This window comes from Pteronotus mesoamericanus, unplaced genomic scaffold (assembly GCF_021234165.1).
Source record: "Pteronotus mesoamericanus isolate MK-2021 breed Mesoamerican mustached bat unplaced genomic scaffold, CSHL_Meso_final scaffold_31, whole genome shotgun sequence".
Lineage (NCBI taxonomy): Eukaryota > Metazoa > Chordata > Mammalia > Chiroptera > Mormoopidae > Pteronotus > Pteronotus mesoamericanus.
The window spans coordinates 16,156,736-16,445,093 of record NW_026555312.1 but is presented as its reverse complement, the minus strand read 5'-3'; the positions used below and the strand labels follow the sequence as shown (position 1 = coordinate 16,445,093).

General features: G+C 38.9%; 4 protein-coding genes, 1 long non-coding RNA gene and 1 pseudogene across 8 annotated transcripts; 4 read left to right on the top strand and 2 right to left on the bottom strand.

Moving 5' to 3' along the window:
* Positions 1–48,726: 48,726 nt before the first annotated feature.
* On the top strand, positions 48,727–82,349 carry SIRT5 (sirtuin 5). Of its 4 annotated transcripts, XM_054591885.1 has the most exons (10): positions 48,981–49,177; positions 49,993–50,156; positions 56,590–56,738; positions 59,638–59,771; positions 61,908–62,133; positions 65,137–65,224; positions 65,985–66,038; positions 67,830–67,953; positions 70,318–70,433; positions 81,799–82,349. In XM_054591885.1, the coding sequence occupies exons 3-10, from the start codon at positions 56,624–56,626 to the stop codon at positions 81,872–81,874; spliced, it is 933 nt and encodes a 310-aa protein (XP_054447860.1). In that variant the 5' UTR covers positions 48,981–49,177; positions 49,993–50,156; positions 56,590–56,623; the 3' UTR covers positions 81,875–82,349. The 4 variants fall into 4 exon arrangements, with proteins under 4 accessions (XP_054447857.1, XP_054447861.1, XP_054447860.1 ...); XM_054591882.1 differs by lacking the exons at positions 48,981–49,177; positions 49,993–50,156 and adding an exon at positions 48,727–48,897; XM_054591886.1 differs by lacking the exons at positions 48,981–49,177; positions 49,993–50,156 and adding an exon at positions 48,730–48,795.
* Positions 82,350–84,731: 2,382 nt separating this feature from the next.
* Positions 84,732–88,643, top strand: NOL7 (nucleolar protein 7). Its single transcript, XM_054592074.1, has 8 exons — positions 84,732–85,097; positions 85,183–85,243; positions 85,898–85,956; positions 87,216–87,247; positions 87,492–87,579; positions 87,910–88,031; positions 88,107–88,184; positions 88,479–88,643. The coding sequence occupies exons 1-8, from the start codon at positions 84,835–84,837 to the stop codon at positions 88,553–88,555; spliced, it is 780 nt and encodes a 259-aa protein (XP_054448049.1). The 5' UTR covers positions 84,732–84,834; the 3' UTR covers positions 88,556–88,643.
* A 745-nt stretch (positions 88,644–89,388) lies between these two features.
* Positions 89,389–176,383, bottom strand: RANBP9 (RAN binding protein 9). The gene is made up of 14 exons (XM_054591881.1): positions 175,444–176,383; positions 161,893–162,004; positions 125,679–125,731; positions 124,564–124,731; positions 119,990–120,012; positions 112,619–112,803; positions 109,635–109,747; positions 108,082–108,190; positions 106,722–106,912; positions 105,535–105,679; positions 102,021–102,142; positions 100,119–100,270; positions 93,514–93,625; positions 89,389–90,370 (listed from the first exon to the last, which is right to left on the bottom strand). Exons 1-14 carry the CDS (start codon positions 176,012–176,014, stop codon positions 90,240–90,242), a joined length of 2,187 nt encoding a protein of 728 aa, XP_054447856.1. The 5' UTR covers positions 176,015–176,383; the 3' UTR covers positions 89,389–90,239.
* Positions 176,384–191,325: 14,942 nt separating this feature from the next.
* LOC129085659 (uncharacterized) lies at positions 191,326–213,551 on the top strand. The gene is made up of 3 exons (XR_008530737.1): positions 191,326–191,512; positions 212,209–212,336; positions 213,501–213,551. It is a non-coding gene; the product is annotated as an uncharacterized LOC129085659 (long non-coding RNA).
* A 19,885-nt stretch (positions 213,552–233,436) lies between these two features.
* MCUR1 (mitochondrial calcium uniporter regulator 1) lies at positions 233,437–255,035 on the bottom strand. Its single transcript, XM_054591880.1, has 9 exons — positions 254,549–255,035; positions 246,892–247,011; positions 243,713–243,816; positions 243,110–243,211; positions 242,135–242,176; positions 241,290–241,361; positions 237,702–237,755; positions 235,965–236,079; positions 233,437–235,149 (listed from the first exon to the last, which is right to left on the bottom strand). Exons 1-9 carry the CDS (start codon positions 254,985–254,987, stop codon positions 235,094–235,096), a joined length of 1,104 nt encoding a protein of 367 aa, XP_054447855.1. The 5' UTR covers positions 254,988–255,035; the 3' UTR covers positions 233,437–235,093.
* Positions 255,036–261,667: 6,632 nt separating this feature from the next.
* Positions 261,668–263,492, top strand: LOC129085658 (glyceraldehyde-3-phosphate dehydrogenase-like; annotated as a pseudogene).
* Positions 263,493–288,358: the final 24,866 nt, after the last annotated feature.

Below are 288,358 nucleotides of genomic sequence, written 5' to 3'. Positions count from 1 at the left end.
AAAATATGCCCAACCTATTTTAGGCTTTTCAAAATGGAATCTTCCTGAAAATGTGAAGGCTCGATAAAGAGCCGAATAAGTACTTAAACTGTATTACCTGAAAATTACTGCTATAGTATTCGAAATCCTTAATAAAAAAATTCTAGGCGATGTATTTGTAAGGAAAAAGGAATACTACACATTTTGGAGAAAACTTGGATCACATACGTGGTGGTTCTCACTATTGCAATCACTTGGGCAGCGTTGCAAAGCCCTGATGCACCATCACGCTGTAGGCCAATTATATACCAGGCCAATTGGATCCAATTACTTTGGGGGTTAGACCTGGGCATCAATCATTTTTAAAATTCTCAGGGGTCTCCAAGGTGGCTCACTAACCTATGGCAGCCCTGAAGACAGAATCACCTGGAGAGACTTTTTTTTTTTCTTTTTAAACACTGGGGCCCCTCTCCAGAGATTCTTACCCAAATGATCAGCAGAGAACTTGGGCATTTTATTAAGGTGTCCATGTGAGTCCACTATGTACCCAGGATTAAGAATCTCTGGCCTAAATCTGCTTCCTTCATTAAATCAGTCTGGGCCAATGAACCAACTTTGACCTCTTCAACACTCTCCAGTTTTCTACTGCTGCTTTCTGCAGCCAGTGATTATAGAGTGAGGAGAAACTCTACTTTGTTCCCCTGCTACTTCCTATGTTTTACATAGGAAGTAAAACAAGCACCACCTTAAGCTGTCAGCCCTTTACGCCTTTCTGCATTTATGCTTTCCTTATGTGTGGGGCATCAGCCTTTTGGGAAGTTAACTCATCAGATCGTTGGTGACTATCAGAAGCTGCAGAGACAGGCAAGGAGCAAAAACAGGTCAACTGGATTCCTTCATCTGAACCACTCTCCCAATTCCCTGAATTCCACAGAAGGTTCTCATTCAGCTCACACGCCATCCATCTGTGGTAGACTTAGCCAAGTATGCAGCGGGAGAGTGGCTGTGAACAATTCAGGCATGTAGCAGTCTTCAAAAATGGGACGTTGTCAGTGAGGGTGAATGAATGAAGAGAAAGAAACATTTTGGGAGGTGGTGAGGCATGCAGAAATTTTGAGGAAGTTCACATGCTCTGTAGTAAATGAATTCTCTGTCAACCATGTGAACCTTAAGAGAGGTAAAATAGCTTTCCCAAGACTTCAAAGTAGATGCCCAGGTCTGATTCAAAGCCAGGTCCCTGTGAATCAAAAGTTGGTTGATTTTTTTATGCACGCTGTTGGCCTCATGTTGAAATAAGTTCATATTGCTTATTTGGAAATTCGGGGCCAGAGTGGTTTGGAATTTAGAATTTTTTGGATTTTAGAAAGGTAAATACATTAATATTTCTGCAGCAAACCATGTTAATATTTTTCCGACAGGGTCAAGAAAGTTCAGATTAGCTTTTATCAATTCAGACCAGATTGAATCACCAACTTTAGGGTTTTCAGAGTTTTTTGGAATTTAGTTATTGCAGATAAAAAACTGTGGAGATGAATGTCAAAGGAAAAAATTGTATATGGTAACAAACACTTATTGGACAGTGAATATTTGCCAGACATTCTGCAATGCTCTGGACAGGCATAACCCTCACAACAACTTTGTGAGATAAGTACCATTTCGGTCCCCATCATAAAAATCAGGAAACTGAGGCATAAAAGTATGGATGGAAAAGAGGTGCTATGGATAGTAACCTCACAGGGTGATCCTATCATAAATTCCTAACTGGGCAGGTTTTGGTGAGAAGTAGTCACCTCCTAGACATACAACTTTGGTAAAAATTTTATATTTGCCTTAAGCAAGGCCTGTCCATTATTTTGTGGATCTAAGTTAACACACCTTTGAAATAACACCCTCAAGAGAGCACACAATCTTGTTGACTATCCTGTAATCCAATCCCTGCCTTGTTTTCTCCCACCTTCACGCAACCTTCCCTATGTTCTCTTCCTTAATTCCAAATGCATGCAAGAAACACCACGTTGCCATTCTCTGAACCATTTGATATCTTCCTTCCCAGCCATTGTGGACAGTTTGGCTCAAATAAAATCTTATAAAAAATTGTAGAATTGTACACTTGAAACCTATGTAATTTTTTTGACCACTGTAACTCCAATAAATTCAATAAAAATTTCGTTACAGGTTTGGATGTTTTCATATTGACAAATGGGTTGAGTAACTTGCTTAATCTCCTGACTAATACATCCATTCATTTGTTGGGCTTCAGGTTAAATTAAAATCTTATAGTTAAAAATTTTTAGACGATTTTTTTTTTCTTATTGAACAGTCTGGCTGGGCACTGGGCTTTGGTCTGACAGCCTGACAGTGAAATGCCTTCTCTCTCAGATGCTCTTCACTCTAGCCTATATTCCTCCCATGGGCTTCTGGCAAATAGCTCCTGCTATAAATATGCTAACTATTACAAGAATTCTGTCGGAGGCTTGAGCTTTGGTAAGGAAATGCAGAGCCTAAGACCAGTTTCAGATCAGCAGGGGTCAACCCACTGAGGAACACAGAGATTTAGAGATTTCATGCTCTTCCTTAGATCCCTGCTGATGTCTAGGTATCACAAACCTCCTGCCCCCGCCCCATTGTGCCTTCCCTTGACATAAGAGAAGCCAGAATTCAGGGATCTCTTAAGAAGAATGAATTTGTGGAAACTTTAAGGACCCCTCATTTTCTCAAGTTGGTGTCTTCTCGATTAATAAAACTTCCCTTATTCCAAACTGACATTTTGAATATTGACCTTTTGAAGCATTTGATACATGAAACTTAAACCTGTAACTCTTTGCTCTGTAGCTTTAAATTTGCTTTTAATTTTTAGCAGCAATCAATCAACCCAAAACAATTTTAGGCTCTCCTCTTTGAGCATCATTAGTAGTCTTGGGAGATTCAAGGGAAAACTTGTGGTTGCCTCAGTTTATTCATCTACTGCTCGTTGAACACCCACAAAGTACTGGCCCATTACCAGAATTAGAATCACTTCTGATAAAGCAGAGCAGTGTGTGAACTCCTACAAAGCAGTGTTGTAAAATTAAGTTTGGACAGTTGAAAAGGCTTTTCCTTAGTAATGCGGCTCTATGTGTACATGGCAGAACTTGGTCATGAACAGTGTGTTCTGCCCTGTGTATAACTCAGTTTCCTCTGGAATGATAGATAACCTTTGCCTTCCTAAAGTAAGCTAATAAAACTCCCAAGGGTGGTTTCCTACTGCTGTGCCCAATATTTTTTAGAATATATATTTGACACTTTAACTACTGTCAAATATATATCAGAAAAGTATCAATGTTCTAATAATTGTTGAAGTAGAAAGCCTTGAACTTCACACAACCACTTAAAATTCTGAAAGAACAATGTGCTTTGTTAATCTTTATTTTTTTCCTTTAGAACTGAAAATTATTGTGCAAATAATATAAATTTAAATAATATGTCACCTATAAATAATCCTATCTACCATGCATGTATTTTGTAATTAAATATATTTTATTACTTCAGAAAATTAGAAAATTGTTGTCTTTCTATAAATGTGTTCTTTTTTAATATTTGTTGCTATCTTAAGAGTAATTTTATTATACTTAGTAATAAAAATATCCAGATAATAAAATCCATTGGGAAGAAGGGTTTATTCATAGAAAAATCTATGGGCAACTTTGAACAAATTTATTCTTTAAAAACTAATGGTAAGTGTCCTTATGACCTACAACATGGACAGCTATTTCTTCACAAGGATCCCCCTGGTGTTTAGTAAAATTCAACTTTCCCCAGCTCTTTTTAGATTCTAAGTGCTTCTAAGTATCCTAAAAAGTTATCCATTTGATGGAGGAGCTCAAAAGTTAAAAAATTTTATATAGTTAATAGGCTTGGTAATTAATGCATGCAGAAAACTATTGTTCCAGGAAATGGAACGTATGACTGGACCTACCCTGACTCCAGGAGACCCATAAGCAATTTGACCTTTGTGTCTCAGGAGGACTGCAAGTCATCAAGATGGTATCTGAGCCATTGTGCTCCAGGGAGGGAACATCCACTGACCAGGATGCAGATGAATTACCAGTCAGCAGATGAAAGGATGCTAAGAAAATCAACAGGCTGAGCTTTTATCTGATTAGCTTTTTATTTCCCCGAGTTCCAAACTCCATACCTCCTTTTTTCCCCCAAATTCCAAACCCCTTATTTACTCTCTTCTTCTCCTTATAAAAAGGGTCGGCTTGAGATGAGATGTGAGATGGTCTGTTAGGGTACATAACCTGCCATCTTCTCAGATTGCCTGCTCTCTGAATAAAGCGCCCATAACGATTCAATCCCTGTTTCCACTCATTGATTCTGGTGGAGACAGGCAGCACGAACACTGACTTTTCCGGTTTTTTATTCCGGCAACGCCAGCCCCGGACAGTCAGGACTCCCTGGTAAGTCTGGGTATTTGGGGGGATTTCTGTTGGCTGTCTGGACGGGATGCCCCGGGGTGCAGATTTGGAGACTCCCTCACAGCTGCCAAGTGATTTCCCTTGGGGACTCTCCTCCAGCTGTTGGCACTCCCCGTTGCCTTTACTTTTGGTTGCATCACTGTGCCTTCTGGTTCAGGATTACAGTCCCAGGTTATAATTTAGGTCAGTTGTGAGGAAGTAAGGTATATTCTGTTTTGGTTTGTGTGATATTACAGAGCTCTGTCTGGTAGAATGGTCGACGGGAGCCTCTGTTCTGGGAAACAGCCCTTTGGGGCAAATTTTGGCTGATTGGTCGACCTATGCTTATAAACTTATGACTGAAAAGAAATTATTTTTCATTGTAATACTGCTTGGTTTATGTATCATCTGTACTCAAAAGTGCTGGCTGCCAAACAGGTCTTTAAATTACTCTACTATACTGCAATTATTAGGAGTTGTGTTGTCAAAGATCAGGGAAGTTGGATGAAATACCTTACCAGAGAAGCTTTTATGAGTTTACATAATAAAGATGCAGGATGAAAAGGAAGTAAGTTAATGACACAGAGAAAAGGGAATGCACCTGCCTGTGAAAGATAATAGAAGCTCAGAAGAGAGGAACCAGGAAGATCTAGCTAGTATGGCTGCTGTGAGCATGGTTCCCACGGGCCCCTCTATCCCTGGGGGATCTTCCGCCCTACTTCGCTGAGGGGGCCACGGGACGTGAGCATAAACTGGTTGCTCTATCCCGAACCCATCAGGGAACTGATTTTGGTGGTGGACAAGCTCCTATCAGGGCAGGGCAATATCTTTTGCAATGACTTCTAGTGGGAGAAGGGCCAGAGGGCCAACCTGCTGGATATTATTGGGCATGTACTCTGTTTTTCACACTGGATCTATTAAACTGGAAAACCTCAAATCCTTCTTAGAGGGATGATCTTACTAAAATGACTGGCTTAGGTCAATTCTTGCCACCCACCATCCCATTTGGGCAGACATACAAGCCTTCCTAAATATTTTGCTTATGGGAGATGAGCAGAGGCTGGTTTTGGATAAAGCAAATGGAAGAGGCTTGGAGACTGCAACAAAACAAATCCAGATGAGCCCTGACCAGTGTGGCTCAGTTGGCAGGGCCATCATCCTGCAAAGTTAAGGGTCGCTGATCTGATCCCTGGTCAGGGCTCATGCCTGGGTTGCAGGTTTGGTGCCTGGTCAGAGCATGTGTGAGAGACAACTAATTGATGTTTCTCTCTCACATTGATGGTTTTCTTCCTTTCTCTCTCCCTCCCTTCTCTTCTCTCTAAAAATAAATGGAAATAAAATTCAAAACAAAAATTTTTTAAAAGAAAGAAAATCCAGGTGGGCCCTACTGGGCTCACGTTTAACTGAACCCAACTTAGACCCTAATGAGAATGGTTTTCCTACCTTAGAGCATTGTAAAAGATGCATTCTTGAAGGACTCAGGAAAGGAGTCCCTAAGCAGAAAAGTCTGAATATGGTACAGGCAGTACCACAAGAGCTCACAGAGGACCCTTCTGAATTTCTTGAAAGAATCTACCAGGACTATAGAAAATAAGCATATTTGGGTTCACAAGCCCCTGAAAATATTAGAATCGTAAATATGACTTTTGTCTCTCAAAGTGCACCTGACATCAAAAAGAAACTTCAGAAGTTAGAGGGAAGAATAGGCATGAATCCTTCCCAATTAGCAGACATTGCCTTCAAAGTTTATAGTAACAGAGAACAGAAAAAGGTCCAAGCAGCCACTATTTTCTTAGAACAGGCCTCCGAGCAATTCCAGCAGTGGGCAAGGGGCACCCATCCCCACCTAAAATGCTTGCCACTGATCAATGCGTGTATGGCAAAGGAAAGGGGCACTGGAAAAATGAGTTCCTCAAACAAGAGGAAAGTCAGAGTCTGAGAACTCAAGAGTGACACTGGGAAAAGGAAGAAGCTCTGACGATGAGTGACTGGGCCCAGAGATTCAACTGTTACAACAACGTATTAAAGTCACCTCCCGGGAACCTCAGGTAAAACTAACAGTGGGGGGAAATAGTGTAGAGTTTTGGATTGATATCAGAGCAACAGCCCACTTTGAACAGACCTCTGAGTCGTTGTGGCAGGCTGTAACTGTAACTGGAATTTCTGGAAGCCCTAAAAGCCAATTTTTCTTGAAACCATTATAATGCACTATGAGACATACTATTTAAACACATAAACTGTCATATATTCCTGAGTGTCCAGTTCCTCTTCTGGGAAGGGATTTGCTGTTCATACTTTCTGCTCAGATCAGTTTCTCTCCAGAAGAACAACAGCTCCACCCAGAGGTCCCTCCAGAGCATGCTTGGCAGTTCCTTGTGAAACCATGGGATGAAGGGGAAAAACTAGAAGAAATTGAAAATCAGGCAAACCCCATTGTGTGGGCTGCTGGAAAGCCAGGGAGAGCTAAGTGAGTCTCCTCTGTTAAAAGTCAACCTCAAACCAAAGGTGGGGACTCCCAATAAGAGGCAATATCCTTTGCAGAAAGAGGCCCTAAAAGGAATATGTCCAATAATTCAGAAACTTCAGAAATATGGACTTATTCAGCCCTGCCACTCGCCATAAATACATCAATATTGCCTATTAAGAAACGCCACTCAAATGAGTATCAATCTGTACAAGACTTGAGGGCCATAAATGACATCATACAGGACACTCACTACACTGGCCCGAACCTTTATACTTTGGGACAGCTTCTGTTATTCAGTATTTGACTTAAAAGATGTTTGCTTTTGCATTCTGGTTGATCAAGACTCTCAGTTGTTGTTTGCTTTTGAATGGCAAGACCTGATATCTCAGGTCAAGACTCAATAATGCTGGACAGTCTACCACAAGGGTTCAAAAACTCCCCCACAATTTTGGGGGAGACCCTGAGCCAGCACATAAAAGACCTAAAAGTAGAAGGAGGAACTCTGCTAAAATACATGGATGACCTCTTAATTACTGGGATATTATTCCAGCAATGCTGAACTAATACTATAGCTACCTCGAACCATCTGGCATCCTCTGGCTATAAAGTGTCAGCACAGAAGGCCCATATTTGTTAACAAGCAGTGAGGTTTCTTGGATTCCTGCTTGAACCTGGCAAAAGGAGTCTTATTGGAAATAGAAAAGAGACCATAATTCAAATGAGAGCTTCCAATACCAGGACACAGTTGAGAGGATTCCTGGGAATGGCAGGCTACTGCTGCATTTGGATTCCAAAGATTTGACTCATTGCTAATCCATTGCATGAAGTTCTGAAAGGACCGGAATACAGTTCTTTGGAATGGACGAAGGAGTGCACTCAGGCTTTTGAGTTTCTGAAGGTGCACCTGGCTTTTAGGATGGCCTTGGAGCTTCCAAACCTACTAAAGCCCTTTCAATTATACATTAATGAAAGGAAGGGAATTGCCTTAGGAGTCCTACCCCAAATGACATTCTGCAACCTATCGCATACTTGTCAAAGAAACTAGATCAGACTGTTGGGGGTGGCTAGCCTGCTCAAGAGCTGTGGCAGCCACCTATGAGCTTTTACAAGAAGCTCAAAAGTTTTCCTTTGGACAGCCTATCAGCATTTATGTACCCCACCAAGTGTTGAGCCTACTGGAGCAAAAAGAAAATTTGTGGCTTACTGTTGGAAGACTAGGCAGGTATCACACGATACTTCTCGAGTCTCCTGCAAAACTGTAAGTTAAATTCTGCCTCCCTTCTCCTGGAGCCTGACTCAGCCATGCTAATGCATGACTGTGCTGAAATAATTAATGAAGTTTATTCTAGCAGAATTGATTTACAGGACCATCCTCTAGAAGAGACAGACTGGACTTAATATGCAGATAGAAGCAGTTGTAGGGACAAAGGAAACAGAAAGCCTGGGTACGCAATTGTGACTCTTGAAGGAGTAATAGAGTCCAAGGCCTTACTGCTGGTAACCTCTGCTCAGAAAGCTGAACTGATTGCATTGATGAGGTCGCTGGAAATGTCACATGGAAAGAGAGTGAATGTGTATATCAACTCAAGGTATGCTTTCCTAATGTTGCATGCAACATGGTTCCATCTGGAAGGAAAAGGAACTGTTAACCTCCAATAAAAAAGGAGAATAAGCATGCAGCAGAAATGTTAAAATTATTAGAAGTTGTCCAGGTAGCTTTACAGGTGGCAGTTATGCACTGCCCCTGGCATCACTCAAGTGGCTGGAGGAAACAATCTGGCTGATAGAGCAGTGAAAAAGGCGGCCAAAGGAACATTTTTAATGCCTTCGGTCCCTGTTTTAGACTTGTCACAATTTGACCCTAAATATTCGACTGTAGACCTAGAGAAAGCTAAGAGTTGGGGTTTTGATGAAAAGGTCCTGATAGTAGATAGAGAAAGAATAAAAAAGGAGGTACACTTCTTTCTGAACATTTAGTAGACCCAGTCATGAAACATTTGCATGAGGTCGCTCACTGTGGGGGGAACTCATTAACCACCATATTAAACCGTGGCTCACAGGACCTGGAATTTCTAAAGCCATACAAAAAGCAATAGCTAAATGTGTTGTGTGCCAAAAGAATAAGCCCAAGACAGACCCCCAACAAAAGAAAGAAGGGAACAACACCAAGGACAGTGCTCATTTGTGCACTGGCTGGTAAACTCTACCCAGATGCCAAGGGTCCAAGGGCAGAAATATTTGTTAGTCTTTGTTGACACCTTTTTACGATGGATAGAAGCCTATCTTACGAGAACTGAGAGATCCTCGGTCTTACTGAAGGTCTTACTGAAGGAAATAATTCCTTGCTTTGGCCTACCCGGCAGCATCCAGAGCAATAATGGACCTACTTTTGTTTCAGAAATTACACAGAATGTTAGTAAATTTTTAGGGATCAAGTGGAGACTCCACAAGGCATGGAGACCTCAGGCTTCTGGGAAGGTAGAGAAGATGAGTCACACCTTGAAGAAAAATATAGCCAAGCTGTGTCAGGAAACTCATCTCCATTGGGATCAATGCCCTACTCAGGATAAGGGTTGCTCCTCGAAGTGGGGTTCAATTGAGTTCTTATGAAATTGTGTATGGGTGAGCATTTCAGGCTGTGATTGCCGTGGGAGACATGTATATAGTCCAAGAAGTGAAGGTAAGGAATAATTAAATTAGACCTTAGCTGTAATTAATGACCTTGCTTATATTAGTAATCTCTCCCCTACAGGGTCACTACATTCCTTTGAGTCTGGAGATAAGGAGCTACTCAAGACTTGGAAGACAGGATCCCCAGAAAGCCAATTAGAAGAAACGTGGACTGGACATTGTGATGTACTTCTCGCCACCCCCACCGCAGTGAAATCAGCAGGAACAAAACCTTGGATTCATCACACCCGAGTAAAGAAAGCACTGGAGGAAAAATGGACTGCCAAACCTCCGGAAGACCTGAAAGTCCTCTCTCAAAGACAGTTACTTGTATTTTTTTCATCACTTTTTGTTTAACCTCATGTCATGGAGAACTTATTCCTTTCAAACGAGATGAAAATATTTGGGTATATTTAGCAAAAAAAGTCCTAAACCTCTCTGACTTTTGTCTTGCAGGAGGAGCCTATGTTGAACAAACTTTCACTTCATCTCTTATAGGTGTCTGTACTCCCCTGGAAAGCCTTCGAAATTATACTTTGTTTAAGCATATCAATAAGAACATAACCTACTCCGATATTTATAACTGGGGACCTACGGTAGCTCTAAAAGACAGGGAAATGTTTTCCTTAAAAGTCACTAACGTAGCCCCAGATGGAGAGTGTGTAACTTTTGTCAACTGCACTATAAACTGTTTTATGCTTTCAGCGGACATGGAGATGAATTGCAACACCATCACGAGTGTATCTTATGCCTTTGGTTATGTCAAATTGCCTGCAGGATGGTTTCTAATATGTGGGAGGACTGTTTATTCCTATGTCCCAGCAAACAGTTCTGGGGGACCATGCTCTCTGGGAAGGCTGACGGTGTTTATGCCTCAGAAGCCCCGCACCACCCAGGCTCGAAGGGCGCTCTCCCTTGCACCTGATTGTAACCGTGATTTGCACCTTTTTAGCTCCATGGAACATATATCTTTGACTATTTTGGGAATGCCAGTCATGGTAACCCCTTTGAATATAGAAATAAGTGGATTAGCCTGTGCTATGGTAAAATCTTTGAATGCCACCTCTCAAGCCATTAACGCTATCAGTCAAGAACTAGGACAATTTAGGGAAGCAGTACTAGAAAATCGTGCAGCTGTAGACTATCTCCTTTTAAGACATAATTATGGATGTGAAGAATTTAAAGGACTCTGCTGTTTCAACCTGAGTGATCATTCACAGCTCAGAGAGCATAAAGTAAAACAAGTAAATGAAATAGTGTCCAAGATGAAACAAAGAGAGGGACTTTTTGTTATTGATTTGTCCTGGCTGCCTAGCATTACTGGTCTTAGAGAGGCATTTGTTGTTTTCATTCTTTTTATCTTTTTCAAGATCATAGCTTGTTGTTGCATACAAAGTATCCCCTTATGTGGATCTGCAATTAAGTGTATTCATGTGAGATTTTCTAATGCTAAGATACATGCTCAACACCAAATGATAACTTCCATATGAAACTAATCTCATAGAAATAAGATAGTTAAGTCTAGCAGTGGGGAATTATAGGGGAACTCAAGGGTTAAAAATTTTTAGCTTTAGTTTTATAGTTAATAGGCTTGGTAATTAATGCATGTAGAAAGCTGTTGTTCCAGGAACTGGCATATATGATCGGACCTGCCCTGACTCTAGAAGACCCACAAGCAGTCCCAGGAGAACTGCAAACACTGAGCCATTGTGCTCCAGGGAGTGAACGTCCACTGACCAGGACCTACGTAAAGAATTACAGGTCAGCAGATGAAATGATGCTAGGAAAATCACTGGACTGCCTCTTTTATCTGATTAACATTTTTCCTGAATTACAAACCCCTTGCCTACTTTTTTTCCTAAATTTCAAACCATTTACCTACCCTCTTTCTCCTTATAAAAAAGGTCAGCTTGAGATGAGATGTAAGATGGTCTTTTAAGGTACATAACACACCGTCTTCTCAGATCATTGGCCATCTAAATAAAGCGCGCATAAAGGTTCGATCCTTGTCTCTACTTATTGGTTCTAGTAGTGACAGGCAGCACAAATGCCTACTTTTCCAGTTTCACAATGATGCTTCACAAATTATTTAAAAAGCTAGAACATTTGACCAAATTTTGAAAAAATATTGAGTACACAGTAATATCTTAACAAATGTTTGTTGAATGGATTAGTATATTCCTATCAACCCCACACCATAAACCAAGCAATGAAGGCAGGAAGGGGTCATTTAACTTTCACCTACTGGCTAAGTGACTTCAAACAAGCCATATCATTTCATTTATTTATTTATTCAACAAACACTCATTGATTGGTAATCCATGCCAGGCATCATCCCTTTCCTTTTTCCCTCCCACTGCTGGAGCAAGGGACACAATAGTGGGGAGACAGGTATGGTTCTTGCCTTCATTAATCTTAAAAATTGAAGAATTCTCAAACTTGGTGTGCATTAGAATCACCCAGGAGACTAAAAAAAAAAAAAAATGCTGTTGGTCCCTTGCCAGGTGACTCAGTTGGTTAGAGTGTTGTCCTAATTAGGGCACATACCTGGGCTGTGAGTTCAGTCCCCAGTTAGGGTGCATATGGGAGGCAACCAATCAATGTTTCTGTTCCCCTCTCTCTTTCTCCTTTCATCTCTCTCTAAAATCAATAAATATGTACTCAGGTGAGGATTAAAAAAAATGGTTTCTAGGCCCTATTTGCAGAGTTTGTGATTCAGTGGGGTGGGGTCTCAGAATTTGCATTTCTAACAAGTTTTCAGGTGATGGTGATGCTTTAGCTTGGGGACTCTACTTTGAGAATCACTGCTTTAAGGAATACAGTCACAATAGTATAAGCGCTTTGTTAAACAGTCTATGGAGAGAGAGAATGTTTCCCACACTGTATATTTAATCAATTGTAAGACCTTAACGTCTCTGAAATTGGGATACAGTAAACACTGACCGTTCTTTTTCACATTTAAAAATCTCCAAAATCAAAATGCATTTGATGAAATACTATTGCAACATTTAAACAGAAATGATAATCAGATAGAACCTTGTATGTGAAGGTCTGGAGAGCATGGAGTGTGCAAGAAAACAAAACATGTTTGGTATAGTTGGTAACTATTCTCTTTGAGGCAGAGAAGGGTGAGAATTAAGAATAGTGGGGCCAAGCCACAAAGAGCCTTCCTTGTTCTTGCTTACACTCCAAGCCAGCAGTTCCCAAAGTACGGTTCCAGATCTAAAGCAACCACATGACCCACAAGATTGTTAGAAATGAAAATTCCCTCGGCCTCACCCCAGACCTACTGAATCAGAAACTCTGGCGGCGCAGGGGGTGGCGGGTACCCAGCAAAGTGGGAATTAACAAACCCTCCATCCGATGGGACTGAAGTTTGAAAGCCACTCCTCTTGTCTTCTTACATGTCTGGCTTCCGAACAGAAACCAGTGTTTTTCTAATAGTGTAAATTTAGTTTCAGCACTCCCTTTTTGAAATCCTGTAACATTTCCAAGTGCATGTACTTAGTAGGCAGAGGGTTGACCTTTGCGAGCTAAAGTCTAAAGTTCAAATTCCTTAGGATAATTAAAAAATAATTTGCAGTCTTCCCCAATTTCTTCCACTCAGTTCCAGCTGGAGGAGTTCTTGGTGCCTGGGTAGGTGGAGGAGAACCTCTTGGGGCTCCAGTCTGGAAAAATTGTGTTTCTTGAAGTCATGAAAAAAAAAGGGGCTATGTAATAAACCCGACAAGCTCAGGAGCAGGGCGCATCGCAAGCCTGACCAGCTCAGTGACCAAAGGTCACCACGCAAGATGTTCTGATCACAAATTCCTAACTGAGCAGGTCATGGCAGGTAGTCATGTCCTAGGCCTATAGCTTCTTTAGCAAAAGGTCAGTTTTTACTTTAAGTGAGCTCTGTTCATTGTTCTTATGCCTTTAAGATGAAATGCCTTTAAAATGTCAGAGTGATTTTCTTTTTTAGATCTCTCGAAGGCACAAAGGCAGACACCAGAGCACAAGATCACCAAGAGCAGGAGACTACAGAACCCCTCATTGTTACTTTTTTCCTTGCATACCATCTCTGTGAGCTGTAAATGTTAAATGTTATGTACCTGTACCCACCAATGTAAAGGGAGTATGTGTTCCTCCATTTGGCTTAAAATCCAATCCTAAAAATTTCCCTGCTATTCTCTCTCCCGCCTCCTTAATCTACTACCAATAGATTTTGTGTACCCTCCTGGCATCTTCTCTTTTGAGTCTAATGTGATAAAATAAATAAATAAATAAATAAATAAGGCAAAATTGCCATTCTCTGGAGCATTTTCTCAATCTTTTGAGACCTTAATTTCTGGACATGCCCTCAAAAATTTGGTTCGGATAAACTCTAATAAAACTTTTCTATCGGTTTGAATGTTCATGAGGTCCCAAACGTCATCCATCACATGACTTTTCAGAAAGTTCAGCGTGGTCACCGAGGCCAACCTGGCCCCATACCTACTCATTGGCAAAACAAAAACAAGCCGAACTCTGGCCTTTAGAGCAGTTATTCAAGCAAAAATTGTGTTCCAGAAACCAATACTTTGATACTGCAAAGAAAGCCATAGCTGAATAGAGTGAGAGAGGACAGAGAAAGCCTTTGTGTCAGCTTCACAGGGGAAAATCTAGTCCATCCTCATTGTATAGAACCTATGAGTCGTGTGCACTTATGGTTCTTTCCAAGACTATTCCTAACAAGAAATTAATTACAGCACTCTGTTTATTATTGCAGGGGTGGGGGTGGAGGATTCTACTGTGGGTCCACTGTTTTCCTTCAAAGAGTAGCGTAGAGGTTCAGAACAAGCTACCCCAATATGTACCTCTGTGGTATGTAGATTATTTTGAGCTAAAAGCAAGCAAGACCCTAAGGGCCCAAGAGAAAATTCTGCTTCCCCCTTAACTCTCTAGAAGAATATAAATTAGGACCATGGCCCACAATAAGAGTTATCAGCAGTGACCATGTTTCACCTATGTACGTGGCAGGGCAAACTACGGACTGCTGAATGCGTGTTCTTCTTGCAATTACCTTCTGAAGCCCCAAGGTGCCTCACTTCATCCCTAGCTCAGAATATCATATATACTTCGTTTTCCCTTTCTGTCTCTGAGCCTCTAGTGTACGTGTGGTCTTTGACTCTCTCATGTATGCGGGGTTCCCACAGATGTGTATGTAATTAAATGGTTATTTTCTCCTGTTAATCTGTCTCATGCTATTTGATTATTACACCTGCCAAAAGAAACTTGAAGGTTGAGGAAAGTTTCTTCCTCCCCGAAGGAGGAAGACATCCCTACTTTCTACTAATGTTTAGAAATTTGCAGCAGCCCAATCATTATATCTTATCCTTATCTTTTTGTTTGTTTGTTTGTTTCCTTTTTGGCTTATTGAAGAACGCTAAAAATTGATTTCCCCCTTTGTGTCTTTTTAAAAAAAGTTTATTGATTGATTTTTAAAGGGAGAGGGAGGGGAGGGGAAAGAGAGAGAGAGAGAGATTGATTTGTTTTTCCACTTATTTATGCATTCATTGGTTGATTCTTCCATGTGCCCTGACCGGGATTTAACCTGCAACACTGACATATTGGGACAATGCTTTAACCAACTGATATCCTGGCCAAGACTTCCCCTTTGAGTCTTAATTATTTAAAGCTACAGGCTAATACACAAATGCTCTGTATCACACACGGATCTCACTTGTATTTTCAGGTTCTGACCTGCAGATCTGGCTGAAAAACACAATGAAAGCAGCAAATGGTTGTTCCAACCATAGCAATTAAAAGTTCTTTTCTTCATAATTTGGTGCTTCTCACTTTGTTTGCACAATAGAATCACCTGGGAAACTTAAAGAAAAAAAAACAACACAACTTTAATATCTGGGCTCCACCCCAGAGAAAATCAGTCAATCAAAATTTGGAGGACGAGGATGGGGGAAGAGGTAAAAGGACCTCAACATCTGTTTAATGAGTTTCCCCAGGCAATTCTAGTGTGCTGCCAAGGTTAAGAACCATATAACATGAGGCCTTGTGCAGCCACTGATCCCGGTACTCATCACTAGTCCTTGGTTTACTTCTTTATTTTCATTAAATACATCCTCCAGCAGCCTCTTAAGAAAGGTGCACAGGATGTACATTTTCAGTCTTTAAATGTCTGAAATATCTTATTTATTCTCACCCTTTACTAAAATACAGTGAATTAATAGTCCATTACATGAACTAATGAAGTAAGAGTTTGCCTGTGCACAGAAGTTTATGCTGCAAATAATGATGCCTCAGAATATTTAATATGTTTTTATTGATTTTAGAGAGAGGAAGGGAGCAAGAAAGATAGAGAAAAACATTGATGTGAGTGAGAAACATTGATTGGCTGCCTCCCATACACTCCCTGACTGGGGATCGAATCCATAACTGAGGCATGTGGCTTGATGGGAAATCCAACCACCATGTTCTTGGTATATGGCACTACTCTCTAACCAAGTGAGCCACACCAGCCAGGGCATGATCCCTCAGAATTTTGAAACATTGATCAGGACTTCTGGGTTTTCTTAGAGATTCTTAGAGAATCCTGCAAAGCCATTGAGAACTCTCATGCCATTTTAATTCTCATTCAGTTAATTGGGACCTATTTTTGTCTCTGGAAGGTTTAATAATCTTTATCTTTGGTGTTTAGAAGTTAAGCCTGGGGAAGGGAGATGGGAGAAGAAAACAGTGGGAGGGAGGGAGAGATTGTGTTTATATATGATGTTGAAATATACTGGGCTATTTCAGTGAGGAGACTCATGTCAACTGTGTTAAAAATTATTTCCTTAATAATTTCCTCCCATCTATTTTCTCTGTGTTCATTTCCTGGGACTCCTACTTGCTGATTATTTGACCTTGTGAATTGAGACTTCAGACTTTTTCTCACTCTCAAATTTTCTATTCCCTGCCCCCACCCCACTGCCAAGATGTTTTTGACTGTTTTCCAACCTCACCACCAAATTCCTTACTTCAAGCAATATATTTAATTTCTTTTTAATGGTATTTCAATAAACATAAAAAAATTCTGGAAGAATTTAAGCTTATTTTGACATTTATATGTGAAAAGAAACAAGCAACAAAAGCACAAAAGCCTTTAATGTTTTAAGAGGCAGTACACTGAGGAGGGATGAACCCTATCAGATATTAAAACATACACAAAGCCTTAGTAATAAAAACAATGTGATATTATGCATGAAGAGACAAATAGAGCTTTTGGCAGAATACAAAGTCCAGAAACAGATTCAATCTTATAAGTAAATTTAGTATATAAAAAAGTAACATTTCCAATCAGTGTAGTAAAGATGGACTTTGTAGTGAAAGATATTGCAGTAACTGAGAAGCTGTTTTTTAAAATTTATTTATTGATTAGAGAGAGGGAGGGGAAAGAGAGAGAGAGCGTGAGAGGGAGAGAGACATCAGTTTGTTGTTCCACTTATTTATGCATTCATTGGTTGCTTCTTGTATGTGCCCTGACCAGAAGTCAAACCTGCAACGTTGGCATATTGGGATGATGCTCTTCTGACCAACTGAGCTATGCAGTCAGGGCAACAGCTACTTAGAATAAACTAGAGTTGGATTCACACCTCACACCAGGCATCAGGATAGACTCGAAATGGATCAAAGATGTCAATGTAAGGAATTAAACTATATAGCATGCAAATATCTAATAGAAGAAAAATAGGCTGAATTCCTTTTTAACTAAGAAATAGAGACCTTTCTAATTACGATTCAAAATTCACAAGTCTCCACAGAAAAATATTTGTAAATTATATTACAAAAGGCTAGTCTCCCAAATGCATGTATATTAGAAATCCAGACAAACAAAAACAAAGAGCAAAAAAGATAGTTTATGGGAAACTATCTGTAAGAACTAGCTGACCCTTACACATATAAACATATGAATAGCTTCACTTATAAAAAGAAAAACATAGTCCTGGCTGGTGTGGCTTAGTGGATTGAGTGCCAGCCTATGAACCAAAGGGTCACCGGTTCAATTCTCAGTCGGGGCACATGTCTGGGTTGCGGGCCAGGTCCCCATTAGGGGGCGCATGAGAGGCAACCACACATTGATGTTTCTCTCCTTCTCTTTCTCCCTCCCTTCCACTCTCTCTAAAAATAAATACAATCTTTCAAAGAAAAAGAAAAATAGAAATGTAAACTGTACCAGGATGCCATTTTTTACCTATTAGATTGGCTCCCCCCCAAAAAAAAATCTAAAAATAAGGTATCACACTTTATTGGAAAGCCTGAGGAGAAATAGACACTCCCATATTTTGTTGGAGGAAAATCACACAAACACTTTTTGAGGGGAATCTGGCAATAGCTACCAAAGATACGTATATATTTTCCTTTTGACTTAGCAATCCCTCTTCTGAAGATATATCCTACATAATCATCTACATAAGTATGAAACCACACAAGCACAAGTTTATTGACTGTGGTATAATTTGTAAAATTTAGAGATTATAAACAACCCATATATTCAGCAGTTAAGTACTAGTTAAATAAATGAAGTTATACCCATCTGATGAAATGCTATGCAGCTGATGTGAAAAGATCTATCTACAAGGCTATATCATTAAGTGATAAAAGAAAGGTACAGAACAGTATGTAACGATGAATAGAATATGCTACTTTTAGTGGAATAAGAATGTCTATTGAATTCATCTTTATTTATACTTGTTTATATTAAGAACCACTGAAATGATAAATAAGAAACTAATAAAAACATTCTCTCTGGGAGGAAAACTAATCCCTACTCAGTTTCTCTAAGGGTATTAAATAGATTTGAGTGAATTGTGAGGGTTTTGTTTGTTTTTCTGTTTTCTGAATTATTTACTCTGATCTGTGTATCAATTAGGAATTGAGTTTTCAGCTCAAAAAGCTCAAATAATCAAAAAACCATTTATTTTTGTCATATAACAAGAAATATGGTGTCAGGCAGATGCTGGGCACTATTTAGGGCTGGTATATCTATAGTTCGTTTGGCCTCGTGACCATACGACTATTGTCACAACTCTTAAGTATCTCATCTGTATTCACAAAAAGAGCAACAAAATAGTTAGTGCCAGTCATTTCTAATGTCTTTTTCAGAAAGAAAAAAAAAAGGTTTTCCAGAAGCTCCCTAATAGATTTCACTAAACTGGGTCATAATGGGATTCTCGTAACTGCCTTGGACCAACGATGATTCATTATCCAGAATTGGGCACATTACCAACACATTTGGGATTCTATTATTTTGGGAATTTTCCTCCTCAGCCACTGGTTGTCCATTCTTATCCAGGAGTGAGGTGTCAAAGAAAAGCCGGTGGGAAGTAGGCATAAATTGGGCAAAGGCTTATCCGTAGGGCAAGATGACCAGCCAGAGAGTCTGTCCTTCTCATGTAGAATCGCAAATACCAGTAGGGGGAGGCGGTTCCTGCGGCCCCGTTCAGTTCAGCTTCTCCGGGTAAGCACCATTCCCTAGAGGTCTGCTTTGGGAGCAGGAGGAGGTGAGAGTGGGAGGGGGTGGCCAGGCTATTAGTGTGTTCTCAGGCTTTCAGAAAGATGGTGCAATCATCCCGCTGATGACCACCCCAAGCCTGAAGCCTGTCCTCCTGGCATCTTTAAGGCAGTGGTTTTCGGCATGGAGCAATTTTTTTCCCCAGGTAGAGTTGCCAAATTTAGCCAATAAATATACAGGGTGCCTAGTTAAGTGGGAATTTCATAAAAACAACCAATGGTTTGTTTGTGTAAGTATGTTCCAAATACTGCATTATTTATCTGAAATTCACATTTGACTAGATGTCCTATATTTTACCTGGCAACCCTACCCCCAGGAAATATTTGGCAATGTCTGGACACATTTTTGGTTGCTCTGATTCCAAGAGTGGATAGAGGCTAAAGATGCTGTTAAACATCTTATGATTCCCAGGACGGTCTCCCACCACAAAAAAAATTATTCGATCCAAAAAAACCAATAGTGTGGAGATTGAGAAACTGTGCTCTAATGCAAAACTGTTACCTTTCAGCTTCTCATAAGAATAAAGATCCAGCCTCCTGCCTGACATTTTGTGTCTAGGGTTGGGCACACTCATTTATTTTTAAAATCTCAGAGTGGTTTATTTTCCTTGGTCATAGCAAAAACTCAAACAACCTTCTTAGTTTTCTTCTATAGCTAATAGGCAGGCCACAGAAATGGTGGCCAAGAGGAGACAGCATTTATATTAAGTCCAGGGGCATGAGGGCCAGTCTGTGTATGCCGCTTGAGCTTTTTTCTTGGTAAAGCCCAAATTCAGAGCCAGCCTCACAAAGCAGCCCTGCAGAGCCGGCGGGAGTGGCGGGTGGGGGCGGGGGGGGGGGGCGGGGGGGGGGGCTGGAGGGAGCCTTGCCCGTCACATTCAGACAGGGAGTTCCACCTTCCTGACCGTGAGGAGAGAGACATGGGGTGCCCACAGCTGCACTTCTCATGAAGAGAGGCTTTCTTTGCAGGCCCGGGGGTGGGTGGGAGCAGCAGAAGGTGGGCATGGTATGCCGTGGCTGTTAATCAAATGACTTTTAAAAGAACATGAGAGGAAGGAAGCAAAGGGGTGGGGAAGGTTTTCTGGTTATGAGATGTGTATAAATTCATGGGAGGTTATTTGAGGATATTTACCCCAAGCCCTATTCACAGTTGTCCTTGAAATGAATACCAGAACATTAGAATTCAGGGGTCATCGCTCCTTTTCTGCAGTTTCCTTCCCTCCCCGCAGACCCCTAGTCACAACAAAAACTCAAAATCTCACACATGTTGATGTGTATGCAAACAAAATGAACACAGACCCTTATTCACCCAATTTGTAGACATTGATGTCCCGGGGGGCGGGGGGGGGGAATTACTGGTAGGTTTTTTTTTCTCTTTACTTTATCAATTTATAAAATAAAGAATATAAAGACTTTTTTTAACCACTAACTGCTGACTCGCGGATAAAGACCAGGGTTTTTTGTTGTGTTGTTGTTGGTTTTTGTTGTTGTTGTTGTCTGAGAATTTAAAAATAAAAATCCATCATTAAGTCAAGCAAGATAAATTAGGCTTTTGGTTATATAAAAGCTTGGCTTTTTCTGGAAAGTCTGTCTTTGCAGTTCTTGGCTTGCTGGAAAAAAGAAGGCAAGAAGCATAAGGGGCTGTGCAGCTTTATAAACATTGGTAAAGCCCCTTTTAGGTTCAGCTATAGTCTAGTATGGCCTAGAGAACAAAATCACTTGAGTGAGGGCAGGGAGCTGAAGGTAGGGGTGGGCCCCCTCCCCTCATGACCATTCATTGGTTCTCACGCAGTAAAGTCACTGAATTGACTGCCAAATAGTGTTTGTAATTTCTTTATGTATGTATGTGTGTGTGTGTGTGTGTGTGTGTGTGTGTGTGTGTATATATATATATATATCTTTTATTGATTATGCTATTATAGTTGTCCCATTTTTTTGTCTCCTTTATTGCCCTCCACCCTGCACCCCACCCCACCAGCATTCCCCCACCCCCTTAGTTCATGTCCATGGGTCATACATATAAGCTCTTTGGCTTCTCCATTTCCTATGCTATTCTTAGCCTCCCCCTGTCTATTTTGTACCTACTATTTATGCTTCTTATTCCCTGTACTTTTACCCCCATTCTCCCCCCTCCCCCACCCCTCTGATCTCCATTTCTGTGATTCTGTTCCTGTTCTAGTTGTTTGCTTAGTTTGTTTTTGTTTTTTAAAGATTTTATTTATTTTTATTATTGTTTTAAATATATATTTTATTGATTACGCTATTACAGTTGTCCCATTTTTTTCCTCCCCTTTATTCCTCTCCTCCCTGAACCTCCCTCCCACCAGCACCCCCCTCACCCTTAGTTCATGTCCATGGGTCGTACATGTAAGTTCTTTGGCTTCTCCATGTCCTATACTATCCTTAACCTCCCCCTGCATATTTCATATCTATTACTTATGCTTCTTACTTCCTGTACCTTTTCCCCCAATCTCTCTTCTCCCTCTCCCCTCTGATCTCCATTTCTGCAATTCTTTTCCTGTTCTAGTTTTTGTTTTCATTTTTAGGTTCATTTGTTGATAGTTGCGACTTTATCATTTTATTGTTCATAGTTTTGGAGCTTTGTTTTTTTTCTTAGATAAGTCCCTTTAACATTTCATATAATGAGGGCTTGGTGATGGTGAACTCCTTTAACTTTACCTTCTCTGCAAAGCACTTTATCTCCCTTCCATTCTAAATGATAGCTTTGCTGAATAGAGTAATCTTGGATGCAGGTCCTTGTCTTTCATGACTTTAAATGCTTCTTTCCAGCCCCTTCCTGTTTGCAAGGTTTCTTTTGAGAAATCAGCTGACAGTCTTATGGAAACTCCTTTGTAGGTCACTGTCTCCTTTTCTCTTGCTGCTTTTAAGATTCTCTCCTTATCTTTAATCTTGGGTAATGTAATTATGATGTGCCTTGGTGTGTGCTTCCTTGGGTTCAACTTCTTTGGGACTCTCTGAGCTTCCTGGGTCTCCTGGAAGTCTTATTTCCTTTGCCAGATTGGGGAAGTTCTCCTTCATCATTTTTTCGAATAAGTTTTCAATTTCTCGCCTTTCTTCTTCTCATTCCATGGTTCGGATGTTGGAATGTTTACAGTTGTCCCAGATGTTCCTAAGCCTCTCCTCATTTTTTTGCATTCTTGCTTCTTCATTCTGTTCTGGTTGAATGTTTATCTCTTCCTTCTGCTTCAAATCATTGATTTGAGTCCCAGTTTCCTTTTATTTACTCATTGTATATTTTTATTTCAGTTTGCATAGACTTCATGTTTTTCCTCCATTTTGCAACCATACTCAACCATTTCTGTGAGCATCCTCATTACCAGTGTTTTGAACCATTCATCTGATAGGCTGGCTGTCTTCATAACTTCTATTTTTGAAGCTTTAATCTATCCTTTCATTTGGGCCATATTTCTTTTTCTCATCACACCTGTTACATTGGAAGGGGTGGAACCTTAGGTATTCACCAGGGAGGGGCAACTCAGCTTGCTTTGTTGTGAAGCTGTATGTGGGGGAGGGGTCTAGAGGGAACAATGCTGCTTGCTCAGCTCTTGGCTAGCTTTCAGTCACTTCCCCCACTACCCACAAGAAAATTGGGCCTTTCTGGTGGTGATTCCCAGGTGAGTGGGTTTGTGTACGTTCTAGGACCCTGTAGGTCCCTCCAGTGAACTCCTGTGTGAGCCGGGGAGTTTCTCATGCTGCCACAGCCCTCACAGGTTTTTATAGCCAGAGGTTTTGGGGCTTTCTTTTCCAGTACTGGATCCCTGGATTGCTCGGTTGGTCTCGCTCCCCAGATGTTCCTCCTGGTTTATTGGTGCACAAATGTGGGACCGCCCAGTCCACAAGCCATTGCCTTGCCCTTCTGGTCCTCCAGCCGCCGCCTTGCTCCATCCTCTCTGCTCCAACTGCCCGTCTCCACCCCTCCTACTAGTCTGGATGAATGTTTCTTCTTTAAGTGCTTGGTTGTAAGACTTTCATACAGTTTGATTTTCTGGCATCCTAGTTATTTTTTGTTTTTAAATTTGTTGTTGTCTTTCTTTTGGCTGTGCAAGAAAGCAAAGTGTATCTACCTATAGCCTCCACCTTGGCCAGAAATAGTGTTTGTAATTTCTATCTGAACTTTAGTGACTTAATTTCTCTCATCTTTGGAAAGTGTTGTAAACTAAACTAAATCATATACGTATATCCTTTTTAAAGGAACTCGATCTTTTAATGCCTTTTAAAGGTAGTAGAGATGTCTGAGGGGAAAAAAAATCTATAAAATGAAAAAAATTTAGAAGTAGAGAAAATAATAGTTAAACCACATATTAACCCATAGTTGACCACTCATGGAGACAATCCCTGCCTTTGACTTATTTCTTTCCAGGATTTTCTCTGATGCTTAGTTTTTTAGATTAAAACTTTAAACACAAAGTTATATCTCACTTAAAAGAAAAATAAGAACTATCCTTTATTGAGCAATTACTATTTGCCAGACATATTGCCAAGCACTTTATGTACATAAGCCCATTTATTGATCAAAATGACCTGATAGAGAAGGCGTTGTTACTTTCCATTTTATAGACAAAAAACTGAGTCTCTTACTAGCCACTGGGTAAGTGGCAGCACTACTTTTTTTGCTTAATTCTGAACATGACTTTTTCCATGTTACAACTCTAAACGTAATTTTAGTTGTCAGTATTCTGAATTGATATATGTATCACTGGACATTTGGGTTACTTCCAATTTCTTGTGGTTATAGGTAATGTTAAACTCCTTTTATCTGTGATTGCACATAATGTAATGAACATCTCTGTGCAAAATTACTTTTACATTTAGAGATTTAAAAAGATAGATGGAATTGCTAAGAATGTTTTTAAGTAGTGCTACATAGAGTCACATTGATGTCCAAATACCCTCATCAGCAATGGAAATTATTGAAAAATAATTTAGTTGATTTTTTTAGAAAGGAACTTATAGTAAATGGTTTGAATCTAATTTTGCCTTATAAGAAACCAAATCGAAATGTCTTTAATTCATTTGTTGGCCAGATATAGATCTCATTTTATGAGACTTTTTTAAAAGTCCAGTTATCTATTTGGGGCTTTAATGTTTTTCTAACCAATTTCAATGATAATTAGATCGTAAATATTTTGTCATTTGTCATGGTCTGCAGGTTGCTATTTTCCTTTAACGTCTGATTACTTTTGTCATAAAATTTAAAAGTTTATTTAAACCTCTCGGTGTTTTACACCGTGCTGTCTCTCATATAGAGTTCAGGTACTCATTTCTCTTTTCACCGAGTATCTGTTTTTAACACTTCTATGAGATTTCTCAGTAGTATTTATAAAAATTAAGATTCAAAATAAGATACGGATAAAAAACAATATAATCCTGTCTCAAGCCCAGCTTTACTTGAAAAATTGATTGCTGTAAGCTGGATTTCAAACTTCCCAGAACTGATTTGTGCAGGCCAGACCCAGGCATACTTCTGGCTCCTGCATTCCCTATATTTAACAGCTGTCTCCATGTGGGGTCAAAAATTCTCCAGTACAGCTCACTTGAAACTCTTCTACCACACAGATCCAATTGCTTTTGTCCCATTCTCAGCAGAGCCAGAACAGCTAGGTCTTGTTCCCCAAACAATTTTCCTCATGGGTAACACTTGCCCAGTTCTCTCAAATATTTATTGATTAAAATTGATATTTAAAAGCTCTAGTTAGCCCTGATTGCTGTGGCTCAGTTGGTTAGGCATTGTCCCACAAAGCAAAAGGTCGCTGGTTAGATTCCCAGTCAGGGCACATGTCTGAGTTGCGGGTTCCATCCCGGTTGGGCGTATATGAGAGGCAACTGATCGATGTCTCTCTCACATCGACGTTTCTCTCCCTCTGTTTCTCCCTCCCTTTCCCTCTCTCTAAAAATAAATAAACTCTTTGAAAAAAATTCTCTAATCAGAATATTCTCAGTCTCCCTTTCTCCAACTTGAATGAGCTAACAACTTTTTTTCCTAATCCTTTAGATCATCTCTGTGTTTCTCTCCAACTTACTTCCAGGAGCTCCCGGGCCCCTTCAGGCATAGTCTCCAAGCTGAGGCAGAGAAGTCTGTGTCCTTGGGTTACTCCTGCCCAGAACTCTCAGGGGTGGGCTCAGAGCCACTTAGCACCCTCAGTGACAGTTTTGCTCACCTGGAGATGTGGCGTAGATAACCTTTAAGTGTCTCTTTCTTCCTGCAATTGATATAGGCTGACATGAAGATGAAGGCCAGAAGATGTAGGGCTAGCTGGGGACAGAACGAGCTCATCGGTGCCGGGCACAGACAGTAACTAATTGAGGCTCACAGGCTGGCACTGAATTGAAGATTATCCTGTTTCAACAATAACTATCATTAGCAGTGACAATATTTATCATTGACACAAAATGATATTTTAATTTCAACAGATCTATTTGCATTTTAGGTAACTCTCAAAATATTTAAGCTATTGTCTGAGAACAGCATGCATGCCCCAGTCCTTAAAAACATCCTCAGGAAAAATCGGACTGATAAACATAACAGCGTTGTTCCTCTGTCACTTTGCATCTGAATAATCTGATGGCAGAGGCCATCATTACTTTAGAAAATAATAATAAAGGAGCTGCAGCCTGGAAAAGGGAGGGGGCCTTGACTGACATCTGTTGTTTTACTTCAAAACTGAAAATAGTTTGAATTTTAAATCACTGGAAATTTCTATTTCCAATGTTTGGCAACCTTAGTTCTTTCTAAAATTGAATTGAGAATGACGTGAAGGCTCAAATGCTGTGCAAAAACCTTGCTGACAGGTGAAAGCCATTTCCAACATAAGCCAAAAAGAGGTCAGTACCTTCACCCTGGGGTTAGGGCTGCTTATGGAAAGAAAAGGAAGATCCTTGTTTTTTAAATGGTTTAAAAGTGGAATAGGGGAAAACATAACATTATAACTACTACTATCATTATTACTACCATCTTAATATGCCACACACCTTAACGAATGCTTTATGTATGTAATTCTATGCAATTCTATAAAACAGATAAAGAAACCAAGGCTCGGAGAAATTAACTTAGGCAAGTCCACATAGCCAATAGTCAGGGGGACTGTGATTTAAATTCACACCTGTCTGATTCCAATGCTTACCCCCTTAATCCCTCCTCAGAGCTGTTTGAAACCTCATTGAACCACGACCCTGTCTGTGGCCTTAACTAAATCATTCAGAGCCTTAGTTTCCACGAACATAAAACGGACTTCCATAGTAAGGTCTGCTGTTTTTGCCTGCCCACCATCTGTTTCCCCTTGGAATTCTAATAGTAAATTAATTTTCTCTTGGGTGATTACTGTCTTCTATTCTTATTTAGTACCCGTGGCTCAGACACAGCTGACCTGCCTCTCCACTCCCGCCCCAGTGGTTACTTTTAGATTGGACACATGACCGAAGCCAAGCCAATTAGATTCAGTTTCTATTTGGTAGCCTCACTGGTGCAGAGACATTCTCTTCCTACTGGTGTAAACCTAGACTTCTTGTAGTCATCTTTACCACTTCCTAGGAAGAGCCTACCTGAGAATAAAACCAAAAAGAAGGAAAAAGAGTGGAAGTCTCTGCACTTTACAATTCCTGAAATTTTTCACACATATAGTCACAAAAACTATATGTGACAAAAGTTCTCTGTCCCTTAAACCAGTTTGAAGTAGGTCTCTGCTACTCACAATGGAATTTTCAATGACAGTATTTTGTAAAATGCTTAGCACAGTGTTTGGCACCTATCAAAGCTTCAACAAGTAGTAATTATTTTTAGGACAGCTTCCCCAAAGTGCACGCAAAATAAAAAAAAGGAACTTTTGCTTTACTTCTTTGGCCTAAAAAGAAACACCTAGCCCATCTCCCTCTCTGCCCGCCCCCCCCCCCCCCCCCAGTTTAATTATTTGTCAGCAGGAAAGGAGTTATATGGCTCAATTAAGTGTCTCATGTTGTAACGGGCAAACGCCCCCCAGAAATGGGGCGGGGTTGGGAGGCTCCGGGAGGACACAGGAGCCGCAACGAGGGTGACGCATGCTGGCCACGCAGGGGATTCTGCTGGGGCCTTTAAAAAGGGAGTGAACCGCCACCTTCTTCCCTTCTCGCCTCTTTCCTGGCCCCCCGGGCCTGGATTTCCTGGGCCCTGGTCCTTGGGGACCAGGTGGCCTGGGAAAATCCCCAGGGCCCCTCCCTGAGCACTCCAGGGCCTGGAGGGCAGCGGTCTGTGGTAAGAGGGGAGGCAAGGGGGAGGAGGCTGTGCCCGGTTGTCTCAGGGACCGTGGACAAGCGACAGACTCTGCACCCCTCCGCAGCATGGGAGGCCTCCAAGATGCATGCCTTGCCCCCAGATGGGAAGCGTCAGCGGCTGCCACCTCCCCAAAGGTGATGGCTCCAGTGTGGCCCAGGGACAGGACCGCCTGCCCCTGCTCATTCCTCCAGCGGGAGCCCGGTGAGGGCGGTTCTTGCTATTGCCAATGATCTGCCCATGGGAGCAACAGAGACTGGGACTGCTCGGGGCCTAGACCCTGTCCTGTTGGAAGCCAGATTCCCAGAGGCGGGGTCCCACACTGGAATGCGTGCCTCGCCAGACTCCAGCCTTTGGGATTCTGCAACCCAGTGCAGCATGGCACATGGGTCCTGGGCTGCTTCTGCTCCCTTACCTGTAGAGAGCAGTGCGCAGAGGCCTGAGCTGGGAAGTTCCTTGTGAATGGAGCTTCCCCTGCATGACTGTTTGGCGTGGTCTAGCAGAGCACCCCACACCCTGAGACAGAGCTGCTGCCAGACCATGGTGACTCTGAAACCCACAGGTTGCCACCCCAGAGAGAATAGAGACCTGTTTGTGGAGCCAGCTTAAGCTCCAAAAGGACAGATAAACAATAATAGGAAACTTCTGGGTTTGGTTTTGGACTGTAATCTTACTTGGTGGTGGCTGGTTTACAGTGGCTCAAAATGTTTCCAGCTCTCCGAGATGAGGTTTCCTGTTAATAAAAACCTGTTTCCTTCCTCACAAATCTTTGTAGTGGGTGTTTACATGGCAACAAGTGGCCAAACCCCATGCTGCCCAGTTACGATGTCACCTTCATTGGATGTTAAATGTAGTTCCCAAAACAGAAGTTCTTCATCTTATACTTCTAGCATTCTGTAGCTTCTATTTTGTAATCATCTTTGTTTACGTACGCTTTTAAATCTGGAACATTCTGAATAAAAGAGTTGTGTGAAAGTTTCTTTTAAAGAGTCTGCATCTCAAAAATGTTTGGAAACTATCTGAATTAATCAACCAGGAAATATGTCGGTGAGCTTGGTACTCAGCTCATCCAGCTACGTGTTGTTTCCAATGCCCAGACCTGCTTACCTTTTGTGACCTGGATACTGAAGTATGATAGAACCCCAAAAGTAATTCATTTTATTTTTGAGCTAGCAGCAGAATTTCTGAATGGTCGGTTTGGAAAATCACCTTTCAATAGTTTAGCTGATGGGTTTTTTTCTCCACACTCAACCTATTCTGTTCCCATCAGCCCTAAGTCAAATGACCATACACCACTTGCCTTTTCAAGAATGTTGCTTTATTCTGCCTCAGATGCAAAGAGGATAGAATGCAAGAGTGAACCAAGAAGTTGATTTAGTTGATTTTCTATTGACATTGAAGAATATTCATTTTTTTAGATTCTCCCGTTTAGTCACTATTGCTTAATTATAGGGTTCTCTGGAAGGCAAAGGAAACCAAGTTTGAATTCCATTATGGAGCTTTTCTTCAGCCTCTTTGAGGAGCATAAGAAGGAAAAATGGAAGACAAGTACTATTCTGATGCTAAAGCTGGAGGTGGTAACATTGATTTGGCATGGCAGTGCCCTAGGATGCCTTTAAGTGCTTTTAACCTTTCTTGCTTGAGAGTCCTACAAAAAGACATAGCATTTTTGCCAAATACATTTTAAATGGACCCTACTCTTAAGAAAAGAATAATAGAATATTAGTTACCAATCGCATTTAAGAAATGACTACTACCTTTAGCTAGAATTCCTTTTAATACCAATTTTAGTCACCCTGGGTCTAAATCACCTCTTCCATTAACCCCTCAGAAGGTCATTTTTAGAACATGAGCATGAATATATAAAAACACAGGGAGAGAGATCTCAAGTGACAGTTTTAGTGTCTGTGGTCAAGGCACTGGACCACATTGATTTACAAGTCCTATCAGCAAGATTATTGGCCCTTCCCTGGCCATGACTCCTCTAAGCCAAGTTTTAAACAAACCGCTAGCATTTACTCTTTCCCTCTCCTTTAAGTGGCCTGGCTCAAGTGCAAGACTTCTTCCAATGAATAGTGTAGTGTTGGACTCTTCCTTTTCTATGGAATTATATGATACAATCCCAGGTTTGTCCGTGTCACCCCCAGACCTTGGGCCAGTCAGTTAACCTCTATGTCCAGGTGGCTGCACTTAAAATGGAAGATGTTAACATTGACCTGAAGATTCGGGGAAGAATAACTTATTAATGATTTGAAAGCACTTAGGACCCATAAAGCACTATAAAAATCCTTCTTGCAATAATATACAGATAGCATTAGGTGAAGCAAGAATAGCCAATTGCCATAGATGAAGTGAACCACTTAGGTGCATTTTGGCATCCTGTGAATTTAAGCAAAGGAGGATATCCCTTTTTCACCACAAGGTTTTTGCCAAAGGGCAAATCCATCAAAGTAAGTGGACATTTGTGAATTCACCTTTTGCTCATTTCCATATGGTTGTTTTATGATACCAATCTGATGTGATTTGAACTTCATATTTGAAAAAGTCTTGGTTCTCCTCATTGCTCTTGTTTTTTCTTGACCAAGAAGGTAGAAAGCAAAGCTTGTATTATTAAACGAGTTGGAAGAGAAAATGCTAGCTGTTTTGGAACATGTAAAGTTCTGTTTAGAAAATGTAGTGGAGTATGTGAAAGAAGAGATAGAGAGGCAAGTAGATCCCCATCAACTATCTTAGTGTTTTGCAAAATATGTAGGAGCACAATTGTAATGTGAGGCATTTGGGGATAAAAAGAGGGCAATTTAAGACAACTCTTTAAAGAGATAGTGCTTACCGTCACAGTGGATATATTAGCCTTTTTTTTTTTTTTTTTTTTTTTTTTTTTTGGCTACTCAGCATCTGTACCTGCTTCCCCTGTTTTAGAATTCTCCCACCTTTGGAATTTTGGTGGGAGGCAGAGTCTGTCTTCCATTCAAGAAGATGAAAACACGGGATTCCCACTTTCCCAGGGCACAGCAACAGGACAGTACCAGACAAAGGCACCTAACCTGGCCTTTGAAGACAGAACTAGTGATGCAAGGAAGGGGCCGGAAGGAACTCTCTCTGACAGTGGCAAAGGATGTGGAAACTCAACTTTTTGGGCTGCAGAAAGATTGATGATGTGGTAGCATCCATGTCCAGAATGAGCAGAGTCCATAGTTCAAGCTCAGATGTGGTTCCCAGTGGTGCCGGCTACAGAGATGTTCTTTCTACAGCAGTTCTACAGTGGAATTTTGAACACTGCTCTTGGCTGGAGGTCCCAGACTTGGTCCCTGTGATTCTGTGCAATGTGGTACCCTTTTATTATTTTTAACTTGAGTTTTAGTAACTTTGTAGAGTTATAACCATCAATACAATCTAGTCATTTTTAGTTTTGTTTTAGTGTAGAGTTTTAGGAATTTTGACACCTACATAGATTGGTTTTCTTCACTCCAAAGAACCCCCACTTGGTCTTTATAGTTATAGCCTCTCCTCATCCCTGGCAACCACTGATCTGTTCTCCATCCCTGGTGTTTTGTCTTTTCTTGAATATCATATAAATGGAATTATACAGTAAGTGGCCTTTTGGTCTTTGCATAGTGGTTTAAAAATTTTTTTATTTATTGATTTATTTTAGAGGAAGGGAAAGAGAAAGGGGAGAGAGAGAGAGATTGATTTGTTGTTCCACTTATTTATGAACTCATTGGTTGCTTCATCGGTTGCTTCTTGTATGTGTCCTAACTGAAGATTGAATCTCCAACTTTGGCATATCTAGACGGTGCTCTAACCAACTGAGCTACCTGGCCAGGGATACATAGTGCTTTTGAAAGTCATCCAAGCTGTTGCATGTGTCAATCTTCTACTCCTTTTTATCTGGTAGTATTATGTTGGAAGAATAACAAAGTTTGTTTCTTCATTCACCTCTGGACAGATATTTGCATTGTTTCTGGAGGGGTTTGTGGGGGGGTGCATTATGAAAAGAGCTGCTATCCAATACCTTTTTTATACTTTAAAAACTTTTATTTTGAAATGTTTAAAAACTTACAGAAGAGTTGGGAGTACCATTCAAATAATTTCCTGAACCATTTGAAAGTGATTGCCAATCTGATGTCCCATTACTTCCAAATACTCTAGTATGTATTTTCTACAAACAAGAACGTTCTCCTACATAACCACAGTACAATTAAAATCAGGAAATTAATTCTGATACATCACTGCTGCTTAATCCTCAGACCCATTAAAGTTTATTCAGTTGACCCAACGATACATTTTATAGCAAAAGATTCTAGGTTGTGATCATGTGAATCATTTAGCTGTCATGTTTCTTTAGTCTCTTTCTGTCTGGAACAATTACTTAGTCTTTCAGTGGCTTTCATGACCTTGGCGCTTTGAAAGATGACAGCTCAGTTACTTTGTACAATATCCTTCAGCTGGGTTTGTCTGATGTTTCTTCATTATTGGATGATGTCTACTTTAACCCTTTGAGTTAGGTGATGTATAACAGGCATAATAAGCATTTTGTGGAGTTGTACTTGGAAAGTACCTAGATATCCTGTTCTGCAACAAAATATATATGTATTTTTCATATGTCTACATCGCCATGGTTTTCTGTTTTATCCAGTAGGTTATAATCTTTTATTATCATTGTTTATTTCCATGCTCAAATTGTCCCAGATTTGGCCAGTTAGGACCCCCTTCACACTTGTTCCTGTGTCCTGAATCTGTATCATTCCTGGAGCATGTTCTTACACTCTCACACTACAAGATGTTCCAGCATCATCTTGTTCTTTCTTTATGCCAGGCATGTTAATTGATACTGGGGTATTGCTGCTCCCACTCTTTCAGTGAACAGAACTAGGGGATACATATAAGCATATGCATATCACACATACACATTCACATTACATCTACATTTCTTTCTGTTTGTCTATCTACCTATCATTTTATCTATCTAATAAAAACTGTAAGTTTACAAATAATAACTCCAACTCCAAAACAACACTACAGAGTTTATTTTAGTTTTTTTCTCTTTTCTTTTGACTGCCAGGGAGAAACATTATTGCTGAATTATATGGTAGCTCTATTTTTAATTTTTTGAAATTAAAAAACAAACTCCATATTGTTTTGTACAGTGGCTGTGCCCTTTACATTCCCACCAATGGCAGTGCATGAGGGTTCCCTTTTCTGTACATACTCACCAACACATGTTATTTCTTGTCTTTTTCATAATAGTCATTATAAAAGCTGCAATGTGATACTTCACTGTGGTTTTGTTTTGCATTTCCCTGATGATTAGTGATGTGCAGTACCTTTTTATACAGTTATTGGTCATTTGTATGTCTTCTTTGAAATATGTCTATTCAAGTGTTATTGAGTTCCTCTGCCCATTTTTAAGTCAGATAGGGGTGGGTTGGTTTGTCTGTTTGCTATTGAGTTGTATATGTTCTTTACATATTTTAGATATTAATCCCTTATCATGTATATGATTTACAAATATTTTCTCTCATTCCATAGGTTGTTTTTCTATTTGTTGATTGTTTCCTTTGCTTTATAGGAGCTTTTTAGTTTGATGTAGTACCACTTGTTTGTTTTGCTTTTGTTGTCTTTACTTTTGGCATAAAGCCCAAAATACCATCACCAAAACCAATATCAAGAAGGTTGCTCCCTGTGTTTATTTCTAGGAGTTTATATCCTGCTTTCATATCTTACATTCAAGTCTTTAATCCATCTTAAGTTGGTTTTTGTCTGTGGTTATGGAGGTGAGACTGCTCTAAGACATGTCCTCTGCCTGACTCACAAGCTGGAATCAGCTTAGGAGAGGGAGGTTGCCTCCAACGAACTCCCCTTAGCGGCTGTCTGATCATAATCGGTGTTCATTGTGACATAAACCAGTACCTCTCCCATAGTGGGAGGCCACATAGTGGGAGGCCTCTCACTATGTGCTAGTTCCTAGAATGGGCTGTTGTCCTGACCTGGTCAAACATGTAATTTCCTCTACCTGCTAGCATTCACGTACTAGTACTCCTAACTACACAACCCCCCTCACCCTATATAATTCTTTGGCATCTGTCAAGTAGGGCAGGGATCCATTTTGTCTTGCAGTTGCCCGAGACACACCACATCTGTAATTTTCCTTTAATAAATACTTTTAATTACCAGACTAGAGTGAACAGCCTCTTTCTTCAGTCTTTTCCTGCCTTTCACTTGAAATGTAGATTTTCAGTCTCGGGACATTTCCCAACTATGTGTGCTAATAGATATAAGATAGAAGTAGTTTCATCCCTTTATATGTTGCTATCCAGTTTTCCTAACATGATTTACTGAAGAGACTATTCTTCACCACTGTACATTCTCAACTCCTATGTTATATATAATTAACCAATAGGCATTGGCTTATTTCTGGGTTTTCTGTTCTGTTCCATCGACGTATGTCTGTTTTTATGCCAATGCCATGCTGTTTTTTATTACTATGTCTTTGTAATATAGTTCAAAACCAGGAGATATGATACCTTTAGCTTTGTTCTTCTTTCTCAAGGTGCCTTTGGATGTTCAGGGTCTTTGTAGTTTCACACAAGTGTTAGGACTGTTTGTTTTATTTATCTGAAAAAAATGCCATTGGAATTTTAATAGGGATTGCATTGTTTCTGTAGATTGCTTTAGATAGCACGGGCATTTTTTAACAATATTGATTTTTCCAATTCATGACCGTAGAATACCTTTCCATTTATTTGTGTCTTCCTCAACTTCTTTCATTGGTGTACAGGTCTTTCATCTTCTGGGTTAAAATTATTCCTAGGTGTTTTATTCTTCTGATGAAATTATAAATGAGATTGTTTTCTAAATTTCTATTCCTTTCTAATAGTTTGCTATTAGTGTATATAAATAAAACTGAGTTTTGTATGTTCATTTTATATCCTTCAATTTTACTGAATTTTTTCATTCATTCTAACAGTTTTTTTGATGGAGTCTTTGGGGTTTTCTATATGAAATATCACATCATCCTCAAGTAGAGACAGTTTCACTTCTTTCATTCTGATTTGTGAGGCTTTTATTCCTTTATCTTGCTTAATTGATCTGGATAAGACTTCCAATTCTATGTTGATTAAAAGTAGCAAGAGTGAGAATCTTTCTTTGTTTCTGATCTTGTAGAAAAATCTTTCAACTTTTTACTGATAACTATGATGTTAGCTGTGATTTATTTTGAAGTACATTCCATCTTTACCCATTTTATTGAGAGTTTTTATCATGAATGAATGTTGAAGATTGACAAAAGCCTCTTCTGCATTTATTGAGATCATATTTTTTTTATCCTTGATGTTGTTAATGTGGTATGTCACATTGAAAGTTGATTAATTTTGTGGATGTTGAACCATCCTTTCCTCCCTGGAATAAATTCTGCATCATCATGGAGTGTGATCCTTTTAATGTGTTGTTGAAATAAGTTTGCTAAGTTTGTTTTTTTTTTTTAAGGATTTTTGCATCTATGTTCATCAGAGATACTGGCCTACAATTCTCTTTTCTTGTAGTGTCCTTGTTTTTTTTATCAAGGTAATACTGATACAAAATGAATTTGAAAGTATTCTCTTCACTTCTATTTTTTGGAAGGGTTTGAGAAGGATTGATATTAACTCTTCTTTAAATGTTTGATGGAAACACCAATGAATCCACCTGGTCCTGGACATCTGTTTGTTGAGAAGTTTTTAATTACTGATTCAACCTCTTTACTAGTAATAGGTCTGTTTAGATTTTCTACTTCTTCATGATTCAGTAGGTTGGTAGGTTGTACGTTTCTATTAATTTATCCATTTCTTTTAGGTTGTTCAATTTGTTGACATAGAATTATTTATAGTAGCCTTTTATGATCTGTTGTATTTCTGTGTATTTCAGTTATAACATCTGTTCCATTGGGGGAAAAAAGATTTTATTTATTTACTTTTAGAGAGAGGGAGAAAGATAGGGAGAGAAACATCAATGTATGAGAGAAACATCAACTGGTTGCCTTTTGCATGCCCCCAACTAGAGACCTGGCCTGCAATCCCAGCATGTGTCCTGACTGGGACTCAAACAAGTGACCTTTTGGTTCATAGGCCGATGCTCAATCCACTGAGCCATACCAGATATGGCTCTTTCATTTCTGATTTTACTTATTTGTATTTTCTCTCTTCTTTTCTTGGTAAGACTGGCTAAAGATTTATCTATATTTATCTTAAAAAATTAACTCTTGGTTTCAGTGATCTTTTTTGTTGTCTTTTTAGTCTCTATTTATCTCCACTATGATATTTGGTATTTTCTTCCTAAGTTTTGGCTTAGTTTGTTCTTCTAGTCCCTGTAGTTGTAAAATTAAGTTGTTTGTTTGAGGTCTTTCTTGTTTCTTAACATAGGCAGTTATCACTATAAAATTCCCCCTTATATCTGCTTTTGCTGCATCCCATAAGTGTTGGTATGTTGTTTCTCCATTTTCATTTGTTTCTAGATAGTTTTTGATTTCTCTTTTGATTTCTTCTTTGACCCATTGGTTGTTAGCAGCATCTTGTTCAGTCACCACAGTTTTGTGAATTTTCTAGTTTTCTTTTGTAATTGGTTTCTAATTTTATACCATTGCTGTCAGAAAAGATGTTTGATATGATTTCAGTCTTCTTAAATTTATTGACATTTATCAGGATCTTCCAATTGCACCTGAGACAAATGTATATTTTGCTTCTTTTAAATAAAATGTTTTGCATATGTCTGTTAAGCCAAATTGATTTAACATGTTGTTTAAGTCTAATGCTTCCTTATTGATTTTTCTATCCACATGATCTATCCATTGATGAAAGTGGGATATTAAAGTCCCCTATATTATTGTACTGCTATTTCTCTCTTTAGGCGTGTTAATATTTGCCTTATATATTTAGGAGCTTCTGCTTTGGATGTATTAATCTTTATACATGTTATATCTTCTTGTTGGGGTGACCCTTTTACCATTGTATAATGCCCTTATTTGTCTCTTACTACATCTTTGACTTAAAGTCTATTTTGTCTGATATAAGTAAGATACTCCAGCTTTCTTTTGGTGTTCATTTGCATGGAATATCTTTTCCATCCCTTCACTGCTGGGATGTGTGTGCGTCCCTAAAACTGAAGTGAGTTTTTGATAGACAGCAAATAAATGGGTCTTGTTTGTTTTTGTTTTTGTTTTCTTCAGCTATTCTGTCTTTTGATTGGAGCATTTAGTTCATTTATATTTAAAATAATTATTGACTAGTATGAAATTATTATTATTTTAATAAGTGTTTGATGGCTGTTTTATAATTCCTGTTCTTGTCTTCTCTTGCTCTTTTTTGTGATTTGGTGATTTTCTGTAGCAGTATGCTCAGATTTTTTTCTCTTTATGTTTTGTGTATCTATTACAGGTTTTTGCTTTGTTGTCGCCATGAGGCTTACATAAAACAACTTATATTTATAACGATCTATTTTGGGTTAATAATAACTTGTTTGAATGCATTCTAAAACTGTACAATTTTATTTGACCCCTCTTCATGTTTTGTTTTTGATGTCACAATTTTTATACTTTTATCTTGTTATCAATTAACAAATTATAGTAAAGTTATTTATCCAATATGTCTTTAAATAAATTCATTTTTTCTAATCAGATGAACCAGGATTACTTTCCATTGCTGCAATTAAGACACAGACTGCTATTCTTCTATAACTGTAATGTCCCCATACCTCACCAGCTGAGCATACAAGTAAGTCACTTTACTACTTACACCCTTCCCTTGAGGTCAAATAGCCCATACCTATGTAACTACAGGATTCCGGGGTTGTTTTTTCCAAGTGTCAGTGTTTGTCTTCCTTCATATATTTGCAGACATTTTCAAGCTCCTCATGCCACTTTCCATTTCAGCAAGATGACTCAGCCACACCCACCACTCAATAGTTTACTTGGGCCATTTTTCACAAGTCATTTCTCCTGTGTAATGGGTAATGACTTGTGAATCCTGCCCTTCTCAGCTTACATTCCTAGAAACCCCTAAGAGAGAGCTTTAGCCCCCGGCATCATAGAGTTTAATGAGGTGAATTGTTTAATTTTACACAAGTTCATTCCTCTTTAGATCTCCTATGTTATCAAGGGGACTGGCCCAGGGCAGGTTCATGTAATGACCACGGTGCTCTACCTGGAACTGCTGCTCTTCTCCCAACCTCAGGCTTATTGCTGAGTCCTGCTCAGCATGCCCGATTTTTTTATTCTCATGGGATAAATTCATGCTCAAAGGCTCTGTAGTTATTACTTTTCTTTTTGAGCTGTGCTTCACCTGTCAGTTCACCAACTTTCTTGCTGGTACCTTCTACCATGCACATCAACATGGGGTGGATGAGCAATTTTAAAGGACCTGGACATGGGTAAAGCCTAAGCATATAGAAAGTCTCAAGAGTGCCCATTACCATCTTCTCCTCTTGTACCTAATTCTCCTGTTTCCAAAAACATTAGGGGAACCCATCTTTAACCCTGTCTAGCTGAGTATCTTGTCCTTGCCTTAAAGATTCCCAGCTGAGTGCAGAGGTGAGAGATTACCTCTGCTACCAAACTCCTATAGGCATTAAGTTATTTCTATTGTTTTGGGCCCTTCCCATTTTCTCTCTGCCACAGATATGCGTATTTCTTGTCTATTTAAGTGTAATAAGTTAACCCAAAACTTAGTGGCTCAAAACAACAAGAATTTTTATTGTTTGACAATATTTTGTTGAGGATTTTAGCATCTATGTTCATAAGCGATATTGGCCTTTAGTTTTCTTTCTTTGTTGTGTCTTTATCTGGTTTGGGGATTAGGATGATGCTGGTCTCATAAAAAGAGTTTGGAAGTCTTCCCTCATCTTGGATTTTTTGGAATAGTCTGAGAGGGACAAGGATTAGCTCTTACTTAAATGTTTTGTAAAATTCTCCTGTTAAACTCTCTGGTCCAGGGTTTTTGTGTGCCAGGAGTTTTTTGGTTACTGCTCCAATTTTACCAGCTGTTATCAGTCTGTTCAGGCTTTCTGCTTCTTCTTCATTCAGTGTCATAAGGTTATACTTTTCTAGAAATTTGTCCATGTCATCAAGGTGTTCAAATTTCTTGGCATATAATTGCTCATAGTAATTTCAAACAATCCTTTTGTATTTCTGTGGTATCAGTTGTTATTGCTTCTCTTTCCTTTCTGATATTATTTGGGTCCTCTCCCTTTTTTTCTTTTTTTTAAGATATAATAATTTAATATCAATCACGTGATGTTTCATGTATTGCAGAAATTATACCGGAAGCCAAAGTATTAAAATTTTACATGATGGTATCAGATTGGGTGTTTATGAAAAATATCTCACCAATCATAAAATTTTTTGGAAGGTATAATAGCAATGGTTTCTGCAATTCTCCATTCTTCCTTAATGAATTATATTCTTGAATAATGCAATTTTTTCAAACATAATTGCTAAAGTTAAGTTTTAAAATTTCCTGTAGCACATTATTTTCCAAACATGAAAATATTACATATGATAGTTGTTTCATATGATTTAGGAACTTTACATTTTTTCAAATAGTTATATTTAAGTAAATCTGATATTTTTTATGCAGAGTATATTTTATTTTTTGTTTGTTTTAGTATTAGGCTAAATTTTATTATTTATTTATTTATTTATTTCAAATACATGTGTCTCTGCCTTCTCCCCACCACTTTCCCTTGCCCCCTCTCCCCTCTCCCTCTCTCAATCCTTCCCCTTTGGTTTTGTCCATGACTCCTTGCTATATGTTCCTTGACTTTCCCCTTCCCTTCCTTTTCCCCCACCCACCTCTCCCTCCTTCCCTCTTGCCTCTGTTGGTTTCTTTTCCTTTCAGTGTTGCTGATCTTATTTTCCTTGCACCTTGGTATTGTTGGTTAGGTTCCACTTATAGGTGAGATCATATGGTGTTTGTCTTTCGCCCCCTGGCTTATTTCGCTTAGCATAACGCTCTCTAGTTCCATCCATGCTGTCATGAAGTTTAGTAGTTCTTTTTTTCTTACTGCTGCATAGTATTCCATTATGTAAATGTACCATACTTTTTTGATCCAATCATCTACAGATGGGCATTTAGGTTGTTTCCAACACTTGGCTGTTGAAAATTGTGCTGCTATGAACATTGGGGTGCATAGGTTCTTTTGAATTGGCGTTTTGGAATTCTTAGGGTATAGTCCCAGCAAGGGAATCACTGGATCAAAAGGCAGTTCCATTTTCAGCTTTTTGAGGAAATTCCACATTGCTTTCCACAATGGCTGCACCAGTCTGCATTCCCACAGACAGTGTACTAGTGTTCCCTTTTCTACACAGCCTCACCAGCACCTGTTGTTTGTGGATCTGTTTATGATGGCCTTTCTGACTGGTGTGAGGTGGTATCTCATTGTGGTTTTGATTTGCATTTCTCTGATGGCTAGTGAAGCCAAGCATCCTTTCAAATGCCTCTGGGCCCTCTGTATCTCCTCCTTGGAAAAGCATCTGCCCAGGTCCTTTGCCCATTTTTTGATTGGATCATTTGTGTTCTTGGAGTGGAGTTGAGTGAGTTCTTTATATATGTTGGAGATCAAACCTCTATCTGATGTATCATTAGCAAATATATTTTCCCATATGGTTGGCTCCCTTTTCATTTCGCTGATGTTTTCTTTAGCTGTGCAGAAGCTTCTTATTTTGATGAGGTCCCACTTGTTTATTCTTTCCTTTATGTCCCTTGCTTTAGGAGACATATAGGTGAAAAAATTGCTGTGTGGGATATCTGAGAGTTTCCTGCCAATGTTCTCCTCTAAGACTTTTATGGTGTTGTGACTTATATTGAAGTCTTTTATCCATCTTGAGTTTATTTTTGTGTATGGTGTCAGCTGATGATCCAATTTCAATTTTTTGCATGTAGCCGTCCAGTTCTCCCAACACCATTTGTTGAAGAGGCTATTATTCCTCCATTTTATGCTTCTGCCCACTTTGTCAAATATTAGTTGCCCATATAGATCTGGGCTTATTTCTGGGCTTTCTATTCTGTTCCACTGGTCTATGGGTCTGTTCTTGTGCCAGTATCAGATTGTTTTGAGCATAGTGGCTTTGTAATATAGTTTGATGTCCAGTATTGTGATCCCTCCTACTTTGTGGTTCTTTCTCAAAATTGCTGCAGCTATTTGGAGTTGTTTTTGGTTCCATATAAATTTTTGAAATGTCTGTTCTATTTCTGTGAAATACGTCATTGGTATCTTAATAGGGATTGCATTGAATCTATAAATTGCTTTGGGTAGTATGGACATTTTGATGATATTAATTCTTCCTATCCATGAGTACGGTATATGCTTCCATTTAGTTGTGTCATCCTTAATTTCTTTCTTCAATCCCTTTTTTTTCTTGATGAGTCTGCTTAAAGGCTTGTTGATTTTGTTTATCTTTTCAAAGAACCAGCTTCTGGATTGGTTGATCCTTTGAATTGTTCTTTTAGTCTCTATGTCATTCAATTCTGCTCTGATTTTGATTATTTCCTTCCCTCTACTTGCTCTGGGATTTATTTGTTGTTGTTTCTCCAGTTCTTGAAGTTGTAAGGTTAGGTCGTTTATTTGAAATGTTTCTATCTTTTTTAGGTAAGCCTGTATTGCTATGAACTTCCCTCTCAGGACTGCCTTTACTTTGTCCCATAGGTTTTGGACTGTTGTGTGTTCATTTTCATGTTTCCAGAAACTTTTTGATTTCTTATCTCATTATTGACCCATTCATTGTTTAATAGTGTGCTGTTCAGTCACCATGAGTTTGAAAGTTTTTGAGGTTTTTCCTTGAGGTTGGTTTCCAGGTTCAAGCCCTTGTGGTCCAAGAAAATGCTTATTATTATTTCAATTTTCCTGAATTTGTTGATGCTTGTTTCGTGTCCTACCATGTGGTCTATCTTTGGAAATGTTCCATGTGCATATGAGAAGAATGTGTATTTTTGCTTCTTTGGGATGAAAGGTTCTAATTTGTCAGTTAAGTCCATTTGATCTAATGTGTCAGTCAGTTCCACAATATCCTTGTTGATGTTTTGTTTGGAAGATCTATCCATTTTTGACAGTGGGGTGTTAAAATACCCTACTATCAGTGTGTTGTTGTCTGTATCTTTCTTGAAGTCCTCCAAGATTTTCCTTCATATTTGAGTGCTCCTAGTTGGGTGCATATATGATTACGATGTTTATGTCTTCTTGATCGATTCTTCCTTTGAGTATTATAAAGTGTCCTTCTGGATCTCTTCTTATGGCCTTTGTTTTGAAATATATTTTGTCAGATATAAGTATTGCTACCCCTGCTTTTTCCCTGTCCATTTGCTTGGCATATTTTTTTCCATCCCTTTACTTTCAGTCTGTTTATGTCCTTCGCTCTGACATGGGTCTCTTGTGGACAGCATATGTGTGGGTCATGTTTTCTTATCATTCAGGTATCTTGTGTCTTTTAATTGGGGCATATAGTCCATTTACATTTAAAGTTATTATTGATAGGTACTTATTCATTTTTTCGCTTTGTACCTGTGTTCTTCTCTTTCTCACTCTTTTTCTTCATCTTCTTAAACCAGTCCTTTTAGCATATTTTGTAGTGCTGGTTTGATGGAGATGCATTCTTTTAGCCTTCTTTTGTCTGGAAAACTTCTTATTTCACATTGCATTTTAATTGAGAGCCTTGCTAGGTAGAGCAGTTCTGGTTGTAGGCCTTTGCTTTTAATTCCTTGGAATATTTGTTGCCATTCCCTTCTCACTAGTAGCGTTTCTGTTGAGAAGTCAGCTTCTAGCCATATCGGGGCTCCCTTGTATGTTACTACCTGTTTCTTCCTTGCTTCCTTTAGGATTCTCTCTTTGTCTTTGATATTTGCCATTTTAATGATGATGTGTCTTAGAGTGGGCCTCATTGTGTTCTTCTTGAATGGGGCCCTCTGTGCTTTCAAAACTTGTGAGACTTTTTCTCTCCTCCAATTAGGGAAGTTTTCCATCATTACTTTTTCAAACAGTTCTCTGTCCCTTGCTCCTGCTCTTCTCCTTCTGTTATTCCTATTATACAGATATTATTATGTTTCAGGTTGTCATGCATTTCCCTAAATGATTCTTCATTCTTTTTGAGTCTTTTTTCTACTTCTTGCTCTTTCTTGGAGTTTTCTTCTACCTTGCCCTCCAGCTCACTGATTCAATTCTTTGCTTCATCTAGCATGCTTTTGATTCCTTCTACTGTGTTCTTCAATTCAAAAATTGTATTCTTCATTCCTTCTTGTCTATTATTGATAGTTTCTATGTCCTTTTTCATGCTGATATAGTTTGCAGTAAGTTCCTCATAGTTTCCCTGTAGTTTCTCATAATTTTCTTTGAGCTTGCTAAGCTCACTGAGCTTCCTTAGAATCATTGTTTTTAATTCAATATCTGAGAGTTTACTTGCCTCTACTTCATTTAGTTCTCTCTGTGGGGATTCCTCCTTTCCCCTCGTTTGGTGGGGGGGATGGGGGGTGTTTCTTTTCCTTCCCATTATTTGTGAGACTCTTCTTTTTTGCTTCTGCTTCTTAAATTGATCTGCCTTGATTTCCTGACTTTGTGGTATAATCTTCTATGTTAGTAGACGGGTCTTTTTTTTTTCCTTTTCTTTCTGGGAAGGCATGACTTTATTGTATAACACCATGTTACACATGGTGTAACATGGTTTCAGCAGTTATTTATAATTGCTTTTCACATGCTAGTAGGTAAACAATGGCAGTATCGCAAATTTTAAAGTTCATAGGAATCACCTAGGGATTTTCTTAAAATGCAGAATAATTGAGAGTTCTAGAGTGGGAGCTTGAGATTCTGCATTTTAAGCAAACTTCCAATATTACTGATACTTGGTCCTGGAATCACACCTATTTGCCATAAAGCACAATTCCGAATCCAGTTAATAATTGCTTCATACCTTTCCAAGAGGATTGATGTACTGTCTCTTTTTCAAAGAGGTTGATGAAATAGTACAAGGATAAGGGGGTCAATAATTGGAAATAATAACTCGAACTTTCTTTCAAAATTAATCTATAGGGTGATATCATAAAGTAGTTCTGTAAAGTAGTAAATTAATGGCAAATGTTTATTGGGTGTTACTGTTTTCTACGCACTATGTTAAACACTCTACATATATTATTTCACTTATTCCTCACAACAGTCCAGTTAGAATGGACACATTAGTCTCATCTTAAAGGCTGAATATCTGGAGCTCAATATGCTAAAACTGAAGTGATGAAGACTAGATTTTTAAGCCCTGTAGAATTACCTGCAATATATTTCTGAACACACTCCAGTGATTATCAAAAACTGGGTGGAGCAAGTGATCAAATATGCTTATAAAATAAATATATACCAGATATATAATAACAATGGACAAATGTGTATTGTACTACACTGAAACTACAAGCACTTTTACTGTGGTTTTTTGGGGTTTTTTTGAAGATGTATTTTGTTCCTAGTAGTCCAGTGGAGTTTGGTGATTAGGAACAATTTCCTTGACATCTCATCAAATCACATTAAACTTGAAGACTCTGATGGGAGGTTGTTAAAAAATACTTTGTGTTCTTAGGCAGAATGTTAACTTTTACACTAGGTACCAAATAGACCTGTTTATCACAGCCTCCTTGACCCCCCAAAAGAGCAAATGCTAAATTTTAGTGTCTAAAGTTTTTGATACAGGCTAAGGGCAAAAGATAAAACAATATATTTGATGGCAGAATTTTATTATTTCATTCATGCACAGTCATTATTGCAGAAGTTTTTAATTCTTATCCATAGCTCTAAATGAAGGCCTCACTAGTACTTGGCACATAATTGATGGATGGATGAAAGAATAAATTCATGAATACATTAATGGATGGATGGACGGGATTAAGCTAGAGGTGGCCAAATCTTCTATCAATTTGAAGTGGTATAACATCAGACACTTCTTTTTTTTCACCCGATATTAATTAGCTTTTGGCCCCCTATTTATTGTCTTAGCATTTGTTTTGTTGGATTCTTCATGTAAAGAGAACTTTTTTGAAATGAGCAGGTCCTTTGGTTAACTTCAATAATTTAATTTCAATTATAAAACATTTAGGAATAATTTCACAAGAAATGTGTATCAAAATATTATGTGCAGCCCTGGCAGGGTAGCTCAGTTTGTTAGAGCGTCATCCCAATATGCCAAGGTTGTGGGTTCAATGTGTCAGGGCACATACTGGAATCAACCAATATATGCATAAATAAGTGGAACAATGAATCAATGTTTCTCTCTCCATTCCTCTCTCTAAAATCAATAAAAAAAATTTTTTTTTAAGTTTTATATGCAATGTTTTTGGTTCTCTCATACTTTTGGCTTTGGTTCAGAAGCTTAAGAACAAAATAGCTGAGAATCGCCCCACCTTTCAAAGAGAGGTTCTTGGCCATCCGTGTGCAGAAGGGCACCGTGGTCAATAGCCTGCACTGGGGGCCCAGAATGCCTGGGTCCAAGTCCTGACTCTGCCCTGACCATCTCATGACCATGGAAAGATCTTTCCATGACTCAGTTTCCTCATCTGTAAAATATAGATAATCAAAGACACCACCCCAATGGTGAGGATTCAAGGAGATAATAATAACCTGTGGAAAGCGTTCAGAACAGTGTCTGGCACTTAAAAAAATCCCAGTGACTATTAGCTATTGTTAGTGGTATGCATGATTAATTCCTTGCTCACCCTCAGGCATATAAAAGGAAAGACATTCTTTAGGTATGGTTGTTAAAACATAGGTGTTTTACTTGTACCCTCATGGGGAGCAGAAGAGAGCTTTTGTCCTCAGCTAAAGCTAACTGAGGAGGGCTTCATTAAGCCACCCGGAGAGCTTGACCTCTGTCCCCTGGAACTAGAGGGACTCCAAGACTGACACCCAGTGTTTACCTAAGAAAAGCCTGAAGTTGTGAAGATACAGCTAGATGGATCTGAGTGGGGAAAGCAAAGAGAGTTAAGTTTGTTTTGGGAATGTGTTCATTTCCAGAGTTTGGCAGGGAAAGGACTTATGTACATTTTTCATGGGCTGGATGTGGTTTTGTGGAAAGGGAGTTGGCTAGGAGTTTTCTTGGAAAGGATCCTGTCCCATGGGTCTTCTGCCAGGAGAGAGTTGGCCTCAGTCGGAAAGGTTCAAATATACCAAGATGTCCAGAAGCTGAGGAGACTTCAACTATGTCGAGGGAACTATGGTTAAAAGAATCCACCTCCTCCTCCCGCACCAAAACACTACAGTCTCCCTCAAGAGGAAGAATTAATATTTGAAACCTGCTGAGACTTTGATCCTTATCCTCAAAATATCATGGAGACCAAGGAGCAGGGTAGGGGGTCTCAGGAGATATGTCCTTAAGCATGGACCTTCCCCACGTAACAACCTTTTCTCCCCACCCGACACCATTCACTGGTAAACACTTGGGCAACTTATCAAGGATGAATGAAGGCATAACAGGAGGAATGTGCCTGCAGATCAAGTGGATGCAAGAAGACCCAGTTGGGAAACTCTTCAAGTGGGGCAGCAGGAACATATTGTCATTCTTCCAATATCTTTAAAAAGGTAAAAGATATTGCATCCATCCAAAATACCAGACAACAAATGGGATGTTTAAAACATGAATGGAAGGAGCAGGACTCTTGGACACAGCCTCCCCTACACCACCACTCCCATCCAACCACCAAAAGGCTGTGACTTCACCATCTTGGACAACCTTGCTTTCCTCACAACAGAGCATGCAAACACCTGTACCCCTCATTTCCTGTCCCCCATCGCTCACAGTTCAGCTATTTGTGTCAATTTAATTTCATAAGTATGGGCTGTGGGCATTGTTGCTGTTTTATATGCGGCCATGTTATATGCAGACGTGTTGACTGGCTGATAGAGGTGAGAGCCACACTCCTCGGCTGCTGTGTGTGGTATCCGTCTTAGCTCAGGGTTGTTCTTCGTGGTAGCCACTTCTCTGGCCTCACACTGAAACCTAAAGAATCTGAGAAGTTGTGCAGACAGGGTCTTGCTCTCTTTTGCTCCACAAAGGGCCCGAGACAGGGGTGTGGTAATGTTATGTTGGCATGTTCTTGTGGAAACAGCTGGAGCTGGGAAATACAGAATCTAGTGGGGCTGGGACTTTGTAGTTTCTGGATTGTGTTTATGTGTCTTGTAGTTTTACGATCTCAAGGTCTATTTTCTTTGTTGATCTCTGTTTGGCGTAAAAGCCTTAGAAAGTTTCAACTATCTCCTAGTGTGTCAAAATAAATGAATCAGTAAAAGACAGCAAGCACAAGTGTTTATATCCATATTTATATTTATGCCAGAAGCTTACAGAAGACAGTTCACCCCTGAGGGGCAGCAGCATGATAAATCAGTAAAGTTAGTGACTCTGGGAGGATATAAAGGTCACAGGGGAGGGAGGTTCTCTTTCCAGAGGTAAAGGGTGGTATGTCTAAATCCACTTAGAGAAGAGGGCAATACCACCTCGCCAGGGTATGCCTTGCTGTCTTTTATTTTTTTCATTTTTTTAAATTTTTATTTTAGAGAGTGAGGAAGAGAGAGGCAGAGAGGGAGAGGGAGAGAGGGAGAGAGAAAGATGGAAAGACATCTGTTTGTTGTTCCACTTATTTACACATTCATTCATTGATTCATGTACATGCCCTGATCTGGGATCAAACCCAAAGCCTTTGCCTATTGGGATGACGCTCAACCAGCTGAGGTACCCAGCCAGGGCACTGCTAACTCTTATCATCATCTAGTTGGTATCCCAGAAAAAAACTCTGTAAATAGTGTGAGTTATTGATCCACTGTTTTTTGCTTATTTTTGTTTGGTGCTGCTAGGTACTTATAAACAATAAACAAGAAAAAGTAATTTGCTTCTTCATTTTGTTATTATTTTTATATATTGATTCTTAGAGAGAGAGAGAGAGAGACATCGATATGTTGTTCCACTTATTTATGCGGTGCTGGTGTGCTTCTTCAATGTGCCCTGACCAGTACTGAATCCACAACCTTGGTGCGTCAGGATGACATTCCAACCAATTGAACTACTCAGCCAGAGCTACTTCATTTTAGTAAAAAATAGACAAGCTATTGTCCTCTGAGTTCTGTGCTGCTTTTTCTGTGAGGTTGTTCATTCATTTAATACATATTAAATAAATTAAAACATTGAGCATCTATCAAGCACTCTAAGGGACTGGAAATATCATGGTGAGAAATAGAAACAAAAGGGTCATGTTCAGTGAGTTTACAGTATAGCAGAGAAAATTTAATCAAATAAACAGAAATATATTTGAAATTTTGATTGGGATTAATGGCTGTGGTGCTATAAGAGCCTGCATGAGGGACAGGGACAAAGGATCTAAGTGGGGGCAGGGAAGGCTAGGGACAGAGAAGGTTTTCTTGGGAAGTGACAACTGAGCTGAGACTGGAAGGATGAGAAGAGTTACTATAGAGAGAATAGAAAAAAAAAAAACCAAACATTCCCGAGAGAATAGCTTTTGTTTTGGAAGGACAAGGACATCAAAAAAAAAAAAAAAAAAAAAAAAAAAAAAAGCTGGACTTGCCTGAAAGATGGAAAGAATGGGGGCTGCTGCCTCTAGAAGAGGCTGTAGCCTGACACTTGTGACGAAAACTTAGCTCTTCCAAGCCTGGAGGAAAGGACGGGACTCAAGGGTGACATGGTGGGTGGCTGACATACATGTTAGGGGGAAAACCGCAGCCAGATGTGAGGTCCTCCTCCAATTTTCTTGGACTCCACAAGCTCCTGAGGGACCAGTACAACCCACAGAGGAAAGAGGGGCTCCAAAGTGGGCTCAATCTCCACCCAAACTGTGGAAGTGGTTGAAGTTCCATTGGGAAAACATGTTAATGTAACATTTTTTTTGCACCAATGGCATGCCCCAAAACAATTACATTCTAGGAAAAGTAATGCTGGAGGTAAGCCCGAAAGATACCCGATTTTAAGGGAAATCAGATATGGGTCACCGAGTCCTAAATGCCCTGAAACTTTCCGTCGCACGCCCGGGTAAGGATCTCAGCACCAGCACTCAGGTTCGGTGAGCTAACCTGGAAACCGAAATAACCGTCACTGGAAAATTGACGTTTCAGGGAAAGCCCCTGACACGTGAAAGGCTCTGTCTTGATTTTTTTGCTCCAGCTGCAGGGTAAGAGAAACAGTAGGCAGTGATTCACGACATACCGGAGAAGCTCAAAAAGACCAGACAAGGCGCTGCCACTCTCCCGCCCCGCCGTCTTCCAAAGAGAGAGAAGCAAAGAAACAAATGTTAATGATGAACAAGAACAGGGAACGGCCCCCAACGCTCCGAAGCCCGGCCAGTTCTGGGTCTCCGGCAGGGGCCGCTGCAGCCCGGGGAGCTGAGTTGCTCAGTCCTGCCCGGTCGTCCGGTTGACCGCCCCCGCACCTGGGGCGCTGCCGTCGCACTTGCCGTTTCCTGCAGGTGCGCCTCCGCCCCGCCTGGGGTCTCGGCAGCTCTCCTCGGCTCTCGCTGGGGAGGGATCCCGGCCCGCAACGCGCTGCCGCCCTGCCGCTCGCCACGCCGGTGCGTACCCAGGGCGGGGCACAGCGCGCATGCGCGGCCTAGTCTCTGAACCACGCCGCGTTCCGGGGTTCCCTCCGTTGGTGGGGTTGGTTGAGGGAACTCGGGGAGAAGAGAGAGGAGTGGGTCGGGCCTCTGCGGGAGGACCCTAGAGGCTCCTCCGGCCTGGCAGTCCCACATGCGGATACCCGAGTCCGGTGTCTTCCGGCCCAGGGGCGGCTGAGGCCCCGGAGACAAGGGAGGGGGCAGGAAGCAAGGCTCGAAACTAACGCTCCCGGAGCAGGTGGGCCTCGTGGGCCGCTGTGAAGGGGGAGCTGCGGGCCCTTTCAGTGTAGTCAGTCTGGTCTCTGTAGCGTCCCGTGTGGCAGATGATGGTGGCCTGGCGCAGGGTGGTGGCTGTGGGCGAGGGAGGAGGGGTCGTATTCGGGATTTAGTTAAAGATTCAGCTGTCACGACTGTGTCCAGCCTGGAGTGGTTGGGTGTGAGATTGTAGGGAAAGGGAAAAGACAGGGCCCAGGAGGGTGATACCTTAAGGCTTTGTTGAAGGTCTGGGGAAAGCTCCGGAGTTCAGGCTTGGCTGTGCGAGTGGGAGCTGTCTTTTGGACAGTGGAGGGGGCTGTCTGGAGCCCTGGGAGGATGGGGCGTCAGAGAAGTAGGTGGAGAACCAGGCGAGGGTGTCTTCTAAAAGCCATGAGACGCAAGAGTTTCCTGGAGAGGAGAGGTGATCAGATCAGTCGGAGATTGGACATAATCAGGGTTTAGCTAGGTGGAGGTCGCGGGTGACCTTGACAACAAGAGCAGGTAGGTGGTAGAGGAGGGAGGGGAATGAGTCTGCTAGTGTTGATAGCCCAGGACTGGTGCATTGCATTAATTTAGCTTTAAGTGTTCGAAAAGTATTGAATGCCTAGGTAAGTTTTTGGAGTTCCTTTGCAATATACTTATCATATACTTTAACTTTTTTTGGTAAAAAATTTTTCTCTTGCATTCCTGGCATAACTTTTAATTTATTATATTCATTTATTATATTTTTCAGACTTCATAGGTTGCCCATTTTTTAACCGAGAACATACATTTTTCTTTGTTTTTCTGATTCTGTAGGTGAATTTCAGGTTTCATAAGAAAGCCTGGTTAAACAGGGGACTGCCCTTCACCCAGAGTAATGTCAGTGTTTAGGAACCTGTTCTGCCCCCAGAAAGCTCCCAATCACTGGTTTGATGAATGAGTTTATTTTCTCCCCTGAAGTTTGTCTTCCAACCCTGAAGGTAAAAACAAGACGAAATAATTGGTGGTTTCACTCAGGGCAGTTTTCATCCCTGGGTTTTTCTGGATGGTACAACCTGAGGTTTCTATTGCCCTTCAGCCTTTTCCTTTTCTTCCCAGGACTTGCTTTTACACTTGGACAGGGTTGTAAGCATGTGGAAGGTAGAACCACTGCCCAGTCCACACCCCCCAGGAAAGCAGATGCATGTTTGCACACAGACAGCCCATCCAAAAATACTGTGTGGTAGCATCTTTAAAATAGCCTTACATTCTAAGTATTTACGATCTTGGAAATAAATTTCAGGAGGCACTGACCAAAAATACTGTGAACATTTTGTTTTTATTCTTCACTTTGTTTTCACATTTACTGAGACACTTGGAGAACATCTTGTAAATTAATTGAAAATCTAGCAGAACAAGTCCCACATTCATTTAAAAAAAAAAAAAAAGAGTGAAATGTTGACTAATAAAACAGGCAGTAGAATGGATTTTGTAACCCAGGAGACCTAAATTTTCTCACTGATTCATTCATTACATCAGATAGACATAGAAAACTTAGATTCCACTAATAATAAATTAGTATGATAGATTTGAAATTTTAAAAAGTACACATTTAGAAAGAGTATTTTTAATAATATATAATCCATGAGTATGTATGCATGCATATATTATATATAAAACACATATGTGTGTGATTAGACATTATAATTCACATAAGATGAAAACTAAAGCTACCTTTCTACAAAATACTTGTTGGTTGAATTACCTAGGCAAAAAAATCTAGAAACTAGTGATTTTTGGAAATGCTGAAACATTATTACTTAATAATAAAAACATTTTGAGTAGAAAAATTTAGATGAAAAATTAGTAACATTTTACCCAGATAGTACAAGCCCTAATCTTGTCAGTCCTACAATTAAAAATTTCTTACTATTTCATTCCTTAAGTTGTCCAGATATTCTCAAACATTTGACAACTCTTTATAATTAGCAACAAATTCAACACTCACGTTTAGAAAAGAATGTTTTGCCTTCATTTCACAGCTATCCAGCAGAAGACCAATCTTTTAGATACTCATGTAGAACAGCTATATGTATACCAGCATAGTCAGCTGCTGTGTGTTGCTTCCTCTGTCGACATAAGAGTGGCGAAACCTGGAGTTAGTTTTTCTAAGAATTTATTTGAGCCCAAATTGATGGCATTGCCAGAAAGCAAGTTCTCATGCTCCAGAGAATGAGTTTTGCAGTTTCTTTTACGCGTTGAAATTAGGAGGGAACTAAGGAGGATTACATGAACAAGATTATGTGCTTGCTAGACGGTGGTTAGGTGCTTACTTCAAAGGTGTGTTAGCCTAGATGCACAAAAACAGTGGACAGAGCTTACTTAAGGCATAGATAAACCTTGTGCTAAAAAGTTATATGCCTGCAGTGTGACCGCTGGCCATGACCTGCCAGTTAGAGATTTATGATCAGATCACCCCGTGAGGTTACTTTCCTAGAACCCCTTTTTCATCCATACTTCTGTTGACTGGATTTTAAATCTTTAAGTTCTTTTAAATTCTTAATGACTTTTGAAATCCTACCTTCATGTCTGAGAAAAAATATGACAGTTTATTTGGGAGTTAGTCAGAATTCTTTGATAATAAATGTGAAGGTTTGCTAACATTTAAAATTAACAGAAGCCGTGGCTGGTGTGGCTCAGTTTGTTGGAATGTTGTTCCATACACCAAAAAGCGGGGGTTCAGTTCTGGTCGGGGCACATACCTATGTTGCAGATTCAATTCTTGGTCAGGATGCATATGGGAGGCAACTGAGCAGTGTTTCTCTTTCACGTTGATTTTTCTCACTCTGCCCCTTCTCCTTGCCCTAAAATCAACCAACATTTAAAAATTATTTTTAATGACAGAAGAAAAGAATTTTCCAGATCTAATTGATGTGTCCAAATTAAAATATTAGAAAGCAACAGTGGACTCACACAACTTCATCTTTGAGAGAAATAACTAAAGATAATACAGTAAGCTCAAAATGATAGCATAAGTAACTATGCAACATGTAAGGAGCTTTTAGTAAAGTTAGACAGTATTGGGTGCTTTAATCTTCACAGCTCTCAAGATGTGCAAGTTTAACAATACTGTCTATGACAATATCTTAAAACCTCAAATGGATCAGAGAAAAAGCCCTTTTCTTGATAGTTATTGAAGCCAAGTGATGGGAAAATAACTTCTCTTTTCATATATGTTTAAATTTCATAATTAAAAAAATAAACTATAGTAATCCTCACTTGTCCATTACTGAGGTATTCCAAATAATCATGCCCATGCTGGTTGGAAATCATGCCAAGCTACTCCCCACGCTTCCTTTAAATAAAACATTGGGATGATTTTCACGGCAGTCGGAATTCCCAGTGCTAGAGTCTACAAGCTGCTCCCCAGAGTGGCTCTCCTGGGCTGCGGGGCCTCTGGGTCTGCCTACCGCCTCCCTCTGGCACCCCTTCAGCCAGGGGCCTGTTTTGGTGCTCTCTTTGGCTCTGACCTGCATTCTCTGAGGAAGTGACTCCAGGCAGCCAGAAGGGCTCGTCCTCTGAGATGTTCTGGAAACCAACACTACACCATTTTTCTCTTTTTCAGTATTGCAAGCTTCTTGCCCAGTTTTTTTTTATTACAGCAGAGACAGGTTATGATGAATATGTGTTGATATGCTTGCTTTTTGTGTTTAAGTAGGGTTTATTGAAGTACAGTTAATGTATATACTGTAAAATTTGCCCTTTTTGATTATAAAGTTCTATGAGTTTTGAAAACTCATTACAAAGTAGATATAGAATTTTTCATTGCTTTAAGAAAGTTCTAGGCCCTCCCTCCCCCAGTCTCTGGAAACCATGGCTATGATTTCTTTACCTACCGTTTTGCCCTTTCATAATACCATGTAAATGGTCTCAAACAGTATGTAGCCTTTTTGGGGCCTGGCTTCTTTCACTTAGCATAATGCTTTCCTCCTTCTCTCCCTCCCTCCCTCCCTCCCTTCCTTCTTTCCTTCCTTCCTCTCTTTCTTTCAGGAAAACTTTGTTTTGAAATATTTTTAGGTTTACAGAAATGTTACATACATAGCGCACAGAGTTTCCATCTACTATTTGCCCAATTTCTTCTAAAGTTAACATCTGAAGTAATTAGAGTAGAATGATCTGATCTAGGATATTTACAGTGGTACAGTACTAGTCACTAATTTGCCGACTTCACTTTTTGCCAGTTCTCCCCCCAGTTATCCTTTTCCCATCTTGAATCCAGTCGAGGATTTCACACAGCATTTAGTTGTCCCTTCTGTTTAGTCTCCAACCTGGGACAAGTCCCTGGTCTTTATCTTTCATAACCTTGATAGCTTTTTTGAAGAGCAGATTTTGCTATAGAATGTCCCCTCGATTGGGATTTGTCTGATGTTTTCTTATAATTAAATTGAGCTAATGCGTTTTGGGGGGCGGGGGAAGCTGCAAGTGATATTTTGCCCTTCTTATTGCATCTTATCAGGAGTTACGCGAAGTTAGTATGCTTATTGCCAGGGATTAACTGACTGTTTGGTTAAGGCAGTCTGCCAGATCTTTCCACAGTAGGTTACGATTGCATAATACTTTATTTATTTATTTGATTTTGCCTGCTACTTTAAAAATTCATCCATGTTGTTTTACGTATTAGCAGTTTATTCTTTTTATTGCTGAACAGTATTTCATTGTATTGATGGACCACATTTTGTTTACCCATTTATAAGCTGCTAGACATTTGATTTGCTTCCAGTTTTTGGGCTGACACTGTCTGATAGGCCTTGATGTTCTTCTGAACATAAATAATTTCATAAAACACCAACATCAGACAAAGCTACCCTATGACCATGGTGAATTGGGACAAAAATAAGACAACTGCATAATAGGTCTAAAGCTAGATAAAAAACAAGAACATGTCTTAACCACAAAAATAACAAAACATCCTCCTGTCCTGGCTAATACCAGGGCTTGCTGTTTATTGACTAATCACAGCTCTAGCCTCACTTCAATGCTTTTCACCTTTCAGATAAGATTCACTAAAGCATTCAGTCAAGGTATCCTGTTTCCTGACAGCATCCACTCCAGAATAAAGACTCAGTTCCTTGAACCCTCCCCAACCTCAGCTAACACAAGCTCAACCCCTATAGGAGATCCTTTCTAACACTGTTGCTGGTATGCACTGCAATTCCTCGTGGCTGCTTCTCCCCCTGCAGCTGCTCAACTTCAAGTGTGTTCCTGGTCTCCCGCTGCAGAGCATTGACAATGCAAACAACCTATAAGCACATACATTGAAAATCCTTGCTTCCACTCTTGTCTCCATGCATCCCATATATCCCATTCCACCCCCCAATTCTTCTTTACTAATTTCTTGGGAATTCTTCCATTAAAAGAAAATCATAAATGGAAATAAGTACTATTGTGTATACTCATATCTCCTTCCCTTTCTCACACACAACAACATTTGTCTCTGACTTTTCCCCCATGACATTATATTTTGGAGATCTCTATCTGATTAGAGAGAATATTCTCTGTTTTTTTGTTGTTTGTTTGTTTTAACATTTGAAATCTGAATGTTGGAATGACTATGGCATTAAAGAATCTGATTTGGCACTAACATGTTTTTGAGCCTCATCTTCCAGACATTTATTTTTAACCCCTGTGACTATCTTCTGCTCTACTGATACCAACACTCACTTCTGTAGCTAACAAGCTGTCTGCTTATAAACACTGAATCAACCAACAAATCACATTTAGTTAGACTTTGTTCATTTCATTCTTTTAAATACACATAAAATTTACCACCTTAATTATTTTTAAGGATACAGTTTAGTATTGTTAAGTACATCTGTGTTGTACAACCCATGCCTCTTTATCTTGCAAAACTGAAATTTTATACACATTTTTTAATTTTAAAACTATTTTATAGTTTACATACAGTAAAATTAACCCTTTTTTAGTGTTGAGTTCTGTGGGTTTTGACGGACACAATCATGTAACTATCACCGTAGTCAAAATATAAAACAATTCCATTATCTGAAAAACCTCTCATGGCCCTTTGTGTATTCACTCCTCCCTGCTCGGGCAATCGCTGATAGGTTTTCTGTCCCCATAGTTTTGTCTATTCCAGAATATCGTGTGAGTACAATCATACGTATGTTCATTTATGTAGCAGCCATGTTGCATATTATGAATGCCATTGTTTGTTGAACCTGTCCCCTGCAGATGGTCATTGAGGTTGTTTCTAGTCTCTTGCTGTTAATCACAATGATCTAAAGAACAACTCTGTAGATATGTCATTTTGGATGTGTGTAAGTCTGACTATTGTAAAAATGTGCAAACTTGGGATTGCTAGGTCAAAGGGAAAATGAATTTGTAATTTTAATAGGTTGTTCTCCAAAGGAATTGTAAAGTTTTAGGAAATATGTTATTTTTCTATTGTATCCACAAATCTTTAATCCTGAGTTTTTCTAACAATTTGACCCACTAGATAGAAGTCAGCTCTGCCAATTACCACTTTGATGTCATTTATCCAAATAGTGTCTTTTTCTATGTCTCCTTTTCTTTTATAAATTCCTCAGGAATAGATAAAGATTTACTAACTGTGCTTTAAGACACAAGTTTTTGCCCTGACCAGTGTGGCTCAGTTGGTTTGAGCATTGTCCCCTAAACCAAAGTGTTGCGGATTGGATTCCCAGTCAGAGCACATACCTAGGTTGTATGTTTTGTCCCCAGTTGGGGTGCAAATGAAAGGCAACTCGACCAATGTTTTGCTCTCACATCGATGTTTCCCTCCTTCCCTCTCCCTACCTTCCTCCCACTCTAAAATAAATAATTATGTCCTTGGGAGAGGATTAAAACAGCAAGTTATTTTGACATGATGTCATCTTTATCCTATTTGTCATAATGAAACATCTTTCCCGCTTAATTAAAATCTCAGAATTTACGTTCTCATAGAGGTCTATGGTTTTCACACATTTTTAAAAGCAGGGAGCCCATTTTTCAAATGATTTCTCATATCTAACCCCATCTCCGACCTCTAAGGCAGTGGTTCTCCAACTTAAGCATTCATCAGAATCACCTGGACACAGAGGCGGGCCCCACCCCAAGTGTCTGATGCATGGGCCCCAGGGTGGAGCCCATGACTTTGCATTTCTGACAAGATCTCAGGTGATGCTGTTGCTGCTGGTCTAGGGACAACGTGAGATCCACTGCGCCAGGGCACTGAGGAGCTCTTGAGAACAAATTGGAAACAGCTGGTTCAGAGACTGACCGCCACGAAGATCTGACGCTAAAGATTTTTAAGGGCATTCTTACTTTTATATAAATATAAATATAAATATAAATATATATTTGTGAAGTACAAGTATTTTCTGATTGTTTCTGTTTGTTTTTGTGATTTTTCTAAAGCCCATCTCAAGAACTAGTACTCTAAGGAAACCCGATGGGACCTCTCCAGATTGTCCCCAGCCGATTAATCTCCCAACTGTATTGTGGATTGAAATCTCCAGCTGCCACAGGAACCAAGATACGCCTAATGATGGCTCGTCCAAGTTCAGGTAGGTCTTTCTTAGCCTGTCATCTCCTCATTTGCAGTACCTGAAAATTCCTACACTTTGATGGGGAATGTTTAATATTGAAGTGGGTGCTGGGCAAGATTTTGGAGAAGGCCACTCTGTCATTTTCTCCTTAGACAAGTCCCTTTCAGGACAGGTCAGAGATGATCTCTTAATAGTCAAGGTAGGTCTGTTTAGGGCATTTTGTTGCTTCTCCCAGAATATTTGCATTTAAGCCTTTCACACATGATTTGTGTTTTAAACCCCTCTCTGCAGGGGAGACAAGCTGGTGATTGCCCTACAGGGTAATATGGGGTTCAACTTTTTACTGGACAGAAATGATAGAGTTTAACAGATTTATATAACAGATGATCCTTAGGTGGGCCTGTTAAACTGTGCTTCAGTGTGGCATTGAAAGTCCATGCTGAACTCTTCTTGCCTCATTTTTAACTTTCGGATAACTTTTTCTACTACTGTGAGTATGCTGAATTGTAATAACACTTCCTCCCATTTTGCTCAATCTCAGGAACAATAGAGAACCCAAAGAACCCAGTTCTACTCAGCCACCCAGCCCCTTGATGTTCACAGCTGTGTAGGACAGGCTGCCAGAGGCTGTGGAGGCACCCAGAAGCATGTGCTTGACAAAAGTGGGCCACCTGGGTCTGAAAATGCAAAACATTCTGGTGTGTTTTTCTTTAGCAGTTAGGAAATGTTTTTTTAAAATAAGATTTCACACAGCTTTAACACTGTTACATGATTATTTCCTGTTTTCCAAGAATGAAACCTGAGTTGACTCTTTTGTTTCTAGAAGTTACTTAAAGTGGTATCTTAATAAAAGTCACTCTGATCTGGGAATCTATTCATCAGACTTTACAATTGGGGTAGAAAACACCCTTAGAGCAGGGGAACTTTCCCCTAAGGTCCCTAAGGATGTCTGTAGGGTTTCAATCCAGGAGTCATATAACTAGTTCCTAGAAAATTATTTGTATATTTTCTTATTTAGCATCTTGTTCTTTCAGGGGGTAGATCAGACTGGGTTTCTTTTTCAGAAATCTCCCTAGTTAGACAGCATAAGTGTACCTTATTTTTCACACCAGTCCATTTCTGAAAGGGATGTGAGTGTAGGCAGTGTTAGAATGGCCAGCAGGTAGTTGGCTGGTTATACCAAAAGGCAAAAGGGTGCCTGAACCACCTTTATTCCTTTGAGCCTTGCTGCAGAAAAGCGATCCTAGAGAGCTCCAGGAATGTGGCCGAAAGGGAGCTGGAGCCTCTGCTTCTTTGTTTCTGAGAGCCTGTTTTGACTGTCTGTTCAATCTTCCCAGTAGTCAGAGAGGAAGGGAAAGGGAGGGAAGATGGAGTCTTTTATGAAATTCTCTAACCTGCATGGGCCATACAGGTGGACCTGGGAGTAGGAGGGCAAGGAAATGCTGCCCTTGCCTAGACGGAGCCAACAAGTATGAGAAACCAATAGGATCCTTTTTACCAGCTTGAGATACAAAATGAAGTCACATTCCTTTAACATGCAACTATGAGCCCTCACCCCAGTATCTTTCTCCCTTTCCTCAATCCTGCCTGTCACTGGTTCCATCTCTTAGGGTGCACTCATTCAGTCCAAGGGTTAAACTTGGTCCCTGTTGCCTCCAGGGTGGAAGACCAGAAAGCCTGCTCCATCAGCAATGGAATGTACGTCCATTTTTGCTGAACTTTTCAGTGCTTTAGCACAGCCTGGCCACTCCTCACAGATGCCTGCTTCAGTGGCCCAGGCCAGCCACAGGCAGTGCTGGTCTGGCACTTGCTTCTCCAGCGGAGGACTGAGAGGGAGCCTCTCTTCTCCCTGAAGCGTATGCTTAGCTCTCTGCAGCTTGTACCTGGCCTGCTGTAGCCACAGCACGCACTTACCCCTCACCCAGGGCTGCAGAGCCACAGGGTCGGAGAGGGTGTTGCTCTGAGCCGTATGCTGGGCCCTGACCTAAATCTCTGCCACCCAAGAGGAACAGTGACACTTCCAAGTCTGGGATGGGGACATTTGTTTCAGGGGTAAACTCCACCTTAGGGTCCAGTGGGCCTGAGGACGATCCACACATACACACACATGCACACAAAAACAGTTGTCTTTACTTTCATGAAGGAAGATGCATTCTCATCCATTAGCCTCTTTTAATCTTTATACGAGTGCTGCTCTAGGGAAGACACTCCTCTGCAGGTCATATTGCCAAGGGAGCCCAGAAGCGCAGAAGGGCAGGAGTTCCCAAATGACCACGCACACGGATGGAGGCAGAGATGAGATTCAGAGCCAGTGCTGTGTGCCTGAAGGCCCTGCTTCTTTCTTAAGGTGTTGTACATTCACACATCAAGGGCACAGTGGCATCTTCACAGTGCAGGAATAGTTATATTTGGGTATCTTAAAGTACAATTTCACTCAAGGTCAAGTTTCAGAATATAGGTACCTCCTGCTTTTCAAAAGTTTGCTCTATACCACTTCGCTATTACAAAAAACCTGTATCGGTATCTGTTTTTGCTAACCAAAGGAAATCTAGAGGATTTCTGCATTTATGTAACAAGGTGAAAAACAAAAAGCATTCAGCATTTATTTTGCAGCGAGTTATAGAGATAGCACACACCGAGCAGCAGCTAGACGGCCCTGCCAAGCTTTCTCTGGAACTACATTCAGCACCAAGCGACATAGCTTTGAACTCTGTCTTTGAGCATCTGTGCTTTCTCTCCATTTACTGTGTGCATCTGTTAGCAAAATGTGTCCTGAGACAGTTACTTCTTCACTTTATGCAGGGTTTCATAGAAACACTCTACTTTCAGCTAGCAGGGGAAACCTAGGCAGACCATTGATATGGATATAAATATCTAAATGATGCACTGGATTGATAAAGTTTTATTCTCTCTTTAGATATGGCTGAGTTTCGGAAGTGTTTTGCAAAAGCCAAGCACATAGTCGTCATTTCAGGGGCTGGCATTAGCGCTGAGAGTGGGATTCCGACTTTCAGAGGGGCCGGAGGTTATTGGAGAAAGTGGCAATCTCAGGTTAGTAGTGTTTCCAGAATATTAAGAGACTCTTCTGAATGAAATCATAACACAGTTTGACTTAGAACGTGTACTAATACCTGAAACCCAGAGAGCAAAGTTTTCAAATTAACTTATGACCCTTGTCCTGTTCTTTTTGGTGTCAATGCAACATCCATATGATTAAGATCTGACATTTAAGCAAAGCTGCCATGTCCCTTACTTTCTCGGTATGTATAGATTGCATTTATTCAGATAACAATCAGATTCTTCTAGTAATTCAAGTGGAATCAGAAAACCTTGGTTAGCATGAGTCATTACTATAGATATTGCGATTAAGTATTACATATTTTTAAAGTTTCTGTGACTGTTTCACATTAAAACTGAAGCTGAATTATTGAAAGCCTACAGCTTGATATTCAAAACTTTATATGAAGGTCATTAGAATGTAAGTTTAAAGAAATAGAGTTTTTACTGAGGTATATTATCCATACAGTAAAACTCACCAGTTTTAAGTGCACAATTGAATGACTTTTTACAAACATGCATAGCGTAGCCAGCACCACATCCAGTGTGGAACATTTCTGTGCCCCAGGTTACTCCCTCAGGCCCTTTGTGGTCAGTCTCCTACCCTCCCCCAGGAAATCCCTAGTTTTGGAGGGTAGGGGATTTTGTCTGTTTTATTCATTGCTCCATCCCCAGCTTCCAGAATTCTGGAACAAAATAGGTGCTTAATAAATTTTTGTTAGTTGAATGAAGACAAACATACATAATTACTTCAATAGGTGACTTCTAAATTTAGTAGTTAATTTCTTGCATGAAGGGTTAATGAACCTGCCCTTTTTTCCTGTATTAAAGGTCTCTGTATGGCAAATATTTAGGATGTATTTTCACTTTTCCACTGCCCTCCAGGTGAGGCCTGGGGACATAGACAAGGGGATCATCACCTTAAAGATGAAGGTGGGGGAAGAAAGAGCAGAGGACCCTTAGGGTCCCACAAGAAAGAGGAGCCACAGAGAGCAGTCCCTGAATTAAAGAAGCAGGGGGTGGGCAGAGGTGTGACGAGGAGCTTAGAGAGAGGCCTCCATCCTGCCAGAGCAGCTCAGAGTTTGTGGGGAAGCCAAGGAGTCAGTACAGTATGTTTGACTCCCTCTGTGTTCCCACAACACACACAGGGTGGGCAAAAGTAGGTTTATAGTTGTGAGTATGCGAAACACAGGTTATTCTTTTATTATTTATTTATTTATTACTGTAAACCTATTTTTGGCCAGCTCTGTATATTAGGGGTCATGCTATCTCTAAACTGCTCAGGCCACTTGTACTATAAGTAGAAGGCAGGAAGGAAGGAAGTACAGGGTTGACATGAATAATCCACAGCACAGAAGATCTTCTCCCCATGACTGACAGGTAGATGGGGACCTTTACACTAAAAAAAAAAAAAAAAAAAAAAAAAATGCATAATACTGCCACAATCAAGATAGAGAATATTTTTGTCATTGATAAAGGTTTCCTTATGCCCTTTCCCGTCAGCTTCCAGCCTGAGATGGCTACTTCTCTGTTCACCATAGATGAGATTTGGCTGTCCTAGAAGAGGAATAGCACTATAAAACACCTATTTTTATGTATTTTGTTGATATAATACATATGGTGAGTGTGTAGCTGTAATGACAGTTATAAAAACTGAGTTTCTCAACTGTGGCCAATATGCCTCCTTTGGGCATTTTACATTTCCCTTTTTTCCTGGACAAATGATACTGACTTCACATATTTTGGAGCTCCAGCCTAAATTACCTTCCTGCATATTACTTTACTTCATGTTCATGACTGACTTGAGTGGTAAATGGGACAGGTTGCATTTTCCCTGAGTTATAATTGGGGAAATTAAAACCGATTTCTCCAAGGTCTCTTGTTAGTCTCAGGACTGGGACACGGGCTGCAGCCCAGGCTCCCGCCCCATGTCTGCCACAGCGCGTGACCCTGCAGCAGGCAGGCCCAGCTTGCACCCTCCCAAAGCTGCCTGTCTCTGTCATAGAGAAAAAGGGGCCTGCGAGTGTCTCCGTAACTGCCTGTCACTGCAGCCGCCACCCCCGCTTCCTGGGTACCAGAGCTTTGGCGCCTCTTTTGCTCCCTGACTCTTCCCTCCTCTCTTACCCCCAGGTCCTGGCCACTCCTGAGGCCTTTGCCCAAAACCCGTCCCTAGTGTGGGAGTTCTACCACTACCGGCGGGAAGTCATACAGCGCGTAGAGCCAAACCCTGGGCACCTCGCCATCGCCAAGTGTGAAGCCCGGCTCCGTGGGCAGGGCCGCCGGGTTGCAGTCATCACCCAAAACATTGATGAGCTGCACCGCAAGGCTGGCACCAAGAATCTTCTGGAAATTCATGGTGAGGACCCTCAGCCTCAGATGGGGAGGGAACCAGACTTTAAAACACATGTCCTGCTCTGACCGGGTAGCTCAGTTGGTTGGAGGGTTGCCCCCCTATACCAAGGTGGTGGGTTTGATCTTGGGTCAGAGCACATACAAGAAGCCACCAAGGAATGTACAGATGAATGGAGCAACAAATCGATGTCTCTCTATCCCTGTCTCTCTCAAATCAGTTTTAAAAAACTAAAATAAAACACATGTCCTGCCATTTCCCACCTGGACTCACTAAAACAGAATCTGCATTTTGACAAGATGCCCAGGTGTCTGGCGTGCACATGTGACACCAGAAAAGCGCTGGTCTGCGCAGCTGCATGCACTCCCTTCCCTGAGGAGTTGCATTGAGGGGATTGTGGGCAGAGACAACTGCCCAGCTGGGCTGAAGGGAGCCAGGAGTTGTGGGCCATTGAACAGCTATTCCTTTAACGGATCTGGCAAAAGAGAACCTTTGCATTCCTGGGGGTATCTATTTACTTTCCCTTTGTCTCCCAGTTGGCACTGTCCCCAGAGGCTGTGCTTCTGCTAAGCTCTCCAGCCTTTAAGGAGCTGCCAGCTCGGTAACCTTTACTGTATCAAGCAGTGACACACATGGGTTTTGTCTTAGGTCCCTTAGGCTTCCCTTCTCTGCCCTAATGACAACCCCCGTTTCCCTCTTGTCCTCTTAATTCCCTTTTCTCTTCGCTCTTACCTGAAATCTAGAAAATCCATCATACAAGAGCATAAATGGGCATGCAACGGTTTTTTTATTCCCCAAGGACATTTGCATGTAAGAGTCTATAAAATTCAATCCCAAGGAATGCATTTCTAATTGTGGAATCTCCAGAAACAGTGACCCAGTGGGGAACATTTCTTCTGTGTGTTTGCTGTGAAGTGGCCCGCTTTTGCCTAGGCTGTGGTCATCCTGATAATCAGAGCTGAGCACTGTTTGCTTGGATCCCATGTCTCTCTTGTGCCCCAGCAGCCTTAGCCACCTACTAACTAAGTGTCTCTTTTCTGCTGGATCTGGGATGGTGTTTCATCATGGCCTTTCTCATTTATCTCCAGTGTCAGAATGTAGGCTGTGTCACTTGCCATAAAGAGTGTATAAAATGGGGGTAACACCTCTCTTATCCAGTTATTTTAAGGATAAGATAATACACATATGCGTATTTGTTGGGACTTTTTTCGTTTCAAATGATGAGAACTCTTCTAATTTAGGCAAAAATAAAAGGAAGCCCTTTCTTTCATCAAATTGAAAATGCCATCAATTTTAAGATGCATCATGTTTTTAATGTGATACTTAGAAAATAATCTGTCCAAACCATGTTATCTTATTCTAGTACCCTTTAAAATTGCTATTTTATACTTATAGGAAGGACTTGTTAAAAATTCCTTAGATACACATTTTTAGAAGCTGTCACTGTCACACATATAAAAGACAACATATGGATGAAATCAAGTGGTTAAGATATTTCTTCTGCATTACCTGTGAATGACTCCGAGGCACCAGTGACTGTGTTTGCCATGCACTGTAGTGCTCTGTGCCATCAAGCAGACCTGTGATGCAGCTTTTCCTAAAAGGATGCTCCTCTCTCCCCTCTGGGCTTCTTCTCCAGGCTGCTGACATACGTTCTGCAGATTTGATATCGGGCCTTTCTTGATCTTACTAGAAAGGTGTCAGTGGAAGGGTTCTAGACAACCAAGACTCAGTTTTTTCCTTCCCCAAATGGCCCTTACGGGGTTTGTTGGCAGAAGCATGCAGGGGCTGCCTTTGTCCAGTCAGGACACCGAGATTAGCAAGTCACCACGTGTATCAGTCATTGGCGTTAGCCTTCAACAAGCCTGTGCAAGTGCTGGCTATGGCAGCTGCGTCACACCCGTCGTGTGGCCGGTAGCAGTTGCAAGACACACCTGAATTTCAGAGATGTTAATTTAATATGGGGAAAAGGGGTCATGCTAAAACTGACGAAGTAGGTATGTTGGTTCACAAACCTGAGGAGCCCGGGGGGTGGAGCTGATGTCATCAGTAGCAGCTCCCAGTCTTGCTCTCCCTGCCTCTCTGCCTCCTTCCCTCGCTTTGTTGACTTTGAGCTAGTTCACATTTCCCTCTGCAGTTGATCATCTCCATGCACCAGCAACGGTGGTGTCCGGTGGCTCCAGGCTCACTCCAGCTTAGCTCTCTCCTCAGAAGATAAACCTCTGCGTGACCTTGCCTGGGTCACTTACTCCTTTTTGACCGAACACTACCGTTAGAGTACTAGGCTGCTATGATTGGACTAGCCTGGAACTTGTGCCCAAGCTTGTATTTTAGGATGTAATTGACAGCTCCAGCAGCTCGGCATGGGATAGTGGGATATAGGAGAAGTGATCCCTCAGTTAAGGGACACTGGAGAGAATGGAACAACATGTGTCCACCACAGTATGTGACATGCTCAGCACAACACTGGGCACATGGTGAACAAACGGTGAATAGTAGTCACCATTACTGGGTTAGCTCAATAAATGGTTACTAGTTTCAAGTTATTTTCTTCATTTATCAGTTGATTATTGATTGATTGATCTGGTTTTAGATAAAAGATTCAAGCTTTATTAAATTGAAATTAAGACTTGTAAACACATCGCAAGCTACTGAACCTTTATCAATCATGCACTTAATAAATCATGCCCTTAAGTTTGGTTGGTTTCATCTACCCTGTAGACCAGTTCAGTTCCACCTGAACGTCACTCCAAGTAATCTGAGAACTCCTTCGTCATGGAGGACATTGTTTCATCTGTCCCTCTTCCCTCCAGATTAGAAAGTCTTGGAGGGCAGATGCTCTGCGTTTGTTCAATAGTACTGCATGCCTTCACATTTCCTGTGATAACTAGAATAGGCCCGTTTGCTAAAATGAACATATAAAAACTAAATTATTTTGTACTCTTTTGGAAATGGAGACAATTGCTCTTGATGATATGATTTCTGGTCTGGCTAACTTGTGTTTTTCAGGTAGCATATTTAAAACTCGATGTACCTCTTGCAGAGTTGTGGCTGAGAATTACAACAGTCCAATTTGTGCAGCTTTATCAGGAAAAGGGTAATTATGCAGCACTACAGAATAATTGTATGTTGTTTTCTCTTTTAAATTGAACATAAATATGAGGAAATCATATATTAATCTAAGATTTGCATGGTAATTATGAGAGATATGACCAAATACATTATAGCATATTATGAAAGAAATATTTGGCTCGCAATTTACAATGTTAAGTGAAAACCACAGGATCTAACTCTATACAATATGATCCCAAGCCTGTATTTAAACACACACACACACACACACACACTCCCCATGTTGATGTTTCCATGTATGGAAGACCTAAAGAAAATTACAGTGATTTTCAGGACTGGTGGGATAATTCTGGTTTCTTTTTTATATATTTTTTAAAATTTTCTAACATTTTTCTGATGAATGTGTGCTATGATGGTAAATAAGGAAAGAAATTAAGAGTAGACTCAGAGTATTGAGAAAAATTCTACTTGACCATTTTAAATCAGTATAAATTGTACAAGGAATATCTTAATATAACATCACTGAAGAAGATTCAAATTTTACCATATACAATGCAAATCATGAAACTCCCCCTTGGCACTTCTGGCTCTCCCCATACAAATTCCCTTTTGAGGTAAAACCACTGGTGATTACTTGATGTCTATTCTTTGAATACTGCATGTATTAATTAGGAGTTTTGCACCATATCCTGCCAGGCAAATATACACACACAGCAGGTTATGTTATTTCTTTGTTCCTTGATTATACCAATGACATTTCTCTTTTCTAATATTGTTTACTTTAGTGCTCCAGAACCTGAAGCACAAGATGCCAGAATCCCAGTTGAGAAACTTCCCCGGTGGGTAAAAATCTTTCACCTGTATTTGGTGTTCCAGGTTACAAAAAAGGAAAATTAAGAGTCAAAATCTAAGATCATTTGGTGAGATGTCTCTTAATTCTCCAATGGAAAAAAACCCCAGCCCTGATCTATGAGGCCAAGGGCAGAGGTACAGAGGAGGAACCAAACCAGGGTAAAGGGAACTGCTGCTGTCCAGTCCCTTTTGCTTTGTGTTACTGCAGGACAATTTGGGGCCTGGAGAGTCTCCGAAACTGTTATGTTACAGATGCTTATCCAGTGTATATAAAGCATAGAGGCTGGCGTCCTGTAACTGATCAGTAAACCTTAGTTACTATCATCTTCAACTTCTTCATTGCCATCTGTATTATTAATCCAGGTTTATGGAGGCAGTAAAAGGTCTTGCAAAGATGAAATTATAGAACCAAGCATAATTTTTGTAGATTAAGAAAAAACTAGAAAGATTTTTACATCAGTTTTTAAAAACCAGATATTAAAATAGCACTTCCAAAAGAATTTCAGACAGCACTAGATCCATGTGATATTCATAGGCAGTGCTTGAAAAAAGATATTGTGTGCTCAGATGACACTACATTAAACAAGTTAAAATATATTTGCTTTACTGTAGGACTTATGGCAGCATTTCATTTGCCAAAGTACATTGTTACTCTCTAAAAAGTGGTTATAATATGTTAATAATTCACTGGTTTATTTAACCACAGAACCCTTTTTATTTTTCTTAATAAGGGTTTTCATTACTAAATGCTAAAGTTTTAATATGAAAGAACAGGGAATTCTGGAGGGTTCCTGAGTAGGACATTAATATGTTGAAAATGATGCTGGGGGAAATTATTTTATTTTATTATTTTTTAAATATTGTATTTATCTATTTTTAGGTGGGGGGGGGGAGAAGGAGAGGGAGAGAGATATCAATGCAAGAGAGATACACTGATCAGTTGCCTCTCGCATGCCCCTACCTCTGGACCTGGCCCACAACCCAAGCATGTGCCCTGACCAGGAATTGAACTGGCTACCTTTTGGTCTGCAGGCCAGCGCTCAGTCCACTGAGCCACACCAGCCAGGGCTAGGGGAGATTATTTTAGAAGGTACATATAAAGTATTAAGAGATAGTATGGAGTAAATGATGAGAAATTTTTAGTAATTTACCCTGGAAAACTTGGCTATACACAGGGTGAGAGGGAGGTGAATCTTGGAGAAAATGAAAGGAGGTAGCTGATGAAATTAGGGGGCAGTTGAAGTGTTAGAGGCAAATCTGAGTCCGGTGTTCCTCCCAGGTCTGGGTAGCTGAGCACAGTAGTGCTCTTGAGCGTGATAAAGTCACTGGGAAAGGGAAAACTTGAAGAATAAGAAGGTCAGGCTGAAACATATTTGTCGCCAAAACAACCCAGTGCATCCAGACAAAGTAAAAACTTTATAAGGCAGTTAAAGTTAGTATTTTGTATTCAGGACAAGTTCCTGTGGGCTGGAAGAGCAGGATGACTATCAGGAGGAGCAGAGGTGACCTATCTGGACAGACTGGATTTGGGGCAGCCCTGGCCCTACTCTGATCCACCTGGGCAGACCTTCTGGCAAGGCTCAGGGTTTTAGTATGTGTTCTTCTAGACCAGGCATGAGCAGACAGTGGCCTATGAGCCAAATCTGACCTGCCACCTCTTTTTGAAAATAAAGTTTTATTGGAACACAGCCATGCTCCTTCTTCTATGTATAGTTCATGGCAACTTTCATACTACAATGACAGAGTTGAATGTTTGTGAAAGAGAATGTTCTTTACAGGTGTGAAGAGACAGGGTGCGGGGGCCTGCTGCGACCTCACGTAGTGTGGTTTGGAGAAAACCTGGACCCTGCCGTTCTGGAAGAGGTTGACAGAGAGCTGGCCCTCTGTGACTTATGTCTAGTGGTAGGTCATGTCCTTCCCTGATGGTGGGGATTTTCTGAAATACCAGGACTAGGGTGGAGATTGTTCCCTCCCTCCCTCCCTTCCCTTTTGATGTGTTTTGAGAGGCCTTGTGGTATCCTAGAGAAAAACTAAGAAACAGTGAATAAGAATTGATCTTAAAATACAAAACTATACAAGACCATGCCTTGGGCTTCTTAAAGCCTTCTCCCCGACCAAAAAAAATCATAAAAAGAGCATGTCATTGGTTCTGATTTTAAAAATAATACATGCTCATTATTAAATTTCATTGAGAAAATACAAAAAGAGGAAATTAGAAATCACTGATAATTCTACCATCCAAGAATAATGTGTTAGCCTTTTAGTATGTTTTCTTCTAGACCAGGCATGAGCAGACAGTGGCCTATGGGCCAAATCTGACCTGCCACCTCTTTTTGAAAGTAAACTTTTATTGGAACACAGCCATGCTCCTTCTTCTATGTATAGTTCATGGCAACTTTCATACTACAATGGCAGAGTTGAATGTTTGTGGCAGAGACCATATGGCCTGATAAGCCTAAAAAATGCACACTATTTGGCCTTTTACAGAAAAAGCTTGTCCACTCCTGGTCTAGACCTTTCCTTAGGCAGATGTGCACATGTTGATTAAAATTCAAAAAAATGGGTTCATACTCCCAAAATACTAATTTAAAAAGACTATATGCACCCCTATGTTCATTGCAGTGTTATTTATAATAGCCAAGTTATGGAAGCAACCTGTGTGCCCAACAATAGATGAGTGGATTAGAAAAGCTGTGGTACAAATGTACAATGGAATATTACTCAGCCAAAAAAAGAACTATTTGCGGCAGCACGGATGGACCTAGAGAGTATCATGCTCAGTGACATAAGTCAGTCAAAGACAAATACCACATGATATCACTTATATGTGGAATTGAAAGAACAAAATAAACAAACAAAATTGAAACAGACTCAGCCACAGAGAGTGGTCTGGTGATAATCAGAGAGGAGGTGGAGTGGGGGGCTAGGTAAAAAAGGTGAAGGGGTTGAGAAGTACTAATTAATAATTACAAAATAGGAGATGTAAAGTGCAACATAGGGAACATAGTCAATAATATATTGTAATAACTGTGTGTGGTGCCAGGCGGGTGCTGGAAACACTCGGGAGAACATTTCGTAAAGTATGTGATTTTGTAACCACTATGCTATACATCTGAAACCAATACAAAATAATATTGAAGTAAGCTGTAATTTTAAAATTTAAAAAAATAAAATTGGAAAATGGGTTCATACTATGTTATGTTTTGAAACTACTTTATTCATATAGCAATTCTCTTAGCATATTCCATGTCAGTATATCCAGATGCATATCATCTTTTAATTGGCTGCATGGTGTTCTGGTGTATATTTTCAATCAATCCTCTATTGTTGGACATTCAGGCTGTTTCAAGTTTTCATATTTTAAACAACAATATGGTGAATAGCCTCAGATATAACTCTTAACAAAATAATTTAACAAACTTAAATTACTGCCTTAGGACAAATTTCCCAGAAGTGGAATTATTGGACAAAGGGTAGGCATATTGCAGATTTTCTTTAACATGCTTTTAAAAACAGAGGCACTTTCTCATTGGGGCATACTCATTCAGCCAGTATTTACTGAGTGCATCCCAAAGTTGAGTATAGGGTCAATGTTCATGCTAGATGGCTAAGTGAGAAAAGCTGGCTTATAAAATATGTTCTGGTCTTCCCATTTTTTTCCCCCCAGCAATCTTAGTACTTGAGTTCTGGCTAAGAAAGAATTCAGATCCAAGACTTAAATATAAGCACAAGTTATTTTAGAATGTAACAGGGGTAGAAAAAGTGAGCTGTGGACAAAGTAAGCCAGCTGGCCTTCCCATTCTTATAAAGAATGTTTATAAATCTATATTCATAGAGAAAAACCTGAAAGAACATATATCGAAATGTGTGAACAGTGGTTATTTGAGGGTAGTAGGATTGTGAATGACATGTATGTTTTTTTTCTTTGAATTATCTAACTTAAAAAAAGGAACATGGATTATTTGTATCACTTCAAAGAGCAGAAACAAAAATAAAATTAACTCCAAAAGGTGATGATTCATTTCATTGCTACTCCCCATTTGCACAACTCCCCTTTTCACGTCTTTCTGAATTCCAATGATCAGCCAAAAAGGCGCCTCCTAACTTCCCATTTGCCCCTTAAATGCTCTCCTTTCATCCCATCCAGCTTAGCTTTCCCCACATCTGCAACCACAAACCTGCCTGGGTCTATGTGAAATTTTCTGCTAAAATATTTCTTCTCTGCACAGTGTGGTCATTTGTCTGTTTCCATCTGTTTGCTTGTAGGTGGGAACTTCCTCTGTGGTTTATCCTGCTGCCATGTTTGCCCCCCAGGTGTCCGCTAGGGGAGTGCCAGTGGCCGAATTTAACATGGAAACCACCCCAGCCACGAACAGATTCAGGTACAGGGATTACCAAGGTGGGAGATGGAAGGTATTAATCAGGTTTGGACTGGTCCTCTAAAGAGATTTTACCTATTCTTCTACTTAAAAAAAGAGAAAGACACGTCGAGTTTGTGTTTTATTTGGTCTGTCGTTGCTTTTACGGAAGAACAGAATATTGTTAACTATAGGCTGAGGTGGCTCTTCTTACAAGGAGTTTGTCATAGGACTTCCCCCCCACCCCCCCGATTTTGAAAGCTCTTAGATTCCTAAGGCTTAGCTTTCAGTTGTCTTTTTAAACTAAGTTTAGGAGTGGCAGGAATTTAGATGTAGGTCAGCCTGGGACATACGCAGTCAGAACCATCACCTCTGCTCTCATTGTGAGCCTACTTGGGCAAATCCCCCTGGCCTAATTGCCAGGAATATTTGTACTTGTGACTGTATTATGATATTGATTCTGTTCCACATGTTTGTGTGGACAGAATAGATTATCATAGTGTGCATTTTCAGTCCCATTCCATGTCTTTACCTTTGTTTTCCTTTCTTTTTTCACCCCTGCTTTTTTGTGTCCTCACTTTTAATTTACTTTATATTATTGTCAGTCTGATTAATTCCTTTATTAGAATAAGATCAAATATAAACAACTAAAAAATAAATAAAATGATAAAATACCACTGAAATTCTTGATTATACTTTAATCAGTGGTTTTCCCACTCATCTGCATATTTTTTAAAATACTGATGAGTCGGTACCACCCATGACATTCTGATATAATTGGTCTGAAATGTAGCTTCTGAGGTGATTCTAATGTGCAGCCAGAATGAAAACCTCTGTTCTGAGTCTTTGGTGGTATAAAAAAAATTGTGTCACAAACTATGAAGAAACACACTTTAATATGACCCTTTTCAGGTGAGTTGGCTGACTTTCGTCCTAGCCTTCTCCAGGCCTTTTTAATCAGCTACAGCCTGGATCCTCAATCCATAGTTCTTTGTGTGTAAGTAGTATGACCTAGAAAGACATCCTTTGAAAAAAATTGTGCTCTATATAAAACTTATACTCAGAAATGCAGAATGTTATTGAAAGAAATAGAGAAGAACTAAATGTATGGAAGGACACCCATGTATATGGACTGGAAAACTTAATATTATGAAGGTGGCTGTGCTCCCCAAATTGTTTTGCAGATTCACCCAGTCTATTAAAATTGCAGCTGGCTTCTTTGCTGAAACTGACAAGGTGATTCCAAAATTCATGTGAAAATGCAAGAGACTCAAAGAACCAAACCAAAAAGAAGAATAAAGTTAGAAAATACATACTTCCTGATTTCAAACTACAGATTTACAGTTTTCAAGACATTGTGGTACTGGCATTTAGGATAGATATATAGTTCTGTGGAATAAAACTGATAGTCCAGAAATAAGCTCTCACATTTATGGTCAGCTGATTTTTTTGTAAAAAGTATGAAGACAGTGGTGACCAAATGAATAGTCTTTTTAACAAATGGTGCTGGAATAGCTGGATAGCCACGTGCGGAAGAAGTGAAATGGGAACCCTTCGCACCATGTAAAAAATAAATAAGTAAATAGCTGAAATGGATCATAGGCCTAAATATCAGAGCTAAAATTATAAAATTATTTTTTTCAATATATATTTTATTGATTATGCTATTACAGTTGTCCCATCTTTTCCTCCCATTTATTCCTGCCCACCATACTCCCCCTCTCCCACCAGCATCCCCCTTGCCAGTTCATGTCCATGGGTCGTATATATGAGATCTTTGGCTCCTCTATTTCCTATACTGTTCTTAACCTCTGCCTGTCTATTTTGTACCTATTACTTATGCTTCTTATTCCCTGTACCTTTTCCCCCATTCTCCCTGCTCCCTCTCCCCTCTCATCTCCATTTCTGTGATTCTGTTCTCCTTGTTATTTGCTTAGTTCGTTTTTGTTTCTTTTTTAGGTTCAGTTGTTGATAATTGAGTTTGTTATCATTTTACTGTTCATTCTTAGATAAGTTCCATTAACATTTCATATAATAATCACTTGGTGATGATGAACTCCTTTAACTTGATCTTAACTGGGAAGCACTTTATCTCATTCCATTCTAAATGAGAGCTTTGCTGGATAGAGGAATCTTGGATGTAGGTCCTTGCCTTTCATGATTTTGAATATTTCTTGCCAGCTGCTTCTTGCCTGCAAGGTTTCTTTTGAGAAATCAGCTGACAGTCTTATGGGAACCCCTGTGTAGGTAACTGTCTCCCTTTCTCTTGATGCTTTTAAGATCCTCTCTTTATCTTTAATTTTGAGTAATGCAATGATGTGCCTTGGTGTGTGCTTGCTTGGGTCCAACTTCTTTGGGACTCTGAGCTTCCTGGATCTGCCGGAAGTCTATTTCCTTGGCCAGATTGGGGAAGTTCTCCATTATTTTTTCAAATAAGTTTTCAATTTCTTGCTCTTAGTCTTCTCCTTCTGGCACCCCTATGATTCAGATGTTGGAATGTTTTAAGTTGTCCTGGAAGTTCCTAAGCCTCTCCGTATTTTTTTTAATTCTTGTTTCTTCATTCTGTTCTGGTTGAATCTTATCTCTTCCTTCTGCTCCAAATCATTGATTTCAGTCCCAGTTTCCTTCCTTTTACTGTTGGTTCTCTGCATATTTTTCTTTATTTCCCTTTGTGTAGCCTTTACTTTTTCCTCCATTTTGCAACCATAGTCAACCATTTCTGTGAGAGTCCTGATTACCAGTGTTTTGAACTGATAGGTTGGCTATCTCTTCATCACTTAGTTCATTTTTTGGAGCTTTTATCTGTTCTTTGATTTGGACCATATTTCTTTGTCTCAGTCTGCCTTGGGAATCATTGGAAGGGGCAGAGCCTTAGGTATTCACCAGGGCGGGGCAACCCAGGTCGCTGCGTTGTGACACTGTCTGTGGGGGAGGGGTTCAAGGGGGGACAGTGCTGCTCGCTCTGCTCTCAGCCAACTTTCAGTCACTTCCCCCGCTACCCACAAGCAAATTGGGCCCTTCTGGTGCTGGTTCCTAGGTGGGTGTGTTTGTGTACGTTCTAGGACCCTGTGGGTCTCTCAAAGATACTCTCCTGTGAGGCTGGGAGTTTCTCCCACTGCTGCATCTCCCACAGCTTTTGACAGCCAGAGGTTTGGAGGCTTTCTCTTCCCACACTGGAGCCCTGGATTGTGTGGTCTGTCTTGCTCTCCAGCTGTTCCTCCTGGTTTATCCGCATGCAAATGTGGGACTGTCCAGTCTGCCAGCTACCACCTTGCCACATGTCCTCTCTGCCCAGGCTGCCCATCTTCGCCCCCCCCCCCCACCCCCAGCTAACAGTCTAGATGAATGTTTCTTCTTTAACCCCTTGGTTGCCGGACTTCCATACAGTTCGATTTTCTGGCAGTTCTGGTTATTTTGTTTTTAAATTTGTTGTTATCCTTCTTTTGGTTGTGCAAGGAGGCAAAGTGTATCTACCTACGCCTCCCTCTTGGCTGAAAGTAAAACTGTAAAATTCTTAAAATTTAGGAGTAAATCTTTGTGACCTTGAGTTTTTTTGAAATGACATGACATCAAAATCACAGGTAACATAAAGAAAATGGATAAATTGGACTTTATCAACATTAAAAACTTCTTTACTTCAATGGACACCATTAATAAAGTGAAAAAGACAACCCACAGAATGGGAGAAAATATTTGCAAGTCACATTTGATAAGGAACTTGTATCCAGAATATATAAGTAATTCTCACAACTCAATAATAAAAAGACAACCCAATTAAAAAGTGGGTCAAAGGTTCAAATAGCCAGTTCTCCAAATATATACATATAGTCAATAAGCACATGGAAAAGATGCTGAACATCATCAGTCTTTAGGGAAATGTAAAATAAAATCACAAGACACTACTTAGCATTCCCTAGTATGGCTATATAGTAGTCCCCTCTTATCCACGGGAGACATATTCCAGGAACCTCAGTGGGTGCCTGAAACCACAGATAGGATGAACCCTATAAATAACTGTTTTTTTCCTATATATACATATCTGTGATAAAGTTTATAAATAAGGCATAGTAAGTGATTAACAACAATACCTAATAATAAAATAGAACACTTACTGCTTACATTGTAATAAAAGTTATGTGACTATGGTCTTTTCTCAAAATATCTTAATGGTGCTGTACTCACCTTTCTTGTGATGATGTGAGATGATACAAGCCCCCATGATGAGATGAAGGGAGGCACTCAAATGGCCTGCGATGTAAAACTTAGGACTTGTTTATTTATAGAATTTTCCATTTCAAATTTTTGAAATGAGGTTGACTACAGGTAACTGAAACCACAGAAAGCAAAACCATGGATAAGGGGGACTACTGCAATTTAAAAAATGGGAAATAAATGTTGGTGAAGAAATTGGACCCCCCATACATGGCTGGTGGGAATGTACAATGGTGCAACTTCTTTGGAAAACAGTCTGGCAGTTCCTCAAAATGTTAAGTACAGAGTTATCATAGAAACCAGCAATTCTACTCCTAGGGATATAGCAAAGAGAAATGAAAACAGGTTTACAAAAAAAATGTGTACATCAATGGTCATAGTAGCATTGCTTATAATAATCAAAAAGTGGAAACAACCTACATGTCCTTCAACTGATGAATGGATAAACAAAATTTGGTATATATACAGTGGAATATTATTCAATCATGAAAATATTGAAGTACGGACACATGCTACAACAGGGATGACCCTTGAAAACAGTATACTGAGTGAAAGAAGCCAGACGCACAAGACCACATATTGTATGATTTTATTTATATGAAATCTCCACAATAGGAAAATCAATAGAGACCAAAGGTAGATTAGTGGTTGTCTAGGCCTGGAGTAGGGAGGAATGGGGAGTGACTGCTCATGGGTACAGATACATTGTGGGAGTGATAAAGATGTTCTAAAGTTGACTGGGGTGATGGTTTTACAACTCTGTGGGTATACTAAAGAAAACAATTATATATTAAATGAACAGATTGCGTGTCAATTATATCAACAGAGCTGTTTAAAAATTATATTGTCTTCTAACTTGCCCACTGAAAAATGGACATTAGGCCTCTAATATGCTTTGTGTCACGTATGTGTAGCACCTGAGCTAGTTAGCATCATTCTGAGTGATATCAGAGCCATGTACCTGGATCCTCTTCCCTATTTGAAAGAGCATCAGAATGCTCCAAGAGTGGGATTGGATAAACTTTCTGAGGGAGGAAATGAGCTACATCCCAATTCCATTCATCTAATGTGGTTTATTTTCAGTCATTCGGTTTTCAGCTCATTTCAAGTAAGTATAAAGAACTAAAACAAACCATTATTATATGGAAGTAAGAAATGCAGATAGGGAAAAAGAAGAAAAAACTCAAGTGTTTCAGCAACCAAAGATATGAGTTGGCCTCTGCCTCTCATGCTCTGCACCGACCAGGAGGTTCTGGGCATCCATTGTGTATGTCTTCATGTGAAATAAAATTGAACTTGGTAGTTTTTCCTGCACGTTAACAAGAGATTCTTGGCATGTAATGATATCATTTCATAAGTCAGGTCTCCGAAAACCACAGACCTGCTTCAGCTACTACTCTTCAACCCAAATTCTTCAGGTTCATGTCCTGAAAACCTGAGATGCCTCTGTTCAGACAAACAGGCTATTTGCTAGTTAGAAACTCGGAGCAAGTTTGACAGGCTACCCATTGACCAGCACCTACCACAAGAACCACCATCCGTGGGCTTCTTTGGGGAGCTGGGGCTCTCTGTACCGCTAAGTCTGGGAATTTTTCCAGAGGAGTATAACTGACCAGTGAGGCCAACAATGCTTTTATCTGAGAGTCATCAAAGCTGACATTTGGAAGAGATGAGGGTGATCATCTCATCCTACTCAAATTTTCAAGTGGGGAACAACGCAGAATCATCGAATGGCTTGTTTAACCCCACAGCTTAACAATGGCAGAATCCTTCTTTTGTCTCATGGGTTAACAGATTTTGGCTGAATGTTACTCTAGGTCAGGGCCAGCAAACTACTGCTTGTAGGCCAAAGTCACCCACCACCTGTATTTGTAAATACAGTTTTGTGGGAACTCAGCTATGGCCATGTGTTTATGTACTGCCTACGCTGCCTTTGCACAATAGCTGAGCTCAGTAGTCGCAACAGAGACTGTCTGGCTTGTATAATATTTACTGTCTTGCTCTTCACAGAAACAAATTGCCAATCCTTGCTCTAAGTTACTGAGAAAAAGGAAACTTGGAATAATATTTGCTTTAATCTAATTTTCTTTATTATCTAAGCAGGTAGCCAAAATGCTGCCCACATTTTAAACTTGGATCTCGCAAGATTCTTTAGACCTTGCATAAGTTCTTTCAATTCTTTGCCCCAATTCTAATTTAGAGACACAGTCACAGCATTTGTCTCCCACTGAAATATGTTAATATTTTCACGGTGTTAATTAGTTCCATTCTGTGTTTGTTGTTTTCCCTATCCTTGATGGCTATCTTGGATGATTTCTGATAAACCATTACTGTTAGATACTGTGCATCTTTGGGTTTAGGCTTCAAGGTTCTGACCTTACATGCCCCGGGGTCCTTGGCATGTAAGGGTCAGCGCATTTGCTGAGGCAGTAATGGGATTCACGCCCCCTGCCAGGCTGTTGGTGTGCAGGCCTTCCAAGCACTCCGGGCCCGCCATGCCCTGCATCCACCATGATGTTCAGCTGTTAATTTCTATAAACCTTGGAATTTAGTTGATGTCCACAGATATTTATTAAGTAGCTCATATGTTCTAGACACTGTTCTGGGTGCTTAGTATAGCATGTAGCAGTAAACAAAACAAAAAGATCTGTGAGAAGATGTTACTCTAGCAGTGGAAGCAAACAGTATCCAGGAAGCATAATAAATGTGCAAATTCTATAGCACATGAGAAGGTGGGTGACATTTGGAAAAAGCAAAGGTAGGGTTGCAGATGGGGTGCAGGGAGGTCGCAGAGTTCAGTTGGGTAGTTAGGGCCAGCCTCATTGAGAAGAGATTTGAGCAGACATGAAGGTGGTGAAGGCGTTAGCTAAAGAGATTATCTGAGCTAAGAGCTCTTTTAGACACTGAGACCACCTAGAGCAAAGGCCCCAATTGGGCAGCATGCCTGGGAGGTTTGAGGAACAACAGACGGGTCTGTGTGGCTGGAGTGGAGGGAGGAGTCCCAGAAGATGCAGTCAGTGAGGTAGGGAAGTAACATGTTGGTGCTGCGGAACAAGTGGCCCCAAGGAAAACTAATTGCTGGTGGAGTTTAGAAGACTAGGTCATTCTGAGCTAGGCAACAGCTTTATAGATTGCTTAAATTATGTATTTACTCATCAGGAATGTAAAGAGGCTACTTATTTTAATTGACAGTTGACCACATTTGACAGGGAAGTCCAGTGCCCTATCTGGCTGGATTGTCAAGGGAAGCTCATAGGGGCCCTTTTAGTCCATGCAATCGACTGGAGTCCTAGTGGTCTGTTAATTTTTTTTTAAAAAAAAAGGTCAGCCCTGACTGGTGGTGTTTTGGCATCGCCCACAAAGTGAAGGGTCACTGGTTCAGTTTCCCCAGTTTGATTCCTCCAGGCAGGGCACATACCTGGGTTGCGGGCCCATCCCAAAGTTGGGGCATATTCAAGAGGCAACCAATAGATGTCTCTCTCCGTCTCTCCCTCCCTTCCCCTCTTGGAAAATAAATAAATAAATAAATAAACTTTTTAAAAAGTCACTTAAAGCAAGAATAATAATAAAAGACATTTTAAATATTTTATTCTCATTTAAAGCATAAATGTGTATTCATTTTTTTCTTTTCTTTTCTTTTTTTTTGATAGAGCTAAGGTCCTTCTCTTTGAGTAGGAATCTGTGGATTGGAGCTCACCTTTCTTACATAAATGTGTATACTCATAATCCTCCTGGTGTTCCCGAAATTTTCCTGAAGATAAAAATCACCCAGCCCTTATTTTATAAAACAACTCAGACAACCAAGACAATCAGACACCTAGGCCCCAGTATACACTTCCTGAGTCAGAATTACCCAGGGCAAGAGGACCGATTATTTGCATATTTAACGAGTGACCCAGCAACTCTTATTACCAGGAAATCTTGGAAAACACTGGATTATAATTTCTGGTTTTAACATTTTTTTCTGTTTCTAAGTGGAGAAAGAATGCACAAAAAGAAGCTTGCGATGGTCTTCCCCCTAGTCATTGCCAACTATGGCTAATTTAACAATCATTTTTAGTGACTGTGTGTTTCTAAAACATTGAATTAATATTACTAGAAATTACCCTCTTTTAACAGCTATATTTTTGCAATTTATTACATAATTTTAAATTAAATTGGATAATTACAGTAACCGATAAAAATGGCATCAGCAGATTCTGGAACACCGTAGTCTCGATTATTTCACGACTGAAGGGGTGGAGCAAAGTGCGTGGGTGCTAGGACACAGGTCTTCAAACATTTGTTCATTTCCTCTGTCACATTTGTAAAGCTGACATCTAAAATTTTATATCAAAATGATGCAAAAAGATGTGATTCCAACAGTATTGGAAATAAAATATTGACATTTTAAAGTAAAACTGACATTGTCGTGGTTTTAACTGTATCCAGGCAAATCTGAATGCCATAAGTACTTAATAGCTGCCACATCCTTTTACAAAATAAATATACAGACCTTTTTATTTTAATTTTTTAATAAATCCTCACCTGAGGATACGTTTTTATTTATTTTTAGAGAGAGAAAGAGAGAAACACTGATGTGAGAGAGAAACATTGCCCAGTTGCCTACAGATTGCACCGTGTCCGGAGATCAAACTTGCAACCTCTTGATGCGCAGGATGATGCTCCAACCAATGGAGCCACCCAGCCAGGGCACCATCCTTTTTAACAGTTTGAGCCTTCACAGTTTTTCTCTTTGTCTTTGAACTTGTATTCCATTAATGTACTTCCAATAGTACAGGAATTTGTACTAATGTAATATATTTTTAAGTTTGAAAATCTTTTGTTGACTACCCTATTTATTGTACTTCTGCAACAAAATATCTGATGACTTATTTATTTTCAATTTCCTTAACACTTGAATGTTCTCTTAAATTTTTTTCTAGATTTAATTATCACTACAGCAATTTGTAGTATGTAGTTGTTTAAAAGAACAAACAAATGGTAAATTTGATTAACTCTTCAATAAAAGTAAAATTTTGTAGGCACTGCACCATGGGACATGAATTTTGGGAATTAGTTCATGTATCCATGGCTGAATATTATGGATTGTTAGAAGGAGACAGACGGCTCACCTTGTAGCCCACCATCACTAGAAATGAACCTGTAATCTGAGAAGTCAGGCTTACTGAGTGAATGTAATGAGACTCCACCCCAGAGGAAACATGGCAAGTCCCCAAACAAAGGAAAAAATAGAATAACAGGATTTGTTGGGAGAGTGAGGTTTAGTTGAAATTTAAATGAAGCAGTTTTCAATAGATTCAGCAACTGGTAGGGCTTTGTGAAAAGGGTTCAATCGGTCTGGCTGGCAAAGTGGACCCAGGGTCCTGTGTCCTTGGAAACAACAAAGGAAAGGTAGTTGTGGACTGTCGTGCCCAGACACCCCTCATCTGGGGCTCTGCACCTGGGTTGGAATATCAAGGCTGCTTCTCAAAGGCAAAGTGACTTACATCCTCTAGGCACAAGGGAATTGTTTATTCTTTACTGCTTTAATTTCAAACAGTGAAGTTTCTGATACTTTATAGTTTTAGAAGACAAAATTCCTCAGTGAGTAAAAAAAAGTATGCAGTTACTCAAAGAAGTGTATTGTTATGATTCTTTGCAGCTTGTCCTAGGGAAAATAACTATTTTCTATTCACTCTGCAGCTTGCTTTATCTGTCTCTTATTCCAGTCTGAGGGATGGCAGGACAGATTTTTCACTGGCCAAGGTCAATTTCATGTTTTCAATGTCAACTGTAAACCTTAGTTTTTGCTTTTCATAGATGGACTTACTGAGAGACACTGGCCACATAAACCCCGGGATGAAAGGAATTTCCTTATGGCATTCCACTCATATTTTGGACCTCCTTCCATGTTATATGCTAAAATACCCATAGTAATTTTATATCTCATTTTGTTCTCTGTTAGCTGACAATTCTATCAGACCCTCTCTGTTTTAATGAAAGCAAGAATGAAATGGCCCCACTTGCATAAGGATGTGATACCCAGTCTTTAGAAATCATTTGTTTTCTTTAATCTGCATCAATCTTTCAAATGTCTCCTTTTCCGGCATCCTGCAGGTTTTCACATTATGGACTAAGGCACCCTTGTAAGATACGGGGCATGTGAGGGGTACGGCTTGCCTTTGTGAAGTGGAGAAGGGTGAATGTGGAGAGGGGCACTTGAGAGTCACTTTCTTAGGAAGGAGACCACATGGGATTGAGGATATGGAAATTCCCTAAAAGCTCTCCATGCCTGGTTATAGTTCTTGGAAAGTTCTCAAGGGTCTGTAACCACTGTGCTGGTGAGGAGTTTTCTAGTGGCTAGTGTTCCCTTGCTGCAGGTGGCAGGAGTGGGAATGCCATTTGGTCAGGGAGGTACATTAGTGGCACTGTGTGGAGACAACAGAGTATTTAGGGGAGAAGGCATTCACGATTTGTGTTGTATCAAGAATAAATAATATGATACATTGAGCAAATGTTTTTCATTTTTACTTGTGCTCAATTGGTTTTCTTATTAATAATACACTGAGGAAAAAAAATCCTGCTTTTATTTCTTATTCAGAGTTGAGTTTGTTTTTGTTTTTTTTTTTCTTGCCCTAAGTGTTTTCCCTTGAAGGAGGCAGAAATCATTGATTTTTTTTCCTCCTCTTTGCACTATCTTTTACTTTTCTCTCTTTTTCCCCCCTCCTTTCTACTAAGTCAGAGCTTGTTGTGAAGTCCAATGGATGGTTTAAGAGGCCTGTTGACTCAGCTAAAATCCTTATGGACTGTGTGATGCATAAGATTATTTTTCTCTTTCCTTAATACATATGAATTCTATTTTAATGTAGTATATAGATATTATAAAACTTTAAAACTTCAGTTACGAGTTTGGCAATATACTTCATAATCATATCTCCCCTATAAAAATTATTTTATACCATCTAAATTCTAGGCATATCCTTTCCTAAATTCTCTTGATTACAAGGGTCAGTCCATAGTGAAATGTCTATTTCTTGAATTGTCAGAAACTAGATGAAAGAAAGTGGGCACAAAAATTCATAATACCACATTTGTGAGAATTGGGGTTTTACTCTGGGTGTAATTGAGAAGTGCGACTTGCTAAAGGAGTACATTGGTTTGGCTCCTAACTGCTGTATTTGCCTTTCTGTTTCAGGTTTCATTTCCAGGGGCCCTGTGGCACAACCCTTCCTGAAGCCCTGGCTCCTCATGAAACTGAAACAGGTTCTTAATTGTCCTGGAGAAGGAAGAAATTATAGTACATCTCAATACCAGGCCTCAAACAGAGGAGAGACAGTCTTATGGATGGCAAGCTGAATACTGGAAGATCTAAAAATACCCTATGATTACTTGTCTGGGGTCCAGCCTGCTGATTACTGATAGGGCCTTAGAGGTAACAATAGCAAATGGAGTTACCTCTACCTTTACATACAAAAAAGAAGTCAAAGGACTGTAAAGTTAATGCATGTTATTTGGCTGGAACTTAAACATAAGATACCTCTGATGTGTTTGGTTGGTTATTGGGAGAAAATTCTAATTAGAGTATTTTAAAAATGTAATTATCCTAATTGTATTTTTGCCATTTGGCAAAGATGGAAGTAGGTAAAAACCTTGATATTTCTGATTTTTGCACAAGTTTGGATAGAAAATAAAATCACTCTCTACAGTAAGTTATTGTATAAAGATGTGACCCCATGAGACATCTATGATGGGGACTTTTTCTTTTCAGTATTTAACTTGGCTGCTTTACCTCAGAGTATGTGGGATAGCTTAGAACCAGAACTCAAGCAAAGAAGGAATAGAAAAGTAGTAACAAGGTAGAAAATAAGAATGAGACCAAGAAAAAAAAATGATGCAAATAGAGATTCCAAAGGTAAACACAACTGCGTAACTTTAGTGCTAGCCTGCTTAGCAGCCAAGGAGGAAAGGGAAAGTTGATGGTTGACTTTCTTAATATCATAAACTCAGAATCATATAGCCCCTGTGGGGTCTGCCAGCCTTTCCTAGACACTGAATTCTTGAGTGTTTCCCATGGGACTTTACCTTGGAGTAAAGTAGCAAGAAAACAGTCCTCACCTCAAGCCCCATCACCTAATGCGGCCCCCAGGGCCCTTGGAATGCCTGATGGCTGTCCAGCAACCATCAGAGGCCTGGCAGGGAGGAGTGGACTTTAGGAACGTGTGTAGGAAGGTCATACACAAAGCAAAATTCCTTGGATCAGGTGACTCCCTGAGTGATTACACATCTGGCCACATCACTCCAGACCCTTACAAGATTGCATTTAACATTACATCCTTGGCTTTTGTGGACTATCACATAAAGCTTTGTACTGCATTTGCAAATCATACCTTTTAATAAATCCCAAAGGTCCTTTGCATGGAGAAGAGGGATATTCATAACCTACAGGGAGTCTTAAGTGCCAGCCTTTAGGGTTCAATTCACACTTCCTGTGGCTGGGTCAAGGCATGTACACTGAGGGGATGTGTAACACTTATGTAGTTTTTGTATATAAGATACGATTCGTTCTCTTTTAATAGGTTTGTCATTGGACTTCTCAAATTTACTTTATACATTTTCTTAGTGTTAGCAATGATGGAAGTCAGCATGCTGCCTCAGAAAGTCTGATTATATTTTTAATTTCTATCTGACCAAGGCCTAGATATTTCAGAACTGTTCTTTGCAACTCCTCTCAAATTGGGCCTTTGGTACCAGCAGCTTTTTGTGTGTGCGTGTGTGTTTTATCATTTTTGTTCATGTTTTGGTTTTATTCGAGAAGATGAAAGGAGAATTGAAAATACAAAATACGAGGAAAAATTATTTATCATAATTCAATTTAATATTACTGAATGTTTACCACATGATAGGCATTAGAAATAAAATTAGTAAGACATGGACCTTACCCTCAAGGAGTTAACAGAATGGTTGGGACAACTTCCACATAAACTATTATACAGTGTAGAAACTGCAGTAATAGAAATTTGTGCAAGATTCAGAGGCAGATGCAGTTAGAGATGGGCACAGTGGGGATGAGGTAGATGTTAAGGTGTTTGAAAGGCTTCTGAAGGAAACACCTGGTGGTGTTTTTTGGTACTGTATGAACAGGAGTTCCACGTGGAAGAGTGGGTAGAAGGAACATGAAGCAGCTTGGTTTGTTTAAAGAATGAAGGATGAATCATTTAGTATTGAATAAAGGGTGGGAGAAAATAAACACAGGTCACGATGGGCCTGTATGCCGAAAAAAATGAAATATATTTGGTGGGGAAGAAAATAATGGGGTTGCATTCACTAAGTATGGTGAAGTTGTTCTTTCCCCGGATTCAGGATTTGCGATGGGCTAGCCATTGTTTCAGGTCATGGGGTTTCATCAGGGAGACAGATGGGGTCCCCGCTCTCTCCCACACAGCCTACATTTAAAGCGGGGTGGGGGGGCGGAGTCAGCCAATAAACTCTTCGGGAAGGTGTCAGTGATGAACGCGTAACAGAGGCACGGACAGAGAGTGGTAGAGGGGCTGGTGGTCAGGTAAGCTGGAGAAACAGCGGCCGAAGTCGCCAAATACATTTGGTGCAGAGAATTGATTTAAACCTGTGGCTGTCAACTTGTCCTGCCGCTATAGCGCATTTTTCCCTTTAAAACTCCACTGCTTCAAGGAATGCGGAGTGAAGGGAATCGACCTTACAAATACTGATTAACTGGATCGACCAAGCGAATTCTGGTGCTCAAAGGCGACGACAGGACGATTACGGCTTGCGAACGTCAGTTTCCTAGGCACCGGATGGCGTGACGCGCGCCAGCCCGCCTCGAGGAGCGCGGCGACCCAGCCAACTCTGCTCTCAGCATCCCGACCAAGAAGGCAGCAGGATAGTTTTTATCCTGCCTGGAAACAAGCCCAATTCCCACCCGCTCTCACAGCCAGCTCTCTTCACCTGCCAGCAGAGATCCGCAACGTCCAGCGCGCAGGCTCAGTGCCAAGACCTCCCAAACCTGACCCAACTTAGGCCACGCCTCTCTCCGCATGGCGCACGCGCCTTCGTTCGTTGTGGGACGGATTTCCGCTTCCGCTTCCTGTCTCTCAGTGGGGCCTGGAACCTGGCAGATAAGGTTCAACTGGTGTCGCTCGCTCGTCAAGTCACGCTCGGCGTGCGGTCTGCTGCTTCCGGGTCAGAGGTCAGACGGTCCAATTTGACGTGAGCCATGGTGCAGCTCCGGCCACGCGCGTCTCGTACCCCGGCGTCGGCTTCGGCGATGGTAGACGAGGGCCAGCCAGCCTCCGAGCAGGAGGCGGAGCACGGACTGTTGCTCGGGCAACCCAGCAGCGGCGCGGCCGCCGAGCCACTGGAGGAAGATGAAGAGGGGGACGACGAGTTTGACGACGAGGCCCCGGAGGAATTGACTTTCGCCAGTGCCCAGGCGGAAGCAAGAGAAGAGGAGCGGCGAGTTCGGGACACGGTGCGCAGGTTGGAAACCTACGGCCGACCCAGAGAACCGTCCCTGCCCGTCCCACTTGTCTCTCCCGCTCTGACGTGTCACCCTTTCTCCCAGGGATAAAACACTCCTGAAGGAGAAGAGGAAACGACGCGAGGAGCTGTTCATCGAACAAAAGGTTAGAGTGTGGGAGGCGTCTCCTTTTTAAAAAAAACCTGGCTTGGGATACAATTCCCGTGTTTATTGCAAAACTGTAATATGATGTGAAGGTGGGGGAAACGTCGCTAATGGTTCTTCTGACGTCCGTGAAAACAAAGATGGGCTTACTCTTTGCGGTCCGCCGATTGAAAATGGGAGCGGGAAGAGCTGTCAATTTGAAATCATGCTGTTAAACCCCACCTTTGGCATTCAGCTCGCCGTGACACCTGTCATTTCGCCTCACCGGGGGCAGTTTCTTTACCTCTAACTGGGTTGCCATTAGAATTAAATAAGGTGCTTTGTAAACTAAGGGCTGTACAAACACCGATATGATTGCTTTTTGTTTGGCAGATCGGCCACAGAGAGCCGACTACAGAGGGACGTGACTTTGTATATAGCAGTGACTTAAGGATTGGGCACCCTTTCCAGTCTTAACTGGGTCTTCCAAAGAATAGGTTCTGAGCTTTTATTTTAGGATCGCAATTTTCCCAAACCTTAGAGATAGTAGAGGCAGTGGTCAGCCTACATAACTTTATTTTCTTAAAAGGCTTTTCCTAAAATCTGTAACTCTAGAAGCAACCCAGGGTATATTGTCATATAGCTCACTTTTTATTTTTAAATGTCTTTATCTAAGAAAAGGAAACTCCTTCCAGACACTCTTCTAGAGAAGTTAACTGCAGCTTCACGGACAGAGTAAGTAATGGACCTTGTTGTATTACTTGCTTACATACACCCATCTTTGAAATACATTTCGGTACATTTGACTCCATATACCTGAAGAAATAATAAAGCCTGAATTAAAAAGCTACACAGCAGATATTTGAATTTGGTGGGAAAGGTGGATGTATTTCACTTCCTTTTTAGTCTTGAACCGTTTCTTTTTCTTCGTTCTCATTGCTAACTCTAGCTTCTGAGTTCCTAATCCCAGAGCACTTATTCATCACTTGTTATTTGTACTGGGGCAGGGTAGAGGGTGAATAAAACATGTGTCTTGAAATGTATCATGTAGTGCAGTAGGAGGCTCTTCCTAAAACTCAGCTTGTCCCAGACTTGCCTTATCTGCCACTAGCTTATCCTTCCTCTTTATTACCCATTTCATTTAGTAGCTTTGCCATCCACTTAATGTGTAAAGCCAAATGCTGTAGTTATCCTCTTCCTCATCTAGCCAATGGAGTCAGTCAAACCTTACTAAATTTAAAGTTCTAAATATTTGTTTTTTCTCTTATCTCTGGCTTAGACCTGTATCTTTGACCTGGTTCTCAGATTTTCTGTAGTTCTCCAGAGTTACTCAGATCCCAAATACACTTAACACAAACACAAATGTATTTGGTGGCAGATTCCCTTTCTATCTTTAAAGCTAAACTCAAATGTCACCTTTTCATTCTCTCACTCCATCCACGCTCTTATTTCCTCCTTTGTACAGTTTTTCTGTTGTGCATGGTGTGGGCATCAGTGTTTTGTCATTTTACATTTGTCTCTCAGACCAGACTCCTCCATATACTCCTCCAGGCTACTCCTTGTCTCTTGTGCTTGACCTGTTGAATTAACCCTTTGTGAGTTCTCCAAATAAAATGAGGCAGGCCTAGCACTTTCCATTTTGTATTTCTGCTGAGGTGTTTTATAACATTAAGTCCTTTAATTCCATTAACAGCAGCAATGTGCTTCTTTTAAAAGCCTGCTGATATGCTTTCAGATTTTAAACTCTAAGAAAATACTCCCATACAATACTTACTAGTTTGTTGATTGGGAGTTGGTGGGTTGGAATTTTGGGAGTAACCTGCTTTCCAAAACTGATTAAAATCCTGAGTCAAAACTGAGCGTGGTGGTAACAAATTGGGGTGGGGGGTGGGGGGTGGGGGGTGGGCTTATTTGTAAAACCAAATTTACTTGTGTAACAAGAAATCTTTGCTACCTGCCATTCCAATCAGTGTATTATTGTTGTTCTCCTTTAGCATAAAGAAATCACCAGGAAAGATAAAAGAAGGTATGAACTATTCTAATTTAAATAACTTTCCATGAAAGTGTCAAGTGCGTTCGCAGTCACATGTTATTGGCCCTTAGAGCACGAGAATAGCATTGGCCAAGCTTAGATTGGGCTTCTTCCCTTATATCTTACAAATAAAATTGCATCCAAATTGGTGCGAGTGGATATTTAACAGGAACTCCAGGAAATGTTCTTGATTTCTTTTTACATGAGTGCTAACAAAAATAAAACTCATTTTCTTTAGTTAATTTGCAGAAGAAAGATGAAGAATGTGAAAAAGGAAGTGATTCCAAGAAAGCTAAAGAAAAAGTACAAAAAGTACAGTCTGTTGGGTAAGAAGAGTCTTTTTTTCATGTAGGATATAAAGTTAACCTTTGAGTTAAAATACTGAGTTATGTGGAAAAATATTTTAATTAGTAGCAGTTTTAGACTGGACCCTCTGTGGGAAAACCAGTTGTGATATTTATATAAAAAGAAAATATTTGCTCTACTAAAATGTGAATATTAGCCTATTTCTTATAAAATAACACTATAATTTTACTCATTATCCTATCAGTGCACATACAAAATAAGGATTTTTTTTTTCATTTTTTGAGACAACTGACAAAAATACTTTACTAAAGCGTGTTATCAACATCATTCACTTTGACCTTTTTCATCAGCCAGAATAAAAGCTACTTGGCTCTAAGGCTAAAAGATCAAGATCTGAGAGATTCAAGGCAACAAGCAGCCAAAGCCTTCATACAAAATTCTTTATATGGTCCAGGAACCAACAGAACTACTGGTAATTTTCTTATTGACTGTTTTTCTCATTTTACTGCAAATAAACAAAGAAATGATAAATAATTCTCTCTTCTAGTAAATAAGTTCCTGTCTCTTGACAATAAGAGGTTACCAGTGAAAAAAGCTGCAGTCCAGTTTTTGAATAATGGTTGGGGTAAGGTCTAGCTTTATTCTCTTGGCTCTGATAGTTTTATATATTGAATAATGCTCTTTTTAAAGGAGATAGTAGATAATTATGAATTATCTTTTTTTTCTTATAAGGGCTTCTATCTTCTGTATTAATATTTTAAAGTTGCTTCTGAAAATTATGTCACTGTATTTTATATGTACAGCTAACAAAATCTAATTTAATAGACTTAATCTTAGTATTTATGTTCATACAGAATATCTTGAAAATTTTTAAATCCTTTCTTGGGAATTTTTATTCTTACTGAACTTTCTGTTGTAGGAACCCAGAAAAAACAAAATGCCAAGAGGTTTAAAAGACGGTGGATGGTCAGAAAGATGAAAATTTCTAAGAAGTAAATCAAAACTATATGAAGAATGAAAACTTTGTATATGGAACTTACAGTTACTTAGTGTAGAAGATTAATTTGTCTTACAAAATCTAATAAATCATTTATAAATCATTTTAAAGGCTCGTTACAAAAGTCATAAATCTATTTGGGGAAGTACCCCATCACATTTCATCCTTTTGAAATACAACTGCACCTTTAATCCTCGATCCTGGAAGAAACAGCAGTTTAAAAGGAATTGCTTTCAGTTCTCTAAGTAAGTGTTTATCCATTTTCTTGAATACAGACACAACCAGGAGTGACACCTCTTCTATCCCTCCTGCCACACATTGTGCATGTCTGGCAGGAACGGCAGGGAGGAGGAGGAGAAATGGACATCCAGGAAGAGTCTTCAACTGCAGCTCTCAGAAATCTTAGTCTCTCAAATGTTTTGGTACTACTACTGAGAATTTGCTTCACAAAATATCTCAGTGTATATAACTACCTACTTTTCTTAAGGAAAGATCAAGCCTCAGCGTACAAAATAACCAAAGGATATGGTCATCCACTTGAACAGCTTGTTTAAATTTTACTTTTAACCAGTTTGGGATTTTGCTTTCCTGGCAAGTAACATGCCTTATTATGGGTATGAAAATAAGGAGATTGATTTTCCTTTTTCTTTCTGTGCAACCCACAGAATCAGGCTTGACCCTAATACAAGGAGGCTAGTAAACCAAATGCCGTCTTAGTCTGTAGAACTTAAGATTTATAGTAAAAATCACTGATTTTAATTGCTCTTTTATATTAATCATAAGTATGTAAATACCTAATATATAAACTCAGTTGACACTCTAATATATGTAGAAGTAAATTTTTAATGGCTGGTTAATTATATCACTACATTTTTATTGCAATATAGTACTCATTTAAGCACTTAAAAATGGAAGGTGTACAAAGATTAAATTAAGACACGGTAAATTGACTAAATATTTGGTTTTTATATAAATAAAGGTCATAACCACACCGTTGACATATAATACTGTTATAATACAAGTTAAACTTGTGAGTCTACAACAGAAGTCGTTGGTAGTTAAACAGGAAACAAAGTTGAAAAGACCATGTTAAAACAAAACTACTGGGACTAACAGGTCGGGATTGTAAGTAGCAACAAACGTATTCACTCAGCTCCTGAGTATTTCAAGTTTTACAGTACACATTAAAAATGATTTCTTCCATCAACACTATAAATTCAAACTGTCGGATGTTTATGCATTTTGCAAGTTACACTGATTGAATGCTTATATGGGAGTGGGGGTCGGAACACCTCCCAATTTGAAGTTTACATCACCCACATGCTAACACAACACAACTTGTTCCATTTCCTTCCCCCCTCTCCCCCCCAACAAAGAAGGCAGGATTTTTTTGGTTTCTTTTAGGTAATTGTTTTAAAGGATTTGTGATGATAAATTCGACATCTGAGATTCAGTAATATTCAACTCTTAGACAACTAAGAGGTTAAAGATGGAAAATAATTTCTCCTAACACTAAGTTAGAAAATCATTTGCATCATGCTGTAAACTAGGAAGCAATGTAAAGCGACAAAAACCTGTCCCCAGTACATAATTAAAAAAATCTAAATTTCAAATCAGCAGAGCTGGTCTACTTCCATGTTGACTATATGCCACAATATAAGTGTGAGCTCCTTAAATGCATAGCTAATGTAGGTAGTCTTCCACTGTGGCAAATGCACAGGATCCAATTCCTGATCGAGCCATCAGTCCTAGACATTGTGTGGCCTGTCCCATTGCTAGAGCAAGTGGAGGTTGCTTTGGCAGATTGTGGGTTTCTGAGGAAAAACGATTAAAAATGGAAATAGCAATTAGCAAGACACTTAAAATCTTTTTAGGAAAACACTGCATTACTCACACAATTATCAATGCACACATATTGCCCTTAACTAACTAGCAAAGGCACTTTCTAGGCAAATAATGCCATGGAGGTACTATGATGAGGTAATATGGGTACTAGGTGTTCAACTATTAAGAAAAATTTTTGCAGAATTAGACTTTTTAAAGTGTTAGATATTCTAAACCTTTTACTTACATATTAACTATGATGGCAACTATAATAACATTAACTATGATGATAATTTAATTGAGGACATAAGAAATATTTAGTAGTAGTAGTATTTTTGACCAAGGTCAGACAATAGAAAAAGGCCAGACTCTTCCCCTTTAGGAATACAACCCAATTGAGGCTGTGTAACTGTCTCCAAAGCATATTGGTGAATGTTATTTGGCTTGGCTGGGAGCAAGGGGTGACAGTCACTATGAGAGCAAATATTACTCTAATTTTGGAGGGATAATTTACAATTGATAGGTCAAACATTTAAAAAATTGCCAATAAAGTATTCAGCAGTCCTACATACCAGAAATGTGCCAGACCGTTGTAGTACAAATGTAATTAATGAAATTTGTTCTTTGCCAGAAATGAAAAAAATGAACTAATAGTGGGAGTGGCCAAACTCATATATGTTGGTAATTTTTCCTTGTGAGTAGATGTCTAAATTTTAAGTTTATATGGATTCCCAATTAATGAAATTACTAACCGGTCCTTCATAGATACAGCTGACAATAAAGGGAAAAAACTGATGAAGGACTGGTAAGGCTCCATATGATTTAATTCTATCCTTGGTTCTGGGGTTGTAATCTCAGAGAAGGGGAAAGTTCTAGAAGGCATGAAGCAAAAATAATAAGTTCAGGAGTTTAAGTACAAGAAGAAATAAGATAGGATCAAAAATAGAAGAATCGGTGGAGGGGGCAGTTAGGGGATGGAGAGATCAAGGGAAAAAGACAACAGAGTGGGGACTGGGGGGAGGGGTTTAAGGGAGATAGATGGTAATGGAAAATAATGAAATAAATTTTAAAAAGAATATAAGAAAAATATGCAAGAAAAGACAGGTGAGAAAGAGGTTTGAAAAGTGGTCTGGGTTAAGATTCCTAAGTACTGGCTATTCAGTGGCAAGATATTATTTGACTCAATTTTGATAGTGATAAACATTCCTTTTGCCAACCTGAAGCAGGAATGACTTCATAGTTTAAAATAATTCTGCCTTAATTTGAATCAAGAACAATTTGATTTTTATACAAAATCAACATAACTGAATTAACACTGAAAAGGAAACATCCTTTCAAAAATGTCTCCTGAAGATTTATAGGGAAGTAACCTTGCTCAAAGGTAAGCATCCAGAGGAACTTTATTACACTTTTATGTTGGCCAGGTGAGGCAGGTGGTTATAGCATTTTAAAAAATGTTTTTGGGGGTATGAAACTTGCAAGAATTACATACAATTAATATAACTTTAAGTACTATTTGTAGATTATATAATTTAGTATTTATAAATATGCAGACAACCCCACAGCAACATCATAATCCTACTAATTTTGCAGGAATTATATACACTTAATAAAGTTAAGCACTGTTTATGGGTAAACCTACATAATATGTAGTATAATATGTAAGAATAAATACATATTACCTTAGATAATGGCCCCAAGCGATTTAACATTTAAAAATTTAATCTCCTTGAAGAACTCAAGATACAAAAAACTGTCATAAGAAAAACGGTCCCTTTTCTTTACAAATTTTTTTCCAAGTGTTACATAAATACAAAGCAATTAGTACTTCATGGTTACTTATAATGTAGTAATTTTAAAGTAGAAGTACTGTAAACCATAATTTTCCCTACAATCCCAGCATTGTTACTTCTCTTATTTTTACCAACAGAACTAAATGAATTTCATAAGCAAATAAATTACAACACAATTTAACACCACAAAATTCACATTTATTATATACAAATTCTAAGTTTAAGGAAACTACAACACACTCATTTACACTCCTATTTCAAAACTTCAGTATGAGACCTTAACACATGATGAATTAAAAATAAGGGCAAAGAAACAGATTAAGGCTCAGATATGAATACTTTTCCTTGCTGGCTTTACATTCTGGCCGTATGAGGGCCCCAGGCCCTCGTTCCAACTCTCCATGTCTAAACACCTTCCACTCAGGAACTGTTCTAATCTACCTGAAATAGTAATAGTTTCAAACATGTTGCTGAAAGTCCCCAAACCTAAAAGGGCTGAATCACACAGAAAAGACTTTGAAACTGGAGTCCCATTTTACTTGAGGAATTAAGATTCTAAAATCAGGTGAAAAAAATCACTCGTATCTAATTATCTTTGAAAAGAATTGCCCAGAAATTAAAACATAGTTTAAGTAATCAACCCTACAGGAACTTCAATATAGATGCACAAAATATATAGTTAATAGAATTCATATAAAAAGTGTATTTGTTCAATACATATACACTATAATCATACACTGTAGTTGCTCATAGGAATGGCAACCAACCAGGGGAACAGCAAATTCCAATTTCTTACTTCACGTTCACCCCTGGCTAAACCTATTTAAACTGCTGTTCTCACACATAGATCAATGGAACAGAATGGAGAGCCCAGAAATTTTAAAAGATAGATAGATGGATGAATTGCTGTTCTCTTCCACACACACTTCTTATTTGGTAAGGGCATGGAGTTGAGTATGCTTAATTTTAATGCGAATATAACAACTTCAAGGGTTCATGCTGATGAGGCGTCCCCAAGTTACCCGGAAGCCCCTTGTGCCCGCATGGCGGGCGCTGTAAACAGGGTGGCTCAGGGCAGAAATGTTCACACACATGCACACAAAACATCTCATTTCCAAACCTCCCCAGATGCATCCCGATGTACTGTTTTTTTTTTAATTCTTTTTGAATCCATTTAATCTGGAATTGAAACAATGGTTTCTAAATTTTAAGGTAATTTTCATTTTAAAATATAGAATAACTTTCCCTAATGATTTGACCAAAATATAAACACCAGCACAAATACCATCTCAAATATTCAGAAAAATCTAGTTGGGGTTGTGCTTTTTGGTTTTACTTACCTAATATTGCACTGTTAAGAGCTGAGCACACAGGTTCTCTCTGAATTGGGTCAAGCTGATTTCCAACAGGGCTGTTCCAAGGATCTGAATAAGCTAGTAAACTGAATGCATCCTGTTGAAAACAGCAATTTGGTTTTTAATTCAAACAGTTGAACTACTATGTTCACCATGGTTGGTTACAAACTGAGACAGGTAAAAGCACTAAACTACTATGGCATTTAAACCCATTGACCTATGGATATTTTAAACAATTAGATTTTGAAGCAAAGTGTAATTTGTTTTCATTCTTTCCACGAACACACAGTCTGTATTATCTTACCCCTATCCCTACCATACATATGGAGGGGTATAATTTATTACCACTGATATGAATTTGACACTAAAATGAGAGGGCATGCCTATCTATACATTTTTCAAGAAGATGTGGGAATTGGATGTCATCTTCTCAAATGCAGGAATCAAAAAAAAACTGACCCTCACTCAGGAACTCAGTAGTTCTAACCACCCCTGCGCCCCTGTCCTAAAGTAGCTGACACATACACAGTAATCTTTTCCAACAACTCTTTGTCTTCCTTCTAGGGGAGGCACATGCACAGTGGTTTCAGACAGTGGCATCAACCACCAGTGTGCATCATCAGTGTGGCCTTCAGCAAGTAACAACCTCTATAAGAGTCAGTTTCATCATTGGTTTAGTAAGTGGGGCTATAAGAGGTCATATTTCACAGTCATGGACTAACAGCTAAATGAAATCAGCAACGTTGGTTCATTCTAATATTTCAATAAATGATGTCTTATTCTGCCAAAAGTCAATGCTCTAACCAGGAGTAATATTATGATATAGGTACAATTAGATAAAGGACATCTTCCCAATTAAGAAGGCATACAAGGAGAGGTGCTGAGGAAACTGTGAATCAGTGAATTCAGGAACAACTTTCAAAGTACCAATTATGGAAAGGTGGAAGACTGAAATTCCTAAAATATAATTGCCAAGGTACAATTCCAGCATTCCTCTAATTATCTTACTTAGTGTTCTGAGAGCAGAGATGGGGGAAAGAGTTCCTGTCTTTCTTACCCTTTCTCATCCAACCTGGTATCCATACTGTGGAGGTAAGAACTGTCCATAGAGCAAAGCTATGCAGTCTGTCCGAGGCTACCGGATAGGGAATGCATGTGTCTAAACGCATGTGCTACTCCACTGTTGTATATTGCTAAGTATTTCACGTCAGACTTTTTTCCCCAATTATTATAATGAAAATTCTTTGAAGATTAAAAATATATTTCACCATTTTGAATCCTCTGCAGCTATTCATAGGTGTTGGGTACAGGGAAGATGCTTCTGCTGCTGCTGATCACAAGACCTGCTTCCTACAGTTTTAAGATATTTTATGCATCCCACAAAACTACTAGGTTATATTTCCTGAATGTCCCCATCCAAACTTACTGATGGGAAGAATATTAATATCCTATAAAGATAACTCTAATCAATCACATTATTTCTAAAGACTGAGCTTTGGCTCAAGACTTAATTTACTCCACAACCATCTACTGAGATACCATCCTGATAGTACAGATAAATTTTAAAAGATATCCTAAATAACTGTCCAAGGAATAACTGGTACATAGAAACTAAGCACAAAACTATCCTCTCGGGTCTTTATATCCGGACATGCTACCAAAAAGATGAAATGTTCCAAATCTCAAATTAATCATTCTTCTCTTTATGCCTTCTACTACGTAATACAAAAACACATAGTGAAAATGATGGTAGTAATTTACTGTGCACTAGCTTTGTGTGAGGCAATGTTTCAAGCACTAACGTGGATCATCTCATTTAATTCTCACGATATCCTTATTGAGGTGGATACTACCATGTCCATCATTTAGGGATATGAACCGAGGCAGTAACAGGTTAAGATCACACTGTTAATACTGTATTTCTTTTTGTTAGATGCAGTTCCTTTTAATTTTCAATTAAATATCAAGAGGAAAAAGTCTAAAATTCTGCTCTATTATTTTCAGTGCAATTGAACAAGTATTTATTGGACACAGCAGCCAGGCAACTGAGGACACAACAATCAACAAGATTTGTTTCAAATATTCACATAGTCTTGTGGAGCAGACAGACATGTAAATAGGTAACATCATGTAGTGTTTATTAATGTACACTACATTGTGTCACATGATGCAATCACAGAAATCGGCTCAAGCTATGTGGACAGTAAGGCTAAGTGAAAGGAGAAAAAGGCATGGTTAGAATTACAGTTAAGGGGTTAGATCCTAAAATGCCGCTAAAACCGCACTAAAAAGCTGGGATTCTTTTTTGCCAATATGGCCGTGGAATTTTAAGTATAGGAGTGGCGTGGAGTAGACCTGATTATAGAGGGATAACACTGCAACACTAATGAACATAGTTTGGAAGGAGAGTGAAGCTGTAAGCAAGAAAACTAACAAAACCTTAAAAAAATAAAAAGGCTTATCGCATCAGGTTCCTAGCAGTAAATACCTAGAACCTTATCTTTCTTTACAAAGGGAATAAAATCAACGAAGCCACACCAACGTTTTAAACCCTGTTGTAACACTGAATTGGTGACGGTAACCAAAGAAATGCAATCACAGCAGCAGCACCACTGGCACATCCCTTTATCACTGCCGCTCAGTTGATAGGTTTCTGGAAAGTGATACTATACCAATATGCAACTAGAGCCACAATAAATCTATGCTTTGACTTCATAATCAGGCCTTCATCCTAGTGGAATAATTTAAAGGAAGAAACAAAGATATACATATAAAGGTGTTTACTAAAGCATTTGAATAAAAAAGAAATCTAGCCAGAGCAATGCTTAAATAAACTCATTTAGCAACATAAAACAATCATGTAGCCATTTAAAAAGTTGTAAATAATGTATAGAAACTGGAAATAAATTTTATGACAAATTAAAACAATACGAAGTAGGATAACTAAAATTACTAGGTAAAATATATGCACACGGGATTTAAAGAACAAAACTGAAAATGTCTGAAATATAATGGCATTATGGATTACTTATTTTTACAAAAGTACCTCAGTGGGAATAATTTCTGAGGGAAAAGTGACATCATTTAGGTATGGTTTCCAAATGCTACTTATATTTGGCTTAAAATTTGACAGTTTCTAAACAGGGTGAGTCTAAAAGGCTCTATTTCTACGTCAACTACTGGATTAAAAGCTCCCTTCTCGCTGGGGCTGCTCACGCACATTTGACTCTCCACAGCGACTACAGCAGTGCTTTGCCAAAATACAGAAGGTCAATAAATAGCTTCCGAACAAAGTCAAGTGGTTCTCTAGGGAGGCTCCGGCAGACTTAGGCAGGTAGGGAACAAAGAGATAACACACACAGAGGAAAGGAAGACTGACAAAATTAGAAAAAAGGTCAAGAGAAAATGGGCTACTGCAGAGACTCCCTACCGTTCTACCACAGGTGGGCTGCTTTGCATGGGCTGCAATGTACGACTGAGAGGAAGCAAAAGGCACGTACGTGTACCCTAGGGTAAAGCACTTAGGTTAATCTCGCCCTCGACTTTAATCAAATCACTCTATCTGTATATATGTTTATAATTCAGAAGTTTATACAAAACCAGAAAAAATAATTAAAGATAAAAATACCCCAACACAATCACATGTGATCTGAAGTGAGGAATAAAAGGAAAAGGAGTAATTTCTACGTCTTAACTACAGCAACAAAATACCTTTACTCTTCATATTGCCCTCCATCCTTATTCTTTAGGTACTTGTAAGTTACATCAGGTACTCATCCCTATCTAGATCAAAAAAAGTTTGGGGAATGGGAGGGAGGCAGCTCAGAATATTAAAGAAGTGTCTTAGAGCAGTTTGCATTTGCTTAGAAGTCAGAGCTGCAAAAATCAAAGCCATCTACATTCTTCAGATGAAGATTAATTACACTGTCTCATAATTCAATATATAATCAAGAAATATCTTTGAGAACAGGCCATAAAATGCCATTTTCTGAGCCTCATGCACATTGGAATCAAGGGTAGTCAGTTGATTTGAATGAAATCTTAAATTTTCAAAGGCACGGCAGAAATCACCCATTCCTTCATCATGCTCAATCAGCATAAAGTTTTAACAAGAAAAGTCAGGTGGCTTGCTGTAAAAATGTCTATGAATTCTTTTCTTTTTAAACTTTTGAAAAAGATTTTATTTTTTTAGAGAAACGGGAAGGGAGGGAGAAAGAGAGGGAAAGAAACATTGATGTGCAAGGGAAACACTGACTGGTTTTCTCTTGCATGCCCCCAACTGGGGATGTGGTCCACTCAGGCATGTGCCCTGACTGGGAATCAAAGCTGCAACCTTTCAGTTTGCAGGCTGACACTCAATCCACTGAGCCACACCAGCCAGGGCAAAATGTCTATGAATTCTTAAAAACATCTCATATTCCCAAATATCCCTTCAAACAACAGTTCTCAAAGTTGCCCTGGCTGGTATGGCTCAGTGGATTGAGTGCTGGCCTGAGAACCAAAGATGGCTGGATCGATACCCAGTCAGGGCACATGCCTGGGTTGCAGGCCAAGTCCCCAGTAGAAGGCATTCAAGAGGCAAACACACACTGGTGTTTCTTTCCCTTTCTTTCTCTCTCCTCTCCCCATCTCTAAAAATAAACAAATAAAATCAAAAAACAAAACAAAACAAAAACAATTCTCAAAGTAGTAGAGACACCTGGGTCCAAGAACCTTGCAGGGGGTTTTGTGAAATCAAATTATTTTCACAGTAATACTAAGATATTATTTTCACTTTTCTCATTCTCTGACAACAATACAGTCAGCTTTTTGAGGGGCTACATGATGTGATACCGCAAAAGATAATGCAGAGGCAGGTATGCAAATTCAGCTTATCTTGATTAAACCTAGCATTAAAGAGATTTTTGAAAATGTAAAGCAATGCCACATTCTAATTTTTTCCCCATTTTTGAGAAGACGGTTATTTTTCATAAAAATGATTTAATGGATTTTTTAAAAAATAAACTGATTTTAGTTCTAATTTCTAAAGTAATAAAATTAATAAACTCTTTGGGAATCTTTAACAGTTAAATCTAGACACTTTAAAAGTGTCTAGACATCAAAAAGGTTGAGAACCTCGGTATCTAGCAAAAAGTACTCAGTTTCCCAAATGGGTAACTTTAGATACCTAAAATAACTTGTAAGAAAGGGTGAGAAATAAGTTTCTTCTTGGCACTCTTGATATATCAGAAAAGGTCCTACAAAGTTGCATGGTGATGAACATACCCAATCTGGAGAAATCAGTTATACTTTTCAAATGAATTCAACCTCAGTTTGAATTCAGAGTGCCTAGGTGCTATATGAATAAGATACATTTAAAAGGAGAGGAGTTAAGGAAAGATCTAGCCTGACCTCAAAGAACTCTTAATTTTATAGAGCAAATGTGGACAGCCATTTGGCTAATAGTATATGAACGTCTGATTTGACTTTATAAACAAAAAAGTTTAAATTACACAATCCATCAATTTTATTTAGCATAAAATCATAATTTAAACCCCCCCTCCCTTGTTTTTTAGAGCTAACGGTTGCTATTAGAATAGCAATTGTGCCACCCAGTAGATTAGGTACTAAATATGGTGATTAAACCTCTCTTCCCACCTCAGACACTGAAAACGCAAGACCACATGCTTTTAACTAGATGTGCATATGGTGGCTCCTTAACCCATCCTAAGCCAAGCACATATGTTCTGTCTACACAGATGCCGTCCCGAGAATATAGCGCAGGTGTTCGATTTTGCTGATTTTATGCCACATTCAGTGCTACCAGCGCACTGACTCTCAGTTTGTGTCAGGAAGGAATGGCAGGAGCCTTGCCCTTTCCTATGACGTATATTACACAGAAGCATGTCTCAAGGCCACTACATGCATCTCTCCTTTGTTCTTTGAACTTCTTTCAAAACATTCAGGAGAAAATGTTTATAACATCACCTTTGAGCCCAACCTAAAGCAGGATTAAAAGCATATAATGGCTAGGTTAATGTTTCATAGGCTTACAGGGCTAGTAGGATTTTGAGTATGAAAAAAACTCCTAAACTGAAGGGTGGTAACATTCCCACAACTAATTATAATGCTGACGAGGTAGAGGTAGGAGAAAACTCCCTCCAACTTCAACTGATTCACAAAGCTGTATAAATCGTATCCATCTTCCTAGCTATCATAAACATCAATCCAGAAAAGATCTGAAAATGTGTTAACTATTCTGGCTTTAAAGATGACCCAAATCCTTCACCAATCATCATCAAAATGAAAACCATGTATTATGCATTCAACTTGCTACAACCCTGAACAATGTTTACTAAAATAAAAATCTCAAATTTATAGTCTTATCAGCATACTCACATTTTTCCTAATAACTTTGCCGACTTTACAGCTGAGAAAACTAAGAGTGTAAGTTGACAAAGTGCACGTAACGCTGATAGGCTGATAGCACAACTGGGGTTGAATCCACGTGTTTTAGTTGAAGTCCAGTGCTCTTTCCAGGAGAGCAGAGCTGTTCAACCACATCGAATGCTTTGACTCATTTATAATTTTTCAAAGGGGAACAAATTTACCTTCAACATTTTTTTATTTGCTGTGTTCTTGCCACATTCTCTCCTCAGCTGTTCACTCATTGCTTGTAGCTCTCTTCCAAAGTGAATCATTCTTTCTATGGCGGCCTGACTTCCTCCACACAACTGGCGTCTTAACTGACTTGAATCAACTTCTGTAACCAAGACAAACAAGTGTTTTACTACCTTACTGAATGGAGAGCAATGGAGAAATAAACATAAATTGCTTATAATATTTTTATGTTTAATTTAATAACTATTACCTAATATTTTTCTCTAAATATGCAGATATATTTAATTTAATATGGAACTTTGCAGCTAAAAGGTATGCTTTATCTAGGTCTCAAGAGTCTAGGATCCAATATCTAGCATGCAGCTGAAAGTCAGGTGACAACCTTTCACAGTGTTAGGATGTACCTATATGTCAGGGAAAATTTTATAAAAAGTTAGGCACAATTCTCTAAAACTACATTAAGCCACATTAAGAAAAAAAGAAAAAAGTTATTAACTGCCTTTCTGGCTACTTTTACTGCCAAAAATAGAGATAGTATTAAATGATTCCTGGAGGCTGAGAGAGTCTCAATAATTCCAATAAAAACACAGAAGACATCATATTATACTAATAAAAAAAGGCTTAATTACACTACTTTTAGAAAAATACTACTTTTAGAAAATAATTTTATAGTATATATCTTGGTTAACAATAATAACTCATCAGTAATGTAACCGTTTAAATTACTACTAACAATATATAATTACAAATGATGATAGTTAATATTTAATAGGCACTTTGAGCTATTAGCTTTTCACAGATTAGCTCATTTAATCTTCACAATGGCCCATGAGGCAGTTATCATAATACCCATTTTACAGATGACGAAACTGAGGCACAGAGCTCTTAAATAACTTGTCCACGATTACATAGCTAGTAAATGGCAGTTGCACAATTTAAATCCCAGTAATCTGGCTCTAGAACTCCTGCTCTTAATCACTATGTTCAAATTACTCTTTGAATGTTGAGATTGCTGATATCTGAAAGAATAAAATGAGGCTGCTTTTTCTATCATACTCCTTGCTTGAAAAAATGAATTTTAGATCAGAATATACAGCCATCACCAAAAGGTGGTTGGATAAATAAATTTAAAAAATAACTTTCCATTTATAAAGTAGCTTCTTATATATAATCATAACAATTTGAAAAAATACCTTTTAACCTCAAAATACTAAGAAATCTAATGTTGGCCATGGAATTCTGACAAAAAAGGATTTATATAAATAAGGTTTCATAATTTTCACTTTTCAATTGATGGAAGTTTGCTGATGGTTTAACCTCAGAGTATAACTATACAAGTTGTCAACAAAGTAAAATTAAGCATGACACTTTAATTGGGGGTGGCGGGGGTTGGGGGGGGGGCCAAACTTAAGCACCTACTAAGTGCCAGGCACTGAACTATGCAGTCACATATATTCGCATTAAATGAATTTTAAGATATTCTGCTCGATTAGAATTTATAAAATCATCTCTACCCATTTGGCTTTTACTGGCTATGTTAAAATAAGCATAAAACCTTTTTATATCTCCAACCTTAAATATCCTACGGATATTTAACACTAGTAAGTTGCTACTGCTGCACTAATGACAGCACTAAAGTTGAGCCAGAACAGTTCAGCAAAGAAAACTCTCTCTGGCACTTAATTTCAGAAAGTGGCTGTAAATAACTCTACTGTCTAGCAATCCACTCTCACAGGAAAGTTTAAGACGAGTCATATGTATTACTGTCAAATCCAATGGCACACACATCTTTAAATCTGATTTATGCTCATCAGCTGTAAATCAGTACAAATAAAAACATAACCTTGTAGTCATCATTTTTTATTAAAAATGTAAGAAATATCACTGCAGACCCATTTCGGTGTCACAATCTTCCATTTCGTGGTCATGTTTAGAGCTACCATTTAGGAAACCATTGGATGAAGTTTCTCCAACTCCATTGGAGTAGTGATCTGTTTCCATGTCTACATCATTACTGAAAACGAAAAAAACAAACCTAATTATAAAAATTGCACAGTTGCACACCTTAGTTTAAAATAAATTACTACTCAACTACATAGCCTACTTATGAACTGACTTCCTAAGGCAATAACAACCTGCAAAAAAGGTATTTAGTTACATCTTGAATGTATTCAAAGCCAAATATGCAGCTGACTTTTAACCAAGATTTACTCCTGTGGATAAGGCAGAAAGAAGTACATGTACCAAAATGTAGTTGTTTCATGACTTTGTATCAATATGGAGAGATCATACTTCAGCACATACTTCCCACTACTTTTCTGAGCTTCACTCTCTGTCAATCAACTCTGGCCCCAGCATTCACTTCCCGCATGTGAGGGAAAAACCTCACTCTCCAAACTACCCCTGGAGCCCACTTCTCTTTTCAGCCCTCACACTGAACTCACTTCTAGACTACTTTTTCGTTACCAGTCTTGCCGTTTCAGCACCTGTCCTTACTACTTAAAAATATACCGTCTCTCAAAGGTAAATATTAATCTTAAAAACCACTCAGTCTCATCCTCTCAGACCTTTCCAACACCCACCACTCTTTTATTCCCACAGGCGTTCTCATTGGCTAAAAATTCCAAAGTATTGCCAAATATTAATTTTTAAAATGCCAATTTGGATATTTACGTACAGTATTTCCAATTTTTACTCATTTTACATTTACTGAATGAATAACTATGTGCCAATAACAGTATTTGGACCTGTTGAAGTTGTCAATGTAAGACCTTCGAAGCCACCCGCACACTAAGTGACAATAAATGAATACCTAATCTTTAAGGTTCTCCCATGAAGAATTACATGAGGATTATACAACCCAGAAAGAAACACATGATGAAAATCCAGGAAATACTTAAATAAAAATGAACTTTTCTCATTAAAAAAGCAAGTATATTCATTCTTGCAAAAAAAGAAAGCCACTGAATGCAGATGAACAAAAAGCACTCTGTGCATAACCCACCAGAGGTGGTCAGTGCCTCAGGGTGCAGTTGTGTGTGTGTGGGTCTGCAGGCCTGCGCGTTCAGTGCACAGGTGTGCGCACGCTTCTATCAGTGAAACCTGTTGGCTAAATAAGACAGAGAGAGAGACAGATCTAGAAAGAAGGGCAAGGCCTTGGAACTCCTTCGTCAGTCAGAAAAGTTGTTTACTATATTTGATGAACTTTGAGAATTAAGAAAAATCAAACTTTAAAAATAATGTTTAGTGGAAATCAAGATCATAGCTTTTAGTGATCCTAATAATATACTAAACCATTAAAAAAATCAATATAGTCGTATTTGAGAAGGATTCTTTCATTCAATACACCGTAAGAACCCCCAAGCCATAATTCCATGTTAGGTGCTAAGGAGAGAATGAAACAGCTTCTGCCCTCTAGGAGCAAACAGCTTATTCACAGCTAATAAAGTGATTATATTACAAGGATTAGGACTATGATAAAAGTTAATCATAAGTAATTATACAACTTTTGGTGGGGATGTAAATCAAGGCAAAAGTCCTGGAAGAGGTAATATCTGAACGTGAGTTTTAACTGGAACAGAAGTCAGGATGGAGAAGAGGGAGGAGAGGGAGTAGAGAATTTCAGATGGAGGGAAGTAGAATGGAAGAAGCACAAGTCTGGATGTCAGAAATTCTGGGAAGTAGCCTCAGTTCTATAACTCAGCAGCTACTAATTATTGACCTTAAACAAAAAACACAAGAACAAAACCCACATTTACTTTTCTGGTTTTCATCTCTACATCTGTAAAATAGTTTTAACAGTTAACAGCATCGTTGCCTACTTCACAATACTGTTGTAAAGAAAGCCATTACCAACTATAAAGCGATTTACTGTCTAAGAGTTTAAGGGGATTTAAAAGCTTACTTTCTTCTCATATACTGAACACAAAGGAGGATGCTGTGCCACCAATCTGTTCTGTAAAGTTTCCTTCCCTGAACGCAGGTGATAATAGGTCCCTTTAGCAACTTCCTGATGTGAGGATAGTATTTAAGAGAAAAACTCACAAAATGATTGCAATTCTACCCTCAAAAAATGGCAGGACCCTCTCTATCAAAGATAAAGTACTAAAGGCTTAAATTTTAAAATTCCCATACATGAGTATTTTTACTATAATATTCTACTTTTAAATTTTTGATATGTCATCTCTACTGCCAAAGACTACCCTCATCAGCAAAAGGCAGTCATTTTTCCAGTTTTTTTCTCACAATGCTTCCGTGGATTCCATTATAACCTATACCATACAACCACATTACTTCAGTAAATTTTTGTCACTTGTGGCATATAACCTGGAGATTCTGATAAATCTCCAAATCTGTAAATACGTATTTTTACATATATTCCTTTCTCTGGAGCCATATTTCCATTAAGATTCCATGCTAAAATTTAAGTTCTCTCTCTTTTGATGAAAAATTCTGCATTGATGAACACTCCCCTAAGATGCATGTGACCAACCAATTCATGTTGTAAGACGAAACCATCAGTTTGATAAAATCTATCCATTATTTTTATGGAAAAATGTTATACCACCAGTCCTAAACCAAACTGAGATTCAAGTCCTAGATGATTTGGGCACACTGAATTCATAAGAACCTGCTTTCACACACTAGCATTCAATTCGAGTAAACACATTTCAGGAACCTTTAAAAGGTTTCATGAAGATTAAACCCGAGTGTGTCAGAATAGATCTGTCATCTCTTCTCCCAGAGCTCTCTGAAATCAGAAGAGACATTTTTCCTGCTTAGCAGAATGACTGACAAACAACAGGTCCTCAATACTATCCTCATATTTGATGTTTATTAAATGACTTAACCACATCTGCTATACTAAAGCTACTTAATGACTGGCTCTCAAATAAGAGTCTTTGTAAAATTAGTTACTTGGAAGTCAGGAAACATTCCACACATATCTGCCCCCCACCCAAAAAAATCACACATGGAGAGGAAAAATAGTTGTAAACGTATCACATTAATACTACAGATTAAATACAGTACTATGACTTGGACACAACAAATGGCATTTACGTGATCATCTGTGTAGGTCTGTGGGCAGGAACACCATCCTGCAGAGCTGTGAGCCTGCCCTTACAAGCCCACTGCAAGGGCAAAGGGAATGGAGAGTAAGAGGAAGGAACAGAGGGAAGAGCAAGCCTGTGTGCATACTGAGAGACTGACAACTTTGAGGAACTCGGTCCCTACCTACCCTTTCATTCTCTGGAGACTTGGGAATTCCCAGACCTCCATTATGGGCCATACAACCCAATTTCCTCAAATTATTGAAAATAATTTCAATACTTTTAATTTCAATAATTTGATAATACTGGTAATTAGGTTGCTTATAGTAATGCAAAAGTTAGAGAAATCACTTACCTGGTGAAGTTATTAACTTGCTGTGATCTTGACATATTTATACTGTTCAGCTCTGGTACATTCAAATTAGATGACTGGTGTTTACTATGGCAATATGATTGATGTGCTTTATTTGATATTATACCATTACTACAACTTTCAAAACCTGGGGGGAAAAAGATAGGTCATAAAATAGAAACTAACACTAATTTATTATTAGGTTGTAAATAATGTACCCATAGTCTGATTTTTGTATTTAAAATATAGGAGATTCGATGGACTATTTAAGTAATAAACAAGTTACTTTTTTCAAAGGATATAAATATACACTTATCTCCTCTAACAATTACTGAAGGCTACATTATGGATCTTATTTAATCCTCATCCCCTACCCTATGAGGACAGTGTTATCATCACCCCTGAAGGGCCTGTAGGATACTCAAGAGGGGTAGTGGCTAAGAATACAAACATGAGAATAATCTGCACTGCACAGGATGGCATATAAAAATGGAGAGGTATTAATGTAGAAAAGTATATGGTGACTGAGAAAAAGCAATGGTGTTACTCTTTGCTTTTGGAAAAGAAAGGAAATAGCATTTGACTTCTGGTTTAGAAAGTTAACACCTTGGGAAAAACAGAATGAAAGAGACAAGCAAAGAAAGAAGACTAAAAAAAAAAATTAGAAATGAACTTGTAGAAGTGATCATAAAAGCTGAGAAAGGAGAGGATTCTAATTAAAAGGACACAGAAGCCTTGGAGAGTAAGGCTGGTGAGCCAACAAAGGGACGGGAGAAAATGTACTGGAAAGAGTGGACTCGGGCGAGGAGGCTCTGAGAAAGAGTGAGATAGCAAGCAGACGTCACAGCCACATCACCTCCTTTAAATTTCTCCTTTATTAAAACACACAACTGTTTACCTTTTCATTACTAAGTCTCAGTGATTTAATTTCTAAAGAGAACTCATATGCTGGCCTGTGTTTATGAAGATCTGCTACAATAACCTATTCTAAAAACAGCTCTTCCAATTACTTCCTGATAATACAAATACACACATCTGATCCACCTACAGTCTTTCTTCTAGAACATCCTCAGATCAAGTAAACATATGTGCAAAACTGCTATATAGAAATGTCTAGATTTTTAAAAATTTTATTTTGGTTCAAAAATTTAAGAAAGGAAAAAATATAATGTTATAAGACTGAATCTCACCAGAAAAATGTGCAGTACTTCCTTTGCCAGATGCTAAATTGTGGATATTCATTCCATGGCTGGGGCTCATACTTGGACTACTAAAAGGTCGAGGACTAACAGGATAACTGTCTTGAGATTTTGGACTTCGGCCTCCCAAACATCGTACTTCACTATCTGTACCATTCACCATTTCTATAAACTGACGCACTCTGAAAAATGATAAAGAAATTTACTGAGATAACCTTCAAACAGTCGCTTATTTAACAGCAACAGATTTCTTAAAAAACTATTTTAAGAACTTGTGTATATCAGTAACTTTGGCCTTTAAGATAGTATTCTAAAACTACTAAATATAGTTTCATATATGATAATGATTAAAATATAAAATTTTCCAGAAAAATTAGATAATGCAAAAGATACTCTATCTCTTTTAACCCAGATTTACTTAGAAAATGAAAATCTGTGATTATAATAAACAAAACAAAAATGGCCCTTTTTTAAGCCCCAAAATAATTTAATCAAACTAATATTTGCACTTGGTAGAAAATCAAATATTATATATAAGAACATGGTGGGATTTCAACAAGTATTTCTACATCCCTATTCATAGCAGCATTGTTCACAATATCCAATAGTGGAAGAAACTCAAATGTGTGTTGATGGATGAGCGAATAAACAAAATGTGGTGGCTATATACAATGGAATATCATTTAACCCTCAAAAGAAAATTTTGTGCTACAACACAGGTGAATTTTGAGGACATTATATTGTAAGGTAAATAAGTCAGTTGCAAAGGGCAACTATTTCATGACTCCACTTGAAAGGTACCTGGAGTAGTCAAATTCAAATTCACAGGGACAGAAAATAGAATGGTGGCTGCCAGGAGCTGGGGCGAGGAGAAATGGGTAGTTAGTGTTTAATGAGTACCAAGTTTTAGTTTGGAAAGATGAAAAAGGTTTTCAAGATGGTGGCTGGTGGTGCTTACAAAACAATGAGAATGTACTTAATACTACTGAACTTTGCATGTAAAAAATGGCAAATTTTCTGTTGTGTATATTTATTACAATTTTTTAAAATGCCACAGACTTACTATAAGGCACTTTACAGAAGGAAAAGTAGGTTCCCATCATCTAAATAAGATTTTCACATTTGGAAACACAGAGATAGAATGACAAAAGAGCAAACACACAGCAAGTGATGCCATCTGTTTACGCTCCTCAACACAAGTGTTTTCTCTATCTCTTACTTAAATGTGCTGTATTACAAAATTTTCTGTCAACATTTGAAAGAAGGTAAAACAAAAATTAAAACATGGAAATGGTTTTGATTATATACAACACTTATATAATAAATATAACATAATTTTAAAGAAACTAACTTTAATGTGAAAAGAAGATTAGGATTTCTTTCAAGTAAACTTGGGTATAACTGTTGTGTTGTTTCAATGGCTTCTCCCATTCTTCCTGCTAATACCAATTTCTGAATTCCTGTTTAGAAAAAGGGAGCAAAAATTAATTTTTTAAGAGTGGAAACATATACTTAGTAGATTCACAACAAAAAAAGACAGTGAAATATTTTAAAATAAATTACTGTGATTTTCATTTTTCCCTAAAATCATAGTTTCAAACAAAAATTTTCAAATTATAAAAACAAGTACTTTCATAAACTACTTTTAACAATCAGAAATTGTCATACAAGTAATATAGGAAAAACACCTGTTAAGCAGTACTGAAGTAATAAACACTAAGACTAAAAAGATGGCTATGTTTATGACATACATGGTATTTACAGGTTGTTTCATGGATATGTTAATCCCCAAACTCAGAGAATTACATTTACTAAATATGTACAGCTTTTAATATGTCAACGATTCCTCATTAGAGCTGTCTTTAAAAAGACCATAGGTAACATTAAAGAAATAATATTCAAACTGTCTTATCAAATATGATAACCTTTGGAACCCAGTACTAAAAGAATGCTAAACTTTAAGTAAGATCTGAATTCAACACTCATTAAACATTTCTTGTGTCAGATATTTGTTAAATTAGATGATGAGAATACAAAGAATAAATTATCGTCTCTTGTTCACCAGAGCTTATAATACAGTGAGACAAAGCACGCAATAGCTACAACACAATGTGGCCAGTGATGATATAGCAATTTGGCCTATAAAAAATTTTTGTTTTAGTCCATTATGATTTTGCCCATCATGTTTTATTTTTATGCCTATATTTTCATCAAGTTCTACTCTCCTCGATGGACCAACTGTACCAATTTTAGGGTGGCTTATTATGGAACAAGTTATTATGCTGACTTGCCCTTGTAAGAACAGGCCCTTTTGGTCTGGCCACAAGCACTACAGAACCTAAGCAATATATACTTAAGATCAAAACTATCTCAAGTTCAAAGGTATTTAAATTTCTTTCATATATACCCCCACTAACATCCTGTTATGGAACTTTAATAATAATTTTTAAAAACCCATTTTATTAAATATTTCCTGAAAGCTCTATAAAACATTTTAAAAGAAAATATGGTAAACATTCTTACAAAAAATTCTCCAAAATTAAATTTTTCTACACCCGGAATGCGAGCAAAGTCCTATGTTATTTACTTGTTTGTTTGTTTGTTTACCATTATGTGAGTGAGAAACATCAATCAGTTGCCCCTTGTACATGCCCTAACTGGGGATAGAACCCACAACCTTCTAGTGAATTGGACAATACCCCAACCAACAGAGCCACCTGGGCAGGGCCTATGCAAATTTTTTAAAGGTAATCTTCAGAAAGGTCAATGAAAATAAATTACAGAGGCAAACTGATTTAAAATTTATTTTTAAAAATATTAATTTGAAAATAAAATTTCTAAAAATTGATATAACCTAACTATAACATGAAAGCAAGTGTTAGCCATGCACCATAGGATCCTTACTTTGTCTATTCTTAATGGAAGCCAATTCTTCTAGAACAGTCTGGTCTGTAGATCTGGCAAAGGCCTCTGCTGTGGCACAGTACCCATGGTGGACTAAGTAAGATGAAACCATTCTTAAAGTAAAAAGAAGAAACACAACTTTTAGTCAAGAGAATATATGCTTCACACTACAATTTATATAAACAAGGTCTACTCTGGTGTTACAAAACCAACCTATCCCCTTGAAATAATTAAGGCTTTAATACCCTCAAGCTTAAAATTAAAAAAATCACTTTATTCTTTCATATAGTATTTCTGAAAAGATAACTGAAAATGCTATGTTGAGACTACTGTCCCTAAAAAGAAGTATTACTAGAGAATCAGGGACATCACTATTAACTCCAAGTGCTTTCCTATTATTTCCTTTCCTTACACACCATCCTACTAACCATAATTTCTGTTTCACATTTATCATGACCCATCCCAATAAAGTGTCATTTTGTAAAATACATTTAAAATAACAGAGTAATTTCTTGTATTCCAAGGTTCAGTCCCTTTCTTCATCTGTTAGGTTAAATGGGATCACAAGGTGTGAACACAAGAAATACTAAGGTGAACCTGGAGAATCTTCCAGAAAAAAGTCTGCAAGGGTGATAATACTAATCAATGAGAAGTTGGTCTTCTGATCTAAATCAATTACTATGGCTGTGCACAGGAGATTACTAAAATATGATTTATATTTAAGTGACACACTTCCAAAGGACAACTTTACTTCTTAAAAAGCCACCAGGTAGTTAAAACACATACTTAAATGTAACTACAAAATGTCAGGAAAACTGTTGACTAAGCACTATCAACCCAGATAGCCAATATATCCAAATATTCAACTCTTAAACCTATCTCCATTTGGCACTACTAAGGACCTGTTGGAAAATGGCAGAAAGCAGTGGTTCAGCAAAGGGAATTGAAGAGAGGAGGGGAATCTCTAAGAAAGAGATTTTTCATTTTATTTCATCTAATTGTCCAAATTAATCCAAGAGGTAGGGAGAACCTCTTAAACCTTCTAGGATGTCACAGTGTCAATTTTGCGAAGAATGAGGTTGGGGTCAGGGCCCTTGCTGAACTCTGGCTATAGGATATAATGTTTCCTCTCCTACTATCCCGCCATGATGCTCCATGGCACCAATGTTTAAAACATTAAAGGGACATAACCCAAGAAGAGCAACTTATCCTAGCTCTAATTCATGGCAACTGTGGGATTCTGAGTCAGGGCTCACTATTCTTTCAACTGCAGCACAAAAATATTAATGTAGACTCTCTAATACCTGCTGATAGTTCTAGTGAAAAAGAATGTTTTCAGATTCATCAACATATCTCCCAATCATTACCTCCTCCAAAAAATACACACAAGAGCCTTTATTAGAGTTTTAAATTTCACACTGTTCAAAGCAATAATACACATTTAAGAAGAATTGTGTCGGATTGATGGTATCTGAAAGCCTCTGTGTCGGTTATTTTCTTGGGTTAGATTACAGTTGTGAAAATGAGTATTTAAACTTACAGGTATTTAGTAAATTTTTAAGTTTATACTATTTCAAGCTTTAAGAGCTACCATTTAGTACTACTGACATTCAGGTGCCACCTTAAGCCTTTCCGCAAAGATAGAGTCTAAAAAGGTAACTGTCACAGGAATTACACTTTCCTGCTGACATCCATAATAAAATTCTACTTTTTCATAAAAAAATTCCTTAATAAAATGAAATGAAATTTTTTGGTCAAAAATGGGTTGAGAGAAAGGTTATTCATTTCACAGTACTTTCACTGATTCCCACTGCGTGCTCTGCTGCTGCCTACCCTCCACCATTGTTATCGCTGGATCATAAACATCTATCTATCCTGCAGTTAGGAATCCTACCTCCACGTTCACTGTTCCTTGGCTTCACTTCCTTTGCCTCTTCTTAAACAGCTAGTAATAGCACATAAGTAAATGGCATTAAAAATAACTAGTAAGATTTTTAAGAATTTCTTAAGCCAGAGGCTTTTGGTCAGATTTTCCTATTTAGAATAGGTGCAATTATAACAGTCCTAAAACTACATAAGTAATAAATATGTAGCAAAAAAGGAATCTCAGTAAACAAAAATAGGTGACATTATTCTTACAGAGTAACCCAGTCACTAGAAAAATTTATCCAAAACAAATCCTGAAAAGTAAAATGTACATATTAAGTCTGTCTTCTAGAATATAAACTATCCCATTATTCTGATGCATATTCTTATTGAGTAATAATTCTTTTCCCCATAAATATCTGAACTACTGTTCAACAACACAGTCAAGTTCATGTCCAAAAACACGATCCTAAATTACACAATCTAAATTACCTTTCTGAATTTATCTTTTGCACTGGCACTATTAATAGATGAATCACATAACCTAAGGAAATCATTAAATGCCATTATTAACAAGAGAAAATGAATTACCCTAACCTAAGTAACCTGTCACTTTATTTCTTGCATCCAATTAATAAGTCAGACTACTACTCTGTATGTTGCCATCAAATCATTCTTTTTAATTTTTTAAATAGTGAATTACTTTTTACAGAGATTAAAACATAATCAATATGCTAAAATTAGTAGGCTATAACTGAGTATATTAAAAAGCTTCAACAAATATTCTTTTGTACCAAATTAAAGTGTTTTATTAAAAAAGTTCTTCTGAATAACATCCATCCAAACTTCCTCACTTTACTTTAAAATTGTTTTTTATCCTCACCTGAGGACATTTCTTCCCTTGCTTTTGTGGGGGCAAGGAGGGAGACAGTGAGGAAGGGGGAGGGGGAGAGAGAGACAGAGAGAGAAACATCTATTGGGTGCCTTCTCGTATGCATCCCAACTGAGGATCGAACCTGCAACCTGGGTATGTGCCCTGACCAGGAATCAAACCTGCGACCTTTTGGTCCCTGGAGGGTGCTCCAAACAACTGAGTCACACTGGCCAGGTTCACTTACTTTTGTATCATGGTCTGCCATTCTCCTTCTCGATCTCCAATAGGAAACCGGTCTATCTGTGCCTGTATTTTGGTTCTCCACTCCCGCATGTAGTCTTCTATATCAAACACAAAAGGATGTTGCCCAAAATTGGCATCAACAACCTCTCCTGGTGTCTGGAGCCCAACAGTGGGATATAAATTTGGCTGTAAGACAACACATTTCACTAAGCATCTATCCCTTTTATTTTAAAGGCATTCACATTCATTCTTTCACATGTTATCTCTTTAAAATAACCGATTGACAAATTTACTTCATAAATATTTTAAAATCTCAATCCAAAACTAGAGTAAGATTAAAGCAAATATTCTAAAATACAATAAAATGAAAAATATAACTTTTTGTAATGTAATCAAGAAAAATATGAAACAACCTCAATGCCCATTTTATTTATTCAGAGACCACATGGAAATAGACTTTTAATAAATGAAGACACAATCCTTGCTCTTAAGAATGTCATATATTAGTTGCAGAGATTCAAGTATAAACACATAATTCAGGTTGATCCTTTTATATGATACATGCAATGCATATTTAGAAACTGCATGTGAAAGCTAGTTACCATGGAAACAATCCTAACTGGTCAAGTACTATTTTAAGTTTACTAATTTCACTTATCTGTATACTTGGGATGCCTATATAAAGAGATGATGATAATTATAAGTGAAACAGTGACATTAAGAGTGGGGATTGTCTATATAAAAATAAAAGATAAAAATGCACGTATTTAAAGAGAGTAAAAAGATGGATTTTAAATTTCAAATTCATAAGGAAATGCATTTACATGTACTCCAAGATTTCGAGGCTAAACAATCAATAACTTCAAGTAAACAAAAAAAATACTGCAGTCCTCCTTTTGGCTCTATCACTAGTTGTTACATCTAAAGAGAGAATGAGTTACTGAATGTCTACTGAATGGCAGGGTTTAATCGTTATATAATCCAGTGAAGAATTATTATTATTATTTGCATTATAAAAACATAGAAATTGAGGGTCAGGGACAAATTTACTCATTCATGGTCTTTCTACAGTATGGCAAGGTGGGACTGGAACAGGTTTATCTGATAAATCTAAGTTCAGTTTTTCTTCCTAGAAATCCAAATCCTACTTGATCTGCATTTATGTATTTATGCCGTACTTCTTTGCTTTAGTGGTTATCACAAATGCTTTCAGTACGAAATTCAGTAAAGATGACAAGAACATAATTTGTATATAAGATGCTTAAACAGATTTCACAGCAAAAAGATAGGAAAAGATAGTTAAAAACAACTGATCAACCAAGCAACCAAAATCAGAAACAAAAGGAGTACTGTGTTAAAATATTGAGAAAAAGGGTTGCACTAGATTAGGGGGGGGAAATGCTAATGGAAGGTATACAAATGTACTGATTTTTAATAATCAACAAAATGGCCAAGTTAATAAAATTTTATGTCAAACATGAGTGAAATACTCATTACAGCCATCTCATTCACTAATGAGAAAACAGACCTAAAGAGTTCAAGAAATTTATCCAAAAGTACACTTATTAATGACACACATAAAGGGAAAAAAACACTCAAACTCATGTCTCTCTACTTCTAGCACAGTACTCTTTCCATTAAAACCCATTACAAAATTATGACATGCTTTAGAAATAGATAAAGCCAAATATCTTAATAAGGATATAAACAGTAAAAGGCAAACCTGTTCATTAAGCAGAGTCTGTAAATCTGACATTCAGCAATGTACAAACAGAGATGCTTTTATTTTTTAGAGACAGGGGAAGGGAGGGAGGAAGAGGAGAGAAACACCTCTGTGACGGAGAAACATCCCCTCACTGCCTCTTGCTCACCCCCAACAAGGGACCTGGCCCATGACCCAGGCATGTGCCCTGACTGGGAATAGAACCGGCAACCCTTTGGTTCACAGGCTGACATTCAGTCCACTGAGCAACACCAGCCAGGGCCAGAGATACTTTTAAAATGGTTTGCTAATCTAAATTTTTCTTGACAAATTCAGGAAAGTAATTCATATCAACATTATAAAAGAACATCAGCATTCATGAATACTCTGATAAAAAGGTGCCATAAAAAGTTTAAAACTTCCCTATAACAAAACATGCTGTAAATGTCAAGACAAATGGACTTTACAGTACAAAAATCTGCCACACTTTAGAAGGGATCAATACTTTAAATACAGAAAATTCTCACAATAAAGGTGGATAAAGATTATTAGTTCAATTACAATATAAAGGCACTTTACCTCATTCAAATTCTAAAATGCAAATAAAAACAATTTGTTATGTTTTATTTTGTTTTGTTTTGGCACATCAGGTTAAAATTTAAAAGATTGAAAATATCCAGTGATCATGAAGGTTAAGAAAATAAGCCCTCTTATCCACCGTACACAGAAATGTAAACTGGTATAATCTTTTAAGAAAAAATTTTGGTGAACTATTAAAATTGACACAGCATTCACTTGTAAGAATTAATCCTATAGAAAAAAATATGCAAAGATACAAGGAGGCCTGTCCAGAGAAGTCCAGCCATTGTTAATAAAACAAGAACTGTTTGTGGGATATCAATGTAATCTGGCTGCCAAGGAGAGTGGGCTGGAATGCACATGTGTGAACAATGATGATTTCACTGTACTAGTCAGTGGGGTTGGTAGATGCCATTTAGTGAACATGTACTGTGTGGCTGTTGCATTCAAAATGACTAAGCGAGTAGAGCAACGAATCTGCATCAGATTTTGCATTGAACTTGAACATTCCTCTGCGGAAACTATCTGGATGATTTAGAGGGCTGCAGCTGTGGGCAACTGGTGACTGGCAGCTTCATCAGGACAACGTGCCCACTCATGCATCACATCTCTTGCAGAGTTTTTTGGCAAAACATCAAATTGCTCAGATGACTCGGCCTACTTGCAGTCCAGATTTGGTGCTCTGTGACTTCTGGCTTTTCCCCAAACTAAAATCACCTTTGAAATGAAGAGATTTCAGACTGTCAATGAGATTCAGGAAAATACGACAGGGCTGCTGACGATGATTGAGAGAACTGTGTGAGGTCCCAAGGTGCCTTCTTCGAAGGGGACTGAGGTGTCATTGTCCTACATACAATATTTCATTTCTTCAATAAATATCTCTATTTTTCATATTACACAGCTGGATACCTTTTGGACAGACCTTGTATGTCCCACAAGTTTGCAATTTGTAATTGCAAAGAAAAAAATATGTCCATTTATAGGTTGTATAATATACCACATTCATCAAAGCTCAGCCTCCAATAATTTTAAAATATGCCATTATTTTATATTTAAGAAAAAAACAGCGCCCATTAAATTCTGATAAACCGAAGATTCTAAGATGTATCCCCAATTCATATACATTAAATTATAAAAATAAGCAAAAATGAGGAAAAATGTGTATATTGACAAAGGTGCGTAATATATTTACTAAATGAGGAGAACAAGCTATAGAATAGTGCGTAAACTATAATCTCACCTTTTCTGTAAACACTTACAAAATGAACATACCAGCAATTTCACTTCCAGGAATTTATCTGAAGAAACCCAAAACACTAATTCAAAAGAATATAGGTAAATGTTTTTATTCTGTAAATAGACTCTCTAACCAGGATTTAATACTACAACGAAGAGTGAGATCACAGGTACAAAACACATAAATATTTATTTGGTGGTCCCTTTAAGGGAAAGACTTTCCTTCCTTTTTAAGAAGAATGAAATGCCGCATGTGGACATCCCAGAAGATCTCAGTCATAAAAAGAACTTGCTGAACCACAATCACCATAACCACCACTTTACACACCGTTACAGAAACTAGTATCACCATTTGTTAATTATAGACAAAGCAAACATAACTGGTGATTTTAAAGTGGGACAAAAAATAGACGGTAACAAAAATAGCCAACATGTCCACAACCACCTCAGCCTTTTCCAAGTAAATGATCACCACCATCTATCACCGAGAAATAAAAAAACAAACAAAATCTTCTCACTCTGACAAGTTAATTTTACTTGCTTAGTGCTACAAAAAGAGGGACAAAAAAACGAAACAGCTACTAAGTCCTTTGACCAATTCCAAATGAAACTTAGCCTTACCAAAATGTCTGCAGTGGTTCTGAATCACATCAACAAACCTACCACCACCCACACCTATACTCCCCCACCCTCCCCACCCCCACAGATGCTCTTGTCTGAAGCCTACCCCTCCACTTACACATATGATCATACCCCAACTTGCCTACTCAAGGGTATGATCTCTGTTACTTTCCTTCTCTCTATATTACATCAACTTTTGCTTGGTACTGAATCATTCTCATCAGCAAACATTCTGCCAAATCTAACCAAAAAATCTTCTATTGCCCCCACTTCCACCACCAGCTACTGCATCCCATTTTTCTACTCCTCACTGTGGTCAAAATCCTCCAAAGTTGTCCATACTCCATGACCTTCCTCTTCCTCTTCTCTATTCTCAATCAGGATCTCTTCATCACTATTCTGAAATTTTCTTGAAAAGGTCATCAGTGACCTCCACTATGCCAAACCCACTAATTAATTGGTGATGTTTCACAATGGCATTGGACACCACTGATTACTCCTTTCTTGACATACCTCAATATTGTCTTCACTTGGCTTTGAGGACAACCAATTCTTAGTCTTCCTTCTACACTTCACTGATTGCTCTTTCTCAATTTCTCCCTGAGGTTCCTTCTCTTCTCCCAAATATGCCATGCCCCAGCACTCAGTTCGTGGTCCATTTCTCTTCTCTGCATACAAACACTCCCTTATAGATCTCAACCAGTCTCATGATTTTACATTTAAACACCAAAACGCCAATTACTTACAAATCACTTTTGAATTCCGGGCCTATGCAGCCAACTGCATACCTGACAACGCCATTTAATTTATCCAAAATTAAATTCTAGACCTCCTCCCTCAAAACTTCCTCTACCTATCTACAGTCTACTCCATATTAGTAGGTAGCATCTCCATTTCTCCATCTTCTCAGGCCCAAGATATTGAAGTCAGATCCTCTTTTTCACCTTTTCACATCCATTTACCAGAAAATTTTCTTGACTCTCAGTTGTATTTAAAAAGATAAATATTTTATTTATTTATTTTAATCTCTCTGGAACTTACTGTGGTATAAATATAAAACAAAATCCTAAGATTATATGTTTCAAAAGAAAACAAAAAAATTAAAAAAACCCAAAACACTTGTACCATCACAACTTTTTAAATAATGCTTCTTGGTGAGCATTTTGAATTTGCAGACTCTGAATTTTCTTTGGCTTAGCAAAGGTTTTTTTCTAGTATAACTTTGATATCTTCTGTTTTCCTGGATTTTCTTCAGGAATATTAATAATCTACAGTCTATTCTCTGACTCTAAGTCTCCTGTCATTTCAAAACATCTCTGAAACTGGAAAGTGTCTTATAATCAAAGGCATCTTACATCTGGACAGGCAGCTGTCACTGCTGCACAGGTATGAATTTGTTAAAGAATGAGCTTACTAAAAACTCTGGGACTTATTTTTTTCTGGTGAAACAGCTGGATAATTGCAACCCCTAAAACATTTTAGTCAACAAACCAACTGAGAAAGGAACACTGGAGTCCTGGTTATTGTCAATAAACCTTTGGTTAATACTTTCTGGCAATGTTAAGAAATGACAGCAACAATACCTGCACAATGCAATCAGGAGCTTAAAAAAAAAAAAATGCCAGAGACATCATGGAGAACTCTTAAGAAATGTTCTTGATGGCACAGGAGACAACGTCATGTAGAACACCACAGATATCAATTCTAAAAAAGTTGTTTAAAAAGTTGGACTCTGAACTTGAAGTGTGGGGAAGACCTTAATCAATTTATATTGTTTATATCATCATTTTTAGGAAAGCAACAAGTGATAATGATTAAAATCTATTAAATACTTCCAAAGATTGTTGGGAAAAATGTAAAATAAAAATTCTAAGTGATAAGCATTGTATCATAATTTGCTAGTTTTTTCCCTCCTAGCGTTACATGTGATGCATATTACAATTGACAGAGCCTTAGATATGGTAAATAAGGTGTCTATAATCACTCCACTTCTCCCATCTCTAGTGATGTGAGTCACCACCATGCTTGCCTCAATTTCTGCAATAGCCCCTCTCAGGTCTGAGTCTAACCTTATTCTCTATCCCTGTCTATTTTTCAAGCCAGCAGTTAGTGATCCTTTATTTTATTTATTTTATTTTTTAAAGAGGTGAAGGGAGGGAGAGTGGGAGGGAAACATTAACATATGGTTGCCTTTCGGGCGCCCCCTACTGGGGACCTGGCCCGCAACCAGGCATTTGCCCTGACTGGGAATTGGCCTGGTGACCCTTTGGTTGGCAGGTCCGCACTCAATCCACTGAGCCACACCAGATAGGCATTTGTGATCCTTTAAAAACTGAAGCTGTATCAGAAGAACTAAACTCTGCAATGCCTTTGTATTTCACTCAGAGTAAATGTCAAAATCCTTCCAATGACCCTCAAGACCTAGATGATCTAACTACCCCCCACCATCATAATTATCTCTGACTTACCTCCTCCTACTGTTTGCCATTCTCATGTCTTTCTACCTCACTTCACGCTGGTCTTTAAAAATGCCAGACATGCTCCTGCCTTAGTACCGTTCCTGACTGTTTCCTCTGTCTGGAACATTTTTCATCTATTTATCAATTTAGTTAACCCTCTCACTTCTTAAAAAGTCTCTGCTCAAGTCCTAGCTTGAGCAAAGGTGTGCAAATTTACATCTCATATTCTGTGTCTGATATCCCTACACTTTATTTTCTTTTGAAAAAATACTTAAAACCTTTGAAAAATGTAATGATTTACTTATTTTTAATGTACTGTTCTTTCTCTAACTTCCCCAGCTTGAATACCCCAAAGGAAAGAGACCTTTACCTTACCTGTTTTCTTGAATGATGTAGCCAAGCACAGAACCTGCCACACAGTAGGCATGCAATATACACCGAATTAATAAATGCCTAGAACTGCTGTACAGTCATTTGCTGAAGAGTCCAATACCAAAAAAACTCAAATATGTATAGTGACATTAAAAAGTATATTTTAATAATCATTTGATTTATTTTTTAGCCACAACAAAGTTTCCTTGTACTATGGTGTCCAGTGTGATTTGGAGTTTAATTTCTGAAGGTCAACACCAGCCAGAGAAAGATTTCTGTTCTATGTATGGCATATAAACTAAATGTTATAGTAAGAATGCATTCTCAACATGCTTAGCATTAATTTCTTTATAATTTGTTTAATTAAAAATGCAAAACTGCTTTTAAAAGAGTTGTATCTTACCGGTAGGTCAGTGAAGGCAATACCTTAAAAAAAAAAAAAAAAAGGCTGGCATTAGAAGACGGTTTGCAAAGGCAGACTATGGTAAAAAGCTAAATTTCTAACTAAAATAAAGAAAAAGAATGGCAAAGGCAGAAAAGAAAAAAATGAATACATAAATACAAATTAACAGGAATAATTTTTTTCTCAATAACACTAACAGGTCTGAGTGAATGCTGACCCCTTTTTCAAGATCATCATCCTTATTAGTTGCACACCAATTTTATTTTTGGCAAACTGCTGCTGACTCCAGATTTTTGAAATGATTTTTAGATATATCTTCAAAGTTATGTTAGAAATCATATAAGTTTGATTGCAAAATAGTCACATTTGGATTTTGACCAATACCCAAAGTACTTTATCCAGCCTTATCATTTATCTTCCTCACTTAGATTTAGTCTTTAAAGAATTTGGGGGGGAAGGAAAGGTTTTCTGATATAATAAAAAGGTTAAACCATGAAAAATACAGTACTTTGTCTCTTTTAAAAAATAAATTTCTTACGAAAGTACATTCTTGAATAATCTTGACTACTCTGGGGAAAAATTCTTTCTTCAAAGGATAAAGTTTTATACAGTTGGAAATTTCTCTTGAATGTTTTCTGACACCAATTTTAACAGTCATGTTCCAAATACACTTAAACAATGTTAATATAGTTGGGATAAGTTACTGGCATTACAAAGTAATGATTTAATAATCTCACTTCTAATATTAAAATATATTACTTAGCTGAAGAGAATAAGCCATATGTTTCTACAGAACTTCACTCACATACTTAAGACTGAGTTCTAAAATGGGAGGAAATGACGTTGGTGAGTGTATTAATCTCAAATCTTCCAGTCTAAACACACATTAAAACAAAACAAAAGACCACACCAGCCCTAGCCTTGCAGTGCTGATCATCAGCTAAAAAGTGAGGGCATTTCTGTTAAATTATCCTTAGGGTCTCTTCCCACTTGATATTCTATGAATGTCTATAATTGTTCTGTACCATCAAAAAACTGACTCTACTTATTAAAGTAGTAAAGTTAAAAGACAAGCTGATCATAAGTCTCTACTATGTATGTTTTTAAATAAATGTGTAAAAATAGTGCTTTGTAAGTTAAAGTCCTTTTAAAAGCTAGTAAATTCATGTTGGCTTGTCAAAAGGGAAGAAAACCTGAAGGTCCTGCCCTGCCACCCCAGTAAAATATTCTGATTACTTTTAGCTTGATTCATAAATAGAAAACAAAGTGACTGTGGGTCAAATATGAAAATTTAAAAATTTCAGAAAACTTTTACAAAAAATATTTTAATAAAATATTACCATATCTTTGCCATTGTTCATAAAATAGAAGCTTAATCTTTTCCTCAAAGATGTCTATTTACAACAAAACTGCCTAAATTGATATTGTTTCAGTAAAAAATTCCCTCTTGCCATTAATTACTGAAATCTTTACTAAAAACTGTAATGAAAACTCCAACTCGATTTCATAGATTAATACTTTTGATCACCACCAAATAGTTACCCAAGCCTAAAGTGAAACCACAAAAAGATGCCAGTTTAACAAGTTGTTGTGATTATTCAAATACCCAGAAAGCAAGTTTTTTATATAAGTTCTAATTTCCTGATTTGTCAAGAGGCTTTTTGAAAAGTGATCTTCAATTGATTAATGGTATTCATTAAAGCAAAGTAGAAAAATGTCAGATTAAGTTAACCTGGGTACTGAAATGTTTCTCTTTTAATTATTTTCCCAAATAAAAACCTTTCCACTACTCCTTATATTGTTAATAAACACATATTTTGAAAAACTTTATGAGACAGAAACTAAAGATGCATCAGCTTTTGAATAAAAATTATCCATGCTAAGATCTTCCAGATGCTAGAATCTGGACCAGAGGTAAGCACATTTCCCCAATAAAGGGCAAGAGAGTAAGTATTTTCTGCTCTCTAAGTCATATGGTCCTGTTACAACTACACAATTCTGCCACTGTAGAAGGAAAGCAGCCATACACAGTACATGGAAATGGATGTGGCTGCATTTCAATGAATCTTTAGTTCTAAAAGGATAATTTTGCTTACCAGTGCTTTACCACTGCATCCCTGCCACTTAGCCCAATGTCTGGCAAACGGTAAGAACAAACACCACTTCCTGAGCATTGTGTCTATGTGTTAGGCAATCACCTACAAACTGCACATGCAATTTCAGTTCAGTCTAACAATCTTAATGAAGTAGGTATTATAGTGATCCTATTTTATACAAACGGAGGCATAGAAATGTTAGGTAACTTGCACAAGGTCACATGGCCTGAACTAGGAGATACCACCAGGCAACTAAAGAATCCACGTATTAAACCACTGTTCCACTGCCCTCTCTGTGGGCTTAATAAATATTTTTAATTTATGAATAAATAGTGCCAAATGTTTCCAATTTACTTAAAATTTGAATGCAATTCCGTTATTAGGTACGCTTCTAAAAATCTTTCATTTTAAAAATAGTTTTCTTATTCAAGAGAAAATTTCAATTTAAATATCTGTAAAACCCAATAGACAAAAACCAAAATTACATCTTCCCATCTTCCAAAATAAAATATCTTCTCTGGAATAAAGTTTGAAAAACTGTTAAAGACTAATTTTAATTTTTAAAAACATGTATTTTGCATTTCTGAACCAAAGGTCATACCTAAAGAGATTTCTCCTGGTTTAAGATATTAAGTATCTTTAGCAGCCAAACCAAGTAACACTATCCCAGTTAACTGCTTTGATAAGTCAAAGCCAGAATAATAACAACAAATAAACTGAAGGGGCTGCATCCTCTCAGAAATCAGTTAGCCACAAAAAATCAAATTCAAATTCACATATCATTTACATAGCATTCTTAACATTTTTGTACTAATAAGAATGCAAGTGACCTTTAAACAAAGCAGAAGTTAGGGGCACTGACACCTCTGCCCCCGAAAATCTAGATACAACTTTTGGCTCCCCCAAAAAGCTTAACTACAAATAGCCTACTGTTGACCAGAAGCCTTACCAATAATATAAAGTCAATTAACACATATTTTGTATGTGTATTATATCCTATACTCTTACAATAATGCTAGAGAAAAGAAAATGTTAAGAATATCATGAGAAAAAATACATTTTAGAATACAGTATATGTTAACTGAAATATACATATAAGTGGACCCGTGCAGTTCAGAACTGTGTTGTTCAAGGGTCAACTGTGTATAAGGATCTTTTGTGGATTTGGGAACATCTTTATGTCAGTAACATAGAACTTTCAAAATCAATATTCATGATCAGAAGGAAAACTTTAGGAGTATGTTGAGACTCTAAGAAAAAATAACTATTACCAATGCAGCTGGACATTCAGAATTTTCTACTATGAAATGACAGAATAGTTTTTGTGTTATTAAAGAACATCTATTATACGTCTAAACATACTATCTGTAGTCTAGTTTTTAAATACTGTTTATAAGCAAATTGAAATTTCTGCCTTCTGGAGTTACTTAGTTTTTGCCTCCTTTCACTTCAAACAGTAAAAGTAATGTGAAACCTTTTTATTTTTGTACAGGATAGCATCAGTTCTGGTATCCTTTTAACTTTCCGTAATACAAAAAGCAAACACTAAAAATACTTCTAAGAAATGAGAATGTAACAACTATATCTATTTTTTTTTTATCCTTACCAAAAGAACAGTTTATTTTTATAGAGAGGCTAAGGGAGGGAGAGACACATCGATGTGAAACAGAAACATCCATCAGTTGCTTTTTGAACCATGCTCTGACCAGGGACCAAACCCCAGACCTTCGTATGTGCCCTGAATGAGAATCAAACATGTGACCTTTAGGATTATGGAATGACACGCCAACCAACTGAGCCACACTGGCCAGGGCCAATCATGTAAATTTTAAATTTGAAGGATTATGAGTTCATATTTAAATAAAAACCCTAATTTTCCGTTAGTCTTACAATAGATGGGTATCTTGTTTTCATTAATCTATTTACTTCTTCATTAGTCACCTTTTATTCTTAGAAATTTTGCTGTTATTTGCTTGTTTTAATTCTGATCTCTTTTGCAGAACTAATTTATAGACACCATCCTTTATCAATCTGTTAGCAGACCTAACCTTTTAGTGTGTCGATGCCTTTTATTTGGTTAGTAGCATCAAGCTTTTCCTTCATGTGTTATTTAACCCCCATGCTGGACTAAAAACTGACGGCCCTTTTTACTTAGCACCTGTTAACCCAGAGCACTGAATCACACTGTGAAGGGCTTAATGCAAAGCAAAGCAGAAAACACTTAGGAATTCTATTACTAGAATAACTATCTGAGCATGGAAATTATCTATAGTTATTCCTATACGTGTGATACAACGTGGCCTTCAAAGAATACAACTTTTCTACTATTTTCTCAACTTTCACCTGGAAGGAACAGAGAAATAATTTCCAGAGGCATATATTTATAAAGGAGAATTACAAAATTAATATGACCACCATGATGTAAGTGTAATAATCACAGCATTTGGTTATTTTACATGCAATACATTATCTTAGTACCTAAACTATGTCCATTCTTGGTGTAGAAGCAGGTATTGTTGATAAGGTTAACACAACAGCCAATGACATCACCAGTTGTAAAAGTTGGTCCATAAGGTTGTCCCGTTCCAGAAGAACAAAACGAATGTCCATCATCCCCATGATAACCATATGAATGTTTGTCCCAGCCTAAGGAGAAAGTATTTACAATGAAATGTAAAGTTCCTCCATGCTATAGCTATTCACTAAGATGATAAAATAAACAAGAACAGCAAAACAGATGAGATAAAATTCCCAAATGTACATTTAAATTCTCAACAATGACAGTACATAATTTTTATATTAAAGTACTGTTTATAACATTAAGGAAAATAAATACAGCACATAGAACACTAGAACATGTATTAAACAGAGAGGTCTCCTACCAGAAAAAAAGTCTGAAAGAAACATTTTTCATGCATATTTCCTTTACTAATAGATCAGTTTTGCTTTGATTTGGTTCAGACACAGACAGGCAGGCACAGGCAGGCGCATGCGGGCGTGCGCGCGCGCACACACACACACAGTTTAATATAAAATAGATTTTTCTGTTTTGCTTTATATTTTTCAAAAAGTTTCCCCCAAAATTAATTTTAAACACTAGAAAATAAAACACGAGAAAATATAATCCAAATATCACTTCCATCTGATTAATGGTTTCAAGATCATTTGAATTTACACCTTCCTTAGTGTACTTCTAAAATCAAGCCTACATTCCCAGAATATTAAACAACTGAAAATGGGTTAAAAGCCAAGAATGTGTTGGGTAGCAAAGAGAACCAACCACACACAATAAAATATTTAAAGTGGATATGACTATGTATTGGAAGTTAAAAATATAGAAAAACAAAAGAGGCAAAAAACAAAAAAAAAGATGCATGATATATGTAAGTTTTGCCAAATAGCATAAAGTTTACATTTATTTTAAAAACTCAGTTTCTACTTTCAACCTATAGTATACTTGGTAAAAATACAAAAAACAAAAAAACAAAAAACTTTATTTCAGGTCATCAATTTTTTTAAAAACAATGTATTTAACTGTTTCAAGTCACAAAGCGCTTATGAGATGGTATTATATAGTTCGATTACAACTGTACCTGGTAGTCTATTCATGTTCACACCTTGAGCAGAGAGACCAATTCCCATGTAACTGTTTTGTTTTTTTTTTTAAAAAAAAAGGGAGGAAAAAAGACAGGTTATTTTAGTCATGCATGTATAAATTATGAAACATTCTCAAATATTATCAAAACCAAGCCCAAGTTGAAATTCATAGGTTACAAAAAAAGCTACTGCAATTCATTAAATATTAAAAGAGCAATATTAAGCAATAAGAAAACTCATATCACAACAAAATTCCAATAATCATTCATAAACACACCTGAAGTATTGGTAAAAATTATGCATTCTACTAACAGAAATAAAAATCTCTCTGACTTATCTACACATAAATATTTAGAATTTAGATTTCTAACAAAAAGTAACAAAGGGCTTGTAGAAGAAAAAAAGAACTGTTAAGTAAGAAACAAATGTTCTTGAAAAAGGACACAGTAAAAATCCAGACCACACATCCACATAAAAGATATATACCTAGAAAAACTGTCAACTTCATATAAAAATATCTGAATTCCTTAAAAAAATTACACTAAGAAGTATGTACTGTAGGGTATCTATATATTGGTTTTCTAAAACTGTTTTGGCAAACTGACAAAACTAACTTAAATATGGGACTTTTAATAATTAATTTATGAAACCAAAAGAACAAAATTATCACCACAGAAGAAATATAAGAAAAAAGGTAATTATTAGGGTATACAATTCATTTTAAAAGGTTATAAATATTAATAAACCTGACAAAGATAGTCTGTCAAAAAATCTAGAACAATACACTTGATAAGTACTGACGCAAGAACAAAAACTAAATAAAAGAGCAAGTGAATCCAATTTGTTAAAACACTAATTGATTACGACTGTATCAAGATTTAAAATGGCATTTGACAAATTTCAGCTACCATTCTTAATAAAAACTCAAATAAGATAAGAATAAAAGGAAACTACATAAATATGACATGCATTTTCCCTAACTAAGAGCGAGCAAGACAGTCAACAGTGAAACACTGAAGTTATTTCCTTTAAAATCAGGAACATGGAAATGCTTACAACAGTTCAACGTTGTTTTGAATGTTTTACATAATTTAATAAAATTAGAAAACTAAATAACCTGTAAAAATATTAGAAAATATAAAATTATTTTTAGTAGCTGTGATTCTACTAAAGTGTTTAGAATTAATTAAATATTTTGGCAAAAACACTGGATATAAAAAACACCATAATTTCTTTTCTAGTAATAAAGAAAGTGGTGTCTGTAAATATACCAATCACAATAACTAGAGAAACCATTACACAAGAATAAATATCTCATGTAAGGCTCAAAAATGGTATATTAAAAGCCAAAAAAAAAAGGGTACATTAGACTATGTATCTGTATAATTTGACAACATAAAATGGGGTTTTCCAAAATTAATACATACATGTAATGAATGGACAAAGCCAGAGAAGGGTAGGACTGACGGTGGGAGGTGGGGGTGGGTGGTGGTGGAAAAGTAGAGACAACTGTGCTTGAACAATTTTTAAAAATAGAAAAAAATATATACATATAATGAGACTGAAAATAATTATAAATGATTTTCTTAAATTGGATATGATTTAGAAGTTTGTATGTCAAAATATAGAATTTTGATCAAACATGAAATTTTTTAAAAAATAACATAGCTTTTTGCCTACTAGATATTCAAATTCAGTTATCCGAATTCACAAAAGCAGTGTTACTGAAAGAGGATGTGTCAAGTGAGACAAGCGTGACCAAACATTAAGGAACAACATTTAGATGTCTAGTCAAGAAGATCCATTAAGTGTGTATTGATTCAGCCCTCTTGTTCCAAATAAAACATACAGTGTAAATATTTAAAAAAAAAACAAAAACCCAAAAACAGACAAGGCACAAGTCAATCTTTGAGAAGAAACTTAAGGCTGTGAGCAGGGACACAGCTACGGTAAGGGGAAAGGGGAAGTGCTAGCCTCCTGATTAGGATCTGAACAAAGTTGATGAATGGATTAGTGACAAATTCTGAAATACTCCTAATATCACCTTGAAGAAAGAACCTGGAAACTGTAATGTAGACCTGGTTTTAGACTGGAGGCCCAAGAGTTAGAGAGCAAGTACACACAATAATAAAGAGAAAATATAGAAGACGACAGATGAATAAAATGAAGGAAAAACAACAACATGTAACTTCCTATTAAAATGAGGCTGAAAAAACAAAATTCTAAAATATACCAAAAAATATGTCAGACTAAACTCTGGTCAAGACAGTGACACAGGCATACAAGGTACTCACCTCCTCCCACAACCACATCAAAATTACAACTGAACTACAGAACCACCATCATTTGAAAATGCTTTGAAATCTGGCTGAATGGAAATTCTACGCCTAGGGAATTAAAGAAGTCACATGGAGACTGGTGGGAAAGGCAGAGAGGCAGAACAGGTTGGTCCCACCGCCATGATGGCGTCTAAAAATTGCAATGGATATCCTGGCTGCAAAGGAAGCCCCTGAGGAGTGAGGGATACTAACCCCATACAAGGTCCCCCATCTCAGGGTTCCAGGGCCAGAAAGAAAAGTCCCTGTAACCACTGGCTGTAAAAACCAGAAGTGATTAAGGCAGAGGGAGACAGAGGGCTCTTGAAGTCCCAGGCAGTTCCTGTTAAAGGGCTTGCACATTATTAGTGGGACTAACTCCCTCTGAGCTCCAGCGCTAGGGCAGCAACTTGAAAGGCAGCAGAGCCGAACAGGGAGAAAATGAACTGCTAGCCATCAGGGTGAGCGCTGGGGCGGGGGGTGGGGAGCTTTCGCCCAGGCTAAAGTGCTGGCAGAGCCCATTATTCCTTTGATGAGCCCTCTCCACAAGAGCTGGCAGGTGAGCAGCATATCTGAGTCTCCATCATCAACCTGGCTCACACTATTCACCCCACCACACCCAACTTGTGGGCCCACCCAAGCTGTTTCTGGAGGCTTTTCCAAACAATGGCCAGTCCTGGATAATGCTTCAGATTTGCCTAAGATCTCTCAAACAAAGAGCACAGGGCCTCAGAATGCCCCATACCTCTCACTAAGTGGCCCTAGTCCTAACACTAGCAGTAGCTGGCCTTGGTTTGCAGCTTGCCCTTACCTGGGCACCTCCCAAGCTCATCACAAGTGGAAGCCATCTGCCAGCAGCTTTGTAACTCATGCCAGATAGCCCCTGGCAGAAGACAGGTGGGGCTTGACCTTGTTCTACACTTCCCCAGAGGCCCCAGTGACAGTGCAACCAGTGGACAGCTTTAGACCACGTCAAAGCCTCACCACCCAACCACCTCCACAAGTGACACATTGAAGGGGTAGACTGAGTGAGCACCAGAACCCCACTGAAATAAGTCCTGCTATGTAGGTTGGACCCTGCATCAGTAAGTGGTTGCAACCAGTCCTTGCAGCTAATTGGCCTAAGGGTAAATATCTCCCATTAGTGAGCCTACAGCAATCAAGGCTCTACTACAACAGCAGGATGTACACAGCCCACATGAAGGGCGCACCTCAAGTGCCCAGTTTGGGTGATTGTGGACGCTGTGCCACTGGACCCTACAGAATACCAACTACATTAGGCAACTCTACCAAGCCCAGGAGATGTAGCAACTCTACCTAATACACAGAAACAAATAACGGGGAGGCTGCCAAAACAAGGAGACAAAGAAACATGGTCCAAAAGAAGGAGCAGAACAAAACTCCAGAGAAAGAACTAAACAAAATGGAGACAAGCAATCTACTAGATGCAGAGTTCAAAACAGTGGTTATAAAGATGCAATAAACTTAGTGAGAACCTCAACAATAATAAAAAAGGGTCAGAAATGAAGGCTACAGTAACTGAAATGAAGAATAATTTACAGGGAATCAACAGTAGACTAGATGAAGCCAACAATCAAATCAGTTATTTGGAAGACAAGGTAGCAGAAAACACCCAATCAGAGCAACAAAAAGACAAAAGAAATTTAAAAAATGAGGATAGCTTAAGGGACCTTTGGACATGAATCAAAACAACATCCACATCATAGGGTACAGAAGGAGAAGGGAGGAAGGAATTGAGGGGCAAAGGGACTTATTTGAAGAAATGACAGAAAACTTCCCTAACTTGGTGAAGGAAAAAGACACACAAGTCCAGGAAATGCAGTCTCAAAAAAGATGAACCCAATGTAGTTCACACCAAGACATACCATAACTAAAATGCAAAGGTTAAAGGCAAAGAGAGAATCTTAAAAGCAGCGAGAGAAAAGCAGTTAGTTACCCACAAGGGAGCTCCCATAAGACTGTCACATGATTTCTCTTAGAAACTTTGTAGGCCAGAAGGGATTGGCAAGAAATAGGCAAAGTGATGAAAAGCAAGGACCTACAACCAAGATTACTCTATACAACAAAGGGATCATTTAGAACCAAAGGACAGATAAAGAGCTTCCCCAACAAGAAAACGCTAATGGAGTTTATCACCACCACCCAATATTACATGAAATGTTAAAGGACGTTCTTGAAAAGAATAAGATAAAAAAAATAAAAAATAAACAATAAAAATGCAATAAATACATATCTATCAACAATTAAATCTAAAAATCCAAAACAGACAAACACACAGAACAGAAAGAAGACTCATAGATACAGAGAATGTACAACAGTTGCCAGATAGGAGGGTTACCGGAAGGCTGAAAAAGGTGAATGGATTAAGTACAAATTGGTTGTTACAGAACAGTCATGGGGATACACAGTACAGCACAGGGAATATAGTCAATAATATTCTAGTAACTAGTATGGTGTCAGATGGGTACGAGATTTAGCAGGATAATCACTTAGTTGTGTGATGTCTAATGACTAGGGTGTACACCTGAAACTAATATAATAATGTATAGCAACTATATTTAAAAATATAAATGAAGAATAAAACAGGAAATAGGAAATAAAAAAGGAAAAAACTATGTAAGACCAATAAAATACACAACTGGAACATGAATTCATTCTAGATGACATCAATCAATATACAGTATGCCAAAAAAAATTGTTTAATACATTTAAGATGTTTAAAAGAGAAAAAGGACTCACTATCACTAAAAAATAGAGTGGAGTACCAATAGTTTCTGAAATAATTTTGCTAGCAATTTCCCACAACTTAAAAATGGTATTGAATCGAAAGTGTACAACAAATGGTGAGGATCATAAAAATAAATTCACATGTAGGCTCATTGTAAAATATCAGTAACAGGCATAATCCTAAAAGCTGCCAAAGGAAAGGAGGATTACCTCAAAAGAAATGATAACTAACCCTAGCAACAGCTATAACAATGAACAATGGAACAATATATTCAAAATATTGAAAGTAAAAAACTAAAAACCTAGAACTTAATTAATACCTTGGCAAACCACCACTCAAGACTGAGGTTCAAATAAGACAGTTTAAGACACTAAAATCTAACACCTTAACATTTACAAACTCTCACAAAAAAAAAAACTATTTGAGCAGATACTTTGGGAGGAAGACAAATACTACCAGAAGAGAAGAAATGTATGGGATAAAGATATAATCAGCACAGAAAAAAATAAATATATCATTAAAATTAATTACTGATTGTAAAAAATACTATTCAGAGGTTAAAAATCCATAATCCATATATGTTAAAATACAATTCAAAATTACCTGACATATAAACACACAGGAAAATATAACCTAGGTCAAAGAGAAAAGACAACAGAAAAGATCAAGTTTGGAACAGGCAGGTAGAGTTTAGAGCAGCTGTTGTTACAATGCTCAAGGATGTAAAGGAAAATATCCTTGTATTGAATGAAATGATAGAAATTTTCAACAAAGTAAAAGAAACAATAAAAATGATCAAATGGTAATTCTGGAGCTGAAAATACCTGAAATAAGTATTTACTAATGTATTTACTGGCACATTAGAAATCGCAAAATGAGTGAGTAAACATGAAGACAGAACCAATCTGAAGGACAGTGGAAAAATATTCAGGGAAAAGAAAGAGTCCCTTGGGCAGTATCAGAAGGTCTAACAGACATGTAACCAGAGTCTCACAGGGAGAAGAGAAAGGGGCAAAAAATTTTCTGAGAAAAAAACATTTTTTTACAGATTCAGGTAGCATGGCAAACATCAGGAAGAAAAAGACACCTAGGCACAAATCACAGCCAAACCGCTGAAAACTAAGAATAAAGAGATAATACTGAATATAACCAGAAAAAAAGACAAATTACTTTCATAGCAATATAGAGATGAACGTTAAATGACTTCTTACAAGAAAATATGAAAGCCAGAAGACAGTGGAATGAAATATTTAAAACCATAAAAAGGGAAGGGGGGGGAAAGGGGGTCCATGCCAACAGTTGTATTCAGGAAAATATCCTTCAAGAATGAAAGTAAAATGAAAATATTTTCAAATAAAAGAAAAATAACAGAATGTGTTGCCAGAAGACCTGTACTAAGAAAAATGCCAACAAAAGCCTGCCATACTACAAGAAAATGACATCAGATATATACTTGGATTTTCAGAAGAAATGAGGAGCACTGGAAATGACTCACACAAGGGTATGTAATAAAAGACTGATTTCACTCTTCATTTTCTTAAAGCCTATCACTCTTCAAAGCAAAAATAACATGTATTGTGTAGTTTACAATATATGTATATGTAATACATATGGTGGCTACAGCAAAAAGAACAAGAGGAGGGGGCAAATGAATGTATGTATTTCAAGTTTTTATATTTTATATGGAGACAACATTCTCAGCAGATTATGAAAACAGGTGTGTGTGTGTGTGTGTGTGTGTGTGTGTGTGTGTAACCACTAAAAAGCTGCTAGCAGATTACGAAAACAGGTGTGCGTGTGTATAACCACTAAAAAACTGCAAAAAGATATAGTTAAAAAGCTGCTAGGTAAAATGAAATTCTAGTAATATATCAAAATAGTGACAATACATGAAAACCAGGTTGTGTTTAACCCAGGAATTCAAGGTTGGTTTAACATTCAAACACCAATCAATGTATTTTATCAACTTAGGAAAAAACACTACTGGTCATTTAAGTAGTTGCAGGAAAAAATAGGTATCTGACAGAATTCAACACCCATTCACAATAAAAACTATTAATTAGCACACTAGAAATGAAAGGAGACTTCAGCAGTCTTCATTTACAAATAAACCTGCAGCTAGCATATTTAACAGTAAAATAGTCAAGCTTATTCCCCTAAGAAGGCAAAAATTCCATCTCTCAATATTTACACTCAAAATTGTACTTCAAATCCTAGACACAATAACACAATAAAGTGAAATAAAAGCATAACTAACAAAAGGAATAAAACAAACTTTATTTGTAGGTAACATGACCATTTTTTAATTTATTTTAAAAGGCCTAAGGAATCTACAAAATAACCAGGAAGACTTATTAATAAGTGAATTTAAACAAGGTTGCAGTATACAAGGTTACTGATATATAAAAATATACTGTACTTGTATATATTGAAGGAAACACTAGAAAGATGAAATTTAAAAAACAAGGATATTTACAATAACACCAAAAAACATAAAGCACTTATGAACTGAACAACAGACATGCCAGACCTCTACTAAAATTACTAGACATTGCTGAGGGGAATTTAAAAAGCTGTGAGTAAAAGGAGAGATGTATCATGGTTATGGATTAAAAGACTCAATATTAATAGACTGCAATTCTCTTAAAATTGATATTCAGAAACAATACAATCCAAATTAACATCACTCTAGTTTTTGTAAAAACTGACAAGAATGAGTCCAACATTTATACAGAAATGACTAGGACCTAAAATATTCAAAGAAGGTTAGAAAAATAATATAGTTGTCAGACTTACACAATCTGTTCTCAAGATTTACCAAAAAACTGGAGAATCAAGATGGTGGAGGAGTGAGTAGAAGTCACACTGACCTCCTACCAGGACCAACCTGGAGTTACAACTAAAGTGTGGAGAAATCACCCAGAATAGACAACTGAACAACAGCGAGAGAGGGCTGAGCCTTATAACCTTGGACAGACAGAAGAATCACCATTACCACAACCTAACTGGTAAGGAGTGTGGTAGAGACTTGAGAAGGCAGGCAGGGTGCCCAAGGGTGGTAGCACCAGAAGGATATTGAAATGGCCAGTTGGATCCCCCCTAAGAAGAGTGGGGTCTAAACCATAAGCAGGGGTCTCTAGCCCACAGCACCAGAGTCCAAAAAGAACACAGATAACAGCCAGCTGCGAAAAGCAGCAGGGTTGCTCTCTGCCAGAGACAGGTGGCTGGAGACGCAAAGAGCCATTTAAAGAGCCAACATATAAATTTTTATTTGTAGCCACTTAACCTGGTCTTTGGCAAAGGTGGGCGCAGAGTGGGCTAGACACACTTGATGAGAGACTGGGGAAGGAGGCTTTCGGGAGGCAACTGAGAGTAGCCAACAGGATCCCAGTGCTAACTCATCCACCATACGACAGCAGCCATCTTGCTCAGGCAGTAACCACTCCCCTAAGCAGCAGCAGCATGAGAGGACCCAAAAGCCCCCTCCCTGTGGTGTCTAAGCTGGCCTGCTGAGTGCAGAGTGACTAGATTAACAACTGAAAGAGACAGCCACAGACAGTAGATTCCTGTAAGTTTTAAACGGACTGCCTAAGGTCAGACAGGGTCATCATGAGAGGCAGATCCAGAAAGAAAAAACAGTTGTCTCCTACCACAGCAGTTCACACCACAAAGTCAGGAAATCAAGACAGATCAATTTAAGAAGCCAAAGCAAAAAAGAAGAGTCTCACAAATATTGGGAAGCTAAAGGAACACCACCCCCCCGAGTCGAAGGAAAAGGAGGAATTCCCACAAAGAGAACTAAAGGAAATAGAGGCAAATAAACTATCAGATACCAAGTTCAAAACAATGGTTCTAAGGAAGCCCAATGAGTTCAGTGAGCTCAGAGAGATTACCAAAAACTACAGGGAAACTATGAGGAACTTACTGCAAACTGTATCAGCATGAAAGAGGACATAAAAACTATCAATAAGAGACAAAAGGAAATGAAGAATATAATTTCTGAATTGAAAAATACAGTAAAAGCAATCGAAATCAGGCTAGATGAAGTAGAGGATCAAATCAGCAAGATGGAGGACAAGGTAGAAAAAAACTCCCAGAAAGAGCAAGACAATGAAAAAAAGACTCAAAAAGAATGAAGAGGTGTTGAGTGAAATGCAGGACAACCTGAAACGTAGTAATATCCGTATAATAGGGATACCAGAAGAAGAAGAAGAGAAGAGATAGAGAACGTGTTTGAAAAAGTAACAATGGAAAACTTCCCTAATTTGAGGAGAGAAAAAGTCACACAAGTCCAGGAAGCATAGTTGTTGGGAAACGTCCTGTCTGGTTTCAGAGACTGTAGACCCACTGATAGACGACAGGACCCCAAGGCTGGAGCAAAGCAAGGAGGCCTTGGGAAAACATCCCACTGAGGAGACAAAAAAACCTGTCCCCCTGGCAGGGGCGCAGATCCTGACTCCCTCACATCGCCTTGCTTGGCCCTGGAGGATGGCTGGTTAGTCAATGATGGGTAAGACCCCTCAATGGAAAGGGCAACCTAAGATAGGCACAGCCACATGGGCATCAGGGAAGAATTTGGGGGACATTGAGAAAGGGCAAAAGACCCTCACCCCCGGGCTTTGATATGGCCGGAGTCCTCATTCTATCTGAAAGGAGTCTCCTTATCTCTTGGCGGCTCTGCCCCGCCCGCCTGGCTCAGGCTTGAAACAATACTAAAGGCAGGTACAGCCCTAAACTGGATCAGGCGGTTCCCAGTGGGGGGCGGTGGGGGGGCGTGGATCAGGCCTAGAAGTAAGTTCCTTGAAGCATGCTTTGTTCTTCCCTCAAAAGCTACGATAACCAGCTCATACTGGGAAGAAAATTTACATTATTCACAGACCCTGACCTGAGGCAGATCTCTTGTGTTCCTTCAATTGTTATCTATGATCTCTTTTTCTGTAAACATAGCCTTTTGACACTGATTGATGAGCTTTGCTGTATACCCCTGTGCATATGGTTCTCAATAAAAGCCATCAAACACAAGGTCTTGGGCCCTTCTCCATTAGAGGGAAGAGCCATGCCCCACTCTCCTGGCAGACAGAGAAGTGTTGCGATGACTTGTGTGTATTCCCCCCATCCGTGACAACCCTGAGACAGGCTCTGTGGGAATCAGAGTCTGCACTCTCACTTCAGGGGGCCCCGCTGGAACAGGAATCCTCAGCTCCAAGAGCACCATGCTCCACCGCCACACAGAGGGCCCCATTCAAGAGGAACCAGTGAGGCCCACTCCAAGACACAGCATCATTAAAATGGCAAATATCAAAGACAAACAGAACCCTAAAGGCAGCAAGGGAGAAATAGGTGGTAACATATAAGGGACCCTTGTGACTAGCAGCTGACTTCTCAACAGAAACACTACAAGCCAGAAGGGAGTGGCAAGAAATATTCCAAGTCATGAAAAGCAACCAAGGCTGCTCTACCCAGGAAGGCTCTCAATTAAAGTGGAAGATGAAATAATGAGTTTCCCAGACAAAAGAAAGCTAAAGGAATACATCTCCACCAAACCAGCACTGCAAAATATGCTAAAGGGACTGCTTCAAGAAGATGAAAAAAGTCAATGAATACCCAGTTCCTTTCACAGCCACCAATACTTCATATTACTAATATTTTTAATGCTTATTAATCTGACTGTGACAATGATGTGTTATTTTAAATGTTACTTTATTATTTGTTAAAATTAAAACTGTTTTTGTATATTTCTTGCCTATTTCTATTATTTTTAAAAAACTTTAAATAACTTTTTGGTATTCTTAATCCATTTTTTGATTAAATGTGGAATTTTTTCCCTAAAAAACAAAAACAAAATGAAAACTATTAATCTTTTTTTAGATGTGTTGCAAGTATCCTCCTATTCTGTTACTTGTCCTTTAACTTTTTTAATATGTATATTACTGTATAGGTTTAAATGTTTAATATAGTCATATTGTCAATATTTTACTTTATAGCTTCTGGGTTTGAATATTTTACTTCAGGGTAAGAAAAATATTATTTTGTATTTTCCCCTAAAACTCCTTAGACTTTTATATATTGATTTTTAATTCACCTGAATATTTTTTGTATAATGTGTGGAATAGGGCTCTATATTTGTTTTATTTCAAGTAATAGTGATCCATGCACCTTATTTGTTGAATAAGTCTCTCCCCCCCCTTGATTTGAAATATCAATTGAATCATATATTACATTGTTAGATATATATGTTTGTTTCTAGAATGCTCCTTTTGTTTCACTGATCTTCTTAATTATTTCTGTGCTGGTTTTAATTGCTGAGACTTTATAATGGGTTTAAATTTTTTAATATTTATAATGGATTTTGACACTTAAAAAATAAATAAAATCAATCTCCACTTAAAAAAAAAGAAAAGAAAGAGCGAGCTCCTACCTTTTGCAACGACATGGATGGAACTGGAGAATATTATGCTAAGTCAAATAAGCCAGTCGGTGAAAGACAGATACCATATGATCTCACCTATTCAACAAAACAAACTAATGAACAAAATAAACCACAGGCATGGAAACATGGAGCAGACAAAGTGACTGAGGGGACGAGGAAGGAAGACATTGGTGGAAAGAAGGGATTAAACAAAGAACATGTATGAATGACCCATGGACATGGACAACAGAGTGGGAACTGACTGTGGGAGCCAGGGGGCAGGGGCGGGGAGGATAGCTGGGGGAAGGCAAAGGGGGAAAAACTGAGACAACTGTAATAGAGTAAACATGATTTTAAAAAATTAAAAAATATAAGATTTTCCACAAAACTGTGTAAAATCAGGAAAGTACAGCATTGACGTAAGGATCAACAAATAGGTAAATGGAATAAATTAAGAAAGCGCCCCAAAAAGAGATATGCACTTACATAGTCATGTAATATTTTGTGGGCATCGGCTGGCAGCAGCTAGACCCGGTATGCCCTGGGACATTTGCTGAATGGCCTCAAGCCTAACACTGGAACCAAGTTTGAACCTGTATCAATCTGGTGAACACCACTCACTCCTACCTAGTGACTCACTGAGAACCTACACCATGCAGCTTGAGTACCACCAGAGGCTAGTTCAATAACTGAGCATAACAGGCAACCAGCAGGCAAAGGCAGATCTCAGGGTGCCTTGGGACTTCTGCTGATGTCCCTCTAAAGCAGGCCTTGGTGCACAGCTTTACCCTTCTCACACATACCCAGACCTAGCAGAGGCAGCCACAAACTGTGCACCACGTTGTAGCACCACATAGGTAGCCAACAGCAGTCACAGGTAGTATCTAACACTGGTCTATACCAGAATCTCTCCCAAAAGGCTCCAGAACCAACACACCCAGTGGCAAGCTTCAGGTAACATCAGAGAAGGTCCCAATTAGCTTTATAAGTGGCATATCCAAAGGGTGATCTAGGCAGGAAATAGACCTTGGTGTAGTGAATTCCGCTTTGTGTGGTCAGCAACTGCAAAATAGCTTACACACTTTAGTCAGAAATGATCCACACCATGAGTCAGTCCACACTCAAATAGACCAATGGCACTCAAAGCTAAATTATAACAGTCAGGCCTACAGAACCCACACAAGGGACATTCCTGGAGCACCCATCTCATGTGTGCAAGGAAACTGTACCACTGGGTCCTGCAGGACATCTACTACATACCACCCTAGCAAGAGTGAGAGTCATAGCAGATCTACCTAACATGAGACAAAAACAAAGAGGTAGCCAAAATAAGGAGAAAGAGAAACATGCCCCAAATAAAGGACCAGGAGAAATCTCCAGAAAAAGAGCTAAATGAAATGAGGGCAAGCAATTTATCAGATATAGAGTTCAAAGTGATGGTTATAAGCATGCTCAACAGCATGAAAAAGAACAGAGAAATCATAAAAAAGAACCAGTCAGAAACGAAGAATACACTAGAAGGAATAAAAAGTAGGTTAGGCAAAGAGAAGGATCAAATCAGCAATTTTGAAGACAAGGTACCAAAAAATACACAATCAAAACCACAAAAAGAAAAAAGAATTTTAAAAATTGAGGATAACTTAAGGGACCTTTGGGACAACATGAAGTGTAACGATATCCATATCACAGGATTACCAGAAAAGGGGGATGGGGAGAAAGAATAAAAATCAGTAACATATTTGAAGAAATAATGACCAAAAATTTCCCTAACCTGGTGAAGGAAAAAAATATACAAATCTAGGAAACAAAGAGTCCCAAACAATATGAACCCAAGGAGGGCCACACGAAGACACATCATAATTAAAATGGCAAAGCTTAAAGACAAGGAGAGACTCTTAAAAGAAGAGAAAAACAGTTACCTAGAAGGAAGCTCCCATAAGATTTTCAGCTGACTTCTCAACAGAAACATTTCACACCAGAGGGGATTAGCAGTGATGAAAAAAAAACAAGGACCTACAACCAAGACTACTTTATCCAGCAAGGTTATCATTTAAAATTGAAGAGGAAATAGCTTCCCAGACAAGAAAAAGCTAAAGATGTTCATTACCACCAAATTAATATTATAAAAAATGTTAAAGGATCTACTTTGGGAGGAAAAAAACAAAGGAATATAGTTGGAAGAATAAAATGGCAATAAATATGTATCTATGAATAACCACTTTAAATGTAAATGGCTTAAATGCTCCAATCAAAAGACAGGGTAGCTGAAGAGATAAGAAAACAAAGACCCACATAATGTGAAGGGGGACCCAAAACAAACCAGAATTTATTTACAAAAAATTGTGAATTTATTCTTACATGTTTAAACTTCAGTATCCTTCACAGTACTCTCCATCTGATGCAATACACCTACTGAGACTTTCTTTCCACTGCTCAAAACAGAGTTTTTTTGAACTCATCAATTTTTATATCTTTTAGTGCTCCTGCTGTTTTTTGTTTCACCTCTTCCATGTCCACGAAACATTCCCCTCTGAGGACTTCTTTTATCCATGGAAACAAAATAATGTCACTCAGGGTGAGATCAGGTGAATAGGGAGAACAGGGCACAGGTGTCATGCAGTAAAAACTACTGAGCACGCAGCATGATGTGGGCAGGTGTGCTCGTAAATCGCCCATCATGAAATGGTCAAACACGGTGAAAGAGTCTTCAAAAAAAAAAAATTCACTGAAGCCAAACACAGCCTCTCACAACAACGCCAGCTGATACACTGATACAGATGGGTCCTGGAACACTCACCTAGTAGCAGAAGCCAGTACAAGGGGCCCTCCCTCCAGAAGGTAATTCTGGGGTATTTTTGGGTCCCCCTTTGTATATGCTGTCTCCAAAAGACCCACCTCAGAACAAAAGATACTCGCAGACTAAAAATAAAGGGATGTTAAAAGATATTTCATGCAAATGGACATTAAAAAAAAGAAAAAGAAAAAGAAAAAGCAGAGTTTCAAATAATAGACTTTCAAACAAATGCTCTAGTAAGAGCCCTGGCTGGCATGGCTCAGTTGGGTGTCTTCCCACAAAGTGAAAGGTTGCTGGTTCAATTTCTGGTCAAGGCACATACCTAGGTTGCGGGTTCGGTTCCTGATTGGGGTGTGTATGAGAGGTGTATGAGAGACAACCCATCGATGTTCCTCTCTCACATTGATGTTTCTCTCCCTCTCCTTCCTCCTCCCTTCCGCTCTCTCTAAACAAAAAAAAAGGGGGGGGGGGCTATAGTAAGAGATAAGGAAGGACATTACATAATGATAAAGGGAGCAATCTGATTGATGTTTTCTCTCTCGCATTGATGTTTCTTCCTCCAAAATCAATAAATAAATCAGAAAAATTCATAGGAGTACAGATCTATCTCAAGAAACAAGAAAAATCTCAAACAATCTAACTTTACACTGAAAGGAAAGTGTAAGTGAACAACAAATAAACTGAGTAAAGTAAATAATAAAGATCAGAGCAGAAATAAATGAAATAGAATAAAAAAAAAAAACAAAAAAAAAACCCCAACACAAAAGATCAGTGAAACCAAGAGCTGGGTCTTTGAAAAGATAAACAGGAGTGACAGACCTTCATCTCACCAAGAAAAAAGGAGGAAGGACCCAAATAAGTAAAATCAGAAATGAAAGAGGACACTGACACCAAAGAAATACAAAGGATTGTAAGAAAATATTATGAACAATTGGACAACCTGAACAAATCAGATAAATTCCTAAAAACATACAATCTTCAAAAACTAAATCAGGAAGAATTAGGGAACCTGAATAGACAGATCACACACAGTGATATTGAAGCAGTAATCAAAAAACTCCCAGCAAGCAAAAGCCCTGGGTCAGATAACTTAACGGGTGAATTTTAACAAACATTCGGAGAAAAAGTAACATCCTTTTTCTCAAACTATTCCAAAAAATTCAAGAGACAGGAAGACTCCCAAGCTCATTTTACAAGTTCAGCATTATCCTAATTTCAAAACCATATAAAAACATCATTAAAAAGAAAATTATATGCCAATATCCCTGATGAACATAGGTGCTAAAATCCTCAACAATATATTAGCAAACTAAATACAATACATCAAAAAGATCATACACCATGATCAAGTGGGATTTATTCTGGGGATGTACTTAACACTGAAAAAGACCTGACATTTACTTGGAAAAGTGGGCAACATAAAGTTTGCAGCTTGTAAATTATTATGAAGTAGTGGAAGGAGAGTTATTCAACAAGGGAAATATTTTAATACCAGATGTACTTAGGTGTGGCTCATTAATACAGTGAATCAACATGGCTGGTAGATGTTTGAGGTGTTACATGACATATAAAAACAAACTCAAATTCAACAACAGAGAGGGAGTGGCAAGATTTAAGTATACGTACAAGAATTTTATTACTGTGGTACCACATGTTTAGAAAGGGAAATAGACATATTTTTCAGAGCAATGTAGCAATACAGATGATTTCTAATTATACACTTATTAGCATTGTTAAGTTAATAATAATTGTGGCAAATATCAAATAACAAAACAAACAGGAGTACGCTAGTTTAATTCCTATTACAGATAGGAATTAGATTACTATTATTGCTTTACATTGCTAATGCTATGTAACCCAATTAGATAAGCAGATTTCTCATCAGAAACCATAGAAGCCAGCCCTGGCTGGTGTGGCTCAGTGGACTGAGTGCCCGCCTGCAAAGCGAAGGGTCTCCAGTTCAATACCCAGTCAGGGCACATGCCTGGGTTGAGGGCCAGGTCCCCTGTAGGGGGCACATGAGAGGCAACTACACAATCATGCTTCCTTCAGTTTTTCCCTCCCTTCCTCTCTCAAAATAAAAAAATAAAATCTTTAAAAAATAAATACATAGAAACCATGGAAGCCAGAAGACAGGGGCATGACAAATTAAGTATTGAAACTAAAAACTAAAAAAAAACCTATAGACCAAGAATTCTATAGCCAGCAAAGGTATAATTCAAAAATGGAGAAAAAAGACAATCCCAATAAACAAAAACAGAGAATCTGTCTCTAGCAGAACTGTACTATAAGAAATAGTAGACTGGAAAGGAAAGGGCACTACACAGTAACTCAAATCCACACAAATAAAGAACGAACATGATATAGGTAACACAAAAAGTATACATGTATTTTTGTTATTAATTCTTTTCTTCTCCTAATTTAAAAGATATAAAGGAATAAGTAAAACTCTCTGAGCCTAAACTGTATAAAGATAAGATTTTATGCCAATAAAAACAAAAAAGAGAAGAAAATAGAATTAAGTTGGTATTAATCCAAATTATATTGTTTTAAGTTATCATCTGAGTAATGCTCTAGAACAACTGCTACGAAAATCTCATAACTCAAAATGAGTTTCCCTAAAACCCAACAATTCAAGTCTTAGGTATCTATCCCAAAGTAATGAAAATATATCCACACAAAACTTTTACAAAATGTTTGTACAACACTATTCATAATAGCCAAAAAAAAGTGTTTCTACCTCCTGAAGAATGAATAAACAAAATGTGATATATGCTTAAAAATGGGATATTTGGCAACAAGAGTAAAAGAATTACTGATAAATGCCCCAGCATGAATGAACCTTGAAAACATGCAAAGATAAATAAGTAAAAAACAAAAGGTTACACAGTATTTATATGAAATGGCCAGTACAGGCAAATCTATAGAAACAAAATAGGTAAGTGATTGCCTAGGGCTGGGAGAAGTGCCTGCTAACACGTATAGGATTTCTTTTTCAGGTGATGAAAATGTTCTAAAATTAAACAGTTGGGAAGGATTGTGCAATTCTGTGAAACACTGAAAACTAACCAAACTGCAAGCGTTTCGGGGTAAATCTTTATGGTATTTGAATTATATCTTCATGAGGCTCTCAATAAAAATCACTGTCTTTTAAATAAAACCTAACAACAGGACTTCTGGTTTCAGTTCCAATATGTAAAGAGCTTGAATTTTGTCACTTTCATCCTCACAAAAAGGAAAATGGTGAACAAACTGAAGATCCACAACTCTTAAGAGTCATCAGAAAACTGAGTTCACACGGCAAAATGCCTCCAGGAAAACTGAAGAGACAGTAAAGACAGCATCAGAGTTTATCAGAAGCAGGAGCCTCTGAAGACAGTAACTGCTTGACACACTTTAAAGGTAACTGATGAATTGCTGAAGGCTGTAAACTAGCTTAAATCCTTCCCATTTTAAAGAAGCCTCCACATATTCTGGAGTTTTACCTTCAGGAGTTCCACCATATTATCAGGAAAAATTTTCTTCCAGTTTTGGGCTCCAGGAGAGGAAAAGGAGATATGCTCTGAGCAATCTCTTCACCTCAACAAAGACCTGCCTCCAAGAGAAACTGCTTTATCAGAGCCTTATCTGGCCTAGAGTAAGGACAATCAGACAACTGGGCCCAGCCAGCCTTCCTGACTAAAGAAAGGGGAGGGAGAGAAAGACTGAAATTCTTCTGAAGATCACAGCTCAGGGATGCTGATCCAATACAACTGAGATTTAATCATAAGATTATAAAACACATTTCCATTCTTCAGTACCTTATCACCACATCAACAAGTCTCCAGCATAATAACAGATGACAAGTGAGAACGCTGCAAGACACAGACTCTAATTAAGGAGTTTCTAGGGAAACCCAAACCACCAGGAGACAACAAGGAGACACAACAAGGAAATGCGAGGAAAATGAAGCCTCTGACACCTACAAACACCCAGCAAACATTAAATACAACATAAATCCTAGCCAGATAATTATAAAACCTCACAGTAATGACCTACTTACCTGAGTTCCTATTATACAATAAATCATATACAGTTTTCAACAAAAAGAAATTATACTGCATGATAGAAAGCAAGACAAATTACATTCTAAAAAGACAAAGCAAACATCACAACTAAACTCAGATATTCAGGGGTTCTGAAACTATCAAACTAAGAATTTAAGATAACTGTGACTTATATGCTACTGGTTATAAGAAAGAACCAAAACAAAATGCTAGAAATCAAAAACACTAACACAAATCAAGAATACTTTCAATGGGATCACCATTAGACTAAACACAACTGAGGAAACAATCAGTGAGAGCGGTAAGATCTGTCAATGGAAACGTCACAAACTGAAATGCAAGACAGAGAGAGACAGAAAGGAAAAGAATATACAACAAAACCTGTGACACAACTATAAAAGGTATAGCATGCATATAATGGGAAAGCCAGAAGGCAGAAAAACTGAAATATTTTAAGTAACAATGACTGAAAAATTTTCCAAAATTAATGACAGACACCAAATCAAGATCCCAGAAAACTGAGAACACAAAAGAGGTTAAATAGAAAAACATCAAAACCTAGGCTTATTGTATTCAAATTGCACAGGCCACACAGAAAATCCTGAAATAAACTAAAGGAACAAAAACAAAACAAAACAAATAAACAACAAAAATACCCTAACGTTAAAAAAAAAAAATACCTACCTATATGAGAGAAGGATAAGAATTATGTCAGGTTTCTCTTCAGAAACCACGCAAGCAAAAAGAGATTGTAGTGAATTATCTGAGTTCTTAAAAAAAAAAAAAAACCCATAAAACAATAACAAAAAACTACAAACCTAGAATTTGATATACAGTGATACTTTCTGTCAAAAGTTAAGGACAAATAAACACTTTATCAGATAAACAAAAACTGAGCAAATTTATTGCCAATCTATTTGTTGCCTTACAAGAAGTTTCAAAGTTGTTCAGAGAGAAAGAAATGTGAGAAACTCAAATCTACATAAAGAAAGGAAGAAGAGGTTCAGAAAGATAAAATAAAATCTTTTAATTTTATTATTCTAAATTGATCTCAGATAATTGTTCAAAAAATAACAGTAACAATGAATTGTGCCATTATATGAATAGTTTATGAGTAAGTGAAATGATTGAGAGCAATGTTATAAAATATAGCAGGAACTGACTATAATCTGTAATAAAGCACCTGTGCTGTCTGGAAAGTGGTAATGTGTTACTTGAAAATCGATTTGTATTAGTTGGAATTGTCTAATGCAAACTGCAGGGCAAGGACCAATAAAACTTAAAAATAAGTATAATAGATATTTTAAGATAGGAGAGAACATGTAAATATAAAATGCTCCATTAAAACCAAAGCAAATTATTCTAAAAACAATTTTTAAAAACTAAAAATTAATTTTAAAAATTTAAAAAAGAGAAAAAGATTTTTAAAAAAAGTAACAAGGAACATGCAATGAATAGAAAATAGTTACAAATAGGGTTGGCATCAACCCAACTACAACAACTGGCACTTTCAACAAGAAAGGTCTAAATACACCAAGAAACAGATTGAAAAAAATACACGACCCATGTTACCCCTAAGAAACCAACTTTAAATATAAAGACACAGATAGATTAAAAGTAAAGGGACGGACTGAAGGAGAAAAACCATATGATCCTATCAATAGATGCAGAAAAAGCATTTGATAAAACCCAGCACCCATTTATGATAAAAACTCTCAGCAAAGGGAATAGAGGGAACATACCTGAACCTAGTGAAGGCCATATACAACAAATCCACCGCCAGCATCATACTCAATGGGTAAAAACTACAAGTGCTCCCCCTAAGGGAACAAGACAGGAATGTCTGCTTTTACTTCTCTTATTCAACATAGTACTGGAAGTCTTAGTCACAGTGATCAGACAAGATTAAATAAAAGGCATCCAATGTGGAAAAAAGAGGCAAAACTGTCTTTATTTGTAGATGACATGATACTATACATAGAGAACCCCAAAGACTCCACCAAGTAACTACTAGAACTGATCAATGAATTCAGCAAAGTAGCTGGATACAAAGTTAATATCCAGAAATTATTTGCATTTTCTATGCCCATAATGAACTAACAGAAACGGAAATTAAGAAAACAATCCCACTCACAATTGCTTCCAAAAGAATAAAATTCCGAGGAATAAACCTAACCAAGGATGTAAAAGACTTGTACTCAGAAAATTATCAGACACTGGAGGAATTGAAAAAAGATACAAATAAGTGGAGACATGTACCATGTTCATGGACAGGAAGAATTAACATCATTAAAATGTCCATACTACCCAAAGTAATCTATAGATTCAATGCAATTCCGATCAAGATTCCAATGATATATTTCACAGAACTAGAACAAATATTTCAAAAAAGTATATGCAACAGAAGACCCTGCATAGCAATAGTGATCCTGAGACAGAAAAACAAAATTGGAGGACTCATGCTACCTAATATGAAACTATACCACAACACCATAATAATCAAAACAGCATGGTCCTGGGATAAAAAGAGACATATAGATCACTGGAACAGAATAAAAGCCCAGAAATAAAACATCTTTATAATCAATTAATATTCGACAGAGAAAGCAAGCACATAAAATTGGCTATAGATAGTTTATTCAATAAATGGTACTGGAAAAATTGGATACATGCAGAAAAATGAAACTAGACCACGTTCTTACATTACACACAAGAATAAATTAAAAATGGATTAAAGACTTAAATGTTACACTAGATAACACAGGTAGTAAAATGTCAGGCATTGCTGCTTCCAGTCACTTTACCCACTCCCTGTATATGACTGGCACCTTTCCCACTGTTGCTCTGGTGTTAAATCTCAGAGTGGGTGAGTTTGTGTACATCTTAAGACCATGTGGTCCCTTTGAGCGAAGTCTCCTGAAAATCTGGCAGTTTCCTTTGCCTCCCCAACGTTTGATTTTTACAGCGAGAAGTTATGTGGATTTATCTTCCGGCTGGAACCCTAGGCTGGGCTGGGATTGCTGTCTCCATAGGTATCCCTCCCGAATGTTATCCCCCACATGTGAATGTGGCACTGTCTGTGCTCATTCCCTGGCCGTTGCCTCGCCTCTTGCCCCATCTCCGCGTATCTGTCCCTCCTACCAGTCTGGATGATTGTGTCTTCTTTAAATCCTTGGTTGTTGGACTTCCATATAGTTTGACTTGTGACAGTTCTGGGTGTTATTTGTTTTGAGATTCAGTTGTAATTCTTTTCCGGTTGTGTGAGGAGGTGAAGCATGTCTATCTACGTGTCCATCTGACAGGAAGTTTTTGTCTCATACCTTTGACACTTTGTTATTAGATACATAAATATTAAGGATTGTTATGTCATTTTTGAGAATTGACCTTTTCCCATTAAGTAAAACTCTTTATCCCTGATAATTTTCCTTCTTGAGTTCTGCTTTGTTAGAAATTAGTGTACCTAGTCCAACTTTCTTTTGATTAATAGAATGTTTTGATTAACATAGTATTAGCACGGTGTGCCTTTTTCCATCCCTTTACTTTTATTTGTTTAATTTTATGTAAGTTTCAACAAAGCATTTTTATTTTTATTAAATTCTTGTATTTTTCCCATTACCATTACCTTTATACCCCCTCCCCCAGTTGCCACACTACTGTCCATGTGCATGAGTCCCTTTGCCTTTTTGCTCAATTCCTCCACCCCCTAACCTCAACCCAGCATCCTGTTCTTTATCTGTGAATCTGTCCCCATTTCCTTGTTAGTTAAATTTGTTCATTAGATTCCACTTATGAGTGAACTCATATGATATTTGTCTTTCTCTGACTGGGTTATTTGACTTAGCATAATGTTCTCCAGATCCATCCATACTTTGTGATGTCACAAAGGGTAAAATTTTCTTCTTTTTAATGGCTGAGTAGTATTCCATTGTATAAATGTCCCATGGTTATTTTATCTACTCATCTACTGAGAGACTTAGGCTGCTTCCATATCTTGGCGATTGTAAATAATGTCACAGTGAACAGAGAGGTGCTTATGTTCTTTCAAATCAGTGTTTTGGGTTTCTTCAGATATATTCCCAGAAGGGGATTTGCTGGGTCAAAAGGCAGATCCATTTTTAATTTTTTGAGGTATGCCCACACTGCTCTCCACAGTGGCTGTACCAGTCTGCATTCCCACCAACAGTGCAAAAGGGTTCCCTTCTCTCCACAACCTTGCCAGCACTTGTTGTTTGTTGATTTACTGGTGCTAGCCATTCTGACAGGTGTGAGATGATACCTCGTTGTGATTTTAATTTGCATTTTTCTGATGATCAGTGACATGTGCATCTTTTCACATGTCTGTTGACCATCTGTTTGTCCTCTTTGGAGAAATGTCTATTCAGGTCTTTTGCCCATTTTTTAATTGGGTGGGGTTTTTCTTGGGGTTTTGTAAGTTCTTCATAAATTTTGGATATTTTCTCCTTATCAGATATATTGGTGAATATGTTCTCCCATTCTGTGGGTTGTCTTTTTTATTCTGTTGATGTTTTCCTTTGCTCTGCAAAAATTTTTAGTTTGATGTAGTCCCACTTGATTTTTTTTCCTTTGGTTTCCCTTGTCGGGGGAAGATATATCCAATAAATTGGTGAGTGCTGGTCAAAGCCCGGAAGCCAGGCAGCAGAACAGTCCTCTCTCAGAGCTCTTCTCCCACAGAGTCACAGAGCAGTGAAGCAGGTTGCCCCACCCTGGCTCCACCCTGCACAATTTACAGGTGCCTTTTACAGGGAATCAAAACAGCTCTACCTAATACACAGAAACAAACAAGGGAGAGTGCCAAATTTAGTACACAAAGAAATATGGCCCATATGAAAGAACAGAGCAAAACCCCAGAAAAAGAACTAAACAAAACAGAGATAATCAACCTATCAATGCAAAGTTCAAAACCGTGGTGATCAAGATACTCAAAGAACTCATTGAGTATGGCAACAACATAAAGAAAGAAATGAAGGTTACACTAAGTGAAATAAAGAAAAATCTACAGGGGACCAACAGTGAAGGGAAGGAAACTGGGATTCAAATCAATGATTTGGCACATAAGGAAGAAATAAATATTCAACCAGAACAGAAAGAAGAAACAAGAATTCATAAAAACGAGGAGAGTATAAGACGACTCTGGGACATTTCCAAACATGTCAAATCATAGGGATGCCAGGAGAGAGAAGAACAAGAAATGGAAACCTTATTTGAAAAAATCAAAGAAACTTGCCTAATTTGGCAAAGGAAATAGACATACAAGTCCAGGACACACAGAGAATCCCAAATAAACCGGACCCAAAGAGGACCACACCAAGACACATCATAATTAAAAAGCCAAAGATCAAAGATAAAGAATCTTAAAAGCAGCAAGAGAAAAGCAGAGAGTGACCTACAAAGGAGTTCCCATAAGGCTGTCAGCTGACTTCTCAAAAGAAACTTTGCAGGCAGGCAGGAACTGGCAAGAAGTATTCAAAGTGAATGAAAAACATGGACCTACAACCTAGATTACTCTCTCCAGCAAAGCTATCCTTAAGGACAAAGTGCTTCCCAGACAAGGTAAAGCCATTATTACACCACCAAGCCATTATTACAGGAACTGTTAAAGGGAACTATATAAGAAAAAAGAAGATCAAAACTATGAATATTTAAAAGGCCACAAATTCAAAATCATCAACAACTAAATCCAAACAAACAAACAAACAAACACACACACAAACAAAACCTAAGCGAACAGCCAGAACAGGAACAGAATCAAAAAGATATGGAGATCATTTGGAGGGTGTTCAACTGAGAAGGGGAAGGGAAAGAAGAGGGGGAAAGGTGCAGGAATTAAACAGCATAATTGGTAGGTACAAAATAGACAGGGGGATGTTAAAAACAGTATAGGAAATGGAGAAGCCAAAGAACTTATATGCATGACCCATGGACATGAACTAAGAGCAGGGGAGGGGGACCGACGCAAGGAAGGGGGGTACTGGGCAGAGAAGGGTCAAGGGAGAAAAATTGGGACAACTGTCATAGTCAATAAAATATACTTAAAAAAAAAATGCGAGACAAAAACTGATAGAATGTCAAGGAATAGTTATATCCACTATTGCAACTGGAGACACCAAGAAACCTGTATCAGTATCTCCCAGACAAAGCAGGCAAAAAAGTAGTAAGGATACAGTCAAACTCAATAGTGTTATCAATCAACTGGACTTCATTGACATTTATAGAATACTTCATCCAACAGCAGCAAAATACACATTATTTTCAAGTTCACAAAAACATTCACCAAGACAGACCATATTCAGGGCCTGAAGACAAATCTTATTTTAAATAATATATAACATGCTCTCAAGCCACAATAGAATTAAAGTAAAAATCAATAAAAGATAACTGGAAAGTCCTAAAGAGCTATTACAAAAATAAACAAACAAAAAACTATGGACCAGTATCTCTCATGAAAATAAATGGAAAAAATCCACAACAAAATATTAGCATATCAAATTCAACTATGTAAAAAGACGTAAACCCTATAACCAAGTGGAATTTATCCCAGGTATGCAGAGCTGGTTCAACATTTGAAAATCAATGATATAACTTATTTTATCAACAGGCTGAAAATAAAAACCCTATGATCATAATAATAGATGCAGGAAAAGAACTTGACAAAATCTAACACACTCATTCATGATTAAAACTCTTTGAGTAAACTAGGAGCAGAGGCAAACCTTCTCATCTGAACAAAGAGCATCTACAAAAATCCTACAGTTAACATCATCCTTAGTAGTGAGAAACTAGATGCTTTCTCACTAAGGTTGGAAAAAAGGAAAGAAGTCTCCTCTCATCACTCCTATTCAACACCATAATGCAAATCCTGTAACCCAAGGAGATAAGAAAAAGAAATGAAAGGGTTACAGATTGCAAAAGAAGAAATAAAACTGTCTTTGTTGGCAGCTGACAATAATATCTATGTAGAAAATCCCAAAGAATTGACAAAGCACTCTTGGAACTAATAAGGGATTACAGGAAGGTCGTAGGATACAAGGTTAATGAGCAAAAGTCAATCACCATATACTAGCAGGGAACAATTTGATTTGAAATTTTTAAAATGGTGTCATTTACATTAGCACCAAGAATAAGGAAACAGGTATATTTCTAACAAAATGTGTACAAGATGTATATGATGACACTATAAATGTAACTGATTAAGAAATCAAAAAACTAAAATGGAAAGATTACACATTTGTGAACAAGATGACTCAATGTTATTAAGATGTGGGTTTGATCTACAGATACAACATAATCCTAATCAAATGCCCAACAAGTTATTTTATAGATATCAACATGCTGATTCTAAAGTTAATACGAAAAAGCAAAAGATTCAGAATAGCAAACACAATACTAAAGGAGAACAAAGCTGAAGAACTGATATTACCCAACTTTAAGACACACTATAAAGCTACAATATTTAAATACCACACGATATTAGGAAAAGAACAGACAAATAGATCAATGGAACAGAACAGAGAGCCCAGAAATACACCCACAAAAATTCAGTTAACTGATTTTTGATAAAGGAGCAAAGGTAACTCAGTGGAGAAAGTTTTCAACAAATGGTACTGAACAAAAAGATACCCACATGAAAAAGCGAATACAGACACAGACCTTACAACTTTCATAAAAAATTAACTCAGAATGAACCATAGACTTAAAAAAAAAAAAACCCAAACTATAAAATGTCTAAAAAGTAATGAAGAAAAAAATTTAGTGACCTTGGATTCAACTATGATTTTTTAGATGCAAAATGGAAAGCAAGATCTGTGAAAGAAAAATGGAAAGCTGAACTTCATTAGACTTTAAAATTCTTCAAAAGACAGTGCTAAGAGCCCTGGCCAGTGTGACTCAAGTGGCTGGAGTACCTTCCCAAAACCAAATGGTTGCAGGTTTGATTCCCAGTCTAGGCGCATACAATCCCCACTATGGGTGTGTATGGGAGGTAACCAATCAACGCTTCTCTCTTGCATGGATGTTTCTCTCTCTCCCTCCTTCTCTCTCTCAAGGCAATGAAAAAATTGTCCTCCAGTGGGGAGTGAAAAAAGACAAGTGTTAAACCAGTGAAACAAGCCACATATTAGGAGAAAATATTTGCAAAACACATTATCTGATAAAGGACTTGAATTCAAATATACAAAGTTGTCTTAAAACTCAGTTAAGAAAACAACCCAATCAAAAAGTGTGCAAAAGATCTGAACAGATACTTCACCAAAGAACTACAAAATAGCAAATAAGCATATAAAAAGATGCTTAATATCATATGTCATTGATATGACATATCATAGGGAATGAGCAAATTAAAACAATGATGAAATACCGCTACATACCTACCACGACATACCTTTTATAGCAGTTAAAAACAAAACGAACAAACAAAAAAACCCTGACACACCAACCGCTAAGTGAGGATGCTGAGCAACAGTAACCTTCATTAACTTCTGGTACGAACTGCAAAATGGTACAGCCACTTTGGAAGACATCTGGCAGTTTCTTACAAAGTTAGACACAGTCTTATTATATGATCTAACAATCATGCATCTAGGCATTTACTAAAATGAGCTGAAGAAGCTTATGTCCACACAAAAACCTGCAAATGAATGTTTATGGGAGCTTCACTCATAATTCTCAAAAACTAGATATAACTAAGATGTTTCTCAATAGGGTAAACAGTGGTATATCCATATAATGGAATATTATTCACTGATAAAAAGAAAGGATTTATCAAGTCATAAAAAGACAGAGAAGTTTTAAATGTATATTGCTTAAGTGAAAGAAGACAGTCTGAAAAGGTTACATACCATGTAATTCCAATTATGACATCTAGAAAATGTAAATTCATGGGGACAGTAAAAAGAGCAGTGGTTATCAGAAGTCTGAAAATGGAGGGCAGTGGGAGAAGGAAGCATGAATAGGTGAATCACAGGGGCTTTTTAGGACACTGAAACTATTCTGTAGGATGCTGTAATAGTAGATACTTGACATTATGCCTATGCCAAAACCCTAGAACTGATCAACACAGAGCAAACCCTAATGCAATCTATGGACTTGAATTAATTATTGGTTCGACAATTACAAAAATGTACCACATTAATGCAGGATATTAATAGGGGAAACTGGGGAGGAGAGGGGTATATGGGAACTCTCTGTAGTATCTGTTCAATTATCCTGTAGATATAAACTCATAATTGACATAAACTGGAAACAACCCAATTCTTCAACTGGTGAAGGAATGAATAAACTGTGGTACATTCTTACAATGGAGTATTACTCAGCAATGAAAAGCAATGAACTACTGGTACAAGCATCGACATCTGTTAATCTCAAATGTACTATATGAAATGAAAGTCAGTCTTAAAAGGTTACATAATACATAGCTCCTTTTATAAGTCAGTTTTGAAAAAGAAATCCTACAGGGAGGTAGGAAGAATGGTTCAGTGGCTGTCAGAAGTTACAAGCTGTAGGAGAGATGAATAAAGGGGCATTCCCTTTTAGGGAAATTTGGGGAGTAATGGAATTGTTTTGTGTCTTGATTAGGATGGTCGCTGTAGGACTCTATGCATTAGTCAAAACTCACAGAACTGTACAAACAAAAACAGTGTATTTTACTGTATGTTAATTTAAAATAAATTTTTAAAAAGGATATACCTGAATAAAAAAGCCACACATGAAAATAAACATGAAAAATGCGACTTTACCAGTATTAAACAGAATCCTTAAAATGGCAAACCACTTTTCACTTTATATATCCCAAGAAAATAATCATGGATATATGCAAAACTATCTATAATAACATTTAATGCATTGTTGCTTGTTATATAAAAACCAGGGCTAACCTCCATGCGGGACAGTGAACCACTATGCATGTATGCATTTGAGTTCTGCAGCACTTCCGCCCCCATCTCAGGAAGGCCCCACTCAGGCCGCTATGCAAACTGGGTGGCTACAGGCAGACACAGCCCTGCAACTGAGAAGCCATCCAACTTTCGCCAGTCCCTGATAGAATCCAAAAAGCCTTAAAAAAACAAAAACAAAACAAAAAAACCCTATATGGTAATTATAAATCCTGCTATAAAAAGTTATTTAATTAAATGTAAAGATATATGACAATAATTAGGAGCAGTGCATGTTGTGAAACATCTTGTACATTTGTTGGAAATGTAAACTAACCATATTTTCCAAAAGGGTAAATATGAAGGGTTGACATGAAATTATTCCATTTTTAGCGATTTCAAAAGACTGGCGAGCTAGATAGATTTTTGTCCTATAAGGACTGTAGTTATCTTTTCATTTTAACGCATTTAACCAGTACCTTAATCTGAAACTCAAAAGCAATTTTATGACTAATTTCTTAACACACATTTATACACTTCAGACATAAAGAAAATTTCAAATTATACTAAATGTCACCTTCTCAGTAAGCATTCATCTAATGGGCATAATGGAAATCTCAAATTCCTTGCTTGATGTTTAATTTTAAATATTAAAATTCTGAATAATTTCTTCATGTTCCTCAAGGTACAAGAGAGACCTTGTCTTACAGGACTTAAAAATTACCGAATAATATCTTTTGAAATGAAGTTTTTTATTTCTGCAGAATGGCATCATGAATACAATGACACAACACATTAAGAGCACGAAATGAGCACTGGTATGCACGGGAGTGTGCCTACACGTGTCTCTCTCTCTTCCCCGCCCCCTCATCACGACACTTTGAGTCTAGTAGTTTCTCCATAAGCATCTTTGCCGCACAACTAATTTTGCCATACAAGATAAAATAACTGGTTGAAAACTTGATTTACATTTGGTGGGCAATGTATTTAAATTAGTTGTCAGTTTGGTTTCATTTCTCCATTGACAAGGTTCTCACGATAGTCTCATTTTAATATTATATAAATCTTAGCCCCATAATGCTCTATGAAGTGACAAGAGTAGACCTGGTGGTCTTCCAAATAGTGGATAACAACCAAGTATAAAGCCAAACTGCAAAGCTACATGTAAAGCCAAATTGTATACTACACTACAAAATGATAACGTATCAGTTTGCAAATCCTTTAGTGAGCATTCTTCCCACCTATGAACACCAAAAAGTTCACCAAGCTATGGCAAATATAAAAGAGATGGCTACTAATTCACAAGTTGTTAGAGAGCGTTAATTATCAATTCTTTGGTTGGAAGCTGACACCTCTCTTAATGAAGAAATTTTAGTGAAAAAGAAAAAGTATGACGTTGAACAAGACAAATCAACAAGCAAAAAATATATATATAAAATGAACAAAAGACTTCTAAGACAATATATTTTCATTTTTTGTGATAACATCTTTAAAATTTTGATATTAATTTTCAAATTTCATTATGTATTTTTAAACATCCTTCTTTTTTGTTCTTTTACGGCCAAATTGTCTTATGGCCAATTAGCTGTGCAGCAAAAACACTTGTGGCTAAAATGCTTATGGGACCCTGGCTGGTGAGGCTCAGTGGATTGAGTGCTGGCCTCGAAACCAAAGGGTCGCCGCCAGCTTGATTCCCAGCAAGAGCATATGCCTGGGTTGCAGGCTAGGTCCCCAGTTGGGGGCACACAAAAAGCAACCACACATTGATGTTCCTCTCCGTTTCTGCCTCCCTTCCCCTCTCTCTAAAAATAAATAAATAAATCTTTTTTAAAAAAAGCTTATGGGGAAAATAACTAGAACCAGGACCGTTACATATTACTCACAAACTACCAATCAAACATTTAAAGGAGATATGAACATACACCAACTCCTTTACATGGAAGAAGGAACATATAACTACTTTAATGCATTAAAAGTAGATTGCTGATATACATTCAACTGGTGATTTATAAAATAAACCCAAAAACATTTCATCAGAAGTTACGTATGCTCCTGGGAAAATATTCCAATCAGGTTTTTAAAACATACCTATTTCAGGGTTAAATGAAGAAAAGCAATCACTAATCAAAAAGGTTTAAGAACTTATTAAAAAAACAAAAAAAAAGTAACTGTCTTAGAGAGCCAAAGTTCTGAAAGATCACGAATACATGAGAGATTTTATGACAAAGCAAGTAGATAAACTTTAATTGATCACTGTACTAGTTATGGTTTTTGTTTGTTTTGCTGTATTTTATATGATGTTTAGACATCTTTAAAAGCTTTCTGGCCAGGGAGAGACTGCTCACCCCGGGACTAGCCCTTTCTTAGAGACAGCAAAAGGTCTTGGCCGGGAACGTCCCTTTCATATATGTACAAACCAATCAATTCCAAGTCAACAGCCCCAGCCACGTCCTCACCGCCCTCTCAGACAGATGCTCACAAGCCAGTATTTCCCTTGCCGTAAATCATCCCAGGGTCAGGAACCAGACGACTAGAGACCACCCTTACAGGCCAAAACCCACTAGAATTATTCAAACATGCCAATCCTAAACAATTCACCCTGCCCTGCCTTGTCTTTCTCTCGGAACCCCAATAAACACTCTTCCTCTCACTCCGGTCTTCTGCCACTTGTCCAAAATCTGATACTTCCCCTTGTGACTGAGTGTCATTCTCTCTCTGTTATCCTCACAGGTCTCTGGGGCCTGTGAGTATAATAAACTTCCTTCCAAGTCTTGTTCTTATTTCCTCCTGTGGCCACAATTTTACCATGCCATATCCCACACATACATTCATATAACGTACAAAATTCAAGAATATGCAAATACAAAATATTACAGATTAAGTACTAATCACTAGATGATTATCTGAGCCAACAAAATTGAGGTTAATAATTTATAACAAAATGAAAATTCTTTTTCTCAATATTATCATTCAAACCTAGAGCATTCTGATTTCTTGTCTGTGATACAAAATTCTGTTCCAATTCTAATTCTAACTCTAACTCTGTGCTGACATAAAGCAGCTACTTATTTCTCTCTATATACTGCACTACCCTGCCCCTATTCCTCCCACAGCAGAAGGATTATGGCAATCAAAAAATTAACAGGTTCTACTTCTTGCATCTAGAAAGTCCACAATAATATTCAACAAACTGTCAGCTGCATAATTCTGCCATTACTTCTCAAAAAGCTATATAAATACACACTACCTCAAATTAAGGCCTGGCCATGTGTACTATAATGGCCTTCAAATATCTATTCATCTATCTTGCCTTTTAAGCAATAATTAAGAAAACAAAACTCTAAGTTCAACAAAAGCATATTACTAGTTTGAGTTCCTCTAAAAACTCTTTGTTAAATAATCTCATCCACAGTTAATTACAACAACTAAACGTAACTTGGTTTCCTGACTTTTTAAATAGACTCCTGTTATAATATTAAATAGAGGGTAAGAAGAAGAATTTATCACATATTATGTATAAAACAAACCCTACTTTATACCTCATAGGTACTAAATTATTTATGATTCTAATAAAGTAAAATTTGTTTAATAAAATTAATTCTTTACATTGCAATCTTTATTTAAAATCCTCTTATTTTTCAGCATGTCCTTACAAACTTATGAACAATGAAAAGCAGCGATTCCAAATCATGCAAATCAGTTAGTAAGCAACTGCTTCAAATTTCCATTTTATAAACTTTTCAGGTGCTATTCACCATACCAAGTGATATGTACCTATAAAACTATGGAGACTGGGGTGTATTTTACTGTCTGGTTTTTCAGCAATAACATTTTTCTTCACAAGTGTTATAACTTAAAATTTACACTGGATCTTTAAGACTTTTTCATAAGAAATGTTCAATTTTTAATTTAAGTGGGCAGTGTTTATATTTGCATCATATAAGAATTTAAAAAAAGAAAAATTATATCAGAAATAAGGACAAACTAAATGCAACACAAGAGTGAACAGATCCCACAGATAAATATGGAACTAAATGGAGGAAAATGTTTAAATAAACAAATAAAAAAGCATAGAAAAAGGTTTCATGAACAAATGATAATAGAAGTTAGGCAAAGAAGATCCAACCCACACTCATAGTTGAAGTCTCTCCCAAAAGAAGTCTATGTAATGAAACAGGGCAAATACTGAAAATTTTCTGAAACAAAACAAGGCTTGAACCTATTATTTAAGGCCTTACATAAAGGTTAACAAGACATAAATAATGGTACTTTAAAAAGAAAAGAAAAATCTTCTCAACATGTGAACAGAATACCAAGTTTCATGTAAGGGAAAAAAATGGCACAAGACTGACAATAATAGTGCATGTCCAAGTCCACGGAGCTCACAAGAAAATGTAAGCCATGGATTTTATACTCAATGAAACCTTCAAATATAATGGGTGTAATGGTCAAAAACAAGTATGTTATGAACCAGACAGGACTTAAATAGCATTGTCCCCATGAGCTCTCCAGCAAAGAATGAGCTTCAGACAATCAAAATACCCTAAGAGAAGCTTTGCAATAAGATCTGGTGGTGACTGTTGACCATTTTGAATTTAGAACTAACACTAAATGATGAGGTAACAGAGTTGTGTATAGATATACAATTAACAAAATGGAGATGGGGGAGTTTACCAAATAAGGAAGGAACTATTGATACACTGGACTACCTAAAATGACTCTCAAATGTACCACATTAAGTGAAAAAACATCAAACTCAAAAGGTTATATTTATGAGACATTCTGATTTGAAAAGGAAAAACTAGGAAGAGAAAACAAATAAGTGGTTGCCAGGAGTTAGGGGTAGGAGGATTTGATTATAAAGAGGCAACAAGAGAGACTTTTGAGAGGTAAAGACCTGCTCCATATCCTAACTATGGTGGTTATTACATGATTATATTTCATTTGTCAAAACTCACAGAACCATACATGCCACTCCCCAAAAGTGAATTTTATTTTATTGAAATCAATAATAAATTTTTAAATGCCAAAAACATAGATATCAGGGAAGACAGAAGGAAAGATGAAGAGGTTACTAGCTAATTCCATTACTGCTCACAATAGAGAATATCTTAAAAGGAGGGAACTGCAGGTATTAGTATAAAAGTAACTCTCTAAATGTGAAAACATACTAACAGCCAAAATAGCAATGCAAATAAATCACATTATTAAAAAAAAAAATTTCAAAAGTAACAAAAATGTTTAAAGTTTCTTCCATCTTCAGTTAAGCACTTCCCTTTTCTTGAAAAGCAACCTATATCACCAGTTATCTGTGAGAAATGTTCAGTTTTCTATGACATTATTCACTTATATTTTCAAAAGGAAATAATAGATAAACCAAGAACTATATGGTTCCATTTATAAACCATTCCAGTAACAGCAAAACTACAGAAATAGAAAACCACTCAGTGTTTTCCCTGAGTGGTTTCTGGTTGCCAGGGGCTGGAGATGGGAAACAATTGTCTACAAAGTAGTATGGAGGAATCTGGGAAGGGGATATGTGTGATGAAACTGTTGGATATATTGATTGTGGTGGTAGTTACATGAATGTACACATCTGCCAAAACTCTCAGACTTCCATGCTAAAAATCGTCAATTTTACTCTATGTAAAATATGTCTAATTTTAAAAATGAGGAGAAAAAAAAAAGAATGAAGGATCCTGGCAACAAAGAGATGAGACTAAAAATGAGAAGGGAGTTAAAAAAGAAATCTTCATGAAGGACCCTACTAAGAAATTACAATTGTAGAACTAGCTCAAACTGGCCTTATCCTGTTTCTAACAAGATACTGAGTTTTCAGAGACAAGAGAACAAAACCACAAGTCATGCAGGGGAAGTAAGAGTAGAGGAGAGAATTCTGACTTCCTATTACACCTGGAACCAAAGTCCACCCCACTCCCACCCCAATCCCACCAAAGGACTGGGAGAGAACTGAACCCTTTCAGAAATGATCTCTCTGTTGTCCAAAAGATCTCATGCTGAAGTACCTACCTTATCTTACCATAAATAACCAAGGTCCAAAGCCCTCCTACAGAAACCTGCCCTGGCAGCACTTGTGCATACCAGTCTGTTCCCTTTAACCCCTTAAATCTCATCCCAAACCCTGAAGTACACAGATTTGAGCTCTGCCTCCTGTCTCCTTGCCAGTTGACTACACAATATAGCTTTCTTCTTTTCTCAAAATCTGGTGCCTTACTAATTGGCTTCTACTTGTGTCAGGGAGTGAGCCCTTGCTCCATAACAAAGTTTTAGATTGTAGCCTCAAAGCAACAGGTGTACCAAATGATCTCAAGGAGACAGCCACAATTCAGTTCTGTATTTAAAAGACCACTAACAACAGTTATAAAATAAGAAGAAATCAGGGAGCAACTGGGAGACCAATGAACTAACCACCTCAGTAATTTAGGGGATAAATTACTAAGACCTGACTAAAGGCAGAAGCTGTAGAGAGGGACAAAGAAAGTAAAAGCAGGAAATTTCTCAAGTTTCTAGCACTAGTGAAACAAGTAACCAAGCTAGTATTGAGAAATAGATTTCAGACAAACTACAATTAAATGCCTGTAGGATATTCAAATGCAAACATCTGGTTAGATATATTGGTCCGGAGCCCAGGGGAACAGACTGAAATGAGTTTAGATTTGAGATTCATCAGGGTATTTGCAGTCATGAAAATACAAGGTTAAGATCATGCAAAGGAAGAATATGTAGAGTGAAAAAAGAACCCTGGGAACTGTTCTGCACAACACCAGCATTAATGGGGCTGAAGATATAATTGGAGTATAAAAAGAAATGGCTTACTGAGTATGCAGCAGTAGTTAGAAATGATTACAATCATTTGCCTATTTCAATCTGGGTCTCCAACCACTTTATCCTTGACTTCTCTGATTTTATCTTTGGCTTGATCACCCTGGGAAAACTGAGGCAGTTAAATAAAGTTATCAGTGAATTCCAAGTTTTCACTCTCTACTTTCCATACTGTTGACATGTGAGAATATTCAGCAAATAAAGAGGAATAAATTACTGAACACACTTTATTTTGTAAATTAAACGTAGAAGAAGCAGTAAAAGGGGGTTAAATGATTCACTTCAAATACAGGTCAACTTACTCATACAGCCCAAGAACTTTATCTTGGTTGCTGAACAAGTGACTCTATGGATGCTTTAAAGGATCTCTGATACCACAATGAAGTTCTCAGGAAATACCACAGAAAAATCCAACAGTTAATTTGTTCTTAACCAGACATATGTACCAAAATTCCCCAAGGAGCTTTCACACAATGCCTATCTTGCCCAAACTCTACTTCTAAAAATACTGATTTAGGAATGTTTGGGGCAAGGCCCAAACTACTATATTTTTAATGGTCACATAAGTAATTCTGGGTACACATGCATACAGGCGCGCGCGTGCGCGCACACACGCACACACATGTCCCACCTCCCCATCCCCATTCCAAGTTGTAAAGCAGTGATATAAAAGTTGGTTCCAGGATCTATATGGAGTTCTAACTGGAAGTTTCTAAACCACATCCTAATCCCTTGGGACTGCCTCCAAATGAGAATGTACAAGTATACAGTTCCCTGATCTGAGCCTGAATTTCTAAGCCCCAACCCCTATAAGATGCCAAGAATTTTTTGGCTTTGGTCAAAGCTTTAAGAAGATTTAACTTCTCAGCAGAGTTCAGAAAAATACAGTGTAAAGGTGAAAAATGAGTCACTCTCTATTATTTAATTCCAACTGTCCATTTTAATGACAAACCTACTAGAAAAATTTGGTTAATTCATGAATTCAAGCGTTAGTTTCAACTAGAATCTAACCAAAATCAGATCCAACCTGCTATACTGAGAGATTCAGATTTCACTTTCCAATTATCAAAATTTCTGAGATTCCTATCACAACATAAACATTATGAATTAAAACAAAAATGATTACCCAAGAATAGCAAAAAATTTTCCACCACAATTCACACTTACCCATCTCTTCCCTTACTGACAATTTTTACTTCAAAATAATATATCCCACAGGCTGCTGGTATTGGATGTGTGGCACGAACCGATGCTGCATCTTTTGGGGTTTTGCCATGACCTGCATACAAAAGAGAAAAGAAAAAAAAAAATCAGATGAAATATTCAAATGAGAATCTTAACAAATAATTCAGAAACAAATATGGCTTATAGAATAATATATACATTTCTGCTTCAATCAGTACAAAAAATTAAAGACTCAATGATCATCACAATTAATCCAATATGCAAAATAGCCCAGGTTAGTCATGGAACTCTTCACACATTATTAGTTTTAATAAAATTTCAGAATCTGAACACACTGAACCTAGCAGTCCTTTATGAGAAGTATTTCAGGGAGGACTTATTTTTAAGAGGAAAAAGGCTGCATATGAAGAACATGAGACTATAATCTTAATTTTATCAATTTAAATTTACATATCATTTACAAAATTTCTAAACAACAGCCCTGGTTGGTGTGGCTCAGTGGACTGAGTGCTGGCCTGAGAATCAAAGGGCACTGGTTGATTCCCAGTCAGGGCACATGCCTGGGTTGCAGGCCGGGTCCCACGCAGGAAAGGCAACCAAACACTGCTGTTTTTCTTCCTCTTTCTCCCTCCCTTCCCCTCTCTCTAAAAATAAATAAATTCTTTTAAAAAAATTAAAAAATAAATTTCTCAACAATGCTATTTTGCCAAATGGCCTCTTTTTTAAATGAGAAGCATCTATATCACATAGTATATTTTTAAGTGAAATTTTATACAATTAGATTGAGTTGGCAAAGGAGCTATATTGCTTCAAGAATTTACAATTGTGTTCCTTTAATTCTATACAAAGACTCACCTATAAAAATTTCTTTGGTCAATTACAGCCTGAGAAATATCTAATCTCTAGTTGTATTTTCTTTCTTTTTCAAAGAAAGGAATATAACACGATACCACTGCTGACATCTTTAGAAAATCTTTTAGATCATGGCTTTTAAACTTAAATTAGCTAGTCCTCATTTTAATCCCATAGGGTTTCCATCACTCACAATCACTTCCCCTGTCCCTCCTTCAAGACACAAATTACCTTGAAAGCTAGCATGTGAATAAAAACAAGTAAGGAAGAGAAAATATTCCCATAAAACCACAGAAGAAAAAGACAGAAGCCAAAGTAGCTGGTTAAAAAGTACTCAAAGAGAGTGAGACAAGTCTCCACAATCTCCAAAAAGCACGGATGAGAAACAACAGTTTAAATCATTATTCAGGTGTTCTGGTTAAATATGCGTCACCCAGTAAAATCTTACATCATTAACCTTTCAGTCATTTGACAACAATACCTTCATGAGGAGCAGAATTCCCCTCCTTAAATTTACCGTGATTATTTTAAAACAAAAAACCTGAAATCATAAATGATATTTTAGCCATATAACAACCGTCACAAAGTAACGAGACTCTATGTTCCCTTACCATACACCTTACCAAATTATCAGTGCACACTCTATCAGTAAACAGTTAAGTTTACACTTGTCATGCAAACTAGCCCATGTTTACTTGGTCCAAAAAAAATGCTGAACTCAATCACTCCTTTCTATTACCAGGAAAACCTGTGTCTATAGATGTCTCAAGTATGTGTTATGAACAGAAGTGACCACTGGGCAGTGATAAACTTAGCTAAGAACATAAAAATGGAAGCAGAAACATACAGACACACACAAAACTGCTTTAACACATGGAGGTAATAAATTTACTGAACTAAGCAGAAAAAAGAAATAACAGCACAAATCTGCAAAATGATACCAATAATTTTTTAAAAATAAATATTCAGTAAGTTATGGTTTTAGCAAAACATTTTTCAGTAAAATTGTTAAAATAATTGACTAGTCTGGGAAAAGGTCATGTAAATTAAATGCATTTAAAATGTTATACAGCTAAAAATAAATCCAAAGAAAACTCTGATTAACCCTGGAGTCCTAAATCAACTAGCTTTTATATTTGGTTTTTGTGTTTTGGAAAGGAAGTGACCAAAACTTTTAGGAATAAGGTAATCTCAAGATATACTTAAATAATAACAATAAATGATAATAGTTAACATACATTTAATACCATGTAAAAAGCACTGTTCTAAGAGCACTATATTTATTAACTTATTTAGCATTCAAAACAACTTAGGATGTAGGTATCATTTATTTCACAATTGAGGAAACTAGGCAAAAATAAAGAAATCTGCTCAACGTCATACTGCTAGGTAAGAATTCCAAACCAGGATTTGTGCTGGGATTTAAATTCAAAAAGCCTGATCCAGTGCAGCTCAGAACCCATAGGAAGGATTTAGTTACAATGAGCATTCTGGGATCATTTCACACGTATTCCCATCTCTTATCCTTGATACTTCTTTGGGAAAACAGAAAGAAAATATTTGGGTTACACAATCTTTCAAAGTATTAGGTGCTTTTGTGTAGATTTTTCTCATTCAACATCTGTTAATCTCATTTTTTTTAATGGAAAAATTCTTACAAAGGTTATATAACCTTATCCAAATTAGTAGACTCGTGTTTAAATCCATGTATGAATTAAAATCCCCTGTATTTTTCCTCCCTGCCTGGTGTGGCTCAGTGGACTGAGTGCCAGCCTGCGAACCAAAGGGTTGCTGGTTCGATTTTCAGTCTAGGGCACATCCCTGGGTTGCAGGCCAGGTCTCCAGTTGGGGACATTAGAGAGGCAACCACACATTGATATTTCTCTCCCTCTTTCTCCCTCCCTTCCCCTCTCTAAAAATAAATAAGTAAAATCTTTTACAAATAAAATAAAATCCCCTACATTTTTCCATTATACAAAAATAACAGTAAAAAAACTACACAATCATAAATATTTAAGATTCTATTACATTCATTATGCTCTACTAAGACACTGTAGAAAAATTCTGTAAATGTTAAAAGGACATCTCATTTTAAAATTAACTTTGTATTTAAAGACTTAGGAAAAAGTCTGGATGTAACAGTGAAAGGATTCACACTACTACTTAGGTGAGACTAGTGTTATGAGACTGAAGAGCCCATTTCTAATAAATTTCATCAGCAGGAATTTCATTACCTTAAATTCTGTGGTGATGAAAATACAACCTCATACTACCAAAGGGTAAACTTTTAAAAACACAGACTCTTCAATATTGTTTTCTACATGGTTCAAGAAGAAAATACATTTATTGCTTCAAAACTCAAAGGCTAGCAAGGTTTAGCTCTTTCTATTCAAACAATCTGTTGACTACATTTCCCTGAAAAAGGAGGGAGTCTGAATACAGCCCACTCCATCCCCCCCCATTCTCCAACATGTTGCCAAGCGCCTTTCTGGAAATATAAATCAGCCTTACTTATGCCACTATCCCTCAGTACAACTAAAACTCCTAAAAAATCCTCTCGTTCAGCCTAGGAAAAACATAAAACTTCCTGAAAACCTTGTTTGATCTCACCCTCCCCCTGCATTTTCTACCTCCCTTCTTTCTGTTCCAGCCACACTCACCAGGCCAGTCTTTGCTTCAAGCAATTCCTTCAAACTGGAAAGCACTCCCCTTCTTTGTCAGCCTGGGTAGGTCCAACTCATCATTCAGGTATCAGGTCAAGCTTTACTTCCTGAATTATTCTTTCTCTCACTTCTGACTTGCTCTAACCTCCTTTTTTATATGCCATCATAATAACACACATCTTTCCCATACAGCATAAACACACTTAACACTCATTTGTGATTATTTTACTTTTTTAAATTTTAATTCTCGAACATTTTTGCATTTTAATTCCTGCTGACAACCACCCTAACTTCAGTCATTCTTTCCTGGAGCCACACTCTGATCTCCTGAAACTACTCCACCTCCGAAATATTAAATTCTCATAAAATCTGTTCTGCTACAAAACACATTTCTTGAATACAAATTAGCTGGTATGAACTTGGTAAATTCAGGAATGATGTCAGCATAATAAAGAAGTCATCTAGTTTGTAACACAGTTTTACCCACTACATTAATGAACTGAAGACAAAAGTTTAGCAACATACAAAAGGCCCTAAGTCAATGAAGACTGGGATTCCTACACATTAAGCCATCTGGGAAAATTCAAGTGCAGTGCAGATCAAAAAGTGCTAAAAATATTTCCTCTTTGGTTTTATCTGTATGGGCTCATACATTTCATGCATATTTATTTTGCACTTTAGGTTGTAATTCAATATTATTGGGTTGGCCCAAATGTCCATTATGTTTTTTCCATATGATGGCTCTACTAGCAAGCACTTTGTTGTCTTTAACTTCATTCGAAACAATTCTGTTAGACTGTATTGTGACAGCTGTCATACCAGCATACATTTAAAAAAATATTAACAAAATGGGCAAATTTTTATGCAGCTATTTTAATACTGAAGATGAAAGAAAATACACATTTTTGGTGTATTATGGTTCATTATTTTAAGAAAGGTAAAAATGCAACTGAAATGCAAAAAAAAAAAAAAAAAAAAGATTTGTGCCATGTATGAAGAAGGTGCTGTGACTGACTGAACGTGTCAAAAAGTGGTGCACAGAGTTTCTTGGCACTACTCACATTGTGGCCAAATAATTCTCCGTTGTGGGGCTGTCTTATGCTTTGGAAGATGTTTAGCAGCACCCCGACCTCTGCCCACTAGAAGCCAATAGCAGGAGACAGCCGACATACTCAAAATACCCAAATCAATAGTTATTGGTGAAAATGAAAAACATGTCTTTTGTGGAAAAAGCTAACAGACTTTTTGGCCAACTCAATTCTTTAGTATTTTTGCTCACACTGTTCCCCCCTACGCTATTGGAAATTTTTTCAGTTGGCTCCTCTACCATTCTGACATACTTCCAATTATGTTTTTTGTTTTTGTTTGCTACTTGCTGGCACTACAAGATGTTAGTATTCTTTCCTGCCCCAGTCCTAGAATGAGCAATTTCTCCAAGGAGTCTTGGCAAATGGTGTTAAAACCCAATCTCTAGGCATCAGTGTGCTGGTTGTTATGAAGGTATTATTACTTTTAGGTCCCCTCACTGACAAGAGCAAGGAACTATATATGTTTGTATACTAAACCACTGTATATACACATATCTGTATTTCCATATGTAATCATTTCTGTCAATATTATCCAAAAAAGAGTACAATATCCAAACAAGAATTCGTAGTGACATTTCCAACTCTAATCCATTATCACATGGATCACTCTAATCTCCTCTCTTTGCTTATCTGTACAATTCCACTCCAATGGTAGGAAACCTAGCTTCCATCATCTGCCATCCATTAATTTAATTGCTCAGTTCCAGTGTAAGTATATAGCAGCATCAGAAGTGTTAACTCATATCCTCCCAGAATACGACTTTATCAACAGGAGTTCATTACTTCTGTAGTTTCTTTTACCTTTAGTTTTACAGACTCCACTGATTTCGAAGTTACTTAGGTCAGCACCTTGCCTTGCCCTTTCTCTGAGGCTGTTTCATACATTTGTAAAAGATTACGTTGTCACATTCTGCATTCTCTCCTGGGATTTCTCCCCTCCCTTCTAAATGATTTTTAAATTTGCATACATTAAGGTTTACTCTTGTCACAATTACAGTATCTCTCAGAATACTTCCAATGACCTAAAAAATCCCCTGTGCTTTTGCTAATCCCACCTTCTCTTCCTCCCAATAACTGAATCTAAAAAACAAACAAGAACAGAGACAGAATCATGGATATGGAGAGTGTTTTGATGGTTGCCAGATGAGAAGGGGGTGTGGGGGAATGAGTGAAGAGGTGAGGGGATTAGGAAGTACAAATTCGTAGTAATAGAATAGCCATGGGGATGTAAAGTACTGTATAGGAAACAGAGTGGCTTAAGAACTTTTCCACATGACCAATGGACATGAACAATGGTGGGGGAATTTCCTTGGGTGGGGGTCAAAGGGGGGAAAAAAGTGAGACAATTCTAATACTGTAATCAATAAAATATAATTTTAAAAGAGATGCATTGTGTCTTTGCATGGATAAATAGCTCACTTCTTTTTATCACTGAATAATATTCTATTGTATAGGTGTACCACAGTTTAGCCATTCACCTACAGGAAGACATTTTGGTTGCATGCTTTTAGTGATTATGAGAAACTTGCTATGAACATTCATGTGCAGGTGTTTGTGTGGGCGTTAAGTTTTCAAATCAGATGGGTAAATAGTGAGGAGCTTGACTGGTGGATCCTATGGTAAAACTAGTAAAGCTTTTTTAGAAACAGCCAAATCATCTTGCATTCCCACCAGCAATGTCTGAGAGCTCCTGTTGTTCTGCATCCCCACCAGCAATTGGCGGTCACATTTTCTTTGGATTTTAGCCATTCTTCCTAATAGCTAAAAGTATGTATTTCCTCTTTGTTAAAAAAAAAAAAAAGTGAAAAGGGCTAAATCATGAATCAGATTTTTACTTTTGATTAGCGCAGTCAAGCAGTCACATCTCTAAGAAGGAAGCCCAAACCATGGGGCTTAAGGATGTGAAAGATCAGCAGGCCTGTGATACTGGGCACAAATGCCAGTGGAAATTTAACTGGGTTTGTATTTTAGTAGGACTGTTATTTTTGTAGTACTCTGGTTACAAAATTCCACAGGTTTTAAGTGGTCTGCCTCAACCCTATTTTTCTCACAAGCCCTACTACTTTTAGAGTGCACGTTTATGGAAAACGTGACAGTTCTCCCCACTCCCCCAACACATTTTTGGCATTATGCAGAAATGTCTGTATCTTCCTCTGGGATGCACCATCTTATCATCTCCGTTTTCTAAATACTTCACTTTTGTAGCTATTCTTCAAAATCGCTGGACCCTTCCTTGGTTTGTTTTTATCTTCCTTTTTCCTCCTCCAGGATGGGCTTACATGATAGTCACTTAAGGGCTCCCAGGTTTATCAGAAGGATAGGCATTTGAGAGAAAATCCTTGATTTTAGCTATCCTTCCATCACACCCAACTGGCAAAACCCCAGCCTATACAGATCAATACTATAATCTACCTTTCCTACTCCTGCAATAGGCAGTTGGCCTCTGCTGAATAACATTCAGTAATCTTGCAAAGAGCCACTGCTATGAAGTTAGCAGGGCTCTCCCACTGCTATCAACAATACAATCAGAAATCTTTAGTTTGCTTGTTTTCCATTCTCCTCAGTGTCTAGTCCACATTTTCGTCACTCAGTTTAAGCTTTAAGTCCTCTATTCTAACTCAAATGAGCAAACTACCTTACCTACTTTATCATAAAATGCAACTTAAATGGGACTCTAAAATTATATATGGTCATGTTCTACTCTCCACTCTCCTATTACAAACTGGTCTGTGTCTGCAACATTCTATACCTCTTCCACTATTACCGGAGTGAATAGTATATACGCTTCTCTTTAAGACTATCCATCCTGTGCCCCTGAAAGGCTTTCTTCCCTCTAAGCCTTTAGTGTCAGCCTCCCAATTTGTATTTTCATCCTCTCCCTCTTTACTTTCCTTCTCCTCAATCTATAAGGATAAGGTGTCAAAAAAAAAAAAATGTGTACACTTTTCACAAAATACAGGGTGAGGCAAAAGGTTTACAGTTGTGAGTATGCAAAAAAGTTTATTCTTGTATTGTTATTTAGTAATTATTGTGTTATTTTCCATACAAACAACTGTAAACCTACTTTTGCCCCACCCTATAAATATGCTCCTGTGCTATAATGCACTGGGATTGGTGGTGAGCATAATGGACTTTTAAAATAACCTTTAAAAACAGCATAGTTACTATTTACTTTATTTGTTAAAATGTTAGATTTTGTATACATTTATTGGGACTCCAAATCCTGGACTGACATCATACTCTCATCTAACTCATGTCACTAGTTTTACCGACAGAGTCAAACTAAAATGAGACTGACTTAGAAATGATACAACTATCTGTAACACAGTACTTTCTAAAGGGAGTTTTAGAAATAATTTTGGATTATGTGTATTTTCATCTTGCATGCTGACATTAGAAACTAATTCCCAGATGGAATGTGATAATTCTGCTATCAGCCAGCCATTAAAAACCCACCTTAGCCTCCATCCTCCTACAGGCACTGCCTAATCTCTTTCCTCATCTCTATTTCTCAAGAGTAAGCTACCTTCACTATCCTCTCTGCTTGGTCCCTTCTCTTTATTCTGATTTTTGCCCCCATCACTGAATTCTAACTGTTCTCCCTAAGGTCACAGTGATCTAATCTCCAAATTCAGTGGAAAATTTTCTGTGCCTATCTCACTACACCTATCTCTTGCACTTGACACTAAAGATTACTTCCTCATTTCTGATCCACCCCTGCTCACTCAGCTTCTGTGACACCACACTCTCCTCTATCCAGGTTCCTCTTAACATTCCTTCTTGGGATCCATCCAGTCTTTTAACGGTAGTGTTGCTCGGGGTTCCATCTTTGGCCCACTGCTCTTCTCACTTCATGCTCTCCCTCATGCACTCCCAGAGGTAACTCTGAAATCAGCTGTGCTGTAGATCTCTCCCAAGCTCAGGTCAGTTGTGGTCCATACCAATCTTTCTGGGAGAAACTGCCTCACATACTTTCCCTACTCAAAGAAGTGGAGCCCAGATCATCCCTGTGCCAGGAGGATCTTTTATTTGTTGTAACTATCCTCACACACCCCTACACCTGATTCAGCTAAGGCTAGCACCTGGCACGAAAGCCACCAATTCATGCCACAGCACATAATGAAAAGTTTTGCCCAACTGAGAATGATGACAATAAGCAAGTCCAATCTGATACGTCTCTCGGGAATTTGAAATAGGAAGGAAAGAATAAGCAGGAAAAGAGAAGTAAGAAAACCAGAAACTAATGACTGCAGCTGAATCACTTCAGCAGAACTAAAGTGAAAAGCCATGAACTCCAGCTGTTGTGATTACCTAGAGCCACCTTAACTCCAGGAGGCTTTTTTTCTTTGGCTACTTCTGATTTCCATGAAGTCAGATCACATGGCTAAGAGTCCCATTTTTTTTTTATCTTCAAATATATTGTACTACTTCTTACAGTCATTATTAGATTCATGGTTCATTGCAAGAACCAACAGAGAAGAAACCCAGGCATCAGCTTTGATTTCTCTCTTCATCATTCCATCATATCCTGTCAATGTTACTTCAAAATATTAAAACTATGCTCTTCTCCACCCATCACTGATCAAGGTCTGATCCTTATTTCTTATGAGGTCTGCTTCAACAGCCTTCTAAATGAGTTCGCTATTTCCAGTACTATACCCTTTGAATTTATCTTCCCATCAGTTGTGTAACATGAGAAAAATGAAAATATGAACCAATCGTTTTCTATTTAAAATGCTACCGAATAAGATTTAAGCTCAGTAGAATGTTATATAAGGCTTCTCACAGTTTTTTCCCAGCTGCCCCTCGTCATACACTTAAATTCCAATAACCCCAAACTGCTTGTAGATCCAAACATACACAGTAACTCTATACTTTTTTACATATAATGCCCAGCCCCTCCTCTTCCCCTACTGACTGCTTATCTTTTAAGACTGACCACTAGCCTTATCCTCTCTAAAACGTGTCCCTGACTCACCAGCTTCATCTCTTCCCATGTCTACCTGGGGTAGAGTTTCTCCCATCTGTCATACTACTCTTTATAATACTTCCTTTACTACACTGATGCCCTTTGAGCTCTTTGAATTCAAAGACAGTATATCTCAAGCACCTTTGAGTGCCCAGAATCTTGCACAACATAAACACTCACTAAAAAGTTATTGAATAAAGAGTACGTAAATAGAGAGCAAGGCATATATGCAAATTGTATAGCAGAATATCTGTCCCATAGCAACTGCTCAACAAATTATCATTACTACTGTCTATTTTTCTGCAAATATGATTATTAGATCCATTTGATTCTTTCAACTATTACCTAGTATTTTTAAAGCTAAATTTCCCAAAATTTTGGCAAAGGGATCCCTGGGAAAAACTCAGTTTGATTTTTTAATTCCTTGATTGTGAGGAGCAATTTTACATCACACCCGTAATTCTTACAACACATCTGTATTGGCAGGTAAGCAAATATCTACTGAGCTATTTGTTCAACCTTAAGAACTGCAAGAAATCAGATAAGCAATTAAACTTAGGTCTAACAACTGTTGATGTTGAGTGGGAGGGGAAATAGGCATACCAAAAGCTCAACCTATTTGGTTAGGTACTGTTAATGATGCTTTAATTAAAAAGTGCAATCCACTATTTGATTGCTTCCTACCATTCCCAACTTACACTTATCCTGTGTTTCTTCTAAGCTGCCCTGAATTAGCATAATCAAGGTTTCTGGACTTTTCCATGGCATTAGTGTGCTCCAGGTAACACTTTTCTCGAGAGGAAGTACTTTTAATGTCAACTATTCTTCAAAAAGTTCTAAATGTAATCACTGAATTTTTACCCTATTTGAGATAATTAAGTCTCACACAAACTGAAATAGGCAATTTGGTATACTGGAAAGAGCACTAAATTTAGAATCAGTGAAAATTAAGTTTTCAATCCTGGCTTAACTGTGACTAGCAAAATCTAACCTCTAGGGCTCCCACTTTCTAGATCTACAATGAGAATTCCACCATCTTGTCCAAATTTGCTAGTATCAAAATGCTTTGTGTAGTATCCAAATAATGCTAACATTACAATATAAAAATGAAATCTGTAACTGAAACATTAATAGTAATCAAATCCATTGCCAAATTCATGAAAATGCTTTAAGTTGGAATAAAGTTATCATTAGAACTAAGTCTAAACTTGTCACATTTGTACTTATTCAAAGCTGACAATCACTGTAGAAATAAAAGGAAAGAAACATGCCTGAGTGTTTCAACAGCTGATGTGTGACTGCTAAGCAAAAGGTTTTTTGTTTTGTTTTAATTTTTAACACATAGAGAATATATACCCTGCTATTCCTCTGTAATCCAAACAACTTTGTCTATTTGTCCGGGGCTGTTTAACATTAATCCCTTCAAATCATTTAAAGTACCAGACACTGCTTCCAAAGACAGTAATTCCCACTTAGAATAACCTCTTAAAAACAGAATGTGGTCAGAGCAAAAAAAAACCAAGACATTTCTATTTCAAAGGTAAGGAAAATCCTCATTCTGAAAAATAACTATCATCAATCCTTTAAAATTCTGTAACATGCAAAAATACTTTGTGAACAGTAGTTTTTAATGTTAAAAATGTCTCAAAATGTTTAGGTAAAAACAATGCAGCACAATGACAGGTTAAATAAAACTCACTCTTCTTATTCTAGGACTTCAAAGTTTTATTACCCACTACCTATGACACTTCCCCTTTGCTCCCTTCCCTTATTACTGGGACAGAGCTGCCCAGCACTTCTGGTGTGGTCCACTCAGAAGCCACTCAGAAAAACAGGAAAAATAAAACACCCAACGCATTAAAATAACAAGACAAGAGGAAGAGGCAGTAGAAGGGGGCAAAAAGAGGCTGTGTTTGCAACAAGGGGCAAGGGAGAGACAAAGGGGAGATGGAAGAAAGGGACAGAAAAGCAAAAGGATGACAACAAAATCTGGTCTTTTGTAAATAATAGTTTATGCTTGTAAAAGAAAGAGAAGTTTCCAGAAAGTGAATCTTAGTATTACACAACAGAAATACAGAGGCCAACAGGAAAAATAATTGAGACAGCAGTGTCATAAATATTCCAAACGCCAACCAAATTCACACAAGCATGTACTTGTCTCTGACCCAAATCACCAATTTTATGTAAAAGGAGTTAGTAAAACTAACTTAGCCATGTTAACATGCTAAATAAACTATAATCATGAATCTTAGATATCATGGAAATTCAGAACTGGAAATTTCCTTCCCAACCATCCAGCTCAACTCCCTCACTTCTCAGAGGAAGAAACTGAGGCCGTTTTGTAACATGTCTAAAATCACAACTGATTGCAGAACTCAGGAAAGCTAGGGCTCTTTGTTCAACAATCTTCCATATCCTCTGCCTCTTATTTTTTAAAGCTAATTATTAACCATCAACCATAAATTTAAAATAAAGTTTTGTCAAGTCTAACAAAAAGCCTTCTGGTGGCCAGATCAGAAGTAATCACTTCTTAACAGCACTGTTCACACAAATTAAAACACAGAATTAAATAACAACTCTCATAGAGCATTAACAAAGTGTCCTAACCTAAAAAACAAAAGCCCAATATTTCAAATTTTCAGCCATTTGGAATAAGAAACATACGGAAAGTTTTTCTCTGCATCTATGGATAAAAGTAAATATTTAACAAGGCCTGTTTTGTGTATGTGACTCTGTGCAGTCAAATCATTTGGTAGATTTGTCGCCATTCTCCTTTCTGATTAAATAGTAACTTATTTGTCAAGGTTCTTCTCAAATTTCAGTCCTGTATACTTTAAGAATTTAACCACCAAGATTGTTTATATCCTCTATATCCATGTCACTAGGATCTGATTAGGACCCTCCCTTTGTAGCCAATCAAAATGAGGCTGCTTTGAATGTAAAAGCTCCAGATTCAGGTTTGGGGCCTAAAAAACTGGATTTGTTTCCAGGCAGATATATTGGATTGTTCCTCCCCCTTACCCCCAAGTAAACTTGAAGCACCGTATTAATTTGGGCTACATTTCAAAAATTCCCATAGCAATTTATTGTTTTATATAAAACTGATCCGCTTAAAGCTTTGTTTTAATATAGTAGACATAGATAAGGGAAGAGGGAGACAAGCATAAGCCTAAGGCTTTTTTATTTTAACTGCAGGTGTAAAACATAAGTCAGTTTTATTTAAAACACTAAATAACATTTTTAAAAATACTTGTTTTCAATCAGACTTCATATAATGCCATACATGTAAATATAGGACGTTTCCTATTAGTAGTGGCAGATTACTGCTCCCCAAAGAAAACGCCGACTCCTGAGTCCACTCCTACCCTCCCAGTTGCCTTTAGTAAGAGACATTGATGGCAAACTTGGGCCCCTTGTCCTTTTGTCCCCCTAGACCAGCTCTGGCCTAATTTTGGACAAAATTCTCCACTCAGTATTCCTGTCTCTGTATACCCCTGCTCTCCCTTAATTAGAAATTATACCTCGGAATCATGCCTCTCTTCCCCCAACGTAAGAGGAGAACGCCTGACCCACCGCCACCTGGAGAACAATGTAACCCAACTCCGAGTCCATGGATTCCTCCATCCAAGCCCTAAGATTTATCTTCAGGGGAAATCAGAAAGCGAGTTGCGTCCTGTCATCCTGGATTCCCTCAAGGTGTTCTACTCCTGGCCTAGGATTACCCGCTCCATTATGCCGAGGAGCAGTACTCACCTTCCTTTTCCAAGCATCTGGCCCCTCGCCCTCGCACCTTTCACCACGACCCCCATCCCACCCTCGGAGAAGCAGCACAGGCGGCGAGACCCCTCCGAGGGCGCCAGCCCGAGAGGGAGGGGGTCGGGGGCGGGTCGGGAGTCTGCAGCGGCGACAGGACACTTCGGGTCAGTGGCCCCACTCCCACCGCAGGACACACGCCCAGTACCTTTGTAGTGCACCCGCAGGTTGTTCTGAGAGAGGCCGATGTAGCTGAACTTGTCCTTCGGGCTCCAGGACCGAGGCAGCGGAGTCTCCTGTTCGTCCACGGCCGGGTAGAGGCGCTTGAGCCGCCGCTGCAGCTCCTTCTCCTGCTCGTTCAGGGCCGAGTCCCCGTGCAGGAAGGGGGCCGCGGCGCTGCTGCCCGCCAGGGCTGGGGCGCCTCCGGCCGAGCCTGGGCCCGCAGCGAGACCTGGGGGCGCAGGGGGCGCGCTGGCGGGGGCGGCGACCGAGGCGGGCGGCGGGGGCGGCGGGGGCGGCGGCGGGGCGGCGGTGGCCGGAGGTGGCGGCGGCGGCGGCGGCGGGTGGAGGAGCAGGGCGGCCGCCGCGGCCCCCAAGCCACCCCCCGCGCCGCCTCCGGGCGAGCCAGCGGGAGAGGAGCCGGCGCTGACGGCCGGGGGCGCCGGCAGGACGACTCCGGAGACCGGGGCCACGGCCGCCGGCGGTGGTGGCGGCAGCTGCTGCTGCTGTTGCTGCTGCTGCGGTGGCGGCGGCGGCGGCGGCGGCGGCTGCCCGGACATCCCGGCCGCGACTCAGCCTACGGCCGCCTCCACCTCTTCTCTCCTTCCTCCTCTGCTTCCCGGGGGCGCTGTCGCTGCTGCCGCCGGCACCAGGCGCCCAGTCCGCCCGCCCCGGAAGCAGGCGGCGGGCCGCGCGCCGAAGGAGAGCGCGACGGTTGGGGGGGCTCAGAGACGGGGAGTGGGCGGCGGGCCCCAGGAGGTCCCGAGAGAACGTTGGCTGGAGCGCGGGCGCGGGCCGGGGCGCCGAGAGCAAGAGCGAGGCAGGAGCTCAAGCACAGGGGGCGCAGTGGCAGCCGCCGCGACCGCTGCTCTCGCTGCTGTTTCCCGGCGGGCGGGCGGGCCTGGCCGGCGCGAGACGCTGCGCGCGGGCGGCGCTGGGCGAAGGGGCGGGCACCGAGCGCGCGAGCAGCGCGAGGGGCGGGGAAGCGCGAGCGGCTGGGAGCACGCCTGCGGGGCGCGCGGGCCGAGGCGGTGGGGTAGAGGCGCGCGGCCCGAGCAGCGGAGTACCCTGGTCCCTGGCCCGCTGGCCGCTGGCGGATGAAACTCGGGACTCCGGGAGCAAGGTCCCTGCGGAGGTCCCTGCCTCCTCCCGTGGGCCCGCCGCCTCCCCCTGCCAGTTCGGGCCCTCCCCGGGAGAATCTCCTCCTACTTTACTTCTTTTTGTTGTCGTCGCCCCACCTCCCCACCATTCGGTTCCCGCTGGAGCAGAGGTGCAGCTTCTCGCGCAGGCGAAAGTAATCGAGCCCCGCTGGGGCCGCCGCGAGCACCGCCCGCGGATGTTCCCCGGAGCGCTCGAGCTCCGGGAACCCAAATAGGGTCCGCGAGGTAAAAGGTCTGAAGAGTGTCCACGGGTTCCCCAGCACAGGTTCCTGTTGGCCGCCTCCCTCTTTATGAACTTATTTCATACTTAACAGTATTTAATACCTTAACATTATCTTATAGGAGTGGAAACCATTTCTGATGGCAAAGTCTCCCACTTAAAATACTAAGCATTGTATTACTTAATTTTATGAGGATTTAAAGTGAACTTACAGTGGTCCAGGGTGTGACAGGTATGCTAAAAAAAAAGCCTGGCATATCTTCAAAGAGCAGTTAGAAGACAAGGTTATAGTGTATTGATGTCTAGAGACATCAAAACATTTTATAAGACTCATTAGTTTTCATAACAGGCCTCTTTAGGTAGCAAAGAATTACGTTTATTTTTAAAGCAAGGAAATAGTCACTGAGGTCAGCAGAGTCAAAAGTAGAACTTCCTACTTTGCACTTCCCAATAGAGTGAGTGCTTTGCTTCCTCCACTAATTTGGCACAAGTTGCCAAGTGTTGCTCTCTGACCCGTCCTAGCATTACTGTTTTGTTTTCACCACTTCCCTTTGTTTATGTTATCCTTTCCTTAGCTGGCAAAATTGAACTTTACACGTGTAAACTACATGACATAGATTCGGGTATTTTGTTTGCTCTCAAAGATATTATGATGGTAATTGTTGGGCCAAATAAGCAAGGAGAGGCTTGCTGAAGAGAGAATTATTTTATTTTGATGAGGGTAGATAAATGGTGATTTAACCAAAGGCCCTTAGTATCTGGTCAGAACTAATAGTCATTTAGTCTGATTTCTCCCTCAGTTACCCAGACAACCAGATGCCTTGTTGTTCTTTAATAAAAATATTCAATAATTCTAACCTATTGTTTGATGACTTTTTCAAACCAATGCACTTTAAATTACAAGATGTCATTGTATTTAACTTGTTCTAAAACTTTCATTTATATTACAGTAACAATGAGTTAAATGTAAGCCAATCTCTATTTAAACCAGCCAAGGTAGAATAAGTGGATTCCATGCCTTATTCAGACTTTCTTGAAATTCTCATCAAGGTTTTATTTGCGAAGGTGTACTTTTTTCTTTTTTCTTTTTTTTCTGTCAGCACCCTTGGAAACTATTTCCATGATACATAGAAATGGTTAAGAGACTAAAAGTATCTGACATTTCCTCAGCTTTTTATAGGAGTGACTGGTTTTCTCCAGACAAGCAATCTCAAGAAATTAATGATTTCAGTTTGGGTAAGGATGCTTTGAAATGGACACTTATACTGAAGGTGGTAGAGAATATTGATAAGTCATTTTAGAAAGCAACATATTTGGTGATGTTTATAAAGAGATGTCCCTGCCTGTTGACTCATTCCAACCAAAAAAAGTCGAAACCAAGTAACAAAGTCTAGTGGAAGAAATTTAGGCCTAAAAATGTTCTGCAGGAAGTATTGATCGATGAAATATGGAAGCAAATTAAATGCTCAGCATTAATCAAGGAGTTGAAGAAAGAATCGTATACCCCTTTCAAAGGAATTGGGACTGCAGGAGCACGGATAGCACGTTTGTTTAATTCTTTTTTTTTTTTTTTTAATGCATCTCCTCTGGGTGGGGGAATTGCCAAAAAAATGAGGCCAACAGTTAGAAAAAGACACTTCTTCTTTTGACTTAGTTGGAGATTGACCTCAACTGCAGACTTACTCCTTCCAGGCCTCTTGCACAGGCACAGGCTGAAATAAATGTTATATGGCCTCTTTAAAATGGTTTTGAAGACATGGAAAAGTGATTGGGATTTGCTACATGGAACAAGGGTACACAATAATTATACATTACCAAAATTGTTACTAAAAAGACATGAAGGAAAATCTCAAATAGTTTTATAATTGGCAATCATGATACATAATTAAAAGTAAAATTTTATTAATATTACAAACTGGTACATAGAGATGTAAGTGGTAAGAACCTATTAACCTTGAACTTCATACTCTTTTTGCACCTGTGTTTTCAGTCTTTACCATGTATTGCTGTAATATGGATATATATATCTATCTGCTGAGGTCCTCAGCCAACAATAGGACACAATTGTAGCTCTTTTTTTAAAGACTTTATTTATTTATTTTTAGAGAGGAGAAGGGAAGGAGAAAAAGAGGGGGAGAAACATCAATGTGCAAGAGATACATTTGCCTCTTGTATGCCCCAACCTGGGATCTGGCCCACAATCCAGCCATGTGCCCTGACTGGGAATCAAAACCTGCAACTTTCCTGTTTGCAGGCTGGCGCTCAATCCACTGAGCCACACTGACTAGGGCACCACTGTAGCTTTCTTAAGCCTCAGGATCTTATTGGAAGGATAGTGGATGATTCTCAAAATTAACCAGAAGGCTGGACAACCAGCCCACACTGAAGGGAAGAGGATAATACAAGGGCATGAATACCAGAACATGGAGACCTTGTGGCTAACTTTGAAAGCTACGTATCACTGGGTGGTTGCAACTCCTGGTGAATGCAGGGAGACTGCACTTGCTACACACACGTCAAATACAGCTGTACACCAGGGACTAGCACAGGTTTTCTATAATGGGTCATTAGGAAATATTTTACCCTTTACAGGCCATACGGTGGCTGTCACAACTACTCAACTTTGCCACTATGGATGAAAAGTAGTCATAAACAATCTATAAACCAATAGATGTGGCTGTGTTTCAATAAAACTTTATTACCAGAAAAGGCAGCAGGCTAGATTTAGCATACAGGCTATACTTTGTAATTCCTGTTCTAGTCCATTTTATCAATAATCCTTATACACTATTCTCAACACTAAATGACAAGACCAAGTCACTGGCAATGAATTCCCAGGAGTCAGTAAGTTCATGTTACCAACAATGCGTGGTGCACCTCAGAGTCCTGGACAGGCGTATGCCATATGTGCACGGAGTTGGGATATTTTGGCAGCTAATATGTGGAAAATTGAAATGGAAGGCAAACAGCCAAACAATGCTAACGACAGCAGGATAACATCCAAATCAGAAGTGGTGCTCTATCAGCATATACTAAGCACCTATTATGTATGGAACCTTGTGTTAGGCTCAGGGCTTGGAGTAAGCAAAGGAGGGAAGAGGGATTACAAAGACGAACAAGGCAGTATGGAACCTATTCCTGCAGTGAACAAAGTGGAGTTGGAGAGGCAAAATCGGTCCACATGAATTAAAGCAGTGCTTCTCAAAGCACTGTCCAGGTGCTTTGTCCTGTCCAGGACTCTGAGGTGCACCACGCATTGTTGGTAACATGAACTTACTGACTCCTGGGAATTCATTGCCAGTGACTTGGTCTTGTCATTTAGTGTTGAGAATAGTGTATAAGGATTATTGATAAAATGGACTAGAACAGGAATTACAAAGTATAGCCTGTATGCTAAATCTAGCCTGCTGCCTTTTCTGGTAATAAAGTTTTATTGAAAACTTTTAATGTGAATGTGGGCATTTGCTAAATGAGACCCAGGATTCTGCATTGCTGACAGGCTTCCAGGTGATGCCGCTGCTACTGGTCTTTGGCTAGCAAGAACTTAGAGAAACAAAGGTTTCAGAGAGTCTAAGGCCAGGTAGACAAAGTCGAATGAGGGAGGAATTCCCATGTTGTCTTGGCCAGACTGGGAAGGTGGTGCAGGCTCTAACCAAAGAACCAAGAGATAGTATTTCTAGGGCTTAGGGTTCAAAGTGAAAATAATCTGTAGACTCCCGTGGGATAACACAAGTGCAGCATTATTCCATTATTTCATATTAATGTGTGAATGAAATGTTTACAGTTCAGTGTTCCTTAATAAAATATATGTGAAAAAAGAACAGTGAGTACATTTAGAGGAAACTTTGTTAACATGTCCTACAAGAATTTGAATATAAATTGCAATTTTGGGTTAAAGAATCTGAGCTAGCAATTATTTAACAAATGAGACTACTATCAATCTCCTGATTTTCCTCTTAATTTTTCTCCTTTTTCTAACCCACTGTAACTCATTTGTCAACACTCACATTTTTTCATTCATAGTGATTTTTATGTTCCCTCTTTCTGGTTTTCTTATAGCAGTGTGAAAATGCATTCAAATAGAGTAACAGCAGGGAACAGATAGCAGAAGCTCACTTCCTCTGCACTCTCTCCCTCCGTGTTGTCAGGTGGGCATGATGAGGATCTTGGTGGAATCACAGAATGCAAAGGCTGCCCACAGCTTCCTGAGTGCCACTCAATGCCTCCTCCTGGCCTAGGAAATGGCCATGGGTTCAGTGCATCCTATAGCGTGCAGGCAGGAAAAGTCATGTTTTTTTAGTCTTTGGACTGTTGTTACAGAATACCACTGACTGTGTGGTTTATAAACAACATTTATTTCTCACAGGTCTGGAGACTTAGGAAGTCCGAGATCAAGGCATCGGCAGATTCAGTGTCTGGGGAGAATCTGCTCCCTGGTTTATGGAGGGCCATCTTCTCACTGGGGTTGCTTTTACAAGGGCACTAATCCCATCCATGAGGGGTCTACCCTCATGAGCTAATCACCCCCAAAGGCTCCATTCCTGATACCATCACACTAGGGATTAGGTTTCTACATACGAATTTTGGGGGGACACAAACTTTCAGTCTTTAGCAACAAAGTTAGGAAAGAAACAAAAAAAAGAAAAAATGAAAATAGAAAAAATAAAAGAGGAGAGGGTAAAAAAAGATGTGTCCCTAAAGGATAATAATAATTAGTTCCCCAAAGTGCCAGACATCATTGTGGGCTATATAACTTGTCTATGGACAGGGGGTTAGACCCCTATTCCTGAGATGTAGGCTGCATTTCAGTCATGATTTATTGAGTACCTACTATAAGCACTATACAGTGCTAGGCAGCTGATGGAGGTTTAAAAAAAAAAAAAAAAGGAACCTAAGGTCCTTGCCCTCAAGGAGTTTAGAGTGTTGTGGGAAAGAACATTATTTACACAACCAGTTTTTCAGGGTAGCATAAGAAAAGTCCTATAATAGAAACAAAAGACCCATGGCTATTTTTCTAATATTCCAGGAAAAGTAATTCTCTAGTCTAACCCATAATATTATAAGTAAAATGAATTAGTTTTTCATTTTAAGTTTCTTTGTACTTAAGTTCTTTTGCATGTAAGATATAATGCATACATATGTATATATGCATGTATAATCATGATGGTCCTCAAAGAAGGTGCAAGGCCTAATTTGCAGTCTAAGTAAATATATTAAAAAACTAGCTTAATGAAACAGTTCCTGTCACAGTTCACTTTCTTTTATCATGGCTATATCATTTTATGCTTGCTTATTAATTTTTTAAACATTTTTGTTTGTTTTCCTTAAGTGCCTTTCAAAATATGCAAGGAAAAATATGCCCAGCAATATGTGAGCCTTTTTCAAATTGTCATATTTCAAAGATGTCAGAACATCTGTATCTTAAAAAGCAGCTGTTTCAAAGACTTTAGTATTTTTCTGCTTTCATCTGCAATTAGTTTACCTTACAAATATTTAACTTAGAAATAGCTATCAATTATTTAAAGAGGAGTGCCATTGGCTATGGAATTACTGGTCTGTCTGCTAACATCACCAACATTCTTAAACCCTCATATGTGCCTTACACCACTGTTCCTCAGAAATCTCATAGATAGTTGAATTTTGGCATTCTTAGAGACCTAAAACATTTTTATATCATAGTATGCCACCCCATAATATTCCATAGGTATAGTGAAAATCTGCATGATTAGAAAATAACAAAGCCACACAGACACGGGGAGGGGTATTGGGTGGTTGACTGGGCTGCTAGGTGACCAAGTGCATATTTCCATGTATTGCACTAACCTCATCACATGTGATATGATTTGTGCTTGGCAAAATTATGAGCCAAAATTATGACAAGACTCTTCTGGCCTCCTAAAGAGCCAATACTGGGCCCTGGCTGGTGTAGCTCAGTGGATTGAGTGCCAGCCTGCAAACCTAAAGGTCACTAGTTCAATTCCCAGTCAGTGCACATGCCTGGTTGTGGGCCAGGTCCCCAGTTAGGGGCATGTGAGAGGCAACCTATCAATGTATCTCTCGTACATCAATATTTCTCTCACTCTCATTCTCCCTCCTTTCCGCTCTCTCTAAAGATAAATAAGTAAAATCTTTTAAAAAAAATAAAGAGTCATTACTGGGTATTCAATGTGTGTATAAGTGTGCAAGTACTGTCCTTATCAGATTCTTGAAATGTGTATATCCCTCTTTATCTTGGTACGATTATATAACACACACTTAGGGTAAACCTGAAAATGACTCCGCAGATATCCCCTGTGAGCCTGTGAATGTGACCTTATTTGGAAATAAGATCTTTACATGTGATTAAATTAAGGATCTCAGAATGAGGTAATTATCCCAGTGTACCCAAAAGCCAATGGCAAGTGTCCTTATAAAGAGAGGCAGATGGAGATTTGAGACAGACAGATGAGGAGAAGGCACACACAGAGGAGCAGACCATGGGAAAGTGGAGCAGAGAGATGTAGCCATAAGCCAAGGAGTGCCAACATCCACCAGAAGCTGGAAGAGGTGAAAAGTGGATTCTCCCCTACAACTGGAGGGAGTACAGCTCTGTCAGCACCTGGATTTTGGATTTCTCACTTCCAAAACAATGAGAAAATAAACTGTTGTTTTAAGCCACCAAATTTGTTGTAACTTGTTATGGCAGCCACTGAATACTAATGCACAAAACACTTCAAACTTTTTTAGATTATGGGGGAAAAAGTTGTACAAAGTTGTTAAGAAGATTAAGTATACTGTATATTGTGGAAGCATTCATTACCTGTATTCATTAACACATCTCCCTGATCAAATTGCAATGCTTATTTGTCCTTTTTTTGTAAGATTCAGAGTTCATGAATCATGTAAGTTGTATACATCAAATCTAGGTTTACTACTTGCCTGCATAATATTATCTCTGTTTCTCCCTATATACCTCTATCTCTATCCCTCTTTTTCTCTCCCTGGGTTCTGACCACAGTTCAGTAAAGGAAGGGGTTATAAGTACTCTGGCTTGATGGAAAAATAATTTTATGGTTGGAATATGAATGGAAATGGCTCTTCTATTGAGCAGAAGCCGTAAATGCTATGAAACTGCCTTAAAAATGTTATTAGAGGGTCACCTTGGTTACCACAGCTCAGGGCTGTTACTTTTTAACCATTACATGCCTAATGCCATGCGTGTTTTGCTTAACAACCATTTAAAAATCTGATTGCATAAGGATAACTTGTAGGATGGGTTAGGTATCTCACATCAGGTTTCCTAGCAGCAGAGAATGAGATGAGGTTTCTGATGTAAGTGATTTTTTTTTTTAAAGAGAATCCTCTCAAGTGAAATCTGTAAGGAATATTCAGGGAAGCAGGATATAGTGCAGAGGAAGAAACCAGGTATAAAGGTGAGGGTTCAGTGAAGTCTGACTGCAGCCTGACCCCACAGGGAGCTCTGGAGTGTGTGTGGCACTGCGGAATTGCCTCAGCTTAGGCAAGAGTCCAGGACTTTTACAACCTGTATTTATCATTCATTAGCTGTAGACCACCTGCTTCCCTAGGGGAGCATACTATCCTGGGCACCTGGGGAAGGAGGCTCCCTTCAGGCAAGAGCAATTCTCTGGAGAAGGGTGTGGCATGAGCCATTGGCAACCAACACTCACAGCAGCCAGAGATGGGTGCACTGGTGGGAACTGATCAGGACCCCAATTGCATCTAGGGGCGCATGAGCTTTGCTTCAAATGGCATTTCTAATCACACAACTGGTCATTTCAGTGGATACCTCTGCAATAAGAGAGCTCTAAAAGAAAAAAAGTTTGCATTATTGAAGTGTTGGAATTTCACAAATATTCTGTATCCTATTGTGGAGATATAATCAGCAAATACTTGCAAATGTTCATAGGAATAATCTGGGAAGACTGCCTTTTATAAAGAAATCCCTTCTAGCATGCATGTGTAAGCAGGAGCACAGTCATAAGTTTGGCTGTGCTACCGTGCTCAGAGCTGACCTCCATCCTGTTTATTTTCATGGTCTGTATGTCTTTTACCACCCTCTGTTGGTCCCATGTGTGTCAGTGTGGTTTACTTTAGTCTGTAAGGTTATGGTAGGTACAGGTCACATCTATTTTATTGTTCTCTATTTAGCATGTTGCACAATTATCTGCTTAATAACCCCTTCCTGTTGATAATGCCCTGTAGTACCTATTTGCTTTTTGATGATGACATTGATGTTCTACATAATAATTGTCCAGGCTTTAAACATATGACTCAGGCATCATCCTAAGCAGGACATTCAGATACCTCTAGGAGCGAGACAGATAATATAAACCAGGTTAGGTATACATAACACAACAGAAAGCTGTGGGAGCTCTGAAAGACAGGAGACGGTAAAGGAATTCAAATCAGGATGTTTGAAACACTGCATGGGCCACACAACACATTAGTTAGATCTGTGGGTCAGACCTAACTAACGGGTCACCAGCTCGTGACCCAAAGGCTGGTCTGAACTCAAAGCTGGAAATTGAGGCCAATTACAGATGTCTTTAACGTGCTCTGCTGCCTGGCTTGCCAAGGAGCCCCAAACTGTTGTCATTTGCATCTGCCCACAGTGGGCGACTGGAAGCACCAGATTTTTTCAGTCATGCTGCTGTTCCTGTAGAACCAGACCTAGAGTTCTGGAGCTACTTCCTGGCTTGCCAGGGAAATCTGAGTCTCGGGTGCCTCATTACTTAACACAATCATGAGAAACACCTTAAAGCCCATTTCCTATTCTAGTGCTCTCTATATAGTAGGCACTCCTTAAATATTTCCTGATGCTACAAATAAGCTAACTTCATAATGCTTGACTCCAGGTCTCCTATAATCCACCCTGTAGTTTTCATTCTAAGAATGTTGTTTTTTTACAGTTTGATTAGGATGCCAAGATTACATGTATGAATAGAATGTTGATGAGGATGCGGAGAAACTGAATCTTCACATGCTGCTGGTAGAAATGCAAAGTGGGGAAGCCACTGTGAAAAACAGTATGGTGGTACCTCAAAAAATTAAACGTAGATTTACCACCATATGACCAATTCTACTGTTCAGCATATTCCCAAGAGGAATGGAAACATGTCCACATAACACTTGTACACATATATTCACATGAGCATTATTAATAAAGGTCAAAATATGGAAACAATCCAGCTATCTACCAATGGATGAATGGATAAATAAAATGTGGTATATCCATACAAAGGAATAGCATTCCACAATAAAAAAGAATGAAATACTGATACAGGCTACAGCATGGATGAACCTTCATGATTCTATTTACTGGTAAATAAAATGTCCAGAGGAGGCCAATCCGTGGAGAAAGAAAGTAAATTAGTGGTTGCCAGGAGCTGAGGGGAGGAAGGAATGGGGAATAACTGCTAATAGTATAGGGGTTCTTTTTGAAATGATGAAAATGTTCTAAAATGCATTGTGATGATGGTTGTGCAACTTTTGAATATACCATTGAACTGTATACTTTAAATGGATGAACTATGTGCTATGTGAATTACATCTCAATAAAGCTGGTATTTAAAAAAAAGGTTATATGATATGAACTATGAATGTTCATGTCATCGCCACCAAATACTGTGTATGAGAATCTACTGCAGTATAACTTTCAATGCTTTGCTCACTGTGTGGTACATAGTAGGTAATCAATAAATGTTTGTTGAATGAATGTTGAATAGATTTCTAAAAAACTAGAATATTCAGTGAATTAAGGCAGAGGAGTCTTGTCATTTTAACTTTCTAAATTTCTGGAGGACATCCTGAAAATCTTGTGGATTTTCTTTCCTACAGGAAAGAACCTAGCATGTAGCCTGGCATATGCCACACTCTCAGTAAAAAGCAGTTCATTTCTTCTTCTTTTTTTTTTTTTGAAACAGTTTTAAAATCTGTTATTCCACTTTCTTTACTTAGTATCAGTTTTGCCAGCTTTATAATGGACCATCAGTGGAAATAAAGGTAGCGATTCAAAAAAGAGCTAAAAAGACCAGTATTACTTGTGTTCAATAGTGGGAGTTACACTCAGCTAAGAAGTGGCTCTTTGAATTTTGTGTTTAGAATAAATGGACTAGTACAGTGATTCTCAAACTTAAGAGTACTTCAGATTCACCTAAAGGAGATAGATCCAGGGCAGGACCCAGAATTTACATTTCCACAAATTCCTGGGTAGTGCTGATGCTTCTAATCTGCGGACCACTCTGAGAAACGCTGGACTCAAATTTCTTCTTAACTTTGTTTAAATTTTGAAACAATCACAAAGTTACAGGAAAGTTGGAAATACAGTACAAAGGACTTTTAATTTACTGAGTCATTTGAGAATTAAGTTGCCAACATACTGCCCTTCACAGTCTAATACTTTAGGGTGGAATTCCTAAAAAGATATTCTTCTGTACAACTGAAGTATAACCATCATCAGGAAAAGAACACTAATATATTGTTACCATCTAATCTCCACACCCTACTCAAATTTTGCAAAGTGCCCCAATAATATTGTTTATAGCAAGAGGACCCAGTTCAAAACCGTGCATTGCATTTGGTTGTCCTGTGTCCGTCGCCATGGAAGAGTTCCTAGTCCCTCCTCGACTGCCAGAACCTGACACATTTGAAGATCAGAGGCCAGTTATTTTTGAGTGTCCCCAGTTTGGATTTGTCTGATGTTTTCTCATGAGTAGATTCAAGTTACACATCTTGGGCGGGAATGTTATATAAACGTCTCTGTGTTCTTCTCAGTGCATCCTATCAGGTGCTGCATGATTACAATGTATCCCATTAATGGTGATGTTAACCTTGATCATTTAATAAAGACATCTGCCAAGCTAATCCGCTACGAGGTCATTCCTTTTTCTTAATAACTCTTTTGTGGAGGAGTATTTTGAAATGATCTAAATATCTCATTTCTTCATAAACTTGCAATTTAGTCATTTGATTATTTATTTATGTTTCTATGGACCCATGGCTTCTGGTTTTATTCAATAAATTTATAATCCACCACTATAATTATTTATTTTAATGCTGAAATTGTCTCAAATTTGGCTTGAGGGAGCCCTTTCAACCTGGGCTTCTATGGTATGTCCTTTTGACATGTCCCCAACATTTTTTGAGCACTCCCTTACTTCCTGGCACAACAAAATCCTCTACATTCATCCTGTACTTCCTATGCCATGGCCCTGGAGTCAGTCATTTCTCTAAGGAGCTGTGGTTCCTTTTAGTTGAAAATGACGTTTGAATCTTCTCACTGAGAGCTAAGATACACACACGCGCACACACACACACACACAAACACACATACATACTACATGTGTATTGCTGGGTAACTAATTACCACAAATTTGGTAGCTTAAGACAACACACAATTATTAATGGTTTTTGAGGTCAGGAGTCCTGGTATGTCTTAGTTGGCTCCTCTGCTTCAGGGTCTCACAAAGCATCAGCTGGGGCTGTGGTTTTATCTCCAGGATCAACTGGGAAAAGACCCACTTCCAAGCTCCTGTGGGGGCAGAATTCAGTTCCTTGTGGCTGTGGGCTGGATGTTACCCTCAGTTCCTTGCCACGTGGACTTCTCTGGAGGGCAGCTCACAACACAGCAGCTCGCTTCACCAAAACTAGTAAGGGAGCATGTCCCCCAAGCAAGACAGGCTTATAATCTTATGTAACATAATACAGAAATGACATCCTACTATCTTTGCTTTGTATTCTATTATTTAGAAGCAAGTCATATATCCTGCCACTCTGGAGGGGAGAGAATTACACATGGGCCTGAATACTAGGAGGTGCAGATCTTTGGGGAACATCTTAGGAGCATCTCACTGAAGTCACCTTTGCAAGAGGCAGAGGCAGGGGAGACCCAGGCTTCCGAAGTGAATAATTGGGAGCATCTTTGAGTCTGTCTGCTGTGATATGTGCATGTATGTGTACACCTACATTTATAATTCCATCTTCTATCTCATCTATCATTTCCATCTTGAAAATCATGGTTCATACTAAGGCATCTAATTTCAATCCAACACCACAAGGTTCATTTTAATTTTCTCCCCTTCCATATTTGTATCTCCCATCTCTGACAGAGAAAAACCTCATGTGTTTACTTATTTGATCAATTTCCTCTCATCACTGCCATGCCTTTCCTCTTATAGATGCTTTCGTCTCTGCTCAGGCTCTGATGTCCCGTGTCAGACCGTGGTCATGAGGACGCCTCAGTCATCATGCTCAGACCCTGACATACACAGACCCACCACCCCATGGGGATGCCCCCTCACCCTTATGGACTCTAGGACCTCTTCGCTTTGCTGGGGTTCTGACATTCCATCGCTAGCCCTCTCTCCCCACACCATGAATGTCCATCTCATTCTGCCCATCTCATACCTTAGGGCTAAATCATCGGAAGAAAGGAAGGGAAAGGAAGGAAAAGAGCACATTTCTCTTTAATGATTCCATTTTTTCCTCGTTTAATACAATTCTCGTCTCCTCCCCCAAAAGATGGGAGAATAGGTGCAAAACATTCCCCGAACAGATGGTGTAAAATGCAAGTGGCTATTTCATAAATTTGCAGCCTATTAGCTGGAGTTGGAGGAACTCTAATGTGTGAAGCAGCAGGGAAAAAATGCAAAGGAAGGACCAAGGGAAGCATGCACACACAGTCTTCATTCTACCTCTGTGCCTTGCTCAAGCTCATCTATTTTCTAGTCTAAAATGCCCACTTTTCTGTTCTTTATTTACATCAGTTTGATTTCTTGCTTCATTCAAGGGCCAGCTCATGAGGTTCCTTCTTCCACAGAAGACCCTCACTAGCCTTAACCCAGGCATTTCATCCCCCTTTAAAATTCCAATCCATACTCACTCACATCTTTGTAACCACATTCTAGTGTTTGATTCTCGATGACTTTGTATAGATCTAGCCCTTTATGTATGCACATCTTTCCTCCTGAACTAGATAGTAAGTTCCTTAAAGATATACTTCATTGTGTCTCATCCATGCTTGTTGAGTGATTGAAACCAGCCACTCTGTGTGAGGACATGATATTGAGGTGGAGGCGGAAGCTTTTCAGAAGGGTGGCCACTAGCTATTTCATCTCTTGTTCTCTTATTTAGTTCACTCTCTTGGCTGAAGGCAAGCATAGCAGTGAAGTGTCCAATGAATGTGTACTGAATTATAATTTAGCCTATACGATTATTACATCCTCTCCAGAGGATACAGACCCCAGAAGCCATGTGTGTCATATTTCACCTACCCCAAATGGATGGTCAATGACATGGAAATAAAACTGGAGGAATAGCTTTATTTATACCCCTGTTTCTCTGTACTCTGTACATAATATAAACCCCATACTTTGAAGGGGTCTCACTGAATGTGGATTCACAGTTATATTTACAAACGATTGAAAGAGTAGGATTAAAGATTAAGATCATCTTGTGATACGGAGTGTGAGTTGAGAAAGGCAGCATCTTTTGCTGCATAAGAAAATAGTAATTCCCTAGCGTGAGATACACTCTCAGTCTTTTATTGTGTTACAGATGTGGGTTTCAAGGGAGTTGCTTCTCCTGGGTCCTTCAGAGCTATTCATCGGATGGGGCTACACGTGATTTGAATTTCAGACTTATTTATAACAAGTCTGAAGTTTGTTTATCTTATAATAAAATCCCCAGTAACTGTGTAGAGGGTGGATATTAGTCATCATCAGAGAAATGTTAACGAGTTTGACCCAAATCACTAAAAAGCATCAGACCTGGAAAATCTTGACTTTTCTTGCAGATACTATCATTTTTTTCCTCTTGTGTTCACGATGAATGAGAAGGTAGTGGCTTTGAGTTGCACATTATCTTTTAAGTGATATTTTTCAAGCCTTCCCTAATCGCCTTGAACTAAAACCCAGCTTGTTAAAACAGACCCGAGCTTAACATCACACAACCACACCATGCAGTGCGCTCCTCCCGGCGCTGCGGGGGTGCGAGCTCCAGTTCCACCCCGGAGAACGGAGCTCCTTTAAGGGGTGAAAGCAGGAAGGAATGCGTGTGGGCTGCCCAAGCAACACGTGAGCCTGGCGAAGAGGATCCCGGACTCCAGCACGTGAAGAGAGTGAGGCAAAACGTAAACAGTGCTCGTGCTTCTTGGCAAAAACAAGGGACAAAAGGCATCTCATAGGAGAAAGGAATGGAATTTTCAGATGTGACAGTGAGGATCCAGTTTTAGAGGATTTTTCCCCAATAAATTTAAAAATATGTTTTGCTTTTTAAAATAACAGAACATTGGAGTTCTATAAAGTAATTGGATACACATGTGTACACACACACACACACACACCACTTGCCCATTTGGCTGGCCAGGGAATATCTGACGATACCAGTCGAGCATTTTGACTTTCGTAATGTATGTCAGGGAGCACAGTGGTTGCCGCCGTATTCTCTTTTTTTCTGTAGCAGGGAAAGGCTGCAGTGTTTTAGGATAGAATTAGCTCTATAAGGAACTGTGTTTTGACATTCTCCTAGTCCTTTGTTTGCTTAACTATCATTCTAAACCACATATTCTCGTGATGAGGGAGACCCCATGAAAAAGGAGGCTGGACAATAGCAGGCAGTATAAATCTACTCCATCACACAAGCTGTTGAAAACAGTAAAAAATGAGAAGCTTTTACTCAAGGTAGGTTCTGTGATGAATTCCTTTGTTTAGCAAACACCCTGATTATTTGGCTATATTTCTGAATCTTTAGTTATCTGTTTTGCTTAAGTTCCACCTATATTAATCAGAATGGTGTTGAAAAACCCTGAAAACTATTGCTTTTTCATTTGCCAGGTGAGTAGGTAGTGGAAAGGGCAGGGGCTTTGGGGTCACACCTAACTATAACCCACTTCTACCCCTAACTAACAGAGGAGGGGGTCACTTAGCTCCTGTGACCTTCAGTTTCTGCGTCTTCAAAATGGGGGTCATTTGTCCAACCTCACAGAATACTCTGCAGGACTCAGCTCGTGGCTGCCCCAGGGTACGTCCTCAGTGATGGTGGTTTTTGTTAATTATAGAGTCAGAGGCCTACAGAAGTTGCACCTCACAGAAGGTCAGCAGGAGAGGGACAACCACCAGCTCCACATATTCAGGTTTCAGAGTGTGGATTGTGTAGGGAGGGTTACTGTGAAAACATCCTTCAAAATCCACTGCAGACACAAAAGGACACATGGTGTGACTCCATTTATTCAAGGGACCTTTTTCATAGCGGGGAGCTCTGCTTTTTAATGGGTATAGATTTTCATTTTGGGATGATGGAAAATTTTTTGAGATGAGTAACGGTGATGGTTGCACAACAGTGTGAATGTATGTATCTCTGAAATGGTGAAAATGGTAAAATTTTATATTGTGTATATTTTACTGCAATTTAAAAACTTAAAAAATCTTTTGGAATGAAGCAAATCAAGATATATCTAATTGTGGAATACTATGTACATGTTCGAATGGAGTAGATTTTCTTCTACTGACATTGGAAAATGTCCAGGATGTATTGTTAAGTGAAAAAAGCAAGTTGTAACCATGTGTGTAGTCTAATGCCAGTCGAGTATTTTTTTCCTGCTTGAATTGCTTCACGTTTATTAGGGAATCTTATCTTTACAATACCCATATATAGTATTATCATTACCCCATTTTGCAGATGAGGAAACGAAGATGTTAAGTTTCTTGCCCAAGGACACTGATCTAATAAGTGGAAGAGCTAGAATTTTGATCTAGTTCCAACTATCTGGCTTCCAAAGTCTGAGTTCTAAACTCTGCAGCAGCAGCTTCACCTGAGAGCCTTAGGTCTGTAGCTTTTCTAGCCCCATTCCAGACCTACTGGATCAGAATCTGCAGGATAACAAAATCCTCAGCAGACTCTTGTGCACATTGGAGGCTGGGAAGACTGGAGCCCAAACCACTACACAATACTTAAAACCAGATTTGCAAGAATAATACCAAATATTAATATATGCATAGGAAAACTTTACTTGAAATTCCATGGACTTTTTTATTTTTAACTGAGTGGTATGTTCTGGAAACTATACCAAAAAATTCTGTATCAAATTGACCATGTATTAGGTTTATTCCTGTCTTATCATTGGCTTAAGAGTTATTCTGTTGGAAGGGTCAAGTCAAGGAGCCATATAAAGGACCTATGGACAAGGACAATGTGGGGGAGGACTGAGTGTGGGAGGGCAGATGGGCAGGGCAGGGGAGAGCAATGGGGGGGGGAATGGGGACTACCGTAATTGAACAAGAATTTTAAAAATTAAAAAATAAAAATAAAAAATAAAAATGTTTATCTTGAAGCTAGCTCCTCTCTAGGGCTTTTCTAACTCAGTTTTTAACAATCTACTAAAATCTTATTAAGTTAAACTCAATTATGAAGAGTAACTCATTCATTTGAAATATGGTGAACTCTTTGGGTAATTTAAGAAGAAATTACTTAGTAAGTAAATTGCCAGTCTAGTCAATACTTAAGTGACTAAATACAGCCAGCATTCTTTTTAATTTTAAGGATTTTTTTTGTGAATTAATTATTCCTGATTCAAATGAGACATCAACATTCATTAAAGAAACATGACAGTGCTTCTTAATAGACATTCTAGTAGTACTTAACTAATTGCTCAAATGTAGATTAATGTACTAGAAATAATTTACTTTCAAATAACTCCATAATTCATAAACTTTTCAAGTAGTGTAAATTCTACCACCTTCCTATACCCACCCTTGCAATTGGGCTGAATTAATGAGGTTTTATCTTACCATGTTTTGAACAGTAGTAGGTAGTTATCATGAGTTTAACTGTGAACCTAAGAAACTTTCACTGAACATCTCAATGACTCAGTTTCTCCATCTGTAAAATGGGCACAGTAAAGGTTACCAGCAGAGTTATCACGTGTGGTTGGGCAGGTTTTGAGAACTGCATAGTTTTAGGGGGTGCTGGTCACAATCTGCATGACTGTGGGCCGCTGCTTTGCTTGGAGGGTTCCTGAGAGGATCACATGAGTTAATATATACAGAGCTAGTGGACCTATGACCAGTGAAGAATGAGCACTGTTTGGTCCTGCCTAGGAAGATCACTTGGCTAGAGTGTTGTCTCCAAATGCCAAGATTGTGAGTTCAATCCCTGATCTGGGCACATACAAAAACAACCAATAGATGCATGAACGGGTGGAGCAACAAATCGATGTTTCTCTTTCTCTCTCTCCTTCTCTCTAAATCAGTAAACTTTTTAAAAAAAGAATAAACACTGTGCTTGATAATTTTAACAGAATAGGTCTTCATTCAAAGAATTATTGCCCTTGCCCTGGCTGGGTAGCTCAGCTGGTCAGAGTGTTGAACTGCACAACAAAACGTTGTGGGTTCCATCCCTAGTTGGGGCACACGTGGGAGGCAACCAACTGATGTTTGTCTCTCTACCTCTGTCTCTCTCTCTCCCTTTCTCTCTCTGTCTCTCTGTCTCTGTCTCTGTCTCTGTCTCTCTCTCTCTCTCTTTCTCTCTCCATATCCTTGGGTAAGGATTTAAGAAAAAAAGAATTATTGCCATCAAATAAATATTGTGATGAATAACAAGAGAGATGAAGTTGGAGAGTATGACTTGATTTCCTCAAACAAAATCGATTGATTTGGTAAGCAATTGTTACATCCTTCCATTCAAAAAATCAGAAAACCTCCCATAATACAAGATGGACATAACATTTCTACCTTCAGGGGACCAATAAGGTAGTGACAGACACACAAATACAACTTGCTGGAGAGGTGGAGGTACTTAGGTGTGTGGGTTCTGGGGTCACACAAACTCCAAACTCCAAGCCACAGCTGTGCCATCACCAGCTGTAATACCTTCACCTTCATCTCAGCACAACCTTTGTAACCCAAGTTTCTTTATCAGTTTAGGGAGAATGATAACTGCATCACAGAGCTGCCAGGAGGATGAAAGGAAACAGTGCGTGCCAGTACTTACTGTTATTTTAGGCAGCAGTAAACTCTCAGCATGTGCTTGGTTGCTCACCTGCTTATGATCTCATCCTCAGCATTATTGTCCTACAGGCCACCACCTTCTCTTTCCACTTTGCCTTTCCCTTCCCCATGTGCCTGCTTCTTTCCAAAAGCCACTTATTCCCACCGCTGTGATGCAGATGTTTTTCTTCTCCTTGACCTTTTCTTTCTAGCATTTATTCTAAACCTTTAAGTTGAACCCAATGCAAGATTCACCTCGCTGAAGTAAAGACCTCGGAGAGAGGCCAAGCGTGATGGAAGTCCAGTTAGATTACTTACCAACATCTGCTTTTTAGGATTAGCAAGATAACAAAAGTTTTGTCTTCATGCTGTAAAATGTGGGTTTGTCCTCATAAAGTCCTTAGAGTATAAATTTCCTCACATGTAAAAAATGTGCCCTAGGTTTTTCTTTGTTTCATGTTTAGTTATTCCTTGCTTTCAAGCTTTAAAATAGAAACATTAATTGTTGCCACCCTTTGTCATTCTAAAAAGTCAGATTTGTAAAAAAAAAAAAAAAAAGAAAGAAATTTATTTGTTCATTAAATGACTCTGCTGAACAACCAGCTGCATGTTAGACATCATGCTAGGATGCATACAAAGAGATACACGATAGATAAGCTGGTCCTCCCGGAATTTACAGGCTTGTAAGAGGAACACAAGGAAGCGTTAGTTACACTCATGGTGCTCAGTCTTGCAACAAAAATAAGCTCAAGATGCTAAGGAGAGTTTGATTCATTCAGCACCCTAGGCAGGATCTTAAGGCCTGCAAGTTTTCCCAGGAACTATGAAACTATTTGAGTCCTGGAAAAAAAATATCATGTCCAAAATAAGAAAATGACAATATCAACTACATGTATAATTGAATGTCCACAAAATATAACATTATGTCAACCACATCCGAATCAGTTACTTATAAAAAGTTATCCAGGCTGTGGGGCTAAGAAAAGCCTCCAGGTGATGCCTGAGAGCAGTCCCAAAATGTATGTATTTGTTTCAGAAGGCTGTTATAACAAAGTGTCCCAGTCCAAGTAGCTTAAACAACAGGAATATATTTTCTATAAATTCTGGAGACCATAAATCCCGAATCATGGCATTGGTGGGATTTGTTTTGTCTGAGGGCTATGGTGGTGAATCTGTTCCATGCCCGTTCCCTCACTTAACGTGGTTCACAGGCAATCACTTCTTGACTTGTGTCTCTGTATCCAACTTTCCCCCTTTTTGTAAAATCACCAGTCCTACTGGACTAGGGCCCCACCCTACTCCAGTATGACCTCATTCTAACTGAACTAATTACATCTGCCACACCCTTTCCCCCAGTAAGGCCACATTCTGAGATACTGGAGGTTAGGACTTCAAGATATGAATTTGAGGGACACAATTTACACCGTAACAGTGGGTGAAAAAGTGGAGGGAGGAAGGCCAGAGCCAAAAGCCAGAGAAGCACATGCGAAGCCTTTGCCGAGATCAGAGCACCCAGGGCTATTCGGGAACAGAAACAGGCGCGCGAGATGGGGCTGCAGTAGGTGCGAGGGCAGACTACAAATGACTTTGTAGACCAAATATGAGTGTAATCTAAAAGCCAGGATTTTCCAGTGTGATATTTAAAAGTCAAGACAAAACAACAATGAAACAAATCTTATGCCTCTCTGCCCTAGCTTGCTCTCCTCTTAACAAACTCCCCTCACCCCAAGACCCTAGGTCTTGAGCCAATTAGGAAAACACAAAGCCTAATGATTTAGGGAGCACCCTGGATCACACAACCTGGCACAACCCAGGTGGGAATCCAAGGAACTGACTCTATTCAACTGGTTTCCATCTACACCAGGATATTTTTATTAGTCTCATTTAGAAGGTAATTCTTTGGTTGTTGTGGAATCCTAGATAATAATTCCTTGCATCCATTTTTTTAAAAGTAGAATTCTGTACTACTAAATGAAGTAACCTGTTCAACATTACTACCTATATTTAAATATTTTATGATGATAGAGTAGGCCATTAATCATGCATAGGAGAAAACCTAAAATAATCTGTTTCTGTGTTGGTTTTCTCCAAACACCTCTGGGGCAGAAACTATATCATTTCTAGATCCTGTACCTTTCCTGTATCCCAGTGCCAAAAACCACACTCAGTAAATACTAAACTGAGGACTATAGACCCACCCGCCCCTTTCCTCAGCTCCGGAGGCCTAGTCTCCTGTAGGTTTGGTGTCCTGTGGTACCCAGGAGGGGGTGCTGGGTATTGAGTTCCAAGACCCCAAGTTGGGCACTAAAAACCTTTTTCAGACCTCTAAGTTAATAGCCTACCATAATATCCAGGAGGCCCAGACTATTTCAGGAAAAAAAAAAAATCCCGTGGTATGTCCCAAATCCAGGAGCAACCCTGCTCTAAGTAGAGAAGCCAAATGTACATTAGAAACTATCCTTTTTTAAAAAGGCACAATCCAGAAGCCACAAGAAAAAAAAAGGGCACATTTGATTATGTTAAAAATTATAAACTTCTAAAAAACAAAAAAGGCATTTAAAAAAGTTAAAAGACATGACAAGCTAGAATAAAATATTTCCATCATATTATTAGATTAAGGTTTACTATCCTAAATGTACACAAATAACCAGAGAGGAAAAACTCAAAACTCAAAGGGAAAAGAGGCAAAGAAGATGAACAAGTAGTTCATGGATTAGCAATACAGATGGCTTACAGACAATCAAATCGCTTGCCAGTAATCCAAGTAATGCTAATTAAAACAGCAATGAGTAACTATTTTGCCTACCAGGTCATCAAAAATCCAGTGTTGGTAAAGGTGAGGATCAAAGGGAGAGAAGCATAGCTGTGAGAGAGAAAAATTGATCTGCTCTCTCTTGTACATACCCTGCAACCCTGGGACAAAACCTGCAACCCAGGCATGTGCCCTGACCAGGAATTGAACCCCTGACCATTTGTTTTGCACAGCAGCACCCAATCAACTGAGCCACACTGGTCAAGAAGACACCATTGGTATTTTGATAAGAATTGCATTGAATCTATAGATTGCTTCTGGTGGTATGGACATTTTAATGATGTTAGTTTTTTCTATCCATGAGTGTGATATATGCTTCCATTTATTTGTACCTTCTTCAGTTTCTTACAATTTTTTCAGTACAGATCCTTTATTTATATCCTTGCTTAAATTTATTCCCAGGTATTTTTTTTTGTGCAATTATAAATGGGATTGTTTTCTTAGTTTCCCTTTCTAATAGTTCACTATTGGTATATAAAAATCCAACTGATTTCTAAATGTTTATTTTGTATCCCCTGCTATTTTACTCTAATTCTTTATCTGTTCTAGTAGATTTTTGGTGGAATCTTTAGGGTTCTCTATATACAGTATTATGTCCTACATAAATAATGACGATTTTACTTCTTCCTCTCCAATTTGGATGCATTTTGTTTCTTCTTCTTGTCTGATTGTTGTGACTAGGACTTCCAGTTCTATGTGGAATAAGAGTGGTGAAAGTGGACATCCCTGTCTTGTTCCCAATCTTAAGGAAAACACTTTTAGTTTTTATACCATTGAGTATGATGTTACTTGTGAGTTTGTCCTATATAGCTTTTATTGGGTTGAGATATGTTCCCTCTATATTGACTTCTCTGAGAGTTATCATAAATGGGTGCTGAATTTTGTCAATTGCTTTTTCTGCATTAATTGATATAATCATATGATTTTTATCCTTCGTTTTGTTTATGTGGTGTATCCTACTTCTTGATTTGTGGGTATTGTACCAACCTTACACCCCAGGAATACATCTAACTTGATCATGGCGTATGATCTTTTTAATGTATTCATGAATTTGGTTTACTAATATTTTGTTGAGGATTTCTGCATCTGTGTTCATCAGGGATGTTGGCCTACAATTTTCTTTCTCTGTAGTGGCTATCTGGTTTTGGGATTAGGGTAATGCTTGCCTCACAAAACAAACTCTTTCCTCTTTAATTTTTTGGAATAATTTGAAAAGGGTAAGTTTTAGTTCTTCTTTGAATATTTGGTGCAATTCACCTGTGAAGACAGCTGGTCTAGTTTTGTTTGTTGGGAGATTTTGATTGTTGTTTCAATTTTGTTGTTTGTAATTGGTCTGTTCAAAATTTGTTTCTTTTTTATTCAGTTTTGGAAGATTGTGTTTTGAGGAATTAATCCACTTTTTCCAGATGGTCCAATTTGTTGCCATGCAGTTGTTCATAATATTTTCTTATACTCCTTTGTATGCCTGTGATGTCAGTTGTTACTTCTCTTTCATTTCTGATTTTATTTATTTGAGTCCTCTCTCTTTTTCTCTTGATGGATTTGGTTAAAGCTGTATCAGTTTTATTTTACCTTTTCAGAGAACAAGGTCTTGGTTTCATTGGTTTTTTGTGTATGTTTTAGACTCCATTTTGTTTATTTCTACTCTGATCTTTATTACTTCATTCCTTTTACTCATTTTGGGCTCTGTTGTTCTTTTTCTAGTTTCGCTAGGTGAAAGGTAAGATTGTCTATTTGAGACTTGGCTTGTTTTGTTTTCAGGTAGTCCTATGGATTTCCCTCTTAAGTTTGCTCTCTCTGTGTCCATTGATTTTGAATTACTGTGTTTTCATTTTATTTGTCTCAAGGTATCTTTTGATTTCTTTGTTGATCTCATGTTAACCCATTCATTACTTATGTTTATTACTAAATAACATAAATATGTTATTTAGCCTCCATGTTCTTGTGTGTTTTTCAGTTTTTTTTTTCCTGTACTTGATTTCTAATTTTCTACCATTGTTGTTGGAGAATGTGCTTGATATAAATTCAGTCTTCTTAAATTTGTTGAGGTTTGGTTCATGGCCTAATATGTGGTCTATCCTGGAAAAGGTTCCATGTACATCTAAAAAGAGTGTATATTCTGCTCTGCAGTGAAATGCTCTGAAAATATCAATTAAATTTATCTGGTCTAGTGTGTTATTTAAGGTCACTGTTTCTGTGTTGATATTCTGTCTGGAACATCTATCCATTTATCTCAAAGGGGCGTTAAAGTTCCCTACTATTACTATATTGCTGTTAATCTCTCCCTTTATGACCATCAGAATTTGCTTTATATGTTTAGGTGCTCCTATGTTGTGTGCATAAATGTTATAAGGGTTATATCCTCTCATTGGAGTGATCCCTTTATCATTATGTAATGTTCTTCTATGTCTCTTATTATAACCTTTGTTGTAAAGTCTACTTTGTTGGATATAAGTATTACTACCCCAGCTTTTTGTTCCAATTTCATTTTCATGAAATATCTTCTCCCGTCTTTTTACTTTTAGGCTCTGCGTGTCTTTAGATCTGAAATGGGTCTCTTGTAGACGATATATACATGGATCTTGTTTTCTTATCCATTCAGCTACCCCCTGTCCTTTGATTGGAACATTTATCTATTTATATTTAAAGTGAATATTGATAGGCATATACTTATTGCCATTTTATTATACATATTTATGTTGCTCCTTCTCCTCCTCTTCCTCCTTTTAGGAATCCCTTTAATATTTCTTTTAATACTGGTTTAGTGGTGATGGACTTCTTTAGCTTTTTCTTGTCTGGGAAGCTCTTTATTTTTTCCTTCAATTTTAAATGATTGCCTTGCTGGGTAGAGTAGTCTTAGATGTAGGTCCTTGTTTGTCATCACTTTGAATATTTCATACTAATCCCTCCTAGCCTGAACTGTTTCTGTTGAGAAATCAGTGTCAGCTGAATTCTTAGGTAATATTCCTTCTTGGTAGTAAAAAAAAAAAAAAAATGGGATCAGTTCCAGGCTTCACATATGCACCCCCATGGTATCCAGAAGCAGAGACATGTTTATGTATCATAGTTCTCATTAAAAATGCTCAGATTCAATGCTTATTGGACCAACCCTGAATGAACCCCTGTGGCCAGGAGAGAGGTAAATGCTGTTTGGCTTGGATCTATACATTCTAAATAAATCACAGTGTCAAGAAGGCGTGCTTAAGCTTAGATCAGAGTGTCCCCTGGAGATGGAAGTGGTGTAGGTCCCATGAAAATCAATTAAGATGGGGGAGGGCTGGAATGTTTGTTGAGGAAATAATACAATAATATACTTCTGCATTATTTAAATTTTCTACCAGTTTTCTAGACACCAAAGCATCTAATACTTTGGTAATTTTAAAACACAAGAGTGGACCTTCCTTTAAGAAATGAAAATATATTGCAAATTCAATTTTATAAACATCTTCATTTGTTTCTCAAGTTCAAATATGTAGATGGACTTCTTGCATCAAGGGTGCCATCTAAGAAACTTGATTTAATTTATTGTAGGGGGACAGGTGCTGGACTAAAGATCCAGCTTGGTCAGTAACAGCAACATCTTAGGCAAGTCACAGCGGTGCTCTGAGCTCAGTTTCTTCATCAGCAAATGGTGTTGGATTAGATACTTTTAAGGTCCCTTCTATCTCAACTATTCCTTTCCTTTTTGTTTATAAGGCTCTCTTTCCTATCATCTGTCTAGTATATATCTATTTTTCAATTCACTTATTAATGTTAATATTTTTGGTAACAATACAGTATGCATAAGATTAACATATTCTAACAATACAAAAATACGCAGGAAAAAAATAAGTTTCTCCCCACCCTTGACTCCCAGCACTCTAGTTTTTGCCCCACTCTAACCACTCTTAATGGCCTATTGTATATGCATATAATCTCCCCATGCCTTATTAATACAAGTAGTAACATGCCACACTTGTATTCTCCATTCTGCCTTTCTCATATAATTATCTATAAATGGACCTTCTGGGTCTGAAGACATGTACATTTTATATTTTGATCAATAGTATTAAATTGTCCACCCAGAAGGATGATGCTTATTTTTCCAATACCTCATCGAGCCCTAATGTTATCATTCTTTCATTTTTGTTATTCTGCAAGATCAAAAAACCATAATGAGATGTGGTTTTTACTTTGCCTTTCTTTTATCATGTATGAGGCTAAGATTTTTAATATGTTTACAAGCCATTGATATTTGTTATTTTATAAATCATCTCCTCATGTATTTTGCCCTTTTTCTCTTGCACAACTACAATTTTTCTTAGAATACATAAAAGAGGGCATCCTAATGCCCCTCTCATGGAAAGATGGGACTTAAGGGACATCACTAATTATTTAGGCTGTTAGGATACAGATGACAGCCTTGGGTGGAATGGCCCAGGAAGAACCCGCACAGTGAGAATGGAAAACCACACAGAATAGAATCTCTCGTAAAAGAATGGCTTTTACTTTTGAGAGTTTAAAACAACAGCGACAACAGCATACAAAGAAACAAAAACAAAGAAGATGTCTTGGGGCCCGCAGGGCTCATACGCCTTAAATATATTCTACCAGTTTCTGATTCCTGGAAGGGCAGAAGGGAAAAAGAAGGAGCTGAGACAGTGTCGTCCTGGAGGAAGGGCGAGACAGATAGATTGGCGTCTCAGAGTGAAGAGTTCCAAGTTCTATTAGACTGGAGGGTTTAACAGTGTTGACTTTGGCGAAACATTCAGGTGAAATGAATATTTAAGAGTGCTTTGGAACAGGCAACAAGGAAGTAGGTTACTGTGACCTTTGGTAGAGCAGGTTTGGGAGAGCGTTGATACACAGGCTTTTTGAGTCATAAGAAAGAAATAAAAAAAAGCCAGAAAGGGAAGGAGGAACACAGGAAACGGGAGGAAAGGAAGGGTAAGGAGAAAAAAAGGAAGGGAGCAGAGGAAAGTAGAGGAAAAGCCTGGACATAAAACATGTGTGCTTAGCAGAAGTTCATTGGAAAAAAAAAAACCTGGCATGACTTATTTAAGACAAATAATTATTAGGAATACAAATGTTGTTCATTTCTTTAAAGCCCACCTTAGGTCTTTCTTACCTAGGCTATGGATTTCCTTTTCCAATCTCTTATCTATAAGGAAGTAAATCCCCAATGGACATAACAATAGAAAATGTCAGAACTGGGAGGGACCTTCCGTGCCGGCAGTTCGTCCCCAACGTGTTACTGGAAAGGGAGCTGAAGCTCTAAGAAGAAAAGCGACATGACCAGGCCACACAGTGAGACATGCAGGAGCCAGAACTCTGGCTCTTCATTCCAACTCTTCATGCTCTGTGGTGGCCGCTTTTATCCTCTTAGACAGCCCAATAGGATCCCACATATTGCTAGGATCTAGTACATCCTCCATATATATTTCTAAGTACTATACATTTATTTCCAGATATTGCATTTCATTCTTTTTCAAACTTGTGTTTTGGAAACCCTCTTTCATTTTTGTAAAATCGACATTATTGAAGTATACTTTTTTTGTGTGGTAAATATACATAATACAAAATTTACCAGTTTAACCATTTTAAGTATACAGTTCTATGGCATTAAATACATTTATATTGTTCTTTTAAAAATTCACATTAAGTACCATCCATCATCACCATGAAAAAGAACTTTTTCATCTTCCCCAACTGAAACTCTCTACTTATTAAACAATAACTCCCCATCCCCCTGGTTGAGGTATAATTTACACCCAATGAAATCCTTATTTGAAGTGTATATTTTGCTGTAGTTTGACAAATGTATAACTTACTCACAATAAAATCCCTATTTGAAGTGTATATTTTGTTGTAGTTTGACGAATGTATACTACCATAATCAAAAGATTGAGCATTTCTGTCCCGACAAAATAGACCCTCATGGTCCTCTGCATTCAATCCCCAGACTCCACCTGTGATCTCTGTTCTAGATTTGTACTTTTGCTATCCTGCAGGTCAAAAAAAGCCACGCCTCATTGTGGTTTTACTTTGCCTCTTTCTGGTCTTTCAGCTATGTTTTTGTTTATTTTTTAATATATTTTATTGATTATGCTATTACAGTTGTCCCAATTTACCCTCTTTGCCGCCCTCCACCCAGTACTCTCTGTCCCCTCAGGCAATCCCACCCTTTAGTTCATGACCATGGGTCATGTATATAAGTTGTTTAGCTACTCCATTTCCTATATTGTTCTTAACGTGCCCCTGTTTAACCAATTTGTACTTGCTACTCCCTATACTTTGTCCCCCTTACTCCCCCTTCCACCTCCCTCCAAATGATCTCCATGTCTATGATTCTGTTTCTGTTCTGCTTGTTGCTTAGTTGGTTTTTAGATTCAATTATTGATAGTTGTGAATTTATTATCATTTTAATGTTCATAGTTTTGAAATTCTTCTTTTTCTTAAATAAGTCCTGTTAACATTTCACATAATAATGGCTTGGTAGTGATGAACTCCTTTAGCTTTACCTTGTCTGGTACCCAGTGGGTTTCTTGATCATCCTAATAACCAGTGTTTTGAACTCTGCATCTGCTAGATTGCTTACCTCCATTTTGTTTAGTTCTTTTTCTGAAGCACTTTATCTGCCCTTCAATGCTAAATGATAACTTTCCTGGATAGAGTAATCTAAGTTGTAGGTCCTTCTTTTTCATCATTTTGAATATTGCTTGCCAGTCCCTTCTAGCCTGCAAAGCTTCTTTTGAGAAGTCAGCTGACAGTATTATAGGAACTGCTTTGTAGGTAACTATCTTTTTTTCCTCTTGCTGCTTTTAAGGTTCTCTCTTTATCTTTAATCTTTGGCATTTTAATTATGATGTGTCTTGGTGTGGTCCTCTTTGGGTCCATCTTCTTTGGGGTTCTCTGTGCTTTCTGGACTTGTATATCTATTTCCTTCACCAAATTAGGGAAGTTTTCTTCCATTATTTTTTCAAATACATTTTCCACTTCTTGTTCTTTCTCTTCTACTTCTGGTGCCCCTACAATTCAAATGTTGGTATGTTTGAAGATGTCCCAGAGGCTCCTTAGCCTATCCTTGTGTTTTTGTGTTCTTTCTTTTCTTGCTTTTCTGATTGAAAGTTTTTTCTTCCTTATGTTCCAAATCATTGATTTGATTCTCAGCTCCATCCGCTCCACTGTTGGAGCTCCCCTTAAATTTTTCTTTATTTCACTTACTGTAACCTTTGTTTGTGCCTGGGTCTTTTAATACTGGTGAGGTACCCAGTGGGTTTCTTGATCATCCTAAAAACCAGTGTTTTGAACTCTGCATCTGCTAGATTGCTTACCTCCATTTTGTTTAGTTCTTTTTCTGAAGTTTTGATCTGTTCTGTCATTTGGGCCATATTTGTTTACTTATTTTGGCAGCCTTCCCCTGTTTGTTCCTATATATTAGTTGGAGCTGCTTTGACTCCCTGTCTTAGTAGTGTGGCCTGCTGTAGAAAAATGCACTAGTAAGTTGGATGGGGTGGAGTCTTTAGTATATGCCATGGAAGTGCAACCCAAGTGAGCCAGGTTGGTGGAGTCTCTGAAATGGTGTCACCACTCTGTGGCTCTGTGTGGGGGAGGACTCAGAAAGGGGACAATGCTGCTTCCTGGCCTCTGGAGTTTTGTCCAGAAGGAAGCTGTCCCCTGGCACTCGCCCTAGTGCCAGACACTTCAATTTCTCCCCCTATGCCACGGGTGTCCTTCCAGCTGCTGTTCCTGAGCTGGAGCCCAGAGAGAGTGAGTCTGCCTAAATCCTAAGTCTTTTGTGGGCCCTTTGAGAGGAAACTTCTGAGAATTCCGCAGTTTCTTCTGCCACCCCAACACCCACTGGTTTTTATAGCCAGAGGTAATGGGGACTTATTTTCCTGGCACTGGAATCCTGGGCCGGGTGGGCTGGTGTGGGACTGGGATCCCTCACTTGCAAGGTATCCCTGCTGATTTTTATCCACCATACATTGGTGGGGACCACCCATTCCATGTTCCTGTGCCTCTCTACACATCTCTGCTTCTCCTACCTGTCCATATGAATGTGACTTCTTTAATTCCTTAGTTGTTGGACTTCTATACAACTCCATTTTCTGAAAATTCTGGGTGATAGTTGTTCTGTAGCTAGTTGTTATTTTTGTGGTGGTTGTGTGAGGAGGCGAGCCATGTTTACCTATGCCTCATCTTGACTGGAAGTACTTTGCCTTTAAAAAAATCTTTGTGTATGAGACTAATACTGTTTCTGTTATTATAGATTATTTTCCTCTTTTCTAGAATTTAATAAAAATGTGATCATATATCCCTGGCTAGGTAGCTCAGTTGATTAGAACATTGTCCCGATATGCCAAGGTTGTGGGTTCCGTCCCTGATCAGGGTACATACAGGAGACGACCAGTGAATGTATAAATAAGTAAAACAATTAATGTTTATCTCTTTGTCCCTTCCCTCCCTCCTTCCTTTTTTTCTATAAAAATCAATAAATAAGAATAAAAAAATGTGAGCATATGTTATATATGCTGGTATTTGGCTTCTTTCACCCAGTTTCATGGTTTTGAATTTCACCCATGTTGTATATACAGTACCAGTAATTTGTTCCTTTTTATTCCTGAATAGTATTCCATTATATGGCTATACAAAAATTTATCTACTCATTTGTTGGCAGACATTTTGGTTATTTTCAATTTTGTGTTGCTTTTGTTATTATGAATAAAACTTCTATAAACACTCATGTACAAATTGTTGTGTGGGTATATGTTTTCATTTTTCTTGGGTAAAAACTAGGAGTAGACTTCCTGGGTCATATGGTTAGGTTAACTTTATAAGAAATCACCAAACTCTTTTCCAACATGGTAGTTCCATTTTGTACCTCTACCAGCAGTGTATGGGAGTTTTATTGCTCTACATCCTTGCCAACACTTGGTGGTGGTGTCAGTATTGAAGATTTTAGCCACTCTAGGAGCTATGTAGTGGTATCTTGTGGTTAGAATTCTTATTTCTGAGATGAATAAATCATGAGCATTGTTCATGTACTTATTGGTCAATTGTATACTTTCTTTTATAAAGTGTTTGCTTAAATCTTTTGCCCATTTTTTAAAATTAGGTTTTTGTCTTATTATTAATTCATAAGTGTTGTTTATATATCTGGATACAAGTCTTTTGTCAGATGTATGTGAGTATCAGAAGTTAAAATTTGTCTGATTTATTTATTTTTTCTTTTAGTATATTTTTTTGTCCCCTCTAAAGAATATTTGAGTGATTCAAGACTGTGAACATTTTTTTCCATCTTTTCTTCTTAAATTATTATAGTATTAGCTTTTAGATGTAGGTCTTTTATTATTCCAAGTACTTTTAGGATCTGGCGTGAGGTACAAATTAAGGCTAATTTTTCCTTATGGATATCCAATTGTTCCAGCACATTTTGTTGTAAAGATATCCTTATCTCATTGAATTACCTTGGTACTTGGTAAAAAAATCAATTGACTATATAAGAGGAGATCTATTTCTTTATTCTCTGGTATTTTCCATTAATCCATATATCTGTTCCTATATTAATACAACACTGTCTTAATTTCTATAGCTTTATAGTTAGAACTGAAATCAGTTACTGCAATTCTTCCAACTTTGTTCTTCCTTTTCAAAAATTCTTTACTTTTCTATGTCCTTTTTAATTCTATATAGATTTTAGAAATGAGCTTGTCAATTTCTTCAAAAAAGTGGTAAGATTTTGATACAGATTGCATTGAATCTATAGATCAATACTTTTTTCATTTAAAGATATCACTCAGAGTTTGCTGGCTCTTGTGCATGAGGGCTTGTATCTTTGCATGTTCTTCTTCTTCTTTTATTTATCCTCACCTGAGGACATGCATATTGATTTTAGAGTAAGGGCAAAAAAAGGGAGAGAGAGAGGGATAGGAACATCGATGTAAGAGAGAACTATCGATTGGTTGCTTCTCATATGCAACCCAACCAGGACCAAACCCACAACCCAGGCATGTGCCCTGATGGGGAATTGAATATACGACCTTTTGGTTTATAGGACGATGCTCCAAACAAATGAGCAACACCAGCGAGGGTGCTTGTGTATCCTGAGATATTTTTATAACAAGCTTGTATCCTTTGGAAATCTATCTCTGATAATTCTTGGAGAGCTAGATTTAAAATATGCTTTTGGAGATTTGTCTTTATTATTCCCAGCCATAATTTACTACCCTGACTTGTATTAAACAAAAATTTTAGCCTTGGCCTGGTGGCTCAGTTAATTGGAGCGTCGTCCCATATACCAAAAGGTTGCAGCTTCAATTCCAGGTCAGGGCACATACCTAGGTTGAGGATTTGATCTCTGGACAGGGCGTGTACAGAAGGCAACTAATTGATGTTTCTCTCTCACATCAATATTTCTCTCTCTCTCTCTCTTTAAAATTGATAAACATATCCTCAGGTAAGGATTAAAAAAAGGTACAAGTAGGGATTTTTTGAGGACCATGTTGTGTGAATCCCAACCTTAAACCTAGGTATTGATAACAATGAACTTACGAGTTAAGCACAATTTATCCTCTTAGCTTAGATCGTATTCCCCCAGAAACAGACCCTGGGACCTGATTTGAGTGCAAGTAGTTCATTCTGGAGGTGATCTCAGAGAACTCTGGTAGGGAAACGGGAAAGTAAGATAAGGAATGGAATTGGTACATTTATGAGGAAGAGTTTACCATAGAACATACGTCAGACTTGTGATGTGAAAGGTGAGGAAATTGGAGTATTCCTTTACCAATTTCCAGTCATCACTGGCAGAGGACTGCCGCTGCCAGAGCAGTAGCTCCCTGTGTTCCAGCCCACCCAGCATGCGCATGGGACACGCTCCTGCAGCCAGGGAAAGCCCTCGGGCAGACAGTCACACTCTTTTTTATAAAAAGAGATTTCCTTCAAAGGTTCCTTGTCATTTCCAAAATTCAAGTAGTGACTTTAAACTGACATGCTTCTTTGCCTCATCTGTGCTCCTGTGATGGTTAATTTTATGTGTCAGGTTGACTGGGCCACAGGGTGCCCAGATATTTGGTCAGACTTTGTGTGTATCTGTGAGGGTGTTTTTAGATGAGATTAACATTTGAATTGGTACACTGAGTAAAGCAAATTGCCCTCCCCAATATGGGCGGGCCTCATCTAATCAGTTGAACACCTAAAGAGAACAAAAAGGCTGGCTTTCCTGTCAGTAAGAGAGACCTCTTTCTGTCTGACTGCCTTGAGCTGGGACATCAGTCTTTTCCTGCCTCTTACTCAGACGAGGTCTCAAGTCTGCCAGTTTTGTGACTGGAACTTACACCATGGCTTACCTGAGTCTCCAGGATGCTGACCGCAGGTCTTGGGACTTCTCAGCCTCCATAATTTTGTGAACTAATTCCTTATAATGCATCTTTTTATATGTCTACAGGGTAAAACAAAGTAGATTTACAGTTGTTTGTATGGAAAATAGTACAATAATTAATTAATAATAAAATAATAAACTGTGTTTTGTATACTCACAACTATAAACCTACTTTTTCCCACTCCTGTATAGAATATAATCTCCTATTGGTTCTGTTTTTTTGGAGAACTCTAATACAGCTCCCATGGTAGAAGCTGAATATGAGTCCCCTAATTTTAATTTCTTTTCCTACCCGTAAGAGCTGTGAATGGCTTGTTCCTTGAGTTATTTATGAAGTAAATACATTACAGAGACAATTTTCCTTGGGGTCCCAGGTCAGTTGAATCCTACATCAAGGAAGGAATGTTCTTCCGTTGAGCATGGCCCTGTTTTTATTCTTAAGAACTACAAGTCTCCCTTATTACTATGCAGAAAAGCAGTGAGCCCTCCCTTGTCCTCCAGATTTTGCAGGCAGCACAAAAACCCAAAGAAGTGTTTAATGGTTTCTCTTTTTGTTATTGTAGTATGATAGTGCCCGATCTGATTTTTTTTTTCAGTTTTCTCATGGATATCAGGGTGAGGAGGATTGACCAGTTTGTGCCATAATGCATGTGTAAAAGAATGCAGGCATTAGAATTGTTTAAAATTAGACCAACTCAGAGAGGACAGTCCTAATGATTTATTTAAAAGATAAAACAACTGAGTTTATTTTCTTTATTATAAAAATTGGAGACAATCAGCAACAGGCTTATTTATTTATTTATTATTTATTTATATTTTTAATCCTCACCCTAGGATATGTTTTTATTGATTTTAGAGAAAGAGGAAAGGAGAGAGAGACAGAGAGACACACACATCAATATGAGAGAGAAACATTGATTGGTTGTTCTTTTTTCTTTTTTTTTTAAACAAATGAGCCATAAAAATGTAAAAATAGATAAATAGGTTCACAATATTCACCACTGATAGTATGTGGAGGTGTGCTTTTGTGTGGCATTGCTAGACAAGGCGTGTGTGCAGAGTAGCGGGAGGGGCTTAATGGATTTTAGAACAGGTAGGGAGGAGGGGCAACAGAAACGTGTGGGAAATGTGTGCTCTCCTGTACAAGTTTTACTACATCCATCTGTCCTCTTCAGTTTTTAACACACGGAGTTTCCTGTATAGGTTGAATGGCAATTCCAATATCTCATGAGCCCCTACACAAGTGCTTCTCAAACTACAGTGCATACGAACCCCCTGGGGACCTTGTTAAAATACAGATCCTGATACAGTATGTCTGGTGGGGCCTGAGAGCCTGCATTTCTAACAAACCCCCAAGGAATCCCAATGCTGCTGGTCCAGGGACCACATTTTAAATAGCAATGCCTTAAAAAAATATTTACCTTACAGTTCACACTTAGCTGCCCCAAATTATACCATTAACACTGCTCCCTCAAGTGGAGATACTATCATTAGTCCTTAATATATTGCTGTGAATTTGTTTATCAGTAGGTATCAATAATTCACACGCAAGGAATCATTCTCAACCAGAAAGTACTTTAATACTGAAAAACTGTATTAGCTGAATCTCTTTTTACGTCACAGGAACTGAAAAGGAATAATTGTATAACATTGAACCACAGTGCCCCAGACATTCAGAAGGTTTCTCTGGTTTGGTTCGTGAACTATAAATAGGAATTTGAGGTCATATGAGGAGAATAGGGTTGAAAGTGAAACAGGAAATAATAAGGATAGTGTATTGAGATTTTACCATTTGCCAGATGCTGTGTCCAGCCTGTGTTGTCCAATCTCGTTTAATCTCTAAAAATGACTTTGAAGTAAATGCTATTGTCATCCTCATTTACATACTGGGATAGTAGGCTTAGAGGGGCTCTGTAAATTTCCTAGTCACTCAGCTAGTCAGCTGCAGCCCTCTCTGTCTCCAAAGACCATCCTTAAATTTTTATTCATTCATTCATTCATTCATTCAACAAATATTTATCTGTGCCTGGAACCCTAGAATGTTCTAGATGTACAACAAGGCTAAAGAGAGTTTGTGTCCTCAGACGACTCTGACCCAGAGAAAAGTCCAGTGCTGACTAAATAGCACTGTATGGAAGGCCTTTGGGAAGGAGGCTCCTGATGTCTACCAGTATAGAGATACAATAGCCACAGGAGCAAGAGTGAAACTTCCTAATTCCTTATTAAGTGCAAGAGTGTCTTCACCTGGTTTTCTGCCTGTGAATGACATTGTTCCAACAAAGTAAACAAAGGATGGTTTGGTGGCAGCTGGCATTTTGTAATGGAGCCCTAGCCCTAAAGCGGTAGCAAACAGTGGCTGTGGCCTTAGTGAGAGAAGGCAGTCTGTGGTCCCTGGCATTCCGGGAAGCAGCCTCAGTCCCGCAAATCCAAACCATGGGAAGTCTTTGGCCAGTGGGGTCTGAAGTGTCCTAGCCATGCTTGCCTTTTGGGAGAAGAGAAATGTGGTCAAAATTCAGCAGGCCCACGGAAGTTGGGTGCCCATGCTTTGTTTCTGGATGAGGGCATTCAAATGACTGTCCTCATTAGACCATCATTAGATTATGGCGAGGGAAGCCAACAGCTCTGATGGCGCAGCCTCAGAAGCAGTCACCCTCACCTTTGGTTGTTTCTCTCTCTCACCCTTCCCCATTCCAGTCAAATATTTAAAACAGTAAATGATGTGTGGCCTTGTGAAGTCTTCCCATGTGTTCATTCTCTGCTGGTACTCTAGTCAGAAACTCTTGAAAATATGTCATTTAAAAGCCTACACAGGAAGGGCTCCAAGAATGATGGGAAGTTTTAAGGGCAACTTCTACACAAATCAAAGTGCTTCTCATCACAAGAAAAATAATCTGTAACTATATATGGCAGCAGATGTTAACTAGACTTCTTGTGGTGATCATTTTGCAATATATATAAATATTGAATCATTATGTTGTACACTTGAAACTAACATAATGTTGTATGTCAATTATACCGCAGTAAACAAACAAAACAAAAAAACCCAAACTGTTTCTCAAGGATTATTGTGAATATTTTTCTGCAGGTAAGTCTTTGGTTATTACTAGTCAGGAGAGTGAGAAGTTTCCTTAAAACATTTTCCCCAGCATAACTACCCAACAGGTGAGCGTCTTTTCGGGACCTGGGTATAACACTGTTGAGATGCTCTATTCCGCAAAACAGGTGGGACTGACCTCAAATGGGCCGTTCGAGGCAGAGGGGAGCAGCTGGAGACTGCGGTGTGTGAACAGGCTGTTTGTTGAGCACTTGCATTAATCCAAGAGAAACCAGGAAATCAGACTCAGTGCAAGGTGAGAGGAGAACTGGGACTGCAGGTGCACCAAAACCAAGAAATGGAGAGGTCAGATGGCTGCATCTGCATGATAAAAAGAGAAGCAAAAGCACATGGAAGGAAATCAGGAGGTTTTTCCTAGTTGGGAGCCCTGGGCGGTCTTGGGGCTTCCTGGGGCTGGGATATGACTGGGCCAGATCAGTGCCTTGGCAGCCTTCCCTGCCCATCATCTGACATTGATTGATCCACTTATTCATTCAGCAAATAGTTATCAAGCACTTAAAACTTGCCATGTGATCTTTCAGGCTCTGGGAATACAACAGTGAACAAGACAGACTCCTTGTCCTCATGGCAAGGAGGAGGAGGTTGGCCAATAAGGAAATCGTGTCATCAGAGACTATGGCAAACCATAAAGCAAGGCAAGAGGGTTGGCGTGGTATGGCTTGGGCGGACTTGCTATTTTAGATAGAGTGTTCAGGAATGCTGTTGCTGATGATGGGTAGCAGAGACCTAGAGGAAGGGAGGGGCAGGTTCTGCAGACCCCTGTAGCAAGAGTGCTTCAGGCAGAAACATTATGGTCCTTAAGCATAGGAGGCCTGGAAGAGCCCAGAAGCTTATATTACCACAGGCTTTAGCGTCCACACAATTGGCATGGCTTACAAAGCATCGTTGTAGCTTTCAAATTAATTGGCCCCATAACTGGATTCAGGTGGAATGAGGCTGGCTGCGGGGTTCAGAAAGGCTTTCCTACCAAGTGACATTTCAGATGAGACCTGAAAGATGAGTTAAGAATCAGCCAGGCGTGGAGGTAAGGGCCGAGTAGCCCGAGCAGAGGAAACACCATGTCAAAGGACCTGAGAGGGCCTGCTCATCATGTCCCTTTCAAGGTGATACTTCACAGCCTTGAACCTCCAAGCACAGGATGGGCACCTTCTCCTTAGTGTAAGCCACAGCTGGCAGCCCATCTACCCGGCAGGCATGCTTCTTCTGTCCGTAGGCCCCATGCTACTCTCCAGGGTCCTGTGCCTATTATTAGATGCTGGGCTTTTTTAAATTTTATTTTAAATTTTTATTCATTGATTTGAGGGGGGGCAGGGAGGGGAGAAAGAGAAAGAAATATCAATTTGTTTTTCCACTTATTTATGTATTCATTGGTTGATTTTTTTTTAAATCCCCACCTGAGGATATGCTTATTGATTTTAAAGAGCAAGAAGAAGGGAAAGAGAGAGAGAGAAACATCGATGTGAGAGAAAAAGCATTGATTGGTTGACTCCTGTATGTACCCTGACTAAGGATTGAACCTGCAACCTTGGTAAGTGCTCTGATCTGGGATCTAACCCACAGCCTTGGCATATCAGGATGGCACTCTAGCCAACTGAGCTACCTGGGCAGGGCTTGGTCTTTTAATTTTTAAAGCCCTCCTAAAGTCTTAGGATCACTGCTGAAGGCTCCTGATATGGGCCCTGAGGACAACCAGCCTGAATTCCTGTTCTCGTGCTTCATTACCAAGATGAGGCCAGACTTATTCAGTGACATCTGGAAAATAACTTTCCTGCTCCATGTTTTAGCTTCTTAAAACTACATGCCATTTGAGGTTAGTATCCTTTGAAGAAAATATGTAGTTATATTTAGTTTCATTCTAGCTGTAGCAGAGAACCAGAAGTGTAATTATAGGTGTACCCAGTTTTTGGAAAAACTGATACATGAAAATTCTCATAACATGGTTATATTTGGAGAGACTTTTTCACATTAAAAAAAAATCACCATAGTTTCCTCTAGATAATTTCCCCACTGTAGTTATAAGATCAAAATTTTAAAAATTCAATCTACCGCCAGCTTCTCAGCACCTGTGGAAAGACATTCCTTGTATAAAAAGAGGCACATCTGTATTTCTCTTTGCTCCCTCCCCCCACTTATCACACCAAGATTTTCTTGCCTCCCCTTCCTGTAACCCCAGCCTTCAGCTGGGCCTCCTTCGTGCTCACGCAGAGACTCCACCCAGCTCAGACTCGGGACCGGAGCTGTCCTGGGAAGGCCCTTGGCTCACAGGCCTCTTGATCCCAAACCCACTCCAGCTACTGCCTCATTTCTTTGCTCTCTTTCTAACAAAACTCTTTAGAAAGTTGTTTATACTAATTGTCTCTAATTCTCCCCCTCCCATTATCTCTTGAACCCAAATTAAATAGGTTCTGACATCACCACTGCTCTGAAACTGCTCCTGTCAAAGTCACCAGGCAAATCTAGTGGGCACTGCTCAGTCTCATCTTACTGGACCTCTCAGTTGCTGATTATTCCGTCTACTGTGAACTCTTTCTTTACTTGGTGGACTACCACTCTCACACGCTTCTCCTCCTGCCTTTGTTTTTCTTTGCTGGTTGCTCCTCATCTCTCCAACCCCCAACCACTGGAATTTTCTGAGACTCAATCCTCGGTCTTCGCTCTTCCCTCCGCATTTACTCCCTAGGTGATATCTTAGCTCATGCGGCTTTCGGTATATCGTGATAGCTACCACCAAGTTCATATTTCAGTTGGGACTTCTCCTCTGAACTCCAGGTTTATTTACTCAACTGCCGACTTGGATATTTAACAAGATCTCTCAAATTTAATATGTTTACAATTGAGCTCTGATTCCACCTTGCAAAACTGGCTCCTTCCACAGTGTGAATAATGGCCTGCCAAATACGTCCATGTCCTTAACCCCAGAACCCCTGAATAAGTTACCTTACATGGCCAAAGGGACTTGGCAGATGTGATTCAGTTAAGGATCTAAAGATGGGGAGATTATCCTGGGTGGGTGCAAAGTGATCACAAGGGTCCTTCTAAGGTCGAGGCAGGAGGATCAGAGTCAGAGAGAGAAAAATATGTGAAAACAGAACCAGAAGTTGAGATGATGCACTTGGGAGGTGGAGGAAAGGTCCGTGAGCCAAGGAAGGCAGGCGGCCTCTAGAAGATAGAAAAGGCAAAGAAACAGATTCTCCCCTGATGCCTCCAGAAGAAATGTAACCCTGGCCACTCCTTAACTTTAGACTTCTTATCTCCAGAACTGCAAGAGACTATGGTAAATTCATGCTGCTTTAAGCCACTAAATTTGTGGTAATTTGTTACAGCAGCATTAAGAAACTAATAGACACAGGTTTCTTCATACCAGTAAATGGTGACTCCATCCCTTCAGTTACTCCTGAGGGACACTGGAGTTGTACCTGTCTTTACTTTCTCTCGCATTCCACGTCCAGTGAATCCATCAGCAAATCCCATTGGCTCTGCTTTCAAAAATATCCAGAATCCAACAAGTTTTCACAATCACAAACAGTTTCATCTGCTCTAAACCATCATAGCCCCTTTATTACAAATATCTCCTAACAACTCTTCCCTTTGCCCACCTTCTTCATCTATCGTCTATTCCACTTATCTGCCAGAGTGATCAGATTAAAACAAAAGTTAGAGCTGAGCATTCCTTTCTCAAAATCATTAACAACTTCCTACCACAAGCGGAACAAAAGCCCAACTCTTTACCAAGGCCTATGTTGGAAGAGCTCAAAAAGAGTCTGGAGGCTTTGACTAGAAATAAATGATACAGATTTATTCAGGAGTCTTAACGTTTGCAAACTGGGAGCACAGGTAGGCAAAAATCCCAGAAGTATTCCAAAGTAGAAAGAAAAGTTAAGAGCTCTTATAGTAAAAAGTACACTCTTGAGAATATCAGTTCTGCATTCTTAGCCCTAGCATTGATCCAGGGTGGCTATCAGTCATATGTCATGCAGTCAGGAAGCCAGGAGGTCTGGTCATGTCTGGTAGTCTGGACAATGGACCTCAAGTGGTTTGGATATGTCAGTCCTTCACGGGGTAATTGGAAGGTTATCTGGAGGTCTTGTGTATGCCCAGCTGTTGAAACACCACAAACTGATGTATATCCAGGCATTGATGCAAGAGTGGAAAGTTCAAAAGTTTAACTTCCTCTGCTTGACTTACTTCACTTAGCACAATACCCTCAAGGTCCATCTATGTTGTTGCAGATGGCAAGATTTCAGTCTTTTTTATGGCTGAGTCATATTCCATTACATATATGTACTATATCTTCTTTATCCAGTCATTATGGATATGTAGGTTGCTTCCATATCTTGGTATTGTAAATAATGCTGCCATGAACATGGGTGTATATATCTTTTCAAATTAGTGTTTTGGATTTCTTTGGATAAATGCCCAGAGATGGAATCTACACAACAAAGTAAACAAACAAGACAGAAATAAACTCATAGATACAGAAAACAAACTGATGGTTGCCAGTTATAAAAACAGTCACAGGATGTAAAATATAGCATAGGGAATATTGTCTATAATGTAATAACTATGTATGGTGTCAGATAGTTACTACACTTACCAGGATGATCACTTGGTAAGTTATATAAATGTCTAGTCATTATATTGTATACCTGAAACTAATATGATATTGTATTTCAACTGTAATTGAAAAAAATTTTTAATTTAAAAGTTTAAGTTCCCAGCCTAGTTAAAACAAGAATAGAATTGTTTCCTCATACTTCAAACTTCATAATGTTAATAGTTTTAGCAGCTTGGTTAAAGTGACTGCATTTTTATATTCCCTGTCTCAACTCTTTTCTTGCACAGCCTGGCCTCTGGATGCCTCTCTGAGCCCATTTTCTGTCACTCTGCTTCAATCACACCAGCATGCAGTGGATAGTGAGAGACGCTGCCTGGATCACCGCTCAGGAACTGAGGTTCTGCTGGGAGTGCTGCCGGCTGGCAGCCTTCAGGTACTGAGAAGGACCTCAGTCAAGTGAATCTGCCTTCCCCAGCATCTTATCTCACCCTTTTCCCATGACAGCCACAGCTGAATGACAAGTGGGGGCAAGTCCCAGCCCCCTCTCCCCTGTGCGGACAGCTCCGAAGGGTCATCCTACCTTCCGAACTCCTCCGGGGTTGTCTGAGGCAGTCTTGCTTCCTTCCTCTCCACTCCCTTCCCCAGGATGATCCCAAGAGCACGCCCTCATAAACATCTTATATGCTAATCACTACCTCTGAAACTGTTTCCTGGGGACCCTGACCTGGGAAACAAAGCTCTTCACTTTTTCCTCCAATGCCCCAAGTACCCTTTGCCTCAGGGTTTTTTAAATTGCTCTGCCTTCTGCTTATAAAGTTCTTCTCCCAAATATTCACAGAGCTTACTCCCTCACCTTTCCCTGCTCAAATGTCCCAGGGTAAGTGGTCCTTCCCGACTACCTTATGTGAAATAGCAGGCACCACCAGCACCAACATTACTATCCCATCCCCGTTACTCAGCTGAATTGTTTTCTGTTGTATTTGTCATCATTTGATATGCATTTCCTTGTTTATTTACTTAATTGTCTCTCACTGACTCTATCTCTCTAAGGGCAGGGACTTCATCGATTTTGTTGACTGCTATTTCCATGATAACTAGAACAGTGCCTGACAGTAAGGACTTGGAACCAAGTCAGGCTGGTGCTGGTCTTGCTCTGACCTGATGCTAGTCATAGCCATCATTATATTTCTTGTGACAAAAGCCCTGCCTGTGGATCTCCACCTTGACCTTTTGATCCCTTTGATGCGGAGGCAATGCCTCCATGGCCTCTGTCCGCAATGGCTATGGGTCTGCCTCGTCATTTCCTCCTCAGTCTTTCTAGAGATTGCAATCCTGCCCTTACCGCACTGTTCCTACTTACCTGCTATGAGATTAACAGGATTCTCACCTCTTACTCTCCGGATGTCATTGTATTGTCAGTTACCAGAACTCCCTCCACCCCCTTCACCCAGTCCAAGTCCTCATCCTCATCAATGCCCCACCCATAGTCTAGTCAGCCTGCCCATCCAGGTCCGAACTATGAGCCACACTTCTTCCCTTCAGCATCAAGCAGTGCACTGAAAGGCAGTGTCACTGCTGTAGGGCCAGAAGGGCCTGAGTGTGTACTCCAGCTGTCATTTACAGGGGGACACCCTCGTGCAAGGCACTCACTTCCCTGTGCTCTAGCTTCCTCCCTTGGAAAGTACAACCAATGATGTCAGCATCTCAGAGCAGCTGTCAACATGAGATGGTTGTATGAACGTGTCTGGTGCAGACCTGGCAGTCATCTAATTTCTCCCGGCTTTTCTGAAATCCTCTGAAACATCTGCCCTATTTTGCTCAGTGGAGTAACGCCATGTCCTCAGCAGGAAACTCTGAGGCTCGGTAGCTCTGCGTACAAAATAGAATATTTCCCATGGAAAAATAGTCAGCATTACATGAAGTTCCATGATAATTTCAAACATTTTGGAACATTACAACAATAACCTGTGCAGCAAAATTATATTGTCAGCCAAGTATACTAGGTCTAGGCATTGTCCCATATACAGGAAAGCATGGCTTCACCTCGAAAACCTAGCCTTGAATGGACATATAGCACTAAAGCATAATGAATAGACATATTTCCCTCTCTCATCTTCACCTTTGTCAGATTTGATGGAAGCATTTATACTAAACCTTGCCAAATCCACAGAAGCTTTTCTAGTTCTCATTATTATGCTATTCAAAGGAAGGGAGTAATTGCTTCAGTGGGAGGGTGTGGTATATTTAACAGAGGGCTGAAAACAAGTTCAACACAAATGACCAATGCTGGCAGATTGCACAATTCTAGAGTTATTTTTGTGAAGGGCAATGTTTTCCTCCCTCTTGAGTTGGCTAATAATTTCCAATGACTAGAAATTCTGTCCAGCACAGTCCAGTTAACCCACACTGAATATTAGTGTCAACAAGAGGAGCTGAGTTGATACTCTTTATTTTAGTGGACTCCCTGTATAGTAAAGATGGAAATGGAAGTGCTATTGGGATGTTCATTTGTAATTTGTATTCTCGGTTTGGAAGTGGGTCATCAACAGAGAGTATAAGAATACGCAATAAGGGAACCACAGTTCCTGAAGTCTGAGCCATCATCTCTCCGGGAATCAAAACCTGTGTGGACACATTTTGAAAGTGTTTATTCTTCCATGTGACCAGGCACAGAGCTTCCCTCGCCAACCTGGATGAGCTGTTTCGTTCTGGCTTGGCAGGCAGCTTTAGGCATCGCGTACATGCCGAGCTCACTCCCTGCAGTCAGCAGGCTGCTCCATTCACTGCCAGCTGCATTTTCTCTGCGATGCTGCCAGGAAGAATGTGTTTAAAGTCATCACTGATTACTGTTGAATCTGAGAGACATGGTATCTCCCCTCAACATACTCTATCCATTGCAATGGATAGTATCCAAGAAGGCAGTCAAATTCCTTTTTCATATTTAGCCCATGACTGTTCAGAGGTTCCCAATTTCCTCCTGGGAAGCTGAGTGCAGGAGTCAAAGGGGATGTGTGAGCCAAGAAATGTTTTCCAAGAGAAGCCTTGGCATATAAACTCCAGTATTAAAAGTATTAAATTCTCATGGTAAAAAGCAAAAAATTAAACAGTACACAGTGAAAAGTAAGTCTCCCTCAGCCCACGGACCTCCCAGGTCCCTTCCCTAGAAGCAACTACTGTTACTAATTTTTTGTGTGTGTCCTTACAGACAGCCTGTGCAGATAAGAAGGGCTTTGATTTTTGAAAGACATTTTTTACCTGTTCAACTGAAGTGATTCATAAGATACCTTTTCCAAACATCTCTCCATGGTAACAAACTTTGGAACACACACAACATACTCACTCACACAGACATATACAAGTGCATACACAGTCATTCTCTAAAGCATAAAATGGAGGGGAAATGATGCAACAGAATGACTAAAGATATATTACAGTTAACCGCAGTGGTTAGTGGGTTCTCAGATGGTTCCAGATAGCTTTTTATACAGAAATAGCCCAGTGAGAACACCCAAGCCTACTCAGCCCACAGAACAAATCCCAGGAACTTGCCTTTGTGCCATCTTCCCCGTGAAGCTCAAGTCTAAACACATCTGAGCTTGGCGGGCCACGTGGTTACTGTAGCTGACAAACAAAATGCTCTAGTTCCTCCGATTCTCCTTGCTTTTTCCCTCTGAGCCAGTAGGGTCTTTCTATAGATTGTACTTGCTCCTTCTCGACCCCCAACAACATGCAGAAACTGAAAGCCCCTCAAGTTTCTCTTGGTCTTGCAGTTGACTAAAAATCCAACTCACTCTCACACTCTAAAGAAAAGGGAAAAAAACAGTAAGTATAAAGCTAAGATATGTATGTGCATGTTTGGCAGAAAAAAGAAATCATCCCATGTCTGGGGCCATTCTGAACCTTAAGTGACGCACAGTGTTTTTCAAACTGGGATGGTGTGTTTGTCTTTGGAGTAGATACGGCTGAATGGGAGTAACACAGAGTGACTTGATAAATTGGTGGTCTAGAGACTTTTTCCATAACTAAAATGTGAGTGAGGGCACTAGGACGACTAGCTTTTACCTAAGTATTGACTCGGAATAAAAGAGGGGTCATAGTTATTAGTAGAATCAGCCAATCTACAGGAGTCTGAGTAAAAAAAAACAAACAAAACCTCTCATCAAAAGTCAACATTATAATATAGGAGCCACATGGAAGCCAATAGAAAAAGAACAGGTCCATTGAAGAGCAGATATACCAGGAGTGCAGGTCTCACTCTGGGTTAAGGGAATAGTTATTTTAATATGGTTTTGGGGACACTAGAAAGATCACACTGCAAGAAAATATTGCCTCTCCTTCTGGCTAGTGCCTTGCCTGAAAATCTTTTCTGGTTGATAAAGCCTCAAATTCCTCAAAAACAGATAAAGTGTAATAAGCAAAACCCCCTGAAAAGAACAGCGATAATAATAATGCTCATTTCCTGAGCACTTACTTATGGTAAATGCTTTACTTGCATTTATACTCAGAACTTTGACATGAGAGATCTCCTTTAACCCCTTTGGTAGCGAGTCCCCAAGATAGCCCCTCAATGACCTTGCCTCTCTGCCGATTCACGTCCTTGTGAGGTGCCCTCCTCACAAGGGCTTGTGTGTGACTCATATATAACTAGCAGAATACAGCAGAATTGACACTGTGTGGTTTCCAAAGTTAGATCAGGAGAGGCCTTATAGCTTTAATCTTGGTCTCTTGGACCATCATTTTGGGGAAGATCATGTGTCATGTAAGAAATCTGTTCCCCCAAAACCATACCAGGTACCAAACATATGAATGAGGAAGCCATCTTGTACGTCCAGCTCAGTGTAGCCTTGGGGTGATTCTGGCCCCAACCAACCTCTGACCACAATTGCATACAAGGCCCTAAGTGAAAGTTGTCCAGCTGGGCCTAGTCAACCCAGAGGACCATTAGAAATAGCAATAAATTGCTGCTTTTAGCCGCTAAGATATGAAGTGTTTTGTTGCACAGCAATAATAGATTGCTGAAACAATCTCCACATTTACTCGGCAAGATTTACTCTGCATTATGAAGATCACAGGTAGCTCTCCAATATCCATTAAACCTGCACTTTGGGAAACTGACCCCCAAGAGGTACCCCTGAGTAGTCTATGCGAGTAGTTCTCGAAGTGGGGTCCAGCAGCATCGGGGCCACCTCAGAACTTGTCAGGAAGGCAAATTCTTAGGCTCTTCTCAGGACTTACCGAATCAGAAACTCTGGTGCTGAGGCCCAATGATCTTTGTTTAATAAGTCCTTCAGGCAATTCTTATGCATGTTCAACTTTGAGAACCACTGGTCTGTATACCAATCATGGTAATCCTGTCCCTACTTTGCTAATAATTGGTTTAGGAACCCAGGTCTAAGCCAATCAGCACACAGCATTCCACAGAGTCAGTTGTTAGTTTGTGGTGGAAGCAATGGCTCTCTCTGTCCTGCTGGTAGCCAACCTGACTTTGAAAGAGAACTTAAGATGCAGCTGACACTGAGGATGGAAGGCAGAGTTGCAGAAAGAACCTGAGTGCCCGACACTAAGGTTCAATGAGTCAGTTCCACCTTTGAAATCCTGATTATGAGGAAAAATATCTGTATGCAGAAAACTACACAACACTGAAGGAAGAAATTAAGAAAGACACAAATAATTGGAAGTATATACCATGTTCATGGATTGGAAGAATTAACATCATCAAAATTTACATACTACCCAAAGCAATTTATAGATTCAATGCAATCCCTATTAAAATGCCAATGATATATTTCACAGATATAGAAGAAACATTTCAAAAATTTATATGGAACCATAAATGACCCTGAATAGCTGCTGCAATTTTGAGAAAGAAAAACAAAGTAGGAGGGATCACAATATCTGACATCAAACTATATTACAAGGCCACTGTAATATAAATGGTCTGGTCCTGGCATAAGAACAGACACAAATCAATGGAACAGAATAGAGAGCCCAGAAATAAACCTATGTCTCTTTGGTCAATTAATATTCAACGAAGGGGGCAGAAGCATAAAATAGAATAAAAATAACCTCTTCAACAAATGGTATTGGGAGAGCTGGACAGCTACATGCAAAAAATTGAAAATCGACCACCAACTTACACCATACACAAAAATAAACTCAAAATGGATAAAAGATTTAAATATAAGTCATGACACCATAAAAGTCCTGAAGGAGAACATAAGCAGGAACTCTCAGATATCCCATGCAGCAATATTTTCATATGTCCCCTAGAGCAAGGGACGTAAAGGAAAGAATAAACAAATTGGACTTCATCAAAGTAAGAAGCTTCTGCAGGGCTAAAGAAAACATCAGCAAAATGAAAAGGGAACCAACCGTATGGGAAAATATATTTGCCAGTGATTCCTCAGACAAGGGTGTGATCTCTAAAACATATAAAGAACTCACACAACTCCACTTCAGGAAAACAAACAATCCAATTAAAAAATGGGCAAAGGACCTGGACAGACACTTCTCCAAAGAGGACATACACAGGGCCGAGACATATGAAAGGATGCTCAGCATCACTAGCCATCAGAGAGATGCATATTAAAACCACAATGAGATGCCACTTCACACTGGTCAGAATGGCCAGTATAAAAAAATCAACAAACAACAAGTGCTAGCGAGGTTGTGGAGAAAAGGGAACCCTAGTGCACTGTTGGTGGGAATGCAGACTGGTGCAGTCCTTGTGGGAAACAGTTTGGAATTTCCTCAAAAAGCTAAAAATAGAACTGCCTTTTGACCCAACGATTCCACTGCTGGGATTATACCCTAAGAATCTGAAAACACCAATTCAAAAGAACCTCTGCTCCCTAATGTTCACAATAGCGCAATTTACAATTAGCCAAGTGCTGGAAGCAACCTAAGAACCCATCAATAAGTGAGTGGATCAAAAAACTATAGTACATTTACACAATGGAATACTACGCAGCAGAAAGAAAGAAAGAACTACTACCCTTCATGACAGCATGGGTGGAACTGGAGAGCATTATGCTGAGTGACATAAACCAGGGGGCGAAAGGCAAATATCATATGATCTCACCTATAAGTGGAACCTAATCAACAAAGCAAGCAGACAAGGAAAATATGACCAGGTACATTGAAAGAAAAAACAAACAGACAGTAATGAGAGGGAAGTAAGGAGTGGGGTAATGGGGAAAAGAAGGGGAAGGGTCAAATCAAGGAACATGTATAAAGGACCCATGGACAAAGCCAAACTGGGGAAGGATTGAGTGTGGGAAGTGGAGGTGGGTGGGGCAGGAGAAAGTGGTGGCAGGAAAATAGAGACCAATGTATTTGAACAATAAAAAAAGAAAGAAAAGAAATCCTGATTATTTGGATTAATGCCTTATCTAATTGGTTAAACCCCCTTGAGTTGGTTTTTTGGTTACTTGCAGCTGAAAGCACACTACAAAGTATGGTTAACATTATTACCTGTATTTTACATAAGAGAGGTGTGGTAATTTGCAGTAGTTCAGACACCTGGGAAGCAGAAGAGCTGGAATTGGAACCCAGGTCCCTGTTGTCAAAACCCACCTTCATAATAAAGCCATACACAAAAGAGTGATATTTGTTCCTTACTTGAGAATGGAGGAGTTTGTATCTATTTTTGGTGGGTTAGGGTACTGAGAATACATGAAGGCACTGAGTGGGCCTTTGATAGAAGGAAGAGTACCATGGAATGAGGAAAGGGTTCAGAGAGAGGAGGGAGGGTGCATAAATGACAGGTAATTCCTGCTGAATTCTATTCAGGGCTGGTCTATGCTCTGGTATTTATGTCCTTAAATTGAATGGTGTCCTTTCCCCTCTTCTTTCCCCCAAACAGATTGACATACTATGTTGTTTTGCAGGAACAACACTGGAAGCGTGTAAAGCAAGTGTTCCTTTGAGGAGTAGGCTTCCTGGTCCAAGAAGCTCTATAAACTGCATCCACCCACACCATGCTACTCCAGAGACAGTCTGTAATCACAAAAGGAACAGTATGGAAGATTCCAGTTGTCAAGCAGCTAAAATGTAGCAGCAGCAGACCTTGCACAAGAGACGGATGCCATGGCACGAATTCAGGATTTTTCTATCCTTGGAGATCTGTAGGCTTTGTGCCCTCTCAGTGGACGCCAACATTTGAGGGGGCCCCTGTCTCTATCCCCCCATACCACTGTCTATACTGCATGTCTGTTTCATCCACTCCCACCCCATTCCCGCCTCCTCTGGTCCCCCTCCCAGGGTGCTGTGGCTAATTTTAACCTGTAATCTGAAGCCCAGCACAAGGCAGTCCCTGGTACCAGGGTGGCCACAGTTAAAGGACACTTTCAGGGAAAACATGAAACAAGGCTCCGAGAAACAAGGCAAATAGGAAGGTGACAACTCTTGTCTCCAACACTCACCCAGGGTTTAAAATAAAGGCAGGTCATCCTTGACAAAATTCTGTCTGATGAAGGACTTTCTTCTATTTGAAACAGATTGCCCTGGGGAACAGATAAGCATTTATCAAACACTTTGTTGTGTGCAGAGCATTATTTAAGCACTGGGAAAGGACACCAGTTAGGGGACAGTCCTTCCACTGATGTTTAGAAACAACTATAAAACAACACCTCAATAGTAGACAATAACACACTCAAGATAGAAAGATGAGCTAACACAAAATTGTTTTTAGGTACTGGGTGTTTACATATAGACATTAATTGAATCCTCATATTGACCCTATGATGTAGGTACTGTTTTACTGATGAGGAAACTGAGGCACTGAAAGGTTAAGTCACTTGCCCAAGGTCACACAGGATTCAAACCGAGGCAGCCTGGCTCTGGAGGTCCCACTCCTAACCATGACACAACATGCCATTAGGGAGGGACACAGAGAAGAATGGGGTTGACTAGTCAGCTTCCTGGGGGAGTTAAGTTTTGATAAAGAATTATGGGGAGTAAGGGCAATGTTGGGGGTGAATGAGAATGAGTTAGATTTAAAAAGATAGGTTTCCCTTTTTTGCTAATCTATATTACTGTTAGTGACTGTAAGGTCTTTTCCATAAATGCTTATATTTTATCATTTCATGAGTACTGGGTGTTGGGGGTCCTGTTTGCTCTGAGTTCCAAGATAGAAGTGCTTGAGAAGGAGAGTTGTTGGTCTGGGAAGAACGATAAAATCACCTGGTTTATCCGCTTATTTTATAGACAAGGAAACGGAAGCTCAAAGAGACCAGCACGCCCCAGACTCCTGATTCCCAGTCTAGAGCTTTTCCATCCGGCACCCATCCACCTCCCGTCCTCCCCCGCCTCCGCCCCGCCCCTCCCGCAACTCGTTCCCCCTGCAACCTCCTGAATGCTGCAGCCTGAGCCAGTCTGAGCCTGGGACTAGAGGAGCAGAATAGGACGGCATTCCTCAGATGACGCCGGATATCGAAGATTGTCACAGTTGGGGAATTCTGAGGCACGCTTGGCGGACCTGTGTTGGCCTGGGTCAGTGCAGAGCCAGGGATGAGGGGATCGCGAGGTCTTGTCAGGGGGCTTCTGTGGCGCTGAGTGGTCTGGGCTCCCTGGATGGCTAACCTCTGGGCATCCTGCCTGTTATAGCACCCCCTACTGTTCCCACACTGCCTCAGTCCCTGAACGAGGTCCTGTGGTCAGGATGGGTGGCTCAGGCCAACTTGGCTGCTGTAAGCACGATGCTGGCCCCTGGGAATGAGAGATGAGCAAGTCCTGCCCCTGCCTGGGGGCACCGACAGAGCGTTGGGGAGACCAGCTCAAAATTGGGTGACTTCTGTTTCTCTCCCTGAGCCTAGCAGGAGTTGACGCTGCCCTTCATAGAACATTTTTAATGTAGGGATGATGACTAGATTTCATTTAGCTATCATTGAGCACTAATAAAGAGTAATTTATGATTTAACAGAAACCAAAGCATTATCCTGGGAGACTAGTCAGGAGCCGTGTGGCACACAAGGAGCGGGACTGAAGGAGGGGCTGGCCCACTCAGATATCAGCCTGGGCTTCCTTCCGCGCGGCCAATCACGCAGTGCCCCCTGGCTTTGGCCCTTCACCTGTAAGTTGAAAGTGTAGATGGACACTTTTTTTTTTTTTTGAACAGCTTTATTGAGATGTAGTTAAATGTACAATTTACCGAATTAAAGTATGCCATTTAATGCAAAGGTTCTCAGCATATTCAGAGTTGTGCAACTATTACTAGAATCAAGTTTTAGAACATTTTCCTAACCCCCAAAAAGCAGCCCTGTCTTATTACCACTCACTCTCCATTTCCTCCACCACCCAGCCCTAAACAATGAACTTTCTTTCTTTATGGATTTGCCTGTTCTGGGGAAGCTGTGCAGACATTTTTTTAACGCTCAGGAGGTTGGGGTGAAAAGCATGGTGTGTCCATTCTTCCTTCCATCTCTCTGAGATGTAAGTCTTGCTTTGCTTGAGAACAGTCAGAGGCATGTGGTTTCCATGGAAAGCTGAGGGCAGGTTTTTATATAAATAGAACAGAATTTGAACATTCCTAAGGACCCGGTCAGGATTTGGTAGCACCGATTTCTGGGAAACTTTTGAAAAGCATCTAAAATTTGTTTTATTTTTTTAATGTAGTGCTATAGACGGTTAACTTGGTTGATTATGAATGAAAGACCCTAGTTAATGACCATACCATAAAAAGAAGTGCACTAAAGAATTAATTTAAGGTCTCAACTTTGGATGAATCTAAGGCTTAGGCAGTGATAACATCAATCTTTTTAATATAACCTCCGAATAAAAATAGGAACATTCACAATCACCCCAGGAGTTATAGAAGGGTTAGTGTGAGATAGCACTTGAGAGCTCATCCTGATTTCCTGTAGGCTTTCTTCCTCCTCCAATACCTATTATAATCTATACCCTAGGAGTTCAAAGGATTATGTTCTTTTGCTAAGATACTGCATCTTTCTCAATAAATGTGCCTATCTTGGTACCCCGGTGGTTGCTAGGGGGCATACTAAGGGAAATTTTCTTGTTTGGGTGGTGGCTGAAGTAATACTTCTAGTAATTACTAAGTGATTCTAGTTATGACACATGGACTGTTACGTTTCCTATGCATGTACAGTTTTACAGTTTACAAATCATTTTCACATTTTTGACCTCATTCAATTTTTATCAAGTGCTATCAGTTGGATAGGGTCTCTATCCCTTAGAGTCAGAATGTTTGGGTTTGAATCTGGTGTCACCACTCAGCAGTTGGGTGCTTTTGGGCCAGGTAATTTCAACTCTGCCTTGATTTCCCCATTGGTAAAACAGAGATCATTATAGTACAGTACTTCATAGGGATGATGAAGATTCAATGACTGTATAAAGACTTTAGAACTACGCCTGGACTACAGTAAACAAATGCGCTATAGTTATTCCCATTATCATTATTGTTGTGATTTTAGAAATGGGGGAACCAAAGTTTGGCAAGGGTAAAGGGTTTAAAGTGGCAAGGCTAGGAGCTGAACCCTGGACTCCCAACCCATCACATTAGTGGTTGCGAAATTATCTGCCTGTAAAAACCGGTGTTTAACAAACAGATTGATATTGTGCAGCTAAAACAATCATGGTTTTACTAATTGGTGGGAGGACGTTAATAGACTTTTCTCAATTTTAAACTTTGGGGACTGGCTCCTGCCTGTCTCATATTGCTGGTGCTCAGAGCGAAGCCATGCCATTCACAGAAATATTAATGGAGAAAACACAGAACTCACTGACCACGCTTGGTTCTACAGATTTTTTTTCACCTGATCTTGTGATTTAATCACATCCATGTATCATAAGTACACTTTCTGCAGGTACACTTTTCCTAGGTCACGTGAAGGGATTGTACATAATCAATAATCTGCAGCATCCCAAAAAGAACATACTGTTCAGTAGAGAACACGATGCCTTCTAGGTCCTTCCTGGGGGAAGCCCAGTCATCCCTCCCCAACCTTGAATTCTAACTCATGCAGACTTATTTTTTATACTTCCTGCAACCATGTGAATTTTAGATCAAGGATATATGTTCTGGATTATTCTTGTAGGAGATAGTTAGCAAAGAGGAAAGGGGGAAGCTGGGGAAAGGGAAGAGAGATGCAGCGCAGGAGGCATGGCACTGCATTGCAGCTTAAAGCAACCGAGGCAAAAAGCAAAACAAACAAAACATAACCCTGTGGGTGCTGAGGGATGAAATACCTGTGGGAAGGCTACCATGCTGCTTTGAAGGGGAGAGAGTGGTGCCTGGGGTAGGCCGTGGTTTGGCTCAAATGCTACGGCAAAGCTAGGGGCATATAACCCTGTATATTGAGGAAGAGTTCTGAGAACTACTTAAGTGTGTATGTGTATTTGTTAATTAGCAACTTTTTCCCTCCTCAAGCACGCAAGTTAATCCAGAACAATGGCGAATCCTGGAAACTGGTTTATAAAACAAAAACAGGAGTTGAAGACTTGATTGGAGAGCCAGTAAAAATATTATGTGTCATAGAATAAAATAAAATTACCCACACGTTATTAGAAATAAAGGGAAAGGACATTCTGAACTGTTTTAGCCACTAAAGGGTGGTAACTTTAGTTAATGGTATGGTTCTCTTTATTGTGTACATCCTGTGATTTATTTTCATCGACATTGTAACCAACACTATTGAATGCCAACCAACAACCAGTTCTAACCTCTCTCCTTGACCACTTCCTACAAGAGGGGCTGAAAAATTTTGCTATTATATAGGTGGCCATGTGACTTAGTCCTGGCATGAGAGATAAAGGGGATTTCTGTGGGAGAGGAAAGAGCATTCCCCCTGATTAAAAGGAGACACATGAGAAGAGCCCTTTTCCAACTTCTCCTTTTGCTTTGGATGCTGCCCTATGAAGAGATGCCTGGTGCTGTGGCAGCGATATTGTGGTTGGGTTTGTGACCACGGCGGAAGCTGAAAGTTAACAAATAGAGGAAGGTAAAGATGGAAAAGATGAAAAGAGTGGGGTCCTTGAAAGCAACATTGAGCTGCCAACCCAACTCTGAGGATCACTCATTTCTAGACCCAAGTAAGCAATTAAAGTCATGAGGCACAAGCCATGGTTAGTTTTATGTTACTTGCAGTTGAAAACATCCAATTGACACAAATGTAAAAAAAACTTGTAACTGCTCTCATGGGTTCACTGAGTATCTTGAACTCCTAGCTTCCATCTTTCCCCACAAAGTCTTACCACTGAGGTTTTCACAGCAATTCTTGAGGTCTGAGAGGGAGAGACCACTGCCTATCCCAGCATTACTCGGGTTGCTGTGAGGTTCATCCAAACCATAAATTACTGTAAAATTAAAGAGAAATAGTAAAAAAAATACTTCTGTGTGAGGCAGACACTGACTTTCATGCCAGTAGGGACAAAATGCCACTAAGCAGCTGTTTCCTTTCTCCTGGGAGGAAATGAGTGTTGTCAAATCTAGAGGGCCAAGGAGGGAGGTTTTTTAAAAACCTCCAAAGACAGTAACTTCAGGAATGACACACTAATCTGAAACTGTGAGTGCAGCTTCCTGGGCTGTAATATAACGCTGACCTGAAACTTCAAAATCATAAATAGCTCTTAAGAGTGTACTGAAACAGAGTATGCAGAGAAAAAAAAAGGATTAAACTGAAAAGTTAGGACCTTGCAAAATGAAATGAGCACAAATTTCAAATTCTTACTTCTGAGTGTTGGCCTAAAATGTTACCTGCATCTGTGTGACATGTACAAGAAGACCAAGCTTAGTGCTGCTTGTTTAAGGACACCAAAGCTTGGACTCTTGAGGTTGACAGTGGATACTACAACCCCTCTCCAGGGTCCCAGAGGCTGTGATCTTTGAGTGGAAGCTACAGAATTAAGGTAGAGACACGACTGTACGGTGAGGCTCTGTTGTGGAATGCCAGAGGTCAATTCTAGAGAGAAAGCTATTTCTGGACGTTTTAGTTTTTAAAGAAATCAAAACCTCAGGGATGTGAAAGCTGGACCCAGGTGAGACAATATAGATGGATGACCTACATCTAAAACAGCAACAGCACACCACTGGAGACACAAAAGCTGAGTTTGCAAATCAATTAGGCCTTTTAGAAACTTAACAGGCTCGCCCTCAAATCCACTTAGTCTATTTGACTCTAATTTTGGTAAAAGATCTCTGGCTGGGGAAAATGGAATGTATCTAAAATTAATTTCTGGGCTGTCATTCACCTACTTTCCCAGTGTCCCTTTGCTTTCCTCCTGAGCAGATGTTTATTACTCCAAAGAGCTAGCAGTGCAGGCTGACTGGAGAAGAGCTCAGTTCTCTGGTGGTGGGACGTTTGCTCACCGGTCCTCAGGAAGCAGCACGCAACAAGGAGCTGAACCAGTGTCCCTCTAGGGAGCCTTCTGCTGGCAACAACTTCAGCTGCTGGCTTCGGATACTTCTTTCCATACTTTTTCAAAGTGGAGCTTTCTAACTGAAGTTTCAGCGCACCTGCTGGCTGTTTCTGGCTCTCCATACTTGAAGACAATCTGAGAGAATTGGGCCCACTTGACCAGTGTGGCTTAGTTGGGGATCTTACTTCAAAGTGAAGGGTCGCGGGTTTGATTCCGTCAGGACACATGTCTGGGTTGCGGGTTTGGTCCCTGGACGGGGGGCTTATGAGAGGCAACCAACTGATGTTTCTCTCCCTCCCTTCTCCTCTCTTTAAAGATAAATAAATACAATCTAAAAAAACAAAAAGTGGCAAGCGGTGCAGAGAGAGGAGTGTGATGGCGTTTTAGTTTTGTTCTTCCTGAACTTTGATCATGTAAGTCAAAAAAGCAACTTCCTTTTTTTCTGAAGCTGGCTTGATTTAGGTTTCTATCACTTGCAGTCTGAATCCTCAGCTATTTTTAAAACCTTGTGTATAAGCCTCATTTTCCCTCAAACAAGTATTTTACACAAGCATACTAAAAGAATTCTTTCAAAAAATAGAAATTTATTTTATAAATCAAATAATTACTTTCAAATTTATCTATGTAAATTCAAATTTTTAGGTACTAGATTTTCTTATAATACACCAGCGTTATCATCTACAATTGGAGGGAATAGCAGCTGAAGTACAGTGCAGACAGAAGTCCTAGTTTTCATATTCAATTTGAATAAACAAAAGTGTATCAGTCACACAGAATTAAATATTTTTAGATAATAAAAATGTTATACCCACTTTAATACATTGTAAAATTTAACTGAATATTTGCATAAGTAATGAAAGGGTTAAGAAATGATTTGGGTTATAATCAGAGAAACGTAAGTGTAATACAGTCTGTAGAAATATTTTCCCAATAAAATTCCAATAAAAGGCTAAACATTGTCAAACATTTTATATACATAAATTATTTATGGTTAACATGTTTTTGCTTTAGTGTCAGAAAGATCACAAATTTGATAAACGTATGTTGAAGCCAACGTTTTCTAGGCATGAGTTCTGTAAGACCGTCTGTATGCGATCTGTTCAGAAATGAGGCCAAAATCCTTAGAACATGAATATTAGCGTGGGGGAAGAGAAAGCTTGCTAACGCTGACACGGTTAGCTAAACGGCAGAGGCTGGAAGGGAGGAGACTAGAACGTAAGAGGGAAGATCATGACTCTGAGCAGTGCTGCAGGAAATGCACAAACTAGCCCGACACAATCCAGTCAGGGTCATGTTGAAGGTGGCTGAGGATTTTGGTTTTTAAAGTGTTCAGACATAAATTCCAGCAAGATGTCTGGTTTGAGTTGTCAAGTCTTTCTTCTCGAATTGGTGACTTCTCAACTGAGGCACTGAACATACTTCAGGGAGAAACCGAATACATTCAGATTTAGTTTTGTCAGATATTAAGCTAGAAAACCAGGTGAGGAATAGGCCAGTACAGAAACCAAAGTTCATGTTCCCTGTAAAGAACCACACCAATAAGGTTTTGCTTATTAAGGGGGCAGGAAGGAAATGGAATTGGAGTTCAGGCTCTTTTCAAAAAGATTAAGGACAGGAGAGGGGAGAGAAGAAACTAGGAATGCAGAGGAACCCTTAAGAATGGACTGATTGCAGTGATTAGTGATAGTTTCTGTCCATTTGATGTTCCACTTCAGGCATCTGTACCTAAGGCATCTGCACCTAGAGACGTATGTTTTCAGGATCTAGCTATGGTTAATTTCTCCATGGGCTAGACACAGATTTTCTGAAAGTTTTTCCAGGCATCTTTCCCCTTTTGATTAATGCTTAATTTCCTAAAGTGATCGGAATCCTAAGCCAAGCTAGCTCAGCAAGTTGTCATACTGTGTCTAGTCAAAGCATGCTCACCCTGTTCGGATGTCTGGGCCAGCAGTGGGAAGGGGACACTTGTATTTTTGGCTCATACATTTTTCAAACGCAATACATTTGACTAAATAAAGCATCGTCCTGAGCCCTCCTAACCCCCATAAAAGCATGCAATCCACTCCATCAAAAGGCAAGTTCATTGTTCCTGAGGTGGAGGGGAAAAAAAGGCTGTTCTGCACTGCAAAGAACGCGACAGCAAAATCAATGGCTCAGATCAAGTGATGGACTGACGCAGCCCACCATCACTGGTAGGAATGTTATTTGGAATACTTCTGGCAGATAAAAGAATGTCACTCCCCTAAATGTTATTTTTAAAACATTTTATCAGGATATAAGGTCACTTCACTGTTTTTAACCTATACAAGTTAATGTTTGCTTTGAAACATAATTACATACAGCACTTTCTCCCTTGGGTGTTCTTTATTTCAGAGGAGTGTCTGTACTCCAAGGCCTTTCTCTAAGCTCTACTAACCAAAGTTATATCTGCATTAAGTAGTTGCAAATGTGGTCTTAATGGGATGCCATTTACTTAAGTCTTTAGTACTTAAGGCAGTGGCTAAATGTGCAGTATTTTCTGGGGATCCTTCTCTGAAAGGGGAAGAATATATCAATAAAATATTTTACGAGGCAGTTAATTTTGGATCTAGTTGAAAAAGATTATTCACTTTGAAACTGATACCACTAATGCAAAAGTACTTGATTTTCATACTTACTTGAAATTCAGAACCTTTATGCTACATAAAAGTTTTTCAAAAAGACAGACGCACACTTTCCAAAATTTAGAAGTGACACCCACAGGACAAAAGGCAACTTTTCTTTTGCCAGTATGGTTGGAACAGTGACAGTGGGTATTTATTCCATCAGTTTGATCAGGAAGTCTCTGTGTGGTTTCTCCACTGTACCAGAGTATGTACAAATGTGGACATGTGGAGAAAGACAGAAAAGGTTCTATTAATGTCATCTTTTCTAAAATGATTATTTTCTCCTATGGGTCAACCACTTAAATAAGATGAGAAGGTGCTTTTCCAATGTAACCCCAGTTGCATCTAGGAATTTGTTTTAAATATAGAAGTAAGGTAAGAATGAGAATATCTTTAACAACCAAAGAAATCAACCTAAATGCAGATGATACCTGGCATGACAGTTCTCTAGTTTTGAAAGCCTACAATATGAGCTTGTAATGGGCAAAAGCATATTCATTAAAGACATTTCTAAAAAGTGCATACACTACCTAAATATCTAGATGTTGCTACAGAAGGAAAACAGACTGTCTAGCTCCCTGTGTATAGAGCGGAAGACCAGAGGAAGTAAACCCCACCCCACAAACTGTAGTAGCTGCCTACACCAAGAAATACCAAGTTTTCTAGGCAGGCAATGCCACAAGTGGAGTATTATTATAACTCAAATTATGAGGGAGAGGAAGAAGGACCAAGTGAGAGGGAAGAAAAGAAACCTAGAGGTACAAGAATCCCCATTACAACACTTCATTAGGCAACAAGATTTTGTAGCTGGAAGGCACATAAAAAATAACCGTAACAGCAACTTACAAAGACAATGGAAATTAAAATAGAAAAACTCCTTTGGATGTAGAGTACACCTGTAATATTAACATACAAACCAGATAAAGCTGAGACACAGCACTGCAACATAGGAGATGACTGATGGTAAGTAAGAACTGGAGTAGGAGGTAAAGAGGATTTGGTGCTCCTGGTTTAGTTTCAGTGATTCTTCAGGACTAAGTAAAGCCAATGTGCCTTTTATGTGGAGACCCCAAAACCCCTACGTGACAAAAGATTTAAAATTGTAGTTATACAAATAGTTACTGATCGTATGTCCCACACGAGGCCAAGATCACGGATCCAGCTGAGTGGAGTCTTCCACGCTTTGTCCACCACCACTCAGCATTATAAAGTCAACCAAACAGAAAAAATCAAAGGAGTAATTATGACATTTCTGACTTCTTTGCCTCGGTTATAGGTCCATAATTTGTATAAAATAAATAATATGCACTAAACGAAAATCAGGGTTAAAAGTTGAAATGGGAGAAAAAAAAGCAAGCACAATAATCTGGTATTCTTAAGGCAAAACTATAATAGAGATCTCCTTAAATAGACACTTTATTATATCCACAGGCGGTAAAATCCCAGAGCTACTGTTAGGCATGTAAATACAGACCCTGTAAGAAAAAAAATAATTGAACTCAGTATTAGTTATAAAGTTATTGAGACAACATCTTTCTATTAAGAAAACATAGAGACACTTATCCACCTATCCACCCCGGGGGTAAAAAACCCCACTAAGAAACTTGTTCATTAATTTGCCACATTCCATGAAACACCTGCCTATAAAAACAAACAAACAAACAAACAAACACACGCACACAAACCCATAGCTTGAAATCATCATCTCTAAAGTACAAATGTATCCAGTATTCAAGAAAACTTTTCAATAAAAGTTTAGAATCACAAAAAGTCTGCGGTCCCAAAGTATAAGTATATGTACTGTATAGGGGCACACCCTTTAACTTTAGGAGCAAAATTTCACTTCTAAATACTATTATAATTTAAAATATTGATTAACCCCAGAATATTCAATTTAAGTTAAAATAATGGCTTTTTCTTGGTACACGAATCTTTATTCCCTCTTTTGGCTTAAAAATTGCAAATAACTCCTTATGAGCAGAAAGAGCGCAACTGTACAAAATATTGTCTTGAATTTCATTTAAAATTAAAAAAAAAACAACTATAGTTCAAGAACAGTATCTTAACAAATTTAAGATTCCATTGACTATAACGTACATCATTTTATTTATTTCTAAGGAAAATATTGCCAATTATAGCATGATAGTCCATCTATTAGGAATTATAAGATGCTTGCCAATTTCAAAGATAGGAAAAAATGTGTTGGAATCAATGAAATACAATGAAATGACTTACTTTATAGATTTTTATTTTCAGCTTGTTTTAACTGCCTACGTAAAAAGCAGCTTACCTGCTAAATATTTAATATTATCAAGCTTGTGGGACTCGAGCATGGTTTTGAGGCCAGCGACCTCGGTGTCTATCTTCCTGTCCGTCTGTGTGACGGCCCGATCTTGTTGCGCGTGCTTTTAAAACAAAGAGAGTCACAGCATTAAGCCACTTGGGATATACCATCTCCTCTGCTGTCAGTCCTGAGAGTTTCTTCCCAAAGGGGTGCAGTCAAAGGGGAACTGGGGTCATATTAAGGAGACTTGAGCTTTAGTCTTAGTTCTACTATCCTCATGCTATGTTACATTGGTGAGGGCCTTTAATATATGTAGGCCTGTTTCCTTCTGTCTGAAAAAAAGGAAAAAAAACAAAAACAAAACCATTAGACCTGCCTCCAAACAGGCTGTTCAGAGAATCAAAGTGATAATCTATGTAAAAGAAACTTTTGTATGTTATAGATTGCTCTATATGTGAGATTAACATAATAAAGCCAATCTGTTCTCAAAAGCAAGAAATGTGTACTATCCTCCTCTTAATGAAAGGTATAAAAACATGCTTTTAAAAAAATGAACAGAATCTTGGATTAGATAATCTAAAAGCAACAGTGCTTGCCTTGACACTATTTCTGTTCACATTTTTTAAAGTTTTCTTCTTTTATAGTTCAAACACCAAGTGTTTTGTTATTATGAGGCTTGGCTATACCAATGGCCTATTTGTATTCTTTCCCAAATACAATACAGGTGAACTAGATACACAACTGTATTTGGGGTGTATGTAGATACACCCCAAAGGGTGGTGAATTTGGCTGTTATAAAAGGGTTGTCATATTTCATTAACGCATTAAAGCACTGGAGACGCTTCACTAAAAATTCTAGGGCAAGTAGTTAGTTCCCTATGACTAAGAATTCAGGTAATGAATAAGAAAATAAATGCCTGGATGAAGAGAAAAGTATTCCAGAGGAATATTCCAATATTCTCTCACAGGTTTCAGGGGTCCCAGGTATTACAGGATGGAAAAGAAATAAATGCATGTCATACGTTAAGAATGTAACAAAAAAATCTATGTCTATTCCTTATTATTCTTCAATCACTGAGATTTTAACTTGTATTAAGATAATCAAGTATTTGGTTAAGTGTGAAAAAATCCTATAATACTCCACTACCAGGCACATACACATACTCAGAAAACAAGGACTTCAACAGACATTTGTACCCGCATTGTTCCTAGCACCATAGTTCATAACAGTCACCAGGTGGAAGCAACCCAACTGTCCAGAGACAGGATAATCTAATGTGGCAAATCCATACAACTGAATATGGCTCGGCTTTAAAAAGGAAGGAAATTCTGACACATGCTACAACATAGATGAAACTTGAGGACCTTATGGGAAGTGAAATAAACCAATTACAAAAAGACAAATACTGTATGATTCCACTTATGTAAGTTACCTAGATTAGTCAAATTCACCAAGAGGAAGTAGAATGGTGGTTGCCAGCGGCGGGGGGGCGAAGGCAATGGGAGTTGCTGGGTAAGGCGATGGCTGTATGATAATGTGAATGTCCTGAAGGGCACCACACTGTACACTTAAACATGGTTACACGGTAACATCTACGTTTATTTTACTACAATTTAAAAAACCCTATGACACTAATCCTGCATATATTTTCCTATAACACATCACTACAAATAACAGCAACCATGCATGGGATGAAGAAGAGAGAAATAAAATGACCAAGAAAAGCCAGTCTCATTTCTTACCAATGCCACCATTTCTGTCCTCATTTCCAGCAGCTTCCTTTCGTTCAATGAATACTGAAACAAACATGTCACATAGGTCAGATTCTGATTCTTCTTTCTTTCTCTCTCTCCTCCTTCTCTAGAGTCTTAAACATTTCGGTTTCACTACTTCCAAGATATGTAACACTGGGAGTTGCCTCCAGGATACAGCAGCCTACGTGACCTTCTCCTTTAGATCTGTGTTTTTGAGGTTTCTTATTTATATTCACTCACTGCTCCAATACCGGGATAACCTTTTGTCATCCTTCACCTTTCTTTCTGCTGTTTTTCCCTTTTCATCTCTTTGTGTGCTGTCTCTAGATCCCTCCCACTATACAGCATTCTCTGGGACCAATTTAAATGGTGCTGACTCATACCCTTTTTGGCTTTGACAGGAAAGAACTGAAAAGGTGGGAAATTAATTCCATTTAGTAGCTATCCCATCACAATTACAAACAAAACTTGAGGTTTAGACCAAAGATAGGAAAGATATAAAGTCGGGAAAAAATAGTTTCAAGGAATATTATTCTGTGACATGGACGTTGCCATGTGATAATCAAACAAGGTAAATACAAGAAATACAGTGTTTCATCACATTTAATTATTTAAAACAAACAAATCCACGTGGGTATAGTCACAATCCAGTGTTACTAAAGGAACTAACAAGTTTTACACAGAATTAAAATGGTATCTTGCCTTTGGCTATGCTCTAATGTCTGTGTAAAGATGTGGTATAATTTTGTTGATACTGATATCAAAATCAGACATATCTGCTCAGCAATGGGCACTAGGATTTAATTGAACAAATGCAAATCTATAATGTAAGTGAAAAATTAAAATTTTTTCACTACATGAATATTGTTATAGGAGAAAATAATTAATGTTTTGAAGTACCTAGAAACTTTATAGCTATAAAAATTTCCCCTGGGTCTGCTAGGGTGTAGAGTATAAAAACAGCATAGGTTGGCCCTGGCTGGTGTGGCTCAGTGGACTGAGAGTGCCGGCCTGCGAACCAAAGGGTCACTGGTTTGATTCCCAGTCAGGGCACACGCCTGGGTTGCGGGCCAAGTCCCCAGTAGGGGGCACTTGAGAGGCAACCACACACTGATGTTTCCCTCTCTTTCTCCCTCCCTTCCGCTGTCTAAAAATAAATAAATAAAATCTTTAAAAAACCCACAAAAACAAAAAATATTTAAAAAACAGCATAGCTTGTAAATTAAAAAGCAGAAGCAGCAGCCCCCAAACCCCAAACTTTGGTCCTAGTCACAGGACAAAAGAATGCTCATCTCTGTCTTTTAAATGTCAAGGCTTTAGATGAGGAGAAAGCTATGCATCAGGTCACCACCAGAGGGCAGAGAGGGACTGGATTTTCTTCACACCTTTAAACTCTGGCCTTCAGTAAGTCAATACTGATTCAGATGCGAGAAATGAAAAGCCCACATCTTGATATTGCCATGATTTTTAAAGTAAGTTACATGCTAGCTGAATAATAATATGCTACTGTCCTGCACTTCAGAGTAATCTAAGTTTAGGATTACCAAGAACAACTTCTCAGCAAGGGCAGTAAATCACATAAATTCACTGGCTTTAATCCAGGTTCACATCCCATATTTACCAATCTTCTAGGTAATTCTTCCTAGCATGGTTAACAGTAGGCATCTTTTTAAGTCAAGTGAATCCAGAATTTTTGCTAAATTCACAAACCATAAGGACAAAGGTAACTAAGTTTCTCCTCTTCTAGATACAAGTCGTGTGCTAGTAATTACTAAATATTTTAGTGATACTAAGGGATTTAATCTTCATGGTTGAAAAGTGTTTTAAGATTAGAAAAACAGGTTACATGAACATAATAATTATTTGGTTTAACAAACCTCAGCCTAACTCTTGAAATCCAGAAGCAGTTCCAAAATACAGTGAAGTAATTGTCTGAGTTTGAGTTATTAGTTTATCACTGTAGTACATTTTGGTTAAAAGCAAATTGTGAAAAAAGAAAAAACAATGAACAACTGTGAGCATTTGGTTTCTGCATATGTATCCAGTTCTGTGTTAGTGAAAAATGCTTTATATGCCCTATTTCACATTATGCTAAGAATAAAAAAGGCATCTGCCAAATATTATCAAATTCAAATAAAGCCTGAATAAGAAGATAGATGGGTTAAAAATCAGAGGCAACCCAGCACCTAAAGATTAAAACATACAAGTTATTGTACTCCCATATTCATAGCAGCATTTACAATAGCCAAGGCATGGAAGCAACCAAAGGAAGAGCCCATGGACGGATGAATGGATCAAGAAAACTTGAGATCTATCCTGTATTACATCTCTTTTTTATTCTGCCATAAAAAAAGAAGGAAATATTGCCACTGTGACAACACAGATGAACCTTGGGAGCATTATGCTGAATGAAATAAATCAGAGAGACAAGTACTGCATGATCTCACTTACATGTAGAATCTAAAGAAACAAAAAACTCTGGGAGCTCACAGATATTGAAAAGAGACTGAGAGTTGCCAAAGGCAAGGGATGGAGGGTGAGCAAAAATGGGTGAAGTGGGTCAAAAGGTACGAACTTGCAGTTAAAAAATAAATACATCCCGGGGATGTAGTATACCACGTGGCAACTATAGTTTATAATATTGTACTAGATATTGGAAAGTTGCTAAGAGAGTAAATATTTAAAGTTCTTATCATAAGAAAAAAAATTCTTATCTACGTAATATGGTGATGGATATTAACTGAACTTATTGTGGCCATCGTTCTGGAATATATACAAGTATCAAATCATTGTGTTGTATACCTGAAACTAATATATGTCAATTACAACTTGATTTTAAAAAAAAGTTACTGGGAAAGCTCTGAGGGGAAAAACATTGTATTTCTATGTATTATCTTTGGAAAAGTAAGGGCAACAGAGCTGTATTTCCAGTGCGTGACCCCACCAGTCATCGCTTGGGGGTATATCTGCTTCAGCTTAATTATTTACAACCTACATTTTGTGATATCTTTTTGGTAACAAATGTGCAGCAGTACTTTTCCTAATTGAAAGTTTCAGTTTTACATAACTTAATCATTTAGAATTTGCATTTCAAAACTATGCAGTAAAGTCATTGAGAGTTCTCATTTTAAGAAAAAGATAATATGGAAATATTTTTAAAATCTTGAATTTCAGTATAGAATTTAATATTTCATATTAATAATTTAATATTATTTAAGTCAAATAATCAACTTTGTAAAATCAGGACCTGTGGAGGTTTAAGTCAGTATGAAATAGATCAAGATTGAGTTTAATTTCTTTATTAATGTCTAAGTGATATATAACTTAGTATCTCTGAAACAAAAAAAGACTTAAACTTATTTGACCAAGGCTTTAATTTTAATTATACTTATGAAAGCATCAAATTTAAGTGCTCATCTAAAATATAATCAAAATTAAGAAAAAATTGTGTCTAACAGTGATATATATGTAAATATTTAACAGTACTAGTAAACTGTATATAAACTTACACTTGACCAAGCATTCTATCCAGCGAAAAATTTAGTTCACACTCTTATTTTTAAAAAAGGAACATACCAATTCTTTTACTCTGCTCTTTTCTAGATTGAAGTCTAATTTGGAATCTGTTCGGACTTTGACGACTTCATCCTAGTCAGAGGGCAAACAACACAGAAAGAAAGAAATCCAGAGTAAGAAATCCAGACCCACTGAGGATGTGAAGCCTAAGAAAGCTGCCTCCACTGCTTCCAGCCTAAGGGCCCATCCCAGGGAAGGGGCAGGACGGGAGCTCACAGAGCTGGGAATCAGTGTCTGGGGAGACTCGCGCCAGCCCGTGTCTGGACACAGTTGTCCTGACCAGTTGGAGCATCGACCCATAAACCCAAAAGGTTGTGAGTCTGATTCCCAGTCAGGGCACATGCCTAGATTGTGGGTTCAGTCCCTGGTTGGGGTGTATATGAGAGGCAACCAATCAATGTTTCTCTCTCACACAGATGTTTCTCTTCTTCCCACTCTCCCTCCCTGCCCCTCTCTCTAAAAAAGTAAAAAATTAAAAAATTAAAAAAGATAAATCCAAACAATAGGCACAGTGAGCATTTTAAAAATGCATGTAAATCTCTAAAGACAGTCTCTTCTAAGAGAATATAAGGGTTCCATGAGGTTACTTCAGAGACTTTTTTTATTTAAAAATTATTTAGTTCCTCCTAGAACACAATTTTCTTAATGAATTTGGTTACAGACATCAATAATTTATTCACTGGCTGTGTTCTTACCTAAATCTTCTGAAGTGTACTTTTGAGACATATTACACAAATATTTAGCATAGAATTAGGTTTTTAAGGACATACAAAGTATTTCTGACATTATATTTACTAAGCTTATATAATTATAAACAAGCAAGCAAACGGGAATGAGGATCTTACCATTACTTGTTGTTTTAACCGATGTAGTTCAAGCTTTACTTTCTAAAAACACAATAAAAAGAACCAAGTCAAGGATATGTTTAGAAGCTTAGAAGAAAAATATAAAACTTGGTAATAAACAAATATTAGAACATGTATTCATGCATAAGTTCTTCCCACATTCAAGGCAAATTTAACTACATTTAGAATACAACCTTAACTGAATAGTCTCAGTAGGAGCAAAAATTACCTGTCATGGCAGGATGGCACAGTTTGTTTGTTTTTTTAACATACACATTTGCCTTCAGAGACCTTGCTTCCTTTAACATCTCCTATGATTTTCTTCTAACTAAATGTCCTCAAACAGTGGACTTCATGGACAACTCGGAGAGTTTCAAATTTTACCTTTTTCTAGCGAAAAGAGAATCTTTGGTAGAAGGCTTCTTGCAAGACCAAGACTAATATAAACAGGTAATAAATGAGCTTCCTTTATGGGACTCTAATGGGATTGAAAATACAAGGACAATGCAAAGACAGCATTTATGTAAACTCTGATCCCATACGTCACACTTTAGGAAACTAAGGGATATTTTACAGCAGCATTTCTTCATAATAACTGAACACTAGAAACAATTCTAATATATATCATAGTAGAATAGTGTGGCATGTTCATATAACACCACAGGCAATGGAAAAGGATGACCTACTGCTACAAGACACACTGTATGATCCCATCAGCTCAAGTTCTAGAATAGGCAAAACTAGTCAATGGTGCTATAACCCAAGACAGTGGTCTCCTCTGTGGGAGGAATGACTAGGAGGGGGCATCAGTGGGACTTGTTGGGTGCGGGCAACGTTCTACTTCTTGATCTGACTGGTAGTGTACACTTTGTGAAGATTCATCAAGATGTACATTTACTTGTGCACTTCTCTGTATGTATATTATATCTCAATGTCTGAATATAAAGCATTTTATAAGTGGCTGTTTAGTTTTACCTCATTTTCTGCTCTGAGGGCTGAAAACTCACTCTTCTCCAAAATAATCATATCTTTTTTCACACTAGCAATCTGAGACATTATTTGCTGAAGAGTGATCTCCTAGGAAAAGAAAAACAAAATATAAAACTTAGTCTACTCTAGAAAGTATTCGCCTACGGTTTCTATCTGGTATCATCTTAATGAGAAACTAGAAGAGCGTCGACACAAGAAAAGAAGTTCAGCAAGGTCACCCTCTATTCCAAAATGAGAAAAGGAAAAGAATAAAAACTCAAATCCAGTATCACCATCAACTGAATCACAGTGAAAAGGGTGGCAGTCTGAGGACCAGTGGCTCAAAAAGGCACTGCTATAATTCTGGCCACATCTCCATTTATTCAAGTATGGGGGACTGAAACTGTCAGTTTTCAAGCTTAATGATTCTACAAGAGTTCACTAAATAGCTTTGAATAAATACTTTTTATGCCACTGTAATAATCTGCCTCTCAACTATGGTTAAAATTTCTATATGCTTTTCAACAGAACATTATCCAAAAATATATATTACAAATGACACCCTCCCTTTAGATTTCAAATTTGCAAAAGTGCCCTGACAAAGCTGACCTGTTGCATCTTGGTGACCATGTCTTTGTAGATAATATCCATGTTGGCCTCCGTGATCTTGACCAATGCAGATACAATGATTTCTGCTTGTTGAGTCGTAAAACCTAAGCAAACACACAGAGACAATTACACTCAGGAGACTCTAGTTGTCAAAAAAAAAAAAAAAATTCCTTCATAGAAAGGGAGAAAACACAAACTTACACATTGAAGTGAATGTCTGAATTCAGAAGCAGGTGAAAGCCTGTGGTAGGAGGATGAGGAGACTAGTCACAAACTATGATGTGTCTGTCACTCTGGACAAGTATGCCACGTTTGAGTCTTTCTTCATGCAAAAGGAGCAGTTGGGCTAACTGCTCTGTAATGTCCTTTCCTTCCTAGCTGCCCAAAATCATGTTTTCAGAGAATGTCTAATAATATAGAGGATGCCTGCCATGCAAGGTCAAGTGAAAAAAAGCAAGACTCAACATTCCAGATACAATTTACCACTTTGTGATTTAACAGATTCTAGATCATTTTTATGTTCTTCAATGGATGTGACTTCCTCCATTATAAAATGCATATATTAGCAAAAAATAATTTAGTAAGTAGAAAAGCTCACTTATTTTATATCCAGCATAAGTCAGTCAAATTATTGACTATGGAAATAGTAATTTAGCTGTTAGTAATTTAATGTTCAAAGACGGTTAATGTCAAAATCAGTTCTTTCGGTTTTCCTCCACAATTCTCTTCAGTCACTAATGATGGAGGCCGAAACAGGAAAAAAAATACATTCTTTGATACTCAATAAATGACACTGAATTGAATTGTAAAAAGATTCAATTCAGCAGTATCACTGTTTTTAATAACTTTAGATGGTAATCTATATTTCATATTGGAAATTCTAATAAAATGCTTAAAACCAAGTCCCTGGAAAGTAATTCCTTCTATTAAATATGTCCATCTATAAGAATTTCAGAAGAACCTATTGATTCTTGTAATTAATGGCACATTTGTTTGAATAAAGTTATAGCTGATATAATCTAGATGAGAGTAAGCATGAGATTGTAATTTTTTTTAAAAAAGGTGCAGTTTTAAAGGCGACAAACAAAACCCCTTCAAAGACCTACTCCCTTCACCTCATTCAAAATCCTTTAAATTTCAATGTGTAGGTCATGCACGTCTAGAAAAATCACCCAAAAGGTTGCATGCCAAAATGTTAACATTGTGTAGCCCTTGGATATTGGGATTCAGAATATTTTTCATGTTCTTTTCCTATCTTTCTAATTTTTAAAAAACATACATGTCTTTTGCATTTTTTTAAACCTAAGAAAAGTTCACAGTTAAACATATGAGATTTGGCAATTATGAAGAAAAGAAAAATAGAGACTAGAAAAGAACTTAAGCTGATAATAAAACAAACTCCAAAGTCTTAAATTAAACAAACACTTGTGGAAGGTGAAAGAGGACCAGGGAAAGCAGAAGCCTGCAAACCTGCTGAGTTACCAGGCACAAATTATTTTTTTGTAGGAATGAGAGAACAAAACACATTGGCTATAGACATATAGGAAATTTCATTAATTAGGAGACGTAACTGAAAAATAAAAAAAGGATAAAGGAGGGAATATTTCCTCAGGGGTAAATTGTCTGGCTGTACCTTCATCCAGACAACTTACACGTCCATCACTGATCTCAGCACCTTCACACCCTGAACACACTGCAGTGGGGTCCTCACATCACTGATCTTCAAATATGCAAATATTCATGCATCAAGGTTTGAAACCAAGAAAAGCAGGACGTATATATCAAAACATATTTTAAAAATATACATATAAAAATAAAAAATTATTTATTTGTATAAATAAATAAACATTTAAATATTTAAAGGGGGAAAGGGAAAATAAATTCCACCTCTCTCTCGGAGGAAGGATTGGTGGACATCTAGAGACCGCTGCAGCTACCTTGCCAATGTTACACTTAACAAAATTAATGATGCTCCCTTAATATCATCAAACACCCGGGGGATGTTGATACGCCCCCATTGTCTCTAATATTTGTATTTGAAAACAAACACACAGGCCCACCAAGAAGAAAAACAATGTAGGAAGATTCCTGCTGATTTATCAAGGTATTTTAGATGGCCCTCTTCTCACTTCCACTTTTCTTTTATGGCTAGTAAGAAAAGTTTTGGGGGAAAAAGGCCTACTAGTTCAAGTTTGAGAAGAAAAGCTTGTAAAAATATTATACAGCATTGGACAGTTTTTCCAAAGCGCACTGAATAACATTATTTCATTTAATATTGAAAAGGCTCTTTGGAATTCTGATCATGCCCATGCTACCAGTGAGGAGAGGGACACTGAGGGTGAAAGGACTGCCGAGGCCAGAACGCAGCGCGGCTTGAGCCCAGGGCTTCTAACCCCCACAGGAGCACAGAATTTATTCCACCCCCTTGACCTGGACATGTTCAGTACATCTACAGAGGGACACAGGGTAGCTTCTCAGATACAATCATACACAACTGGATAAATAACTATACAATGAAGTAAAAACACAGATATATTTATTTCCAAGGTATAATCTATGATATATAAGAATCTGATTTTGAGATGTGTCACAGTATAGAGAATTATAAGTGGTGTATTTGTCTAGATAAGATGAAATATGAGACTGTTCTCCGCATACGAAGTGTGCTTTCAGCAAATGTCATACATGTCAGAGCAATCGTGTATATTAATGAACACAATAGCAGTAAGAGACAATGTCAGTCTGAGTATTTTTTAAAAAGAACACTATGACATGATATTATCAATAATTGCTGCTCAGCAAAAATTTAATTTCATAAAAATTGTAAAAGCACACAAGATGCACAGTAATGAAACTATCACCTTTGTGTTTCAGACAATAAGAACCACTCCTAAGTTTTGCTGACTTGTGTCTAGATTCTTATCTTTAACACTGTATTTCTAGAGTGATGTTAAAAGAATACACTTCACTTGGGCAAATGTGTTAGAAAAATCTCTATTGTACTGATGAAGCAAAAACTGTCCTTCAAAAAAATGAGGACTTAAAAATGGAGACTGACCAAATATTACCTGGAGACTTAAAAGTCAAAGAGAAATAAAAGAAATTAAAAGAAATCATAAGAGAAGTAATAATTCATTGCGTTCTTCTATGGCACTGAGTGACCAAAGAGAAGGGATTACCATTTCCTTCGAGTAAACACACTAAGGCATGGGTGTCAAAGTAGAGCTTCCTGTTCCCAGAAGAGGTGAAATCTCCGCGTCTGCGCTCCAGCTGTGGGCAGCCAGCAGAGAGGCTTAGCTCTAGAACGGAAAGGACAATCGAGTTCAAAGCAAGACCTAAGTGTAATCGAAAGCAACTCAGCAACATGAACAAATCAGGCATACCTCAAAAGCCTTTTTAAAAAAATAACAGCTTTATTGAGCTTTAATTCACATACTATACAACTGACCCATTTCCAGTGTACAGTTTGATTGTTCTTAGTATATTTACAGAGTTGTGCAAACATCCCCGCAATCAACTTTAAAACACTATCACCAACCCCAAAAGAAACTAAACTCCCCAGGCTTCCACTCCAGGCAACCATTGATCTACTTCCTGTCTCTGTGGATTTGCCTACTCTGGACACTGTGTATGAATAAAATATAAGATATGTGGTATTCTGAAACTGGTTTCTTTCACTTGCATGATGTTTTCAAGATTCATCCACCTTGTGGTACGTGTAGTACCTTATTTTTTTTTATTGCCAAATACTATTCCATTGTATAAATATACAACTTTATTTAACCTCTTCATTAACTGAAGGACACTGGAGTTGCTTCCTTCTTGGCTATTATGAATAATGCTCCTATAAAAATTGTGTATGAAGTTTTGTGTAAACATGTTTTCAATTCTCTTGGGTACAAACTTAGGAGTGGAACTGCTGCACCATAGGGTAACTTTATGTTTAACCTTATGCAATTATGCCAGACCGCTTCCCAAAGTGGCTGTGCCATTTTACATTCCCAGCAGCAGTGTACGAGGGTTCCAATTTCTCCACATCCTCAACATTTGTTATTATCTTTTTTATTATAATCACCTTAGCGTGTGTAAAGAGGTACCTCGTGGTAGCTTTCATGTGCATTTCCCTGTGGGATAATGATGCTGAGTATCTTTCCATGTGCTTATCGGACATTTGTGTATCTGCTTTGGAGAAATACCTATTCAGACCCTTTGCTTATTTAAAAAAAATTGGGTTATCTTTTTATTGTTGAGATGTAAGACTTTATATATATATTTTAGATACCAGTTCCATACTATACATATGATTTCAAATATTCTGTGAGTTGTTTTTAACTTTCTCAACAGTGCCCTTTGAAGCACAGAAGTTTTTAATTATAATGAGGCTCAATTTATTTTTTAAATTTTATTCCTTCTGCTTTTGGTGTCATATCTAAGAAACTATTGGCTAATACAAGTGCACAAAGATTTACACCTATGTTTTTTTCTAGTTATTTTACAGTTTCAGCTCTTACATTTAGATCTTTGATCCATTTGAGTTAATTTTTGTATATATTGTGAGATGGAGGTTCAATTTCATTCTTTTGAATGATGTGGATATCCAGTTGTCCCAGCACTATTTTCTCCCTTAAATTGCCTTGTAACGCTTGTCAAAAATCAATGGACTATCATATAAGGGTTTACCTCTGGGTCTTCCATTCTATTCCACTCATCTCTATGCCTTTTCTTATGCCAGTGCCAAATTTTCTTGATTACTGTGTAGTAAGTTTTGACACAGGAAGTGAATCCTATGACCCTTTTGCTTTTCAAGGTTGTTTTTGGTTATTCTCAGTCCCTTGCATTTCCATATGAATTTTAGGGTCAGCTCATGAATTTCTGCAGTCACCTAGAACTTTGATGGGAATTGTGTTAAATCTGTGGATACAGTTGGGGGAGTACAGCCATCTTAACAATATTGAAGTCTTCTAACCCATGAACATGGGATGCCTTTCCATTTGTTTAGGTCTTTAATTTCTCTAATAATGTTATGTAGGTTTTGGAGTATAAATATTATGCCATTATGTTAAATTTATCCCTAAGCATTTTATTCTTTTTTATGCTACTGTAAAGGGAATTATTATTTTTCAGATTGTTCATTGCTAGTGTATAAAAATAGAGCTGATTTTTGTGTATTTTAAAAATATATTTAGAATATTGATCTTGTATCTTGCTGAACTTGTTTATCAGCTCCAATAGTTTCTTAGTGAATTCCTTAGAATTTTCTACATATCAGGTAGTCAACTGTGGACAGTGGTGGTTTTACTTCTTCCTTTACAGTCTGGATGCCTTTTTCATTTTCTTGCCTTACTGCCCTGATTAGAACTTCTAGTACAGTGTTGAATGGGAGGATGCAAGCAGACATCCCTCACTCATGACGTTAGAGCAAGGGTCCCCAACTTCAAGGCAGTGGACCGGTACTGGTGGACCTGTTAGGAACCAGGCTGCACAGGAGGAGGTGAGCTTGAATGTAATCTGCTTGAATCATCCTGAAGCCATCCCCCCAACCCAGCTGGGTCCGTGGAAAAACTGTCTTCCACGAAACTAGTCCCAACCTTTTGGGGACCGCTCCGTTAGAGGGAAAGCATTCTGTCTTTTCTTATTAAATATATTAGCTGTGGGTTTTCCACAGATGCCCTTTACCAGGTGAAGCAGTTACATTCTAATTCCTAATTTGCAGGGTGGGGGTCGGGGTGGGGGTAGCTGTGTGTGTGTGTGTGTGTGTGTGTGTGTGTGTATGCACACGTGCGCGTTCAATCATGAAGGGGTATTGAATTTTGCCAAATTCCTTTTCATTGTCTTTTGAGATGATCATGTGGTTTCTCTCCTTTATTTTGTTAATATGGTGCATCACACAAACTGATTTTCAGATGTTAATGAACCTGGTATTCTTGGGACAAAATCCTATCTGGCATGGTATAGTCCTTTTTGTATATTGCAAGATTTGGTTTGCTGGTATTTTTTAGAGGATTCTTGTGTTCTAATCTATGAGATTGATCTGTCATTTTCTTTCCTTGTGATGTCTTTGCAAAAGCCTATTTTTAGAGAGATGAGCTCAACAATTTGTATATTATGATTTTTATGAATTTCAATGCACTTAGCCACAGATCCAACCCATTTTGTAAACTCATTTCAAGGTTCTCATTTGATGGAGGTAGCATAATAACAGTTTCCTGGTTTTTGTATTTCATGAACCACAATATTAGTTTTTTTAAAAAAATGGAACAATTGGCCCTGGCTGATGTGGCCCAGTGTATTGAGTCCTTGCCTGCAAACCAAAAGGTCTCTGGTTCAATTCCCAGTAAGGGCACATGCCTGGTTGTGGACCAGGTCCCCAGTAGGCGGTATGTGAGAGGCAACCACACACTGATGTTTCTCTCCCTCTCTCTTTCCTCCCCTTCTCTCTAAAAATAAATAAATAAAATCTAAAAAAAAAGAAAAAGGAACAATTGTAATGTCAACTTGTAATTTTGCCAAGAAAGGACATTTAAAAAATAACTCCTTACTATCACAGTCATACTGTAAATACGTTTAAAAAAAAGAGAGAGATGTTTGATAGCAAAGGGGGGAAAAAAGAGATGGACAACAAAATAAAAACCTTTCATTTAAATGTAATAAACATAGCTATATGCAAATTTTGTTACATATTTGTCCTTACTTTTCAGTGATGCCAGGTACTGTAGAAGAATGGTAGAAGAGATAACAGTCATCTACTAACTCAAAGTTCAAAGGTTTTCTCAGTAGGTCTCCTACATGACCAGAAAGATATTTCAGCTTATCAACTCCTACTCTCAATCCTTCACCCCTACACACTCTAAGAGAAACTGCACAGCAAAGACATGACATGGACAAGTCCTCACAGATCTGATTCTTCTCTGTAAGCCTAGAGCAGTAGTTCTCAACTTACTGGCTACCTGGAAAAAGAATAGGGTCGTTGTGGTCACAGTAAAATCAAGGGATCCACTCCGTAGTACACACTGTAGACGGACAAAATATAAAATGCAACAACTATTGTCTGTATGAATGTGTTTAGTCATTAAGAAACAGCCCTTAGATTCAAAGAACCACTAGCCTATATTATAAAGACATTGACAAGGAAGAAAAAGTCTGTTCCAATTTGGCCTATACCTATATTTGCAGCTTTCTTTTTTAGTCACCTAAGCTATTGTTTCCTGAACCTTCATGCTTTGGTAATCCATTTTTAATCTTGGTTTGTTCCCCTTTTCTCAAATGGTAAATTTTAAGCATTCTGTTTACCCCTCATCATTTAATTTGACAACTTCTTAAGGACTCATTGCACTCTGGTTATGGTTATACAATTTATGGCTCTCTCTGCCAACTCCACCCAGGTCAGGAAACAGGCTTTATTGCTCCCTTATCTGTGTTCTCAGTCAAGTACAGATAGCTCTATCATAGCACTTATTATATTATTTTCATATCTGTATCCTCTATTAGTTCATGATCTCCAAGAGCAGCCACTATTAGTCATTTTTGTATTGTTAGCATCTAGCAGAGGGCTTGGCATACAAGGCCAAAAATATTAAGAACAAGAATTCAATTGTATGATTTCTAAGATATAAATCATGAGACTGTCTAGAAAGAAAGTTTGAGATCAGCTCCTTTCTCCTGACATTGTCTTCCCTTTTTACATAAATGAGTATCCCTTTTTCATTCTTTTTTTCTTTAAAGGGATATGAAGAATCACACAGTAGCTCTGCAGTTCCATTCAGAAGTGGCACCAATCACTTCTAGTCACATTTCATTGGCCAAAGCAAGTCACAAAGGTCTGGAAGGAGAACCCCAGACATTTGATGAATGTTACTTCAATGTTACCCCTTTTCTTAATCACCTGTATCAGCAGACCCCACCCTGATTGAATGCTCTTCATTGCACTGCTCCCTATCAGGTATTATACTTGTTTATTGTTGGCCCTCTCTCCCTAGAATCTAAGCTGTGCGAGGTCAGGTGTGCCTGTTTTCATTCACTACTGTACCTGCAGCACGTAGAACACTGCTTGGCATATAATAGGTACTTAGATAACTTGTAGTCACATGGATCAATAGTAGCATGAATAGCTAATATCTAAAGGTGCTTACCACGTGCCCAGCACCTTTATGCAGTAACTCATTTGACCTCAGCTCAATCCTACGGGGGGATGTAGGTCTTATTATGACCCCCATTTTCCACACAACAAAAATAAGGCTCAGACAGGTTGAGACACTTGCTGAAGGTCACAATGCCAATCAGTGGGCGCAGCCAGCCTCCTAACCTCTGAGAGGCCCTGTTGGGCCCAGCCACTTGGATTAGGAGGCAGAGTCATAATGTCTAGGTACCGGCAGCTGAGTGTCCAGCACGTGTGGAGTTGGCGCCTGGGAGCATATGCAGAAGACAGAGTAACAATGGCAAAAATAATAAGCATAGCACCAATTATTAGGTGACAGATACTGTGCTAAGGGAGGAACATTTTATCACATGCTCACAAAAATCACAGGAGCAAGCATTGCTCTTCTCCTATGGTCTTCCCTTTCCACATAAATATCTCTTTTCATTTTTTATCTCCAGTCCTGGGACAAAAATCCGATGAGAAGAGACCCTTAATGTCTGCTGACACAGAACAGACCTAGTTCTAGAAACACTGTGGGTGAATGAATGAATGAATGCACCTCTCAAGGGGCTCTCCATAGGCCGCCCACCCATCTTCGAACTGTGCTGGACTGTGCCATGGGTTAGGAATCTTGAAAACACTTGAGTATAGAACTGGCTTATGAAGAGTGATGGGCTTAGTTTACTACTAAATTGCTTCTTTCTAGTAAGAAAATAATCATTCATATGATTTAAAACAAAATACCATACACAAAACATCACTCCTTTCTAAGCAAGAGCTAATTCTGATTTAGATATTGCAGATTTTTTCCCTCAAAACATTATCGGAGTTTATTTCAATTGCAAGCTTATTTCATAGAAATATTGTCATCTGAGAAGTGGAGAAAAGGGCTGGCCACTTCCCACTTGGCCTTTCAACCCCTGCTGAGTGAGGGTGAATGCCAGTTTGCTTTCTGTCAAAGGGCCGGAGGATGCAGCAATACTCTGACATTCAAAACACCTCTGACTCACTTTTCTTTATTGTGATTAACAAAATGAGACCCAAGAACCATAAATACCTACTAATAACGAGAAAGCAAGTAAACTGAGCTATGTTAGTATAGCATACTATGAAGTTCTCCTTTGGGGGACCTTCAATATACCAAAAGGATATTAAAAACACACTTACAAAAGAAGCCCAGTTAGCCTTGACCAGAGGAGGGAAGCAAGTACAAATTTCCTATTTGTAATACCCTTAAGTCTAAGTAGCCCTACTTAGAACCTTCGGCACTTAAACTATCAGGCTGAAGACAAGGGAACAAAACTCTCATTTGCTGATGGTTAATGGGCACACGATTCCTTAACTGTCTTGGCTGTGTGTTTCCCCATATTTATGAATCCATACACACTCAATGAAGAATGACATCATTTGAGATTAATCCAACATTACCACATCGCAGATACAATGTCAGAAAAGTGATGAGAAAGAACACTTTCCCCTTTGCACCATAATCTTGAATTTATGAGGAAAACAAATCACAAGTTTCCAGCTTGTGAAAAAGAGCACCAAAAGGCAAAGTACAGAAATTAAGTTCAAAGCCACCTCCAACTCATAAGTACTGCAGGACACGGACAGAGTTCACTCATTACTCACTCCCCACCTTCTGTATGTAAAGCTTTGTTCACTGCTGCTCTACCAATCAGTTTCTCCCCAGCCAAAAGTATTCTTAAATTTTAGAAGCAGCCCACATTTACTGGGCATTTCTGTTAAGAAAGAAGAAAAATCTACTAGAGTGGTAGAGTGATAACTGATGGCTACTAAGGGAAAAGTATACTTCTAAAGTGATTTTTTTTTTTTTGCCAAGTGTGCTAATAATTACTCAAAATGATGACACTTTTATCAACAATTTGCTATCTAGTAAACTGCGCCTGTTTAGATTTCTTTAATCTCATGTAGGACTGTGACTGCCCTCGGCCCCCTTCAAGTATTTAGTCAAAGGCCACCTTCTCAATGAAACCTATTCCGAAGACGCTATTAAATTCATAACTGGAGGCCCACCTCACTTCCTAACTCTTACCACCTCTCTTTCTTCCTATTTATCAGACTGTGTATATATAACTACTATGCATGAACATGTAAATTGCACATGTATACAAGAATTATATCTATATCTATCTACTTAAACATATATATTACATCCTTTGCAAGTATTAAGCTCCAAGAAGGAAAATATTTTGTTGACTGATAGATCCCAAATATCTAGGAAAAGTGCCAAGCACAGAATAGGCGCTAGTACTTAATGAATGAATTAACGAATCCATTAGAGTTTAAAATTAAATTGTAAAACAATCCCTTCAATATTCCAGAGCTCCACTTCTCAAACCTGCAAACCTCCTGCACACCCTTCACCCGAGTCGGGACAAGGTGAATACTAGCAAAACGTGCATCAGCTCACTGCTCTGGCAGGCACCGCCCTCCCAAAATCCCGTTCCAATTTTGCGCCAAAACCTTTGTGCCGGCATTCCGAGTAATTCAGATCTTAGCTGGCCAAGAACAGGATACGGCGGACCAGAAGGGCAAGGCCAGACAGACCTTCGCCCCCGCGCCATACAAGAATCCTGGTGACCTCTAGTAACTGAATCTCTGGGTCTCCCGGCCTTCCCGCTCTGCTGCCCCAGCCCCGCTAGCCGAGTCCTCTTTCGCCGACCGCCTGATCCTACCTCTCCTGGAGGAAGCGAGGGCGGGGACCCGGGCGTGGCACAGGTGGAGGGGGCGGGCGGCACCGGCGACGCCCAGGGCGGGACCCAGCTGGCCCCTCCACGCGGCGACACCGTCGCCGCAGCGACCGGATCGGGGAGCCGAGGTTCCCGGGCGCGAGCGTTCCCACTCTCCTAGTGATCGGCGCGGAGCGGCGGCAGCCAAGCGCGGGGAGGGCACCAGCACCAGCAGGAGCAGCGCGGAGGCACGGGAAGCGCCGCGGGCCGCCGGGGCGCGAGGGCCCAGCGCCCCTCGACCTTCCGGGAGTGCGGACAGGCAGCGGCGTGACCGAACGCCGCGGCCGCTCAAGCTTCGGTGGCGGCCAGCGAGTAAGAACAGCAGAAGCCGCCGGCGGTCCGTCAGGCGCTTCGGACCCTCTCCGGAGACGGAGCCACAATCCATCCCCGATGCTGTCACTGGCCCGGGCGCGCGCTGACGGCGCTCGCGCACGGCGCCGGTCACGCGCGGCCCCGTCCGGAACCCGACAGCAGGAGGAGGGGAAGCAGCGCGGGCCCGCCCTTTCCAGCCAGGCAGGCGGGGCTGCCGGCGCGCGCTGGGGACGAAGCGGGGCGGGGTGAGGGGCAGGGGGCGGGGCTCGTCTCCGAGTCCGCGAGAGACGCGACTTGCACCCTTCTAAGTAAGGCGACCGGCCGGGTCGGGTTGGGGCTGTCGGCGCTCCCGGAACTACAGTGAGAACGTGCTGCCATGATTTGCATATTTTATTACACTGGTGACCTTATACAGAAATTTATGACCCTGGCGCCCTTCGGACTTCGGTGAAAAGTCTTCACCACCAGGCTGCCCTCGATTTTACTATCCCCTTCTAAAGTCCCCCAGAGTATGGCGCTCGGGTGCATTTTAAGGAAATATTAACAAGGCCAACGGAAGGACATACTCAAAACACTTAAAGACTAAACTTTCAGAACTTTTGTTTCCGGATTAGTGCACCATAGAAATGAGAAAGTCTCAATCTGGAAATTTAAAACGCGGGGCAGAAATGTTGAATGAGATAATAAAAGGATATGTGAAACCAATGGTATTCGGTTCAGTGAACATTTTGAATGCCTGTTGCACCTACCTCAGTTACTGGTCCAGTGTGTGAACCCAATAGATGTTCATTGAATGAATGAATGACATGCACAAGGCATTAGGCTAGGAGATAAAGAAAAATGAGATTGTAATTGTCTTCCAGAAGTTGTTTTCTTATATACCCATATGTGTACACATACATGATGTAAGAAGAATGTAAGTGAGCTACGAAGTGCTGATAAGATAGAAGAGACGCATATGGTTGTGGAAGAGATGTAAGTGGCTATCAAATTATGAAGAATTAAAAATATTAAGGTGCAAGTACACACTTTCATAAAAGGATAGGAAGTATATATTTGTCGAACTGGTAGGAAAAGCAATTTAGCAATATGTATCAACAGCCTATTGTGTTCATAAATTTTGCTCAAATCTCCCAGCTCTGAAAGCTTAATGTAAGGGAACAACCCAAAATATTAAAAATTTATTATGTTGGAACATACAGACTTGTCGTTTCTATAGGTTCAAGTGTTGAAGATTGGTAACTTCATGTGGATCAATGTAATATAATGCACAAAGATATTGTATTATAATTCATGATTGTGGAAAAAGTGGAAAAAACTATTGCCCAGCATAAGAGGAATGGTTAAATAAACTACGACACAAATTTTATTTAATAATAGCCCTTTGTGCAGTAGTTTTTTAAAGTTGAAGTGTAATTTGCATATAATAAAAATCTTCAATCTTACTTCAATTTGATAACTTTTAACAATTGTATTTACTCATGTAACCACCACTCAGACAAGATATAGAACATGTTCCTCACTGCACAAAAGTTCCTTTGTGCTCCTTTCCAGTTTTTTAGATAGTCCCCTCCCCCAAAACAACCATTTTCTGATTTCAATCACCACGGATTAGTTTTATCTGTTTTTGAACTTCACAGAATTGGTATCATACAATAAGGAATGCCTTGGGTTTGATTTCCTCCTGCCTTGTGTCTGTCTTCAATATAATATCTGTGAAATATATCCATATTATTGTATCAGGAATTAGTTCCTTTTTATTCTTGAGTAGTGTTTCATTTGTAACTATTCCACAATTTAGTAATTCCTTCTATTGATGGCATTTGGTTTCCAGTTTTTGGTTATTATAAATAAGACTGTTATGAACACTTTTCTATAGGTCTTGGTGTGGACATATGTTGCTTTTCCCTTGTATGGTAGTACTGTGAATAATAAATAAAAATTTTTAGTATAATTGCTAATCTAAACAATCTAAGAACTTTTATTACCTTTTATTAATTTGAAGTTTTTATTACCATGCGTGAAAACCCACTTTTTCCATTGTATAAAAAACTCAGTTTTATAGTTTTATAAAATATATAAGTATCATATAAATATTTTTTATATAAGAGTAAACTTATTTATATGTACAATAAATATTTTATAATATGTATTATAAAAAGGGATCACCAATTTGTTCAGAATTAAATTTCTTTAATATAGTATCTCATTTGCTTGGAATGGAATCTAATGGAAATCTCAACATTGAAACCAGAGATTAAAAAATGTATATTTTAAGTATGTTAAAAATAATTAAATACTCCTGGTACTCTATAACTGCCTTGTTGCTAAAGAAATTGAGATTCTGTACTAGGTAGTGTCTGCTGTCATTCCCTTAAGCCTGCTTCTATGCCTGAATATACTCTATTTATTGAATTTAGTCTACCATATTCCTGTCTATGACACTTCAGAAGTTCCAGATCACTCAAATTAACAAAGTCCCCAAATAAATATAATTCCAGCATCTGGATCATCCTCCCAAGGAACAAAATCAAGAAATGATTCCTTGATAATTTCTCTATTTCCTTCTTCAGAAAAAAGGGTCTTGTGCTGGCCATGTGGCCTGGGTTGGAGCGTCATCCCATATGTACACCAAAAGGTTGCCAGTTTGATTCCCAGTCAGAGCACATACCTAGGTTGTGGGTTTGATCCCCAGTCCGGGTGTGTACAGGAGGCAACTGATCAATATTTCTCACATCCATGTTTCCCTCTATCTCTCTCTCCCTGTCTCTCCAAAATCAGTTAAAAAAAAAGAAAGAAAGAAAAGAAACAAAAAAAATCTTGGGTGAGGATTAAAAATTTTTTTTTGGATCTTTTGCAACTTGGATGTATTTGTACACTAAACTTAGTTGAACTATTTGAAAATACTTTCAGTTGCATAAGCAATGAAAGAAAAATATGAAGGTTCTTTAATTTATCTAGTTAATTATTTTCCTAAGTTTGGCTTAAGCATTTGATAGTTTAATTTAATTTTGCATTTTAGGGCTTAACTATTTATAAATCCAAAAGCTTCTCAATGCCTACATCATAATCCATTAAAAGCTTTGTGCTCACTTTTCTACATCAATACATTGAAAACCCTTATTGTATAAAAAAGTTATGAAAATAAATGATTATTTCAATAAGGTAAGCAACATCAAGGTTTATAACTGATGTTTGAGATTTCCTACTTCTATCCTCTTGAAGTTATTTTCTCGATTGTCAAAAACCATAAAATATAGTCATTGAAACTTTAAAAAAATGAAATGTTGCTAATTTTGTTACTTTGAAGTTTAATTTTTTTTTCACTTAACATCATATAATGGACAAATCTTCAGGTCACTGTTTACTGTCCTAATTCATTATCTTTCATTGCTGTGTGTATTATTGTACCATAATATAGCCAATGAATTTCTGGACAACTTTAGAATGACTTTAGTTTCTCAAAAATGTTTCTCCAAGTATTGTATTTTACCAGTCTTGTTATACTTTCCTAGTGGTGTGCATTTTTATTTATGTAGAGCAAGTTTTAATGTTTCTCTATGTTATTAAAAAACATAATAGCAAAAATGTTCCATTCATCCGTTCATTTGTCCATACTTTCAACAAGTATTTATGGATCATTTAGGAGCTGTCGTAGAACTTAATGATTCGTCAGTGAACAAAAAAGACAACATCCCTGCTTTCATACATCTTACATACTAATTGAGAGAGAGAGAGAGAGAGAGAGAGAGAGAGAGAGAGGCCATAGACAAATAAGTAAGACAGATGATGATGTTACCAGAAAAGGGAATGGTGGGGAGCGGGTCTGCCTCGGGCCTGACACCACTGTGCGGGTTCTTGACTTTGTGCAGGAAGGACTTCACAATGTGAGTCCAGGTGATTGTGAGAGTGTGTTTATTAAAGCTGGGGGCAGTAAAGCAAGAAAGGGCTTAGGATAGAAGAAGCAACACGAGAGAGCTTAGGTAGGGGTGCTTTGGCTTACGGAGAAGCCAGAGAAAAGAGGTACTTGGAGACAGGTTCAGGGGGTTAGCCTGGATGAGATGCCGCTGACCACCGCTCCCCTGATTGCAAGCCTTGTAGGGACCCTTGGAGTTTAGGAGATGTGTGCCTGTGGGGGAAGAAAGGGGAGAAAGGAAAGCTACAGGTATACTCCCAGGAGTTAGAGAGCACTCTAGGAATCTTTGTTTTGAGGGCTTTTAAAGGCGGGGAGTTTAGGGGCAGTCTCAGGGAAGGATCTTAATAGAATATTCATCGGCTTTTCCAGGTGTATCCTTTCAGGATCATGGTCTCCACTGACTGGTCAGTGGCAGGGAAGGGGGTCATTACAGCTGCTCCTGGCATCACCCACCTGGATTTGCTGCTTTTCTGGGCCTGGAGCTGAACACAACTGAGGCCTAGATGTTATCTCTAGGGAGGTGACCCTCTGTATCTGGCTGTAAATTGCTCAGCCAATATGTTCTGCTGTCTCAGTTTTCCTATTCTACTTTTCCTGGTTACTAGTCTACTCCATGACAGATATTGTAGAAAAAAGTAAAGAAGAGAAAACACAGAACAAAAAAAAACCAAAATGGATTATGCTTGGGGATGGGAAAGAGGTTTGGTATTTTATGTAAAACAATCAAGGAAGGCTGCAATTGATCAGGTAGCTTTCGAACAAGGTCCTCAATTTAGTATTGGAAATAATCTAGTAAACGTCAGGAGAAAATTCCAAGTTGAGAGAACAGTAACTGCAAAGGCCCTGAGGTAGGAGTGTGCTTGGTTCATGTGAGAAACAGTAAAGAAGCTGGTGTGAATTCAATAGAGAAAAGAGGGAGGATTAGGAAAAGATGAGATTAGGGAGGCCCTTGTGAAACCCCACACAGAGTGAGAGGGGAAGTCACTGGGTGAGAATGACGGGATCTGACCCCCCTTTAAAGATAGCTCCTTGCCAGGTGCGGGGTGAGTAGACCGTAGTGGGAAGCAGGGAGACTAACCTGCAGGATACGGCCGTAATCCCTGGGAGAGATGATGGTGCCTAGAACCAGTCAGGTAACAGCAGATGTATTAATGGTCAGATGTTGGATGTATTTTGATGGTAGAAGCAACAAAATTTGGTGCTGGCTTTGTTTGGGTGAGTGCTGTGGGAGGAAAATAAGAAGTCAAGGTTGACTCTAACCTTAGAAAAATGATAGAGTTGCTTTATATCAGGATGGGGTTGATGGTGAGAGGAGCAGGTTTGGAGGAGGACAGGGATAGCAGTTTGTTTCTGGATGTGCTAAGTTTGTGATGAATTCAAGTGGAGATGGTGAGCAAGCAGGTGGATTTGAATTTGGTGTTCAAGGGAAAAGTCTGGACCACCAGCATGTCCAAGCCTGGGTGAGAGGACCAAGGGAGTGAATGCAGCAGGGAAGAGAGGAGGTCTGAGCTCTGGGGCCTGCCAGCGAGCAAAGGAAACAGAAAACACAGCCACTGAGCTGGTCAGAGAACCAGGAGAGAGTGGTTAGAAAGTGTCAAGGGGGCAGAGATCGACTGGGTCAAAAGAGCCCCATAAACGAAGGAGGAAGAAGACTGAGGATTAACCATTGACTTCTGTAGTGTGAGAGTCATTAATGAGATTGACAAGACCCCTTTTTGATGGAAGGGCAGAAGAAAGCCAGATTGGAGAGGGTTTCCAAGGAGCAGGAGGAAAAAGATAGAGAAAAACTGTAGTAACACTTTCCACGAGTTCTACTGTAAAGAACACAGAGAAATGATGTGGAAGCTGGAGGGGTAAGTGGGATCAAGGGAAGCTTAACCTTTTTTTAAATGTAATTACAGTATGTTTGTATGTAAATGAGGATGATTCTTTAAAGAGGAAAAAGTCACAGCTGCAGGAGTAAGATGGGACAAATGCTCTTGAGTAGGAGAGAGGATCCCCCGGGCATACAGGAGTGGTCACCCTCTGAAGTTCACTCACAACAAGGCGGGGAACAAGTGCAGGCTTTGTAACTCTCGTGTACTTGTTGGTACTTGTGGGGGAAACAGGACGAAAAGTCTCTGATTCTTTTATTTCTCAGTGAAATGGGAAACAAGGTCATTTATCCAGGAGAGAGGATTTAGAAGTTTGAAAAGAGAAGTAGTAAGATATGAAAGTTTCATTTGGTGGGAAAGAAATACCTGCATGGGTCCCAGTGTAAAAAATTTAATTCACTGGATAGTCACAACCATTGTTTGTTATTTTAAAATTCAAATTGATTGTATGTACAGAAGCAATGTATTTCTGAAATATCGGACTGAGTGACCACCATATCTAAGAGTCCCATATGGTGGCAAGTTGATACTCCTGTTTTCTCTTTTTTGCCTAGCAGTAAGATGGGAAATAGAAAAGGGTCAAATCTCACAAAATTACAGTTGTTTTGGTGAGAAAAGGAAAGTTAAAAGATAGTTACGGAATAGCAATTTTAAAAAGTTATTCTTCCTGTGGACATTTCAAGATAGAGGTATTGTTTTTATTATAAGTGCCTAGTTATATAACCAAAATACCACTGAGCAAATCCAATACTTGATTATACCAATTTTTTGGTTTTAAAAACAAGTTTTTCTTTTCCTACTATTGCTATTATTCTATCACTAAGAATACTTTCCTTACACATAATTTTCATCTTTTTCACATTTATCACTCAATGTTATAAAGAAAACACAGGCTCTCTGCTCCTCCTGTTCGACAGACAGCCATGTCTTCCTGCGCAGTGCCAGCCGCAACCCTGAGACCTGATGGTAAAGATTGGAGTGAACGGATTTGGTCGTATTGGGTGCCTGGTCACCAGGGCTGCTTTTAACTCTGGCAGAGTGGATATTGTCACCATCAATGACCCCTTCATTGACCTCAACTACATGGTCTGCATGTTCCAGCATGACTCTACTCATGGCAAGTTCAAAGGCACAGGCAAGGCTGAGAACGGAAGGTTGTCAGCAATGGAAAGTCCATCTCCATCTTCCAGGAGTAAGATCCCGCCACCATCAAATGGGGTGATGTTGGTGCTAAATATATTGTGGAGGCCACTGGTGTCTTCACCACCATGGAGAAGCTGGGTCTCACTTGAAGGGTAGAGCCAAGAGGGTCATCATTTCTGTCCCTTCTGCAGGTGCCCCCATGTTTGTGATGGGTGTGAACCATGACAAGTATGGCAGCTCCATGAAGATTGTCACAATGCTTCCTGCATCACTAGCTGCTTGGCCCCCATGGTCTGGGGGCAACCTTGGCATCGTGGAGGGATTCATGACCACAATCCATGCCATCACTACCACCCAGAAGACCGTGGATGGCCCCTCTGTGAAGCTGTGGTGCAATGGCTGAGGGGTTGCCCAGAACTGTTGGGAACTGTCCCATCTGGTTTCAGGGACTGTAGCCTTGCCGACAGGTGAGAAGGCCCCAAGGCTGGAGCTAAGCAAGGAGGCCTTGGGAAAACATGCCCCTGAGGAGACAAAACCTGTACCCCTGGCAGAGGTGCAGCCCTGGCCTCCCTCACATCTCCCTGCTTGGCCCTGGAGGATGGCTGGTTAGTCAATGATGGGTAAGACCTCTCAATGGAAGGGAAACCTAAGACAGACACAGTAGCGTAGAGGCCATAATGGGAAGGACTTGGGGGACATGGAGAAGAGGCAAAAGACCCTCACCCCTCGGCTTTGTCATGGCCAGAGTTCTCATTCCATCTGAAAGAAGTTTCCTTATCTCTCGGTGGCTCTGCCCCCCTCCCACCTGGCTCAGGCTTGAAACAATACTAAAGGCAGGTACAGCCCTAAACTGGGTTGGGCAGTTCCCAAGGACAATTAGGCGTGGAAAAGGAATGCATTAAATCCTATGAAACTTACTTTGCTGGGAATGCCCTGGAGTTAATGAGTACTGATGCTTGGGGTTGAGCATAGAATATGATCAGTTTCCCAGGTTTCAGTGCTGAGTGGGTGCCACCTTGACCTGAGGCAAATCTCTTGTGTTCCTTCAATTGTTATTTATGATCTCTATTTGTTTTATGTAAACATAGCCTTTTGACATTAGTTGATAAGCTTTATATCCACGTTGTATACCTCTGCGCATACGGTTCTCACAAAAGCCACTTCAAGAGAAGGGCTCAAGGGCCTTTTCCACTAGAGGGAAGTGCCACCCCATTCATCTGGCAGACCGAGGAAAGTGTCTGGGATGACTTATTTTATTTCCCCGTCTGTGATGACCTGGAGTGTACTCTGCAGGACAGAGTCCATCCTCCACCTCACAGAACATCATCCCTTCTTCTACTGGTGCTGCCGAGGCTGTGTCAAGGTCATCCCTTGAGTTGAATAGGAAGTTCACTGGCATGGCCTTCTGTGTCCCTGCCCTTAATGTGTTAGTTGTCAATCTAACCTGCTGCCTGGAGAAAGCTGCCAAACACAATGACATCAAGAAGGTACTGAGAAGGCATCAGAGGGCCCCCTCAAGGGTGTCTTGGGCTATGCTGAAGACCAAGTTGTCTCCTGTGACTTTAACAGTGACACCCACTCTTCCACCTTCAATGACGGGGCTGGCATCGCCCTCAATGACCACTTCGTCAAGCTCATTTCCTGATATGACAATGCATTTGGCTACAGCAAGAGGGTGGTAGACTTTATGGCCCACATAGCCTCCAAGAAGTATGAGCCCCCTGGACCACTAGCCCCAGCTGGAGGAAGAGAGATCCTCAACTGCTAGGGAGCCTTTGCATTGATCACCAAGACACTGAGAAGCTCCTGACCTCCACAGTTTCCCTCCTAGACGCCGTGAAGAAGGGGAAGGGTTTAGGTAGCCCTACGTTGTCATGCATCATCCATAAAGTTCACTGTACTCAGCCAAAAAAAGAAAAGAAAAGACAAATGCTTTTAAGTAAAATAATTGTATTGTTCACTCAATAGTCTTTTTTAAATTCAGAAGTGTTAATTTTTTATTACTATGTTGTATAATGAGGTGAAGAATTTTATTCTACAGAATATTCTCATGAGAGAAGAATGTCATTTACCAAAGAACTCAGTGGGGAGTAGATCTGACTAGAAGGGAGGAACTTCTAAGCTAGAAGAGAAGGAGGAAAGAGGGACAAAAGGAAAGGTGATTGGCAGTTTCCCAGGAGAACTGAGAGTAAGAAGAAGATAAGAGGTGTGAAGCAGTTCTAGAATTTGAAAGAATTAGAAAGAAAGGGAAACAGAACCTCTTTATTGCTCTTAAAACTATAAAAATAACACCTGGAATTATTTTCAATTACTTTTGCTTGTTGGACTTTTTTCTTCAAATTTGTAATTCTCTTGAAACTGTATGGTGTGAGTTCTTAGTATATCATAGGGTTACAGCTATAATCAACACTTTTATGATTCACATTTATCACTCAATGCTATGATAAATAAAACACAAATACTTTTAACGTAAAGTAACTGTGTTGCCTACTTACCAGTTTTGTTTACAAGAAGCTGTTAATTTGTTATTACTATGTTGTATAAGGAGGTGAGAAATTTCATTTACCGGCAGGTCTCATTTAAAACTATAATGAAGCCTCACTCATCGTTTTGTGCCTGTAACTGCTACACTAAGTATTGTGTTTCTCAAGTGAAAGACAATTCTTTAGTAGAGGGATTTATTTTTTGTTTCGAGCTGGGACATAGTCACTTTTTTGGATATAGATGAACTTTTTCTTTTTATATATATTCAAACTTGTTTTTATGATAATTATTGTCATTTCTATTATCACTAGCATAATTGCCTATTTTTAGTGGTTTGTAAGATGGTTAGAAAAGGAATAGACTTTACATTGCTTGTGCATTTCTTTCCTTAATCAATTTATGTTTATAATAGACTCCATAGATATTTATATTTTCTATTTCAGATGTATAATTTAAAGAACTATATGGATCAGGACAACTGTAATAGCATAATCAATAAAATATAATTAAAAAAAGAACTATATGGAATCTGACATAATTATTGTGCTTTGAGAATATAATCCATATGGACATAAAATGCTCACATAACTGTAATTATTTGATACTGGTGAACCTGGGAAACATTTTCTTTCAAATTTGATTATGGTTTGTCTTGATAAAATGCCATTTTTGTCAGTTGCTCATCAAAAGAATTCTCCATGAAATATCTACTGTAAACATCGGACATTAAACCTGTATTAAATGAAGCATCTCATCTAATGAACTTCAGGAATTTTGGAGTCTGTGGGAAGAAGAAGGAAAAAGAACATCAGCCTCTTCCAGGTGGAGGGTGTGACTGTGTCCAGAATGCCGGCTTTGCACCAGAGTTGGAGAAGGCACCGTCTGTCAAGGCAGTTCAGCTCTGGCCTGTTCCCCAGAAAGCAACAGCAGGGCCATAGTTCCCTGTGAAACTAGAAAAGATACTTTAAAATGTTTTTTTTTTGTTCTTTCAAAGACAATGCCTTGGATTATGCATGGAAAAATATATGTTTATAAAACTGAGGAGTTATGTGATAAATTTTCACTTGAGCATAAGGGTTAAAACTCTACGTTCTACAGCCAGGCTGCCTGAATTGAAGGCATGGTTCTGTTACTTACTAGACCTGTGATTCTGAGTAGGTTACCCTATGCTTCTTTGCCTCAGTTTTACCATCTTATCATGAAAACAGTACTTATCTTAAGGCTGTGTTAACTAAATGAAATTGTGTTACTTGTGTTACTAAGTAAAACACTTAGAGGTCAGAGTAAGTACACAATAAAGGTTATTATCATTTCATCATCCTCATTTAAATAATGAGCTCCTTTATGTTTGAAATATTTTATTATACGATATGAATGAAGGATCACTGGACTTGGATTGAAAATCAATGCATTTTGATCCCAATTTTAGCATCTATGAGATGCCTTGAGCACATTGCTTAACCTCTTTGGACCTGAGCTTCCACACCTATAAAATAATATCTAGGTACTCTTTCAACACAAATACTGTTTGCCTCTTTTTATGACTTCTGCTAAAACTTAGAGATACCTTAAAAAAAAACCCCAAACTGTCCTAGAACTGAACCTACACTAGTAGTATGTACATATTCACTCACAAACACATACATTCACACCCACTCAATCATGGTATTTACTTTACACATTCCCAGGCTGATGCAGAACCATTGAGCAAAACAGAAATTGTATGAACTCTTTTTCAGGTCACAGTGTTACCACACTGAAGAAAACTAGTATTTAAAAAACAAAAACAAAACCAAAAAACACCATTAAAAAAATTAACACCATTAAAAAAACCTGCCCTGACTGGTGTGGCTCAGCTGGTTGGGGTGTCGTCTCATGGACTGAAAGGCTACTGGTTCAATTCCCGGTCAGGGCACGTGCCTAGGGTGTGTGATTCAATCCCTGGTTGGGCACATGCAAGGGGCAACCGATAGATGTTTCCCTCTGACATCAATGTTTCTCTCCTTCTCTTTCTCCCTCCCTTCCTCTTTTTCTAAAAATAAGTAAATAAATAAAAATCTTTTAAAAAATCTAACATGATACATACAGGTATTGAAAAAAAAATCATCATAGTATGGGTTCTTCTGAAAGTTGAACCTGAATCGAAGGCTAGAGAGAAGGCTAATTCTATGACACAAGAAAGGAATGGAGAGAGGTAGACAAGAAAAAAAAGGTGAGTTATTCAGGTGATGGGGGTTAAGTTCCACTGAACAGCAGGGAACAGGAAGCTTCCCTGGCTTGTCTCTGTGAGATGAGACCATGGAGCATTATCTACCACCAGCTCTCTTGTCCTCCATTGGTCAAGGGTTGCCCTTGGAGTGTTAGTTGCCCTGTGTGTCCAGACCATGTTTTTATGAGGGCCAGTGGGCTCCTGAGACTTCAGAGAAATGTTTGAGACAGGACATAGGAACTAGAGGTCAATGCTTGGGTGGGCTCTGTAAGTGTGAGTCTAATCTAGCAAGAACTGTTTACTGCAGTTGTGACTAAAATGAGAGCTGAGTCAAAAGGATGGGACATGGGGTACCAAAAGAGGCTGCTACTTCCCGTTAATTTGGGTACCTGATGTCTCATCCTGTTTGGACACATGCTTTTTCTTGAGCTCCTTTCCATTATTATATGGGAGCAAGTGTGGGCAATGGGACCAGGTGGGCACTAGGGTGAAAACCAAGGATATCTGTCTATCTGTGGTGAAAACTGATAATGAAAAAGAAACAGTTTTAACAATTTTGATGCAGTTATTTTGATGTAGGGGTAAGGAAATGGGACAGGCTTAGTGATGGGATGAGGCTCAGGGTGGGGGGTAAGTGTCAGTGATGTTTGTTTGAAATATTAATAAGCAATAAAAATAGAGTTTCCTCATTTTGATGCAAATTTGGAAACAAGGGACAAATACCTGGTCAAAAACTTCTTCCCCTCAGCCTCCATGTTAAAATTGCCCATTCTGTTCAGCAGTGTAAGCTCATCCCATCTATTTGGATGTATAAGTATTAAGATGTAAGTAGGTTTTGGAGAAGGTAATATTTATGTTCATGTCTGTACTACAAAAAAAAACAACAAAAAACCAGACACTAGGAGGGGCATATCTGGGTGCTATATCATTCTTGCTCTGCAACTAGGAAAGGGGCAATAACTATTTTGACGCAACCATTATGAAAATGATAATTTGTTGTATGCTAAAAAAGCAATTCAACTTTCAACTTTTAAAGTTTACCAAATGGGACTTCTGGCCAAGATGGAGGCATACTTGGATGCCTTTTGCCTCCTTGAACAACCAAAAGGACAACAACAAATGAAAAAACAAAAAATAACCAGAACTTCTAGAAAATCGAACTGCATGGAAGTCCAACAACCAAGGAGCTAAAGAAGAAACATTCATCCACACCAGTGCAGGGTGGGGGGGGGGAGTGGAGATGAGAAGCTGGGGTGGAGAGTATGCGGCAAGGCGGCAGCAGGAAAACCAGGTGGGTGAGGCAGCAGCTGGTAACCAGGTGGCCCCACATTTGCGTGTGAATAAATAGAGAGGAACAGCTGTGCAATCCAGGGTTCCAGTGTGGGAACAGAAAGCCTCAAAACCTCTGGAGGTAAAACCCTGTGGGGACTGAGGGTGGGGGAGAAACTCACAGCCTCACAGGAGAGTTCGTTGGAGAGACCCACAGGGATCCAGAATATACAGAAACCCACCCACCTGGGAATCACCAACAGAAGGGCCCAATTTGCTTGTGGGTAGCAGGGCATGTGACTGAGAGCTGACAGAGAGCTGAGCAACTGGACTTGTTCCCTCTCGGACTCCTACCCCACACACAGTGTCACAAAGCAGTGCCCTAGGTTGCCCCCTCCTGCCAAATACTTAAGGCTCCCACCCCTACAATATAATAGGCACATTAAGACAAAGAAATATGGTCCAAATAAAAGGACAGGTCAAAGCTCCAAAAATAGAACTAAGTGATGAACAGATAGCCAACCTATCAGATGCACAATTCAAAACACTGGTAATCTGGATGCTCACTGAATTGGTTGAGTATGGTCACAAAATGGAGGAAAAAGTGAAGGCTATGCAAAGTGAAATAAAGAAAAATATACAGGGAACCAACAGTAAAGGGAAGGGAACCAACAGTAATGGGAAGGAAACAAGGACTCAAATCAATGATTGGGAGCAGAAGGAAGTGATAAACATTCAACCAGAACAGAATGAAGAAACAAGAATTCAAAAAAATGAGGAGAGGCTTAGGAGCCTCTGGGACAACTTTAAATGTTCCAACATCCAAATCATGGGGATGCCAGAAGGAGAAGAGGAAGAGCAAGAAATTGAAAACTTATTTGAAAACATAATGGAGAACTTCCCCAGTTGGGCCAAGGAAATAGACTTCCAAGAGATCCACAAAGCTCAGAGTCCCAAAGAAGTTGGATCCAAGCAAGCACATACCAAGCACATCATAATTACTTTACTCAAGATTAAAGATAAGGAGAGAATCTTAAAAGCAGCAAGAGAAAAGGAGACAGTTACCTACAAAAGATTGCCCATAAGACTATCAGCTGATTTTTCCAAAGAATACTTGCAGGCAAACAGGGACTGGAAAAAAAGTATTCAAAGCCATGAAAGACAAGGACCTACATCCAAGATTACTCTATCCAGCAAAGCTCTCATTTAGAATGGAATGAGATAAAGTGTTTCCCAGTTAAGTTCAAGGTAAAGGAGTTCATCATCACCAAGCCATTGTTAAAGGAAATGTTAAAGGGACTTATCTAAGAAAAAGAAGAAGATCAAAACTATGAACAATAAAATGACAACAAACTCACAACTATCAACAACTGAACCTAAAAAACAAAAACAAGCTAAGCAAAGAACTAGAAGAGGAACAGAATCCGAGAAGTGGAAGCCAGAGGGGATGGGGAGAGGGGAGAATAGGGGGAAAGGTAAAGAGAATAAGAAGCATAAATAGTGGGTATAAAATAGGCAGGGGGAGGTTAAGAATAGTATAGGAAATGGAGAAACCAAAGACCTTATATGTACAACCCATGTACATCAACTAAGGGTGTGGGGAATGCTAGGGGGCGGGGCACTGCAGGGTGTCTAAAGGGAATAAAGGGAAGAAAAAATGAGACAACTGTAATAGCATAATCAATTAAATATGTATTAAAAAATAAAAAAATTTACCAAATAGTATGCTTATTATATACTATTGCCTCTTATCCCATCTTCGACTCTCATCCTTCATTACTTCTCTTTTAAAAAATATTCTATTTTTAAGACAGAGTGATCCCAGTGCTGATTCATCCCCATATAGCAGCAGCCATCTTGCTCCATTCAGGGGAATAGCCAGACTACTCCCCTGAGCGGCAGCAGCATGAGAGGACACAATAACCTCACACCCAGGAGAGACTCTGCACTACCCTTAGGCACCCTGTGGTGCCTAAGCCTGACTGCTGAGTTCAGAGTGACTAGATTAACAACTGAAGGAGACAGCCACTGACAGTAGATTCCTTGAATTCTCGAACAGACTGCCTGCAGTCAGATGGGGTCTACATCTGACATTGTTAGAGGCAGATCCAGAAAGAAATAACAGCATTCTCCTATTATAGAAGTTCATATCACAAAGTCAGGAAGTTAAGACAGATAAATTTAAGAAGCAGAAGCAAAAAAAGGAGTCTCACAAATAATAGGAAGACAAAGAAACACCCTCCTGATTGAAGGAAAAGGAGGAATCCCCAGAAAGAGAACTAAATGAAATAGAGGCAAGTACACTATTGAGGGGGACACGCTGTTCCCTCTGAGTCCCCCCGGGTTGGCCTCAGGTGATGAAAATAAAATAAGTCATTCTAGACACTTCTCAGTCTGCCAGGAAAAGGGCGTGGAGATTCCCTCTAGTGGAGAATGCCCCAAGCCCTACTCTTGAAGTGGCTTTTATTGAGAACAACATGCACAGGGGTATACAGTATGCACCCAAAGCTCATCAATCAATGTCAAAGGGCTATGAATGAAGAAACATAGAGATTTGCCTCAGGTCAGGATCTAGTAGACAGTGTGGTGCCCATTCAGCCCTGAAACCTGGGACACTATGCTTGGACCCAAAACATCAGTACTCATTAATTCAAGGGCATTCTTAGAAAAGTAAGTTTCAAAGGATTTAATGCATTTCTCTCCCAGGCCTAATTGTCCCCAGGGAACCACCTGATCCAGTATAAGGCTGTACCTGCCTTTAGTATTGTTTCACTGACCTGGTCAGGTGGGTGGAGCAGAGCAGCTAAGATATAAGGAGACTTCTTTCAGACAGAATGAGGACTCTGGCCATGAAGCCGAGGGGTGAGGGTGTTTTGCTCCTTCTCCATGTTCCCCAAATCCTTCCCTGATCGTCCCTATGTGACTGTGTCTGTCTTAGATTGCCTCTGCCATTGAAGAGTCTTACCCATCATTGACTAACCAGCCATCCTCTGGGGCCAAGCAGGGTGATGTGAGAGAGGCAGGGGCTGCACCTCTGCCAGGGGCACAGGTTTTGTCTCCTCAGGGGCATATTTTCCCAAGGTTTCTTTGTTCAGCTCCAGCCTGGGGGCACTCTCACCTGGTGGCTAGGCTATGGTCCATGAAACCAGGTGGGACGGTTCCCAACAAACTACCAGATACTGAGTTCAAAACAATGGTTCTAAGGAAGTTCAGAGAATTACCAAAAACTACAGGGAAACTACAAGAAACTTACTGCAAACTATATCAGCATGAAAAAGGACATAGAAGCTATCAATAAGAGGCAAGAGGAAGTGAAGAATACCATTTCTGAATTGAAGAACGTAGTAGAAGGAATCGAAAGCAGGCTAGATAAACCAGAGGATCGAATCAGTGAGCTGGATGACAAAGTAGAATAAAGCTCCCAGAAAGAGCAAGAAAATTAAAAAAGGCAAAAAAAGAACGAAGAGGCATTTAGGGAAATACAGGACAACCTGAAATGTAATAATATCTATATAATAGAGATACCAGAGGAGAAGAAGAGGAAGATGGGATAGAGAACCTGTTTGAAAAAGTAATGATGGAAAACTATCCTAATTGGAGGACAGAAAAAGTCACACAAGTCAAGGAAGTACAGAGGGTCCCGTTCAAGAGGAACCCAATGAGGCCCACTCCAAAATACATCACAATGAAAATGGCATATATCAAAGACAAAGAGAATCCTAAAGGCAGCAAGGGAGAAGCATGTAGTGACATACAAGGGAGCCCCGATACAGCTAGCAGCTGACTTCTCAACAGAAACACTGCAGGCCAGAAGGGAATGGGAAGGAATAGTCCAAATAATGAAAAACAAGGGCCTGTAGCCAAGACTACTCTACCCAGTAAGGCTCTCAATTAAAGTGGAAGATGAAATGAGTTTCCCAGACAAAATAAGGCTAAGAGAATACACCTCCACCAAACCAGCGCTGCAAGATATGCTAAAGGGACTGCTTTCAAAAGATGAAGAAAAAGAGTGAGAAAGAGAGAAACACAGATACAAAATGAAAAAAACGATTAAGTACCTATCAATAATAACTTTAAATGTAAATGGATTAAGTGCCCCAATCAAAAGACATAGGATAGCTGAATGGATAAGAAAACATGACCTGCACATATGCTGCCTACAAGAGACCCACCTCAGAACAAAGGACCTAAACAGACTGAAAGTAAAGTGATGGAAAAAAAATATTCCAAACAAATGGACAGGGGAAAAAAGCAGGGGTAGCAATACTCATATCTGACAAAATAGATTTCAAAACAAAGACCATAAAAGGAGACCCAGAAGGACACTTCATAATACTCAATGGAAGACTCCCTCAAGAAGACATAAACATTGTAAACCTATATGCGGCCAATATAGGAATGCCCAAATATATAAGGAAAATCTTGGAGGTCTTCAAGAAAGATATAGACAGCAACACACTGATAATAGGGGATTTTAACACCCCACTGTCAACAATGGATAGATCTTCCAAACAAAACATAAACAAGGATATTGTGGAACTGAATGACGCATTAGATCAAATGGACTTAATTGACATATATAGAACCTTTCATCCCAAAGAAGCAAAGTACACATTTTTTTCAAATGCACATGGAATATTTTCAAAGATAGACCACATGACAGGACACAAAACAAGCCTCAATAAATTCAGGAAAATTGAAATCATAACAAGCATTTTCTCAGACCACAAGGGCTTGAAACTAGAAACCAACCTCCAGGAAAAAACTCAAAAGCATTCAGACTCATGGAGACTGAATAGCATGCTACTAAACAATGAATGGATCAATAATGAGATCAAAGAAGGGATCAAAAAGTTCTTGGAAATAAATGAAAATGAACACACAACAGCCCAAAACCTATGGGACACAGCAAAAGCAGTCCTGAGAGGGAAGTTCATAGCAATAAAGGCCTACCTAAAAAAGATAGAAACATTTCAAATAAATGACCAACCCTACAGCTTCAAGAACTGGAGAAACAACAACAAACAAAGCCCAGAGCGAGTACAAGGAAGGAAATAATCGAGATCAGAGAAGAATTGAATGACAGAGAGACTAAAAGAACAATTCAAAGGATCAACAATCCAGGAGCTGGTTCTTTGAAAAGATAAACAAAATCAACAAGCCTTTAAGCAGACTCATCAATAAAAAAAAAAGGGAGAGGACCCAAATAAATAATATCAGAAATGAAAGAGAAGAAATAACAACTGATACCACAGAAATACAAAGGATTATAAGAAATTACTATGAACAATTTTATGCCAAGAAATTTGAAAACCTTGATGACGTGGACAAATTTCTAGAAAAGTATAACCGCATTACACTGAATGAAGAAGCAGTAGAAAGTCTGAACAGACCAATAACAGCTGGTGAAATTGAAGCAGTAATCAAAAAACTCCTGGCACACAAAAGCCCTGTACCGGACAGTTTCACAGGAGAATTTTACAAAATATTTAAGGAAGAGCTAACCCCTGTCCTTCTCAGACTATTCAAAAAAATCAAAAAAGAAGGAAGACTCCCAAACTCTTTTTATAAGGCCAGCATCATCCTAATCCCAAAACCAGATAAAGACACAACAAAGAAAGAAACTTACAGGCCAATATTGCTGATGAACATAGATGCTAAAATCCTCAACAAAATATTGGCAAACTGCATCCAGCAATACATTAAAATGACCATCCACCATGATCAAGTGGGACTCATCCCAGGGATGCAAGGATGGTTCAATATTTGCAAATCAATAAATGTAATACATCACATAAACAAAAGGAAAGACAAAAACTACATGATCATATCAATAGATGCAGAAAAAGCATTTGAAAAGGTAAAACACCCATTTATGATAAAAGCACTCAGCACAGTGAGAATAAAGGGGCATACCTCAACATAATAAAGGCCATATATGGAAAACCTATAGCCAACATCATACTCAATGGGCAAAAACTAAAAGCTTTCCCACTACGATCGGGAACAAGACAAGGTTGTCCGCTTTCACCACTTCTATTTAACATAGTATTGGAAGTTCTAGCCACAGCAATCACAAAAGAAAAAGAAATTAAAGGCATCCAAATTGGAAAAGAGGAAGTGAAAGTATCATTGTTCGCAGATGACATGATAGCATACACAGAAAACCCCATAGACTCTACCAAAAAACGACTCAACCTAATAGGTGAGTTTGGTCAAACAGTCAGAGATAAAGTCAATATTCAGAAATTGAAGGCATTTTTGTACACAAACAATAAAATATCAGAATCAGAAATCACGAAAAATATCCCATCTGCTATAGTACAAGAAAAATAAAGTACCTAGGAGTAAACCTAACCAAAGAGGTAAAAGACCTATATGCAGAAAACTATACAATGCTGAAGAAAGAAATTAAGAAAGACACAAATAAATGGAAGCATATACCGTGTCCATGGATTGGAAGAATTAACATCATCAAAATGTCCATACTATCCAAATCAATTTGTAGATTGAACGTAGTCTGTATTAAAATACCAATGACGTATTTCACAGATATAGAACAAACATTTTAAAAATTTATATGGAACCATAAACAACCCCAAATAGCTGCAGCAATTTTGAGAAAGAAGAACAAAGTAGGAGGGATCGCAATACCTGACATCAAACTATATTACAAGGCCACTGTGATGAAAACAGTCTGGTACTGGCATAAGAAGAGACACGTAGATCAATGGAACAGAAAAGAGAGCCCAGAAATAAACCCATGTCTCTTTGGTCAATTAATATTTGACAAAGTGGGCAGAAGCATAAAATGGAATAAAAATAGCCTCTTCAACAAATGGTGTTGGGAGAGCTGGACAGCTATAGGCAAAAAATTGAAATTTGACCACCAACTTACACCATTCCCAAAAATAAACTCAAGATGGATAAATGACTTAAATATAAGTTATGACACCATAAAAGTCCTGGAGGAGGACAAGGCAGGAAACTTTCAGATATTCTACACAGCATTTTCACCAATATGTCCCCTAGAGCAGGAGACACAAAGGAAAGAATAAACAAATGGGACTTCATCAGAACAAGAAGCTTCTGTGGGGCTAAACAAAACATCAGCAAAATGAAAAGGGAACCAACCGTATGGGAAAATATATTTGCCAGTGATTCCTCAGACAAGGGTGTGATCTCTAAAACATACAAAGAACTCACACAACTCCACTCCAGGAAGACAAACAATCTAATTAAAAAACGGGCAATAGACCTGAACAGACACTTCCCCAAGGAGGACATACAGAGGGCTCAGAGACATATGAAAGGATGCTCAGCATCACTAGCCATCAGAGAGATGCAAATTAAAACCACAATGAGATGCCACTTCACACCGGTCAGAATGGCCAGCATAAACAAATCAACTAATAAGTGCTGGCGAGGTTGTGGAGAAAAGGGAACCCTAGTGTTCTGTTGGTGGGAATGCAGACTGGTGCAGCCACTGTGGGAAACAGTTTGGAATTTCCTCAAAAAGCTAAAAATGGAACTGCCTTTTGACCCAACGATTCCACTGCTGGGATTATACCCTAAGAATCCCAAAACACCAATTCTAAAGAACCTAGGCACCCCTAACTTCATAGCAGCACAATTAACAATAGCCAAGTGCTGGAAGCAACCTAAGAACCCATCAATAAGTGAGTGGATCAAAAAACTATGGTACATTTACACAATGGAATACTACACAGCAGAAAAAAAAAGAATGCTACTACCCTTTGCGACATCATGGGTGGAACTGGAGAGCATTATGCTAAGTGAAATAAGCCAAGGGGTGAAAAGCAAATACCATATGATCTCACCTATAAGTGGGACATAATCAACAAAACAAGCAAGCAAGGAAAATATAACCAGCAACACTGAAAGGAAAAACAAACTGATAGTAATGAGAAAGAAGGAGGGAGGAGGGTAACGGGAAAAAGAAGGGAAGGGTCAAATCAAGGAACAGGTATAAAGGACCCCTGGACAAAGCCAAAGAGGGGACGGATTGAGGGTGAGAGGTGGGGGTGGGTGGGGCAGGGGAAAGTGGTGGCAGGAAAATGGAGATAAATATATTTGAACAATAAAATTATAATAAATAAATAAAAATTAAAAAATGCTCCTTTTAAATCTGTATCTTTATTTATGGATTATTTTATTTTTTAAAATTGTGATACAAATACACATAATACATAATTGACTCTCTTAACCATTTTTAAACATACGGCAGTCCCATTAAGTATAATACATTCACATTGTTGTGCAACCACCACCACCACCATGCATCTCCAGAACTCTTTCCCAGCTTGAAAAACTGAAACTCTGTAACCCGTTAAACACTAACTCCTCATTCCTCCCCCCTTTAGCCATGCCAACCACCATTCTACTTCCTGTGTGTATGAATTTGACTATTCTAGGTATCTCATATAGGTGGTGATAGTATCTCTTCTTTTGTGATCGGCTTATTTCACTCAGCCTAATGTTCTTTAGGTTTATGCATGCAGTAGCAGGTATCAGAATCTCCTTCTATTTTAGAGCGAATCATATTCCATTATATGTAAATATCCTATTTGCTTATCAATTTATCTGTTGCTGGAGACTTGTGTTGCTTTCACTTTCTGGCTATTGTGAATAATGCTGTTCTGAACATGGGTGTACAAACCCCTCTTTGATATTTAAATCCTTTTGGGTATGTACCCAGGTGTGGAATTGCTGGACTTATGGTAATTCTATTTTCAGTTTTTTTAAAAAAACTGCCATATTGTTTTTCATAGTGGCCGTACCATTTTACATTCCTACGAATAATTTCTCACATCATCACTAACACTTATTTTTCCATGTTGTTCATAGTAGCCATCCTAATGGGTGTGAGGCATTTCTTTGCTTTTAACTGGTACAAGGATATTAGAATTCCAGTTTTTGGGGATCAGTTGCCTGAGAGAGCCTCTGGGTAAGGGAAGCCAGTAGCCCTTGACAGTGGTTAAAGAAACAGAGCAGAGATACACTGAGCTAGAAAAAGCATCACCATGCGGGAGTTAATTGAGATCACAGAAAATGGTCTCATCACAGCCATTTATTGTGCTTTAGTAGACTCAATCAGGAAAAAGATAAAACAAATCCTATTACATTATGGTGCTGTGATGGCTATGAAGGGAAGCTCATACTTCTGTTTTGCTCCAAAAGTTCAAGAAGCAAAAAGTAGTGAAGAGATACTCAGGAGGAACGCCTGTGGACAGTTAAAGTTGCTGAGTTTTTCTTTGGAGAATGCTTCTTGGAACAAGCTCACCTCTGATTCTCATTAACGCTCACCAGGGAGACTTAAAGCAGTGAAAGAAAAATGTCCAAGGAGTTTGTGTTAGTCAGGGTGAGGTCTTGGTGCTCTGCCAGCTCTAGCACTTTGGCTTCAGCTTTCTTTTTTCTGTTTCTGGTGAGGGTGATTCCAGGCACTTTTTAACCTCCTATGTGTACTTCCACTCTCTCTGCATGAGTGGAAGTTAATTGCGTTGTCAGGGAAAGGTTTGTTTTTCCCCAAACCCTCACATTTTGTTTTACCAACAACCACTGGAAACAAATTTATGGCACCCATTTGGAGCAGTTAAGATGGAGCTTCACACCAATATGCCTGGATGAGGGGGCTTGAATATAGGCAACAGAGGGATGTGATGTATTTGCTGTGGCAAAAACCTAGGGTGCGCCTGTGCACAGAGGAAAGGCCTTGAGATGACATAGCAAGAAGGCAGCTATCCTGCAGGCCAAGGAGAGAGGCCTCAGAGGGAAAACAAAAAAACAACCCTACTGACACCTTGATCTGGGTCTTTCAGCCTCCAGAACTGTGAGAACGCATATTTCTGCTTTTAGTCCCCTGCTCTGTGCTACTTTGTTATAGCAGCCAGAGCAGATTAGCACAGTGACTTTGTCCTGGTGAATCAAAGAAATGGAGGAAAAACTGGTTTGTCTTCTTTTCAAAGAGGGGGTGTGTGTGTGTGTGTGTGTGTGTGTGTGTGTGTGTGTGTGAAAGAGAGAGAGAGAGAGGGAGAGGAGGAATGGTGGAGGTGAGAGCAGGATTTTCTTTTCTTGTGAAGAATAGAATTAATGAGCTGGTAACTATTCCTTCCCTCTGCCCTTCCTGTGAGGAGGGGAGCATGTGTATGTCTGCTCCATCCCATGCAAGAGTAATAATCACCCTCTCTAAAAGTGGAATCCCCAAGGGAATTGAGGTGGGAGAGAGCCAAGCATGCTGCACGTGTGGGGAGAGACTTGGCCACAGGTGGGGTCACATCCAGGGCAGGGCAGGGTGAGTATAGTTCCCCTTTGGTTGTTGCAAAGAAGCGGCCATCCTGGCGGGAATTCTGGGATTTCTCATGAAACAGGATGTCTGCTAGATTCCGTCGCCAATGAGGACACCCAGGTGGCTGCACTGCCCAGTGAATTTATACCACCTCCCCTGTTTTAGTCCATGGAGCAGATGCTACTAGCAGGGGAAGTCCTCCCATGGCTCCTGAGCCAGCAGCAGCCACAGGTCACCAGCATCTGGGGCCCAAAGGAAGGAGGGTGGGACCAGGTGAGTTGCAGTGCAGGGGAGGCACAGGTGAGGGCAGGAGTGAGCAGCCTGTGCCCCTCCCTTCTGCGGTAGAGGGGCTCCACCTAGATAGTGATCCCAAATGACACATGGATGAAGCTGGTTTACTCACCTGGACTGCAATCACCAGAGGTTCTGAAACACTGTTAATTACTAGCTTTCAAATTTTTCCTCTTCTGCTCTGAGGGAGCCTGCCCGGCATGGGGTGGGAGGGTTGGAGGAAGTGGGCATAGTTCCACAAAGCAAAGTCATTATCATTACTGAGAAGGATAAAACCTCTTCATATTTGTTTTGAGTGAGCTGAGAATCTTGTATCCTGAGAATCCTTAAAGAGCTGGTTCAAGGACTGCTGTTGGAGAGTAACTACTGTGTAATCAATACCTCTAGAGTCTGGATTCCAGGACTAATACAAGGAAAGGTGGTATAGCTATTTTGACACCAAAAAAAACTAAGCTTTAAGGCAGAAAGCATTGCTAGACAGAAAGAGGGTCACTTCATCATGACAAAAATTAAATTTATTATTTCAGAAAGAAATAACAATACTTGTGTGTACTTTATTACAGAGCCTTTAACACACACACACACACACACACACACACACACAAAACCATTAGGAGAAATAGACAAATCTATCTTCCTAGTGAGATATTTTAACACACTCTTTTCGAATACTGAATATCAAAAGGTAAATCAATAAAGACATGAAAGATTAAAAATAACTACTAAATAATATTATAGTATAACTTATAATAAACTCTTGTGTCCAAAAATTGGAGAATATACATTTTTTTATGAGAACACATGGAACATGTAAAAAAATTGACCATGAGTGAGCCCCAAAGCCCATCCTGACCAATTTCAGTGATCACATTTTTTTTACCACAGTAAAATTAAGTTAGAAATCAGTAAGAAAAACAAAAAATTCTATATGTTTAGAAATTTTAAAAACACATTTCTAAATATCACATGGATCAAAGAATGGAAAATTTTAAAATATTAGAAATGGAATGATAATACTACACATTAAAAGTTAATGGATGTACCTCGGACTGGTGTGGCTCAGTGGACTGGGCATCATTCTGCAAACCAATTCTCTATCAGGGCACATGCCCGGCTTGCAGGCCAGGTCCTGGTTAGGAGAATGTGAGAGGCAACTGATTGATGTTTCTCTCCCACATTGATGTTTCTCTCCCTCTTCTCCCTCTCTTCCCCTCTCTCTAAAAATAAATAAATAAATACTGTAAAAAATACTTAATGGATCTAGCTAAAGAGGTATCTCATGAAAGAGTTTTAGTCTTAGAAAAGCTGAAAATTCAAGAAGGAAAAATTCAGGAGAGGCAAATAATGAAACAGAAAATGAAGAAACAATAAAGAATATTAACAAAGTAAAAAGCTGGTTTATTGAAAAGACAAATTTATGGGAATGATAAATACAATCTGCAATTAGACATACAATAAAAAAGATTGCAAAACATCAAAGACAACACAAAATTCTTAAAGAAGATAGAGCAGAATCTAGAGGAAACACTGATTATGCAACAAAGAGTAAAATTAGACCAATAGCGGAGGTACCAAGAACAAAACAGAAATGAGAATAGAAAGAAACTGTATTTAAGTGCTGAAGGAAAATAATTATCAATTTAGAATTACATACTCAACAAAACTGTTCTTCAAATAAAAGGCTGGTATATAGGCAATCCTGATAAATAAACAGAGTTTATCACCAACAGATCTTCACTAAGGGAATTTCTAAAAGATGCACTGTAAGAAGACCAAACACAATGTCAAAAGGAAGAACTGAGGTGCTTATCTGGATTTTTTCTTCTAATATTTTTAATCACAGAACTTAAAACAACTACCTGACATATATATTTTTCTCATCCATTTGATTTTTGTCTCCCCGACTTTCCCCCATCCTCACCCCTGCTCCATAGAACATAAGCTCCAGAAGGGCAGAGATTCTGAGGGAATAACTCATAGTGCCCCTCTGTAGATATTCCCGGGGGTGACAGTGTTATCCCCATCATAAGGAGGATCTTAACCTCACAGAAAGGTTTAAAGTGATAAAATAAAAAAATGTTGTTTTTAAAACTTTTCTTATTATCCATAGTTATTACAGGATTAGCTCCATAACCTGCAGACAGTGCCTGGTTCACAGGGCAATTCTGGCCCTGGCTATGCTGCTTCTTTAGTCCCAGCCACAGAAGGACCCCATAGCACAGACAACACAACTGTTCGTTGCTGTTAGGTAGAGGCTGTGATTTGGTTTGTTGTGGGAGAGGCATGCACGTGTGCGTGCATGCATGCATGTATGTATGTATGTATTTTTTGTGGGAGAGGCTTTTAAAGACAAAGTTGCAGGATTCTTGCTAGCTGGAGATTAATTAAAATTGAGATAGTGCATTTCTGATTCAGTCATTATTTTTTCCCTCCAACTATAGTTTATAGAGTGACAGGTGTTTCCTTGGCCTCCCACTTGAATATTCATAGCAGTTACAGAAAGCAATGACAAACAATGATTTTGAGGCTCCAAACACTGCAGCTACTTCTAGCTAGCAATGCTTTTACATTCCTCCTCCTGGCTATATGTGAGTATGTGTGTGTGCGTGCACATGTTTATAAGTGTGTGCATATGAGCATATGTGGGTGTGAACATGTAGGGCATATATGTGAACGGGCATGTGGATGGAGATGTGTGGTCTGTGTGTACAAGCATGCATGAATGTGGGGGGGTATGTATGCACATGTGTGCCTGAGTCTTTGGGTCACCTCATGACTACTCCTTCCTGGCACCCCCTGGCTCAGGTCACTGTGGAGGCTGTCTCTACCCTCTCTACTCACATGACACTGCTCTGGAGGCTTTCTTCTTTGGCTAACTTCATGTGACCCTGTACTGCAGCTGCCAACCCTGCCCTTCCTTTTTAAAAAAAATCCTCAACCCAAAGACATTTTTTAAAATTGCTTCTAGAGAGAGAGGAAGGGAGAGAAAGAAACATCAATACGAGAAAAACGTTAATCAGTTGCCTCCCGTATGTGCCCAGACCCAAGATAGGACCTGCAACCTAGGTATGTGCCCTGACTGGGAACTGAACCCGTGACTCTGGTTATGGGATGACACTCTGGCCACATTAGCCAGGGCACCTGCCCCTTCCTTTTAACTTTACCATCTCGCTGCTGTCACTGACTTCATTTTTCAGGACTCTGCTAGTGAGAATCTCTCTAGTGCAACCCAGCTGCCTGCCTGCTGATCCCTAGAAAGGCCCGTTGCATTTCCCTTAGAGCCTCCTCCTCCTCCTCTTTCCTTTCTCCTCTTTCTGTTTTGGCCTCTTTAGGAAGGTGCTGCACTCCCTTACTCCTGGTCTCTTCCTCTCTCTTTTGGGGTGATATAATCACATCTTTTCAAAAATATACCTCTTCCACTAAACAATGTATGAGTAGTCTCAACACAGTAGTTTTGTTTTTATTTTATAACTTATATTTTCATGACTGGTAATAAATATTTCCTTCATTTGTAACTTCAAATTTTAGCTGCTTTAAAGAAGAAGCTTATACTTGGTAAATGAATGGTTTTTCTCCTTTGGAGCACTTCTTTTTGGCATTTATAAATCCCCCTGTGAACACTTCATTTTTCTCACTATCGTTATGGAGCAGAGGATGTTCAGCTTTTGGAAACAGTACTTACTAGTTTTATAATTTTGCTAGTTCTTTTCTCTTCTTAATTGCTACTTGGATCTTCTCCAAAATGCTAACATTCATCTCCAATTAACATGTGCCAAAAGCATGGCCACATTTCTTTCCCTAGCTTGGAGAACAGCTAACTCATTTCATAACTGAGTAAGTCCTTATCAAACTCTGAATTTGGCTGGAAGAGCTGTGAAGAAAAGAATCAAACTTCAAACTCTAAGAAGGACATTTTATAAGGAATACAGTACATTCTAAAATTGGGGCTCACTGTCTTCTGTATAATACAGTGCATCTCAAACTTTGGAATTAGATGGAAAGCTTTTTAATAAGGTACAAATCTAGGCCCACCTCACACTAAATTATAATCTTCAGGGAATAAGGTCCACAAAAATCTGAGACTTGCTGCCACAAAGCGTGAATAGCTGAAGATAAAAGGCCTATTGCTATAAAGTGGTAATCTTGAGATTGAATTTGTAACAAATTGAGCTGTTTAATTCACTTCAATAAGGGAAAGAAAGTAAGAAGGAGACTAATAATTAGTGAGTACAAACCTCAGGGCCTTTACACTTGCTACTTCTTCTACCTGGGAATGATCTTTTTCCTGCTCATTCAGTGCCATCTAAATGTACTCTGGTCAGAGAAGTTTTCCAAGATGATCTTACCTAAAAAAAGCAACCTCTGATCAAGATGGCTGCATAGACAAACATGGCTCACTTATTTGCACAACCACAAAAAATTACTACTGAAATATAGAACAACCATTACTCAGAACCATCAGAAACTGAGTTGAATGGAAATCTGACAACTATGGAATTAAAGAAACCACCATCCATCCAGACTGGTAGGAGGGGACAGATGTGGAATGGGCTGGTCCCACACCTGCATGTGGTGGATAAAAATTCGGGAGGAATATCTCTGGAGCTAGGAGTCCCAGTCCCACACCAGTTCTTCCAGCCCAGGGTTCCAGTGCCAGGAAGACAAATCCCCATGACTTCTGGCTGCAAAAACCAGCAGGGATTGAGTCAGTGAAAGGAACTGCTGGAGCTGCAAGCAGTCCCTCTTAAAGAACCCACACACGGACTCACCTACTCAGACTGACTCTCTCAGAGCTCCAGCACTGGGTAACAGCTTGAAAGGCACCAGCATACCAGGAGAAACTGAAGTGTCTGGCGTCAAGGCGAGCAGAGGCCATTGTCCCTTTTCGAAACCCTCTCCCAGTAGAGTCAACAAGCCACAGAGCTGGAAAGGGGGTGTCATATAGAGATTCCGTCAACCTGGCTAACACTGTTTGACCCACTTTGGAGATCCCCAGGGACTCTGCCCCACCCAACTTATGGGCCCACCCAAGCTGCTTTTCCATATGAATGCTTGGTCCTGGCTCATGCTGCACAACTTCCTAAATCCTCTCAAACAAGCAACAGCTGGCCTCAGTGAGACCCAAACCTGGCACCAGCATTAGCTGGCTTATATTCACAGCTTGGCTTCGCCTGGGAATCTCCAAACCCAGCACAAGTAGCAGCCATCTCAGGTTGCTTTATAGCTCAGGCTGGATGCCCCAGGTAAAACACAGGTGAGGGCGGACCTTGGCCTGCACGACCCAGGAAACCCAAAGGCCAGTGCACCCAGTGGACAGCTACAGACCACATGGGATCACCACTACCTTGCCTCTGCACAGCAGATCCTCCACAGAGGGCAGAGGTTGGTGTTAGGTGGTCACAAGCAATCCTGGCAGCTGACTGGCCTGGGTAAATCCCCCCATTGATCTTCTAACAACAATTAAGTCCTAACTACAAGAGAAGGGTATATTCAGCCCACAATAAAGGCTCACGTCAAGTACTCAACCTAGGTGATAAGGGAGGCTGTGCCACTGGACCCTACAGGACACCTACCATATTACGCCACACTACCAGGACACAGAGTCAAAGCAGCTCTACCTAATACATAGAAACAAACACAGTAAGGCTGCCAAAATGAGGAGACAAAGAAACATGGCCCAAATGAAAGAGTAGATCAAAACTCCAGAAGAATAGCTAAATGAAATGGAGCTATGAAAACTCTCAGTTGCAGAGTTTCAAAGACTGGTTAAAAGGATATTAAGGAGGAACTTAGTGAGGGCTTCAACAGCATAAAAAAATATCCAGTCAGAATTGAAGGATACACTAATTGAAATAAAAGACAATTTACAGGGAAAGAACAGTAGAGTGGATGAAGCTGAGAATCAAATCAATGATTTGGAAGAGAAGGAAGCAAAAAACAACCAATCATAACAAAAAGAAGAAAAAGGGACCAAAAAAAAATGAGGATGGTACGAGCAGCAGTCTGGGACAACTTGAAGAGGTCCAACATTTGCATCACAGGGATGCCAGAAGGAGAAGAGAAAGAGCAAGAAATTGAAAATCTATTTGAAAAAGTAGTGAAAGAAAACTTCCCTGATTTGGTAAAAGAAATAGACATGCAAGTCCAGGAAGCACAGACAATCCCCAACAAGATGGCTATAAAGAGACCCATGCAAGGCACATCATAATTAAAAAGCCAAAGGTTAAAGATAAAGAGAGAATTTTAAAAAATTATTATATATTTTATTTATTTATTTTTTAGAGAGAGAGGACAGGAGGAAAAAATATAGGGAGAGAAACATCAATGTGCCAGAGATATATTGCTTGGTTGCCTCTTGCATGCCCCCAACTAGGGACCAGGCCCGCAACCCAGGCATGTGCCCTGACTAAGAAATGAACTGGCGACCTTTCGGTTTGCAGGCTGGCACTCAATCCACTGGGCCACACCAGCCAAGGCTAAAGAGAGAATCTTAAAAGCAGCAAGAAAAAAGAAGTTAGTTACCTACAGAGGAGGTCCCATAAGACTGTCAGCTGATTTCTCAAAAGATACTTTGCAGACTAGAAGGAATTGGCAAGAAATAGTCAATGTTGTGAAAAGCAGGGACCTACAGCTAAGATTACTCTACCCGACAAAGCTATCATTTGGAATTGAAGGACAGATGAAGAGCTTCCCAGACATGAAAAAACTAAAGGAGTTCATCATCACCAAACTATTAATATATGAAATGTTAAAGAGACTTATTTTAGAAAAAGAAGATCAAAACTACGACCAATAAAATGGCAAAAAATACGTATCTATCAACAGTTGAATCTAAAAAACAAACAAAGCAAACAAGAAGAACAAAGACAGAATCATGCATACGGAGAGCATTTTGATGTTTGCCAGATGGGAGTATGGTTTAGGGGAATGGGTGAAGCAGTGAGGGGATTAAGAAGTACAAATAGGTAGTCACAAAATAGCTGTGGGGATGTAAAGTGCAGTAGAGGAAATGGAGTAGCCAAAGAACTTATAGTCATGACCCTTGGACATGAACTATGGTGGGGGGATTGCCTGGGTGATTGGGGGGTGCTGGGTTGAGAGGGGCAAAGGGAGAAAACTCAGGACAACTGTAATAGCATAATCAATGAAATAGCATTTTAAAAAATTTAAAAATCTAAAAAATGCATCTGGGGACAGGAAAAAATAAATAAAAATAACAAGCATCCCATATTTTGACTTGCACTGTCTATTATTTCCTTCTCTTTTTATTGTCTTCATAGCACTAATTGCTGTCTGAAATTATCTTGTTTATAGGCCTTGAAGGGAGGACCCCATCCCACAGAGTCCCTCCAGTTGCCGTGGACAAGGAAATAAGTTGTTCCAGACACTCTTGGTCTGCCGGGAAAAAGGGGCAGCGAATCCCTCTAGTGGAGAATGCCCCGAGCCCCTCTCTTGAAGTAGCTTTTATTGAGAACGATATGCACAGGGGTATAGGCAGGGAGGCAAAGCTTATCAATCAATGCATAAAGGCTATGTTTACAGAGAATAGATAGATATCATAGATAACAACTGAAGAAACACAGAGATTTGCCTCAGGTCAGGGTCTGGTAGACAGGGTGGTGCCCATTGGTCCCTGATACCTGGGAAACTGATCACATTCTATGCTCAGACCCCAAAAATCAGTACTCATTAACTCAAGGGCATTCTTAGCAAAGCAGGTTTCATGAGATTTAATGTATTCCTTTTCCAGGCCTAATTGCCCCTGGGGAACTGCCTGATTCAGTTTAGGGCTGTATCTGCCTTTAGTATTGTTTCACTGACCCAGTCAGGCAGATGGAGAAGAGCAACCAAGAGATAAGGAGGCTTCTTTCAGATAGAATGAGGTCCCCAGCCATGACGAAACTGAGGGATGAGGGTGTTTTGCCCCTTCTCCATGTACTCCAAGTCCGTCCCTGATGGCTGTTCCTGCCTTAGGTTTCCCTTGTCATTGAGGGGTCTTACCCATCATTGACTAACCAGTCATCCTCCAGGGCCAAGCAGGGTAATGTGAGGGAGGCAGGGGCTGCCTGCCAGGGGGACAGGTTTTATCGCCTCAGGGGTCTATTTTCTCAAGGCCTCCTTGCTCAGCTTTAGCCTTGAGGCCCTCTTGCCTGTTGGCTAGGCTGCAGTCTCTGAAACCAGGCAGGACAGTTCCCAACAGGCCTATTGTCCGTCTCCTTTTAATAAAATGTACCTCCTCAATCCTCAAGCCTAGAAGAATACCTGGCACATAACATATTTAAAAGTGAATGAATGAACAAATACAAATGCTAGATTTAGCATATACACTAAATCCTAATAATCACTAATCCCCACAGCAATCCAGTAATGTAGGTGCTAATCTCTTCATTTCACAGATAAGAAAACTGAGGCTCAGAGAAGAAGAAAAACCACTTGCCCTAAGCTCCCATAGTTAAGAGCTTGTGGAATTGGAATTTGAAGCAGGTCTGCTTGACCTCAGAGTCGCTCTTTTTATATCATAGCATGTATCAAGCAATAGGACGTGTTGTGCTCAGAGAACAGAGATGTGGATTCCCATCCCCCCACCCCCGGTCGTCAAGGTGATTATCTCTGGTTGTCAAGGTGATTAAATCTCACTGGGGTATCATTTGCAAACACCTACATACAAAATGGGCAAGGTTTCACTATGATGATGGCAGTTAATGGGGTGGGAAGGGTACCACCATCTGCTTAGTTTACCAAATGGCTCTTCCTTTTGTTTTACCACTGATAGTTAAGCACATCATCTTCTTGAGTTCTATTTCTTCATTGTGGCTTATATTGGAAGGGTTCTCTCTGTCCTCACATCCATTTCTTTACTAGAGGCTGCCATGCTTTCTCAACTGATTTACTGCAAAAGTCTGTGACTAGTCTTCATAACTCATCCTCTCTAATCCATTCTCCATCTTCCATCTAATCCATTCTACAGATAATTTCTCTGCAAAATAAATTTTATCTCATCCCTTTGCTTTAAACCCTTCAATGCCTCAGCATAGTTCTTCGTGTAAATTCCAAAGGCCTGGGATGGCCTGGTCACACTGTACTCCCTCAGCTTCCCCTCTTACCACTTCACCTCCTCTCACCCTATGTTCAACCCTTCTGTTAGTTAACACACCACCAATTCTCACTTTCTTACTTTTGCACATGCTGTTTTTCATTCCTAGATTATTCCTTCTCTCTCTCCGCCTGATATCTTCTACTTATCTGGAAGCCCTCCATATCCACCCAAGTCTAATTAAGTGACCACATCTGTACTTTCATGATGCACTCACTGTTCATCCTGTATCATTGCCCTTACCATGTTACTGTAATTATTTCTTTGTTTATATTCTTCAGGAGGGCAGGAATCGTGTCTAGCATGCTCATTGTATTGTTAGTACATATAGCATTGTGCCTGACAGAGAGAAGGTGATTAATAGTATTATTATTATTTCAGTGGATGAATGAAGTAAATTGCTGGTTATATAAAGGAATTTATGATTATGGAAGACAGGAAGAGAAGACCTATTTGACAAATACTAGCCTTGCTCTCTGTACTAGTCTTCTCAGACTGCCATAACAAAATACAACAGACTGAATGACTCAAACAATAGGAATTTATTTGTTCACAGTTCTGGAGGCTGAAAGTCCAAGACCAAGGTGTTATCAGATTTGGTTTCCTTTGCGGAGGCATCTCTTCTTGGTTTGCAGATGGCGGCCTTCTTCACTGTGTCCTCATGTGCCCTTTGTTCTGTGTGTGTGAATCTCTGGTGTGTCTTCCTATTCTTAGGAGGACACCAGTCCTATTAGACTAGGACCCACTCATATGACCTTATTTAACATCAGTTTCCTCTTTAAAGGCCCTATCTCCAAATAGTTGCATTCTAAGGTACTAAGGGTTAGAAATTCAACATAGAAATTTTGGGGACTAGGC

What these genes read in the sequence shown, in the direction of transcription:
- SIRT5 (XM_054591882.1), top strand. Translation starts at nt 56,624, where the DNA reads ATGGGACCTCTCCAGATTGTCCCCAGCCGATTAATCTCCCAACTGTAT. An exon ending in GATGGCTCGTCCAAGTTCAG is followed by an intron (nt 56,739 to 59,637) that starts GTAGGTCTTTCT and finishes TTCTCTCTTTAG; the next exon opens with ATATGGCTGAGTTTCGGAAG. An exon ending in CCAGCCACGAACAGATTCAG is followed by an intron (nt 70,434 to 81,798) that starts GTACAGGGATTA and finishes TTTCTGTTTCAG; the next exon opens with GTTTCATTTCCAGGGGCCCT.
- NOL7 (XM_054592074.1), top strand. Translation starts at nt 84,835, where the DNA reads ATGGTGCAGCTCCGGCCACGCGCGTCTCGTACCCCGGCGTCGGCTTCG. An exon ending in AGGAACCAACAGAACTACTG is followed by an intron (nt 88,032 to 88,106) that starts GTAATTTTCTTA and finishes TCTCTCTTCTAG; the next exon opens with TAAATAAGTTCCTGTCTCTT. An exon ending in GTTTTTGAATAATGGTTGGG is followed by an intron (nt 88,185 to 88,478) that starts GTAAGGTCTAGC and finishes TTTCTGTTGTAG; the next exon opens with GAACCCAGAAAAAACAAAAT.
- RANBP9 (XM_054591881.1), bottom strand. Translation starts at nt 176,014, where the DNA reads ATGTCCGGGCAGCCGCCGCCGCCGCCGCCGCCGCCACCGCAGCAGCAG. An exon ending in GTCAGTAAGGGAAGAGATGG is followed by an intron (nt 125,732 to 161,892) that starts GTAAGTGTGAAT and finishes AAAACAAAACAG; the next exon opens with TTACATGGGAATTGGTCTCT. An exon ending in AATCTTCTTTTCACATTAAA is followed by an intron (nt 106,913 to 108,081) that starts GTTAGTTTCTTT and finishes ATCATTTTTCAG; the next exon opens with AGTGCGTCAGTTTATAGAAA.
- MCUR1 (XM_054591880.1), bottom strand. Translation starts at nt 254,987, where the DNA reads ATGGATTGTGGCTCCGTCTCCGGAGAGGGTCCGAAGCGCCTGACGGAC. An exon ending in CCTCGCTTCCTCCAGGAGAG is followed by an intron (nt 247,012 to 254,548) that starts GTAGGATCAGGC and finishes TTTCCGTTCTAG; the next exon opens with AGCTAAGCCTCTCTGCTGGC. An exon ending in AGAGCAGAGTAAAAGAATTG is followed by an intron (nt 237,756 to 241,289) that starts GTATGTTCCTTT and finishes TGTTTGTTTCAG; the next exon opens with TATTCATTGAACGAAAGGAA.